Source organism: Pteronotus mesoamericanus, unplaced genomic scaffold (genome assembly GCF_021234165.1).
Source record: "Pteronotus mesoamericanus isolate MK-2021 breed Mesoamerican mustached bat unplaced genomic scaffold, CSHL_Meso_final scaffold_167, whole genome shotgun sequence".
Lineage (NCBI taxonomy): Eukaryota > Metazoa > Chordata > Mammalia > Chiroptera > Mormoopidae > Pteronotus > Pteronotus mesoamericanus.
In genome coordinates, this window is record NW_026555308.1 from 297,928 (window position 1) to 577,793 (window position 279,866).

Here is a 279,866-nt window from a genome sequence, read left to right on the forward strand (position 1 = left end):
CAGACCTGATCCGCCTCAGGAAGCTCTGGGTCCACCTGGAAGGCAGCCTGGGTGTGCTCTGTCTCTCCCGGTTCCCCAGGGTCTGCAAGACATCAAAGGGACCAGCCACCCTGCTCACTTCCTCTTGCACCGAACTGACATTCTGCAGACCCAGCTCACCCTGGCCACGTGGGTGCTGTGTGTGGGACACCGCCCCCAAGATCACGGGGCCCTGCACTGGGCAGTTGGGGACAGGGACTCGGGACACCAAGTGCTCCTCCCTCCTCATCCCCCAGCACAGGAGGCTGCCTGGCTGCATGCTGCACACTGGCCGAAACACCGGCAGATGTCCGCAGGCCAGGGTGCAGGGGGCCACAGAGGATGTCTGAGACTCAGGGACACCCAGGTCATGAAGTCTTGCTGGCCCACACAGAGTTGATGTGGGCCCTGTGAGGACAGGGGGTTTGCTGCGAGCCCTGGGAGACCCGGGCCCTGTGACGGGAGAGCCCCACCCGCTGTCCCAGCCTCCCCAGCGCTCAGCTCAGGGACACCCTCTGGGAAGTTGAAGGGTGGAGGAAGGAGGACAGTGCCACTGCCTGGAAATTCTCGAACCGCCCTTCTCAGTTCACGGGGACTTTCGTGGGGCGGTTGGCAAAGACCAAACATTTCCAAAGTTTGGAAAAATAATGGGGAGGGGGTAAATGAAGAGGTCAGCAGTTCCTACCTTTTGCGGGGGCAAGCAGCCACAGACTAATGTCTTTGGGCATCTGAGGAGGGTCTCTGCTCTCCCCAGCTCGATGCCCACCGTCTTCTCTCACTACTGGGGGATCAGCTCCACCGTGGACTCAGAATCGGGAAACGCAGGCTCAGCCCCACCTGCCCATGCACATCAAGGAACTAGACTCAGACCCTCAAGGGATCCGGGGCTTCAGCCATCAGCTGCAGAGCAGTGGTGAGGCCCTTAGTCTGTTCCCCACCTCTCTGAGCCCACGTGACCCCTGGGTAGTGGATTGAATTTTGTCTCTCAAAAAGATAAGTTTATATCCTAATCCTCAGTACTTGTGAATGGCACATTATCTGGAGAAAAGGTCTTTGAGGTTGATCAAGTTAAGGTGAGGTCATCTGGGTGGCCCTGATCCAATGGCTGGTGTCCTTTTGTAAGAAAAGATTTAAAGGCACAGGCACACAGGAAGAGACTGTGTGAATACAAAGGCAGAGACTGGGGTGATACGGCTGTAACCCAAGAATTACCAGCAACACCAGGAGCTGGGGGATGCAGGAATGATCTTCCCCGGAACCTCCAGAAGGAGCCGGTCCTATGACACCTTGATCTCAAACCCCTAGCCTTCAGACAGAGAGGATGAATTTCCACGGTTTCAGGCCATCCAGCAGCCCCAAGAGACACACATAGTCCTCTCCTTACCCAGCTCCCTGGGACTGTCCCTCCAAGCCAAGCATCCCTAGGCAGCTTCCCTGGCTGGGACAACACTTGAGCCAAGTCTTGTCTTCTCATCCCAGAGTCTCAGACCCTGGTGGATCATAGGCCTTCGAGCCTGGCAGTCCTATTTCTGGCCCTGCCTGCAGAGAGCTGGGATCTAGGCTTCTCTGCAGCCTCATGTCTCCAGGCCAGTCCACCTGTGCTGTCTGCTGGGCACCCCAGCCAAGGCGAGGAGCCTCTCCGTCTAGGACCAGCACGGACCACTGACTGCATGCAGGGTGCTAACTACATCAAGACAGGTAACTACATCAAAGATCCTTACAAATGACACGGGTACAGGGACATGCAGGAGAGTGACAGTGTGTGTAACGAGGAGCTGGCCCGATCCAGGCAGACTTCCTGGAGGAGATAGTGCCTTGAAGCCTTACAGGAGTGTTTGCAAGGCAGTTCCATCCTTCAGCCTGCTTGGCACATAGTTGGCTCTTAATAAATAGGGTCCCCTGAAGGGGACTGGGGAGGTTCCCTGCATGCCCAGAGAACAGGCAGCAGGCAACTCCTCTGGTTAGCCCAGATCATGGCAATGAAATCACCCCCTCTGAAAGGAATTTCTTGAGCACATGCTGAATACCTGAAAGGCAGGCCTGGGTGTCTGAGTCTCTTCCTCCCGAGTGGGTGGAGCCTACCCCCCCATCTTTAGGACCTGTCTCTCCATCTCCCTGTGCCACCCTGCTCCCCATCAACTTGTCCTGTTTAAATATTTAATCCAGTTAAATATTAAACCTCTTCCAAGCCCCAATTACAATCAGATCGATTCTCAGCTGTGGCTGTGCTGCCAACCTGGCGCTCTGCCTTTCCAAACCGTGCATCAGCCTGGTGGCAGAGGGAGGGGGCCTGGAGGTGGAGAAGGCAGACTCCTAGCACACAGTCGGCCAGGCAGGAAGCAGACAGTCTGCGCCTCCACTCCCCCACCCTCTGGCACAGCCAGGAATACAAGAGAATATTTCTCGGCAGCCCATAGCAGGAGTCTGCCCTGAACTCCAGGGCATGGGTCGCCTGAGCCCAGACGCCATTCCTGCTTTCTTGGCCACCGGGGCAATGGATGGAAACACTCCCTCGAGGTGGAAGTGCGGGCACCACACCGGGGAGGAGACTCTGGGAGCCAAGACCTAGCTCTGTTCAAAACCAGTTTTCAAATTATGCTGAAGAGTACAGACAGTAACAGTGCTAATCGTAGACCCTCCTCCAACACGGAACACATGCACGCACCATGTGGCCTTGGGTGTTTTTACATTCACACAACTTGTGGCATCCTTTGTGCATACTTTGCAAGTTGCCATTTCAGTCTGTGGGTGAGTTACCCAGTGTTATGCCAGTGTCTGTGTTGACACATGTACAGCAGCAGCTTGTTATAAATTTTATGGAGATAATGATGTGTAGCACACAGTGACGGTGATAAAATATGTGACACTCTCTATTATAAATCCCACAAGGTCAGTCCATTTTTGTGGAACTCCTTCATTGACTTTTGCTTTTGTCAACTGGAGGGGGCGGAGCTGCACCCCAGTCCACCGAATGTGTGGCTATGTGACCTACTGTTCTTCTATTTCTGAAGTTATACTCATTAAACTGAAGCTGCTCTCATTTCAGCACCAACTGGAAGTCTACATAATTTAAATTTTCATGGTGGCTGTGTTTAACAAGCCATTAACCACATTCTCAAAAATTTAACCATTGGCCCTTATGAGTGGCTATGCGGCAGCCCCAGCCGTACAGACCCCTGCGGGTCCCGCCCTTCCTCTTTCCTTGCCACTGCGTGGCTCCCCACTAAGGCCACTAAGCCAGGTATGTGGGGACTTCTTCCTAGCTGTCTCTTCTCCCTTGTCTTCTGTCTGTCCCCTAATGTTTGAATGATTTTGGTTTGATGGTACATCTTGATATCTGGTTGAGGAAGGCTTCTTTATTTTATTTTATTTTTCCTTGAAATCAGCTTGACAATTCTGGGCCTTTCCATCCAGATGTACTTTAGGGTTATCTTGTCAAGATCCAAGAAACGTTTGTTGAGCTTTTGATGGAAATTGCATTGGATTTACAGGTTAACTTTAGGAGAATTGCAATCCCTGCCATTTCGAGTCTTCCCATCCAAGAACAACAGAGTTATCCATTTATTTAGATATTTTATATCTTTGAAAATTTTTAAAAGTCATTTTCTTTATAATTGTCATGCTCATTTTACTTCTCCCTGAGTAGTTCTTTCAGCAGGAGGTGGGGAGTGGAAAGCCGTTCTGTCTGACGTGTCTTCCTGTCTCCCTCAGCGCTGGTGATGGTCAACAGAGAGGCAGAGAATTCTTAGCCTGTGGCTCCTCCCCTACCTGGGCTTTGGGGACACGATTCTGTCATCTCCTGGACTTGCTGCCAGTGAGACATCTGTGGCCAGTCTACTTGCCATTCCTCAAAGCCATCAGACTCTCCTCTCTACACATCACAAAGGGCACTCCTCACCTGGGATCCTAGGTCTTCATTTGGCTGAGCCTAGGTGGGAATTTGCTGCTACTCATCAAGTGTACTCATTTACGAGTATGTTTGGGATTTGTTGTGTCTTCACAGGGCAGAAGGGGCGAGGGAGCTCTGTTATCAGGGCACTAATCCCATTCATGAGGTCTCCATCCTCATGACCTTGTCACCTCCCAGAGGCCACACCTATTAACACCGTCACCTTGGGGGTCAGTTTTAAACATATCGATTTTAGGAATATACACAGAACCAAGTGGCGGGACTGGTCTCTGCATCCATGGTGCGTTAAAGGGTTGGAGCAGTGAGAGCCACCATCTCTTAACCAGCAGTTCTGGGTGTTGACTCATATGAGACAAGGCCTTGGGCCCAGGTAAGGCAGGGATGGAAGAGAGTCCCCACCAGAACCCCACCACGCCGGCTCCCTGGTCTCAGACTTCCAGCCCCCGGAACTGTGAGACATAAATGTGTGTCATCTAGAAGCCCCAGCCTGCCGTGTTCTGTCACAGCAGCTCGAGTGGGCTAGGACAGTCTTCCTTGAACTTACAGTGAGGTTTGTTGCAGTTTATCCAGCATTTCTCAGTGTTATTGGTTGGGATTTTCTCCTCTGCCTGGGATCCCCCATATCCGTTCTACATGTCCTTCCCTGCAGAGCCCTGGTTCCCACCGAAGACCCACAACTTCAAATGATGCTGGGCACCCCGATGCCAGTGTGGGCTCCGGGGATTCAGAGCAAGCCTTGTCTTTGTCCCTGTGGAGGTGTTAAACACTAGCAACACTGCTGTCTGCATTCCAGCTGGGGAGAAATCAAAGAGAAAGAGTAGACACCGGTCCTGGCAATGCAAGGAGGCCACTTGCCAGGCAGCACTGCTGCTGGATAAAGCGGCAAGGAAGCCACAACAAAGGAGACCCAGGCATCAGTGGAAGGCATTTCCCCTGGAAGCCTGAGAGAGCCCCAGGCCTTGCCCGAGGCCACACGAGGCTCTGTGGGAACAGGGCCAGCTCTCCCTGGTGACTGGGCAAAAGAGGGCTGAATTTGGAGGAGCCATCAGTGGCTGGATGCTGCTTTCAAGTGGTCAGGTGATGCACTGCCACACGGACGGGGCCTCAGAAGGAACCTGTGGACTGCCCCCAGCCTGGGTGGTCTGGCGGGCTCAATGGTGGTCCCCCGGAAGACATGCCACATCCTAACCCCTCTAACCTGCAAAACAGACTTTATTTGAAAAAAGGTCTTGGTAAATATCGTTAAGTTAAGGAATTTGAAATGAGTCATCCTGGATTCTCCAGGTGGGCCCTAAAGAAGAAAGGAGGGGAGAAGACGTGGATACACAGGGTGGAGGTCCTGTGAAGACGGAGGCAGACGCTGGAGTAATGCAGCCACAAGCTCAGGGACACCGAGGAAGGCTGGCTGCACCGGAAGCTGCAGGAGGCAGGAAGGGTCCTCCTCTGGAGATGTTCAGGGAGCCAGGGAGCGTGCTCCTGTGACACCTTGATTTCAGAATTCCAGCCTCCAGAACAACGAGGATAGATTTTCGTTGTTTTAAGTTCCCAGTTTGCTTTTCCTGAGGCCCTTGTCACTCGCTATTCATACAGAGGCCACCCCAGTGAGTGCTCAGACCTAATGCTCATGGTGCACTTCCTGCTTCACATGTTCCTGCCATGTTCCAGCCACCCCTCAGGGGGCAGTGACTAGTACCCCATTTTGCAGAGGGGGAAACCCAGGCTCTAGAGGTCAGCCACCTTACCCCTGGTCACATGGTCCCAGGGACTGAGCCAGGTCTCAGCTTCCTCCCCCCACACACAAATCAGACCCAGACCGTTCAGCAGCAGCGGGAATGGGGACTTGTTCATTGAATTGGAGGTTGAGGAGTGTCCGGCCCCTGGAGAGAAGATCAGCCTATTGAGCTGGACGTGGGGCTCTGCTAGGTTGGGGTGGCCAGAGGAGGAGCCTCTGGGGAGCTAAGGGCTGGGCAGGGGCCTCCTGCCTGCCCCTCAGGCCACATCACTGTTAGGGGAGGAGGGAACCCACTGGTCACAGAAAATGGGCTCTTGGCACAGCGTGGCCACTGCCCAAGGGCCTCCCTGGGACTCTTGCCCACCACTCACCCTCTCTGGGGGTTGGGGGCCTCTGGGAGGGTGGAACCTCCCTTCTCCCAGCCATGGAAGCACCAGGCTGGGAGGATGCAAAGAGGGGCACCCTCGGACAGCTTGGTAAAAGCCCAAAACATCCCACTTTACAAAATTGCCCCACGGGCACATTGTGGAGACCTCAGGGTGCCCTGGCCCAGAGGATCCTAGAGTCCCTGCTCTAGGCTTGCCCACGCCTCTGGCCCTTTGCCACCCCTCTGCCTGCAGGGGGAGGGTCAGACTGGGAAGAAGACATGAGTGTGAAGAGAGAGGATGCCTGTGGTCTGGTCTAAAATGAAAACATCGCGGAACTCGCTGTGCTAGGTTGGAACCTTGGCCACTTCAGGCCACAGGCACTGCAGCCTTGGTGCTCACGGCCTCAGGGCCCCAACAGAGTGAGGGTGAGGAGGCGTCCAGGAGACGCTGCTTCAGCGTGATAGGTTCAGCCACCCTCTCTCTCCCACCGGCTCCCCGCACGGGCAAGTCTTAAGCTCTTGCTCTGTCACTTTGTTACTGAAGATAGCTCAACATTCAGTGAAAAGAGCAGATATAAAGTGTACAATACATTGAATTTTGAGGGGTTATTAACATCTACGTTCTCAAACAGCTTTAGTAAGGTGTGATCAACATGCAATAAACTGGGCCCACGGCCAGTTCAGCATGCGTACATGCCAGTGAAGTCACCACAATCAAAACAGTGAAAATAGTGGTCACTCCTAAGGGTGTCATCCCTCCCTCCCTCCTTGCCCCCCAGGTAACAACTGATCTGCCCTCTGTCGCTAGAAGTTGAATTACATAATAGAATTACATATTAGTGGAATCACACAGTGTACACTCTTTTTATCAGCGTCTTCCATGCAGCATAAGCTCTGAGCTCCACTTGAGTTTCCTCAAGAGCTCACTCATTCCTTTGTATTCTGACTCGCACTCCTCGGTGTGGGTGCCCATACGTTGTCTATTCACTGGTGAGGGGCATCCAGTTTGGGCCTAATTAAACAGGCTAGACCTCTAGGGCAATATTGAACGGCAGTGGTAGGAGCAGCATCCTCATCTTGTTCCTGATCTTTGGGGAGAAACCTCCCCTTCCTTCCCCGTCATGCACGATGGTTGTTGCTGTGGGGTTTTCACAGACCTTGGGGGTCAGTGGCCAGGGCTGCCTGGAGCCCCTCCTGCCGTCCTTTGCAGCAGTAAGTGGCATCGGGATTTCTCTATACAGCAGGCTGCACATCCTGAGTGCGGTCTGACAGTGATGGGTTTCGTCCTTATCTCAAAATAAAGCCACAGAAAAGGCTATAAATCCAGGGAAATTAAAGTGTCGGCATCTATGAGACAGAAATCCCTGTGCCTCCTGCAGCTGCTTTCTGGCCAGGTGAGGGAGCAGGAGCCCGAGAAGGTTCTTATCCGCTGCAGGGGGTGGGGGGCGGGGGGTGGTGGGGGCCCTGGAGAAAGCTGTGCTGTTGTTACCTCCCCAGCCCCCACACTGACCCTCCTGGACTACCTGGGGACCTCCTGGGTCCCTGGGTTCCCCAAGGGCCCATCCTGAGCAAGGGAGGCTTTGCCTGGGGACTTGAGGGCCGACAAGAGACCCTGAGGGGCTGGCTGAGCTCCCTGGACCAGTACCAAGCTCAGTCCTGGGCTTGGCCCTCCACCGAGAGCTCAGGTATGCAGCTGCCCCTTGCCTCCCCAAGGCCTGGGCAGCAGGCTGCTCTTGGCTCAAAGGAACCTCCTCTTTACTTTGTAAGGTCTCCCCAGAGCTTCCTCTTCCAGGAGCACTTTGCTCCTGGCTTCAGCTGGACCTTCTGCATGGCAGGGCTATCCCAGGTGCCCCTAGTCATCATCCCCTAAAAGCATTTCTGAGAGACCTGATCCCACCCAGCTCCACCACTTCCCTGAAACAGAGCCCACTTCCAAACTAAGGGTGTGGGGGAGGGGCAGCGGGAGGGGGCGCTCTTCCCTGGGACTGGGGCAGCTGAGATCTGCAGACTCAAGCCTGGAGCACTCCATTCTCTCTGCTTATCCCAGCAGCCCTTGCTGTCCTTCCCCGCTATCATCGCCTAAACTTTCTGCTTTCCGCTGTTGGTAAAACGGAAAGGACTTGAGAAATTAATTCATACTAAAATGTCAGTGGTTACTACAGCTCAATACACAGCCCCTCCAGGGGGATGTGGCCTTAGAAAAGAAAAGCCTAAGGAGGGCAACAACAAAGGAATGTGCTGATGGTGGGGTTTCAGGGAAAGGCTCCTTGGGGGGAGGGGAGGTTTTCTGACACTCCGCACATGCGTCGTGCGTCCCACCGCCCAGGTGGGGATGAAACACACATCAGTCCTGCAGGGGCTGCAAGCTGGTCACTCCTTGGTGGTCGGGTTTGATTGATTTAGCAAGGACAACCTGCGCACCCGCAGGCAGCTCGGGGCAGGCAGAGATGTGGGCAAGATAAACGAGGTATGCGTGTACCCTTCGCAGCAGCAGGACCCCTGAGCCGGGGAACGCGCCACCTCAATGATAGATGTGCCTTATCATGGCTGCTGCCAGAAACACGCTTGTTATAGCAGCAAAAGACCCCGTTTTCTTTTACCTTCGCCTTGTCGGCCAACAGTTAGAGGATGCGTTGTTCATAAAAAATGGGAAGAAAAAAGCCTCAGGTCCCTCATTGCTGTTTAAAGCCGTAGGGTGAGAGAGGGGAAGTCACATCGTGATTGCCGGGGCCGATTTGGAGCCATCACTCGGACGTGTCACTCTCCATCAAGGACCAAGGACAAGGCAGGACAGAGCCCTGACATCTACAACAGCACTTCCATCCCTCCCTTTGCTGGGCTCACAGTGCTCCCAGCTGAGAACTTACGGGGGCAGAGGGCAGGGGTCCAACATCTGGCCCCAGAGTCCAAGACGTGGAGGAGATGCAGTGCAGAGTTTAACAGCGTTGTCAGAGACCTGGAGACATCCTCACCCCGCCACACGCTCAGCTCCTCACCGAAGGCCCCTGGGCACACACATATGGAGGACATGCTTGTTTGGCCCTCTGTCTTGGGTCAGCCCCTCACACTTGATAGCCCCTCCTCACCCTGCGCCCTCAACCAGGTCAGCTTCTCCAGGACCCCTACCCCATCCCCAGCCTCAGAGCCGTCCCTTCAAGGCCTAACGCACTAATCGTATTAAACCACCGATGACCATCAGTGCTGGCTTCACTGAGGTGGGGACGGCACCCTCGAGTGCCCATTTCCACTGGGAATAGACACTGCTGCTGGCAACAGACACACAGAATTACTGGGCAGGCTGTACATGGGTTCTGGGTGGGGGTCCTTCCTGGTTGTCCTCAGAGGCTGCCACACCTGCAGGCAGGTTCTGAGCTGCAGCTGGGTGAGGATGACTCATGTCTAGAAGGGGCGAAGGGGGCAACCCCAGTGACTGGGGGTGTGAGGATGCCCCTCTGTGCCCCATGGGCAGGCCCTTCCTCCCTAGGTGCCCATCTTTCCAACTGGATGAGAAATCAGGTGCTTCTCAGGGAATGATGGGACCCAGGCTCCAGAGTGTGGGCACCCAGGTCCCCAGCAGAGTTAAGGTGCAAGAGAAGGGGGGGCACTGCCATGGACAGACTGGGGCAAAAAAAGGAGGACTTGCCCCCTGGGCCCAGGGGCTGCTCTGGTTAAAACCATCGCAGCTGGCCTTTGCGCACCCTCATGCACTCAGGCTTCTGGACACCCCACACCCGGGAGTCTTCCTCCAGCCTCCAGGACACGGTCAACCTACCAAGAGGCCCTCCTTGGTAAAGCGGAAAGGACCCTTTGGCACTCCATCCACTTTCTGTCTCTGCGGATTTGCCTATTCTGGACATTTGACATTTGAGGAATCATACAATAGGAGACCCTGTGTGTCTGGCTTCTTTCACTGAGCACCACGGTTTCAAGGTTCTCCCATGTTACATAGGGTGTCAGCGCTCCGCTTCTTTCTATGGCTGCATACTATTCCACTACGTGGTGGCATCATTCCATTTATGCGTGTGTTGGATCCTTGGATTGCTGCCACCTTTGGGCTGTTGTGAATCATGCCTCTGTGAACCCCCATCTCTACTCACGGTCTCCAAGGCCCCTGACTAGTCCCACAAGAGCAGGGTCCCCGGACAAGTGGCAAGTCCAGGAGGCTGTAGACTCAATCCAGGAATTAGCACTGGCCTGGAGGGTCTGGAAGCTGGAAGGTTCCGGAAGTTGCCACTTTAACTTGGAATCCTTCTGGCTGCTGGCCCACCCACAGACTCACTTCCGCTTCAAGGGTACACTTTTCGGGCACAGGTTGGGTGTTGGGGGATGTGAGATTCGCATGCTTTGCTCGGCCCTGGAGCTCCCACAGGCCCACAGGGACCATTGTCGGCTTTGGCAGGGTCAGGGGTCAGGCTGTTCCTGGGGGCCAGGAGGCTTGACTGTGGGGTGGTGCCTCTCCTGCCCTACTTCTGGGCAGGAATAAAAGGGAGAGCTCTATCCGGCAAATTCTGCCCATGTCTTCTTAGCTCCACGTGATCCGAGCCTCACTTCTCAGGTGCTATCCCACAGCTGGCTCCAGCCCGGGCGCCACGCTGTGTCTCCTTCAGAGTTCTTAGGCGGACCATGGGCCCAGGCACCACTTGTTAGAAGTTAGCATCTGCCACCGGGTCTGGGCTCCAGCTCGGGAGCCCACAGCAATCTGAAATCCTTCCATCTAAGGCAGATGTCCCCAAGCAGAGCAGGAACGCAGGCATGCTGGGTGAGCCGAGGCATGGACCCCACCGCTCTGGGTCGGCCGGTGGCCCTGGCGTCAAGGCAAGGTCCCCTTGGTGGGCATGGCTCCCTTTCCCTGAAAAATGTTTACTACCTTCAACATCCTGGCCAGCGGACTCTGGGGAAGCTAGTAGCAGATGGAATTGACGAAATATTAAACAAAGCAGGAATAATTTACAGTAAATTATGGAAATGCCATCAGAGGCTTGGTCTCTGCCTGGCCTGGTTCTTGGTGCCACATCTGCAACCCCAGTCCCCTGAGGGAGGTTCCTGACCTTTGTCACACCTGGGGGAGGCTTCTCTTGGGAGGGGCCATTTAAAGATGTGGTAGCCAATAACTTAAACTGTAAAGATTCAAAAGGTACTCCAGGAGCAAATGTATAAAAGGTGACAGGAATCAGATGGCCTTGCTCCCACCCCGTAAGCTGAGTCACCATAGCCTCTGCAGCCCTGTGTCACACTGACCGCTGCCCACAGGCGCCCAGCTCCCCTCCTGCAGCCTTGGTTGGCGGGTGCCTCCGTCTCGGGGGGCACCCTGGCTCCCATGGAGCCCTTGTACAGGCTGCTCCCTGCCAGGCCGTGCCTCACCCAGGCTGGTTGCTCATCCTTCAGATGCCACAGGCAGCCGGTGGCATGTTTTTGAGCAGCCTGGGGTTGGGCCACCTTCTCGCCCTCCTTGCCCTGCATGTGGGAGTGGAAGGGGGGAAGATCGGGGGAGGAGGCCAGCATGCAGACTGTCCTCGGGGTCCTCACTCCCCACTAGGTACGAGCCGCCTTTGCTGGGCTCCAGGAGAGGCTCACCCTGCCGGGGTGCTGCCGAACTGCCAGAGTGGGGACGAGACTGGGATCTGTGGGACGGCAACACCGACCCTGCAGGGGCCTCTCTCTGATGAAGGACATGTGAGCGAGTCTGTGAGGGGGGGAGATGAGCCTGACATCTGCCTCTGGTCACCTACTTTCCCACACCCCCTTCAAAGTCTTCTGGAAGCAACCAGCCGGGGCTCACATGCTCCATTTCCTCACCCAGGTCAGCCTGAGCCACCCTCGACCCCTGGGAGTATTCTTGTTGGGAGACATTCAGTGGCTCAGGCAGGAGGGGCTGCACCCAGATTCAAAGCTGAGACACTGCTCCCCACTCAGAGGCGGTCTTGCCCCAACCACTCAGGAGGCTGCCCTCGCCACATGTCCATCCCCTGTCAGGTGGGCAGTGAGGCCTCAGCCCAAGCCAGACGTCGCTGCGAGGTGGGCCCCCACGGGCCTAGAGTCCCTGAGGCGCCCGCAGTGGAGTGGGCACCCCAAAGGGTGCTCTGTCCCCCCTGGGCCCACCCGTCCCAGGCAGCAGCCCCCTCAAGGCCTGCCCAGCTCCAGCCCCCGCAGGGGTCTCGGGCCCACCGTTGTCACATTTGCTAGTGCTACTGTCACCATCGTATCCCAGCTTTATTGAAATCTGATTCACACACCGTGCAATTCACCATTCAGAGTGTAGAAGTGGTTTTCACAATATTGATAAAGTTGTGCCATCACCTCAATGTTGAAACATTTTCATCACCCCAAAAGGATACTCTATCTCCCTTCCCTGCTCTTTCCAACCCATGGCACTCCATCCACTTTCTGTCTCTGCAGATTTGCCTATTCTGGACATTTGACATTTCTGGAATCATACAATAGGAAACGCTTCGTGTCTGGCTTCTTTCACTGAACATCACGGTTTCAAGGTTCTCCCATGTTACATAGGGTGTCAGCGCTTCGCTTCTTTTTCATGGGGGTATACTATTCCATTGTGTGGCCGCGTCATTCCCTTTATATGTGTGTTGGATCCTTGAATTGCTGCCACCTTTGGTGGTTGTGAATCATGCTTCTGTGAACCTCTGTGTACAAGCATCTGTGTGAGCAGGGGTTTTCATTTCTCTTGGGCACATACCTAAGGGGTAGAGTTGAGGGTGGTATGCTAACTCTATACTCGACCATTTGAGAGGAATGGCTAGTTCAGTACCACATTTCATCTGATGCAAGTTTTATTTTCCAGAGGAGGAAATTTAAGTCTCAGCTCTGAGAGTCAGGAAGTGGTGGGGCTGGGATCTGAACCCAGTCTGTGAGGTTTCAGAGCCCAAGAAAGACCCTAGCCTCTCCCCCATGGCCTCTGGTGGCATGGGCCACACACCCTCCGTCCCAGCTTCTTCGCAATGTCGAGGGGAGCAAGGCAAGAAGCAGAAATTGAAGAACACTTCCAGGTTCTCTTCCCATGCAGCCCCATCCCTACTAAATCATTACCCCATTGACCTGAGCTGGTGTGTCCCTCACCTCCCTGCCCCCTGCCACACACACACAGAGGTAGCCAAGGTACAGGGTCAGGGCTGGGGAAATGTTCCACATCCCTTGGTCGGCTCAGACGTGTGGCCCCCTAAACCCACATCGGCCTGTGTGGCCCTCCAGAGCGTGGGCAGGGCCGCAGTCAGCCCCGGGCCAGCCCTGGTCCCCAAGGAGCCCTGCGCCCCACCCTCGCTGCACCCTCCCAAGGCTCAGTCTGTCAGATGGCAGTGAAGGGGAGAAGGAGGGCAAGAAAAGGCAGGTTCCACATAAAGTGCTGGTGATGTCTAGACACCATGAGAAAATGGTATTTTTAACCCATCTGCAATAAAATGAATGATTCTGCACTCACTATTATTACAGGTTTAATGTCTAATACTGAAACTTTTTAAAATGATGGTTGCTGAGTTAAGACCCTAGACAAATCTGAAATGCCACAAGCTACCTGTGTCCCCAGGGAAGGGCAAGCTCCTCTCTGCGAGTTGAGGGACCGGGGCGCCTACCAGCCAGCCAGTAGTCACCAGGACCCCGGCTCCCATGATGGTGGGGTCAGCCCTCCCAGCACAGCTTGGGGGATTGTGGTTCCCAAGATTCCTTATAATGTAGGCAAAATCCCTCCAGCCACCCAGTCAGCATGAATTTATTTAAAACCTACTGTTTTAGATTTTTAAATTGCACCAAACAAGGGAGAACCTCCTGCTCCCACCCTCTATGGTTTTGTGGTCTAAAGCCCCATGGAGTCGGTGAAGTTGCAGAATGAAGGTCTAGATGCTTCTGTGCTTCCCGGTGACCTTCGATGCTTTTTCCTGCTTTTAGAGTCTGGGGACTCAAAGAGGCAGATCCAAGGCCATACCCCACAGCTCCACTCCTGCCCTCCCCACATGATCTGAGGGGACCCAAGCTAGGGGCCTGGGGCTGGGGCTGAAGCTCTGAGCCTCAGGTGGGAGAGGCAGACGGCGAGGGCCAGTTGCAGGATGCTGGCCATGCAAATACATGCTCAGGGTGCCTCCCCACCCAGGGTAACCCCCCCTCCCTATTTCGAAGTGCGCTGCTGTTTCAAAGTGCCCTGACACGGGGCAGCACCCCTAAAGGGGGCTTCAGCTTGCACTGTGCATCTCCCATAGGTTGCCTGCAGAGGGCGCCTGTCCTCACAGCCTCTCAGACCTGCCACACCACCTCCTGCTGCACTGAGTCGCTAGATTAAATTTCATTTTAATATTTTAATATTTAAACCCACCTAAACTTGAATTTCAGATATAAACAATATTTTTAGTATAAGTTACATCCAAAATATTACATGGGATATACAGAAAATTATTCATTGTCTGAATTTCGAAGTTAACGGACAACCTGCACTTTCATCTGCTAAATCTGGCGGTCCCACCCTGAAGCTTCTGTGAATAGAGTGGATCGAGCCCATTCTGCAGCCAGAAATTGGAGGGACGCCTGAGGCTTGGACACTGTCCCTTTCTTGTCCCTGGTCTAAAACCACCCTGAATGGACCAAGGAGGCAGAGGAGCTATGATCAGGCTGGGGGGGGGGGACAGGTGGGGCGGGGGCGGTGGAGTGGCTTGTCAGGGACATGAGCAGGGACCGTGCGAAAGATGAACCAGAACACTAAAATCTAAGAAAATCACCATGTGTTACACCATGGGTGTTGATAAGTACCACAAGTTTAAAATAAGACTTTAAAAAAGCCCCTCCTTTAGCTGTTGCTTTGTCCAGGGACAGGGAAAAGAATAACAGCAGGGGTGCCGCTGTCCAGCACGGCTGCCTGGGCTGCGCAGCCTGAAATCGTGGCTGGCCCTGGAGCTTGGGTGATGCCGATAGCCACGGGACTGAGAACGAGGTGCCTGTCACCAGAGGTTCTTCGGAGCAGCTAAGGGTCCAGGTCTGTGTTGTTCCACGCCCCTGACACCTGTGCCGAAGGCTACTCAATGCAGAGCTGGCCCGGGTGGGTCTCCAACCCCACGAATGCCAAGGGTGGTAGCTCTGGGCCCACTTTCCAGACAATAGGATGTTGGGCTGGCTCCTTGGTGACAATCGGACTGTCCCACAGGTGTGAGGTGGTCTTGGAGTAGCTGGTGGGACTGAGATGAGTCAGGCACCTCTAGCAGGCCCACCCAGGGCCCTCCTGCCCCTCCCCTGTGGCATGAGCTCTGGAGGGATGTGAGGGTCTGGGCCCACTCAGCGTCACTGGGGGTAATCCTGGCTCAGCCCCCACTTCTGCCTGAGGCCATTGCATGGCATCACTGTTAGGACTACAGCTCGAGGTGCGCACCTGCTGGGTGGCCTGTGTCTTACCTTTCCCAGCCTCAGGTCCACTGTTCTTACCACTTGCACATTCACTGAGCATTTCCTGTCCACCCACCTGGGACAGCTATGTGCCAAGCTTCACGGGCACATTAAATAGGACTGCGGCTACCCTTGAGTCCGAAAACAGAGAGGGCCCACAGGCAGGGAGGTGAACGCAGAGGGGGGGAGAACCAGGTGGAGATGTGTTGGTTAAGGCCCTGCTGGCACAGGGAAGTTGGCTAAACACGGGCCCGGTGGAAGCACCCCTGTGGTGGCACTTCACAGCCAACACTGGTGGCCTGGACTGGCTGCATGGCTGGTGGATCTGCAGTCTGAAGGGGACAGCGGTGGGGTTGGAGCTGGTTCTTGGGAGCTGGTCCCCACTGGCTCAAGAAGGCTTGACCCAGTGCCCAGAACCAGTGGGGGCTTTAGGAAGGAAGAAGGTGTGAGGAAGGGTGAGGGACGGTTGGAGATGGGAGGAGGCAGCCATGTAAAAAGCAGGTGGAGGAACCAATGTGGAGCTGGGGGCCCACGTTTCCAGTTGGAGGGTGGATGGGGTGCCCTGGACACAGAGCAGTGTGGCGGGGTGCAAGCAGGTGACAGATGTGCCCTTCAGGACCCCGAGCTTGGCCAGGTACCCTCAGGCCCTAGCGGAGGAGACCATGCTGCCCACTGCCCCACCACCGCGCCAGCTGAGGCCAAGGGGTCCCCCTGAGGTGGCCTGAACCCCACGACCACAGCTACATGCCCTAAGGGTCTGAGTCTTTCTCCTGGGGGCCAGGCTTACTTCCACTTCTTACTGGCTGAGTTAACGGGATATCTGTACCTCCTCCCCACCCCACCCCCCCACCTCCACCACCAGACCTTTGTCAAGGAAAAGCTTTGTCCTCAAAAAAGAAAAGGAAAAAAAAAAAGAGGAAATAGCAAAAAAACAGAACCAAATTTTATAGAGGATTGTAGGATTTAAAAAAAAAATACATCTGAACACTCTGTGCAGTTTAATCAAACCATTTTAATGCCAATTTCCAACTGTCCTATGCTTCATCTCTGTAACACTCCTTTGTGGCGAGATGAATGTATCACAGTTTCATTGTCTTTATGCTGTTTTCTCATATCCCTTTATGATCTGCTTTTCATTTCCCTTCTCGAGGGTGAGGCCATCTTCCGCTTCAGGGCGGTCCCCCCTCCAGCTGAATGAGCTCAGGCCTCAGCTGCATTACGGTGAGGCCATTGGAGGCTCCGGTGCGGCATGTCAGAGCCCGCTGCGCGCGCCCGCGCACATGTGCATGTGCCTATGGGGAGGTTGGCCCCACTGGAACATCTTCCCAAAGGATGCAGAGCCCTGCAAGAATAATCATGGCAGGTTCTCAGCTCAGTCAGATGAAGTGGAAGATGGTGGGAAAAGGCTTCCTTCCGAAGCCATAAGGCAGAAAATGCCCCTCCTGGTGACTGCATGCATGGCCCTTCAGGTCTGTAAATGGGCCACGGGATGCCTGAAGGCTATAGGTTTTGTCAGATTATAGATGCTGTCTTTAAAAAACAATGTCTATTTAAAAAAATCCATGGCCTTGTCGCTGAAGGGGCATCTGGAAGACAGAGTGTGACAGAGGAGTGTGACAGCCGGTCATGTGTAAAATGACCCTGCCCTTGTTCCCTGCAGCTTCCTCCCTGTGCCCAGGGCCCTTTGGGAACCCTTGCTCTCTCCACCCCACTTAGCGGCCTGCCCACTTCATGGGCCCCTAGGCTCACTCTGATTCTTCCCACTCCTCAGCTCTCCCCTGCCCGCCACAGAGCCTTTGCACAGGCTGCTTTCTCTGCTGGAAGAACCCCTGCACCTCTTTTAGTTGCTCTCTTGTCCCCAGGTGAGTCCCCTACCCTTGTATATCCTGACTCTCTCTGTGACACTTTACTTTTGAATGTTTTCTTCCTCTATCCAAGGATTTGTTTGTGGCTGCCTCCCTGCTGGAATGAAGCTGCAGGGAACAAGGACAGGGCCTGGACAGGTCACAGCTGCTGTAACCCCAGTTCTACCCAGGGCTTGGCACACTGTCCACCTCCCAGCAATTTTTATCTATCAAATTGCTAACCAATTTGAGTCTCAACTTAACAGCAGGCAGTGTGAAAAGGATCAGGGGACCAATAACGATCCTGCTGGAGCTTTTGTATCTGTCCCACCTTTGCGAGCTTCCCTGCAGGGCTGCCCCCCAGGCCTTGGGCTCTACCCAGGTCCCTCCCCTTGGTGGCAAAGGCCCTAATTGCTCTTTGAAGACCTTAATTACCAGCCATGACCCTCCACCACTAAGTAGTAGCATTAGAGTAGTGTAAATGTTTTCCTTTTCTTGAAAAGTTCACATATACAAGTGGAGGTGCTGCTGAGCAGTGAATGGCCTGTGCAGGGTACTGCCTGGGACCTGCACCCAAGATGCCACATGGTCTTACAGACCTAAGTACCTTCTTCACCCCAGGGGGCCAGTGTGCCCTTCCCAGGACCCAGGGGGCAAGAAGCAGGGCAAAGCTGCCTACTGGGGCCTTCCGTTCCCCCTGGACAGCAGGTCCATTGAATCACAGCTTCACTCTCTGCAGTGCCACCCTGAAGCTGAAGAAGTCCAAGCTGGCAGTGACTTCGCCAGAGCCTCTCAGGTTAGGGGTCTCCAGGTGGGCCCTTACCCCTTGCCCACCCCGCAGCTGGTGAGGACAAAGCCCCTGGAGCCAGCACGTGATGACCAGCCATCCATCTCTTTGTCCATAAGAGGTGGGGGTCTTTCTCCTCCACTCTGAGGGCGGGCTAAGGAGGGAGAGGACCCCCTGGTCTGGCTGGGGTGCAGGGAAGTCATGCACCCAGATGTGCGCTTCCACTGCGAAGGCAAACTGATGGTCCTGGGGAAAGTGAATAGCTCAGAGCCTCCGGAGGTGAGGGGCCCAGTGGGGGCACTGGGGTGAGGACTCAGGAGCCAGGCCCCAGCTTCCCTCTGCTGACACCTCAAATGGCAATAACACTGTCCTTAGGACATGCCTTGCCATCCCTGGTGTCTGAAGGGGGCAGCTCTGGGGGTGGGTGGGCCCTCTGTGGGCTTGGTGGTCTGGTCCAGGCCACGGACCAGACCCTGCCATGGATCAGACCCTGAGGTGTGGGCTGCTCCCGAGGGGAGTGGGCTCCACAAGGACTCCTCCATGAGGGACCCCTGGAGCACAGGAGCTTTGATGATCTGTACCTCGTTGTGCTTAGCGTGTGTGTGGGGGTGGGGTGGGGGGGAGGTGTGGTTGGAGGGTCTGGTCTCCTTGGCAGGGTCCCACAGGGTCCCACGAAGGGCTGGGCACCGAACAAGTTCACAAAATCTGGCGTTCGCGTGTAAGTGTTAAGAGTGTGTGTGTATGTGTTGGGGGAGGTGCGGATGCAGGAGCACCCAGAATCCCACCCACGGATACAGCGGCACATCACACACGCACGGTCACACCCGGGACACACACGCGGAGGGGGAGGGGCACGCAGCTCCCGGTCACGGCCGAAGCGCACCGCCCGCGCCCGCCCAGGCCCGCCCTGGCCCGCCCCCTACAGACCCCAGTCCGCGTCTTGGTGGGGGCAGGGGCCGCTCGCCTCGGCAGGAGGGGGAGGGGAAAGCCCGCCTCCGCTGCTCGGGCCGCCCCCGCAATTGGGGGCGGGGAGGACGTTGGCGCCGCTCCCCCGCCCCCCCCCCGCCGCCAAGCCTCTCCGCGAGCGCCCCCTGGCGCCCCGTTAGCCGGGGAGAAAGAGGGGGCGCGGTGAGAGGGCGGGCGGGGTCCACCTCCAACCTTCCAGACCTTGGAGGGGCAGGGCGTTCTCCGCGAAGGAAAAAAGATCGTTCCCGCGCGTGCCTCAGGGTGGGACGGGCCCCTCTCAGCGGCGCCCCTAGACTTCCCCAGGACGAAGGGAGGCGCCCCCAGCCCACGCTCGCCCCTGACCTCCCGGCCCCGCCCCCCGCGCTGGCCCCGCCCCTCCCGTCCCCCTCCCCTATCCCCCCTCCACGACTCACTCCGAAGTTTCCTGCGCCGCGCGCGGACACTCACCGGGCACGCTCGCTCGCTCGCTCGCTCGTTCGCTCGCTCGCCGCTGCCTCCTCTACCTCCGCCTCCTCCGGTCTTCACCCCTCCGCCCGCGCCCCCGACCCGCGCCCATCCGCCCAGTGGTCCCCTCCGCGCCCGGGCCACCGTCGTCTCCTGGTCAGCCAGAGTCGTAGCGGCAGCAGACGCCGGGGCCGCCGAAGCCGGGAGCTGGCGGGCCGGGGGCGCGAGCTGGGGGCAGCGGTGCTCCAGTCAGGGCCGAACGCCGTGCCGGGTCCGCGGTGACTGCGCCGCCCGGGCAATGCCCGCGGGGACACCGCCGGCCGCCGGAGTGAGGTGAGACGCGGTGAGGACGCGCGCCCCACTGCGCGCCGGGACCCTTTCAACTTGAGCGCAGCGGGCGAGGAGCCCCTCCAGGACCCGGCCCGGCCCCGTTGGTGGGGGAGGGGCCGCCCAGCCCTCGCCGGAGGGAGGGGGCGGGCGGGGGGCGCATTTGTCTCTAATAAGAAAAGACAAAGGCATCCCGGCGGCCGCGGCTGTTCCCGCAGCTCCGCTCCGCCCGAGGCGGGCGAGGCTGTCGTTCTTGGGGCCCGGTCACCGCCTGTCCCCCACAGGTGCTGCCCTCCGCTACCATGACCGAGGGCGCTCTGGCGGCGGACGAGATCTCAGTGCCCCAGGGCGCGCCGGCCCCCGGCCCTGCGGCGGCGGCTGGGGCGTCCCCGGCGAGCCCTGGGGTGCTGGGGCGAGAGGTGGATCGGAGGTCCGGGCCCAGCGCGTCGACCCCCGAGAGTCCGGCAGTTGAGCGCAACGCGGAGCTGGGCGCCGACGAGGAGCAGCCCGTCCCGTACCCGGCGCTTGCGGCCACTGTCTTCTTCTGCCTTGGGCAGACCACGCGGCCGCGCAGCTGGTGTCTCCGGCTGGTGTGTAACCCATATCCTTCTCTGGCCGCTGGGTTGCGGGGATACGGGGTGCGGGACTCTCCGCGTGCAGCCCCGCACGCACACCCAGGTTTGTTGTACCCGGCTCCGGCTGGGCATGTGGGGGGCGCAGGAGGCCGTCATTGCGCCCCTCCAAACGAGGTGGCTCGGATCGCTCTTTGGGGGACAGCGGGGCGTCTGTCACTACCCGAATGGGGTGTGCCCGGTCCAGAGTCACTGGGGAAGGCAGTGGGTGAAAGAGTAGCGGGGAGGCTACCGCGGGCTTGGAGGGGAAGGGGCTTGTCAGGGAGGGGAGGTCGGAACTTCCTGCACACCGTGGGTTGGGGTCAAGAATTTTTCCTAGGCTTACAGAATGTCTGCCTTGAGGTAGGACCCCCGTTGGGGAGGGGCAGCCCGGAAGGTGCTACAGTAAGGGGAGCAAAGTTTTCAACCGGTGCCTTGCGCTTTCGAGCGCTGCGGGAGACCCGTGGGGCCGGGAAGCGATGCGCATTCTCTGGTCCTTTTCCATAGAGAGAGGCGGTGACGTTGATTGTGAACTCGCCTTTCCAGGCTGAACCTAGTGCTAGGGCCGATTTAAGTCATGCGCAGCTGGGGGTGGGGGGCAGGGAGGCAGCTGGCACCGCACCCTGGAGTCCCTTCTCCTGATGCTTTCACTGGCTGGAGAGAAAAGGACCACCCTTTCTGTTCCTGGCCAGAGCGGCACAGACTTTCAGAGAAGGTTCCAGAGCAGAGCTGAGTCCTGCCAGGAGGCATATCTGGGATGCAGGTGGCAGGTCTGCTGCCCCCCAGTAGATGGCCTTTGGGGACTGTCAAGCTTTGGTTCACGTGCCTCCTGGCTGCTCCTCACTTTTAGCCTGCCCTGGGAGCTGATTGCCAGGTGGTCAGGCTATGGGTGTGGAGCTTTCCTGCCCCTGGATCTGGAAGGACTGGACGTCCTGGAAAGGCTGTTGGGCTGGAGGGAGCAGCTGAGGAGAGAAGGTTGACAAGCGGGACCCTGGACATAAACTTTGCTTGTCAGAGTTGAGAAGACAGACAAAGGTGAAATGAGCAATGCGTGTATATATTTTTCCTATCTTGTGTGTTTAACTGTGTAAATATTAAATACAAAAGAGGATCTGTATCAAAAAAAAATAGAGAGAGAGAAAACCCATGTTTCTCTTTTCTCAAGTCCAAACATCAGCTGGGGCAGAATCACCTTCTCGTTGTAAAAAGAGGTCATCGTGGTCCAGGATGGTGGGGCTGGGCCATGGCCAGAGAGCCTTCCCCGAGCGTGGTTGCAGGCTTCAGTGCCTGCCTTTGTCCTTGCAGCCATGGGTGGGCATCTGAGGGCTTGGGCCTCTGAGCAGCAGCTGCCCGGACCCTGCAGGGTCACTGTAGGTGTGTCGTCTTTTCAGAACCAAGCCCGGAGTTGGCCAGACCACCTCATTTTGACAGGAAGGAGGCATGGCTGGGTGTGGTGGTGGGCCATGCTGGGGGTGCCTAACAGCCCTGGGACAGATGGGACAGGAGGCTGGCCCTCCTTGCGTGTCAGTCATTTCCAAGTACAGAGACCAGATAGGGAAAGAGCCCAGCAAGGCCTGCACTTTCTCTCTCCTGACAGCCCCTGGGTCTGGCTGCTTTGTCACCTCGCAGCTGAGGGAGTCTTCGAGCCTGACCCTGGTGTTCTGGATGTTTCCCGGCTGGACTGTGTCCCTGAGGATGTCTTACATGGTTGTTTGTGTTACTCTGTGGAGGGGAAGTGGGGGGGGGGGCTTTACGAAGGTGAGGTGACGCTCTGAGGGGTGGGGGATGGGGCTGGCAGGACCACATGCATAGGGCGTTCTTGATCTGGGTTCTTTTGTAACCAGAGAAAGAGGATGCCCTGTGGCCTCAGGAGCAGGAAGGTTGCTGAGGACGGTCACCCCTGGGGAGGAGAGCAGTCCCCTCTGACTGGCAGGGGGTCGAGGACTACATAGTTTTACCCCTGGTCCTGTGGAAACCTCACACCTGTCTATTAGGATAGGTTTGTCAGGGTTCCCACCCGTGCGGGGACAGCCGCTGACCTCCAGGAAATACCAGACCCTGGCTTGGGATGTGTGTTGGCCACAGGGAGAACCTAAATTAAGCTGGAGTACCCAGACAGGTGGGGATCAGTTCCCTGCGGGAAGCCCGCGGGGCCTCAGCACAGGCTGCAGATTCCTGGGAGTGCTGGGGTGGGGGACGGCAGGGCTGCCCTTGTGTGAAGCAGGGGCCATGAGGGCTGTCTGTGTGGCTGGGTTTTCCAGGGACTGTGGAGTGTCCTGTAGCGGCAGGGTGTTTCCAGGTCTTGTCCTCTCTGCAGGTAGCTGTAATGTTAAAACATTCACTGTCCTTCCCTGGAGCCTCCCGTGCTGCAGAGGGTAAACTTGGAGGGGACGACAGGATAATGGGGGTTGCTCTGGGAACCTACACTGCGTAAAACGACTCCTCGCTCCCCAGAGCCTGGCAGTCCCAGCTGATGTTCTCCCCGCCAGGGCGCCATCGGCAGTGGGAATGCAGGAAGGAACCTTCCTTAAGCCGTTCACCTTTCTGGAACCCCCGAATGGATGGCCCCTCTCCTGCACACATGAACACGTGTGGTTGGTTTTTGCCTTTAGGGAAACTCCAATCCAAGGTGAAGGAGCCTCCAACGATGGCCCTGCCTTGATTGATTTACTTTGCTCTTTGAAAGTGTGATTGTGCTGGAAGTTTTGGGACAAGTGCCGTTTCTCCTACACAGGTTTATTTATAGTGGAAGGTGGGTGGGATCTGTGTTGTGTAGCCTGTGTGGCGGGGTTATGTTTTGCCCGGGCTCCCCAGGGTTCCTGACTCGGTCCTTGCCTGTGTCGCAGCTGCTGTGTCCCAGCACCCAGGCTGAGCAGGGCCCTCCAGGGACGCTGGCAGCTGGGAGGGAAGCCCTGCCATGGTCCCCCTGTGAGTGAGGGAAGCCCGCTGCAGCCTGGCCTGGGCGTGTAGGGACTAGAAGGTGGCAGAGCGGTGCTTGGGGGCTCCGGGATGGCAGGCACCTCCAGGAGGTATCTTTCAGGGGCCAGACAACCAGTGCCTCTTGGCTTAGGGCTTGGAGGCAGGCCGAGGTCGTGCACCTGCACAGGGCAGAGCTGGGTGAGCCCATCCTAATCCTCAAGTCCACGGGCTTGGCAGGCCCTGTCCGCCTGGGAGGTGAGGCTGGATGAGCCCAAGTCTTTAAAACTAGCACTCCAAGCTGTCACCCCTCTCTGTGGTTGCTGCCAGTCACCTGAGGCTCACAGCGGGTTTCGGCATCCTCGTGAGGACAGGTGGGGTGGTGATCTGGAAAAGGGCAGGCCCCATGCTGTTCTTATCTGCCTCCCTGCCCCCTCAGCTCTCTCTGACCCCACAGATGTGATGTGTGCAGGACAGTCCCCGGTCCTCACCTTCCGGATATCATGACCCTGACCCTTGAGCTCTTTTCCTTCATAGGCACAGGGTTCTTCTCCCATGTTCTGAGTTTCCTTCTCATCCCAGCACATTGTTCCTGGGCCCCTCTCCTGGCACCGAGATGTGTTAGTTTCCCAGGACCTGGAGGCCCTGGGTTGCCCCTAGGGGCGCTCACAGGCAGGCACTGAGCGGCCTGGGACCAGGCAGCCTGGAAGGCCATCATGGCCTCAGTAGAATTATGGAACGTTGTTCGTGCTTAGCACTGGCTGCATGCCTGGCAGGGACAGGCGTGTTTCTGGCCTTCTGAGGCTTGGGGAGGCAAGGGGTGGAAGTAAAGATGCCCCAGCTGAGACAGGAGTGTCATGGTGGGGGGTTTTGAGGGAGAGGGGCATTTCCCCTGAGAGCTGGAGAGGGCGAGAGTGGGGAGGCAGATCTCTGAGTGCCTGCAGGAGGTGGGGTTGGGGGAGTCCCTTTCCTGGGGGGCCACTCCCGGAGGGGCTGGTGGAGGTGCCCCTGGACCAGGAAGTGCTGATTAAGTGCCCTGTATGTGTGGAGCCACAGTGAGGCCAAGTATGGCCCCTGCTCCCACATCTGCTGCTCAGCTGGATCCTGGGGAGGCTGTGTGTGTACGCGCGCGCGGGTATATGTTGCGAGGGGAACTCTGATGAGTGGTGCAGAGGCTTCTGTGAACACTTTCCCACTGGCTGCAAGGCAGCTTCCCTCAGCGGACTTCTCCCAGCCTGAGCTCTGTGCTGGCCCCCACGTTGGGCCCACCGTGGGTCTCCCCGACGGGCACACACCGGGACGCTGAGTTCCCGCCGTGTGCCCAGCATATCCAACTGTTGCCTGTTCTGCAGTGCAGTGACGCTGGCCAGATCTCAGTGAAGACACTTAGGAGAGTAGGGTGGGCTTAGATGGAGGCTTTCGGGGGCTGGGAGCCGGGGAGGACCCATGAGCTTGATGGGCGTAAAGACCTGTGGTTGGGGAGACCTGGGGGTGGACACGGGGCAGGAGTGTCCCAGGCAGAGGAATGGCTTGTGCGGAGATCCTGGGACAGGTGGAATGCGTCCGTGTCGTTAGGAGCGGGGTGTGTGCTGTGAGATGAAGGTGAGGCGGGGCCAGGCGGGCTGTGGTAAGAGGGGCCAAGAAAAGACCTGTGAGCATGATGCGGGGGTGATGGGCTCGCTTTGGGGTTTAAGAAGTAGGTCTTTCTCCAGCTGGGTTTGGGGCTGGCTCCTTAAGGAGGGAGCGGTATTGGGACCGGGCTCAGGGAGCAGTGGGGATGGAAGGGCAGGTGGCGGGCGCCGAAGGAGCAGAGGCTGAGGGGTGGGAAAGTGCTGGTGCTCTCCTTACCCCCACAGCTTTGAGGTCCCAGGCAGGGACAAGGCTTTTGCCAGCCCTTCAAAGGAAGCCCTTAGACTTGGGGGGCATCGTATTTGGACCACCCACATTCTGCTGTGGTCGGGGGGGCTGTGGTCAAGGGGGGAGGTGGTCCAGGTTGCTCTTCACCCTGAAGGAGGGAAGGCAGCCTGCTCCCCCAGGCTGCTGGCCAGACTCCCTGTCGCTGGGCCAGGATGGGGGGGAAATGCGGGGGGTGGGCCCGCCTGAGTAATGTTCTAGGGATGAATCCGGGGAGCAGCTCTGCACAGTCAAGGTCAAGCACGAGCTATGTCACCTTTATTTACTGGGTGTCACATGTGTTCTTTCTGCCCTGTCCCTTAGAGCCCGCCCAGGAAGTGGGGGTGGCAGCCCTTGAAGCTGAATTAGGAATATATTTTTTCCTCCCTCCCTCCTTGCGAGTGGGTATTTAACTCAGTGGCATGAAAAACCAATTACTCTCTCCTCCCCTCAACGGTTAATTTTGACACAACTAGGAACAACTGTAAGTCACATGGCTCTCAGTTGAATTTTCAGGCGCACAGTTAAACGTGGGCACCTGTCCTGGACAAACACGAGGAGGGATGGAAGTCTCTCAGCGCACAGCCTGACTGAGGGCCTGGATGCCCAGTCAGAGGTGGGGAAGAAAGCAGCCTGGCCCTTGGGCGTTGGCAGCAGGTCAGCACCATCCCCGGTGGCAAAGCACTTTGCTTGTCACAGATGACAGATGGGGGTCTCTCTGCTTCGGTGCCTTCACAAAGTGAGTAGCAGCTCATAGCTTTTCTCAGAAGGGGCCCCGCGGAATAGACACGTGCCTTCCAAGGGAAGCAAGGGTGTGCCACCCCACGTGGCCCTGCAGGCAGGTGGGCTAGTAAGCACAGCTTTCCTGCCTCTAGGGTACTTGTCCCCGTCCTTGTGCTGCAGCGAGGAGTGAGGAACTGTGTTGGTGGTGCTGTCAGCCTGGAGTTCTGACTAGTAGGGACAGTTGATGAGTGTGCTAAATTAAAGTTCCGGGTGGGTTTGCTGCCGCCTCTAGCTCCCCCGGATCAGTGGGGAGCAGGGAGCCGCATACTGTGAGCAGCTGTCTCTCTGTGCCCCAGCACTTTTCTTGGACGTGGGAGGATTTCGGGGGCACCAGGAGCAACCTTTTTTTATGTGTGATGCAAACAAGGGTCAAGGTCATGTCCCAGAGCAGCTCCCCACCTTGGCCTCAACAAGTTTTTCTTTGCAGAGTTGGAAGCAGGGCTGGCAAAAAGGGGACCCTGAAAGCCACCTGCTAGGCTCCCAAAAGTTAGGGATGGCCCAGAGTGAAACCAGCCACCCCCGCCACCTGCCTGGTGTAAGATAAGGAGATGATGGGGGTGAGAGCCCGGGTGGGTCCGTGAGGTTGGGGGAGTAGGGGCAAGCAGGGCTGGCTAGCAGTGCAGGGAGGCGCCGGGAGCCCTCTGACCTGTGTGGGGTGGGACACACAATAGGCATCCTCCTAGGTGGGCACAGACCCCTGTCCCTACCGGGAGCTGGGCAAAGCCTGGTCCTGGCGCGCTTGCCCATGTGGTGAGCCAGCAGCGGCAGGCCTGCTTGGTCAGGATGTCCTCTTTCTGCTCTGGTCTCTGCTGTTGGCCCCGCCCCCAGGCTGGCCCCCCGGTGAGGTCAGGGTGCTGGCACAGTGGGGACCATGCTTGGGAAGGGGAGGAAGAGGGTCTCAACACCCCTTTTCTAGGCTGCAGTCGCCTCCAGCTGGGAGCCCCAGACTCTTCCTCTGCCACCTTTGTTCTAGTCCTGTCCCTCTCCCTTTCCTCTGCCTGCCTGCACCTGGCTGGCATAGTACCTGGCAGGAGGTGGTTGTCTCTCGGGGCCTCACTGCTTAGAGGACTGTGGTAGGGATACCCTTACACGTCTTCAGGAGATGTGGCCTGAAGTCAATGGCCTCAGAAGTCGGGGGCATCCCCCCTCAGGGGTGGCAGGTCTAGGACCTCCTGGGATTCCTGGGATCTCCCCAACCACAGGAGGAGGGTCTTTCAGCTGCCTCCTGCAGCCGAGACGGTTCCTCCCTCACATTGCCTCTGCCCATCCTTCTCCATCACTAACAGGGTGGGATTTACCCTCGTGTGGCTGCTAAAAGACACAACCTAGTCCACGGCCTGCTGGCGAGAGGGCCGCGCATTGCAGACCCTGAGCCCTGCAGCCCTAGCCTGCACAGGGGGTGCGAGGAATGTGACGCATTAACTAAGGGAAGGAGTGCCCTGTGGGGGGGGGGGGTCTTCCAGAAGGCGGCAGATTCTTTGGACAGAATTTGTGTTCCTGAGTCCAGGGTAGCAAGGTGAGGTAGGCTCTAAGCCTGAGGTTTTCCTCCTGCTCAGGCCCCGTCGGAGTGTCAGAGAGGGGCCCTACTGCCAGGGTCAGCTCCCCAAAGCTGCAGGGCCTTGGTGGAGTAGGTCATGTCCGGGGCCTTGGTTTTCTGAACTGAACAGGCCTGTGCCCCTCAAGACCAGTTGTGGTTGTCCGCCGACAGCTGGGGTACCAGTGAGGTGCCCCCATACCCACTTGCTCCCCTGGTTGGAGCAGTGCCACAGGGTGTCCCTTCAGGAGGAGATCGGTGGGTGGGACCATCTGCTGGACCAGCGGCTAAGCACCCACATCCCCCCTGGAAGGGTGCCCAGGGAACGGCTTTCTTGGCCTCTTCCAGCTACTGACAAGCTTCCCCAGTGGCATTTGGGGAATGGGGAGCGTCTGTAGGAACAGGCCCCCATCGTGTTTTCAGATGCGTGTGTGGGATGGGATGTTCTTGGTTCCAGGCCTGAGGCCGAGTCCTGGGCCACCCACTTGTTGCCCTTGGGGTTGACTTTTGAACCCCTTCTGCGTCCTAGGTACCCTGGGAGGTCTGAAGCCAGCTGCGTCCTGGCTTCCCATCCTTTGGCTGGTGTCAGGGAGCTGACAGAGGGGACAGAGAAAAACAAACATAAGGGGTGGGAGGAGTGTTGGAGGTTGCCAGAGGCCGAACCCCTGCCCTTACACTTGGGGGAGGGGACGGAGAGCACCCAGGCTGGATGGGTGTGTTAGGAGCTGTTGGGGGCAAGAAGGTAGACGGAGCAGCAGGGAGACCACCCCTGGCGGTGGAACACAGTGTCTGGGGGTGTGGCTGTGGGGGTGCGAACATTGTCTTCAAAAACTGGCACGTGTAGGCCATTGTACGGGCTTGAAGAGCATTCCCCGAAATTCATGACCACCCTGAACCTCCGAATGTGACTTTGTGGGGAAATAGGGCCCTGAATCCAATGACTGGCGTCCTCATAAGAGGAGGAGATGCAGGCACAGAAACCACGTGAAGGCGGGGCAGATGTTGCAGTAATGTGTCCACAAGCCCAGGGACACCAAGGGTTTGCTGCAGCCACCAGAGCAGGGAGAGTCTTGGAATTGACCCTCCCTCACAGCCCCCAGAAGGAACCAGCCTGTGATACCCTGATCTCTGCTCTCCAACGTCCAAACTGTGAGGACTCCTGTGGTTTAAGCCCCCATCTGTGGTGCATTCTTAGCAGGCAGCCGCTTCCCCAGCCTGCACACCCCAGGCAGGCCCTCCCCAGCCACAGAGGGAAATGCAGGAGGTGCTGGGCCAGTTAATGGCAGGCAGTCCCTTCTACAATAAGTCACCATCAGCCCACCAGATCAGGCTCTCAGATGAGGAGTGGAGCCACCCGGGGAGGGGAAGCCAACTGAGAATCGGTCATTCTGAGCCTCACAGCGGGGAGACCTCATCAGACCCTGAGCGTTCGCCCAGGAGGAGCCCAGTGCTATCTCTGAGACACCCAGAGGGCTTCCCTGAGGACGTGGCCACTGATGTCCATCCATGATGTTGGATCTTCAGACACCTTTCCACTGGACTGACCTCTTCCCCCGGGCCAGAGCCTTTGGAGACCACTGTGGGCATCTGGGACCCTCACTCAGGAAGTGCTTCTCCTGTGGTCTCAGGTGACAGCTGCAGAGGGAGTCTTGGTTTGAGCCCCAGCTGGCTCTGTCCTCAGACCCTCAGCCAGGTGGAGAACTTCCTTCGTGGTACAATGAGGGCAGCTGGCAGGGCTGACCCGGCTGGATTCCCAGCTGGGGACCCTCTGCGGCAGCAAAGGCTCTGGGAGGCATCTGGGATCCAGCTGCTGCCATGTCCTCTTCTGAGCAGCCATTGAGAGGCACTGCCCACAGGTGGCCGGAGAAGAGACACGTTGAGTCCAGCGCTGGGCTCCCCTTAAGGACCTCCCATCCCAGAGCCTGGCCTGGGCTTTCTTGGGTGATGAGTATGCGCTGCCTCAGGTCCAGGTTTTCCAAAGTCCCTGTGGCCCCAGCTCAACCTGTGGAGGGTCTGGGATGTCTCAAGGCCATAAGGCTCCTCCTTGGTAACTCTGGGCTTATCGGGGCCCTTGCACAGAATGTGGAGCAGTGCTTGTCTGGGGATGGGGGCAGGGGACACGGGTAGATGAGACCCTGAGAAGGCCGAGGCCAATTGCTGGTCCCTGGTGGACAGTATTCAGGTTCGGGGTCGGGGGACAATCCACTAGGGCCAGGGTGTGGGTGTGAGCAGAACGTGGGATACTTTGAGGTTGCTGGGGAAGGCCGTGGCCAGGTGGGTGGGTGGGCCCCTAGGTACCTGTCTGAAGGGTGGGGGTGGGTTTCAGGGACCTGGTATGGAGGCAGGGAAGCGTGGGGGCATCTGACAGTGGGCTGGAAACCTCAGGTCTTGGGAACATCTTAGATCTTCTCCTTAGAACGGGAAGGTTCCTGGCGTGGTGTGACCTGGGAGGGTCTCCTGAGCAGCTGGCCTGTGCCCACCACTCTCCTCAGCTCCATGCGGCTCAGCCTGCCACAGAGGCAGGAACCCAGAGCACAGGGGTGACTGCCACCTGCCTGGAAGGTGCGAGGGCGGGGCCTCTCCAGGGCTAGCTCGGTGGAGGCCACACTCACCGTCCAGCTGCGTCCCTTTGTCTTTGCTGGCGGTGGCTAGCCGGCCGCAGTCTGATGAGTCAGCCTGCATTAGCACCTCATTGAAATGGATGAGGACATATCCCTGGTCCCGGGCTGCTGGCGAGGGCAGCCGCCCAGCTCTGGCCACAGAACAGGCCTGCTGCTGTCATGACCATGAGTTTGGTAGGGTGGGAGGCGCCCTTGGGTTTGGCTAGCCGGGTGCTCCTTAAGTTCCCGTCTAGTAGGAGCACCCTTCAGCAGCTGAGCCTAGGGTTGGTTCTGGGTTCTGTGGGAGTTTGAGGGCATAAAAGGTGTCCCATGTGGGGGCACAGAGAGTGGAGCCCACCCACTGGGAGGAGGGCAGGCAGTTCAGGGGGGCCTCTCGTAGTGGGGGTGGGAGACACGAGAAGGTACCTGCAGGTGGAGCATCTGGGGTGAGACTGAGGCAGGAGTGAGGCTGGCTGAGAACTGGAACATGACAGGGGCCCCTCTAACCCCCCATTAGCTGAGCTGGGTGCTGCAGTGATGGGAGGGAGGGGGCAGGAGGTCCCTGTCATCTGGAGGAACGTTCTGGCAGTGTTGACGGAAATGACCTGCTGGGTGGGCCTGGGACACAGAGGCTCACAAACGCAAATCCTAAACTGCAGTTTGTCTTAGAAGCTGGGCTTCCTGACACTCCTTTCCTAATAGATTTCAGAGCCTTTTTTTTTTTTTTTTTAAATCTACATTGAAAATGTGGATCAGTTGAATAAGGAGGGGCAGGCTGAACCATCTCAGGAAAGCTTTGGCCCAGGTGGGTGGGCTGCAGGGAGGGCGTCTGGCCTTGCCCTGCCCCGTGGAATTTTGGGGCGTTGTTGCTGGGGAGGGGTGCCCAGGCAGAGAGAAAGAGTGTGTCTGTGCCTTGGGGGTTTGGAGGGCCCTGGCTGCCCCTGAGAATGCATAGTAGGGCCACTGTCTCACTCCTGGCCCTTGGGTCTGGGCAACATCCCGCACTCTCCCTCCCTGCCTCGCCCTTCCAGCATTTTTCTTCCTTTCTGACGTTTAGCGGTTGGACCAACCTCCTTGCTTGGTATGAAAGGGCAGCCCTGGGTTTGCGGCTCCTAATTGGGTAATTGACTGTATCACCTATATGGGGTGTGAATGGTGGCCCTTGGGCTTAGAACAGGCCTGGGTGTCCTCTGATTACAAATCCCACATTCCTGTGCTGTGACAGTTCCTTGGCCATCTTGCAGGTGCCACTGGGCATCTGTCCTGTCTGCACATTCAAACTGAGTGACTGCAACTTGGTGGCAAAGATTCTTGCATTTGTACGATTTCTTGCTGGGACATCACCGGGACTGGAGGGTGATGGGGGCAGGCCGCCCCAAGTGACGAGGATGGGGGTGGGGCGGCCAGGTTCTTACTGGGAGCGGGGTGTCCTTCACCCTGCAAGGTCATGCTGGGCTCTGGGTCCCATTCTTGCCTGCAGCAGATGGGGGTACCCTGTGGTTTAGGTAGGCACTGGTCACCTCTCCCCTTGGAGCAACATAACGGAGGGTGGGGCTTACCCCATTTGCCAGGGGAGCCCCTTGTTCTGGTTCAGCCCTGGAGAGGCACCTCAGCACTCAGGTTCTGTCAACCAATGAGGAAGCAGGCTCAGAGTGGGTCCCTGTGCGGCCCTCAGGATTTGGAGCCCACACAGGCTGCCTCAGGCACCCCCATGTTCTCTTGGTTTTGCTGAGATGTAATGCACGTGCTGTACAATTCACATAAAGTGCACAATGTGTTGCTTTTTACTGTAGTCACAGAGTTGTGCCAGTGTCACTACAATCAATTTTGGGACTTTTTTATCACCCCAGAAGGAGACCCTGTCCCTGTTAGTGGTTGGTCACTCTCTGTCCTCCAGCCCCTGGCACCTACTCATTCGTTGTCTGGATTTGCCTGTTCTGGACATCAAACCTTGTGTGACCTCTGTGTCTGGTTTCTCTCCCTGAGCATTATGTTCTCAGGGATCATTCGTATTTGTTGTACCGCATGTCAGTGCTTCAGTCCTTTTTATGGCTGAATAGTATTCTTGTGTAAAAGTTTTGTTTGAACCCCCATCTTCGGTTTCTGGGTCACAGAGGAACTGTGTTGAGTCGTTCGAGGAGCAGTGCCTATTTTCTAACCCCTCACCTGCTGGACTTGGGTCTCTGAGCCACTGAAGCAGCCTTGGCAGTCGCCCAAAGGGGGCAGCCAGTGGACATGGGACGCCCCACTTGACCTCAGCCCAAGGCCAAGCCAACCCATGGGGAGCAGGACGCTCCCCAGCTCCCCTCAATAGACACTTCAGGCAACTCCTGGTAGATGGGCAGCCTGTCCTGTTGGCCTAGAAGAGAGGTCTTTTCATTTTTTAAAGATTTTGTTTATTTATTTTTAGAGAGGGGAAGGGAGGGAGAAAGAAAAACATCAGTGTGTGGTTGTCTCTCGTACGCCCCCAACTGGGGACCTGGCCCGCAACCCTGACATGTGCCCTGACTGGGAACTGAAACGGCGACCTTTTGGTTCGCAGGCCGACACTCAGTCTACTGAGCCACACCAGCCAGGGCTAGAAGAGGAGTCTTGAGTGTGAGCCCCCTTTCTGATCTGGCTCTCCCTTCGATGGTCCATCCCGCAGGGCACAGCTGTAGGAACCATGTGGCATGCTGGGCACCACATCCTGGCACATGGTGGGCACATGGTGGGCGGGGCATGTGTCAGCAGGGAACCGTGGCAGGGTTGTGCCAGGCTGCGGGTGGGAGTACCTGGCATGTGTGTTTGCTCGGCATCCATCTCTCCGTCAGCCCTCTGGAGAATTTCAACACCCACACTTGGCATAAAAAAAAAATTATTAATGAGCTTGGTGCGGTTGCCATGGGAACCTGTTGCTAATGAATCTCTTGGGCTTCCTTTTACCTTTGCCTAGCTGAGCCAAGGCCTGAGCTGAGACGTAAGTTTCCCACTAATCAGGTTGCCGTGGCAACACCTGTCACTAATCCCCAGCCGGGCTCCTGGTTTACTGGTCTGGTCCAAGTTACATAAAGCAATTTATTGAGTTCAAGGCTGCTCCCCGATTACAGACCTCTCAGCCTCCATCCCTTCCACCTCTCAGGGCCACATGTGGGTTCTGCAGACACAAAATGGAAGCACTCAGAGCTGATGACATTGGGCATTTGACTAGAAAGAGAAGCCCTGGAGGGTTGATCTTGGCTTGGTTCCCCGTATCTGCCCGGATGCTGGCGTGTCGTAAGTGCTTAGTGGGCACTGAGTGCATGAGCAGGGGGAGCACTCAGGTCTGTGGGAGCTGGCATGCCCCCAGGTGGCTGCTCGTCCCCGGAACCCATGCCTCTGTCTGCCCCACATCCAGCATCATGAGAACTTTCTAGAAGAAGTGAGAGCTCCTGACCCTGAGAGGCGGAGCAGAATTACTGGGTTTTTGCGTGGGACGTAAGGGTGGATTCAGTGGCCCTTTCCTGCGACGGGAGGGCGGCGGCGCTGGATGCCCACGGTGACCGTCCATGCGCTCTGTTCGTTCCAGGAACCCAGATGGTCCAGTCTATTCTGATGCCAGCCTGACACTGGTCCGCACATGGTGGGCGTCTGCAGCGGGCATTGGTGGTCGCCTCCCCTTTGGTTCTGCTCACTGGAGTATTTGAGGCCCTACGGTGCCGCAGATCCCAGTGCCAGGATCTGCAGCTGGTGGACCCTGCTCTCAGAGTTCCAGCAGAGCGCCCCCAGGCCTGGCTCTTGGGCAGGGCCAGCCATGCTGAGAGGTGCTGGGGGCTGCCGAGCTGGCCCGGGAGGCTCTTCCACTTGGCATTCTGGCTTGCCCTCTGGCCGCCCTGGGGCACCCTCCAGCTGCCTGTGTAAGCTCTGGGTGAGAGGCAGGGGACCCCCGCAGCAGGGTGATGCAGTGCTGCAGGTGGGGAGGTCTCCACATGGCTCTGGTTGGGAATGGGGGGTCTCTGTCAGGGTGAAACGTAGTGTGTCTTATGGACCCTGAAAGGCCCTCATTCTTTCAGGATGATCCCTGAGCTCAGCTGCAGGGGACATAGAACCCCCGGGACCTTGTCCTTGGCAGGGGATTGGGACACCCCAGGCCTTGCCTATTGAATTAGTCTGCTTGGCCACCGTAACAAAGCACCCCGGACAGGTGACTTCCACCGCAGGTCTCTTCTTCCTCCACGTCCTGGAGGCTGGAAGCCTGAGGTCACGCCAGCAGAGCTGCTTCCTTCCAAGGCCTCTCCTTGGGGTGTGGATGGGTGTCTTCGCCTTGTGTGCTCACCCGGTCATTTCTCTGTGTGTGTTTGTGTCTCGGTCTCCTATCCTTGTAAGGACTTGTCACACTGGATTAGGACCCACCAAGGTAGCTCCCTTTTACCTTAACCACCTCTTTAAGGACCCTTTCTTCAAACGCAGTTACATTCTGAGGTCCTGAGGGCTACAGCGTCAATGCAGGAATTTCTGGACGAGGCCTCCCAGCCCACAGCATCTCCCTGAGCCCCACAGACCCTGGCTGGGCTCTGCTCCAGCTCTGGTGTCTCTGGTCTTCCTGAGCCCCCGGGCGACCCCCCGAGCATGAAGCAGGGCTCCCAGTGGGGGCTACTGCAGTTGAGCCCAGCCTCCCTATGCCTTCCTCACACGTACGTGTGACTACATAGGCGCTTCCAGCTCCCCACCGTGCGGGGCCCCTGGGTAGCACCCCACCCTGAAATACCCTGGTAAGCGGGTTTCTAAGCCATGGGCCTAAAATAGGCCTCACGGAGGCAGCACTTGTTCTGGCAGCCGCTGGCTGCTAAATATACAGCCCTGTGCTGGCCCCAGCCTCTGTGGGCCCGTCCAGGGCTTCCCTCTGCAGGCTTTGCCCCTCGCAGGGTCCTCAATGACCACTGGGCAGCCTCGGGAGAGCCCATCACCCACCCAGGCTGAGCTAGGAGGCACCTTTGCCTGACATCCATGGCTTAGGAGCAGGGTACTCAGTAAAAACGCAGAGTGGGACAGCCGGGAGGATGAAGAGAAAGTTCTAGCTAATTCCAGTTCTCGGAGCGATGTCCTGCTGTGGGGTTTGCTGGTGGTGGGGTGAGACAGGAAAAGGGATGGAGGGGGCCGGGCCCGGGTGGCAATTTTAGGCCCAGGGCCTCAGCTTTATACATGGCCCATAGCACTCCCTGGCCTGGGGCTGTGTTCACATCTGGGTCTCACGCACCTCATTGCCCATGGAGTCCTTGGGAGGCAGGTGGGGCCTGGAAGTTGCTCCCCTCCCTCAGGTGTGCTGCAGGCAGATGGGCAGGTCTGGGCGGTGCCTGGGAGCCTGAGTGGTGCCTTATCCGCATTGCCAGCTTGTGTCGTGCACAGGGTGTTTCTTCCTGGGCTCACACCACTGGCGGAGGGTCAGCTGTTACATCAGAGGGTCACCCTTAGGAGTCCCTGGCCACCTGGGCTGGTTGCACGGGGGCCCCTCCTGACCATGCGCCCTTGCCCTACTCCCCAAAACTGCCAAGTATGGTAGGTTAACACCTGGGGTGGCCGGGGCCCCTGGTGGAGCCAAGAGTCTTGGTTCATCTGCATCTGCTGCTCAGCGGTGTCCACGGCATGTGGGGCCCTCACAAGTGTGTGTACGGCTCATTTCTCTTTGTGGCCGCTGTGGTTTCAGTCCAGCCGCTCTAGCACTGTCAAGTGTCCCTCTTGAAGGAATGTCAGCATGAACTTGCTAGTGGAGGCGCTGGGCTGGGCAGTGATGACTGTCCCGTGGCCAGGGGTGTGCATGCAGAGACATTTGGCAAGTGGCATCGTGTAGGGTGCTGCAGGCGCTCCCAGCCTGAGGTGGGACAGGCTGAGGCAGGCTGGGTGGTGTTTAGGGCCAGATCCCCAGTGTTGGCTCTGGCCATCCTGGTTCTGTGGGTCAGCCCCTTGTCCTCTCTGCCCCTCTCACAGTTGCCATGACTAGCGTGTGTCCTCTGAGGGATGGCTGGGCTTTGTCTGTTGGTTCTTTGTGGTGGGGTGGGGGCTGGGATTGGTGGCTGTGTGTGTTTGGACGGTGAGAGTCAAAAGGGACAGGGACCCCGTGCCCAGACAGTGGTCCGCTGTGTGTAGCCAGTGGGCAGGTTTGTTGGCCATTGTTACCAGACAGGTGCCTAAATGGAGGTGTCAGTGAGGGCATAGGAGCAGGGCCCCAGGTGGCAGCAGACGCCCCAGGAAGCAGCTCCCTCCCTGGCCCGGGGCAGTCCCAGGTGGTGTGCACGTTGGGGTGTTGCGCAGGGGAGGAGCTTTCATGGCGACCCGCACTCGGCGCCCTCTCCGTGTACCAGTAGGGCGCTCCCAGCTCTCAGCTCCTGACACACTGCCTTCTCCCAGCTTGACCTTGACCCCAAGTCCTTTACCTGGACCTCCTTGATGAAGGCAGGATCCTCTGGGCCAGCCTGACACCCCATTCCCTGCCTCCTGGGCCACAAGTTACCGGCAGCTCCGGTATGGGGCCAGGCGGCTGGAATTCAGGAACGAGCCCTGGAGTTCTGTTGACTCTCTGGTGTCTGAAATTCCAGCACAGATCTTCCTCTGTCCCATTGCACCCTATCCCAGGCTGCACCCCACCCCCAGGTCCCACTGGGAGTGGGTGGGCAGGAAGCCTGGTTGGGTGAACCCCGGAGCACAGGGAGGGGTGTCCCTGTGGCTCTGCCCTCCAAGGACCCCTTGTAGTGCCCGAGGGTGGACGTTCTCGCCTGGCACCATGGAGGCCTCTCCCTGGGTGGGAGGCCAGTGCAGTTAGCCAGGGTGGTCAAGACGGTGTTTACTCCCCCTAGTCACAGCCACGGGGCTATGTGCCCCCTCCACTCCCCCTTCTTGGGGGCTGGGCAGGGCAGCATGGCCCCACTGCGCACTGGAGGCCCAGATTCCAGCCCGGGGCCCACTGGCTCAGGGGGCCAGCCCCAGGGTAGGCAGCTCTGCCCCAGCCCAGGCTCTCCCCTTTGCGCAGCCGGATCCCGCAGAATTGCGTTAGGAAGTTCTGGGGCCGCAGTGGCTGGGGTGTTTCCTGCATGTTTGAAATACAGCCTGCTGGCTGGTGGGAGCAAGGGATGTTTTAATTCCTAATTTAGACTGTTTATCTGCAGAGCTCTGGAGGCCGGGCAGGAAGAGACAGTGTTCCCCCCCCCCAACACCCTCCCACCCTTCCCAGGGTGCCTCCTGCCTTCCACACTTTAGTGCCTGGTGGGCACAGAGATGGGGGTTTTGCCTCTGGACCTCAGCCCAGCCAGCCCCGGGGGTATCTGTGCAGTCAGCTGGGCAACACCCACCCTCCAAAGAGGGGCAGCCCCCTTCCCAGCCTTCTGGGCCTTTCTGTGGGCCAGCAACTCCACCAGCAGGGTGGGGCAGGGCCTTGGGCCTTGGGAGTTCTGAGGAATCTGGGGCAAGGCCGGCAGACTCAGCTGTGGCCTCGGGTCAGAGTTTTACTGTAAAAGAGAACAAGAGAAACCAGGGCTGTGGAAGGGGTGGAAAGCCAGTCAGACCCGCTCCCTCAACCCAGGCAGAGCCCCTTTCCCATTCCTAACATCCCTAATGACTGCTGAGAATCAACGTTGCCTCTCCAATTTTAATCATAACTATCTTTCTTTTTTCAACATGTAATGATCTGGTTGAGGTCCGGGCTGGCTTCCCGGTCGCCATGCCAACCGGGTTTGTATCCCCTCTGATGTCCCTCCTGGCACATGCTCTGTAGATGGGGTTCGGCAGGGTATGTGGCAGGGAGAGGCCAGGACCCCTCCTCTGGTGGGGGCCTGGGGTGGGCACTGGCTCTCGTCTCCTGTGCGCTGTATTTTATTTTCATCCCACACATCCCTTTGCCACAGGTAACTCAGCACGAGGAGGGCACTGGGCCCTGTGGACCCCTCACAGCCACCGAAGGCAGCTCAGTATTACATGAGGGTGGGAGCCTGCATTTTAGAGGGTGGAGGAACTCATTGAGGACCCACAGCTCCTGGTACCGGGTTGTCTAGAACTTCAGTGAGCAGCTGCCCAGTGCTATCCACGGAGAGTTTCCTTGGGACCTTGGTGCTGTCAGTGCAGGTGCTCCAAGGGGCTGTTCTGGCCCGATCCCCACATCCACCTCTGCCCTCACTCCTTGCCCAGATCTTCCTCGGGCCCCGTCTCTGGCCTGCTGGAAGCTTTCCAGGCCCCACGGCTGCCCCTTCTGGGTGGTGAGCTCCCCTAGGTCCACGTGCTGGCCGCAGGCCTGAGGTCCAGCTTCCCTGTGCTCCCATCCCATCCAGAGCCAGAAACCAAATTGCAAACCTTCATACTCTTGAACCTTGGCCTCACAGAAGCTTCCAGAAATGTGCGTGGGGCAGGGCAGCACAGTGAGCTTCACAATGTGCTTTCTGTGTCCCTTTGTGAAGAACACGCCCTCCCTCAGGCAGGTGCAGGCATACTCGCTCTCGTCCCGCCTCCCACCGGCTTCCCCAGAGCTCTTTGCCCCAGGGCCCTGCTCTCCCCTCAGCAGTGCACCGCACAGGCCTGCAGCGGGAGCCCTAAGGCCTGGGAATGGCAGGTAACCTGTGTGCTGTCCTGGGAGCGGGGCTCCCTAATGAAAGGGTTTATCATTACAGTGCCTGGCTTCCTCAGAGCTGCCTTCCTGTAACCACAGAGATGGCCCTCCGTCCAGCAAGCAGCCTCTTGGGCGGTGAGGATGAGCCTCAGGGGTGCCTGTGTCTGGAGGGGTCACTTTGGAGCCTTTCATGGGTGAGGGTCTGTCCATAGGAAGGGTGGGTTTCATTCCCCCACTCAGGGCCTTGTGGGGCAGGGGCCCGTCTGGGATCCCCGGGGCCTGGGCCAGCTCTGTGGTGATGTGCGCAGGTCTCTGGCAGATGCAGGGAGGGGATTCTAGGAGGGAAGAATGGGGAGGGGGGCACTATCTATGTGGGGATGGCATTTGTGTGGCTGAAAGGGCTTGGAAACACTTCCGTCCCCTTGTGAATGTTGAGTGTGTTCAGGTGCGGTTGTTACTGGGGTCAGTTGGAACCCAGGGGCTGCCTTCGGTGGGGGCTGCACATCACTGGGGGTCGGGTCCCCAGGAGATGGTCAGGTTCAGGACCCTGGCGGGCAGCGGGACTGGGGGGGCCCAGAAGGGAGCCCTTGGAGGGGCGGGGGCTGTGGAGCTCTGTTGGTGTGGGTAGGGGGTCTGGGGGCTAGCAGGCAGTGGAGTGGGTCTGAGCCCCTGGTGGGGGGTGGGCCTGAGCCCCTTTGGAGCATGGGAGCCCTGGCGCCATGCGCCATGCCCAGGCGCCGAGGTGTTGGCTGACAACACCCTGTTCTCCAGCTCGATAAAACAGAGGCTCCCAGGCTCCGGGCTGTCAGGACCTTCTGCCACAGGACTTGGTTTCAGTATTCACTTTATTGGAATTTAAAACTGAAAAGATTAGGAATTGCTGCTTAGTAATCCACTTAAAACAGTAATAAACACTTATATGTTAACATAGTGTTTTTTTTAATGAAAAGTGTATTTTCCAACACAAAAATGTAGCAAGAAAAAGGGCGTTTTGTGGTTTTGCAAGTCTCCTGACTGCCTGGCCTGACGGGAGACTCCAAAGACAGTGGCAGGCCCTTTCCCGCCACTGCACTGGGCCAGCCCGGAAGCCTCTGGGACAACCCCGCGTGCACAGGAGGGTGCCGGTGCGGAAGGCAGTCACCTGAGAAAGCCCTGAAGATGTTGGGTCCTCAGCCCACACCGAAAATTCCACAGGCACCTTTTGAAACGGCCTTTCCTGGGCTGCATGTGAGGTCCAGAGTCCCCACCTTCTAGATGAGGTGATGTCTGCAGGGCTTGAGAAAGTGCGTGGAAGGAAGCGTAGGGCTCCGGGGCCCTGACTGCCTATCCCGGGCCCGGCAGGCGCAGCCTCAGCATGCCCTCCACTGCGGCGGGCATTTGGGCACAAGAGCCTGCCTGGGTCCTTCTGAGCCCTGTGGCCGCCACCAGGCCCCTCTCCCTCCTTTTGACCCAGGTTCCCTCAGAGCCCACCCTTGGTTGGGACTGGACCATTGAAAGCCATGTATTCCTCCAGGAGGAGGGGCTAGTATGCAGATTCCCCACCCAGCGAGCCCGCCCCCCCCCCCACCGCGCACTTTCCCCGCTGCTGTGGGGAGCAGCTGCTGTGGGGAGCACGAGCCCCCAACCAGACTGGAGAGGGAAAAGCCATTACGTAGTAGCCAGGCCACAGGTGGGAAGGACAGTGCCCTACCAGGCTCTGGGGTTCAGCACCCTTGGTCCCCAACCCCAGCAGTTGCATCCTGTGCCTCCCTGGACACAGTGAGCGTGGATGGATACTGTGCTGGGGAGGAGGAGGTGTCCCATTGTTCGTTTAAAAAAAATGACTCAGACAATTCAAAAGAAGCCATCCTTTCCCTGCTGGTTTACAAGAATTTTGCTCAAATATTAATGGATTGAGTTATTAGAGGATCGATTCAGACTCGGGTGGCTGGAGAGGAGCCAGGATGGGCCAGTCCCCCTGCTACATGGCTGTGAGACTCCCTGGGGCCCAGGCCTGCAGTCAGCCTGTGGAAGAGCAGGTGGCCAGTGAAACACCTACCCTCGTCAGCCGGGCTGGGCCACCAGCTATTTGGTGGGTGGTGGGGACGAAGGGCCTACTGTGTGCATAGCCTGTGAGTGTGCATCTCCTTCAGAGGAGGCTCAGCTCAGTTCATGACTCACAGAGGGGAGGCCCCACTTGCAGAGTCCTCCATCCACAGCCGTATCTGATGTGAGGCCTTACTGAGTGTTCAGTCCACTGAAAGTGAATTCCTGCTGTGTGCACAGGGCGGAACCCAAGCCCCACATAATCTGAGGTCCTACAGAGTGGTTTCATTGAGTAAGGTGTGCACGCGTGTGCACCAGCCCCAGCGCATAGCCCTGTGTGCCCTGCTGTCTTCATGATCCACTTGGGAGTGAGGTCCTACTATGTACACAGGTGTACTGACCAGGCATAGCCAGCTGGGTGCCGGGTCTCCTGAAGGTCCGTCCTTCTGTGTAGGGGTGAGCAAGGAGTGCTCGGAGAAGGCCCAGGAGGGCCCCTTGTCCTCCTCTAGGTCTGCCTGCCTGCGGCGAGCCACTCTTGTGTTGTGCCGTGAAGGCCCAGTTGTGCCGGGAGGAGGCACCCACAGGACCCCCGCTCTTTGCTGTCCAGTGCTGGGAGGGAGGTGAGGGGCCGGGACTGGGAGTCGCCTCAGTAACTCGGGAGACTGCTGTGTCCCTGGCACCCACCCTGCTTGCCAGCGGGACTCCCCACCCCTGTCGCTCTGTCATCACCCCACTCCACTGTCGCCACGGGGCCCGGGCATGGGCTGGAGTACCCTCAGCAGCCAGGAGGTGGGCTCCCTTCCTCTCAGGCCTGAGAGGTGTGAGGGGTGTTCATGCCTGTGTCACCTCCGACTGTGTTGATGTCCTTGTTGGAACTTGTAACTGCCAGACCTACCGCCTGTTTTGTATTGTCGGCCCAGCTCCAAGAAGGCTTGCTCTTGTGTGCCCATGCGTGTCCAAGGGCCTGGAGTGGTCCCAGCACACAGTCGTTGTGCAGTAAATGACTGAGCGAGCAGAGGAGCCCCTGGGCTAGTTCACGAAACTTCTTAGAGGAGGAGTCGTCGGTATGGGTTTTGAGGGATAAACAGGAGTGTCTGCAAGGCAGGAAGGTAACTGGGTGTTGCAGGTGGTGGGCTCCCTGGGACCGGACTCTGGAGGTCACGTGAGCTAAGTGTGCTCCAGCGATTGTATCAGGCAGAGCATGGGTTCCCCACTGGTGTTGCCACCTGGGCTCTGCTCCCTGGTCCTCTGCCTACACCTGGCCTGGGACTCTCGTAGTCAAGGACACCCTGGTGGCCGTCCAGGGGTTGGTGCTCCTGTGGCTGCAGCCCCACTTCCACTCCTGTGGGTGTGCTTCGTTCAGCAGTCTACACGCGGTGCTTTCGACTTCTCTGCAAATTGGCTGGCACAGTGGCTCGGCTGGGCTCTCAGCTTAAAGACTTTCAGCCCATTAAACGCAAATACTGTGTCTTTTGAAATGTTTGTGCCGGGGCCTCCCTGACTCTTGGTGTTGAGTGTGCTGCTGCATGGAACTCTAATCAGTGCTGAGGGGAGTCGATGTCACCAGTCTGAAGGACTCCCTCCTTTGTCTCGGAGCCCAGGTGACTGCTGACGGAGCATCAGGGCCTTGGCCTGTGGGGAGACACAGCACTTGCTCCTGCCTGCCTGCCCGCTCTGGCCGCCTCCTGGAAGCCCAGCTGTGCACGGCCACCAGGGTCAGGGGCTTGGGTCTGGAGGCCTGTACCTGCAGAGCTGGCGGCCAGCCTCAAGCAGCACAGGGAGCCTGCCTGTGCATGTGACCCAGGCTGCTGGGTCTTTCTCTGGGAAGTGACAAAGACAGCCTTGGCCCTGGGGGGGGCACTTGGCAACACAGTGGAGACCCTGGGCCCTGGCTGCTGCTGGGGAGGCCAAGAGTGGCACCTGTGGCAGGTCAGAGCCCCCTTGGGGCGGACAAGGGCCGAATTTCCTTCTCTGGGGAGGATTCCCAGCGAGTACAGGGGACAAGGGTGCCAGGTTGAGTGTCCACAGGCACTGCCGTGAGCAGTGAGGCAGGAGCGGGCACTGGGGTCCTCGGGTTCCCTGGTGACCTGGCAGGTAAAAAGTCCTGAACCTCAGTTTACCTGCCAGGAAAAGAGTGGTGTTTGAAGGAGACCCACCCTGGCTGGGGAGTTGCCACTGTCCAGTTGTTTCTCATTCTGGGCAACCAGGTGTTCCCTAGCCATCCCCCCAAGTCTCTTTACCCCAACTTCTAAAAGAGACTTTTAGAAACAACTAAAAGTTGGTGGGGATAAGGGGAATGTGGCCACACCCCCCGGGGCCTCCAGCCAAGACAGACCAGCAGACAGGAAGGTCCCTCAAGGATGTTGTGTCCTATGGTGGGTGTATCCCTGTGCTCAGGGCTGCAGAAACAAAGCACCACAGGCCGGGCAGCTCAAACAACAGACGTTTCCTGGAGGCTGGACGTCTGCATCAGGGAGTGGGCGGGGCTGGGTCCTCCTGTGTCTTCACAGGGTTGGCGCGGTTGGCCCTTGTGTCTGTGTCCCAATCTCTTACAAGAATGACAGGTGGAATTAGGGCCCGCCCACGTGGCTCCATTTTACCTTAATCTCTGTAAAGGCCCTTTCTCCAGGTAAGGTCACATCCTGAACTCCTGGGGGCTAGGGCTCTAGCCTATCAATTTGGAGGGTAACAAGGGGGTAGGGGACAGAGCTGGGAAGGACCTAGAGAGAAACAGTGGCACATTGGGGTGGTCAAGCAGGGAAGGTGACCGTGGCTGGGACAGAAGGATGCAGGGGACCAATGTCTCCTGGGCCTGGCACCAGGGGCTTTTCACACCTTGGCTCCAGGATTCCTCAGGCCACACACGTGCTGTCCGCTGTGGCCCAGGCCAGAAGGCGATCCAGAGCTACGGGAATCTGTGCATCCTCTGTGCAGAGGGCAGTTGGCCCGTAATCTGGGGCAGGGTCTCTGAGGACACACCATCAGTGGCACTGTGTGAATGTCAGATCTGGGGGCTGGGGTGGCGGGGACCAGGTCGTGGAGAGCAGTGGCTGGAGGTGTTGAGGGGGACAGCAGTGCTGGGTCACTGAACCCAAATCTGGCTCCTTTCACTTTGAAGTTGACATTCTGAGGGTCTGGGCCATCTTTTTAAATGTCAGTGCTATTAATAACATGGCTGAGGGAGGGAGGGAGGGCCGAGGCCCCATGCCTAGTGTCCCAACCTCCAAGGCCAGAGGGCCTTTGGAGTTCAGAGGGGGTGGTGAGGTTTTTATTAATGTGGGAGAGTCACTGCCAGGGCAGGGATCTCGGGAGCCATAGTGCCTGGGAGCCACCTGGCTGGGCATCAGGCAGTGCCCAGTACCTGTGTCCAGTGTCTGTCCAAGTGTTTGTCTTCCGCAGCCCATGGGGGCTGCTGTTGAGAACAGACCATCTTTACCCCCAGGGATGGGGCTTGTCTGGAAGGTCGGGATGCTCCCCATAGAATGCAGGGCCATTGCCCAGCCTCGGGCTCTACTGGAGCATCCTGCAGAGGGGCCCAGTCCTGTCCGGTGGGGTCACTGCTGTGGGTGGGGCTCGTGTGACAGGGATGCCTGATGAACAGTGACAGACTTATGACCAGGCGGGCACAGGCCGTGGAGGGCCCTTGACTCTCAAGGCTGGAGAGAAGTTGAGGCCTCCTCTGACACACCGCGCTTCAGACCCGCCTCTGATGTAAAACACTACGCCCTGGGGCCCCAGCCAGCTGTCCCTGCCACTGGGAGAAGGGGCTGTATTTTTATCCAGTACCCCAGGGATTCTTGAGCATCATGCATATTTGGAAAGGTGCCCAGGGACTGGTAGACAGGGTGTCCTGTCCTATCTGTGGGTGGAAGTTGGACTCTGGGGTCTCTGACCTCAGCTTCAAGGCCCTGGGGCCATTTCCCTCCCCTCCACACCAGAAGGAGACCCCGGCTGACCCAGCCCTTGGGGTGCTGTGGGAGAGCGGGCCCAGAGGGGCGTGTCCATCCTTTTTAATAAACACCTGGTTGACAGGCAGCGCTTGTGGGGAAGCCGAGGTTTGCAGGAAGTGCCAGTGGGGTGAGTGCTGCGTGCTTGCGTGTCGGCGTTAGCTCGGCTCGTGTTTGTGCAGAGGCATATGTCCGCGTGGAGTGCGCATCCCCACCACCATCGCACGTGTCCCAGCTGCGAGCTGGGTCTTAACACAAAGGATGAGACCACGAACGTCACCAGCCAAGGCAGGAGGGAGGGACTCGCCTGCCTTGGATTCCCATGTAGGGGGCAAAGCAAGGGAGGCCAGACCTACCCAGAGGGACTCCTGGCCCTGGGATGAGGAAGGCATGGCCCAGGTGCTATCACCCCAGGCCTATAGATGCCCTGTCTCCACCTCCCAGCACCTGGACAGGTGGCTCACCCTGTTTTCTTGCAGGAAGGAGCCTTCTTCATCCAGCTGCTTATAGGCCCTGAGCCCCCTGTCTGGGGCTCAGGCCAGCAGTGGGGCGCTGCAAGCTTTGTTCCCATGGAAGGAGTGTCCAGTCCCATGCTGTCGCTAATTCAGGCCACGGGCAGCTGTGCAGTTGTGCTGAGGCAGTTATTTCTGGCTTGGAGAATTCCTGCCTAGAGCAGGCCCTGCAAGCCTGTCCCCAAGGGCAGGCAGAGATCTTCCCCAGGGGCCCTTCCTGGCTCTGTGCCGCCCCCCCGCCCCACGCTTTTCCCTTTCAGGGTCTGGGTGGGGTTGTGCAGAGCCCCCACGGGGTTCCAAGATGGGCAGGGGAGTGGCTGGGAAGGAGGCCTCACCTGGCGAGGCCAAGTTCCTTCCAAGCTTTCCTCTCGCAGACCCTGTCCTAGGAGCGGTTCTGAGCCTTCAGCTGCTCCCAGCAGGAACGGAGCCAGAGCTGTGACATGGAGATCCTTCAGGGGAGCCTGAAAATAAGGGACAGATACAGGGGGCTGGCTGTGCTCTCAGGCAAGAACACTCCCAGAGAGGAGGGCCTCCCACAGCACTTGAGTGCGCCACCACAGAGGGGCTGGCGAGGTCTCCCTGAGGCTCTGAGGGCTAAACAGCCAGACTCCGCAGGCACGGCGACCACAGGTGGAGACACGGGGCCCTTTTCCGCTCAGTGGTGCCTTGAGAAAATCCTGAATCAAGGGACTTTATTAAGAGCTAAGTAGAGACATTAGCACTTTTCCTAACTGGCATGGTCTTTAAAACTGTGTAGTTAGAGGGAGCTGTGGGCATGTGCTTGGCTCCATGGTGTCTGTGTGAGCAAGTATTTCATTTAGTCCCCGGGGTGGGGATCTTCCTTCTGAGTAGAGCCGACGTCAGCTCCTAAGGCCCGTGCTTTGAAGGTGTGCGTCCGAGTCTGTGTGTGAGCATGTGTGTAGGTATGTGTGTGCGATAGTGTGTGCAGGATTGCGTTTGGTGGATATGGGTATGTGCAGACACACAGTTGGTCCTCAGATGTGGGTGTCGGGAAGGCAGGGCGCTGTGCAAGGCATGTAGGAACAGGCAGTGCTCGCACCCATCCCGATGCCGGGCTCTAGTGCCCGGTGCACATGCTCGTCGTGGGTGCAGGCCTGCTCTGGTGCCAAGGCCTGGATTCCGTGTGCTGCGCGCCTGCTGCCATTGGGCCCTACCTGGCTGGAGTCGGGACTGCCCGCTTCATCCCCTCCCTCCCGTGGCAGATGGGCTCAGATACCACTGTCGGGCTGAGAACAATGCACTGCCCAGATTAGCTCAGTAATTACATAGGCGAGGAGGGGGACATCTGTGTCACGAGCTGCTCAGAGCACCATGGCAGTCTCCAGGCGTTGGGCTCTGCTGGGCGGGAGGCAGGCCTCAGCCCTGGGCCTAACCCCAAACTGTGTAGGAAGCCAGAGGCCCAGGTCCTGCCCCCCCAGAGGTCCCCAGTGCCCCCCTGTCCTGAGGGCTTGGGCCCCAAGTGCTCAGGGGTCTGGGGAGGAGTTCATTGTAGTCCGGGGTCAGAACTCATTTCTCCTGGAACCTCTGGGCACAGGGAGCAGCTCTCAGAACACACACGTTTAGGTTCCGGAGGAAGGATGTTCTGGCAGTGGAGTCACCCGCTCGTAGGGTGATGAACTGACTGGGTGGCCCCTGTGGGATGTGGGCTCTCAGCCCCTCAGCTTCCCAGGGGCAGCCCAGCCCCTCTCCAACTCCTCCCATGTGACCTTGAGCCACCAGGGAGAACAAACAGCTCCATGTTTGGCCAGCTGGCTCCCCACCCTGGCCAGCCGACCGAGCATGCGAGCTGGAGTGAGTCACGCAGGCCCAGGCCATGGTGGGACAGGCTGAGAGGGCAGAAGGGGTTCCCGCCACTGGAGTCCAGCCAGAGCGGAAGTTGGGAGGAAGTTAGGGCTCAGAGCAGAGCGAACAGTCTGGGAGAGGCCAGTGGGGTGCACACTGGGCAGGGGGCTAAGAGGTCCTGCGGGTGGCAGCTGCCAGCCTCAGTCCTCGTGGTGACTTCTCAACTGGACCCTCCTTGATTACCCCCACCTGTCATGACCGTGGGTGGGCCACGCCCTGGGACGGAACAGGGAGCGGGGTGGGGATACTGCTGTGCCCCGTAGTATCAGGGCATCTTAGAACAGGTGGGCAGGCCTGTGGTTCCAAGGGGATGAGCAGCCTGGCAGTCTCCTGTCCCCATAGGTATGGATAGAGGGGCAAATGGGCGGGGATTACCCATGCAGAGCTTGTGGGGGAGGGGCTCCTAGTGACCCACAACAAGGCCATTTAATTTCTGACTTCAGAGTTGCCTGCCTGCAGCCTGACCAGCTGACACCACCCTTCTCTAGTCTCTGTGCCCCCTCTGTCTGGCCCCCTTCTTTCCCAAACTAAGGTAACTCTCTGGACGCCAATTAAAGCCCTGTGGCAATGGCTTCCCCAAGGGCGGGGGCCCAGGCTGAGTCTCAGGGATCCTCGACCCGTGAGGAGTGATGGAGGGTGGACTGGGAAACCCTCCTTCCAGAGCCCCTCCTCTGTCCTCAGAGGCTGCGCCCGGTCCTTCTTCTGAGGACTTAGCATCTTGTCGTCAGGGCAACAACTTCAGGAGGGAAACTTCCTTCAATAGTGGCCACCTGCATCTGCCCTCAGGTCCGACTCGTGACTGAGTGCCCATCTGGACATTGGGGTTGAAGATGCGATTAGGCCCTGTTCTGGGAGCTCTGAGGGCACTGTCTGCTCCCACAAGCCATTGGATGAGGTTTCTGTCACCCCCCCCCATGAGACGGGGGACACCGTGGGGCCATGGCAAGTCTTGCGTGGCACAGTGGGCTGAGGATCCAAGTGGCTGGCTTTGCCCTGAGGCCTTGAGGGCAGATACCTTCCCCGAGAGCCCCCGGTCAGCGCTTCTCCATGTTGGAAGGGGGTTGGTGTTCCTGCAGGCAGTGGCCCGCCCTCATGTCCACAAATGAGACAGCTGGGCTGCAGCCACGGGGCACAGCCACAGATGTCTGTGCCCCCTTGTGTTGCTCCTTCCAGCTCCAGAGGGTCCTGGTGGGTCTGGCACGGTTACAGTGGGGTCCCCTGTACCATGCAGGACTGCCTTCTTTCAACCTTTTAGTCTCAGCGGTGGTGGCACCATCACCATCTGTGGTCGTGTAAGGGGGTGACTGAGGCTCTGGGTCAGTCCCCCCAACAGGATCTCTGGAGCATGGGTCAGGATGTCTGATGCCACCATGGGAGGGCAAGAGTGTACACATGTGTATACACATGTGTGCCAGATGACCCTGTGCCTGCTTCATCCCATTGCCCGGAGGCCCCAAAAATCTACAGATGACCATTCTGCCCTGGGCTGGCTCCATCAGCGCAGTTGGAGCTTAATTAATTAATTACCTCATTGATTAGTTAACCAAGAACGCTTACAGAACAATTGTTCGTAGCCACTGGGGAAGGCGCATCTAACCTGGGGGGCTGTGCTACTAATTGCTTCAGGTGGGGCCAGCTGAAGTAGTAAGGCCTCAGAGGGCTCTTCCTGGACCCAGTGGTGGCAAGATGGTGCTGGCAGTGGGGGATCGGTGATGACCCACCCACAGAGTGTAGGCAGGGTCCATACCCTCTGCCCAGAGGCGGCTTTCCGTGCCTCGAGAATGGGAACCTCCCCGCCCATGCTGCCACACAGGTCAGATCCCTGAGGTCAGGAGCAGAACCCTCCCTGAGCTTCCAACCAGGACTGAGTCCCCGAAGTCTTTGGGCATCACTTGCAAAAGGAGAGCAGGGACTGAAGCGGGGGTTTGGAGGCACACCTGGCTCTGGGGTCAGGGGTTAACTGGGCCGACAGCCCAGGGCAGGATGCCAAGTGGCATGGCCTTAGCACCCTGTCTGCACCTGCAGCTTCACCTTTGAAGGTGCAGCGGGCCCGGCTCCCCCCTTGGTTAGACTCAGCCCTCTCTGGTGAGAATTAGCTGCAGCCTCAGCTGCTGGTTATTTACTTTTTAGAGAGAGGGGAAAGGAGGGAGAAAGGGAGTGAAACGTCAATGTGTGAGAGAGACATCGATTGGCTGCCTCTTCCATGCCCCGAACTGGGGACCTGCCCCACAACCCAGGCATGTGCCCTGACTGGGAACCGAGCCCTCGAGCCCCTCACCCTTGCTGGTGGCCATTAAGCTCTGGGAGGAGTTGCTGGACTCTGCCGCCTGACCCCACCCTTCCTGTGCATCTGGATCTACCTGTAGGAGGCAGATTTCAAGTAGTATTATCTAGGGCTGGTTGGTGAGAGGCCACCAGAAAGGCTCTGGGACCCTGGAGACCCACCAGGGCGTGCTGGGGAGCACATTGCCTAGAGGGTGACATGCATCCAAGTTGGGGGGCCTTTGGGACGCGTAGGGAGGCCACATGGCAGAAGAGCCAGGACGAGTCCCCGCCGTACTGCCCATGTGCTAGGTCTCCACATCTCCGTCTTAACTGTGCTGTGAGCGGTGGCGACTGCGGGCTTGGGGCTCTGACAGACAGGCTGGTTGAAAAGAAAACACCAAATACGCAGATTATGACGACTGTTGAGGTGAAATTCATACACCGTACAATTAGCCATTTTAAAGTGAACAGTTCAGCCCTGGCTGGTGTGGCTCCGTGGATTAAGTGTCAGCCTCTGGACCAAAAGATTGCAGGTTCAGTTCCCAGTCAGGGCACATGCCTGGGTTGCAGGTCAGGTTCCCAGTGGGGGCATGCAAGAGGCAGCCAATCAATGTATCTCTCACACATAGATGTTTCACTCCCTCTCTTTCTCCCTTCTTTCCCCTCTGTCTAAAAAATAAGTAAATAAAGTCTTTTAAAGTGTCAGTGGAATTTAGTACATGCACAATGTTGGGTCATCACCAACTCTGTCTAGTTCCAGAACATTTCCATCACCCCAAAAAGAATCCCATCCCCAAGCCCCAGGAAACCACTGAACCACTGTCTCTGTGGATTTGCCTGTGTGGACATTGCCTTTCATATCTGTGGAATCTTAAAATTCCTGTCCTTTGTTTGGCCTATTTCACTGAGCATCACATTTTCAAGGTTCATCCATGTCAAAGCATGTGTCAGTGCTTTGATCATTTTATGGCTGAGTAGTAGTCCATTGAATGGATCTACCACATTTTTTTTATCCATTTGTGCACTAACGGACATTTGGGGATGTTTTTTCCCAGCTTTCAGCTACAGTGAGTCCTGCTGCTATCAGCGTGTGTGTATGTGCCTCTGTCAGGGCACCTGTTTTCAGTTTCTTTGGGTGTGTACCCAGACGTGTCACCAGTCACATGTGAACACTAGGTTTTATGATTAGCTTCTAGACTGTGGTGACTTGGCATGTCTTCCCTTGGGCTTGGACGAGCCCCCTGGGTGTGAGCGGCACTCAGACGGTTTCTGTGGGTCCTGCCTGGAGCCTTCTGAGTTCCATGTGGAACTGGCCATTCAACAGAGGGCCCTGCGGCCCACCTCAGCAGCTGCCCATCCTGTCTGCCCTCTTTGGGCTCCTCAGAGGTGCTCAGGTGCATAGGGACAGAAGGTAGGAACACAGGGCCACAGTCATGGGTCTGGGGTGTGCACCACCAGCCCTCCTTCAGGATCCTTGAAGGTGTGAGGAGGGTTCAGGAGAACCCCTCCTCGGTGGTGCATTGAGTCTCAGCTCCCTGTAAAGCTGCCTGGCCAAGGAAGAATCTGGTGTGAGTCTGTTGCCATGGCAACTTGGAAGCTGTGGTTCACCAGCTGATGCACAGAGCAGAAGATTGCAGGCACCCGCTGCTCCACTAGCAAGGAGCTAAGTGTGTCCGCTCTGGGTGGGCAGTGAGCCCCCACATGCTCGGACAGCCCGTTAGACAAGAGACCCTTCACAACTCACTAGTGTCGCCATTCACACCGACCACACAGCCAGGCTTTCTGACATACAAAAAGCAGGACTTTTGTAACTGCACAAGCGATGCCTAGCTACACCGTGCAGAAACCCAGACAATAGGGGTGCAGGGAGCGAAAGTGGCCTCTTGACTCCTCCTGAATCTACTCTTGTTCCCTTCCCGTGGGTCCCCATTTCTTCCCCCTCCCCACAATAAGCCACGCATGGTTCTTCCTATGAAGGGGAAGTTCTTCCAGAACTTCTCCGTACCACGTGCACATGTATGTTAACACATCCTAAAGACGCGGTCTTCTGTACTATGGGTTTTTCATAAACGGGATCACTTGTTCTACCACTGCTGGCTCTTCCCACTCCGTCCTTCCAGAACGTGTTTCTGTGCTACCGCAAGCAGCTCCTACCTCCATTTGAACTGCCTTGTGGTGCGCCGTGGCCTCATGCTCCTGGCAGTAGAGACGTTCTGACACTTGGTAGCCTTAACAGGATTACAAATGGTGCTGCCTGGCTCACCAGCCCTGACCACAGGGACCTGCTCTGCACCCGGCAAAGGGATTTCAGGTGGCCGGTCCCTGGAGTCTTGTCGGTTCTCTGGAACTGCTCTGGTTCTCTTTGGACGTATGGGTGGGACCAGGAGGGTTGGGGTTCAGGAGGGCTGTGCTGCATTCTGAGAGGAGGGTCTCTCCACTGAGTGCCGCCCATGGAGCCCCTTAGTCTGCAGCCAGCTTGCCTCGTGTGGGGCACTTTTTGGGGCCCTGGAGCTGCCGTTCTCTCCTCAACCCTTCCGATCCTCTCACCTGTGCGGGGTCATCTCATGTTCCCCCTCCGGTGACCCAGAATCATTTATTTCTGCAGGATGGGCTTTATTCCCACCAATAAATATGCTTTCCTTCTTGGGCAAATTGGAAAAGCAAGGCTGAGTGCTCCTGAGGGCAAAGGGGCTGTGGTGGGAGATGGCAGCAGCTGTGGTTGTGCAGGCTGAGGGTGGCAGTCCCCATGGACAGGGCGGTGGGGCAGGGCTGACCCAGTGCCCCTCCCCCAGGGCATGGAGGGGTTTGCCCACTAGAGTCCACGCTGAGCAGGGAGCACTTGGCTCCGAGTACCGGGGCCTCAGGTGCCCACTGGCTGCATGCCTGGGAGCAAGTGTGTGTGAATGTGGGAACCCTGGGCCTGAACGTCCACACTCTTCAGCTTGCTTTTGTATCTCCCTGCCCGTTGGGCCACTTGTCAGTACCACATGGAGAGGCCTGGGATCATGAGTCTGATTAGGGTCGGAGGCCAGTCTCTGTGACTGCAGGCCCACACGTAGTGCCCCCCGGTGCTCGCCAGCCCCCAAGGCCCTCGCTGTCTGCAGCTGGCCAGGATGGCCTAGAGCCTCCTCTGTGGTCTGTGTGTCCCAGGCCAGGAGGCTCTGGCAGTGGGGTGAGGAAGGGTGAAGGACCTGCTGTGCCTACAGGACAGGTGGTAGGGACTGGAGGAGGCTACAGTGGTCCCAGCAGGAGTCAGCGTGGCTTGGCTGGGCTATCCTGAGTGGTAGGGTCTGGGCTACCTGATCCTGGGCTCCCCCTTCCTGTTCTGTGCCCTGGTGCCCAAAAGGGCTCAGGGAGCACACATCAAGCTGTTGTGGATTCGGCCTAATGGAGCTTAGCTGGCTGAGCAGATTGCTCTAGGGAATAGCAGCAGGCAGTGTAGGGCAGGGTCAGGCAGCTGGTGCCTTCTCCTCCTCCCTGCCCCATAGTGTCTGCAGGATCTCATGACAGCCTGGTAGGGAGCTGGCCGTGGGAGCAGGGCCTCATACCCACACAGCCCACTCTTACAAGAGGGCCAGGCAGAAGCTATGCCTGGGGATTGAGCCCTTGTGCCACCGTGTCCCCCACTGGTTTGTGGCCCTAGGGTTGGAACCACATTTTAGTGAGGGATGCCAGCTCACTTGTCTGTATCCTACAGAGTAAAGCATCCCTCCATCCCTGGCTAGTGTGGCTTGGTTGAAGCATTGTTACATAACCAAAAGGTTGCAGTTCAATTCCCAGTCAGGGTACATATCTAGGTTGCGGGTTCAACCCCCAGTACAATTCCCTGGTCTGGGTGCCAGCCCCCAGTCTGGGCAGGTATGGAAGACAATCAGTCGATGCTTCTCTCTTGCATCGATGCTTCTCTCTTGCATCGATGCTTCTCTCTTGCATCGATGCTTCTCTCTCTCTTCCTTTCTCCCTCCCTCTCTCTCTAAAAGCAATGAAAAAAGATGTCCTCAGGTGAGGGAAAAAAAAAAGCATCTCTCCTGTCTTGACCTTTGTCCTGCACACAGAACCAGCCCACGGCCCAGTGTTCTCAGTGTGGGGAAAATGGCACGTCCCCTCCCTCCGTGTGTCTGGGGCAGGGTGGATTTTTCATGATGAAGGACAAGATAGGGGACTTGGAGCCTTTACAGTAGACACTTGGACACTTTATAGAAGAGAACCTGGGTGAATCCCTTAGCCCCGCTCGCCCCTGTCTCAGCCAGGCAGTGTGAGAAGCAGCTGGCTCTGTGGGCCCCAGGCGCCCTGAGCAAGCAGGCCTGGGCAGGCCGAGGATGCTGCCTGTTAACAGTGAAGATTGGACTCAGGGGCCAGGACCATCCTTTGGTCCACACTGCCCTGCATTATGTAGGCCACCCTGGGGTCCCTTGCCCTGTTCCAGGACTCTGGAGGTCACTGCTATTGGTGAGAACCCATGTCAGTGTCCCCCACCACTGCCTTGGAGGGGCTAACAGCCCCTAACATGCACTAAGGGGCCATGAGCCCCTTCTTCTGGCTTCCACACACACTCCCAGCAGCTTGAAGCTTTGCCTCCCCTTCCAGGTAACTCCCACCAGATGATGGGTGCGTGGGCTTTGTGGCATTCAGCAAGGCAGGTCACATACCCTTGGGGGCCTCCTCATGCACATGCCCAGGAAGAAGGCATTTGTGGTCCAGTGGCCTTTTTGAAAAAGCCTTTGGCAGCTTTTATTAACCAGCTGGGAATCCAACAATGAGAAAGACTTGAGAGGGAGGGAGAGAGAAACATCAATTTGTTGTTTCACTTATTCATGCATTCACTTGCTGATTCTTGTATGTGCCCAACCAGGGATCGAACCCACAACTTTGGTGAATCGGGACAATGCTCTAACAAATTGAGCTAACAGTGCTCGAACCAGTTGAGCTAGGGCAATTGATGGGGTGGTTTTCATTAAAGCCTGGGTGAGCAGTGCCTCTCCCCAGCCTGAAGTACTCCCTGCACAGGGTTGCTTCAGCACCATGGACAGAGGTCACAGTGTGAACTGTCCCACTGGGCATCATCCTGGCATTTGGGGGGTTGTTTTGGGGTATGTTGCGGCCACATCTGAGAGGAAGCACTTCCCCTGGGGAGAGTCACTCCAGGCCCCTCCAAGTTGGGCAGCGCCCCAGGGGCCTGTTTTTGGCTGGGGGAGGTCCCTGTAGTCTTGCTCACAGCTGTCCAAAAAAGGGAGAATTAAGGTTCCTGGGGTCTAAGGAGCTGGGCCCAGGGTAGTCAAGGAACTTGGATCAGGGGTCTCACTGCTGTTCGTGAGGCCTCCAGGCTGGGGAAGAGCCTCCCTGGCTGCATGGTCCCGCTGGAGAGACCGTGGCACTGAGCTGTGGACCCAGGCCCAGTGCCCCTCTGCGTCCAGGCCCCAGGCAGCTTGAGTACCCCCTCCCCATGCCAGCATGGCCTCTGCCTCCTGACCACATGTCAGCTTGGCTTTCTTGGACCCCCAATGGAAATTGATTCTAATTTGTAAAACTTGATTTAAAATCTAAAGGATTTTTAATTAAAACGCAGAAAATCCATCTGCATAATTAAACCTCCAGAAGTCACTGGGCTTCGTGTGATGAGTGGCCACTTGGCATGGTCTGTCTTCAGCTGCCCACCAAGGCGTAACCAGGGGACAGTTATGACGTGTGTGAGTCGGCCTTGTGTGCAGCGGTGCTGGGTGAGCCCGAGCCCTCCCTGGGAGGGACCCATGCATCCTGGGGTGGACATCACCCCAGGGCACGAAGGGCAGAGTGGCTCCATGGTGCTTCTCTCAAGAGCCGAGCACATGTGTGTGCACCTCCACATAGACCAAGGCAAGGTCTCGAGGCCCAGGTGCAGGACCCTGGGACCTCATTCCTCCCAGGCACATGTTTGGAATGATGGGGGGAGAAGGGCAGGGGTGTATCTTAGGGATAGTGGCCCCAAAAGTGTGAATGGGGGGATGAAAGGGTGAATTGCAGGGATGAATGGAGGACGTTCTGGGCACCAGGGCTGTGCTGACTGGGTTCATTACCCCAGCTACCGCGGTGATGTCACCACTTCTCAGAGGAGCCTGTGTTCATGGCCTCCCTGCTGGGTCCTGGGTCACTGGAGCCATGGCTGGTTGTCCTGAGCTCTCAAGGTGTGCCTCAAGAGCAGGGAGGTAGGCTGGGGCCGGCAGGGTCAGGAAGAAGCCAAGGATAGTGGATGAGCTTTGCTTGTCAGACGTTTGGGAAGGTGCTGACTAGGGACTGAAAGCCGGCTTGTCTTGGCAAGTTGCTGGGGCCCTGGCTTGCAGGTCGGGCTGGGGAGTGGGCCTTCCTACCACCTGACCTGAGAAGCTTCTTATGGGCCCTGGCCTAGACCAGTTCTGGCCACATCCACTCTACCACTGAGGGCCTCGGTCCTCAGCTTTGCCCGACACCAGCTCCAGGGTCCAGGACAGGTTCCTTCAAGAAGCCTCCAGATCAGGAAATTCCTGCACCTGCGCCTTCCATCCTTGTCTAGTATCCAAGAACTGGCTTCCATGCGTGGGCCCAGCATCCTGTGACATAGCCTGGGTCCTTTAGGCCCCTTCAGTGAGTCACCCAAGCCCCTAGTCTGTGCGGTGGAACCAGACAGAGTCAGCCACATGGGCTCCTCAAGATGTGAGGTGGACCTATTCTAGTGCGCAGGTGTGACGTCGGTATTGGGTGCAGCTTTTAGCCTTTGCTCTTGCCTCTCCCCTCACCCGCTCACAGAGACTGACACACAGCAGGCAAGCCTCCCAGGGCTGGCCTTGGCCCTGCAGGCCCTGTGGGCCCTGACTGTGCAGAGTTGCCCCCGCAGACTGCTCAGCCAACTCCCGTGGGGCCTGGGGGATAGGGCCCTCGGTGCTGCTTTAGCAGGATGCCAATTTCTGTTTTTCCACAGCTAAATCACAGTAAAGGCACTTGTTACTGCTGAACCCATTAAGTGTACTTACGGCGCTCTCTGTGGGAACGTGTAATTACATCGGTGGCCCTGTGCCACACTGCACACTGTGCTGTGGGCATGGGCTGCCACCATCAACTGTTGTTCGCCCCCTGCCCCGCCCTTGTCTGGGAGGCTGCAGGGAGAAGGGGTGAGGCTGGCTTTCAGGGTCCTACAAAGGAGGGGTTCCACAGGGTGTGACCTCCTCCTGCTCATCACTGAACCCAGCCACCTGTAAATATAGAGGCCTTAGGCCTCCCCAGACCAGTCCCCTCCTTGACCCCATCACAGCACAGTCCTTGCCAGTTTGTCACCCATGGGATCAGAGCCCCTTGAAGGCAGGGCTGCATGGACCCCTGACCCCAGTGCCCCCACGTAGCCAGGCACAGTGTGGGTACTTAGGGCTACTTAAAGGAGCGCAGCCATGTGCCAGGCAGGGGTCCTGCTGCCTTCATCACCTCCTTGATCCGTGAAACATCCGTCCAAGGGAAACATGAGGTAGGGGAGCAGAAGGGCACAGATCTGAAGGTCATGCAGCCAGGATGCGCTGCAGCTAAGACGCTCCCATCCCTGTCACCCCAGTTCAGCCCCCACGGGGCCCTGGCCCTGAATTCCCAAGCCTATCTGCCAATCAAGTGGTGTTTTCTAAGCTCCCCCATCCACCTTGCTCCAGCTTCAACGTGGGCTAGGACCCCTTTGCTCTCTAGCCTGAGCAGGGCAGGCCAGAAAGCCCACCGTAGGGTGGGGGTGGTTCCACGTGGGAGGGGATCCTGCCCTGGAGGTGGTGTTGGGGGCCAGGGGGAGTACATGGAATTCCCCTGAAGTCTTGGGGCCCTCCCAGCCATGAGGGATAACTAACTGCCTGTTTCTAGGGCTCAGGTGAAGCCTCAGCCCTTTAGTTTAGCCCTGGTCCCATCCTGGTAGTAGCCTTGGACTCCCATCTGGCCTTGCTGGCCTGGGATCTGGGACCTTTCCTCATACTTGACATGGATGCCCCACCGCGGGACTCCCTGATTTCCCGATGAACCACCTGGAGCTGGTGTGGGGGTGCACCCCCTCCTGGAGGCTGCCAGGGAGTAGACCACGACACACCAAGGCCTGTGTGAGACCATGGTGCCATCTGGTGGCCACTTCTTGAATGCGCAGAAGTTCTCACAGGTCCTGGGTGACCTCTTGTACCCAGGGCCAGCGACCCCACAGGGTGGCTGAGGCACCTTGCTGGGTACGCAGTATGTTGTATGTACTCGCTGCTGACTTAGCACCCTGAGGCCCCATCCTGGGCTGGACACTTTCCTGCCAGCAGGGAGATACTCCTGGATGTGGCCCTCCAGGCAGCTTTCCCTCCCACAACCAACTGGCTGGTCAGGGGCAGGAAGACGTAGGCCCTCCCCTTAATTGTCCTTCATCCACATCCCATCTCCCTTTATCCAAGCACACAGTAGGGCTGCACATCCTTCGGGCCCAGTCACCGAGCTGACCTGAAGCTCGCATCCTCCCCCCAACCAGAGTTGGGGTTTTCTGTCTGCCAGAGTCACATAGGGGACCAGTGCAGTGCCATGGGCGGGGGGCTCTGGAGTCTCCCTCGCAGTCTGGGCATCTGCAGCACTCGCCGGAGTCCAGACTGGGCAGCACCTGCGAGATGCTCGCCTGTGTGTGCAACCTTAGTTTAGGTCATTCTAGTTGGGGGAAACCTGGTGAAGGGCAGGAGGTAGCTTCCAGCCTCCATCTAAGGTCTCACTTTGTGCCTCAGTTTCTTTTCTGTACATAGGGTCGGTGTTGGGGTTCTGTCCCTTCACACCCAGAGGATGGGGCAGGAGCAGGGGTGTGGAGGGCTTGGCACCCTGGCAGCAATGGGGGGAGTCGGGGAGGGTCCAGCCTCCCTTCCTGCTTTCCCTTGGCCATCTCCCAGCCTCCCACATCAGTCCTTAACTGTCTGTTCCACATGGTTCGAGCATGTCAGCATGCTGGTCATCATGCTCAACTGCGTCACCCTGGGCATGTTCCGGCCTTGCGAGGACGTCAAGTGCCGCTCAGAGCGCTGCAGCATCCTGGAGGTGGGGGCCTGGGCAGGCGGGGGCTGGGCTGGCCCGCTTGCCATGAATGACTCTTAGGGACACCCAGTCCCGGCCTGCGGAGGGCGTAGGTCCCACTCTCAGGCCCCCCTCCTGCCAGGCCTTCGACGACTTTATCTTCGCTTTCTTCGCGGTGGAGATGGTCATTAAGATGGTTGCTCTGGGGCTGTTCGGGCAGAAGTGCTACCTGGGTGACACGTGGAACAGGCTGGACTTCTTCATCGTCATGGCAGGGTAAGGCTCCATGCCACCCACAGCCCAGCTCTGCTAAGCCAGGGCTGGCGTGGGGCCATAGCACCTGAAGTAGCCTCTGGCCTGACCAAGCCTGGCCAGGAACCCCACTCTCAGACTCCACAGTCGCTCTGGGTCCCCCAGGAAGAGGGATGAAACAGGTGCATTCTAGAGGGGTCCAGACGCCAGCCTTGTTTGGGAGGTGGCTAGAGGTGGGAAGCCAGTATGGCCTATGTCAGGGATGGACACTTCTCCTGGGGATCCCGATGCTAGCAGTAGTGATGGTAGGAGCACACAGGATGTCCAGGAGGACAAAGAAGCACCCAGGGGTCACTCGGGGTCATGATCCCCTGCCTCAGGGTCCAACCTGTCTGGGTGCACAGCTTGGGGACTATCTCTCCAGCATGTGGTCACCTGCCCCCCACCTGAGCCTGCCTCCCTCTGCTCCTCCCCCAGCATGATGGAGTACTCTCTGGATGGACACAACGTGAGCCTCTCAGCCATCCGAACAGTACGTGTGCTGCGGCCCCTCCGCGCCATCAACCGTGTGCCCAGTAAGTGACCAGCCCTCCCCGGCACGGAGCAGGCCTTTACATCTTGCCAGCCCTGTTGAGAGCTCTCCAGGGGCTGCTGGGACACGAGTCCAGGGTGCCACATTACCCTTACGGCTTCTGGACACTGTGGCCCCAACGCTGAAGGAAGGACTGTGGTTCCTGAGCATTAGCCACTTTCTGGGAAGGAAAGAGTAGACCTGGACCAAGTAGGGGTGTGATGGGCAGGTGGCAGGGGATCCTGGCCACTCTGAAACTCAGACTCCTCATCTGCACAGCACTTAGGGTGAAATTGGGTGAGGGGCTGCACAGGTCCTGGTGGCTTCTGCCCATCAAGGAGGCATGGAAAAGCTTCTGGGAAGTTAGTTGGCTGCTCGTTGGGAAGATGGCCTGTCCTCACTCTAGTCATCTGCCCACATGGGATGGTTTGGGATTTTTCTGTGTCTTCAGAGTGTTCAACGCTGTGGCTAAATTTGCAGTGGTGTACAGTGCCCATGTGACTTGTAAGGTTATGTGTGTATATGGGTGGCAGGGGTAGTGTGCGTGTACCATGTAACTGTGTACACAACCTTCTGGTTGCCTGGCCTGGGTCCTGGTGGCCTTAGAACCCAAGCCCAGGTTGTACGGACTTGTCCTACAGCCCTTCTTGAGAAGTCACATACTCCCCCTCCCAAGACAGATGCTCCCTCCCCCGGGGCCATCAACTCCACCAAAGGGCAACTGGGTCAGGGTTGTGCTGTGGGAAGCCCCCCTCATGCCCCGCCTCCCTCTAGGGCAGGGCTCTGCTCCATTGTGATTCACACAGGAATGGAAAGACTCCGCTCCCCAACCGCATACCTGCTGCAAGACCCCTAGGTTCCCAAGCATGGAGGCAGACCAAAGCAGCTGGCGGTCCCTGAGGCTGCTGCTCCTATGACAGAGCTAGGGCCCCTGGACTCGCGACCAGTCCTGGGCCTGAGTGGGGAATGGTTCCGGCCATCATTCAAAAGGAAGAGGGTTGCAACCTGTTCTGCAACCCTCCTGGCCAGCAGCCTTGCTCCCCTTGGTGTGAGCCTGACCCAGAGGTGTCATTGTCCCTCAGTGTCTGCTGGACATGAAGGGACCGGGTACATGTTCCTTGAATAGCCCCACTACGTATTTGTGAACAGTGGGATGTTTTGGGAGAGGCTGGGGTCCCAGGGGACACCCCAGAAGGTCCCTGTGCTGACTCCTACCCTGCCACTTGCAGGCATGCGTATCCTGGTCACACTGCTGCTGGACACCCTGCCCATGCTGGGGAACGTGCTCCTGCTCTGCTTCTTTGTCTTCTTCATCTTTGGCATTGTGGGCGTCCAGCTGTGGGCCGGCCTGCTGCGCAATCGCTGCTTCCTGGACAGCACCTTTGCCAGGTGCGAGGCCACACCCACCAACAAGTCATGCCCCTCCCCCGACAGGCTCTTCTAAGCAGCCTGCCCCCAGCAGGCACCTCCCCTTTGGCACTGCCCCCAGGGGCTCGCTCTTCCTGGAATACCTCTAGCTTGGGCCTAGGGTTCTGGCTTCTGGGTCTCTGTCTGTGTTTTTGTGCCTGTTTTTGTCTCTCATTTTTTGTTTGTCTCTCTGTCTCTATCCATTTTTCTGCCTCTCTATCTCTCTCTCACTGTTCCTTCATATCCTCCACTCTCTCCCTCATCCTCCTTTTCCTCTCTCTGTCTCTGTGCCCCCCACTGGACCTCCTGTCCCCAGGAACAACAACCTTACCTTCCTGCGGCCATACTATCAGACAGAGGAGGGCGACGAGAACCCATTCATCTGCTCCTCACACCGAGACAATGGGATGCAGAAGTGCTCACACATCCCCAGCCGCCGTGAGCTGCGCGTGGAGTGCACGCTGGGCTGGGAGGCCTATGGGCAGCCGCAGGCCGAGGGCATGGGCAGCACTGGCCACAATGCCTGCATCAACTGGAACCAGTACTACAACGTCTGCCGCTCTGGCGACTCCAACCCCCACAATGGTGCCATCAATTTCGACAACATAGGCTACGCCTGGATCGCTATCTTCCAGGTGGGTTTTTGCTCTAGACTACATGGCCTGTGGCCTTCATTTCCTCAGCATGTTGGGTGCCGAATACACAGGGCCATGGGGCGGGGCAGGGCCCAGGTGGTGTTTACCTGCTCTGCCAGCCGTACAGCGGGACCTGCGGTGATTCAAGCCCACCACACTACCGGTGCCACCCTCCCAGGTCCATTGTATGTTTAGGCACCTGCACCCCCTTCACAGGTGATCACGCTGGAAGGCTGGGTGGACATCATGTACTATGTCATGGATGCCCACTCTTTCTACAACTTCATCTACTTCATTCTGCTCATCATCGTGAGTATGGGGCATGGGACATGTCCCAGTTGGCAGGGCAAGACTTCCAGGGCCATGGGTGTTGGTGGGTGGAGGTGCCTCTGAGTTGGGACAGCTAATCTTAGATCCATAAGCTTCTTAGTAGATGTCATCCTGGCCCCCAGGGGCCATTCATGAGCCTGCTTATGCCCCCAGCTTGCGCCATCCCAGCCTTTGCTTGCCCTCGTCAGTCCCGGCATTGACTGAGCTGCGGGGCCGGGGCAGCCGAGACCCAGGGCTGTCCTTGGGCTGCTGAGCAGTCAGGTGGGGGCCCGTGGCAGGGCTCAGGGCTTCCATGCAGTCCCCAGTAGGAGGAACTGAGAAGGTGTGGGAGGACAGAAGCCAGTGTGGATGGTAGGGGAGGGTGCATTTCCAGGAGGCCTCAGATAGCACCTCGAGCCCTCCCATGGCCAGATCCCATCTGGAGGTTGCAGAAGAATCAGGACTCTGCACATGACCCCCCCAAGGCATAGCTCTCCATGGTGTACGTGGCCCCAAGTGTGTCCCTCACTTAATCCAGGCAGGGTCTGTGAAGACCTGGCAGTGAACAGAACAGGCAGACATCCATCGTTGTCTCAGATTGTCATCACGAGCAGAGAAGAGTTTGACATGGTGACCATGTCACAGAGGCAGGCCTGACTGGAAAGGGCAGGGTGGCCACAGTCAAGAGGGTCTCATCAAGGACAGACCTGAGGAGAGGGCAAGCCTCACAGATGATGGGAAGGAGGGTCTCCCCATGTGTCCTCCACCTGTCCAAAAATAGATGAGAAGCACCTACTACTATGCACCGCCTATCCTAGATGCTGGGCTCAGCATCGAATCAGCAGGGATCCCACCCATCATGGGGTGCCTCCCGCTGGCCACACTCAGTCATATCCTTGGCCCCTGGAATGGGCGGCGCACAGTAGGCCTCAGTGTTTCTCTCAGCAGGGACTCAAAACCACTGTTGTGTAGAAACCACAGCCACTGCCCCGGCCTCCGGGGCAGATGGGTCTCCATGTCCCCTCTTCCCCAGTTCCCTGGGGCACACAGCCTGGTGAGCGAGGCCCTGGACGGGCTGTTGGAAGGCTCAACACCGCCCGCCCGCCACAGGTGGGCTCCTTCTTCATGATCAACCTGTGCCTGGTGGTGATCGCTACGCAGTTCTCAGAGACGAAGCAACGGGAGAACCAGCTGATGCGGGAGCAGCGCGCCCGCTACCTGTCCGATGACAGCACATTGGCCAGCTTCTCAGAGCCAGGCAGCTGCTACGAGGAGCTGCTGAAGTATGTGGGCCACATCTGCCGCAAAGTCAAGCGGCGTGGCCTGCGCCTCTGTGCGCGCTGGCAGAGCCGCTGGTGCAAGAAGGTGGACCCCAGCAGCACTCTACACAGCCAGGGCTCCGGGCACCGGCCACGGCGGGCAAGCAGGCATGCAGCCTCCATTCACCACCTGGTCTACCACCACCACCACCACCACCATCACCACTACCACATCAGCCACGGCAGCCCACGGCGGCCCGGCCCCGAGCCAGGCACTGGAGACACAAGGCTGGTACGGGCTAGAGCGCTGCCCTCACCACCCTTGGCCAGCCCTGGGCCACTTGACACCGAGTCCGTGCACAGCGTGTACCATGCAGACTGCCACGTGGAAGGGCCTCAGGAGAAGTCCCAGGTGGTGCAAGCTACAGCCACTGCCACCAGCCTCAAGCTAGCCATGGGACTGGGGACCATGAATTACCCCACCATCCTGCCCTCAGTAGCTGGTAGCAGCAAAGGTGGTGCCAGTCCCAGGCCCAAGGGGAAGCGGGCCAGTAGGCCACCAGGAGCCGGAGGGCACAGCTCCCTCAGCCTCAGCAGCCATGACCCCTATGAGAAGATCCAGCATTTGGTTGGGGAATATGGTAAGGACCCCATCCTCTGCTGAGAGTGGGATGGGACCCAGGGAGGTCGTCCCCACCTGTGTGCCTTCTAGGGAGGCCCTGCTTTCCCCCGCCTCCCCCCCCTCCGCCGCCTTGGAAGAGGGGAGGGGCCTAGGTACCTCGCACTTAGCAGTGGGGGAACAGAGGGTACCTCACTCTGCCCACCCTGTAGTAGCCCCGAACAGCCATTGGTTTAGTGGACCATGAGCATTTGCCACATGGATGTGAACATTCTGAAACTAGCAGAATATTGCCCCAACTTGGCCCCGAGAAGGATCCTCTGTCCGCGTTCATGGCCTGGCTCCTTCCCCTGAGGGGTGGTTGGCCTCCCTTCTGGGTAGGGAGACTGAGCAGAGGGATGGGGGGAGTCAAGGTTGCAATACCCCTAAAGGTTAGGGAGGAGGACCAGGTGCCCCTCACCATTCTCCCACCCGGGGCCCTCGCTTCACCCACCTCAGACTTGTGGTTGAAGGAGACTGTGGGCCCCGTGCGGATTGCGAGGCCCTCCCAAGTGGTATATGCAGGTGTCTAGACCACGGTGTACCCGGAACAGGTAGGGGGGTGTGCTTGGTCCATCGTGCATGTCCTCGTGCACCATGCCCAGGGTGTGTGAGAGCCAGCGTGTCAACAGCACACCTGCCTTTAGCCCTCCACTACTGTTGGGCAGCCTTGGCCTTGTGGGCCCTTCAGTACCAGTGAGTCTAAGCCACAGCTATGGATGCAAAGTGCACTCAGGTCCCAGAAACTGAACATGAGGAAACAGTGCACAGTACTCCTTGGTCATTCTCATGTCTGATCCATGTTGGAATGATGGTGATTGACACATGTCAGGTTACATTCAACGTTAAAGTTAATTTTATCTACTTCACATGGCTGCTAGAAAGTAGCTCACATTACATTTCTGGATGGTGTAGCCCTCAGACAGATGAGTTTCTCTGCTCCTCCGTGTCCCTGTCCCTCTGTGAATGGAGCACACCTGTATACGTATGCATGAGTATGCCCAGGTGTGCGTGTGCAGATATGCTGAATTGTGCGTGTGAGTGTGTCCAGGGGTGTGTTCCTAGGTATGAGTGTGTCCAGGTGTGCACTGATCACCCTGCACCAGCTTCCATGTGGGCATGGGTCCCAGGCACTCTCAGGTGTGCCTGCTGAGTGGCCTGATCCTGCCTGTGCCCTTCACCACTCAGGACTGGGCCGGGCCCCCAGCCGCCTGTCGGGCCTGAGTGTGCCCTGCCCCCTGCCCAGCCCCCAGTCGGGCACACTGACCTGCGAGCTGAAGGATTGTCCGTACTGCGCCAGTGCCCTGGGAGACCCTGAGTTCGAGTTCAGCGACTCAGAGAGTGGAGACTCCGATGGCAATGTGGTCTATGAGTTCACACAGGATATGCGGCATGGGGATCACCGCGACCCCATGCAGCCCACTCCGGCAGCAGACACACCAGCCCAGGGCGGTGCGCGGCGGCGGGCACAGCAGCACGTGGCCTCTGGCAAGCACAGTGGGCTTGTCTGCGTGTGGGCTATCGTCAGTGGCAAACTGCGCAGGATCGTGGACAGCAAGTACTTCAACCGCGGCATCATGGTGGCCATCCTCACCAACACACTGAGCATGGGCATCGAGTACCATGAGCAGGTAGGTAGGTGCAGGGACACTTGCCCTCAGTGTGAGTCACATGGCCCTTGAGGAGTACATTCCTTGTGTATGTTTCCTCAGGAGTCCAGCCTCTTGGGGACCTGCAGTGGGCGGGGAGGGGGTAGAAGTTGGGAGACCTTGGAGCCAGATGATTTTTTTCAGTTACTCAACAAATGCTATCTCTCCTCCTTGGGCTGGGCCTCTGCTCAGTGTCGAACACGGAGACACCGTGCCTCCTGCCTCAAGCTTCTCTCCATCCGGGGTGGGGGGCTGAGACCGTCACAGATCCAGAGGCAGCAGGGTGTTTACCAGGTCACCTGGTGGCTGTTCTTAGGAGGGGACTCGTAGCCCAGTTCTTGCAGAGAGAGGCCCTCCTTGCCTCAGCCAGACCTACTGGGCACCTGCTGGGGAACCTGTTGGTGATCAGAAGAGGTGGTGATGTTGCATGGCCCTGGGAGGAGGAGCTGGGATGGTGCGCGGCCCCCCAGGCACCTGGATGCTGTACACCCTGAACACTGGCCCTGGGCAGGGCCACACTGGGAGGGGCCGCGGCTGGGTCTGGCAGGGAGATGGCATCCTCTCAGGACAGAGGCTGATTCACTTTTAATGACCAGACCAACTTTTTCTTCACCTACCTATTGGTCTTTTTAAGTCACTTAAGCCATTTTCTGTCATCCTGGAGCAGTTTAGGGGAAATCAAGTAGTGTCAGCCAAAAGCAGGCTCTAGGTGGGAGGGTCTTTTTGTGAGATCCAGGGCAGGAAGAGCAGCCGACCTCAAGAGACCCCTGGTATGAAGAGCCTCTGCCACATACACAGATCCACACGCAGTCATACATATCCACACATGTATGCAAGGCTTACCCACGCACGTGTGGGCATGTGTGCGGACATGGGTGGCCATGTGCACATCCACCACACGTATCTGCAGGCAGGCACACATGCAGGTCATGCTGGCACATGCATAGGTATGTGCATACACAGGTAGGTTAGAATGTTTCGAGTAAGGATGGGCCTCTGAGGCCTTCTGCCGGCAGGGGAGGGTAAAGTCTCCGGAGACCAGGGCTTTTGGAGGCACCATCCTTAATGTCTGCGCCCCAAGCACCTGCATCCTGAACCCTGGTACAGGTGCTCCCGGTCCTATTCCCATGGCCTATCCTTTGGGGCCCAGGGAGTCTCTAGAGCCTCAGTGCCCAGACAGGCTTGGGGGTGTCAGGGGCAGTGATGGTGGGAAGGCCGGATGGGCCAGGGTTCAGCTGGAGGAGACATCCCCGGGGCCTAGCTTCCTCCTTCAGACAGAGGCCAGTGAGGTTCCTGAGGAGCCTACTGTAGCCTCTGAACCTCGGGCTCCTTGATGCCACCTTACCTTCTCCCCGTCAGTGGGGGCAGTGACCCTTCTCCCCTGATGGTCCTTCTGCTGCCCACAGCCGGATGAGCTGACCAATGCCCTGGAGATCAGCAACATTGTGTTCACCAGCATGTTCTCTCTGGAGATGGTGCTGAAGCTGCTGGCCTGCGGCCCACTGGGCTACATCCGGAACCCCTACAACATTTTTGACAGTATCATTGTGGTCATCAGGTAGGTCCCTTTCTCCTACCCAGGCCTCGGGCCTAGGAGTCTCCAGTGTCGGGGAGCAGAGCCCCAGTCAGAGGGAGAGGCACTGCTGGCACATCTGGTGGGCTATGAAGATGGGATGTCAAGTGGAGTTCCCTCCCTGGGACCGAGTCCCTCCCCACAGGCACTGTGGGGTATACACAGGTCAGCTGTATGTTTCCAGAATCTGTTGGAGCTGTTCTCTGCAGGAATAGAGTGGGTGTTTAGTGGCCCTTCCTCCTCCTGGCTGGCCTTTGCTTAGAGCTCGACCCTTGCAAGGAAAGCCAGCTTGTCTCTGGGTGTCTGCTGCAGCAAAATCTCCACAGAAAGGAGAAGCAGAATCTGAGGGGAGTTCCTTTGCCAGGAAGAAGTGGGGCCCTTGGGAGTGAGGGGGGCCCTGCCCTAACAGGGAGGGGTTTGAGCAAGGATGGACTAGCTAGGTATGGCTGTGAAAGGTGCAGGACAGGAAAGCCCTCGACTGAGAACCCTCTGTTTGGGCCAGAGCCAGAGATGACAGCTGGTCAGGTGGCTTTGGAGATGTTGCCACAGTCCCTCAGCCCCCCGGGCACCTTGATACCGCCAGACCTGCTGCTCATCATGGGGTTGAGTGCAGGCCATGATGGCTCCCAGGCTGGCGTACCTGCTTCCGGACAGAGGAAGTTCAGAGTCAGGGTAGGTGCAGGGATCCACAGTCAGAAAACATCTCCTGACCCTTGGCCTGGCCCACAGCGTCTGGGAGATCATTGGGCAGGCAGATGGTGGCCTTTCGGTGCTGCGGACCTTCCGGCTGCTGCGGGTGCTGAAGCTGGTGCGCTTCATGCCAGCACTGCGGCGCCAACTGGTGGTGCTCATGAAGACCATGGACAACGTGGCCACCTTCTGTATGCTGCTCATGCTCTTCATCTTTATCTTCAGGTGGGCCCCCCCCCCCCGCACCGAGAAGGATCCCTTTCTAGTTTGCTGGCTACCGGGCCCTGGGCTGTGGGGGCAGCCAGGAGTCTCAAAGCTTCCGCAGAAGCTCAGTCACTGGTTCCTTTGTCTTAACAGAACTGAGTGGGTGCCTTCCATGTGCAGGCTTGAGGCATGTGGGGCCCCAGGCTGGTCTCTGCTCTCATGGGCTCACAGCTTAGTGGGATGACAGAATGGACCTCTGGATGGATGGATTGGGGACTGAGTAGAGGATTGGAGAAGGGGCGGGAGCAGCCAGGCTGGAGTTCATTTGCTGAGCACCTGCTGTGCCAGCCTGGCCATGACTCAGGCCTCAGGGAGAGGCTGGGGTGGAGGAAAACCCAGGCAGACTGAGTGAGACAGGTGTCCCAGGTCCTAGCCACTGCTTGGAGCCAGAGGGGCTTCTGGTTGTCTCTCCCTTGGCCTTGGCCTTCCCACCATGGGCGTGGGCACTGGGAGGCCAGAAAGCGGGGGGCCCAGTGGAGGGAAGCATAGAGGAGCAGCTGCTGGGTGGGAAGGTGACCGGGCAGAGCGGCTCCCCTGCCTCACTCCCCTATGTCCCCCCCCCGGCTCACCACACCCCTGCCTCTCCCCCTCAGCATCCTGGGCATGCACCTCTTTGGCTGCAAGTTCAGCCTAAAGACAGACACTGGAGACACAGTCCCTGATAGAAAGAACTTTGACTCTTTGCTGTGGGCCATTGTCACCGTGTTCCAGGTAAAGCATGGGTGGGGACTGTCCCTGATGTAAATGTGGCCAAAGGGGAGCCACAGCTTTGCTCAAGTGTGTGTCTTCGGCTGTGTAAGGCCAGAGCAGTTGAGCTGCAAGCCACAGTAGAGACAGTGATTCTGTCCCCTGGGCTGGTAGATACGTGTGCAGAACTGGTGCAGAACTCCTCCTGTGCCAAGGAGGTGCCAGCATGTCCAAGGTGGGGTTAACGCCCACGACCCCTCCTCTCCCCACCATGTCATCGCTGCCCTCGGGTCCGGGGCCCCATGCTGCCCTTCTCCCCCAGATCCTCACCCAAGAGGACTGGAACGTCGTCCTCTACAATGGCATGGCCTCCACCTCCTCCTGGGCTGCCCTCTACTTCGTGGCCCTAATGACCTTCGGCAACTATGTGCTCTTCAACCTGCTGGTGGCCATCCTGGTGGAGGGCTTCCAGGCAGAGGTGAGGGGGGCTTCCAGGGAGGTGGGATCCCGGCTCATTAGGTGGGACTTTTGCACAGCCTGACATAGAGAGGCCTCTGTCCTTCTCTCACCTTGTCTGCCAAGCCTGTTGTCACACCCGCCTCCACACCAGCCCAGCCTCCCTGTGGCAAGCTCCACAAGGGGGCGCTGGACACAGATGGCCCCCACCCAAGGGGCACCTCACACGGGCCTTTTGCTCTGTGGGAATACAGGGCGATGCCAACAGATCCGATACGGATGAAGACAAGGCGTCCACCCACTTTGAGGAGGATTTTGACAAGTTCAGAGACCGCAGGGCCTCAGGTGTGTTGGGGTTGTGGTGGAGGAAGGGGTGAAGGGGCGATGCCTGTCCTGACCCAGCAGAGAGGGTCCTCCTGTGGGTGAGTCCTACGCGGGCAGATTTCCATTCCCGAGAGCCCTGTAGGCACGAGTGGTCCCTGCCCCTCCAGAGATGAAGATGCGCTCCCTGGCCATGACCCCCAACGGGCACCTGGAGGGCCGAGGCAGCCTGCCCCCTCCTGTCATCATGCACACGGCGGCCACGCCCATGCCCACTCCCAAGAGCTCCCCAAACCTGGACATGGCCCATAGTCTCCTGGACTCCCGGCGTGGCAGCAGCAGTTCCATGGACCCCCAGATGGGGGACCAGAAGTCTCTGGTAGGTACTGTCTCCTGCCCCAGCCTCACGGCACCTTCAGGCTCCCTGTGCCCAGCTCCTCGTGGCCTTCCCCAAAGATGAGTGATGGTTCCACACACCCCACACGCGCCTCCGCTGCTCCTCGTCATTCCTTCACGAGCTCCTGGCCCCGAATGCTTTGCTCTCTGTAAACAGAGCAGGAGCTGCTGTGTTTATGGGAGGAGTGTAGAAACAAGACGTGGAAATGCATGTTTGATCTTTTTCCTCTGGTAAAATATCAGGCAGGAGGTTTATCTTCCAAGTTGCAATGAAAGATAAGTGGCAGAGCATAAATCAGAAGAAAAAACAAAAGTGATAGCAAAAAGGTATAAAAATAACACACGAAACATGATGGAGGCCTAGGGACGAGTTCCGTGTGTCAGGATCAACAGTATCCCATGGGGAGTTTCCAGACAAACCAGGAAACGTCATCTTCAGGGACACAGCCAAAATGGCTCTTCAGAAAGGCCCAGGAGGGGTGAGCAGAGCGAGACAAGCCGGCAAGCAGAGGGGTGTGGGGTGAGAGCACGAGGAATCTTCCTGCGAGTAACAGAAGAGCTGCCTGGGTGAGCCTGGGGCGGGCTAGGTGACCTAGCAACAGGATGCGTTGCAGCCATGAGGGAGGTTGGCCGGGGCGGTTTAGCAGGATTAAATCGCAGCTCGTGCTAAACCCAGGAGGTGACACGAACACTGGCAGAGAGGATGAGCGCCGCAGGGTAAGTCCTTCAACCAAAGTCGGTTTGTCTCAAAAGACAGTGGCCGAACTTCTTTGTACAAGATCATAGTCTACGCATCAGAAACTGACTGGGGGCCCCACCCCAGAGTTTAAGGTCAGCTGTGGCCGTGTCTAAGGATGGTCAGTGGCTGGTCCCAGGCCCACTGATGACTTGCGCCTGCCTTCTGGGAGGCCTGCCCAGTAACACTTGCTGACTGGATCTCCTGCTCATTGTCAACCTGCTCTGTAACTCAGACATCCTCCTGGAATAGCGGTTTGCCAGCCTCTCCCTAGCAGGGTGGTCTGCACTTACACATCATGCTCATGGGTGTTTGTGATGGTGGCAATCCATGTGTAAATCCCACCCGTGGGGTGCTGTAGTGGGAAAGGCCCCTGTGGCTGGGTGCCCCGCAGCCTGGGGTGTTTAGGGGTACTTGGGGACTGGCCCCCTCTCTCCTTCCCCCTCCCCTGCAGTCCAGCCTCCGCAGCTCACCCTGTGCCCACTGGGGCCCCAACAGCGCCTGGAGCAGCCGGCGCTCGAGCTGGAACAGTCTGGGTCGTGCACCCAGCCTCAAGCGCCGGAGCCAGTGCGGGGAGCGGGAGTCCCTGCTGTCGGGCGAGGGCAAAGGCAGCACGGATGAGGAGGCCGAGGATGGCAGGCCCAGGGTGGGGGCCTCGCCCTGCACACGCGCCACCTTGCTGCGGCGTGCTGAGTCCCTGGACCACCGCAGCACTCGGGACGTGCAGCCCTTGCGGCCAGCCACTCTGCTGCCCACCAAGCTCCATGACTGCAACGGGCAGATGCTAGCCCTGCCCAGTGAGTTCTTCTTGCGTATAGACAGTCACAAGGAGGACCTGGCCGAGTTTGATGATGACCTGGAGGATGTGAGTGGGCAGTGGGGCTCATGCCTTCCTCCTGTCATGGGCTGGTTCTCAAAGCAGATACTGAGCATCATTCATGGGGAGCAGTCTCCAGAGAAAGGGGAGGAAGTAGACAAGCTGAGCAGGACTTGACCCAGTTGATGGGCCTCAGTTGATCCTCAGGAGATCGGGAGCAATATTGGCCCCAGGGTCGGCCCCACCTCCAGTTGGGGACCATTCTGAGCCCTAGCAGCTAATGCCCCAGACCCCAGTTGGGGGAGTTTCCAGCCACAGGTGGGCCTTCAAAGGGGAGGAGAGGAAGGCAGGGCCCTCCTTCTTGGTGAGGCACGCACTCTATTGGCCAGGGCAGTTCCGCAGACAGAAGGCAGTGGGTGTGGGGGGCCTGTCTGGGTGGGAATCTGAGAACACCCATTCCCCTGGACCCATGGGCACCCAGCACGGGTCACTCCCCCACTGCCTATGTGGGGAGGATGAGCTGGGACCCCAGGGGTAGAAGGACAGGGCTAGGAGAGTCTGGGAAGGGCCTGATAATCTGCCTCCCTCCCCCCAGAGCTGTTGCTCACGCCTGCGCAAGGTGCTGGAGCCCTATAAGCCTCGGTGGTGTCGGAGCCGTGAGTCCTGGGCGCTGTACCTTTTCTCCCCACAGAACAGGTGAGGGGTGCCTGGGTGGGAGAAACTCTTTTGGGTCCTCGAGTTCCCTGCCATGCCATGAGCTCCTTGGGTCTCGGGGTCTCCCGCCTGCTCTCTGGGGACAGAAGTGAAGCAAGGGCTTCGGCAGGGCTGTCCCCTGACCCCTCACCCAGTACCCTCGGCCTCTCAGGTTCCGCGCCTCCTGCCAGAAAATCATCGCTCATAAAATGTTTGATCACATTGTCCTGGTTTTCATCTTCCTCAACTGTATCACCATTGCCCTGGAGAGGCCAGACATCGACCCAGGAAGCACCGTGAGGCCCCCTTCTCCTTCTGGGGAGGGGTGGGGTCTCTTGGGTGTAGCTGGCCCCTCCCACCACCCTGTCCCTGCAGGAACGTGTCTTCCTCAGCATCTCCAACTATATCTTCACGGCAATCTTCGTGGCTGAGATGATGGTGAAGGTACCAGCATATCTGGGAGAGGTGGGGGTCTGTCCCCCGGGCTTATCCCACCCCCACCCCACCTAGCAGCTCCCACCTACTGAGCCCCTGTGCCCCACTCCGTCTGCTGCAGCACCTCAGACTTGGGCTCCTTCTCTGCACCTGGATAGGTGGTGGCCTTAGGCCTGGTCTCGGGTGAACACGCCTACCTGCAGAGCAGCTGGAATGTGCTGGATGGGCTGCTGGTCCTTGTGTCCCTTGTCGACATCATCGTGGCCATGGCTTCCGCTGGCGGTGCCAAGATCCTAGGCATCCTGCGTGTGTTGCGCCTGTTACGGACACTCCGGCCTCTGAGGTGGGCAGGGGGATGGGGCTGGACCAGGCAAGGGGACAAAGGCGGGGGAGGTGGGGCTGGGATTTGCGTGAGCTGCACCCTCTGCACCATGGTCACTCCCCCGGTGTGCACAACAGCAGGCCCCCTCTGCCCTGTGCAGGGTCATCAGCCGTGCTCCTGGCCTCAAGCTGGTGGTGGAGACCCTGATATCGTCCCTTAGGCCCATTGGCAACATCGTCCTCATCTGCTGCGCCTTCTTCATCATCTTCGGCATTCTGGGGGTGCAGGTGGGCAGCCCCGCTTGTTCGTGGGTGTCCTGTTTGAGAGACAGTGGTCTGTGGTCAACAGCCACTGGCAGCCCCAGAAAAGCCCAGCCACGCCCCTCAGCCTGCTACCCCCAGGAGGCCCCTTGTGGGGGCTGGTGGACTGGGGGGCACAGGGTCAGCCCTCTGGATGACCGCCTGCCCCGTCAGCTCTTCAAGGGAAAGTTCTACTACTGCGAGGGCGCTGATACCAGGAACATATCCACCAGGGCGGAGTGCCGGGCAGCCCACTATCGCTGGGTGCGGCGCAAGTACAACTTCGACAACCTGGGCCAGGTGGGCGGGGTGAGGGCGGGACCCGGAGGGGAGGGAAAAGAGTGGGTTGGGGGCAGCGCAGACTGGGAGTCTGCACCGCAGGTGATTCTCAGTGGCCTCGTCCTAGTCTCCTGGAAGAAGAGAATGGCAGGACCACAGGGCTCCCGTGCCATGGGCGCATCTGTGCGGGAGGCCTGTGGGGATCTCCAGGATAGGAGGCAGTAAGGAGTAACCGCCCTTCCTGTGGCCCCACAGGCGCTGATGTCCCTGTTCGTGCTATCCTCAAAAGACGGCTGGGTGAACATCATGTATGACGGGCTGGACGCCGTGGGCATAGACCAGCAGGTGCGGGCAGGCAGTGGGCAGCCCTGGCCTCCAAGTGGACCCTTTGGGTATACTCTGGGTCATCTTAGGAAACCTCCGAGAGGCCATCTTTGATCTCTGAGAACTTCCAGAGAGTTCCATGTCATGGGGCCCCTTCTCTGGCCCTGCAGACTATAGCACCGGGGGCCCTGGGGGGTGTGGCTATCCCTGGGCAGGACCCTCAGGCAGTGGGGGCCCACGCATCCTCATGTGTTGCAGCCGGTGCCTAATCACAACCCCTGGATGCTGCTGTACTTCATCTCCTTCCTGCTCATTGTCAGCTTCTTTGTGCTCAACATGTTTGTGGGTGTCGTGGTGGAGAACTTTCACAAGTGCCGGCAACACCAGGAGGCCGAGGAGGCTCGGCGGCGTGAGGAGAAGCGGCAGCGACGCCTAGAGAGGAAACGCAGGAGTAAGGCGCTCCTGGTGGCGGCGGTGGGTCGGTACCGGTGTACCTGTGGGCGGGCAGCGGGCTGGCTAAGCAGCAGGAACGAGCCGGGCAATGGGCTTTGCGGCTGGGTCTCCCTTGCACTTGTGTGCAGTGGGCACCCGAAGCCTCCTCCCTGGCCCTGTTCCCCTTGGCCTCCCAGCCCTCGCCTTGCCGAATGGCTCTGCACTCTGCCCGCCTTGCCTGGGCCTACATGGTGGCTGGGCTCACAAGGAGGGGCCAGGCAGAGGAGGGCAGCTGCAGCGAGAGGCAACGGTCCCCTCCCATGTGGCGTAGATGAATGAGACTCCCAGTTAGTTCTCTCACCCCCCATAACTACTGAGGAGGTTTCACCCCCATGCGTTCTCATGCCATGGGGCGAGAGACAAGCAGAACTGTCTGAGACAGAGAGAGGGACTTAGGGAGGCCCTACCCAGCTTGGGAGCAAGAAGGGCTTCCTGCAGGAGGGGGCCGCTGAGTGTTCTGCCCACCGCGGCCAGCTCAGACCATCTCCTTGTCTTTCCAGGCACTTTGCCCAACCCAGGTACCTGCCCCCCACCCCGCATGCCTAAGCCCCTTGCTTCTGCCAGCCCCTGCATGGGGCTGCAGGCTGGCCTGGCCTCCGGCCCTCTGACACTGCTACATGGAAGGGCGAACATCACAGGCGGATGCCAGGCCTGCTGGGGTCTGCTGCAGGGTGGGCATGGGACGGCCAGGGTTGGGCGCCAGGCATCAGTGGGAGGAAGGGTTGTCCCCTCGCTTGCCTGGTGTCTACACTGTTGCTTGCAAGCTCCTGTGTGTCCATGTGCCCAGCTTGTATGCTTGACTGCTTCCCTGCCGTGCTCTGAGATGCTTGTTGGCCCGTGGCTGCTCCATGTCTTCAGTGCTGGCTTGGCCCTATTGGACGCTGGCCCCATTGGCTGCGCGAGCTGAGCCAGCCTCTTTAGCGACTGCATGCCAGACCTAGGAGCATGAGAGTCCCAGGTCAAGTCAGTCCCATTGGCCCTGCTCTCCCGGGCCCTGGGACAGCCACAGCTTTCACCCCTTGGCTCACAGCCATGCATGATTCTGTGGCTGATGCAGGTCTTCATGTGCAGTGATGGCTGCTATGTCCTCACCCAGTGGGAGCTCAGTGAGCATTCATATGCCCTAGAGCGGTTACCTCAGGGAGAGCATTTAGTGCAGACAGACCAGTTGGTGAATGCATGACCCCCCAAGGTGATGGCCATCCGATGGACGAGAAGCCCAGCAAACCCCATACAAGAGGCAGTGGTCACTGGCCCCTTGGAGGACTAGGACAGGAGGGACTCTGGGCCTTGTGGCCAGAGGACAGTTCACACCCAGACTGGGAGATGGCAGGAGGGGAGAAAGCTCCCACCTTCCTCCCCCTCACCATCTAGGTGTCTCTGAACCCTGATACGAGCCCAGAAGAGTACCTAAAGTCCCCAGCTTGGGAGCCCCTGGCAGGGCAGGGTCTGCGCAGGGCCCCAGGGCAGAGCCAGGTGGAGTCAGCTTCCAGGCTCACTCCTGGAGCTGCCCTGAGGCCAGGGCCCTGAAGCCAAGGGACCTGGTGGGTGGCCTGCCCCTGAGGCTCTCTCGTGCCTCCCACCTTGAGTTGTCCTTCTGGCAGCGGGAGCCACTTCTTACCTAGAATAGACTCCCCTTCCTAAGAGCGATCCCCTCCTCCACCCTCCTGGCAACCCCTCACATCTGAGCCTGGGGCTCTCCCCCAGCCCCGTCCCCATCATCTAGCCCTGGTCACAGGCGCCCTCTCCCTGCAGAGGCCCAGCGCCGGCCCTACTACGCCGACTACTCGCCCACCCGCCGCTCCATCCACTCGCTGTGCACCAGCCACTACCTCGACCTTTTCATCACCTTCATCATCGGGGTCAACGTCATCACCATGTCCATGGAGCACTACAACCAGCCCAAGGTGGGGGCTCAGGGTGCGAAACCCTGCCCACCCTGCCTCTAGGACCAGTGTGGCAGATGAGCCCCGGGAGGGCTGTGGGTGAGGTCCGGCACCCAGTGGGCAGCCTGGATCAGGAGGTGCTACCCCAAGAACTGGGGGGGGTCTTCTATCTGCAGCCCTGGGTGAGCCCTCACTGGGGTTAAAGGGGTGTGGTTTGAACAGAGTCCTCCTTTTAACATCAGTGAAACACTCAGGGCCACCTACTTTGGAGGGCCCTCACTACCCCACAAGTGGCTCCATTTTGAAACTGGCTGTTAAAATGTCTTTGAGTCCAGCTTCCCGGGCTGTGGATTTCACAGTCCAGGAAAAAGCCAGACGGGAAGGGCTGGCAGGAGACAGGTGGGCATAAATGGTCAGCTTTTTATTTCGCTCCAATTACATCTGCATCACCATCATTTCATTAAAGAAAGGGTACCCCCCCCACCCCCCACCATGGGAAGGGAGGGGTCTCGGCATCGGAGCCTCAGTCTGAACCTACACAGCTTTTTGGAAAGCTGCACTGTGGCTAGCGTGGGCTGGCCCCTGCCCCAGGCTGTGGGTGGGGGCCTGGCAAAGGCAGGGCCAAGAGTCTGGGCTCAAAGGGGCAGGTCCCTCCCACCTGAGAGCTGTTTTCAAAATGCCGCAAGGGCCGACCCAGGGGATGCCTTCCAGACCTGGTGCAAGCACGCGTACAGTAAGTGCTCAATAGCGGGACCTCAGAGAGACCTGTCCTCTGCCTGGAGGCACTCGGATTGGTGCAGGAGAGAGATGGGGCAGGGTGACCAGGACCCAGGCACTAGAGTGCCTAGTACCACGGTGCGGGGTGGAGGAAGAGGGGCCGTCTAGGCAGGGTGGCCTCCACAGCCTGACACTCTGTCCCCAGTCCCTGGACGAGGCCCTCAAGTATTGCAACTACGTGTTCACCATTGTCTTCGTCTTTGAGGCTGTGCTGAAGCTGGTGGCATTTGGGTTCCGGAGATTCTTCAAGGACAGGTATGTGGGGTGGGGCTACCTGGCACCCTGAAGGACCCGTGAAGCTCTTGAGGGAGGGGGCAGGTGAGAGCCACAGCCTTCCCCTCCAGGGGTCCCTGCCTTCTGTCTGCAAAGGTGATGGTGCTGAGCAGAGGTACGGGATGCACCCTGTGGGTGACACCAGAACATGCCCGTGGGTGACACTGGGATATTTCCAGAGTGATAACGGGATAAATCCCGGAGTGACACCAGGACACACCCTGTGGGTGACACCAGCATGCTCTCAGGGTGATAGGGAGGGGACTCCTGTTGCTCCAAAGGGCTGCGGGTGGGGAAAGGAAGCAGCACAACGCTGAGCCCAGCTGGCCACCCAGGTGGAACCAATTGGACCTGGCCATCGTGCTGCTGTCCATCATGGGCATCACACTGGAGGAGATCGAGATGAGCGCGGCACTGCCCATCAACCCCACCATCATCCGCATCATGCGGGTGCTCCGCATCGCCCGAGGTAGACACCCAAAGGGGGCCCAGGGCTACCCCAGCCTCCTTCCTCGCCGTGCCCCAAGGCCTCAGCAGGTGGCCGGTGCTGGCGGCAGGAACGTAAGGGATACGGGTGGTCCTGGGGCCCAGCCCGCTGGGGAGGGTCACACTGGCCCAGGCCCTCATCTGTCTCTAACGCTCAGCTCTTGGCTCTAGTGCTGAAGCTGCTCAAGATGGCCACTGGCATGCGGGCCCTGCTGGACACGGTGGTTCAAGCCCTGCCCCAGGTAGCTGGACAACTGCCCCCGGGTGGGCACTACAGACACCACCAAGAAGACAAGGCTGCAGGGAGGGCCTCGTTCACTGTCATTCACTCATGTGGTCATCTGCACCTGTGGAAACCACGTTTATCACCCCTACATGTGCAGGGAATAGTGGCTGTGCTGGTAGGGGGATGGCTGTCTGCCTTCCGGGCCTTGGTCCTTCTGGGGAAGACTGAGAACCAGTGCCCCCTCCCCCAGTCCAGTGCTGGACGCAGTGGGATTTGGGCAGAGGGCAAAGAACGTAGCCAGGGTGGGCTTGCCTGAGTTCCAAGGACCCCTCCAAGGTTCAGGTGTTGGCTGAGGACCTTTCTCCTTTCCGGAAGCTAACTCAGGCCCCATGTCCTCAACTTCCTATGTCCACAGTCCCCACCCTGATCCTCTTCTAGCTGCTTGAGCTAGAGGAAACCCTTTGCCTCATCTGTGCAGCATCTGGTTCTGCCAACCCACTCTGTTCAGCCATGTGTCCATCTGTCCATGGTTCTAACCCTTTCAGCCATCTACCCATGTGTCCATCTGTCTGTTAACCAGCCAGCCACTCACCCCCACAGCAGTGTGTCCACCTAGCACCATATCTGTCAACCACCTGCTCTCCATTGAGCCTGCCTGTCCATACACCCACCGAACCATGCACCCCGAGCCCTCCATGTGCTCCCCCACTTATCCCCTTAACAGCGTTCCTCAGCCCTGAGTTACAGTCCCCAAGGTCCTTTGTGTCTGCCCGGCGTCTGTGGAAGTAGCAGGAGGGGAGGGAAGCCTGGGCCTGGCCATGTCCCGGAGTGGGGCCTGGGGAGTATGTGAAGACAAGGTGCCCCGCCTGGAGGGCAGCACAAGTGCTGGGAGGCTGGGTCGGTGCGATTCATGGTAGACCCTCGGACAGACGTCAGTCCGCCTGCAGAGCTTGGCTTTGGCCTTCCCATGGGGACCCCGAGGCTGGAGGCAGGCCCTACACAGAGTCTCTCAGAGCCTTGGGAGGCCTCCTAGACCTTGGGGAGCAGAGGGGCTGGAGGCAGGGGTGGCCCTGGGTGCAGCGTGTGTGTGAAAGGACAAGGAGGGGCCTTGGGCACTAGGCAGGGCCAGAAGGGAGGGTTAAGAACGAGGCTTCAAGGCCAGCTCCGGGAAGCTGACCCCCTGCCTGGCAGGAGCATGGGGTAAGGATGGCTAGTGGGGCACCAGGCACTGAGTGCACAGCAGGCGGGACTGAGGCCTGACCTGGTTCTGCTTCTCTCCTATGTAGGTAGGGAACCTCGGCCTACTTTTCATGCTCCTGTTTTTTATCTATGCTGCCCTGGGAGTGGAGCTGTTCGGGAGGCTCGGTGAGTGAGGTCCAGGAAGGTGCAGCCTCGCCCACACACGCGTGGCCTGCAGGCAGCTCAGGACGCTGTCCAGACCGCACAGCCCCCTGCTCCTTCGACCCTTCACTGTGCAAGGCAAATCTGACCGTGGGCTCATGAAGGAGCATCTGCACGCACACAGATGTGTGGTACCACCCGTGATGCGCGCGTGCACGCACGTGGATGTGCACATGTATTCATACCCCAGTGAGGAAGGCGGAGTCGCACGTGCGCCTGAGCAAGCATCCACACGCAAACACACACACATCGCCCTAATCTGCACGAGGCCCCCAGGACAAATGCTGCATCATGTTCTTTTTAATGGTCACCAAGGATTTTCTTAAACCCCTCCGGACAAGGACAGGAGGGGACTCTGTCTGGCAGTCCAGGTCCTGTAGGGTACTCCTCCCTTTCTTGCCTGGGTCTCCTGCGCACTTGGAGTTAGTCACTGAACACTCAGTGGGTTCCAGGAGCCACCAGTGGGCCTGTCTGTGAGGTGGCTGAGGGGGTTGTCAGTTGTGGGCCTATCCAGAGGGGGCTCTTGGGACCTAGCAGCTAATGCCCTAGACCCCAGGCCCGACTCCTGGCCTCTGGCCCAGCCTCGTGCTCCAGGGCGGCCCCATTGCCAAGGGCGTGCTGACTGGAGAGAGGACCTGGGGAGCAGTCAGTGCCCTCTCCTGGGGCTGAGCCAGAGCAGCTGGTGCCAAGGACTTGGCCTGTTCCATCTAGAAAGCCCTAGATCTAGAACAAGCAGGGCCTCCGACAGCCCCCATGCCGAAGAAGAGGAAGCCACCTAACCCAGTTTTGAAGAGACATGTCCCCCCATGTGCCTCCTGCAGGTGCCCACCTGCCAGGGATGCCTGAGTTAGGTGGCTGCCAAGCACCCAGAGGAGCGTGACTGCCCTGGGGGAGGGGCAGGGCCCACGGCAGGTCTCAGGGCCTCCCGGACTAGCATGTGCCCTGCTCCCAGCAGTGTGGCTGACCAGGAGGGTCTCCACCTGCAGAGTGCAGTGAGGACAACCCATGTGAGGGCCTGAGCAGGCACGCCACCTTCTCCAACTTTGGCATGGCCTTCCTCACGCTGTTCCGTGTGTCCACGGGGGACAACTGGAACGGGATCATGAAGGTACTAGCCTGAGCCAGGTGGGTGGAGAGGTGGGGTCAGCCTGCCCTCCTGCAGCTGCCTCTTGGCCCCCAGGACACCCTGCGGGAGTGCGCCCGTGAGGACAAGCACTGCCTCACCTACCTGCCGGCCATCTCGCCCATCTACTTCGTGACCTTCGTGCTGGTGGCCCAGTTTGTGCTGGTCAACGTGGTGGTGGCTGTGCTTATGAAGCACCTGGAGGAGAGCAACAAGGAGGCCCGTGAGGACGCCGAGCTGGATGCTGAGCTTGAGCTGGAGATGGCACAGGGGTCCCCTGCTCATCCTAGGTGCACAGCCCCGCAGAGCCCAAGTGATGGGCCCGATGCCTCCAACCTCCTGGTTGCCCGAAAGGTGTCCGTGTCCAGGATGCTCTCACTGCCCAATGACAGCTACATGTTCCGGCCCGTGGCACCTGCCTCAGCCCCTCACCCCCACCCCCTGCAGGAGGTGGAAATGGAGACCTACGTGGGCGGCACCACCTCCGGTATGACCTGTGGAGGCAGCTGGAGGACTTGGGCAGGTGGGAGGACGTAGGCAGGAGGACTCAGGTGGGTGGGAGGACTCGAGGCAGGCGACAGCTGCCTGGTTTAGACACCTTCCTGCCCCAGGCTTGGTCACCTTTGAGCACTCACCACCTGTGGAGTCCTGCGCCTCCCTCCAGGTCTCGTCGACTTCGTCCTCCCCTGCCAGGGGCAGCAACGCCCTCCTCACCCTGCCCTCTCGGGGCTCAGCTCACTCCCCCAGCTTTAGCCGCCTGCTCTGCAGACAGGTAGGAGAGGCCCCCTGCAGGGCCTGAGGGGGTTTCCTTTCCCTGTTGAAGGATGAGTGACGGGACACTGAGGAAGGGAGGTGCTTTGTCCCTGGAGCCTGTGATGACAGAGTTCCCAGCCACCAGGAAGGACCACATCCCCTCTTGGGCAGCGGCCTTAGTCCTTCACAGCACCCCCAGCAACCGTTCCTGTGGGCCTCGCCTATACCCACAGACCTCCCTTCCCACCCTCGGGGCCTCGCGCTGGGCCGGTGGTGCACAAGGTCGCCTCAGCCTCACTCTGTACCCAGCAGGGGTTCCAGGCTCTCCTCACTCAGGCTCCAGCTCTCCGCTCCTCACGGCCCCTCTCCATCATGACCTGCATGGGTGGTTGGCACCTGCATGCAGGGTGGTGTGGGTAGGGATGCGACCTCCATACCAGGGGCTCTCAGCCCCATCTCTCTCTGGGTCCCAAACTCGGGGTTGGGTGCCTACTCAGGCCCAGGTGGGGAGAGGTCTCTGTGACCCTGGCTGCTGGTTGGGCTCCGCCTGATCTCACCTGACCCCATGCCCTTGCAGGAGGCCCTGCACACCAACTCCCTGGAAACACAGGTTGACGGCCTTGCAGACTGCAGCCTGAGCTTGGGGGAGCCTGGCGGGAAGACCCCCTCAAGGCATGCGCCCCTGGGGGACTCCCTGCGGTCCCCACCCCACTCCCCGAGGCCCACCAGTGTCCATACCCGAAAGCACACTTTTGGACAGCGTTGCGTCTCCAGTCGGCCACCAGCCACAGGTGGGGAGGAGGCCGAGGCCCCAGACCCAGCCGATGAGGAGGTCAGCCACATCACCAGCTCAGCCCGAAGCCCCCTGCCTGAAGCCCACGGGGTGGTGGGTGGCGAGCCAGACCTGCGCAGGCTCTATGGTGTGGACACCCGGGGCTTCCTGGACCAGCCCAGCCTGGCGGACCAGCACCGGCAGCACTCAGTGGAGCAGGGCGGAGGGGAGAGCCACTCAGAGGCTGGAGAGGTGAAGGCCCAAGCCCTGGAGGCTGAGCCAGCCCTGGGGGCACGCAGGAAGAAGAAGATGAGCCCCCCATGCATCTCTGTAGACCCCCCCATGGAGGACGAGGGTGCAGCCTGGCCCCCTGCAGCAGAGGGTGGCAGCACCACCCTGCGGCGGAGAACCCCATCCTGTGAGCCCATGGAGGGCGTGGGGGTGGACCCTACTGCCAAGGGGGAGCGGTGGGCCCAGGCTTCCTGCCGTGCAGAGCACCTGACCATCCCCAGCTTTACCTTCGAGCCGCTGGACCCTGGCCCCAGCAGGGACCTGTTCTTGGACAGTGGTCACAGGGTGGCCCAGGAACCGAGAGCTTCCTCAGGGGTCTCATCACCTGTTGAACCCCACAAAACAGAGTCTCCTGTGCTCTCCAGCAACCGCCCCGAGAAGGGACAGGGGCTATACCTCAAAGTCCCCCAGAGCCCCTCAAAGAAAGCTGGGTCCCCCTCAGCCAGCCCCACACCAGGTGACCATGTGGATGAGCCTGTGTAGCTGGGGGCGTGATGCCACACAGGCTTGGCCCTGGGGCTGGGATGTACTCAGTGGGATGGTGGCCCCAGGCAGGGCCCTGTGTGGACCCCATCTCGGGCCCCACCCTGGGCAGAGAAGCCAGGAGGATATTTGCCCAGGGAGAGGGAGGCCAACACACTTCTGGGTGAAGAGGAACAAAGTTAGCTTCTTGGACTGTGGGCCTCTGCCCATCCATTCAGGTTTGAATTTTTTTGAGTTTCGACACTGTGGTCGGAGGCTGCTGGCACCTTGATCAGCAGTCCTTTAATGAGAGAGCTGCGTTCATGGGACAAGGACTACAAAGTGACCAAAAGGAGAAAGGCAGAGGCTGCCCAGCAGATCCCCATCTTCACGTCCATTTATTTTTATAGGGAACACACACTTGGGGCCGCTTGTGCCCTCGAGGGTGGCAGCTCGGTCCCTGAGGCCCCCGCAACCATGCTTCACTGTCACTCACAGTCTGACCTCCCATCCATTTGTCCCAACCCCCCATTGCTGTCTCTCCATCTTCCCTTCCGGGGCCCCTCCCCACCATTCTGTCCAGAAAACACCCATTGACTCTGGCCTCTGTGAAATACCAAATTTCCAGGGAGTGGGAACCATGCAATAAGACCCACCCCCAGTGCCCTGTGGCCCCCAAAGGCCATCCTGGGGTCTGGGAGGAGCTGCTCCCACTGAAGCCCCTTCCTTTCATTTTATTTCTTTTATAAATTCAGGTTAAATGTTGCAATAATCTGATGCAGAAAATTCCGCTCAAGTATAAGGGAAGGAGGACAGAGCAAACCAGAATAAATACTTATTTAAGGAACGAGTTGGATGATCATCGAAATCGGCCCCTCCTCATGAGAGGGAGGCAAAGCTGGGTGATGACAGCCAACGCAGGGATTGCAGGGTCCCCTGCCGGACACCTGCTCCTAGGGTCCCTCCCCTGGGGCAAACACACATACAGAAAGGTCTTAAGCGGGGAAGTTGAGGCCAAGATAGCAGCAGTGGCCACGTGGTGTCATTCACATGCTGGAGAACCCTATCTGTCTTCAGAGGAAGTTTCTGCCAGAGCTCCTGGTGGGAACAGGTGCTGTGTGGGCAGAGGTGGAGAGACCCCCACAGGGAGAGCTTTCCAGCTGGGCAGTCAGCCTAGGGCTCTGAAGGGCGTCCTACTCTAGCAGTCCCCCTGCCCTGAAGTCTTCAACCCTCAGGCCCTGACCCTTGACCTTGGCCCACATCCTGCTGTCTTCTCAGGGACCAAGATTCCTCCGCCTCCCCATGGGCATCTTGTCCTTGAAACCTGATATCAGGGGGTTTCTCAGGAGGCCCCCCCCACCTTAAGCCCTAGACTGAGTTCAGCAGAGACATCTCAGGCCAGTCTCACCAACCCACCCTCCCAGATGGCCCCATCTCGATACCCGTGCCTGTGGTCACCGCCACAGTTCAAAGGGACAACCCACAGCTGTTCAGCTCAAAGCAGCCCTTCCTGTCCTTCGTCAGGCCAGGGCCAGATGGCTGAGCTGATTAGAGGCTTCTGGGAGGGGCCTGTATTTTCCTACCCCCCTGCCTCCAACACCCTGGTCAGCTCCAAATCACAGGCCCTCCTGTCACCCATTTCCTCTTAGATGTAGGGGAAACAGGTACACAGTGTGAGAACGAGGACATGGCTTCTTGAGGCTCACACTTGTCCTTTGTCCCAGCACCTGGCCTGGAACTGTCCCTCAAAATGCACATGCCACGTTTGTCCTCATGGTGAACAGGGATGACAGTGGCTTCACCTCTGTGTGGGAACTGCATTTGAACCCATCCTAGGAACATGCCTGGGAGGTGCTCCTCAGGGAAGACGGCACTACCCTCTGTGCAGCTGGAGCCTGGGCCAGCCCTCCCAGGCTCTAGAAGGCCTGATGTCTCCCATGTGTGGTTGGGGGGTGGGGCTAGAGTAACCCAGGTTCTCTGCCTTCTGGACCCCTAGTGCCCTCTCTATTTCGCACACGAGAAGATCCCAGGGCTCTCAACGGTCCCAATTCGATTCACACATAGCATTGTAACCCTTCTCTCCCCACTGGTACCCTGTCCCACAGCTCCTTTGGGGCCCTCACACGCAGGGTTCCAGGCCTGCTGTCGGGCAAGAAATTCTGACCACCAACCTCGCGGTCCCCTAGGCGATTGATTCCTTCCTGGGCTCCTTTTCCAGGTGAACACAGGGAGGGTGTCGCGCCCCGCAGTGCCTCCCTCTCCTGGCCCTGGGGGGATGGGTCACCTGCAGCCCAGTGAACGAGGGCCCACTCAGGAGCACCCCAGGAGGCACAGAGGGAGGGTTGTCCCCCTCATGGGCCCAGCAGAAGGCCAGCTTGGCCCTGATAAGCGAACCCTCACTCTTCTCTGTCACTTGCCACTGGCTGCTGGCCGAGTTCCCGGAGAGCCCAGGACCAGATAAGGGGAGGCCGGGTACCCAGCCTCCTCCCTGGGCTTCTCTGGACCGGGCGGTCTCAGCCCCAGGTCCTGCCCATCTGTCTTGCCCGCCTTCCACCCCCCACCAGAAGAGGCCGGTGGCTCCTTGTCCCTCCGTGTCCTCCAGCACAGCCTGCACTTAGGAAAGTGTAGATGTGCCTGTATAAGGCTGGCAAGCCAAGGAGGTCGCCCCACCGACGGCAGGGGCAACCGCGAGAGTGCGGGAGGGGCGGGCGGGAGGAAGAAGGGAGCTGTCCGGTTCATTTCTGTCTTCCGCGTTCTAGGAAGAGCGTGTATTCTGGCTGCAAAGCAATGAAAGACGCAAGGAAAAGGAGGAGGGTTGGCGGGAGGGCCGCAAGGCAAACGAGGAGGGAAGCCCGTCACGGCTCCCACAGCAGCGAGGGCTCAGGAGAGTAGGGGCAGAGGCCCTTCCCACTCGGATCCGCAAAGCCTGCACCGTGGGGAGTGGGGTCGCCGGCCTTCGGGAGCCCGAGTCCAGGAGACGACCTGGAACGCACCGCCGCGCGGTGCGGAGGACCGAAGACCGGCAGGCGTCCTGACGCGAGCGGTGGCCGGGAAGCTCACCCAGTGACCAGAACCTCCGAGAGGGTGGGAGCGCTGGGCGTGGGCCTGAGGGCGCCGCCCCGGATGCTGCAGGTGGACAGTTGTCCCCTTTCCTGCCAAGGGGAAGGGCTTCGATTGTGAAAGGGGCTCCCCACATCAAAAACCATAAAAATGCTCATTGAAACGTGAATGAGGCGCCACCCCCACCTCCAGAAGGGCGGATTGGAGAGGGCGTCGGGGCAGGGCCCCGTGGCTGCGGCGCGTGTGAGACACATCGGGCTTCTCGGAAACGGAGGGTGCGCGGAGCCCGGGCCTCAGCCCCTCGCCGGTACGGGCCACGGACCTCCCGGGCGCGCGCAGTCACGGGAAAATGTCACCGCGTGGCGTTCGGGGAGTCAAAAGCGCTACAATCGATCAGTCGCATCAATGTGAACACGGGACAGACGCACGGCTTCCACACGTCCGTGCACGCTGTGTCCTGAGAGAGAGAGGCTGGGGGACCGTGCTGTGGAGGGCACTGCGTGGCCGGAGGGACTCAGGGTGCGGGGACAAGGCTATACATATCGTGACCCCATGGCTGGGTGCCTGGGTGCCCCTGGAGTTACCTCGGAAACGTTCTGTGTTGCTTTCCGTGTCCTGGATACACGTGGCTGCTCACCGAAGAGACACGAGCCCCGCGCACCGGGGCGCGGGCAGGGGCTGTGCCCACAGCATCGCCCAGCGCTCGGGGTCCAGGGGACCCCGCAGCGACAGGCAGTGGCTGTGCAGGCTGCCCTGGACCCCTTCCCCTCCGCCACCAGTGGCGCCCACGACTAGAAACACGGCCACAGCCACGTGTGCTCTCCATGCACTTTAATGAGGATCAGCGCCCACCACCGGCTCCGCGGGCTGAGGGTGGGGAAGGCGCAAGGAACTGGGAAGGCGGTGAAGGGGACACCTGGAGGGGCGGGAAGCAGTGGCCTGGGGCCAGGAGGGGGCTGGGTCCTCCGCAGCCCCCGAGGGCAGCCCCGGGGACGGCTCAGCGCTCCTCGGGGACGTACTGGCGGATCCAGTCCAGGTAGTGGGTGACCCGGGTGTAGATGCCGGGCCTGTGGGGCATGGCGCAGCCGTCGCCCCAGCTGACCACGCCCGCCTGCAGCCAGGTGCCGTTGACCTTGCAGACCAGGGGCCCCCCGGAGTCGCCCTGGGGAGGAGAGGGGTCAGCAGTTGCTGGAGACGCTGGGGCGGGGAGGGCTCTGGGGAGGACACGGGCCCACCTGGCAGGAGTCCTTTTTCCTGTTCCCGGCACAAATCATGTCGTCCTGGACAATCTGGACGTTGTCCCCCGTGTACAGGCCAGTGTGGTATTCCGTGTCACAAATGCTGTTTTCCACGATGGGGACCTTGACCTGCTGCAGGGGGTATGGCGGCGGGAGGGGTTCTGGGGGCGAGAGGAGAGCATTCCGCATCAGCAGCGCTCCATCACTGCCCCGAGCCAAGAGCCGGGACCCCGTCCCCAAAGGGAACCCAGGAGCTGGGTCGTGGACGTGAGCAGCCCCTACTCCCCCAAGCCCTCCAGTGTCCCCAGCGCTCGCCTTCATTGTTCAGGTCACCCCAGCCTGTCACCCAGCACGAGGTCCCTGGGGGGAAGGTCTCCGAGGCAGAGGGCAGAGCGACCAGCTGGACGTGGCTGGAAAGGCTCACGGGCTCCTCAAGCTCCAGCAGGGCGATGTCCGCCCCGTTCTGAACCGTGTAGTAGTTGGGGTGTGGGAGGATCCGGTTGACGGTCAGCAGCTTGTCCTGGTAATAGAGGTGCTGCTCCCGCAGCTGCACCCTCAGTTCTGCAGGATCTATGAGTTTCCTGGAGAGAGCGGGCACCTACTCGGAGGCTGAGCAGCCTCCCGGGCGCCCGGGAGGGAGGGCGCAGCCCCAGCCCCACTGCCCACCCACCGGGTCCCATGGACACTCACGGCCCAAGGCAGTGCGCGGCGGTCAGCACCCACTGCCGGTGGATGAGGGAGCCCCCGCAGGTGTGCTTCCAGTACTGATGTTTCTGCCTCAGGCTCACCTGCCAGGGCCATTTGCTCCCAGGGGCCTCCCTGCCCCCCGACGATGCCCACTCTCTGTAGGGCCTGGCTTGGGGCTGGGGTAGAAAGCACCCTCAGGGCAGGACACAGCTTGGCCCCTGTGCCCACAGGAACCTGGGCTTCTGCGAACACACCCACCCACAGTGGGGCCTGTCGGGTGCGGGCTGAGGGGCAGGGACAGGGCGGGCCCGGGTCAGGACTCACCAGGGGCCGCATGGACCAGGCCCGGCAGGAGGGGCAGTGCCAGCACCAGCAGATTCAGCATCTGCAGGGAGCAAGGAGGGGCTGTAGGGCCCAGCCGGGGGGCTGGGCCGGGCCGGGGTCTGCAGGGTACGGGGTGCGATGGAGGCGAGGACCCCGGGATCAGGGATCAGTCGGTTCAGGCCTGGAGTCGGAGGTCTTGCTGCTCGGGACCTGAGGCTCAGCCCCGCAGCGCACTGACGCCCCGGTGTGGGGGTTTGGCAGGGCGTGCTTACCTTGGCTGCTGCCTGGTGCTGCTGTGCAGCCCGCTCTCCCCTCCCCATTTATCCTTCCAGGCCAGGAGGGGGGTCAGAGGTGCCGCCCTTTAATCAAGAGTGGAGGAGGCGGGTGATTCAAACAAATACTTCCATGTGACACATGCCCCCACTGCCCAGCCACTCATTGGGTACCCACAGTTCTCATGGGTGGGACATGCAGCCAAGAAGAGGACAAGTCTCCACCCCTAGATGGTTCCTGGCTTCCTAGGCTGTGGTGGCTGAGATGCCTAATCCAGCCTGGTTAGTGTTGGGAGGAGAGGCGCTCTAATATCTATATGGTGCTCTCTCGTCCCCTCCATCTATCAGGGCTCCTGGTCTTGTCATGGACTAGGAACTGGACATTTGAGTGTTCCCCTCTCTTTCAGCCAGCTGACCTCTGGCACTGAGAGAGCTCCCCTTCCAGTTGCCTGTATTAATCAGACCCTTTGTTCTGCGAGGTACAGTGAGGACTCCCTCAGGAGGCCGTCAGGCCTGGCTGCACCCGGGATGGTGGTGTTGTCCCAACTCTATACAGCCAGTAACTCCCACGCCAACCGTTCCCCCACGAGGAATCCACGTCTGTGGGCCACCCTCAAAGAAGAAGGGAGGTGGGACAGTGACACCATTGTCACTCCTCCCCGCATCTTTGTATTCACAAGCTGGGCTCAGCCCTCCCCACCTCCCTTCCAGGGAGGGTCTGACACAGGCCCCCTTGTCAACTTTGGAAGGGAACAGCACCAAACAGCCTTACCCTGGTGCCCCCACCCCATATGGGCCACCCGATTTGAGGTCCAGCAATGCGCATGTGCATGTCCGGGTGTTATCCGAGCAGTTCTGCTATCACAATGGTATCTTGTTATCTTGGGATCTGAGTACCATCAACAGAGGGACAGGCAGTTGGAAGGGACAGTGAGATAACAAGCAGCTGGTGCCAGCTTCCCCTGGACACTCCCCCAGTCAGGCCTCACCACCCCTGCCTCCAGCCTCCTCACCTTGCCCGTCAACCACCCCGTCTTTCCACTCTCCCTTGGGTCCCCTGGACATTGGGGCCTCCTGCCAACCTCCTCCCTCATGGAGCTTCTGAGCAGCCTGCATGCCCACTGGCCTCCCGATCGTCCTCAGGGATGACGTCAGGGACCAGAATCATCTGATTGAAGCGGGCCGAAGGATTCCTGGAGCTCACACAGGGCATGAAATATTTCATGCCCCTCCTTGTCGATTTTTACTTGGGTTGCCTGCTTTCTCATTGTTGAGGTTTAAGAGTTCTTTGTATATTGAATAACAGTTTTTTATAGGGTATGTGCTTTGCAAAGAATTTCTCCCACTCTGTGGCTTGTCTTTTCATTCTGTTAACATTATCTCTTACAGAACAGAATTTTATTATTTTTATGAAGTGCAGCTTATCAATTTTTTATTTCATGGATTATACCTTTGGTGCTGAATCTAAAACTCATCACCAAACCCAAGGCCATCTAGATTTTCTCCTATGTTATCTTTTAGAAGTTTTATAGTTTTGCATTTTACATTTAGGTGTATGGTCCATTTTGAATTAATTTTTGTGAAACGTCTTTGTCAAGACTCATTTCTTTTTGCATATGGATATTTAGTTTTGATGATTATTGGTTGAAAAGAGTATCTTTTCTCCACTGAATTGTCTTTGGTTTTTTTTTTTTTGTTTTTTTTTCTGTCAAAGCCCAGTTGATTCTATATCTGGGCTCTCTCTGGTCTATTGATCTATATGTCTATTCTTCCATCAATCTTATTACAGATCTGTAGCGAGTCTGAAGTTGAATAATGTCAGTCCTCCAATTTTGTTCTTTTTCTTCAATATCATGTCAGCTTTTCTGTGTCTTTTCCATTTTCACATAAACTTTAGAATCAGCTAGTTGACATCCACAAAATAACATGCTAGGGTATTGATTGGGATTGTATTGAATCTATGATCAAGTTGGGGAAATATGATAACTGAATAATATTGTCTTCCTATCCATGTGTCTGGAAGGAAGACAAAGTTTTGCCCACCCCTGTGTGTGTGTACACAGAATTCACAGAACTTGAGAGTCCAGCTTGATGAGTTTTGGTGATTATAAAGCTTTTGTAACCATCACCCCAAACAAGATATAAAGCATTTTCATTACCTGAAATGTTTCCTCATGTCTCTTTCTAGTCAAGATATCCATGTACTTAAATATCTCTCCATTTATTTAGATCCTTGCTTTCAGAAGAGTTATATAGATAGATCTTATACATATTTTGTTAGATTATTGTTATGTACTTCATTTGGGGGATGCTAATGTGAAGAATACTGTTTTTAATTTCAAATTCCAATTCTTCACTGGTATATAACAACTGAATTTGTAATATCAACTTTATATCCTGCAACCTTGCTATATAGCACCTTATTAATTCCAGAACTTTGTTGAGTTTTTGTCTGTTCTTTGGCATCTTTGAACAGAGACAATTTATGTCTTCTTTCCCAGTCAGTACACATTTTATTTTATTTTACTTTATTTTATTTTACTTTATTTTATTTTATTTTATTTTATTTTTATCTTACTGCGTTATCCAGGACTCCAGCAAGATGTGGAATGTGAGTTCTTCTGTTATCATTCACATTATAACATTATGTCTGTTATAATGTTTTGTTTTGTTTTTTATCTCTAGCATTTCCTTTGGATTTACCCTTAAGAATTTCCATCTCTCTGACTACATCACCAACTGTTCCTGCATGGTGTTCGTGTTCCCATTAAGACCCCTTGGCATATTATCATAGTCATTATAAATTCTCTGTCTGATAGTTCCCAAACCTCTACCATATCTGAGTCTGATTCTGTTGATTGCTTTGTCTCTTCAGACTGTGTTTTCTTTGCCTCTTAGCATGATTTTTTGGTGGAAACCAATATAATGTATTGGGCAATAAGACTGAGGCAGCTAGGGTTTATGTTAACCTGGCTGGAGCTGGGCTTTGTTTACTGTTTGTGAGACTTCAGTTTTCTCTGGTGACTGGTTTTGTCTCTCCTGTTGTCTTGGGTTTCTCAGAAGCTCCTTCTTACCGGTGCATAGAATGCCATGTCCTGCTCTCTCAGTGTAACCCACCGTCATTATGCTGAAGCCCTGCGATTTGGTGGGAGGGGACTGAATTCTGTAGCCCTACAAGCAGACCTCAGTTTTTTAGTGGCTTCAGACCCTGGTTGACAGGAAGGCCAGCAGGGCCCAGTGGTTTACTTGTTCTTCCCTCAAGTCTGATACAGTGATTTTCCTTAGGGGCAGGCTTTTGTTCCAGAAAATGGAAGGATCTGGGTGCATTTCCAGTTGGTTCTTTTTCCCTCCCCTTGTCTGAAGATGAGGAAGTTTTTCTCAGGTCTCCCCAGGAGCCTGGTGTGGTTCCTGGAGAAAAAAGATCATTGAAGTAGGGGTCCCCAGAATTTTTAACTTTCAAGCTCCTCATGCTCTGTCTCCAGCAATTAGTCAATTAGCCTGTAAGTGCTCTGACCAGGCTCTGCGGCAGCTTCCGTGTGCAGACAGCAGTGGCTCTCTGTCCATCTGTCTCTCCAGTTTGAGGCACTGGTTTGCCCCGTGACCCTGATTCTCTGATGAGCCTTCATTTGACTTTCAGCTTGTTCTGCACCTCTCTTGTGAGGACAAGAGCAACAACTTCAAAGCTCTTTACATGTCAGAGCGGAAACTGGAAATACATATCTATATACAGACACATACATATATATACACACACATACAGGGGTGGACAAAAGTAGGTTTGCATAATACAAATAAATAGTACAATAATTAATAAATAAATAATAATACAAGAATAAACTCTGTTTCATGCACTCACAGCTGTAGGCCTACTTTTGGCCACCTCTGTGTATGTATCTTTAATTGAGACAAAACAGGCATAGACAGAATTCACAGAACTTGAGTGTCCAGTTTGTTGAGTTTTGGTGATTGTAAAGCTTTTGCAACCACCACTCTGAACAAGACATAAAACATTTTCAATACCTGAGGTGTTTCCTCACGTCTCCTCCCAGGCAAGATTTCACCCTCCACCCTGCAGACGGCCAACCACTGTGACTTTTATCACCAGAGGTTAGTTTTGTGGTTCTAGACCTTCACATGAAAGGGCTCATATGTGCTGCACCTGAATTCTTTGGCTTGGCATAACAACTCGGGGATTATCTAGGTTGTTTTGTGATTTGTATTTCATTCCCTTTTCATTGCTAAGAAGTATTCCACTGTGATGAAAATATTCTCCTGTTTTGTTCTAGAAACTTAATAGTGTTAACATCCACATTTTATATAAATCCATCTCAAGTTAATTTGTGTGTTTAATGTAAGTCAGGCCCAAGGTTCACTTTTATCCATACACTTATCCATCCAACACCACTTATTGGAAAGGCCACCAGTTATTTGTTCAATATCATTGACATTACTGTCATAATTCAAGTGATAATTTCTGGATGCATATCTAGGCTGTTCCATTCCTTTTATCAGTGTGTACATCTTTCCCCAATACTGCACTGTCTTAATTATTAAAATTGGAAAGGATGAGTTTTCCATAATTGTTCTTTTTCCTCTAGATGATCTTGGCTATTCCAGGTCCTTTACCTTTTCATATTAACTTTAGAAATCAGAATGTCAATTTCTGTAAAAAGTATGGCTGCCGGAAGGAGCTGTGCGCTTGCACTTCAGGGAGAGGACGAGGTTGGCTGCCCCACCCACTCCTTACCTGCCCACTGGTCCATATTGGGGCAGGGAATGTGGGAGCAGGTCTCTCTACGACTGCAGGACTGGGGCTGTGACTCTCTGAGCAGTAGATCCAGGACTTCTGGTCCAGATGGTGGCCCAGGTAAACATGCCCTGCCTCCTTGCACAACATCAAAATTACAACTAAAATATAGGACAACCATCATTCAGGAATATCAGAAATTGAATTGAATAGAAGTTTGACAACTACAGAATTTAAGAAATCACATCCATCCAGGCTGGTAGGAGGGGCACAGATGCAGAATGGGCTGGTCTTACACCCATGTGAGGGGGATAAAAATTCAGGAGCAATATCTTGGGAGCCAGGAGTCCCAGGCCCACACCAAGACGCCAGCCCAGGGTACAAGTGCCAGGAAGATAAGTACCCATAGCTTCTGGATGCAAAAACCAGTGGGAATTGAGTCAGTGGAAGAAACTCCTGGGGTCCCAAACAGTTACCCTTAAAGAACCCACATACAGACTTAGACTCACTCTGTTTGAGCTCTAGTACCACTGTAGCTGCTTGAAAGGCAGCAGTGGCACACAGGGAGGACCTGAAGTGTCCTGGCATCAAGGTAGAGTTGGGGGATAGTTTTCTCCCAGACAGAAAGGTGGGCAGAGGCCATTGTCTCTTTTCTGAGCCCCTCCCCCCCCACACACAGAGCCACTGAGCTGGCAGGCAGGTGCCATATCTGAGACTATCAACCTGGCTACTAACACTGTTTGCCCCACTAAGGAGATCCCCTGACTCTATCCCACACGATTTATAGGCCCACGCCAACTGTTAACTGTGACTTTTCCATATGAATGGCTGGTCTGGTCTCCTGCTTCACAACTTCCTAAATCCTATCAAACAAGCAACAGCTGGCCTCAGTGAACCCCAAAGCCCTGTATGTCTTGCTCAGTGGCCCCAGGTCCAGCACTAGCAACAAGAAGTCTAGATTCACAGCTTGGCTTTGCCTGAGAACCTCCAAGCCCAGCACAAGTAGCAGACATCTCATATTACTTTATAGCTCATGCAGAGTGGCCCCAGTTGAACACAAGTGGGGGCTGACAGACCACATCGGAGCACCACCTCCCTGCCCCTGCACAGCTGATCCTCCTTGGAGGGCAAAGGTTGGTGGTCAGTGGTCACAGCCAGCCCTTGCAGGTGAGTGGCCTGGGTAAATCCCTCCCATTGACCTGTCAACAAGAGGAAGGTGTAGTCAGCCCACACAAAAAGTGCACCTTGAGCACCTTGGGTGGAAGAAGAGGTTCTGTCACGGGACCCTAGAGGAAACTGCTACATTAGGCCATACTACCAAGATAGGAAGTCATAGCAGCTCCACCTAATAAATAGAAACAAACACAGGGAAGCTGCCAAAATGAGACAAATATGACCCAAATGAAAGAACAAACCAAAACTCCAGAAAAAAGAGCTAAATGAAATGGAGATGGGCAATCTATCAGATGCAGCATTCAAAACATTGATTATAGGATGCTCAAGGAATTTAGGCATCAACAGCATAAAAAGATCCAGTCAGAAATGAAGAACACACTAATTGAAATAAAGACAATTTACAGGGAAACAACAGTAAAGTGGATGAAGCTGAGAATCGAATCAGGGATTTGAACATAAGAAAGCAAAAACAAACAAACAAACAAACAAACAAACAAACAAAACCCAAGCGATCAGAACAAGAAGAAAAAAGAATCCAAAAAAATGAAGATAGTGGAAGCAGCCTCTGGGACAACTTCAAGCACTCCTACAATCTCATGATAAGGATGCCAGAAGGAGAAGAGAAAGAGCAAGAAATTGGAAACCTATTGGAAAAAATAATGAAAGAAAACTTCCCTAATTTGGTGAAGGAAATAGACATGCAACTCCAAGAAACACAGAGAGTCCCAAACAAGATGAATGCAAAGAGGTCCACCCCAAGATACATTATAATTAAAATGCCAAAGGTTAAAGATAAAGAGAGAACCTTAAAAGCAGCAAGAGAAAAGCAATTAGTTACTTAGAGAGGAATTCCCATAGTACTGTCAGCGGATTTCTCAAAAGAAACTTTGCAGGTTAGAAGGGACTGGCAAGAAATATTCAAAGTCGTGAAAAGAAGGGACCTACAGACAAGACTGCTCTACCCAGCAAAGATATCATTTAGAATTGAAGGGCAGATAAAAAGCTTCCCAGACGAGAAAAATCTAAAGGAGTTCATCATCATCAAACCATTATGTGAAATGTTAAAGGAACCTATTTAAGAAAAAGATCAAAACTATGAACAGTAAAATGGCAAAAAAAATACATATCTTTCAACAATTGAATCTAAAAAAAAACTAAGCGAAGAAGAACAGAGACAGAATCATAGATATGGAGAGCATTTTGATGGTTGTCAGATGGGAGGGGTGTAGGGGAATGGGTGAAGATATGAGGGGATTAAGAAGTACAAATAAGTAGTTACAGAATAGCCATGGGGATGTAAAGTACAGTATAGGAAATGGAGTAGACAAAGAACTTATATGCATGGCCCATGGACATGAACAATGGTGGGGGGATTACCTGTGAGTGTGGGGGGGCTGGGTGGAGGGGGGCAAAGAGGGAAAATCTGGGACAACTGTAATAACACAATCAACAAAATATAATTAAAAGGAAAAAAATGAAGTGGATCCGGCCTTGTGGGAGTTGTCATGGGGAATGGACAGTGTAGATGGGGAATGCTGAGTCAGCAGACCCCTGCGTGTGACCTTGACTGGTGTTTGCACCTCCCTGGCCTCAGTTTCCCCATCAGAAGAAGACACTGAACTGGGACAGAGCCAGGACTGCTGTAATTATTTTTCCTTCAAACTTGGCATGCATCTCATGGTCTCATGCCACTGGTGCTCTTCCAGGAGGAGTGAGAGGGTCATGGGGTAGGGTCAGAGGTCCAGAGGGAGAGAGAGACATCCAGGCTCTGTACAGAGGCAGGGACGAGGCTGCAGCAAAATACTGTCCACCTGGCAGACCTGATGCCCTCAGGGTTGGTTGAGGAGCCAGGAAGCCGGGGGGGCTCCCATCCTCTGCCTTTCCCCCCCGGGCTCACCTGGCAGGCATCCCCAGGATCCCTGGGCTGGGATAGTCCTGGCTGCAGGTCTCTGTGTCCGCAATGATGACTTCTATTTCCTGCAGACTGTAAGGGGGCTCCAGAGGCTCTGGGCGGACAAGCTGCAAGAAAAGTGGGACCGCCAGCTCTGTACTGTGGAAGTCTCCAACAAAAACCTGCGCATCATGGCCCTGGTTTCCACTTATGGGTCACACGCTGAGACCTTGATGACTTAATATAAAGCTGCAGTCATCAAGAGAGTGCAGTAAGAGCACAGGATAATGTATAAATCAATGAAACAATCGTCCAGAGAGACCCACACATAAATGATTGATTATTTTTAAGAGAGAAAAAGGATGGCTTTTTTTTTTTTTACAAGTATTTCAGGAACAATTGTGAAATCTGTGCAGGAGAAAACATGAGCCTTGACCCTTGCCTCATAACATACACAATTTAATTCAAAATGGATCATAGATTTAAAGTAGATGTTAAAACTATAAAACATCTTGGAGAAACCGTAGCAGAAAATCATCACACCCTGGAGGAAGACAGAGGGGACTCAAAAATTGATAAATGGGACGTTGTCGGAATTTAAAACTTACACCCTGAGGGACACTGTTAAGATAATAAAGGTACAATCCACGGGCTGAAAGAAAAATATTTGCAATACATATATCTGGCAAAGGACTTATATCCAAACTTAGGATGGACAGAAGGAGGGGAAGGAGGGAGGGAAGAAAAGAGAAGAAACCCTTACAGCTCACTAAGACACCCAACCTCATTAAAAAGTGGACAATGAGTTTGTGCTGACGGTTTATCAGAGAAGCTGTTCAAATGATGAAGAAGCATATGACAAAATGCTGTTCCTACTTACTCATCAGGAAACTGCAGGATAGAAGGGACACCGCTACATACCCACTGGCATGGCTAGAACAACGTTCCCCAAAATTTTTGGCACCAGGGACCGGTTTCATGGAAGGCAATTTTTCCGTGGACCAGGGCGGGGAGGATGGCTTTATAGCCTGCCACCCAGATGCAGCTTAATTGTCACTTGTCATTCACTGATAGGGTTTTGACATGAGTCTGCAAGTAAATAATGGTCTCTGTACAGTCAAACATCTCTGCTAACGATAATCTGCATTGGCAGCCGCTCCCCGGGCTAGCATCACCGCCCCCGCTCCACCTCAGGTCATCAGGCATTAGAGTCTCAGAAGGAGCAGCACCTAGATCCCTCACACGAGCGCAGCTCACAGTAGTGTTTGTGCTCCTATGAGAATGTAGTGGCTACCACTGATCTGACAGGAAGCAGAGCTCAGGCAGTAATGCGAGCGATGGGCAGCGGCTGCACACAGAGATGAAGCTTCAGCCTGCTCGCCTGCTGCTCACCTCCTCCTGTGCAGCCCGGTTCCTTACAGCCCACGGACCTCTCCCAGTCTGTGGCCCCGGGTTTAGGGACCCCCTCGGCTAGAATGTTTCAGGTTCTTTCCATTCTTCTACCTCCCCCTCCCTTTCCTTCTGACGGGAGCAGTCCAAGCCTGGAGTGGGGCAGGTCAGGTATGCTTCTGGTTGGGGAGTGGTGCTGGGGATTATGCTCGCCCAGGTCGGGGTCAGAGTCCTCTAGGGGGGACTGACCAAAAATTCAATGAATTAAGGACAGGAACCAGATCTGCCTTACATGACAGAGCAGACAGGCCAATATGAAGAGAGAGACACTGGAATAAACTGTGGTTTGGGATTGGGGAAGGCTCACATTTCAATATAGATATAGAAATATAGATGTGGTGTAGGCACACATGTGTGTATGCACACGCACACATGTTCATATGTATGTGTCTATGTGCACACTTGTGCTCTGTGCGTACACACATGCACTTGTGTCTGCCACATGTGTGCCGTGTGTGTGTATGTGAGTGCACGTGTGCACATACACACACTCTCTGGCTCCATCCAAGAGCGATCAGCAGCACCTTCTCCTGTATCTTGGATCTAAGTACCGTTTGCCCCTAAGAGGGGCTGGATCCCCTGAAGAAGCGACTGAAGCTGGAAAGTAGAAGGGCTGGGAATAGCCTTGTACAAGGAAATGCTCAAAGAGAGACCTCCACAAAAAGACTCAAACAGTAATGCATCCAGCAGCTTTATATACAACAGCCCAAGCAGGAAACAACCGGAAGTCCACCAACAGGTGAATGGAGAAACATGCCGTGGCCCGTTCCTGCAATAGGACACCACCTGGCAGTAGAAAGAAACACAAACACAGAAGGTGACAAAATATCTACCTGTATTACAAAGGTGTGAAACAAGCTCCCTGGAGGGGGTGCGGAGAAAAGGGGCCAACCTAAATCACGTTGGGAATGAGTGGCAATTACAAGACTGAAAACACAGGGAGAGCACAGAGCATGATGCGCTGACAGAGTTAATCCCCACAGCGGTACAGGGGGACGATCCGATAGCGACGCCGGAAGTGAGCAGTGAAGGGAATGGCTGGAGAGTGGCGGGAGCTGGGCCCTGCCTGCCGGGGGGCAGGTTGCAGACTAGCAGGGGAGGAGGCCAGGGAGACCCCTGTGGTGAGGGACGAGAACTGGAGGCGCAAGTTTGAAGTTACAGGTGGCCGCATATGAAGGTGTTTATTACACGTATGTGTCTGTACACCAGTTAGTGACACACATTTGCTTGTCCTGTCAGCTGAGGGCCTAGAGGCAAGGACACCCCAAGAGCAACCAGCTCACCAGTGCCCAGACTAGGGTTTCTAACAGCATCTCCATAAAAAGGAAGCAGGGTCCTGGGAGGAAGAGCTGATTCTAGGACTGGGGTGAGAAAGGTACAACATGAGCCTGGAGTCTAAAAAACTGTCACAGCCCAGAAGAATCCAAGGAGATCAGACAATTAGATGTCATGTGGGGCCTGGATAGGATCCTTTGACAGGAAAAGGACATCGGGGGAAAAATAAGCACATTCTAATAAATCAGGGATTTTAATTAATAAAGTGTATTGTATTGGGTCATTAATTATAATGAATAAATCATACCATGGTGAGATGGTAATAATAGAGAAAATTTTTTTTCTGAAATTAAAAGTATATTTAAAAAAAGGAAACACAGAAATACAGTTCCAGGCCCAGCTGAGCCCGGCAGACAGCTCAGACCCTGTGACTGGAGTCTCTGTGCCAACCTGCCCTCCCAATGTCCCTGTCCCCTCACTGCCCCCCTGCCGGGTCCTGCGGTCTCTACCACAGATCAGACAAGCTTAGCACCAGCTGCCGGCCTGGGGAAGCCCATCCTAACCGTCCTCTGTCTTGTCAGAACCTGATGACCAAGTCATTAGGGGGCCCTGGGAGGGGTCAGAACTTTGCTGACCTCTTCGCTTCTAATCACAGGCTGAGTGGGAGAGTCCCTCTAAGTCAGTGATCCCCTCCTAGATATGGGAAACTGAGACATGCGCAGGGGTTTGCCTGGAGATCCACCAGGACGAGGCTTCTTGGGGTACAGACTTGTCTCCTTCCCACCAACACTTGGCCAAGAGTTTCAGCTCAAAAATGGGTGTTCCACATTTGCCCTGATGATGAATAAGGGTGACAATTGCACCAACTGTCCAGGCCCTGGAGGCCTGATGTTGCCTAGTCTGGGGGGACAGGGGCGGGTCTGCAGGAACACAGGCCACCTGCCTCCTGGACCATCTAGTGCCACCCCTGGGTCCCCACAGGAAGGGAGTTTAGGGCCTCCACCTGTCCCACCTATATTAGCCTCTAGCATTGGTATCCCCCTCGCCCCACCTGCAGCCTGTTACGCATGTGGGAGGCAGGCTGGCCCATCCAAGACATCCTCATTCTAACCCTCTGCACCGGTGATTGTGGAGCTCAGGGAGCAAAGTGCTATTGCAGACGTGACTAAGGGGATAGCTTTGAGATGGGAGAGTTTCCTGGTTACCAGGTGGACCCAATGTCCTCATAGGGGTACTTAAAATCACAGAATCTTTCCCAGCTGTGGTCAGGAGACGTGTGGATGGAAGCCCAGAGAGATGCTCAACGTTACTTTTGAAGATGGAAGACAGGCCAAGACCTGGGAATCAGGGGCCTCTAGGAGCTGGAAAAGGCCAGGAAACTGATCTTCCCCTGGAGCCTCCGGGAGGAACGCAGTCCTGCCCACACACGGAGTTTTGCCCCATGAGACCCACGTTGCACCTCTGATCTAAGTAAGAACCATAAGAAAATAAATGTGTCATACCACTGAGTTTCTGGTAGTTTCAAACTCAGATAGTTTTCCTGGTAAATTTATCAAACATTTAAGAAAGAAATAATACCAAATCTACATAATCTATTCCAAAAAATAGAAGGGGAGGGAGCACATCTTTTTGTAAGGTCAGGATGACCCTGATACCAAAATTAGTCAAAGACATTACAAAAAAGGAAACTACAGACCAATATCCCTCATCAACACAGACACAAGAATCCTCAACAAAATATTAACAAATTGAATTGAGAAATTTGTAAGGCATCTAGAGGATACAATATGACCAAGAGAAGTTTGGATAAGAAAATCAAAGACATTATAAGAAAAAGCTACAGACCAGTGTCCCTCCTACAAAGAGACATCAAAATCCTTAATCTAGTTTTAGCAAATTGAGTTCCTCTGAATACAGAAAGGATGACTCATGCTGGTCAAGTATAACTCATTCCAGGAATGCAAAGTTGGTTTAACGCGTGAACATCAATCGATGTAATTCACCATATTAACAAACTAAAAAGGAGAAGCTATTGTCATATGCTTAGATGCAGAAAAAGAATTTTACAAAATTCAACACCCATTTCAATTCAACAGAATTCTCAGCAAGTTAATCAACACAGTGCGCTATAGTTATAAGGATAAATTGAGATCAATGGAACTGAAGCGGGAGTCCAGGAGTAGACCTACACGAAGTCCACTGAGTTCTGAGAAATAAAGAAATACAGTTCCAGGCCCAACAGAGCCCCACCAACAGCTCAGATAGACCCCGTGACCAGAGTCCCTGTGCCAACCTGCCCTCCCAATGTCCCTGTCCCTTCACCCCTCAGTAGGTAAAGGGTGATCTTTCAACAAATGTGCTGAAACACTAGATACTTCTATGGAAAAATCAGAGCCTGGGCCCGATCTCATATATACAAGACCTGGGTCACCTGAGAGATGCAGACAGCTGTAAAAAACATCACTCATACCCCTGGACAAACTACAAATCACTACATTTTCTTGACCCCATCAGAGAACTAAGGTCACAAGGCAAACAGCTGACCCAAAATCTGGAGAGGAACAGGACCGCCTTGGTCACCTGAGATAGGTGGCTGGGCCCTAGAGCCAAGCTGGTGTCTGGGCAGGGCAGGGAGCAGGCTGAGGCTCCCCGAGGCTACAGGAGGAGCCGCGCGGACAGTGGAGGGGTGGGCCAAGAGCTGGCACATCCTGCTTGTTATCTCACCGTCACTTCCATCTGCTTCCCTTCTGCGGAGGGCATTCAGATCCCAAGATAGCAAGGTACCGCTGTTGTCGGCAAAACTGGTCAGATAATACCAAGCATAGACGTTGTTGGACCACGCAAGGAATCTGGATGGCAGCAGTAGGACCCTGAGTCTGAATCACCCGCCTCCTCCACTCTTGATTAAAGGGCGGCACCTCTGACCCCCCTCCTGGCCTGGAAGGATAAATGGGGAGGGGAGAGCGGGCTGCACAGCAGCACCAGGCAGCAGCCAAGGTAAGCACGCCCTGCCAAACCCCCACACCGGGGCGTCAGTGCGCTGCGGGGCTGAGCCTCAGGTCCCGAGCAGCAAGACCTCCGACTCCAGGCCTGAACCGACTGATCCCTGATCCCGGGGTCCTCGCCTCCATCGCACCCCGTACCCTGCAGACCCCGGCCCGGCCCAGCCCCCCGGCTGGGCCCTACAGCCCCTCCTTGCCCCCTGCAGATGCTGAATCTGCTGGTGCTGGCACTGCCCCTCCTGCCGGGCCTGGTCCACGCGGCCCCTGGTGAGTCCTGACCCGGGCCCGCCCTGTCCCTGCCCCTCAGCCCGCACCCCACAGGCCCCACTGTGGGTGGGTGTGTTCGCAGAAGCCCAGGTTCCTGTGGGCACAGGGGCCAAGCTGTGTCCTGCCCTGAGGGTGCTTTCTGCCCCAGCCCCAAGCCAGGCCCTACAGAGAGTGGGCATCGTCGGGGGGCAGGAGGCCCCTGGGAGCAAATGGCCCTGGCAGGTGAGCCTGAGGCAGAAACATCAGTACTGGAAGCACATCTGCGGGGGCTCCCTCATCCACCGGCAGTGGGTGCTGACCGCCGCGCACTGCCTTGGGCCGTGAGTGTCCATGGGGCCCGGTGGGTGGGCAGTGGGGCTGGGGCTGCACCCTCCCTCCCGGGCGCCCGGGAGGCTGCTCAGCCTCCGAGTAGGTGCCCGCTCTCTCCAGGAAACTCATAGATCCTGCAGAACTGAGGGTGCAGCTGCGGGAGCAGCACCTCTATTACCGGGACAAGCTGCTGACCGTCAACCGGATCCTCCCACACCCCAACTACTACACGGTTCAGAACGGGGCGGACATCGCCCTGCTGGAGCTTGAGGAGCCCGTGAGCCTTTCCAGCCACGTCCAGCTGGTCGCTCTGCCCTCTGCCTCGGAGACCTTCCCCCCAGGGACCTCGTGCTGGGTGACAGGCTGGGGTGACCTGAACAATGAAGGCGAGCGCTGGGGACACTGGAGGGCTTGGGGGAGTAGGGGCTGCTCACGTCCACGACCCAGCTCCTGGGTTCCCTTCGGGGACGGGGTCCCGGCTCTTGGCTCGGGGCAGTGATGGAGCGCTGCTGATGCGGAATGCTCTCCTCTCGCCCCCAGAACCCCTCCCGCCGCCATACCCCCTGCAGCAGGTCAAGGTCCCCATCGTGGAAAACAGCATTTGTGACACGGAATACCACACTGGCCTGTACACGGGGGACAACGTCCAGATTGTCCAGGACGACATGATTTGTGCCGGGAACAGGAAAAAGGACTCCTGCCAGGTGGGCCCGTGTCCTCCCCAGAGCCCTCCCCACCCCAGCGTCTCCAGCAACTGCTGACCCCTCTCCTCCCCAGGGCGACTCCGGGGGGCCCCTGGTCTGCAAGGTCAACGGCACCTGGCTGCAGGCGGGCGTGGTCAGCTGGGGCGACGGCTGCGCCATGCCCCACAGGCCCGGCATCTACACCCGGGTCACCCACTACCTGGACTGGATCCGCCAGTACGTCCCCGAGGAGCGCTGAGCCGTCCCCGGGGCTGCCCTCGGGGGCTGCGGAGGACCCAGCCCCCTCCTGGCCCCAGGCCACTGCTTCCCGCCCCTCCAGGTGTCCCCTTCACCCCCTTCCCAGTTCCTTGCGCCTTCCCCACCCTCAGCCCGCGGAGCCGGTGGTGGGCGCTGATCCTCATTAAAGTGCATGGAGAGCACACGTGGCTGTGGCCGTGTTTCTAGTCGTGGGCGCCACTGGTGGCGGAGGGGAAGGGGTCCAGGGCAGCCTGCACAGCCACTGCCTGTCGCTGCGGGGTCCCCTGGACCCTGAGCGCTGGGCGATGCTGTGGGCAACAGCCCCTGCCCGCGCCCCGGTGCGCGGGGCTCGTGTCTCTTCGGTGAGCAGCCACGTGTATCCAGGACACGGAAAGCAACACAGAACGTTTCCGAGGTAACTCCAGGGGCACCCAGGCACCCAGCCATGGGGTCACGATATGTATAGCCTTGTCCCCGCACCCTGAGTCCCTCCGGCCACGCAGTGCCCTCCACAGCACGGTCCCCCAGCCTCTCTCTCTCAGGACACAGCGTGCACGGACGTGTGGAAGCCGTGCGTCTGTCCCGTGTTCACATTGATGCGACTGATCGATTGCAGCGCTTTTGACTCCCCGAACGCCACGCGGTGACATTTTCCCGTGACTGCGCGCGCCCGGGGGGTCCGTGGCCCGTACCGGCGAGGGGCTGAGGCCCGGGCTCCGCGCACCCTCCGTTTCCGAGAAGCCCGATGTGTCTCACACTCGCCGCAGCCACGGGGCCCTGCCCCGACGCCCTCTCCAATCCGCCCTTCTGGAGGTGGGGGTGGCGCCTCATTCACGTTTCAATGAGCATTTTTATGGTTTTTGATGTGGGGAGCCCCTTTCACAATCGAAGCCCTTCCCCTTGGCAGGAAAGGGGACAACTGTCCACCTGCAGCATCCGGGGCGGCGCCCTCAGGCCCACGCCCAGCGCTCCCACCCTCTCGGAGGTTCTGGTCACTGGGTGAGCTTCCCGGCCACCGCTCGCGTCAGGACGCCTGCCGGTCTTCGGTCCTCCGCACCGCGCGGCGGTGCGTTCCAGGTCGTCTCCTGGACTCGGGCTCCCGAAGGCCGGCGACCCCACTCCCCACGGTGCAGGCTTTGCGGATCTGAGTGGGAAGGGCCTCTGCCCCTACTCTCCTGAGCCCTCGCTGCTGTGGGAGCCGTGACGGGCTTCCCTCCTCGTTTGCCTTGCGGCCCTCCCGCCAACCCTCCTCCTTTTCCTTGCGTCTTTCATTGCTTTGCAGCCAGAATACACGCTCTTCCTAGAACGCGGAAGACAGAAATGAACCGGACAGCTCCCTTCTTCCTCCCGCCCGCCCCTCCCGCACTCTCGCGGTTGCCCCTGCCGTCGGTGGGGCGACCTCCTTGGCTTGCCAGCCTTATACAGGCACATCTACACTTTCCTAAGTGCAGGCTGTGCTGGAGGACACGGAGGGACAAGGAGCCACCGGCCTCTTCTGGTGGGGGGGTGGAAGGCGGGCAAGACAGATGGGCAGGACCTGGGGCTGAGACCGCCCGGTCCAGAGAAGCCCAGGGAGGAGGCTGGGTACCCGGCCTCCCCTTATCTGGTCCTGGGCTCTCCGGGAACTCGGCCAGCAGCCAGTGGCAAGTGACAGAGAAGAGTGAGGGTTCGCTTATCAGGGCCAAGCTGGCCTTCTGCTGGGCCCATGAGGGGGACAACCCTCCCTCTGTGCCTCCTGGGGTGCTCCTGAGTGGGCCCACGTTCACTGGGCTGCAGGTGACCCGTCCCCCCAGGGCCAGGAGAGGGAGGCACTGCGGGGCACGACACCCTCCCTGTGTTCACCTGGAAAAGGAGCCCAGGAAGGAATCAATCGCCTAGGGGACCGCGAGGTTGGTGGTCAGAATTTCTTGCCCGACAGCAGGCCTGGAACCCTGCGTGTGAGAGCCCTGCCGGAAACCATGTCCTGGGGTGCACATGGGATGAGGGGTCTCAATGCTGGAGGCATATTGACCTAATAGAGTTGTAGGCTCTGAAGTCCCCTCCTGTGGGATGAGGGAAGGCACAGGGGTCCAGGAGGCAGAGGACCTGCGTCTCTCCCGACCTGCCCCTACCCTCTCACTAGGGACAATCCGACCTCCTGGGGCCTGGGACAGCTGGCCTGGACTTCAACCGCACATCCCCAAGCTGGGCAGAAAGGGTGTACCCCCTTCCCCGAGGGGCACCTCCAGGTGCGTGGCCCTCACAGGTTTAGCACAGGCCCTGCACACAGAAGTGGTACCCATGTCGCTCCCGTTCATCATCAGAGCAACGGTGGCACATGCACTTTTGAGCTGAGGCTCTGGGCCCGGTGCTGGCAGGAAGATGCTGACGAGCCTGTGCCCCAAGAAGCTCCGTCCTGGTGCATCTCAGGCAACCCGCCCCTGCGCCTCTGTTTCTCTGCATCTGAGAGGATTCTCCCATCTGACCTGTGATTTGGAGCGGGCAGAACGCTGGGGGTGGGGGCCAGGAAAGTCACAGGCCATCCCTAAGGCACCTAACCCACTCGGTCATCGGGCCCTGGCCTGACACTTCCTGGGCCTCCCTACACTTGAGCCTATCTGATCATTGCTGGGGACCACGGGACCTGGGGATAGGTATGGGGACAGGGACACTGGGAAGGGCAAGTTGGGAAGAGTCCAGTCACAGGGCCTGAGCTGTCTCTGCCAGGTTCAGTTGGCCTTGAGCTAGGACCGTTCTGAAGAACCCCCAAAACCAGGCTCCCCCTGGACAGAGGGGAGGAGCCAGTGTGGCCACATAAACGAGAGAGAACCTCCAGGAGGGGGCAGCACTTACCATCCCCTTTGCCCAGGTGAGGAGAAAAAGCTCAGGTTTGTAACTAGGATGTCTGGGGTCCGGACTGGTCCTGCTGCAGTCTGACTCTGTGCCCCTGAGACAGCCACCCGCCATCTGGACTGCAGGGTCCACGCAGGGCGAAAGGAGATGATGAGCCCTCTCTTCGGGGTATGCAGGAGGGACAGGTGGAGCCTGCCTTTAGAGCCTGGACATCAGCTCCTCCTCCACCCTCCCTTACCCCCGGGCCTCCCCTGCCCCTCCCCAGCCGGGCGCGGGGCGGGATAGGTTGCAAAGGGTGTTGGGGTGCTGTATATTTTGACTGTGGTGGTGGTTGCCTGACTGCGTGCATTCGTCCAGCTCAGATCTGTGGGCTTAAAATTGGCAAAATTTAATTATGTGCGTATGTAAGATATACACACTAAAGCTGGTTTTTTAAAAATTTAAATTCTGGAAGCCTTTTTCTAAATATATTTGCCTTGAAATATCTGAGCACCAACTCATTTTTCTCCCCCCAAACCAGTAATTTTCTGTGACCAAGCTTTGGAGCACACAGGCCTTCAGCTAGAGAACACCAACGCAGCGTGTGGTTGTGGTTGCCTGCTGTGTGACCCCAGGCCAGCCAGCAAACCCTCCTGAACCTCACAGCGGATGGCATCCATAAAAGAGTTGCTCCTTGGGGGTGTGGCAGATAACTGTCTGCAACCACAGGGCCTGGGGCGGTGAAGACCCTCGGACTGGTGGGCGTCCTTTCCTCCTTCCTAATTTCTGGGCATTTACTCCTGGGCTGGCCCTCTGCACCCTCGGCCCCACCCAGGAAACCCCCCAGGGCTCCTAGGCCGTCCCCGCTGCTCCTGGGCCTCTCCCAGCCCGCCCCCACCAGCCCCTTTCATGTCCCCTTTCTTCCAACCCTCGCCCAGCTCATAACAGCAATGTGTTCCCAAGGAGGGTGTCCTGTCCAAGGCAGCCTTGCTCCGAGCTGGGAGTCTATTGTGGGTCTGGGAGGCGCTGTTATCTAAGTGCAGCTCCTTTGCTCTCTGGGGTTTCAGCATTTCCTAGCTGTTTGGATAAGATTCCCACTCTTCCCTTCCTTTGAAGGATAAGTGTAAATAAATTACATGCCACATCTCTTCAAAGAATCTCATTACTATAAAGAGATGTTCTATTAGCAGGTGTGATATCAGAAATTTTACTAAAGGTGTGGTATCAGAGGCCAAATATCCTAAGAATATTGCAAGCTATGTGAATCTAAGAATACCTGATTGGATTGGTGCCAGAAAAAGGAAAAAATCACTATGACTTTAAAATGTAGTTTGAGTCAGCTTAACTGGATTTGAAAAATGAAGCAGGTAGAATCAGCCACATGTATGTATATGTTGGACAACAGAAGCCAAAAGGTCGGTCTTCCTAGCCGCATGGCATGGGAGAAAGTTGGAAATGACACAGGGAAATGAATTGCTTTCAGTGTGATACAAAATTTTGTTAGGACTTTAAAGTGGTCTTTTTTTAAGATTTATTTATTTTTAGAAAGGGGAAGGGAGGAGAAAAAGAGAGGGAGAGAAACATCAATGTGTGGTTGCATCTCATGTGCCCCCTGCTGGGCATCTGGCCTGCAACCCAGGCATGTGCCCTACACTGGGACTCAAACCAGCAGCCCTGTGGCTTGCAGGCCAGCGCTCAATCCACTGAGCCATACCTGCTAGGGATTAGAGTGGTCTTACAAAGTCATTTATTGGTCCCACATTCATTCATATGAAAGAGCATATATCTGCAAGGATGGCTTTGAGGTCACTCGTTCTGGGCAGCGGCAGTGTCGTGCATCCCTTGTGTCAGAGCCCCATCAAGCCAAGAGGGACCATGAGACCTCAGCTTCCTCTCCAAGCAGCAGCCCATTAGCTCCCCTTCTCTCCTCCAAACCTGTGGGGGGCTGGGGGTGGGGCCGGTTGAGGTGAGAAAGCTCACTCTCTGTACCCACAGGCAAGATGAGGTGCTTCTAAGTTGTGTCCCCTCCTTGGGGAGTGGGCCCCCCTTAGCTAGAGCACGAGCCCCTGCAGCTGGGGGAGCCTGCTGGCCGGCGGTGGAAGGGGCTGACTGGGCACCTGCCCCACTGTGGAAGCAGCAGGGCAGAGCAGCCCCATGCGCCATCACAGTCAGAGGCAGCCACGGAGGTTTAGAAACAGAGTGCGGCACTGCTGAGGGTGAGCTGGCCGGGAGACAGGTGCAGGGACACCACACCCCCAGAGCTTTCCTTTTAGTAGATTGAGTCTGAATTGCGGCAGGTAAGTCAAGCCGTTAAATCAGGCATCCCGGGCCTGTCCTCTGCCTCTTGCAGAGACATGGGGCAATCCTTGGGGAGGCCTTCTGAGCCACCGTCTCTAGGAGTCCAGAAGCCAGAGGGCTGAGAGGAGCTCGGACTGGACACTGGGGTAGGAAGTGACGCCGCCAGCCTGGGCACCTGTGGCTGGAGAGAAGAGGCGAGGCCGGGCGGTGCGTGTGTGAGGAGCTCCTCACAGCATCACTGACCCTCCTTATTTTTCCCTGCTGCTTCATTCTGATTTAAGCAACCTTTGCCCGCAGCTGTTTCCTGTCTTCATATTCAGTCTTGAACTCCTAATGTTTCCATACTGGGGCAGAAGGTGGAGGAGCCACAGTCTGTGAAACATGGAAACTGTGGGTTACATCAACCTCAGGGGATCTGCTCATCTCAAGCCTCATCCCAGCCCCTGCTGGGCAGTGGGTTTGGGGGACTAAGAGGTAGCAAGTGAGTGGTGGTTTTTCCCTGTATCCTGATTTTTGGAAGTGCTGTAGTCTCTGCGCTGCAGCTGGCTAACTACAGGATGGTGCCTAAGGAAGCACCTGCCTGACTGTGCGTGTGTGTGCGCGCGCGCACGTGTGCGTGCACGTGCACGTGCGCATGCATGTATACACATGTACACATGGACTTTGTATTTCCTCGGAGAGCCTCCTGCCCTCACAGGGGCTTCTCTGTGCTGCACTGTCCCAGGAAAGCAGATGCTGAGGGACTTCCTCCCAAGCTGTCTTCCCTAGGAATTTCCTCCCCACCTGCTCCAAGGTGCCTTCTAAGGTACAGTTCTTTATTCAGCCATAGAACAAGTATCATTGTGCTTCAGAAACCATGAGACACAAACTGGGTATTATGCACTGACCATCTCATTTGTCCAAATTTGGACCTTGGCCAAGCCATCTCTCATGGGAACTTGTAAGTCAAGTTCATGAACAAGTTTCTTGTAACTAATGCAAATAACCTGAGGAGGTAGAACTGTCACCTCTAGGATCCCATCCCCTTTTAGCATTGCTGTTCTTCATCCACGGGGCTCACCCTTTCTGCACAGTCACTTCCTGCCCAGATCCTACCTGTCCTTCAAAGTCCTGGAGAGACATACCTACACCCTAGGAGAGCAATAAGTGATTCCTGAATAAAAATCCCAGTTTTATGTCCTGGATCACAGGAGGAAAAGATTCAAGTATGACAGCACTCTCCCTTCTCTCTCTTCCTTAACTGGCATCAGTTCTGAAAGGCTAGGACCCTTTGTCCTTGCGGAGCCTGTCACGGTGATCCACCTTGCGTATTGGGTCCCCACCAGAGTGTGAGTTTATGAGGGGCAGGGTTTCAGTCTGCTTGATGTTTCCCCTGCTTCTCTCTTACCTCTTACGGCACCTGTCACCTGTTAGAGTAGTGCTCTCTGTATGCGCTTCTGTTCTTAGGAATCCCAGAGCCTGGAAACCCCCAAAACTTTCATAGGTTAGGCAGCCAGAGAATGTTACTCCTCTAACTCAAAGTCGTACTTCGACTATGTTCAGCAGGAAGCAGTTACAGAAGTACAACCCTCATCCCCATTCCCTCAGGAATGAGAAGTGAAAAATCTCAGGGGGAATTGTTAGATAGGAGGAGGGTCTCAAGGTCGGGGCAGTTCCTACTAAATCTTATTCTTGCTAAATGTTAAAATGTAGCACATTACTTTCTCAGACAGCTGTAAACAGGATGAGCTTGACAGGAACCCGACCAGGTAAGTGTAGCCAACTGCAAAGAAGAAATCAATGTGTGCTATATTGTATATAAGCAATGGCTAAGCCTTCCTTCCGGGAAACAGACTTTCGAATGTGAATCCCGTACCCTTTACTTGCTGCAAGTAAATAAAACCACCTAATGACAACCTTGTCTCATCCTGAACAAAATGCCCCAAGTGGCAAACCCCTTGAGTTTAGTAACACTTGCCTTAATAGAGACACTGGGGATGGTGGAGAGTTTGAGAGAAAGTACTTTCTGAGGCAACACAGCAGCCGGTGGACGCAGGGAGCGGGAGTTCTCAGGATCCTTACAGTCCCTGACCGAGGGCTACCTTCAGAGCGCCCTCATGCTCACGTCCAATCAGAAATGCATACGCAGGGCGCTTCTCTTCACGGCCCTTCCCTGGGCACCAAGGTCAGGCCAGAAGTTCAGCCACATGTGTCCTGCTTCTCCACCACAACTTTTAAGTTTAGGCTCAGTCGGACCCCCAAAGTTCATAGAGTTCCCGTAAAAACCCAGCCACCCAGCCCTCATCCTTCCTACCAAGTCTCCCTAATGCCTACAATTTTTTGTGATGCTACCCGAGCCGGTCACCCAGCACCTTGCCCCAGGAAGGACTGTAAGTACAGCGACAGGAGGGTGACAGGGCTGACACGCTCTGAGAGCCACACAGGCGCCCCTCCAGTCTCACAAGGCGACGTCCGCATCCCCCGAGGCGGACGGGCTCTGGCTGAACTTGGGGTGGTGGATTCTTTCCACCATTTTGTGTAACTGGTCATGGATCAGAGAGTCTTAGCTGCCCAGCTGAGACCTTGAGGCCACAAACTCCAAGTTCTCCCTGGGAGAAGGGGAACCAAAAGCTTCCCAGAGGAGTCTGGGGATGCACAGAGCTGGGGAGAGGCCCACAGGAAGCCTGCCTCCTGCGCTTAGCATACCTCCCCAACCTCTGCCTGCACCCACCTGCAACCCAGTGGCAGGGGGGGAACTACTCACAGCTTGACACAGCGGGCAGTAGTCAGCATCCACTCGGGGTGGATGAGGAACCCCCCACATCTGTGCTCCCACAGGCCACACTTCATGTTGTGGAACCTCAGGCTGACCTGCCACGGGCACTTCCTGGCTGAGACATCGCACATTCCCACGGTGCCCACCAACTCATGTCTTGGGCTGGGGTCTGAAGAAGCAAGTTGAGAGGCCATCAGACACCCAGAACATGACCTTCCCAGAGCTCAGGGTCAGGTGAAGCTTTTCACAAGGGGACAGTTTCCATGCCTCCAGGGCTTGTCCTGGAAATACCAAGGGCACAGGATGCAATCAGGACTCGCCCAGGGTCACGGGCGTAAAGCCCCCCAAGCAGGGGAGCGTTAGGAACAGCAGCCACAGTATCTGCAGGGGGAGAGGAAAGAGCCGTAGTGAGGGGACCAGGGCTGCGACCCCAGGGTCTGGGAACGGAGAGCGCATGGGCCTGGGCAGAGGTGGAGTCCTCACCATGCCGGGTCTCCGCCCTCTGCTCTTGGAGACTATGAGCCCCTTTATCTGTCCTACAAAGGAAGAGAGCTGGGGGGACAGCCCATCTCTGGGGGACCGCGGGGTACAAACAGAGCTTCCCAGATAAATGGGGCTAGTGAGGACTTATAGCAGACACTCTGAGCACTTTGCGTTCACGCGGCAGGACAGGCCCAGGGTAAGAAGCGCAGTGAGAGCTGTGGCCGCTGCGCTGGGCGGGGCCCAGTTGCTAAATGAGGGACTGTGAGAAGCGGTGACTCAGTGAAAAGAAGAACAGAGTCATGGAAGTGGGGGCACAAAGGAGGCATTGTAGGAGTGGCCTCTCTGCACAAGCCAGTCTCCCGTCCCCCCAGCCCTCTTTCCTCGTCTAGGACACCCACTCTCTTGGGGATGAAGAAGTTGCTTCTTTTGGGCCTGGAGTCTGCTTCTCCCCAGGAGCCTGATGCTTTCATTGTCCCCATTTAGCCCAAAGTGACCCTCAGATGGCAGGCTGCGGCTGAAGGGAGAGGAGGAGGTCCAGGAGAGAGGCGTCAGCTACCAGGGCACATTCCGGGGCAGGGGACAGCATGGGCCCCAGGTCCTCCCTCTGGGCTCTTCCCTGCCCTGAGGGCCGGGGTGGGGGCGGGGGCATCAGTACGGACTCAGCTGGAACCTCTCAATGACTCTAGAAGTGAGGACTCCATGTCCCATCCAATTTGTTCCCAACGCTTGAGGCGCTGCGGTATTTTGGTGGTGGCATTTTGTGTTCGCTGTGGGAAACACGGGCACCAGAGGCCCATCTCCTCCCCAGCCATACCCCAGACCAGGCATCCCAGCTCCAGCCCACCCTGGCGCGCAGCTGCACCAGGAGCCTCCCTCATGCCCAGCGTAGGGGAGGTGCTCGGAGGCGGTTTCAGCCCAGGGTTGGGGGGGAAAGGCCAGTGCCCCGCCTCGGGAGGACCCAGGCAGCCTGTTCATTTTCCCCCAAGCTGATTCTTCAAACAGCACCCAGGACCCAAGGACTCCAGGCAGGAGGCACCCCAAGAACCCTGAGGCCCAGTGCTCCCAGGGGACCTGGTCACAGTTGTGGCTGGATGCAAAGCCTAGAAATGCAAATGGGGTCTTCCCTCATAATGAAGTCACCTTTAGTGAGGAGACCTAGGGGACACATTTGAAAAACCAGTGTGAAAATGGAAAAAGAGCCTTCAAGGAGACCATGGGTTAGGAGTGATAACATACAGGGCAGCTGAGCCCAGCACTCATGTGGTCCTGGGCAGCCGCCCTTCTGAAAGGCTGAGGGAAGCCAGGGACATACGTGACAATGAGTATACCAGTGTACATACAGGCACATGCGTGCACACACATGAATACACCGAGACATACGTCTGCACATCTGCACTCAAGCGCATGCATGCATACATGTACACACACGTTGGGTTGGCCAAAAAGTTTGTTTGGCTTTTTCCGATGGTGGCTCTAGTAGTGTTTAGGTGTCTTTAACTTCATTCGAAACGATTTTGTTAGATTGTAGTGTGACAGCTGTCACATCAGCACGCATTTAAAAAAAACTTACCAAAATTGGTGAATTTTTGTATAGCCATTTCAATATTGAAGATGGAAAAGAATATGCAATATCTTCAGCATACTATGCTTTATTATTTCAAGAAAGATAAAAACACAACTGAAATGCAAAAAGAGATTTGTGCAGTGTATGGAGAAGATGCTGTGACTGATCGAATGTGTCAGAAGTGGTTTGCGAAGTTTCGTGCTGGAGAGTTCTCGCTGAATGATGCTCCATGGTCAGGTAGATCAGTTGAAGTTGACAATGATCAAATAGAGGCATTGAGAAAAATCAGTGTTCTGCCATGCGGGAGATAGCTGACATACTAAAAACATCCAAATCAATAGAGTTATTGGTAAAAATGAAAAAAAAAGTGTCCTTTATTTTACGGAAGAAAAACTAAACACATTTTGGCCAGCCCAATACATGCATGCAAATGCATACAGAGAGGCACACATGCACACATATATGCAGACATGCATACAGTCCTGCACAGACTTCTAGGAGGTCAGAACTCAGGCTGAGCGGCTCAGCCCAGGATGAAGTGCACCTGGGTCTCGTGTCCAGGGCTGGCAGGAAGAAGGGGGTACTCACAGTTGAATGCCACCACCTCTTCCAATTGGCCTGCCCCACCCCTGAGTGAATGGAAGGCGCACTTGACTGTTCCTGTATGAGCTCCAGGGGCAGCTGCAGGTCCTTCAGCTCCTCCGCCAGTCATCTCCAGGAAGGAGGCACGTGCAGTCCTGACGGGAGGTGGTCTGCGGCCCTACTACAGGCAGGCATGCGGGCAGTAGGTCAGTTCTGCAGCAGTAAACGCAGACCAGCTTCGGCAGCAAGTGCCCGGCGCCCAGATGGCCAAGAGCAGCCCTGCTCAGCAAACAGATCCCACTCCAGCCCTTCCCCAGGGTCCAGACCCCCAGAATGCTATGTCAGAAGGGGTTCAGGCTCCGGGCCTTAAGGACCCAGTATCTCGGTGCTCTTTCCCCCTGGGGAACCACAGGTCTCTGGGGTTTCGCAGCTAAGACCCCTCTTGCCCCCAACTGTGGTGGTCTCCATCCACTCTCCCAGCCACTTCCGAGACTGGCTCCCCCATGGTTACAGATCCTCTGACAGGGTCTTTCTCTTTCATGCCGAGGTGCCCACAGGGGCCTTCATGATCAGGCAGGGGTCATTGTGGCTCTGTTTGGGGACTTCCCAGTGAGGCACAGACTTTGAAACCCATCTCCTGTGGCAGAGTGTCAACTCACTTGAATGAGGGGACAGCCCCACACTCCATATCCTTGCCCCATCGTGGCCTTGGCCCCTAGACACCCACCACACAGTGCCCTCCTCTGCCCTGAGCCTGGACACATGCCTATGGGGGCAGATTCTGAGGCGCCTGCCTCTTCTCAGGGCCCTGGACAAATGGGTGGGAAGGGAGGAGAGAGAGTCCTAATTTCCCTAGAAAGGACCTCACTGTCTCCTGGAGCCTACACTCTCCAAGACTCCAGAGCTTGTAGATGCTACAGAACAGGGCAGAGACAGGTGGATCAGGCAGGTGTGTGTCTCAGCCACCTCCGGGCCCCAGATGGGACTGACGCTGGATCCTCCCTTACTCACCTGCAGACCAATCCCCAAGCTGGCGGGGGTGGGCAATGCGGCTGCACCCTCACCTTGTATGACTGAAACAAAGTAGGATTCAGGGCCACTTGCTCTCCACCTGGATTAAAGCCCCTCCTATACCCCCTAGATGTGTCTTGGGTGAGGGTCTTGAATCAGGTGGTATGAAATGCTTTGCAACTGTACCAGCTGTTTCCACACTGCACAGAGGGGTGTACATCAACTCCACTGATGGTGGGGGTGAGAATGCTCGTTTCTCAACAACTTTGCAAATACATGGTTTCATTGTACTTTTTTATTTTTCTCCAATCTGATGAGTGTGAAATTGTATTTCCTTTTATTTTCCTTGGTATTTCTCTGATTATGAAGGAGGCCAATCAATGCGTATGGCCATTCAGGTGTGTTTTCTGACAATGGTCTGCAGGGTAGGGTGTTTTTTCTATAAACGCTTTATTTGCTTTGTCCAACACCATTCCTCTGAATTAAATTTCTTCTTCCTGGAAGAGAGCCTTAATAGTTCTTTTAATGAGTGCCTGTAGATGATAAACACTCTTCATGTTTTGTGTTTTATAGTATCACTGTTTTGCCATCAATGTTGCATGATAGTTTATCTGGGAGTAAAATTTTATATTGACAGTGATTTTTTTCCTTCCACTTTAATGGTATTGCTCTAGGTCCTCCTACTATGTATTGTTGTTGATCAGAAGTCTACTGAGTCTGACAGTCATTTCTTTTTAGGTTAAACGATCACTTGCTCCTGCTGGCTCTTAATGTTTACATTTTGCAGTTTTACTAAAATGGGTTTAGGGCAGGATTCATTTATATTTAATCTGCTGAATATTCACAGGGTACTTCCCACTGAGGATTCCCATTTTTCTTTGGTTCTATAAAATTCTTGGATATTTTTGTACAAACACTGGTTTTTAGTTTTTCCAGACAGTTTTTTGAGTTTCTTATAAAGGGTTCTGAATCTCTAATAAGCCTCTGAAGTTGAAGGCTTTTAAACCATCTACCTAGAATCTTAAATGTTCTTTCATATTTTATGGGTTTTTTTTAAAGCTTCCTCTGTTTCTGACATGCTGATGTGGAAAACTGAACAGGCTGACATTCAAGTACACTCTAAGCATGGCTCTCACCCCCTCAACCCCATTCCGAGCTCACGCCTCTGTCACCGCCCCCTCTGTTCCTCGGCCTAGAGCCCCTTCCCCCGATCCCATCCTGCTCATGCTTCAGGAGCCAGCCTGGCAGCTCAGCCCAGTCAAACCCTCCCCAACAGGTCCATGTCCTGTGTCACTCCAGCTTTGTCTCCATTACTCACCTCCATACCATGTCCCACACTCACGGCCGTGCTTTTGTCTGTCCTCGCCTCCCTGTGGATTTTAGAAGCCCAGGAACCAACTCAGTGAACGCCTTACTCCCAAGACCTTGCCCACGCTGGGCACCTTTGATCAAATATAACTAAGGAAGGGAAGGAGGGATGATACAGGAAGAAAATGAGAGAAAGAGAAGAATATAGAAGAGCAGGGAGGGAAAATAGAAAGGAGGAGGGAGGAAAAAGGAGGAAGGAGGAAGAGGAGGAAGAAAGGAAAAGGAAGACAAAAGAGGAAGGAGGGAGGGAGGGACACTGGGGCAAGGATAACCCACCTGTGCTTCCAGAAATGCCAACACATGGAACAGTACCCCGGAAAACCTTCCCAAGCCCAACCATGGAGACGTGGGGCCCAGGGACCTCTCAGGGAGGACCCCCTGCTCCCTCAGTCAATGCCATAATGAGTCCATGCCACCATCCCAAGCTACCGTTTGGAGCTGCCTTTTCCAAATTTAATGAGAAAGAGAAGGTGAGCAGGAGGTTATGGGTCCAGGCCCCTAACCCCTGGCCCAACCCACTGTGAGGGACACCAGCCTTCAGAGCACCTTCCTGTATCTGCCACCCTAAAGTCAGGGAAACTGGGAGACTAGGAGGGGGCAGGAGGTGCTCAGCTCTGTGACGGGGGGGTGAAGGGTGAGGAGGTTTGGGAGGATGAGGCTGGAATTGGGAAAGAAGCAAGGGAATCCCCTCACCTCATCTAAGGTCCAGGGAACAAAGGGACATATTGCCGGATCCAGGAAATGTAGCTCATCACTCGGACGTACACTCCAGGGAAGTTGCGATGACCACAGACATCTCCCCAGCTCACAATCCCTACCTGGATCCACATGCACTTCCAGCTGCACACCAGGGGGCCCCCAGAGAAACCCTGTGGGAAGAGTCAGGACTCAGCCAACACCTCCATATGTGCAATGGAGCTTCTGATTCCTGACTGCACAGACTAGGAGGGGACAGAGGACAGGGGATGGAGGCAGCCAGTGGTCTCACCTGGCAGGAGTCCTGGCCCTCACTCCCAGCACACATCATGTCATCCTTGATGATCTGGCCAATGTTGTTTGAAGAGTTCTGGTAGCGCTGGTCACAGACCTCACTCCCCACAATGGGGACTGCCACCTCCTGCAGCTGGGAGGGTGGGGGCAGCGGTGCTGTGGGGAGGGGCTGACTGAGAACCAAGGCTGCTGGTGCAGGCTCCTGCTTTTTCCCAGCAACACAGGTACCCCTCCTACTCCTTCTGGGCCACCCCTACCTATCTGCTGGAGGCATGGGGAGCCCTCTGTGGGCCCTGACCCTTGGGTCTAGAAGCAGCTACACCTGACCTTGGAACTCAGTTTCCCTGCATCCACTACACCCATTCAGTTCTAGGATGCAGGACTCCATCAGCCAAAGACTGGTCTCCACTTGCCTCAGGACAGGCTCCAAGGAGAGAGACTTATCCAGGATTTTTTTCCCTTGGAAAGGAATAGCTCAAAGGCTCATCCCAAAGAAATGCATTACAACGGCAAGGAAACACTTCTGAGCTGATGACTTCCGGTTTTCATTCTGTTTTAGGGAACTGCGCACTGTGAGACCAAGGCAGGCCCCAGCCTCTCGCTCCCAGATTTATTCATCTTCAGGACAATCAAGGTCCAAACACCCCCACCTTGGCAAGGGGAGGACCCTGTGAGAGTCATGGGAGGGCCTGTCATCCTGGCAGAGAATAAACACCTGCATCCCCAGTGTCAATGAATCTGACCGTGAAACCCCAGCCCTGCGCACTTTCAGGCTCAACAGGGAATTCCCATCTCTAAAATTCAAGTGTGAAATTAGCATATGACCCAGAAATTCTACTCCTACCAGAGGTGTCCAAGCTTTTGGTATCTCTGGACCACACTGGAAGAAGAGTTGTCTTGGGCCATGCATTAAATACATTGTGACACAATCACACAGACACAAAAAATCTCATAATGTTTTAAGCAAATGTATGATTTTGTGTTGGACCACAGTCATAGCCATCCTGGGACGCATGCGGCCCATGGGCCACTGGTTGGACACCCGCATATATATCCCAAAGAACTGAAAACAGGGATCCAAGATAGGAGCAGAGTGGGAGAAAGTTACACTCACCTCCTCCTAGGACCAAATCAGAATTACAACTAAATCGTAGAACAATCAACCTGAATAACCAACTGAAGACTAGCTGAACAGAAGTCTTAAAATGACATAGAGAAGAAGCCACACAGAGACTAGTAGGAAGGGCAGAGACACAAAAAGGGCTGGCTCTGCCCCCATGTGGGGCAGTTGAGATTTTGGAGGGCTATCTCAGCTGCAAAAGTCACCACTGAAAAGCAAGGGATCTCCACCCCATGCTGAGCTCCCCAGCCCAGGGCACCAGTGCCTGGAAGAGGAACTCACATAACATCTGCTTGTGGAAATCAGTGCAGATTTCACCTGCCAAGGTGAGATGGGAGACTGCTAGAAACCCAGAAGCCTTCTTAAAAGGGCCTGTGCACAAAATCACATTCACAGATGCTCACCCCGGGCTCCAACAGAACAGCCACTCAAAGGGGACTGGAGTCACATAGGGAGATAGTGGGTTGTGTGGCTTAGAGGAGAGGGCTGAAGGGACAGCCTCTATTATCCTTGCGCGGAGTCCCTATCCCACACCGCCCACAGACGCCATCTTTCCCGGTTTGAGCACTCCCTTCCATAAAGCGTCAGCCTTGGGGAATGCACCCCTCCCACTCTCCCAACTGCTGGTGGCCCTGCCCTGCCAAGTTCACATCCTGCAGAGGATTCAGCAAGCTGCAGCCATCCTGGTCCCACTGAAGTCTTTCTTGGAAGGCTCTCGAGGAGGTCAGGGCAGACTCAAGGTCTGTCAGAGATGCACAGGGAGAGGCTGAGTGGAATGGCTTTAAGTCAAGGGCTGTTTGTCCACCCCGAGGGCTCAACTAGCACTGCCCCCGTGGCATCAGCCTGGGGAGATGTACTAGCCCCACACTCTCAACTCCCTGTGGTCTCGCCCTGCCAAGCTCGTGCCCTGCAAGGACTGTGCTGGCTGCAAGCAGCCTGGGCCCACTACAGTCTTTCCTGGAAGGCTCTCAAGGAAGTCTGAGCAGACTCCAGGGGTGTTGGAGACACTCAGGGAAAGACAGTTGTGAGGCTTTTGGGTGAGGGCCATTTTTCCCCGTGCGCTTCAACCAGCACCATTGTTCCTGCGTAGAACCCTCCTTCCACACAGCCAAATTTTAATCTGTTTTAGGCTGATGAATTCTACTGGTCTCACCCTGATGACCCCTTGAGGCCCTATGCCACTGCAGAATTTCACAGGTCCCAGGCGAGAGGGGCTGGCCTTGGTGTACCCTGAGAATTTCACTGAGTGGCGTCAGATCCAGCACTGGTGCTAAGTTTGAATCTGTACCAACCTGGTGAATACCACTCAACCCTCCCTGGTGACTCACTGAGAAACTACCTCATGCAACTCACATACTGCCAGAGGCTCTTTCAGAGGCTAAGCATAAAAGGCAGCTGGCAGGTAGAGGCAGATTTGGGGGGGCCTTGGACCTACTGTGTCCTGACCCAGGCTCAGTACTCGTGGAAACCAGCCTTGGTATGTAGCTTGACCCCTCCCACGTGTACCCAGGCCCAGCAGAGGAAGCCACCTACTGTGGATCTCTTTGTAGCATCTAACCAGTAGCCCAGGGATGGTCACAGGCAGTGTCTGACGTTCACGTGCACTTGAGTCCCTCCCTAGAGGTCCCAGAACAAACACAACCAGTAACTGGCTACAGACCACATCAGAGTACAACCTGATTAGCACCACAAGCAGCACATCCGAAGGGAGATCTCATCGGGCACCAGACCCTGCTGCAGCAAATTCTGTTTTGTGGGGTCAGCCTATGCACCACCACTCATATACTGTGGTTGGGGTCAGTCCTCACAGTCAGCCAGCCTGAGGCCCAACCCAACCTACAGACAGGCCAACAACAATCAAGACTCAACTACAGCAGCAGTGCTCACATAAGGGACATTCCTGGAGCACCTAGATTAGGGGATCAGGGAGACTGCAGCTCTGATCCCCACAGGACATGTACTAAATAAAGCCACCGTAGAAAGACTGGGAGACATAGAAGATCTACCTGACTCAAAGAAACAAATAGAGAGAGGCAGCCAAAATGAAGAGACAAAGAAACATGTCACAAATGAAAGAACAGGAGAAATCCCCGGAAGAAGAACTAAATGATAGAGGCAAAGAATCTACCAGATACAGAGTTCAAAACAATGGTTATAAGGATGCTCAGGGAACTTAGGGGAAGAGCAGATGAACTCAGTGAGAACTTTAACAAACAGATAATAAGCATGAGAAAAGGCATAGAACCCACAAAAAAATTTAAAAAATGAAAATATAATACTTGAAATGAATACACTAGAAGGAATCAACAGTAGATTAGATGAAGCACATAACAGAATCAACAATATGGAAGACAAGGGAGCAGAAAACACCTAATCAGAGCAGTAAAGAGACAAAATTAATTTTAAAAATTAGGATAGTTAAGGGACTTCTGGAATGATATCAAGTATAATACTATCTTCATCATAGCAGTACCAGAAGGAAAAGAGAGAAAGCAAGGGGTCAATAATCTATTTGAAGAAATAATGGCCAATAATTTCCATAACCTGGTGAAGTAAAAAGATACACAAGTTCAGGAAGCACAGAGTCCCAAACAAAATGAACCCAAAGAGGCCCACAACACGACACATCATAATTAAAGTGACAAATGTTAAAGACAAAGAGAGAATCTTAAAAGCTGTAAGAGAAAGACAGTTACTTACAAGGGAGCTCTGATAAAACTGATTTCTCAGCAGAAACATTTCAGTGAGAAGAGATTGGCATGAAATATTCAAAGTGATGAAAATCAAGAGCCTACAACCAAGCCTACTCTACCCAGCAAGGCTGTCATTTAAAATTGGAGAAATAAAAAGTTTCCCAGGAAAGAAAAAGTTAAAGGAGTTCATCACCAACACATCAGTATTACAAAAAATGTTAAAGGGACTTCTTTAAGGAAAAAAAGGAAAAATGTTTAATAAAAAGGCAATAAATATGTACCATTAATAATTTTAAATGTGACTATATTAAAACCTCCAATAAAAAAGTACAGGGCAGTTGAAAGGAAAAGAAAACAAGACCCATATTGATGCTGTTTGCAAGAGACCCATTTCGGATCTGAAGAAACACAGAGACTGACAGTAAAAACAGAGAAAGATACTGCATGCAAATCGAAACTCCCCCTTTCCCCCCAAAAAGCTGAGGTGTCAATGTTTATATCAGACAAAACAGATTTTGAAATAAAGACATAAAGAAAGACATCACATAATTATAAAAGCACCAATCCAACAAAAGGATATAACCCTTATAAACATTTAGGCACCCAACATTGGAGCATCTAAATATATAAGGCAAATAATGATGGACATAAAGGGAGAGAGCAACAGCAATACACTCATAGTGGGGGACTTCAACACCCCATTTACATTAATGGAGATTTTTCAGACATAAATCAACAACAGAATCCTTAAATGAAACACTACACAAGATAGTTTTGATATTTTCAGAGCATGTCACCCAAAAGCAGCAGAATATACATTGCTTTCAAATGCACATGAGACATTTTCTAGGACAAACATGTTAGGCCACAAAACAAATCTCAACAAATATGAGAAGATTGATATAATATCAAGCATCTTCTCTGACCATAATATCATGAAACTAGAAATTAATCAGAAGAAAAAAACTGAAAAATGCACAAAAACATGGAGGCTAAATAACTTGTTAATAAACAATGAGTGGATTAACAAGATCAAGGGAAAAAAATCAAAAGATAACTTGAAACAAATGAAAACGAAAACACAACAACTCAAAATCTATGGAACAGAGCAAAAGCAGTCCTAAGAGGGAAATTCATAACTTACCTCAAGAAACAAGAAAAACCTCAAATAAACAAACTAAACAAAGAAACTAAAGATAAATAACAAACAAAGCCCAAAGGGAGTAGAAGAAAGGAAATAATAAAGATCAGAGTAGAGATAAGCAAAATAGATTCTTTTAAAAGTTACAAAAGATCAATAAAATCGCTTTGACTGGTGTGGCTCAGTTGGTTGGGCATCTTCCTGCAAAGCAAAAGGTCACTGGTTCAATTCCCAGCCAGGGCACATGGCTAGGTTGTAGGCTGGTTCCCAGTTGGGGTGCATGTGAGAGGCAACCAATCAGTGTCTCTCCCTCTTTCTCCCTCCTTTCCCCTCTAAATTAATAAATAAATAAAAACTTTCAAAAGAGCAATAAAACCAAGAGTTGTTTCTTTGAAAAGATAAACAAGGTTGATAAACCTTTAACCAGAATCATGAGAGGGAGAGAGAGAAAGTGCCCAAATAAATAAAATCAGAAATGATAGAGGAGAGGTAACAACTGAGAGCACAGAAATACAAAGGATATAAGCAAATATTATAAACAACTATATGCTAACAAATTGGACAATATGGAAGAAATGAGAAATCCCTAGAAACAATCAATCTTCCAAGACTCAGTCAAGAAGAAGCAGAAAATCTCAACAGGCTGATTACAACCAACAAAATCAAAGCAGTAATCCAAAAACTCCCAACAAAAGTCCTAGATCAGATGACTGGCTTCACGGGTGAATTTTACCCAACAGTCAAAGAAGAACTAAATTTATCCTCAAATTAATCCAAAAAATTCAAGGGAGGGAAGATTACCAAGCTCATTTTATGAGGTCAGTATGATTCTGATTCCAAAACTATATAAGGACACTACAAAGAAAGAAAATTATAAGCCAATATCCCTGATGAACATATATGCTAAAATCCTCAACAAATATTACCAAACCAAATTCAGCAATACACTTAAAAGATCATACACCATAACCAAGTGGGATTTATTCCTGGGATGCCAGGATGGTATAATATCCTCAAATCAATTAATATGATATACCACATGTTTATTTTGTCTAAAATAAAGATAAAAATTATATGATCACGTCAATAGATGCAGAAAAAGCATTTGACAAAATCCAGTACCCAGTTAGAAAAATGGGAATAGAGGCAACATACCTCAACATAATAAAGGCCATATATGACAAACCCACAACCGACATCATATTCAACGGGCAAAAACTACAAGTGTTCTCCTTAAGATCGGGACCAAGATAGGGATGTACCTTTCACTAATCTTATCCAACATAGTACAGGAAGTTCTAGCCACAACAATCAGCAAGAAGAAATAAAAAGCATCCAAATTGGAAAAGAAGAAGTGAAACTGTCATATTTGCAGATGACCTGATATCGTATATAGAAAACTCTAAAGATTCCACCAAAAAAAAAACTAGAAATGATAAATAAGTTTAGTAAAATAGCAAAATACAAAATAAATATTCAGAAATCAGTTGCATTTTTATACCAGGAATGCATTTTTATACCAAGAAGAAAGAAGGTGAAGAAAATACATGTAAAAGGAAATATACCATACTCAAGGATAGAAAGAATTAACATCATTAAAATGCCTATAGTACCCAAAGCAATTTATAGATTCAATGCAATTCCTATCGAGACACCAATGGCATATTTCATGAACTAGAACAAATATTACAAAACTTTATGTGGAACCACTAACAACTTCGAATAACCACAGCAAACTTGAGAGAAAAGAACAATTATGGAGGTATCACACTGGCTGATATCAAACTATACTACAAGCCTATAGTAATCAAAGCACCATGGTACTAGCATAAAAACAGACACATAGATCAATGGACCAGAATAGAGAGCCCAGAAATAAATCCACACCTACATGCTCAATTAATAGATGACAAAGAAGACAAGAACATACAATGGGGTAAACATAGTCTATTCAATAAATGGTTTTGGGAAAAATGGACAGTTACATGCAAAATATAAAGGTAGACTACCCTCTTACACCATATACAAGAATAAACTCAGTTGGATTAAAGACTTAAATGTAAGACTTGAAACCATAAAACTCCTAGAACAAAACATAGGTGGTAAAATTTCTGACATTTCTCTTAGCAGTGTTTCTTCTGACATATCTCCTAGGGCAAGGAAAACAAAAGAAAAATAAATAAATTGGACTACATCAAACTAAAAAGTTTTTGCACAGCAAAGGAAACCATACCAAAACGAGAAGACAATCCATTGAATGGAAGAAGATATTTGCCAATGATACATCCAGTAAGGGGTTAATATACAAAATTTATAAAGAACTCATATAATTCAACACCAAAGAAAACAATCCAGTTAAAAAGTGAGCAGATGACCTTAATAGACCCTTCTCCAAAGAGGACATACAGGGTGACGTCAGAGCGATCGTGGCGTGAGAAGTCCCCTTGGTCTGTCCCTTTGAAGTTTCAACAATTTGAATAGCTATAATTCAACAAAATACACCATCCCTGATCAATGCACAAACATGTCTGAGAGATCTGCACATTGGATCTGAATGTGGGCAAGTGGGAGCAAACCAGAGAGGTGGGAAGGGGGAAGAGCTGAGACGATGCCAGGGACACACGGCCCAAGCTCACTGTAGGTCTCAGCCCAGAGAGGGGCGAAATCAGGTTGTCACTGGCACTCCCTTCAGCCAGGAGGAGCAGAGAGATACAGTGAGCGTTCCTGCAGGAGTGGTCAGAATGCAGTGTGGCTGAACGCAGTGACCTGGGCAGGGATGAATTGTAGAGTTGCGGCCATGGCTGTCTGGCAATCGGCATTCCAGACAGAGAAACAAAGCCCTGGAGCCTGTCTGCCTCCCCTCATTCCCCACGGGGCTCACCTTTCTTCATTCTCCCAGGCCTAACAGCAGGCTCCAGAAGAAGCTGTAGCAGTGTCAGGTTGCAGAGCACATTATCTGCAAACCTAAAACTGATACTACAGAAACATTTTTTTCCGCCTGAGTGACAGGCGCACTCTGCAACTAATCCCAGGGTTTGGTGGAGATGCAGAAGGGAAGTCACTGAAATCTGCCAGTCACCATTAATGGAAGAGAAAAGCAACGAAAGCAGCAGCCAGCATCCCCACCTCACCACCCTCCGCCTGTTGCAGCTGCACTGCCAGCAGCATAGGGCTGCGTGGAGCAGCACCAGGACTTCATGTATGTGGGACCTCGTCACCCACCACATTCCCCCACAAGGTTGGTCCCGAGGGACCAAGGTGACCTGAACACAGAGGAGATGCCCACCCTCAGAGGGAACACAGGGCATTTTCCACCTCCCTGCAGAGATCTGAAAAGTCAGAGCAATGCAAGAGAACTAAAAATCTTGCGTGCCACCTACTAGAAAACAATAAAGTCTTCTTCTTATCAATCTAATATAGATGTGTCACTCACACATAGATCCCTCGACAGAAAAAGAATCCATCAAATACCTTGAACAACCAAGGTATCAAGGCAACTCAGAAAGAGAATGAAAATTTTCCAGAAAATAAACTTAGACATGGAAATATATGATTTAAAAAATTCAAGATTGCAGTACTGAAAAAAACCTCAAGTAACAAGAAAACAGAGGTAGGCAGTTTAATCAACTCAGAAATAAAATTAATGAACAAAATGAGTATGTTACTGAAGAAACTGAAACATTAAGAAAGAAGCAAATAGGAATTCTTGAGATGAAGAACTCAATAAAGAAATGAAGAACTCAATAAAGAAATGAAGAATGAACTGGAGAGCTCAGAATATAGAGCTGATCAGATGGGGGGGGGAATTAGTGATATCAAAAATAGAAATCTAGAAGCAATGCAGAGGGAAGAGAAAGAAACTTGAGAGAAAAAAAAGAAAACGCAAAATTTGAAGAAAACCTCAGATGGTAGCAGAGTAGGTGGAAGCTACCCACTCACCACCCCACAGGACCAAACTGGAATTACAACTAAATTACAGGAAGTCATCTGAATAATCAACTGAAGACTAGCTGAAGAGACTGGTAGAAAGAGCAGAGGTGTGAGAAGGGCTAGCCCCACTCCCATGGAAGGCAGCTGAGAGGTTTCTTTTGAGAAGGTGGAGCCTAAACGCCAAGGCAGGCTCCCCAGCCTAGAGCAGGAGAGCAGGAAAGTGGCACCCACATAACACCTGACTCTGAGAAGCAGCAGGGCTTCTGTCCATCAGGGAGAGAGGTGAGATATAGGCGCCCTCTTAAAGGGCCAACACTCCTAATTTCAGCCCCTCACCCAGAGTGCGAGTGGAGGGAAGGAGAGGCAGACTAAAGATGCATGAGGAAAGACCAGGGTTTGTGGTCCTGAGGGGAAAGCTGAAGGGGCAACCGCTGGGATTCCTGTGCTGAGTCATTCCTCTGTATTGCAGATGCCATCTCTCTTGGGTGGAGCACTCTCCTTTGCGTGGTATCAGCCTCAGAGAAAGCAACAGCCCCACTCTCTGGACTCCCTTACACCCTACCCTGTGGAGCTTACACCCGGCTGAGGGGTCAGCTGCCTGGCCAGGGTGTAAAGGTCTGAGCAGGGGGTGTCAGTGACTGAGTTGAGTGGCTCTAGGGCAGGGTCCATTCCCTCTCTTTCCTGTGAACCTGAAGGGCATCTACCCTCATGAGAGATCTGCTAGGACCACCCTCCAGGCTTCCAGCAGACCCACTCTCAGGGCTCTGGAGGCCCCAGCTACCCAACTCTTACTGGCTCTGTCTTGCTGAGGTTGAGGCAAAACCTGGGACAGACTGAGTAGTGTGACTCCGGAGTGAGGACCACACCCCCACCTTTCCCAAAGTCTGACCAGCGCCTCCCCTTTACCGGGCAACCACTCACTTCTACCTAGTGACTCACTGTAAACCTACATCACACAATTTGAGTACTACCAGAGGCTCTTTCAGTGACTGGCCCTAACAGGCAGCCAGCTGGTGGAGGCAGGCAGAGGTGAATCTTGGGGTGCTTTGGGACTTTTGCTGACCTGCTCCAGGCTTGGTGCTGGTAAAAGCTGGCTTTGGTATATAGCTTGGTCCCTCCTGTGTGAACCCAGACCCAGCAGTAGTAGCCACAAACTGTGGATCACTTGTAGTTCCAAACAGGTAACCCAGGACCAGTCACAGACAGTGTCTGACATTGGTTTGAAACAGAGTCCCTCCCTAGAGACCAAGGACCAACACAGCCAGTAGCCACCTTCAGAAACATCAGAGAAGGATCCAGTAAGCTTCCTAAGCAGCATATCCAAAGGAAGATTTTTGGCAGGCACCAAACCCTGCTGAGGTGAATTCTGCTTTGTGCGGTCAGCACCTGCACAGCAGATCTGTACCATGATCAAGGTTGAGCCTCATGGTCTACATTCCTGGGTTTTGTCCCAGGCACAAATGGTCCAATAACAATCAAGACTCAATATCAACAAGAGGGCCCACATAACACACACAAGGTACATTCCTGGAGCACACAGCTCAGGTGATCAAGGAGATTGCACTATTGTACTCTGTAAGACACCTACTACATAAGGCCACCCACAAAGACTGGGAGTCATAGCAGATATATCTAATACATGGAAACAAATACAAAGAGACAGACAAATGGGAAGACAAAGAAGCATGCCCAAATGAAATAACAGGAAAAGTCTCCAGAAAAAAGAGCTAAATGAAATGGAGACAAGAAATTTATCAGATATAGAGTTCACAGTAATGATTATAAGGATGCTCAACAACATGAAAAAAGATATAGAAATCATAAAAAAGAACCAGTCATAAATGAAGAATACAATATCTGAAATGAAGAAAACACTGGAAGAAATAAACAGTAGGTTGGATATAACAAAGGACTGAATCAGCAAGTTGGAAGACAAGGTAGAAAAAAACACCCAATCACAGAAAAAACAGAAAAAAATAATTTTAAAAAAATGAAGATAGTTTAAGGAACTTGTGACAACATGAAGTGTAACAACATCTTCATCACAGGGGTAAGAGAGGGAGAGGAAGGGATCAAGAATCTATTTTTAAAATAATGACCAAAAACTTCCCTAACCTGCTGAAGGGAAAGACACACAAGTCCAGGAAGCTCAGAACATCCCAAACAAGATGAACCCAAAGAGGCCCACACCAAGACACGTTATGATTAAAACGAGAAAGGTTAAAGACAAAGAGAGAATCTTAAAAGCTGCAAGAGAAAAACAATTTGTTACCTACAAGAGAGCTCCCATCAGACTGTCCGCTGATTTCTCAACAGAAACATTTCAGGCCAGAAGGAATTGGCATGAAATATTCAAAGTGATGAAAAGCAAAGACCTACAAAGAGTACCTTACCCAGAAAGGCTCTCCTTTAAAATTGAAAGAGAAATAGAGAGCTTCCCAGACAAGAAATAACTAAAGGAGTTTGTTATTTTTATTTGTAGTGTCCCAAACAAGCATTACAAGAAATGTTAAAGGGCTTGCTTGAAGAAGAGGAGCAGGAAGGAGGAGGAGGAGGAGGTGAGGGAGGAGATGGGGGAGAAAAAGGAGAAGAAAAACAGAGGAACATAATTAAAGAATAACATGGAAATAAATATATGCCTATCAATAATCACTTTAAATGAAAAAGATTTGTCCTTGCTTGTGTGGCTCAGTTGATTGGAACATCATGCTGTATACCAGAAGGTTGAGGGTTTGACTCCTGGTCACAGCACATACCTAGGTTATGGGTTCATCGCTGGTGGGAGCATATTTGGAACACAACCAATCAATGTTCCTCTCTCACATCAATGTTTCTCTCTCTTTCTCTCTCTCTCTCTCCCCCACTTCCTCATCCTCTAAAATCAATAAAAATATTTTTTAAATAAATGTTTTAAAACTCTTGCTGGTGTAGATCAACTGCTTGGAGCATCATCCCATACACCAAAAGGTTGGATGTTCAATTCCCAGCCAGGGCGCATACCTAGGTTGCAAGGTAGTCCCCAGGTGGGGCATGTATGGGAAGCAACCAATTAATATTTCTCTCTCATATTGATGGGGTTTTTTTCCTCTCTCTCTCTCTCTCCCTTCTTATCTCCCTAAAATCAATAAACATATTTTTAATTTTTTTAAATAAATGTAAATTGCTTAAATGTTCCAATCAAAAGACATAGGGTAGCTGAATGGATAAGAAAACAAGACCCATGTATATGCTGTCTACAAGAGGCCCACCTCAGAACAAAAGATACACACAGACTAAAAGTAAATGGATGGAGAAAGGTATTTCATGCAAGTAGAAAGAGAAAAATTGCTAGGGTAGCAATACCCTATATCTGACAAAACAGACTTTAAAACAAATATTATAGTAAGAAAAAAAAGAACACTCATAACGATAAAGGGAGCAATCCAACAAAAGGCTATAACCTTTATAAACATTTAGGCACACAACATAGGAGAACCTATATATGTAAAGCAAATCTTGATGAACATAAAGGGAGAGATTAACAGTAATACAGTAGGGAGTTTAACATTTCACTGAATCAATGGATAAATCTCCCAGAGAGAAAATCATCAAGGAGGGTGGCCTTAAATTTCACACTAAATCAGATGAATTTATTTATTTTTAAGTATATTTTATTAATTAGGCTATTATAGTTGTCCCAATTTTTTCCCCTTTGACTAACTGCACCCGGTATACCACTTCCCTCCAGCAATCCTCCTGCTTAGTTCATGTCCATGGGTCATGCATATAAGTTCTTTGGCTGCTCCATTTCCAATGTTATTCTTGATATCCCCCTGTCTATTTTGTACCTACCAATTATGCTTCTTATCCTTGCACCTTTTCTCCATTCTCCCACTTCCCTCTCCCAGCTGATAACCCTCCAAACGATCTCCATATCTATGATTCTATTCCTGTGCTGCTTGTTTGCTTAGTTTTAGATTCATTTGTTGATAGTTGTGAATTTGTTGCCCTTTTAGTGTTCATAGTTTTTATCTTCTTCTTTTTCTTAAATAAGTCCCTTTAATATTTCATGCAATAATGGCTTGGTGATGATGAACTCCTTTAGCTTTACCTTGTGTGGGAAGCACTTTATCTGCCCTTCCATTCTAAATGAGAGTTTTTCTGAATAGAGTAATCTAGGCTGTGGGTCCTTGCTTTTCATCATTTTGAATACTTCTTGCCAGTCCTTTCTTGCCTACAAAGTTTTTTCAAGAAATCAACTAATAGTCTCCTGGGAACTCCTTTGTAGGTAACTGCTTTTCTCTTGCTGCTTTTAAGGTTTTCTCTTTATCTTTAATCTTTGGCATTTTAACTATGTTGTGTCTTGTTGTGGTCCTCTTTGGGTCCCTCTTGTTTGGGACTCTGTGCTTCCTGGACTTGTATGTCTATTTCCTTCACTAAATTAGGGGAGTTTTCTCTCATTATTTTTTCAAGTAAGTTTTCAATTTCTTGTTCTTCCTCTTCTCCTTCTGGTACCCGTATGATTTGGATGCTGGTAAGTTTAAAGATGTTCCAGAGCCTACCCTCTTTTTTATGAATTTTTTTAATGCTTAAATGTAACAGATTTATTGTTATTTTTAATTTTTAAAATTTTTATGTCATGTTTATTCTATTACAGTTGCCTCGATTTTTTCCCCTTTGCTCCCCTCTCCCACAGTCAATTCCCACTCTGTTGTCCATGTCCATGGGTCATTCATATATATTCTTTCTTTATTTAGACCCTTCTCCTTCTTTCCACCATTGTCCTTCTTCCCCATCCTCTCTGGTAACTTTCAGTCTGCTCCATTTTTCCGTGCCTGTGGTTTATTTTGTTCACTAGTTTATTTTGTTGAATAGAGTCCACTTATAGGTGCGATCATGTGGTATTTGTCTTTCATCAACTGGCTTATTTCACTTAGCTTAATATTCTCCACTTCCATCCATGTTGTCACAAAAGGTCGGAGTTCCATCTCTCTCTCTTTCTTTCTTTCTTTCTTAAATGTAGATTCATTTTATTTATTTTTTTAAATGTCAAAGGTAATTATAAAATATTTTAAAAAATTAAAACCATTATGAAGTCTCAGCAATTAAACTAACATGACACCAGCACAGAAATAATCAAGTAGATCAATGAAATATAATGAATATTCTAGAGACAAACGTATATGTCTGGTTAATATATGTATGATTAAGTTGATATTTCAAATCAATGGGGACTATAGGCTTATTCAACAAATAAGGTGCATGGACCACTATTACTTGATATAAAACAAATATAGAGCTCTATTTCACACATCATATAAGAAATATTCAGGTGAGTTAAAAATCAATATGTAGAATCTAAGGAGTTTTAGAAGAAAATAGAACTAATATTTTTCATGACCTGAAGTAAAATATTCAACCCCAGAAGCTATAAAGTAAATATTGACAAGATGACTATATTAAACATTTAAGACTATATAGTAATATACAAATAAAAAAAGTTAAAGGACAAGGAATAGAATAGAAAAGTATTTCCAATATATCTAAAACATGGTTAACAGGTTTCTTGTTTGTTTGGTTTTTTAGGGAAAAAAGTTCTACAAACACTTAATCAATAAATGGGTAAAGAATACCAAAAAGTCATTTAAAGCTTTTCTTAAAAAAATAATAGAAATAGGCAAGAAATATACTACAACAGTTTCAACAAATAGTAAAGGAACAATTAAAATAACATCATTGTCACAATTAGATTAATAAGTATTAAAAATATTGGTAATATCAAGTATTGGCAACTCTGAAAGGAACTGGGTATTCACAGAAACTTTTTCTTCATTTTCTTAAAGCAGTCCCTTTAGCATGTTTTGCAATGCTGGTTTGGTGGATGTGTATTCTTTTAGCCTTCTTCTGTCTGGGAAACTCCTTATTTCGCCTTCCATTTTAATTGAGAGCCTTGCTGGGTAGAGCAGTCTTGGTTGCAGGCCTTTGGTTTTCATGACTTGGAATATTTCTTGCCATTCCCTTCTGGCTTGCAGTGTTTCTGTTGAGAAGTCAGATGCTAGCCGTATTGGGGCCCTCTTATATGTTACTACCTCTTTCTCTCTTGCTGCCTTTAGGATTCTCTGTTTGTCTTTGATATTTGTGATTTTAATGATGATGTGTGGTGGAATGGGCCTCACTGGGTTCCTCTTGAATGGGACCCTCTGTGCTTCCTGGACTTGTGTGACTTTTTCTCTCCTCCAATTAGGGAAGTTTTCCATCATGACCTTTTCAAACAGGTCCTCTATACCTTCTTCCTCTTCTTCTCCTTCTCTGGTATCCCTATTATAAGAATATTATTACGTTTCAGGTTGTCCTGCATTTCTCTAAACACCTCTTCCTTCTTTTTGAGTCTTTTTTCATTTTCTTGCTCTTTCTGGGAGCTTTTCTCTGCCTTGTCCTCCACCTCGCTGAGTCATTCCTCTGCTTCATTTTGTCTGCTTTTGATTCCTTCTACTGTGTTCTTCAATTCAGAAATCGTATTTGTCATTTTCTCTCATCTCCTATTGATAGTTTCTATGTCCTTTTTCACGCTGATATAGTTTGCAGTAAGTTCCTTGTAGTTTCCCTGTAGTTTTTTGTAGTTCTCTCTGAGCTCACTGAGCTCATTGAGCTTCCTTAGAACTGTTGTTTTGAACTCAATATCTGAAAGTTTACTTTCCTCTATTTCATTTAGTTCTCTTTTTAGGGATTCCTCCTTTCCCTTTGACTGGGGGATGTTTCTTTGCCTTCCCATTATTTGTGAGACTCTTCTTTTTTGCCTCTGGTTCTTAAATTGATCTCTCTTGATTTCCTGACTTTGTGGTCAGGGATAAACTTCTATGGTAGGAGCCCACTGTTTTTTCTTCCTGGATCTGCCTCTGATGATGTCAGATATTGACCCCTGATCTTAGGCAGTCTGTTTGAGACTTCCAGGAATCTACTATCTGTGGCTGTCTCCTTCAGTTCTTAATCTAGTCATTCTACACTCAGCATGCCATTTTAGGCACCACAGGGCGTGGAAGAATCCCTCCTGGGGGCAGGGTTATTGGGTCCTCTCACACTGCTGCCACTCAGGGGAGTGGTCTGCCTGAGCCAGATGGCTGCCATTGTATGGAGGAGGAGTCACCACCAGGATCCTGCCAGCTACTCTCTCTGTTCTCTCCCCAAAGCCTCCATCTCCAGTCTCAAGGATCCTTAACTGTCTCTAGACTACTCTGCACTCCCTTTAGCTAGGGATCTACCATCTGTGGCTGCCACTCAGTACTCAGCAGTCAGGCTTTAGCACTACTGGGCCAGGGCCGAGTCTCTCCAGGGGGTGAGGCTATTGTGTCATCTCCTGCAGTTGCCACTCAGGGGAATGGTCTGCCTGAGCAACATGGCTGCTGCCGTATGGGGGATGTGTCAGCATTGCAATCATACTGGCCACTCTCTCAGTTCTCTCCCCAAAGCCTCCCTCCCCAGTCTCTCCTCAGGCATCTCTAGCCCACTCTGCCCCAGCCTTTGCTGGAGACCAGGGTAAGTGGCTGCAAATAAAAATGTATGTGTTGGCCCTTTAAAAGGCTCTTTACATCTGCCTGTCTCTGGTGGAGAGCAACCCTGCTGCTTTTCGCAGCTGGTTGTTATCTGTGTACATTTCGGGCTCTGGTGCTGTAGGCTAGAAATCCCCACTTAGGGTTTAGACCCCGCTCTTCTCAGGGGGATCCAACTGGCCGTTTCAATATCCTTCTGGTGCTACCACCTGTGGGCGCCCTGCCCACCTTTTCAAGTCTCTACCACACTCCTTACCTGTTAGGTTGTGCTAAAGCTGATTCTTCTGTCTGTCCAAAGTTATAAGGCTTCTCTCTCACTATTGTTCAGTTGTTTGTTCCAGGTGATTCCTCCACAATTTAGGTGTAATTCCAGATTGGTCCTGGGAGGAGGTCAGTGTGACTTCCACTCATTCCTCCACCATCTTGGTTCTCCCCCATTTTTATGAGTTCTTTTTCTTCCTGCTGTTCTGACTGAATGCTTTTTCCTTCCTTGTGTTCTGAGTTGTTGATTTGATTCTTGGCTTCATCTTCTCCACTCTTGGTTCCCTGTAGCTTTTTATTTATTTCACTTAGTATAGCCTTCATTTCTTCTCTTATGTTTTTGCTGTACTCAGTGAGTTCTTTGAGCATCCTGATCACCTGTGTTTTGAACTCCACATCTGATAGGTTGATTATCTCCATTTTGTTTAGTTCTTTTTCTGGGGTTTTGTCATGTTCTTTCATTTGGGCCATATTTCTTTGTGTTCTCAATTCAGCAGCCTCCCTATGATTGTGTATTAGGTAGGCAGTGCCCTAGGTAATCACCAGGGTGGAGCAACATGCTTCACCACTTTGTGGCTCTGTGTGGGGGAAGGACTCAGAGAGGGGACAATGCTGCTTTCTGGCTCCTGGAGGTTTGCCTGGCACTTGCCCTATTTCCAGTCACTTCACCCACTTCCCATATGCAACTGGCACCCTTCAAGCTGTTGCCCTGTGGTGAATCCCAGAGTGGGTGGGTTTGCATATGCTCTAAGTCCATGCTGGCCCTTTAAACAGACTATCCTGAAAATTTGGCAGTTTCTTCTGCTGCACCAACCCCTACTAGTTTTTACAGCTAGAAGTTTTGGGGATTTATCTTCCTGGCACTGGAATCCTGGGCCACACATTCTAACCTGCAGCTGGGGTCACTCACTCCCAAGGTATGCCTCCCAAATTTTATCCATCATACACAATAAAGTTAGTGTGGGACCACCCATTCTGCTGCCACCACTGCTGCCACCTCTCCATGCCACACCACGCCTCCTCACCTCTCTGCCCATCTCCACAACTCTGCCCCACCTACCAATCTGGATAAATGTGGCTTCCTTAAATACTTGATTGTCAGACTTCCATATAGCTCAATATTCTGACAGTTCAGCCTGTTATTTGTTTTGAGATAAAGTTGTAATTCTCTCTGTGATTGAGCAAGGAGGTAAAGTGTGTCTACCTACACCTCCATCTTGACTGGAAGTCCTAGAGCAGATGAATTTAAATAATAGCTTCAGAGCATTTCACCCCAAAACAGCAGAATATACATTTTTTTAAAGTGCGCATGGACATTTTCTAGGACAGACCAATGTTAGGACACAAAACAAGTTGCAACAAATTTAAGAAGATTGAAATCATGTCAAGCTTTTTCTCTGACCATAATAGTATGAAACTAGAAATCAATCACAAGAAAAAAACTGAAAACACACAAAGATATGGAGGCTAAATAGCATGTTACTGAAAAATGAATGAGTTAACAATGAGGTCAAGGAAAAAAATAAAAGATATCTTGAAAAAATGAAAATGAAAACATAACAACCCAAAATCTATGAAACACAGTGAAAGCAATCCTAAGAAGGAAATTCATAGTATTACAGGCCTATCTCAAGAAACAAGAAAACACCCAAGTAAATACTTACACTTAAATAAATTTGAAAAAAAAAAAGCAACAAATGAAGCCCAAAATGAGAAGCAGAAAAGAAATAATAAAGATTAGGACAGAAATAAATGAAAATAGAGTCTTTTAAAAAATACAAAAGATTAGTGAAACCAAGAGCTGGTTCTCTGAAAAGATAAACAAGATTAACAAACCTTTAACTTGACTCATCAAGAAAAAAGAGAGAAGACTCAAAAAAATACAATCAGAAATGAAAGAGTAGAAGTAACAACTGACACCAAACAAGAAAAAAAGGTTGTAAGAAATATAACAAATAGACAATCTTGAAGTAATGGATAAATTCCTAGAAACATACAATCTTCCAAAATTGAATAGAGAAGAATCAGAGAATCTGAATAGAGAGATTACAACCAGTGAAACTGAGGAATTAATCAGAAAACTCCCACCAAACAAAAGTCCTGAAAAGGATGGCTTAATGGGTGAATTTTGCCAAACATTTAAAAAAGAACTAATACCTATCTTCCTCAAACTATTTCAAAAATTCAAAGGAGGAAAGACTCACAAGTTCATTTTATGAGGTCAGTGTTATCCTAATGCCAAAACCAGATAAAAACACTACAAAGTAAGAAAAGTATAAGCCAATATCCATGATAAATATAGATGCTAAAATCATGAAGAAAATATTAGTAAATCAGACCCAGCAATATATTAAAAAGATCATACACAAATGGGATTTATTCTGGGATTGCAAGGTTGGTACAATATCAGCAAATCAATAAATGTGATAGACCACATAAACAAAATGAAGGATAAAAGTCATATGGTCATATCAATAGATGCAGAAAAAGTCTTTTATGATCAAAAAAAAAACCTCTCAGTAAAGTGTGGATAGAGGAAACATACTTCAACATAATAAAGGCCATATATAACAAACCTACAACCAACATCATATTCAATGAACAAAAACTACAAGTGTTTCTGTTAAGATCAGAACTGATACAGGAAAGTCCACACTCACCAGTCTTATTCAACATAGTACTGAAAGTTCTAGCCATAGCAATCAGACAAGAAGAAAAAAAAAAGGCATCCAAATTGGAAAGGAAGAAGTAAAACTGTCATTATTTGCAGATGACATAACATTGTATGTAGAGAGCTCTAAAGATCCCACCAAAAAACAACTAGAAATGATAAGTAAATTCCATAAAATAGCTGGATACAAAATAAATATCCAGAAATCACTTGCATTTAATGCAACAATAGTGAACTATCAGAAAGGGAAACTAAAAAATAATTCCATTCACAATTGCTTAGAAAAATAAAATACCTAGGAATAAATATAACCAAGAATTTAAAAGTCCTGTACTCAGAAAATTATAAGACACTGAAAAAGAAGTTGAAGAAGATACAAGTAAGAGGAAACAAATATGTATTCATGGATAGGAAGAATTAACATCATTAAAATGTTCATAGCACCCAAAGCAATCTAGAGATTTAACACAATTCCTATCAAGATGCCAACAGTATATTTCATAAATAGAACAAATATTCCAAACATTTATGTGGAACCACAGTAGGCTTTGAATAGCCACAGCAATTTTGAGAAAGAAGAACAAAGTTGGAAGAATCACACTACCTGATATCCTACTATCCTACAAGGTCATAGTAATCAAAACAGCATGGTACTGGCATAAAAACAGATATATAGATAAATGGAACAGAATAGAGAAACCCAGAAATAAAATCTTTCCTTTATAGTCAATTAATATTAGAGAAAGGAGGCAAAAACATACAATGAGGCAAAACTGAACACATTAGTGCAAAAAATGAAACAGGCAACCTTCTCGCCTATTCACAAGAATAAACTCAAAATTGATTAAAGACTTAAATGTTAGACTCAAAACCATAAAAATCTTAGAAGGAAACATAGGCAGTGAGATCTTGGACATTTCTCATAGCAATATTTTTTTTTCTGATGCATCACCTCAGGCAAGGGAAACAAAAGAAAAATAAGAAAAGAGGATACATCAAACTAAAAAAGTTTTGCACAGAAAAGGAAACCATCAACAAAATTAATAAAATTTCCCACTCAGACAACTGAGTGGGAAAACATATCCACCAATGATACATCGGATAAGGGGTTAATATCCAAAATTTATAAAGAATTTATATCATTCAACACCAAAAAAATCCAATTAAATAAATGAGCAAAAGACCTAAATAGACACTTCTTCAAAGAGGACATATAGATGGCCAATAAACATATGCAAAGATGTTCAACGTCACTAATCATCAGAGAAGTACAAATTAAAACTACAATGAGATATCACTTCACACCTCTCAGAATGCCTATTATCAATAAATCAACTAACAACAAGTGTTGGAGAGGACATGGAGAAAAGGGAACCTTTGTGCACTGTTGCTGAGAATGCAGATTAGCACATCCACTGTGGAAAGCAATTTGGGGTTACCTCAAAAAATTAAAAATGGAACTGCCTTATAACCCAGTGATTCCACTTCTGGGAATATATCCAAATAAACCTGAAACACTAATTCAAAAGAATATATGCACCCCTACATTCATTGCAGCACTATTTACAATAGTTAATATTTAGAAGCAGCCCTGGTGTCCATTAATGGATGAGTAGATTTAAAAAGCTGTAATACATTTACACAATGAGATATTACCCATCCATAAAAAAGAAGGAAATCTTATCCTTTGTGACACCATGGATAGACAATGGAGAGCATTATGCTAAGTGAAATAAGCCAGCTAGAGAAAGACAAGCACTATTTGATTTCAATCCTATGTGGAATCTAATGAACAAAACAAACTAACAAACAAAACAGAAACAGACTCATACATAGGAAGCAGACTAAAAGCTATCAGAGAGGAGGGAGGTTGTGGAGCTGGATGAAAATGGTGAAGGGATTAAACAAAAAACAAAACACAATAAAACTCATAGACACAGACAATAGTATGGTAATTACCAAAGGAAAAGGAGGATGAGGAGAGGTACAAGAGTATATTAAAAGGGATAAATGGTGATGGAAAGAGATTTGACTTGGGTGGTGAATACACAATACAATATACAGATGATGTATTACAACACTGTACATCTGAAACCTATGTAATTTTATTAAACTATGTCACCCCAATAAATTCAATAAAAAAGAAAAAAACCGAGAACTATTGGACTACATCAGGAAAAGCAATATGAGAATAACAGGTATACCAGAAGAAGAGGGGGAGAAGGGAACAGAGAGCCTATTCAGACAAATAGATAACAAGGATTTTTCAAACCTATAGAAAGAGCTAGATCCTTGAATCCAAAAAGCAAACAGAATACCTAATTACCTCAACACAAAAAGGCCTTCTCCAAGGCACATTGTATTAAAACTGTCAAAAATTAACGACAAAGAAAGAATTCTCAATGCAGCCAGCAAAAAGAAGATAGTGTACCACAAAGAAAAGTCCGTTAGATTATCATTAGATTTCTTGGCAGAAACCCTACAAACTAAGTGAGAGCAGAATCAAATATCCAAACAATTGAAAGACAGAAATTACCAGCCAAGAATAATACAGAAAAGTCATCCTTCATATATGAAGGAGAATTAAAGACTTTCCCAGACATACAGAAGCTGAGAGAATTTACCACCAGAAGACATCCATTGCAGGAAATACTCAAGAGGGTTGTTCTACCTGAAACAAAGAACAAAAGATCACAAAACTACTAGTAAGATCACCAACAGGCAGTTAGAAGCAGGATATTACAACCCTTTTTTTTTTTTTTTAGAATAGGGTACTATACACTTCAACATCCCATAGAGGTTAAAGAAGGTAATAACATTTAAAAGAAGAATGAAGATAATAACTACTGCAATTTGGAAATGAACTCACATTTTCAGGATAATTTGTGACAACAAAAACATAGAGGAGGTAAAGTTCAGAATTTGCAAAGGGGGTGGAGATTAGATGCATTTAGAAGAAAAGGAACTATTATATATTTATATGAAAGTTTCTTTTACATAAACTTAATGGTACACACACACACACACACACACACACCCCAAAACAAAACTAAGACACATAACCTTAAAAAAGGAAACAGAAGAAAAAATTATAGAATACCACCAAACAAAAAGAACACACAGAAACACAAAGGAAAATAATTAATGGAGACACAGAACTATCAGAAAACAAAAGATAAAATGGCTATAGGAAATCAGCATACCTCTATAATTACTCCAAATGTAAATGAACTGAATTCACCAATAAAAAGACAGAGTAGCAGACTGGATCCAAAAAAAAAAAAAGACCCAACTATATGCTGCCTTCAGGAGACACATTTAAGCTGCAAGGCAAAGAAAGACTCAATGTGGAAAATGATTCTCCACATAAATGGCATCCATAGAAAAGCAGGTGTAGCCATATGTATATGTGACAAAATAGATTTCAAAATTTAAAAGGTACATTTTATAATGATAAAGGGATACTACAACAAGAAACTATACACCCCTAAATATGTATGCACCCAATCAAGAAGCAAAGAAATATATAAAGCAACTACTAACAGAACTACAGGAAAAAATGCACCAAAAAAAAAAGAAAAGCCACAATCAAGATGGAGATGGAGGTATAGGTAGATACACTTTGCCTCCTCACACAACCAAAAGGATGACAACAAATTTAAAAACAAAAAATAACCAGAACTCCCAGAAAATCGAACTGTATGGAAGCCCGACAACCAAGGAGTTAAAGAAGAAACATTTATCCAGACTGGGAGGAGGGGCAGAAACTAGCAGCCAGAGTAGAGAATACACGTGGCACCTGGCTGGCACCTGGAGGACCAGGTGGAAGAAGCTGCAGCTGACAGATTGAGTGGTCCCACATTTGTGTGCGGATAAACCGGAGTAACAACTGGGGAGTGAGACAGACCATGCAATCCAGGGCTCCAGTGCAAGAAAAGAAAGCCTCAAAACCTCTGGAGGTAAAAACCTGCGGGGGTTGCAGCAGCAGGAGAAACTCCCAGCCTCACAGGAAAGTCTACTGGACACACCCACAGGGTCCTAGAATGTACACAAACCCACCCACCAAAGAATCAGCAACAGAAGGGCCCAATTTGCTTGTGAATAGCAGGGGAAGTGACTGAACACCAGCAGAGAGCTGAGCAAGCAGCATTTTTCCTCCTCAGACCCCTCTTCCATAGACAGCATCACAACTCAGCAACCTGGCTTGTCCCACCCTGGCAAATACCTAAGGCTCCACCCCTTCCAACGATTTCCAAGGCCAGCCAAGACAAAGAAATATGGCCCAAATGAAATAACAGATCAGAGCTCCAAAAATAGAAATAAGCAAGAAAGAGACAGCCAACCTATCAGATGCACAGTTCAAAACACTGGTAATCTGGATGCTCACTGAATTTGTTGAGTATGGTCACAAAAAGGAGGAAAAAGCAAAGGCTACAAAGTGAAATAAAGAAAAATATACAGGGAACCAACAGTAAAGAGAAGGAAACCAGGACTCAAATCAATGATTGGGAGCAGAAGAAAGAGAAACATTCAACCAGAACAGAATGAAGAAACAAGAATTCAAAAAAATTAGGAGAGGTTTAGGGAACCTCTGGGACAACTTTAAACAATCCAACATCCAAATCATAGGAATGCCAGATGGAAAAGAGGAAGAGCAAGAAACTGAAAACTTCTTTGAAAAAATAATGAAGGAGAACCTCCCCAACCTGGTGGAGGAAATAGACTTCCAGGGGATCCAGGAAGTTCAGAGAGTCCCAAAGAAGCTGGACCCAAGCAAGCACACACCAAGGCACATCATAATTACATTACCCAAGATTAAAGATAAGGAGAAAATCTTAAAAGCAGCAAGAGGAAAGGAGACAGTTACCTACAAAGGAGTTCCCATAAGACTATCAGCTGATTTCTCAAAAGAAACCTTCAGGAAAGAAGGGGCTAGAAAGAAGTATTCAAAGTTGTGAAAGGCAAGGACCTACATGCAAGATTACTCTGTCCAGCAAAGCTATCATTTAGAATGGAAGGACAAATAAAGTGCTTCCCAGACAAGGTAAAGTAAAGGAGTTCATCATCACCAAGACATTAATACATGAAATGTTAAAGGGACTTATCTAAGAAAAAGAAGATCAAAAACTATGAACAGTAAAAGAGAGGAGGGGGATACAGAGGAAGGGGGAAATGTACAGTGCATAAGCAGCATAAATAGTAGGTACGAAATAGTCATGGGAAGGTTAAGAATAGTATAGGAAATGGAAAAGCCAAAGAACTTATATGTACAACCCATGGACATGAACTAATGGGAGGGAGGATGCTGGAGGTGGGGTGGTGTAGGGTGGAGGGGAATAAAGGGGAGAAAACAATGGAGCAACTGTAATAGCATAATCAATAAAATATATATTAAATTTTTTTTAAAAACCACAATCATAGTAGGGGACCTAAATACCCCATTGAGAGCTATAGATAGAACACCCAAAAAGAAAACCAATAAAGAAATATCAGCCTTAAATGACATATTAGATCAAATGGACATAACTGACATTTACAGAGCCTCACCCCAGAACACCAGAATATACATTCATCTCTAGGGCACATGGAACATTCTCAAGGTTAGACCATATGTTGGAACACAAAACTGGCCTCCACAAATTTAATATTAAAATCATACCAAGCATATTCTCCAACCACAATGCTCTGAAATTAGAAATCAACTGGAAAAAGGAAGCAAAAACTCCACAAAAATGTGGATATTAAACAACATGCTACTAAAAATGACTGGGTCCAAGAAGAAATAAAAGGTAAGATCGAAAGATATATAGAAACACTTCAGGTCAAGATGGAGGCATAGGTAAACATGGCTTGCCTCCTTGTAAAACCACAGCAAAAGTTACAAATAGACTACAAAACAAGTATCACCCAGAATCATCAGAAAACTGAGCTTTATGGAAGTTTGAAAACCAAGGAATTAAATAATGCACATTCATCCAGATGGGTAGGAGAAGTGAAGACACAGAGAGATGCAGAGGTGCAGAGCAGGTGGTCTCACACACATGAGTGTGGATTAAAATTGGTAGGGACACCTCAAGAGCAAGGAATCCCAGCCCCACACCAGACCACCCAGCCCAGGGTTCCAGTGCCAGGAATATAAGTCCCCATAGCTTCTGGCTGTAAAAATCAGTGGGGGTTGATATAGTAGAAGAAACTGTGGGATTGTCAGAATCTCCTCTTAAAGGACATGCAATGGGTTTAGGATTTACATAGACTTAATCTCTCTGGGCTTCAGCAGCAGGGCAACAGCTGGAAGGACACCAGTGGCATACAGGAAGAAATTGAAGTGACTGGCATCAGGGCAAGTACCAGGAGACAGCTTCCTCCTAGACAAAATTCCAGAGACCAGGGAGTGGTATTGTCCCCTCTCTGAGCCCTCCCCTACACAGCCACAGAGCAGCAACATAGGTTGCTTGTTCTGTCATAGGTCATCAGATCAAATGACAGATTAGACATTTGATCTAATATGTCATTTAAGGCTGATATTTCTTTATTGGTTTTCTTTTTGGATGTTCTATCTATAGCTGTCAATGGGGTATTTAGGTCCCCTACTATGATTGTGGTTTTCAAAAAAATTTAATATATATTTTATTGATTATGCTATTACAGTTGCTCCATTGTTTTCTCCCCTTTATTCCCCTCCACCCTACGCCACCCCACCTCCAGCATCCTCCCCCCCATTAGTTCATGTCCATGGGTTGTACATATAAGTTCTTTGGCTTTTCCATTTCCTATACTATTCTTAACCTTCCCATGACTATTTCGTACCTACTATTTATGCTGCTTATGCACTGTACATTTCCCCCCTTCCCTGGTGATTACTTAAGGCCCCAGACCATCCAACTTACTGGTGCACTTTTCTACAATAGGCCATGCTACTAAGACAGGGATTCAAAGCAGCTGTACCTAATACACAGACTCAAACACAAGAAGGCTGCCAAAATGAGGAGACAAAAAAATATGGCCCAAATGAAAAAACAGAACAAAACTCCAGAAAAAGAACTAAACAAAATGAAGATAAGCAATCTTCAGATGCAGAGGTCAAAATGCTGGTTATTAGGATATTCAAGGAACTTACTGGGTACTTCAACAGCATAAAAAAAAACGTAAGCAGAAATGAGGGTTACACTAAGTGAAATAAAGAAAAATTTACAGAGAACCAACAATGTAGAGGATGAAGCCAAGAATCAAATCAATGATTTGGAACATAATGGAGCAAAAAGCAATCATAACGACAAGAAGAAAAAAGAATTTTAAAAAATTGGGATAGGCCAAGAAGCCTCTAAGATATCTTCAAACATACCAAAATCCAAATCATAAGGGTGCCAGAAGAAGAAGAGAAAAAGCAAGAAAGTGAAAACTTATTTGAAAAAATAATGAAAGAAAACTTCCCAAATTTGGTGAAAGAAATAGACATAAAAGTCCAGGAAGCACAGAGTCCCAAACAGCCCAAAGAGGACCACACCAAGACACATCATAATTAAAATGCCAAAGATTAAAGATAAAGAGAAAACCTTAAAAGCAGCAAGAGAAAAGCAGATAGTTATCTACAAAGGAGTTCCCATAAGACTGCCAGCTGATTTCTCAAAAGAAACTTGCAAGCTAGAAGGGGCTAGAAGAAGTATTCAAAGTATTCAAAGTAATGAAAAACAAGGACCCACAGCCTAGATTACTCTATTCAGAAAAGCTATCATTTAGAATGGAAGGGCAGACAAAGTGCTTCCCAGACAAAGTAAAGCTAAAGGAGTTCATCATCACCAAGACATTATTACATGAAATGTTAAAGGAACTTATTTAAGAAAAAGAAGATAAAAAATATGAACATTAAAATGGCAGTAAATTCACAATTATCAAAAACTGAATCTAAAAAAACTAAGCAAATAAGCAGAACAGGAATAGAATCATAGATATGGAGATCATTTGAAGAGTTATCAGCTGGGATGGGGAAGAGGGAGAATGGGGGAAAAGGTGCAGGGATTAAGAAGTACAAATTGATAGATACAAAATAGACAAGGGGATGTTAAGAATAGTATAGGAAATGGAGCAGACAAAAATCTTATATGACCGACCCATGGACATGAACTAAATGGGGGGATTGCTGGAGGGAAGGGGGGTACTGGGTGGAGGGTAGCAAAAAGGGAATAATTGGGACAACTGTAATAGCCTAATCAATAAAATATATTTTTAAAATTATACATAGAAACAAATGAGGATGACAATATGACCTATCAAAACTTTTGGGATGCAGTGAAAGCAGTAATAAAAGGGAAGTTTAAATCATTACAGGCCTATCTCAGGAAATGAGAAAAATCCCAAGTATCCCTGACCAATGTGGCCCAGTTGGTTGGGTATTGTTCTGCAAAGCAAAAGGTAGCGGTTCAATTTCTGGTCAGGGCATATGCCTAGGTTGCAGGTTTATCCCTGGTCTGGGCATGTGTGAGAGGAAGCCAACTGATGTTTTTCTCTGGCATTGATGTTTCTATCTCTCTCTTTCTCCCTCCTCTCTTCTTTCTCTAAAAATAAATAAATAGCCCTGACTGGTGTAGCTCTGTTGGTTGGGCATGACCCCACAAACCAAAAGGTTGCCTGTTGGATTCCTAGTCAGGGTACATGCCTGGGTTGTGGGCCAGGTCTCTGGTTGGTGGTGTGAGAGAGGCAGTCGACCGATATATCTCTTGTACATCAATGTTTCTCTCCCTCTCCTTCTCCTTCCCTTCCCTTCTCTCTGAAAATAAATTTAAAATTTTTTATAAATAAATAAAATATTTCTCAAAATGCCAAGTAAACAACCTAACATTACATTTTAGAGCACTAGAAAAAGAAGGACCAAAGCAGCCCAAAGTCAGCAAAAGAAAAGATATAATAAAAATTAGAGGAGAATTAAATGAAATAGAGAACAAAAAGACTATACAAAGAATTAATGCAACGAAGAGCTCGTTCTTTGAAAAAATAACATTGACAAACCTCTGTCTAGGTTCACTAAGGGAAAAAGAGAAAAGACTCAAATAAACAAAATCAGAAATGAAAGAGAAGTTATTCTAGACATCACAGAAATTCAAAGGATCATACAAGGATAGTATGAAAAACATTATACCACCAAATTCAATAACCTAGAAGAAATGGATAAGTTCCTGGATATATACATAACCTTACTAGACTGAGTCACAAAAAACTGAAAAACCTAAGAAGACTGATCAACAGTGATAAAATTGAAACCACCATCAAGAAACAAAGGTTCCTTTCCTGAAAGATAGCAAAAAGGAACCTTAAGACATGATGGGAACCTCAAGGACTTGAGGGAAGTAGGGACCACAGGCAAAGCTGGGTGGTAGTAGTGTGGCTTGGCTTCTGTGCCCTAAAGAGCTGACTAAAGTTCAATCTAAAGTTTCCTCTTGTGAGTTCCAGCAAAGCAAACTTAAAGATTCTATGTGATCAATTGTCGCTCTTGTGTTTATGCAAATAAACAGGCAAAAATTAAAATTGGACTTAATGAAGTCCCTTTGAGGACAATGAGGGTGACCTTAAGGAGAAAAACTGTGTTAGAAAGAAAATCATAATGCTCAGTGACAGACATTGGTCTAGTGCAGCTAACTGTCTTCAAAGTTTTGTTTCTCCTTGGAAGTTAAATTGGGTTTGTGACATCATTAGAGGTATTCAATTTATGAGCAAAAAGGATTTGTGAGATTGTCATTGTTTGATGTCATTCCAGCAAAGGCCTTGAAACTGAATGTCTTCTTAAAAGACAGTCTCGTGGACTCAGAGACTGGTTTGTGATTTGTTGTGTGAATTAAACTGTTTGCTCTCACTTTTGTTTTCACTGGGTATGTGCCTATGACGTCATTACCTGGGTGGTAGTTTATACAATATAGGCCTCACTTGAGAAGCCCATCTGCATCACCACCTCTTGAGACTCAGCAGTTTGGCTGGTGAAGTATGGGGTGGTCTGCGGGCTTCACTTTAAAACCTAGTTTCCTTTTCTGCTCTAACATTTCTGACAGAAAGGGCCCAGAGGTGTTAAATGGAGGGGAATCCTAGAACATTTCCCCTCACCCAGAGTTAAGTAGAGTGGGCAAAAGGGCTTCGGATAGGCGTGACATGGTTTGCACAACTTCCTCCACGGAAGCCACATTTTCTTAGAGACGTTTTAGAATTGGTCCCTACCTTTGTCATTTACTGGTTAGATTCTGATTGTGTCTCTAACTCTCCTGTCAAATTTGTCACCTCCAGGGTATAACAAGCATGCCAACTCTTCCAGCAATGCTATCCTAACTTCCCAGGGACAGCCAAGTGACCTGGGCTTTGCAAGATCCTTCTCCCTTGTATGAAGGTCTCCCTCCACTCCAAACCGTCTTTCTCTTAGAGATCTCTGGACCAGGGCATAGGAAGGACTGCGCCCATGGCCAGCAGGAAGTAGCTAAAAAGAATGAGACCTTCGCTCATTTGCCTTTGTAAGAATACAAATGTGCAGAAGTGTTAAAGGGGGAAATTGATACACAGCGATCTTATAAGATCACTGGGGAGGAGTAGAGGGAGGTTGACCAAGGCAACAGTAAACAGCCTAGAATGGGATTGGCCGAGATGCAGAATGCCTCCAGAGTACATGGAATTATGGATGAGAACGTTTGAAATAAAAGGAGGGCTCTTGGGTGCTCAGACTGGCTGGCTCTGGCTTCTCTGGCTTCTTCCTCAAGGAGGCCTGGATGATCGTGCTGCAGCTGCTCACATTTCCCAACAGACAATATTTTGGATGGGAAGGAACTCCATGCACAGCCTAGGATCAGGCTGGCCTGGCAGAGGGTGGCAGGGCTATTCTTCAGGTGCTCTAGAGAGGATGACCTCTGAGGCAGAAGCCTGCCATTCTTCCAATATTGTATAGTTTTTGTATCTTATGTTATTTTAATTTGTAAACTAACCCTATAGAAATAAGATAATTAAAACTAATGGGGAATGATAGGAGAACTCAGGCATTAAAGAGTTTAGTCTTAATTGATAGGTTTCTGATTAAAGCTGTAACTAAAGAGTTAAAGAGTTTAGTCTTAATTGATAGGCTTAAGTGACTAACTGCACAAGCTGATACTCCAAAATTGTGAAGCTTTTGAATAAAGACTCTTTTCCTTTATCACCAAACCTTTGCCTCTGGAATTTTGTCTAGAGGGTGGCAGTGGGCAGTGGGACCCCAATTGCTGTTCAGTAAGATATACATATAATGTATGACAGAACTGTACACTTGAAACCTCTATAACCTTAGTAACCAATGTCAGCCCAATAAATTTATTTTTTTAAAAAAAGAGGACAAACGGCCAACAGACATACAAAAGGATGATCAACATCACTAATCATTAGAGAAACTCAATTAAAACACCAATGGGATATCACCTCACACCTCTCAGAATGGCTGTCATCAGTAAATCAACAAACAGCAGTCATTGGTGAGACTATGGAGAAAAAGGAACCCTCACACACTGTTGGTGGGAACGCAGGTCGGTGCAGCCAGTGTGGAAAGGATTGTGGAGGTTCCTCAAAAAATTAAAAATGGATCTGCCTCATAACCCAGCAATTCCACTTCTGGATATATATCTGAAGAAATCCAAAACACTAACTGAAAAGAATATATGCACCCCTATGTTCATTGAGTGTTATTTACAATAGCCAAGATTTGGAAGCAACTGAAGTGCCCAACAATAGATGAGTATAAAAAAGTGGTGGCACATACATACAATAGAATATTATTGGGACATAAAAGTAATGAAATCTTACCATTATGCTACGTGAAATAAGTCAGTCAGAGAAAGACAAATACCACATGATTTCACTTATATGCAGAATCTAAACAACAAAATAAACAAATAAAATAGAAACAGGCTCATAAATACAGAAAACAGACTGATGATTGCCAGAGTGGGAGCGATGGGTGGCTGAGCGAAAAAGGGGGAAGGATTAAGAGATACAAACTGGAAGTTACGAAGCAGTCACAGGGATGTGAAGTACAGCATAAGGAACACAGTCAATAGCACTGTAGTAACTGTGTGTGGTGCCGGGTGGGTACTGGAAATATCGGGGGATGGGAGAACACTTTTTAAAGTATTAATATATGATTATCTAACCACTATGCTGTGCACCTGAAACTAGTACAAAATAAATAAGATCTTTTAAAAATTGAAAACAGGTACTCTAACAGTTGCTTGAATACACAAGTTCACAGTAGCATGTTTAGCAACAGCCAAAAGGTAGAAACAGTCTTATCAATTCAGGAATGGATTTTTAGAAAAGGTCCGTCCATACAATGGAGTATTACTTGACCATAAAAAGGAGTGAAGTTCTGACACATGCTATAAGGTGGCTGAACCTTGGAAAAAACCTCATGCTAAGTGAAGAAGCCAGACACACACACACATTGTATGATTTGCAGTTATATGAAATGTCCAGAACAGGTAAATCCATAGAAACAGGAAGTAGGTTCGTGGTTGCCAGTCCCTGGGGAATGGGGAGTTATCATTTAATGGAGACAAAGCTTCTGTTTTGGGAGGATGAAAAAGCTCTGCGGAGGGATGGTGGTGATGGTCACACAACACTGGGAATGTGCTTAATACCACTGAACTGTGCACTTAACAATGGTTAAAATGGTAAACTTTTGTTATGTATACTTTGCCACAATAAAAAGGTGGAGGATTCCCCAAAATTGCAGAGAATAAAGCATTTTCAGCAAAGCCACAACCACACATCCAGCAGGCCGCCCTGCATCTCCACACACCCTGCCAGATCTCCCTGAGCCTTACCTCCGAGGCTGATGTATCCCCAGCCGGTCACCCAGCACATCTTCTTCTCAGGAACCTCTAGAGAGGCAGGTGGGAGGGTGACCACGTTGATGAGCTCAGAGAGGGTCACCGGGGCCTCCAGTTTCAGCAGGGCAATGTCCGCGCCCCCCTTGGCAGACAGGCCCTGGTTGAACTTTGGGTGGCGGATGATCTGAGTCACATTTGTCAGTTTGTCATGGTCATAGAGTCTCAGCTGCCCAACTTGGACCCTGAAGCCATAAGCCTCCAAGTCCTCCCTGGGGGAGAGGGACCAGGAGCTTCTCAGAGGAGACGAGGGGACAGGACCAGTCTCAGTGCAGCAGCAAGAACTGGGTTGTCCACTAACAGTGGTTTTCCCTGAGACCCAGGGCCCCGCCCCAAACCCACCTCCAATCACAGCTTTCTGTGTCCCCATCCCCACCGCTGCCAAGGGGGCGTCAGGCTGCGTGACTCACCACTGAGCGCAGTGGGCAGCAGTCAACACCCACCGCTGGTGGATGAGGGAGCCCCCGCATATGTGCTGCCATAGCTCAAGCTCCTCATTGTACCGTCGGAGGCTGACCTGCCAAGGCCATCGTCCAGCGGGAGCACTGTGAGCCCCCACAATGCCACCCTGCTCCCTCCCCGAGCTGGGATCTGGGAAGCAAAAAGGGGGCACCATCATAGACCCCAGCCCAGTCTCTCACATGCAGCCCCTCCCAGGAGTGGACCAACCAGTCCCACCCTGAGCTGGTGCTGAGGGTTCTGGGCAGCCTGAGGGAGAAGATGAGGACAGGGAGACAGGACTCACATGGGAACAAAGGCACGGAGCCCCCCAGGCCTAGGAGGGTCAGGAACAGCAGCCACAGCATCTGTGGGGGTGGGCAAGGGCCTGGGTCAGGCCACCAGGGGCCAGGACCCCTGTGGGAGATGGAGAAGCCTGGGCCTGAGCAGGGGCACCCGCACCTTGAAGGAACCCTGCTCTCATTCCTCTCGGGGCTCTCTGAGCCCCTTCATTCCCTGGCGCAGGAAGGGGCGGGGGTCAGCCCCGTGGTTGGACTATGGGCAGGAAGTGAAGCCTCCCCTCCCGCAGGCCCACTGCAGGTCGGTGCCTCAGTCAGCAAGCAACGAGGAGCTGCTGCTGGGCTCTTGCCCTGCTTCCCACCAGGCCTGCCACCAAGCTGTTACTGGGCAACAGCCACACTCTAGCTGAGTGGGTCTCAGCCACAAAATAACTGGACCGGAGGACATGAGCAGAGGAGAGTGTGTCAAGAGGATGTGGGTTTGCTGGAAGAAGCCCTGGAGTGCTGGACTCAGGGCAGGCAGGACAAGGGAGGCAGAGACCCCAGGTGCTGGGCCACTCGAGGCACGGGCCAGCCCCTGAATCCACTGAACTCTGGGGAGCGGTGTGGAGCGCGCCGCCATTTGAATAGAGCATGCAGCCGCTGCCTTCACTGCAGCCACCTGACTGGCATGTGGCCCGCAGCCACCCTCACCGCCACCAGCTGAGGGACATGGCACACTGTCCTCTCTAGGAGACACCCTAGGTGAACTCTCCAGAAGCCAGCACTGAGATGGGGTGTTTCATGTAGGGTACAAATAGGGGAGAGGCATCTGGAAGGCAGGTGGACAGAGCAAAGCAGGCCAGAGGGAGAGGCTGGAGCCTAACGCAGGATGATAACACCTTGGCTAACCCATGGGGAGACCTGCTGTCCACGGTCCTCACTGGAGCAAAAGGCCAGCCCTTACATCTTCCTGCCGTAACCAAGACGGGCCTGATGGGATGACGCAACCGGAAGGAGCTGCCAGCCCTCCCAGACGCTGGTCATCAAGCCCTGCCCTGAAGTGGGAGCCGGAGGCCCATGTCCGCGCCCAGCACTGTCCACCCCCCGGCCTCGCGCGTTGAGGACGGCTGCTGCAGGGCTTCCGAGGGCCTCTCTGCCCAGGCAAGCTCAGGAGGAGAGGTCCAGGGTACCACTGAGACCGATAGGGCCCCCTCCCTCTCCATGTAGATCTTCCCCCTTTGCTGTGGGCTCTGGAATTTACCTGGTAGCACAACCCAGACCCCCATCCCTGAGGTCTGAGCTCTGTCTGGTCATATGGACTTCTCAGGGCAGGTAGCTGCGCTTGTCCATCTGCCATCACAATTGTAGAGGAGGTGCCAAGGGAAGTGCCCCTCAACTCCCCTGCCCTCCATTGTGACACAGCAGCCCTGCCTCCTCCTGATGGTCAGTGTCATTGTCCCTACCAAGATGGTGGCACTTCTTGCTCACTGACCTGTAGACACAAGGAACTCAATGTGCCCAGGTGCCAGTTGTAACTTACATCTCAATAATATTCCTTGGGCCCTGGCCAGCGTGGCTCAGGTGGTTGGAGCACTGTCCAGTACAGAAAGGTCACAGGTTCAATTCCCAGCCAGGGCCTATACTAAGGTTGTGGGTTTGATCCCTGGTCTGGATACAGGAGCGTGCGACCCCTGGTCCAGACATGTAAGATCCCTGGTCTGGGTGCGTGTGGAAAGCAACTGATTGATGCTTCTCTCGCATCGATGTTTCTCTCCCTTCCTCTCTCTCTAAAAAACAATGAAAAAAATGTTCTCAGGTGAGGATAAAATAATAATATAATAATAATAATAATAATAATAATAATAATGATATTTCTCAGTGCACACTGCATGGCCTTTACGTTGCCGCTCCCCCACTGGGGCCTGCATACCACCCAATACTTTTAACACCACCATGTGTGCTGAGCCCTGCAGTGCAGATGACAGCCTAGACCTGCAGCAGAGTCCTTTCTAGCACTGGGACCACTCAGGATTGGCAGCTTTTTGTGTCACCAGCTTCGCGGGCTGAGCAGCGCTCTGAGGTGTGGAGTATGCTGTTTCACATGAGAGGTTCAGATGTCGCCATTGATCTGTTACTTTGAAGGGAGTGCTCCTGTATGCTTGACCATGGGACCCCTAAATATTTAATGCGCTGAGCCCCCATACCTCTTCAGGGTTGATCTCCCCCTCTCAGGCGCAAACAGCCTAAGTAACATGTAATCTCCCCATTGAGGGAGATCAGTGTGGATCAGTGAAGTCCAGAACCTCAGAGCCTGACCTTATTTGGAAATAGGGTTATTGCAGATGTAACTTGTTAAAATGAGGTCAGACTGGAGCAGGGTAGGCCCTAAATCCAAGGATGGGTGTCCTTGTAAGATGTGGTGAGGATGCAGAAAGACACAGAGGAGACAGGGAGGAGTGGAGGGTGGAGAAACTCGTCCACAAGCCAAGGATTACCAGCATCACCTGGAGCTGGAAGGAGCAGGAGCCTCCAAATAGGTGTGGCCCCAGGACACCTTGATTTCAGACTTCTGGCCTCCAGAGAGTGAGAGGATGAATTTGTGTTGCTTTAAGCTTCCCTCCACCCTCATCTCTGGGCTTTTGTTACTGCGACCCCAGGACACTAGCACAGGTGGGAGAGCCTGATAGTGACTAAGGTGTTTTTCTACCTCAAGGGAAGGGCATCGACCTAGAAAGAATCTCACTTCCAAGCCCTGAAGGTGTCTCTTGCTACACAAGAGAAGGGGAAGAGGCCAACATCTGTGGGCCCCCCACCCCAGAGGTCTCATGGGCACTGACCTGGCCTTGGAGCAGTCTCTGTCAGGTGACAAAGCACTGCTGGCTCAGCTACCCCCAGCACCCACCTCTGCCAGCCCAGAACCCAGTCAGAACAGATCTCAGAGACCAGGGGCAACACACCCTCCCCAGCCTCCATCTCCAGCCCAGGCACCCGGGCTCAGGGCTCCCTGCCTCGCGTTACAGCTGAGTCTAGGAAGTGCGGTGCTTCAGCGGTGATTTCAGCCTGGTCCGGGGGCAGAGCCTTGTGCCCATCCTCAGGAGAGAGAGCCTTGCCGGTCTGCCCTTTTGGCCATGCCCATGGACACCGTTCCGAGCTCAGGTCTGTCTGCCCCTGGCCCTCCCTACAACACCAGGTCTCATCTAGGTCCCTTCTCCCTCCCTTGGGAGCTCTGGCCCCTGAGTCACTCAGACCCTCATTCTTAATCCTGCAAACACGACAGGTCTGACTACACCCCTCACCAAGGAAGGAAAGCTCTTTTACTGGCTACAAAGGGATTTACAATCCCACGGAACCCAGTAGCAAGACCGGCACACCAGCACTGTCCTAGCAGGCAGAGGGTGAACTAGGTATGTGTGGCTCACCCGGCAGCCGCCCATCAACATGGCCCCATTGACATGTACATGGAATTCCAAGGGGGACAGTGTCAGGCTATGCTTGTGTCAACCCGCTCCTCACTCGCTGGGCGGAGCAGACCCCCAAGGGGGGCCAATCTGCACAGTGGTGCCTTCCAGCTGAGTCTCAGGCCTCATTCTCCCAGAAAGGGAGCTTCCTGGAGAACTCCTGGCCCCCAGGAAACCCAGGCCTCTGTCCCTGGGCACATGGCGGGAGCAGCTCCCGACCCACCCGCCCTGGAACTTTGACTCTCCCTAACCCGAGAGTCCAGACCTTCCCCCAAGCACCCAGGGCACAGTTAGAGGAGAGGACTGTTTTCACCCTGGCCTCAGAGGGTAGAGGTCTTGGTTACTGAAATGTCTCAAAGGCGGCCACCACATTTTAGAAATCAGACTCTGGGGACCAGTCTGTCTCTGAAGAGTGTGGAGCCCCTTTGCCCACAACACTTCAGGCTACAAGGGCTCTCATGGGTCCTGGCCCAACCTGTCAGTGCAGGAATCCACCCCGGCAGAATACTAACAATTTCCCCAAAATTCCAATTCAGCAGAAGGCTCACATCACTGCCTCGGGGCAGGGAGTAGCTTCACAACTGAGTAGATCTGAAACAGAGGAGCTTTTCTAGTCCACTGGAAGCCCCCCTTCCACCACTCCCCCCCCCCCCCACCCCCCCCACCCCCCGCCAAAAAAAGAGGTGAGCTTTGCAGTGTTGGGAGGATGGTGCAGTGTGGTTCTTCTCCAGCAGGGGGCGCCAACACCAGGAGAATAGTATCGGTGACCGATGAACTTCTACCTCATGATTTCTCTCTGGCCACCTCCAACCAATGAGCGGAAGGATTTGGGATGGGAAGAAGGGGAAACCGGGCTTGTCCCTGGTCTCCTGCAGATTCTCCCTCCTCAGGAGAAGCTCTGAATGAGAGACTAGCTTCTGCGTTGGAGTAGGTAGACTTTTTCACCCCTAGAAATGGGACTGTACTTTATTCGGTCCAAGAAGCTGATCAAACTGGAGAACGAGGATTAGGTGCACATGGTCAGAAAGAACAGTGGTGATGATGGAAAAACAAATCTTTCTGCTTTTGTGCTGCTAAATCCAAGTCATTCAAAACATCAGTTACACACTGATTGCAATTGAATGAGGCAGGATGAAGTCCCGATGCTGGACCATTCTGGGAGCAGCCCTCCGCGCCAAGATTTCAGAGCCGAGGCAGAAAATTCGGCCTCCACCCCACCCAGAGAGCCCACCCATGTTGCCCTCTTCCATGCTGCAGTCACAGTTGCCTATCCACCTCCCCTCCAACAGTGTCCACCTTTCATAGCCTGGGTTCTCTCACCAGAAACATCCCACCCACCAGCTGCCTCGGCCACACCCACAAGTAATAAGTACACTCCGTCCAGAGCCTGTGTTCATGCAGTTTAATGAGCTACAGAGAGTGGGCAGGGGGCAGGAGTCCTGGAGCACTTCCTCCCACACCGACCCAGTCTCGCCTCTCCCTTTTACCTGCCAGGGGAGAGGCAGAATACTGGAGGAGGCTGCAGGGCAGGAGGATCTCAGAGCAGGGTGATGGAGGACGTCGCTAGGTGCAATGAAGAGCTGGATTTGGGGAAGGAGCAGAGTGAGGGTCCCACAAACACCCTAGACGGGCTGTCTTCATCGCTTGTGAGCAGCATCCTTGTCCCTGCCCTGGGCTCATGGAGAGGAGGAGACATAGTGGTGGATCCAGGACAAGAAAGATGTCACTCGGGCATAGACTCCAGGAAAGTTGGGATGGGCGCAGCTGATCCCCCAACTCACTACCCCAACCTGGAACCAGGTGCCCCTCCAGTTACAGACCAAGGGACCCCCAGAGTCACCCTGTGGGAAGAAGAGACAGATGGTCAATACTCAGGGTCCCTGCGAACAGGAGCAATGGATGAAGTCCACAGTCGAGGGGGTTGGGGGAGCGGGGCACAGGGAGCAGCTCACCATGCAGGAGTCCCGGCCATTGCTCCCTGCACACAGCATGTCGTCCTTGATAGGCTTATCGGTCTTGCTGTACTGCTGCCTACAGATCTCATCCGCCACGATAGGGACCTCCACCTCCTGCAGGTGGTAGGGTGGAGGCAGCGTCTCTGTGAGAAGAAGCCTAGTGAGCCTGTGGTCCTGAAGGGGCAGACAGTCATGGGTCATGGGTTCCAGGACCACACACTGGGCCTCAGTGTCCCCAGGGGGACCCTGGTGGGAGTTGCCTGGGACTTCAACTCTCCGGGCTCATTCCAGGTCAATGGGCCAATAATTTCTAGACTGACACTGGGCACCAAGCTCCGAAAAGAAAGAAAGGAATAGATTTTTTGTTAAAGATTTTATTTATTTATTTTTAGAGAGAGAGGAAGGGAGAGAAAAAGAGGAGAAAAACATTGATGTGAGAGAGAAACATTAATCAATTGCCTCTCATATGCCCCCAACTGGGGACCTGGCCCACAACCCAGGCATGTGCCCTGATTAGGAATCAAACTGGCAACGTTTTAGTTCACAGGCCAGCGCTCAATCCACTGAGCCACACCAGCCAGAGCAGACTGTTTTTTAACACACAAATACTTTTTTTAAAAAAAAAAACAAAAAAACAGAGCAAGCATTTTCCCCAAGAAATGCAGAGTGAGTAGACTTAGTGTCAAATTTGACTTTGTCCATTAATAATGAATCCTTGAGCAAGTCACTCAACTTCTCTCCCCCTTTTTCCATCCCACCTTCAAGACTGCAGGGAGAATGGGAACCCACGAAAATGGGGGACCCACGTAAGGGCACACACAGGGCCTGGCACAGAATGAGAGCAGAGGAATGCCCGCGGCCTGGCCTTGCTCTTGCTCCTCTGGCCTCCACTCCCTAACAGAGTCCTCGCGAGCTGCCTGCCTCCTACGCCCAGGAGAGACCCCAGGAAGGATCCCAGCTAAGGCCTCATCTGTGAAGCTTGGCCTGCGCCCCACTGAGTCTGCTCCTCGTCTCCTTTCACCTTGTCATCTTGGTTCTTACCTTCGGGACCAATGTTACCCCAGCCTGTCACCCAGCATCTCGTGCCTGCGGGGACCGTGAACGACGCTGGAGGGAGGGTGATCCACCTGACTAGGTTAGATGGTGTCACAGGGGCCTTCAGTTTGAGAAGTGCCACATCGGCCCCACCTTTTCCTTTCTCTTCAAGGCTGTACTTGGGATGGCGGATGACCATAGCCACCTGCACTTGGTGATCATTGAAGAGTCTCACTTGTCCCACTTGGACCACAAAGTCCTGAGGCACTGGGTTTTTCCTGGAGGACAGCAGACCAGAAGCTTCTAAGAGTTGCAGCAGAACAGGAAGTGGGCCAGCCCCTTGGAGCCCAGGGACCCCCGCTCTGCGGCGGGCCAGGGAACTCCAGGAAGCTGGATCCCAGCGAGCGACCTGCACCCGCCCAGCCCAGGAACTGCCCGCCACACACATCACATGCCTCTGACATTGCCTACCACTCCTTGGGTGTTGGCATGGTGGGCACTTACCCTGAAATGCAGTGGGCAGCGGTCAGCACCCACTGGGGGTGGATGAGGGAGGCCCCACATAAGAAGATAACGGTGTTATTTTTTGTGTTCACGCCCCACAGGCTCACCTGCCACGGCCACTTCCCAGCGCGGGCATCATGCCCCCCCACGATGCCCACCAGCTCAGTGCCTGGGCCAGAATCTGGGGAAGCAGAGGAGGAGCTCTCAGGGACCTCGGCCCCCCTGCGCGGAACTCAGCATGGTCCTCGTACTCAGCCCTCCCACGGCCGTCCTCGTATGGGGGTCACCACCGAATCCCAGGGCTGGCCTCAGAGAGACCAGGGTCAGGGGTTTGGAGACAGCGCAGGCCTGGGGGTCAGGACTCACCTGAGGTCACAGGCATGGAGCCCCCTAAGCAGGGGAGGGTCAGGAACAGCAGCCACAGCATCTTAAAGGAGAGAGAAGAGACAGAGTGAGAGGAGAGGTGGGACAGGGACCCTGAGGACGGGCAATAGGGAGAGTGGGGGCTGAGCAGCACCCTCACCATGCCGGGTCTCTCTGCATTCTGCTCCTGGACCCCTCTGAGCCTCTTTATGCTCCCTGCCCAGACGCTGGGCAAGGAGGAAGCCTCCCTTCTTTGGGGATGGGGCGTGGGGAGAGGCAGGGCTTATTCCTTCAATGGGACTAGCGGTGACCAACAGGCCAACTGTCAAACAAGAAATATTGGGTGTCTTCTCTGAGCCCATCAGACAACTGAATGCTGGAGACATGTCAATAGTGAGGTGGACAGTATGCGCATGGGAAAAAATTTTTAAAAGATGAAACAAATAAAACAGAGTAAGAACATGAATGGAATAGGGGGCTCTGTACCTGAGCTGAGAGCTGGGTGACAGGAGAGCATCAGACCCCCTGCTCCCAATGCTCCCCTTCTTCTTTCGAGGTGCACATCATCCTGGAAAAGGACAGCCTTGGTAGACCTGGAGCCAACACTTGCCAGCAACACCAGGAGCTGGAAGCAGTAGGAAGGGTCCTTCCCTGGAATCTTTGGAGGAAGTGGGGCCCTGCTGACACCTTAATGTTAGACTTCTGGCCTCCAACACCGTGACAGAATAAATTTCTGTTGTTTAAAGGCCCCAGTCCGTGGTATTTGTTACAGCTGCGCCAGGACACCCCTCCACACTTGTTCAACTCTCCTAGCACATCAAATGCCTGATCAAACTTTGTCAAAATGCACAGCAAAGACTGAGAGAGGTGCCAGTGTAATGCTAGTTCTTATCACCTTTCCTCACAGCCCAGGGGAGACTTCTGCACACTCCCCGGGACCCCGAGCCATCCCCCACCGTGCTGGGAGCCCACCTCCCCTCTCGCACTTGTTGCTTTCTGAATGGAGTAGCTCTCTCCCCCGAATCCAACTGCAGGCAGAGGCCGGTCACCCAGCCACACGCAGACTTTTCCGTCCTTTGACATTCTGAGAATCATTCTCCGCCAACCATGGGATAGGACCAGACAATGGTTTGAGAGGAGAAACAAGAGGAGGAGGGGTCCCCACACTCCTGAGCCGCCGTTCTGTCCCCAGTGAACCAGGCAAGGAGGTCTTCTAGGCATGCTTTGCAGCACTCGGGTGAGCTCAGGTCTCTAGAACAGAACCCCATCATTCCCTCCTGGGGCCAGAGTCCTTGTCTTCCTTGTTGAGATTTTGGTTACTCTAGGGGCACCCAGAATCATCGGGAGACAGAATCATGATCTAACATGGCCCGGAGGCCCCATCAAAGTGGGGGCAGTGAGCATCCAGGAGAGGAGGGGCTGGGCTCCCAGACCCAGCAAGGCCCACAGGCCCGCGGGACGAACCCTTCAGGTCGTGGGAGCGGGGCTTCCTCCTCCATCCCCCCACCGCTGGTCTGGATAGGACCCAAACCTTCACCTGCCCTCAGCAGTGGATGTGGGTTCGGGGCTCACTCTCAGGGCCCGATGACAGGAAGCCAACTCACAGGCGTGTCAGCGAGAAGCCGCAGGGTCCCAGAACCCAGACTGACGCTGGACCCAGTCTCCCCGTCCCCCAGCCCCAGGCTGGGTGATAACCAGCTGGGCCGGGCCAGAGGACAAAGACAGCTTTGGACCATGACGTGCAGATCTCCCAGAAACAGAAACAAGAGGTCTGAGGGTGTTGGGGAAACATCTCATGACTATCGTTGACAGATAATACAACCTTCTTCCCAGAAAAGCCAAAAGCCTCAACTGAAAATGTTTTAAGATTAAGTTTCACAAGGTGTCTAGATGGAAGATAAATCTTTTAAACACAAACAAGGAGAGGAAGAAGAAACTCATTTTTTTAATATCAGTAATAACTAATGAGATGTCATAACAGTAAAGACTCAATTCACAGCAGCATCCATACATTCCTATCGGCTGTGGCGAAGAATAGCCCTCACAGGAATGTTTTAGAGACTGTGACAACTATGGAACTTTCCTGAGAAGGAAAATGACATGAAATGAAATGTCATTCAGTGTTGCTGAAAAGAGATGCTGTCATCAAACATCAACTCTTCAAAAATCCCAGTAGAATATGAATTGCAGGCAAATTTGACTGTTTTTATACAATTTTTTTTATCCTCACCTGACCAAGGATCAAACCCGCAACCTTTTGGTTTATGGGGGCGATGCTCCAACCAACTGAGCAGCAGTGGCCAGGGCTCAGGTTGATTTAATGAACATTAAAAGTGATCCCCAAGGTTGTCTGGAGAAAAATACAGGTGGGGATGCCCCAGGACACTGCGAGGCAGAGCATGGGACACATTATGCAGCTGGTGTCATAAAGCTGTGTAAATGGAAACCCGGTGGCTTTCCAGTAAAGCAGAGCGGGTGGAACAGCTGGGCCTCTGTGCCCTTCCTCCTAAACCCCAGCCACAGTGACACCGCTGCCGTGGACAAATAAACGGTACTGACTCAGAGGACAGAGAGAGGGAGACGGCATCAACCACGGGCCCCTGGGAATCAGATGGAGAGGATGAAGAAGTTGGGGGTGGGGAGGAGAACAACCCACTTTTCTAGTGTTCGGTTTGAAGCCACCTCCCTCTGTGAAGAGGACACATGGAGATGGGGCCACTTTGTCCCTGAGGGACCCAGACACCTCAGATCTTGGCAGGGGCTGAAAAGGCAGTGTTGACACAGGGACTAAACGGAGAGGTTGTTGACAGTCTGGACACACAGCTTGAGAGCCTCATCTGGAAGGAGAGTCCGCTGCCCACCCCGCCCACCTGCCCCAGCAAACAGGCCCAGATTTATTCTCCGAAGAAAGTGAACCAGAAGCTTCACTTGGGATCACCCAACACAGAGGAACAGAGGGAGGGGAAGGAGAGACACGAGGCTGGGAACAGGGGCGGAGGGGAAATCTGCGCGAGACCAGGACCCAGGCCTCCCTCTCCCGCCTGCGTCAGGACCGCCCTCCAGGAGGAGGCTGAAGGATCCATCCATGGAGAACCTTTGGTCCCAGAAAAATATAGGAATGGCATCCGGAAAGCCCGGTTTTTCACCTAATCATCTTAGAATAAAACCAAATAGTCCAGCCACCAACCAGGCTGAGAGATTTGAGTCAGCATTTGTGAACCTCATCCATGGGAGGGGGACAATGGTGGAAAAAAGAGGAAGGGATCATTCAAAGGACGTGTATGAATGACCCACGGGCACGGGCGGCCCCGTGAGGACGGGCTGTGGGCGGAGGAGGGCGAAGGGGGGAACTGGGACAACCGTACCAGAAGAACAGGAATTTTTTTTTAAAAAGCCACAAATTAGGCAAACAGCAAAGAGTAGAAAATTGGGGATAAATGTTTTATTATTAAATGACCTGTAATGCTGACAAAAACAAAAATCTTTATCTTCACATTAAAAAAAGAGAGAGAACCTCAGTCGTATTTGAACTGTTAATAAATACAGTTGTTCTTGTCATTAGAAAAGTATACTTCGTTATGGTGGTAATTTTTGGCATAAACTACCCCAAAATCTAGTGATTTGTTCTTAAATATGAAGATAACAGTTGGGGATGACCAGGGAAGCATTAAATTGCAAAGTTAGAAATCAAAGTAAAAACAAATGAGAAAAAAAAAAAGCTATTCCACCAACAATGAAGACAAATAGAAGAAGTTTGAGTAAATTTTCAGGGACGTGGGAGAAGATACTGCATTTATGAAACAAGGATTACATAATTACATACTGTTTTCTTCTAATATCATACATCAAATGAATAACAACCAAGTGCCCTTGGATATTAAAAATATAATAAATTAAATATTCAATAAAGTAGTTGGAAAATTAATTCAAAAAAGTCTTTAAAAATAGTACAAAAGGACAAAAAATAATAGGCCTTTCTGGTTTCTTAATAGCCAGGAAAAGATAAAAGGCTCCTGTCAAGTTCTTGGGTGTTATCTGGTCTGGTAAAACAAAAGTATTATCTAACGCTGTTATTGATAAAACTCAAGTCTCTTCCTTGCCCACTAGGAGGAAAATGTTGCAAGAATTTGTTGGGTTACTAGGTTATCGGAGAGCCTTCTCCCTCATTTAGCCCAGATACCGAAACCTTTGTTTGCTCTTCTAAGAAGAGGACAACAGTGGGATTGGCAGGAGAAGCACCAGAGGCCTTTGAGGAAGCAAAAGGAACGGTTCAACGGGTGCAGGTGCTTGGTATGTCCTGGGTTGGCCAAAAAGCATGGTGCATTTTTTCCATCGAATAAAAGACATTTTTCATTTTCGCCAATAACTTTATTGATTTGGATATTTTGAGTATGCCGGCTATCTTCCATTCTTGGCTGCTGCTAAACATCTTCCAGTGCATGAGACAGCCCCACAGCAAAGGATTATTTGGCCAAAATGCCAATAGTACCAAGAAACTTTGCAAACCACTTTTGACACCTTTGATCAGTCACAGGACCTTTTCCATACACTGCACAAACCTTTTCTTTTCTTTTCTTTTCTTTTTTTTTTTTGCATTTCAGTTGCATTTTTACCTTTCTTGAAATAATAAAGCATAATACATCAAAAATGTTGCATATCTTCTTCCATCTTCAGTGTTAAAATGGCTGCACAAAAGTTCACTATTTTTGGTAAGTATTTTTTTTAAAGGCACGCCAATATGACAGCCATCACAATACAATCTAACAAAATTGTTTCGAATAAAGGTAAAGACAACTAAGCACTACTAGAGCCACCATATGGAAAAAACATAAGACTTTTTGGCCAACCTAACACGGTCCGGCCCTCCCTGGATGTCACGGGGTCTTTGACAACAGCAGGGGAGGCTCTACGCCCCAAGAGGGTTTTGATCCCAGGTATGGAAAGGCGCTGAAGCAGGATACAGTCTAATAGAGAAACAGCTCTATGCTACCAAGCCCTGCAAGCAACAGGGGCTGTAACTGGGAGCTCTGCTGTAACGGTGTGGACCACCTGTCCCATCAAGAGCTGGCTGAGCAGTATGTCTCACCCTCCGAAGTCTGGGGTAGCACGGACAAGAACTATCACAAAACAGTGTTTACCTTCAGCAGAGACACATCCATGTGACATCCCCTTAGCCAGAACTGCAGATGTTGTTGGGCCAGTCACCTTTGCGTCAGGTGGAGATGCTGAAAAAGACACTCAAGGAAGAGCCTAACGGCCCTTCACCACTGAAAACTGGTACAGATCCAGTACCGCGCGACGCCTGGTATACTGATGGCTCATGCATAGGGCAGCCCCCTAAATGACAAGCCATTGTGTACCAGCCCCTCATGGGAGCCATTTGGATGGAGGGTGTGGAAGAACATAGTCAACGGGCTACCGTACAGGGCTTGCAGAAACTACTGGCTTTGTATGGCACTTAGCAAGCTATTGAAAGTGACCAAGGGACTCATTTTACATGACATTATGTGCAAGACTGGGCTGAATGGTATCCACAACATTGAATGGTGACTGACAGAACTTTATAATGGATTGTTGAAAAATGTTCTGAAAACTCTTAACAGTTGCTTGAATACACAAGTTCACAGCAGCATGATTCCCAACAACCAAAAAGTGGAAACAGTCTACCAATTCAGGAATGGATAAAAAAAAGGTTCCATCCATAAAATGGAATATTACTTGGACCACAAGACTCCCTAACGTACTACTAACCATGAATGAAAAGCCCCGACCAGATCGACCTGCAGCATTCCAGACACTGCAGCGGACGTGGGCGTCCCCACTGAGAGTGCAAGTGCCAACAACAGATACTAAGGTAAGACCTTCTGGGGCCTAGGGAATAACCTGATGTTGCCAGGACCCCAGGACACACACCCTGAAGCTAGTGTATTAACCTGGCCCTGGGAACCTCAAACTGGTACCCGCTGGTGAGCTCCCCTGGCCCCACGGCGGGAGGCTCTTGCCCAAGGCTTCTTATACAACCTACCACAGCCCTGGGAACCTTATCGAGGTAGGTACCTTCATTATTTCCACCTTCCTGGCAGAGTCATACTCTTCCTCTCACAGCTACTATCCTGGGCCAGGGGGAAATCACCAGTCAAAAGATGGGGCATGGGCGGCTAGGGAGACCGCCTAAACAAGCCACTCTTCCGGCATTGGATGGAGCAACGGCCTGTATACTTACTACCCACCAGTGTTGATTTGCCCCTATTGGTGCCTATTAAATGTTCGTCTTAGTCTCCTTAGTTCAGTGCAGGCTAACAGCTTTGCAAGAGGGGCTGATAAAGTAGCTCTCCGGTCCAATGTTTTGAACTGTTGCGTGTGTTCGAAGATGCCCCTCTCTGCTACTGCTGGGCTGCCTTGGAAAACAAATCCAGTCAACCTCACAAGATGATCCTATCTCAACACTGGAAAGTTGTCTTGGGGCTGGCAATCAGCTTTATATATTCTGATACTGTTACATATAAGTCTGTTATTCTTTTGCTGGGTTATATTGTTGCTGTAGAGTATGGATACAATCTCTCACCCATCCTCCTCTGCCCAGGACATATGTGGAAGGTGTAGCCAGCAGATGCTATGCAGTGGAGGTGGAAGGCGCCCATGTTGGGATGGAGTGCGTGGTATGTGAGAACGTGGGCCCCCTCCCAAGCTCCCTCTGTCCCTCCCACTCTGTGGGAGCGCGATGAAGGTCACCTGGAAGACCTTAGGAGCCTGGCCAGCTCCTGGGTTAAGAAAATGCCAAACAAAAACTATTCTCAGATATGAGCCCAGATTATGAACAACTTGTTTTGATCTCACACAGCATGTGCACTAGCATGTCCTTAGCATGTCCTCAAAAAGCAATGCCCTGAGGCTTTCTTGGACCTGCACTCTTTGCATAACAGCTCCCAGGGAAGAAGGGGAGAAGGTGCCAGTCCCTCCTGCAAAGTCCTCAGCGTCTCCCAGTCCCTGTCACTGTCCAGGTGCCCAACATACCATAGCCCACCAGCGGGTGTCGCTCCCAGCCCAGACCCTGGTGTTCTCAGAGTTCTCAGCATGAGCCCAGACTGGGGGCAACTGCACTTTTTTCCCCCCAGCTTCCTACCAGCCATTTCCCCCAAAGCACCACAGCTGTCCTGGGAGTCCTTTGATAACAGGGCTGTCTCAGGTTCGTCCTTGAACCCCAGGACTGTGGGGGAGGGGCTGGGCACAGTGTGAGCTCAGTTTGTACCCTCAGATGTGAACAGAGAACTGCCCAAGTGAGGGCACCAGTCCTGCAGGACGCAGCCACCGGGGGGGGGCAGAGAATAGAACACCCAGACCCTCCTCCAGCCCCAGATCCACATCTTCTCCTTAAATGTGATCAAATGTTGTACAAATTGCCAGTTATAAATAGTGATAAAAATGTATCATATAGCATGGGAAATATAACTAATAATATTGTAGTAACTGTATATTGTCAGATGAGTACTAGACTTATGGGGGAGGTGATCACTTGGTAAGTTATATAAGTTATGCAAATGTCTAATCACTGTGTTGTAGACCTGAAACCAATATAATATTGTATGTCAACTGTAATTCAAATATTTTAAATTTTTTTAAATAAATAATAAACTTGATCAAATGTTTGATACAACCTGGAATTTTTATTTTTTAAAAGATTTTATTTATTTATTTTCAGAGAGGGGCAGGGAGGAAGAGAGGAAGAGAAACACTGATGTGAGAGAGAAACATTAATCAGTTGCTTCTCAAACGGCCCAACCAGGGACTGAACCCACAACCCAGGCGTGTGCCCTGATCAGGAATCAACCTGGTGACCTTTTGCCTGTGGGACGTCACCCAACCCACTGAGCCAAACCAGTCAGGACTAAAATCTAAATGTAAAAAAAAAAAATTCTATTACTGTCAAAAATGGAAAGCCAGTATCACATCTCATAAACAGAAAAAAGTATGGAAAATAGAAACAGTGTACTATTTTGTGGTTCAGGTAGAGGCTGGGGCTGCCAGCTGCTCCCCGGGACACAGGCTCTGTGTCTGGTTGAAGAGAGAAGAGAAACTGCCTCTTCTCCAGGGACAACACCTCTCGTCCACTCAGGCCCCAGCCGCGGGTGTTCCCCACCAGAGCGGCTTCAGGGCAGGCTCAGCCTCGGACGCTGGGAGCTGAGGGGCCCTGAGCACGTCTCTCGAGCTCTCTCAGCCTGGGCGCTTCTGTCTGAAACTGAAGGATGATACCCGCCCCTTGGGTGCGGGAGCTTGAGTGAGCAGCACAGGTCCAGCCTGGCAAGCACTGGAGGCAGGACAGACCGACATCGTCCAGCAGGGGGCTCTGTGCCCGCCGCCCCAGAAACGCGATTGCTGAACTTGGGCTGGAGGATGGTGCGGGTCACATTCCTCAGCTGGCTGTGATCAGAGTCGCAGCTGCCGGACGTGGCCTGTATTTTGGAAGCACTGTCCCCAAGGAGGTGATGTCCTACTCGGAGAAGAATAAACAGATAACGTACTTTGGGAATGGACAAATCTGAAGAAGTAAGAGGATAATGGAATGCATTGGGTGAGGTTTGCTTCTCAGCTAAAATCTAGAAATGTGGAGTGAGATCCTGTCAGGTGACATCACTACCCCTGCTGGGGTCCGGAGCCCCCAGGGATCTCCTCTGCCTACACAACATGACTCACATCTCACATGGACCCCCAGGCCTGGAGGCTGAGAGGGGGCAGGCGGGACCACACGGGACACCCAAGGCGCGCACGGACCCACAAAGACTTCCCTTCAGGGCATCTGATTGGAGACCCCCAGTCCTGACTTTTGCTGCTTTTCTTTAAGCTTTTACCAGTTGCACACAGCCCCAAACTGTGAGGCTGGTTTTGGACTCAGGCAGCGCGTGCTCCTTCCTGGCATATGTCCTTGGATTCATTTGGGGCTGGTGAGAGCCACCCTGATGCTGGGCGCTGCTGTTGCCATGCCGTCCTGTTGTTCTGCAGTCAGCATTCCTACACATCTCCCAACGCTGATGCCCGTGGGCCCTGCACAGGCCACCAAGACTGACCGAGAACGGCCAACATTGCCTCAGGCGTGACAGTGCCTGTCGCCTGGGGGGGACCCAGGTGGGGGCTTTTCCACCCAGCAGTAGACCGTGCGGGGGGTCTGCCTGGTGAAGGCTCGTTCCCCGGGTGGCCTTCCCAACCGGACTCCCGTCAGCATTGCGTGAGCTCTCCCCCAGCCTGCCTCACCTGAACTTGGCATCCTTGGGCTCTTCAATTTGTGCCAATCTGCCATCTGGGTAATGGGATCTCAGTGTGGCTTTAATATGCTTCTCTCACCAGGTGTTTTTTCACTTGAGAAAAAAAATGAAAGTCCAGTTGCAGGTTGAAGTTATTTGTCACTAGGTTAAGAAGAGAGCGGGGGGAAGAGAGTGTGTTCTGAGAGCTGGCTGTGCACATCTGGAGGGCTATGCAGGGCGTCCGTTTGGCCACTTCTTGGAGAGGGGCCGCACCTCCACGAAGTCTGAGTGTGACCTTTTAAACAAGGGGCTCCTCTGTGATTGTCAGGTTGGAACTTTCCATGAGAAAAGCGTTCCTGGGGGCTGCGAGGGTCAGGTGGGAGTGAGCCTGGTGGGACTCCAAGAGGAAGGTATAATGTGACAGTGGATACCTGTCATTGTACATTTGTCAGAGCCCACAGAATGCACAAGGAGTCATCCTGATGCAAGCTGTGGGGTTTAGCTAATAAAACTGCATCCATATCGGTTCATCAACTAAAGCAAACAAACAACTAATTAGTTCTGTGAACTAATGAAAATTGTTCACAGAAGGGGAACTGTACACATGGGAGCTGGACTCCGTACACACTTCTCTATGAACCTAAACATGCTCTAAAAAATAAAATCTATTTTAATTTTTTTTCATTCATTAGGAAAGAAAAGGCCTGAGATGGGCGCCTGACAAAGAGGGAGCTGAGGGAGGCGGCAGGTGAGGAGGTGACCGGGTGGCGAGGTAGAGTGTGGCCCACGGAGCAGAGCCCGCGTGAAGGCAGAAACGCCCCCAGAGGGAGCAGCCAGGAGTGTGGCATCCCTGGGAGACACCCGTGCCCACGTCTGATAACGGGGAAGAGCCGCCACAGGGAGAGAGTGGGAGGAGTGGCCCTCGCCAGCTCGCCCACGGTGTCCATGTGAGAGAGAAGTGGACTCCGTCGCATGGCTGAGAGGCAGGACATCGCTGGCGAGCAGGTCTGCGGGGCAAAGGAAAGGAAGGTGAGGATGGCCTGGTATCCATGACAACACCTCACAAGGTTCAGGGACATATCCATGGGCTATGATGATTTGCTGCTGTTGTGGGAAGACCAGGAGAGAGAGGAGGATCTGGCACACGACCTCCACTGACCACGCAGCCAGGGTCCCAGCCCGCAGGAAGCTGCATGTCACAGCCGTAGACACGCAGGAATGTATGGGTTAGATGTTATGTATCGCTCAGGGGGCCAGGCTGAATCAGCAGGAAGCGGGGGGGGTAGTACCAGGTCTCTTGCTGGACCTTTGTCCATCCCACATCCAACCCATGTGGGACCCTTTGTCATGCCTAGGTCAGGCCCCTGGCCACACATCCTGCTGACTCCTGGGTCGGGCGCACCCTGGGTACCAGCCACAGACACAACTATAACCGACTGCAGCAGAAAGGTGGTTTCAGCAAAGGCTGCTGGGTGCAGTTTCCACTTGCCAGGAAATAGGTCCGTGGAGACTCCTGGTTCCCTTTCGCAGACACAGAGGGCTGAGAGCGCGTGCCTTCAAAGTCATGTCCACCAGGGCCCTGGCCGGGTGGCTCAGTGGTAGCAGTTACTGAAATAAAGCAAGCATGATGTTGGTGAATACGGGTGAAGAATTCCAAAGATAACTGTCAGCAAGGGAAATTTTAAAACACAGGATAGCGACGGTTAGGAGAACATAAAGAAATGGGAACTCCTGTGTTCTGAAGGTAAGTAAATTTGTTCATTTCCTGGGACTGCCCCAACAAACTGCCAAACTTGGCAGATAGAAACAACAGAAATGTATTTCTTTTCTCTCTCTTTCTGTACTGGAGCGATGGCCACATCACTGCATTCTCTGCCTCCACGTTCACGTTGCCTCTGTGTCCCCTCTGTGGGTCTCTCATAAAAACACACATGGTTGCTTTTAAGATCCCCCACCCCCATAATCCAGGAGAAGAGCCTCCTCTCAAGATCCCTAATCACATCAGGTGCCACACAATGTAATACCCGCTGGGTCTGGAGTTGAGGACACGGACAGACCTTTGGGGGCCCCCATTCAAGGTGGGGTGAGTACAAATGCAATCATCCAGTCCGAAAAGTCACTTAGCCACACTTAGTGAAGTTGAGTACACTGGTCCCAACACTTGCACCCCTGGGAAAATAACTCAGAGAAGATTCTCACATGAAAAACAAGACCATGGATCATCAAAAGAGGGGGCACCCTAGCAAAAAGGAAGCAACAAATTGGAAGTTTGCTCAGTGACAGAGTTAGACCCAAAGGCATTATGTTGAGTGAGAGGAGGGATCCCCTGAACTAGAATCCCCTACTTAAGGCGGATGAGAGCAGACACCTGGGGCAGAGCCAGCGGCAGCACCAACGGGGCATCTAGGGTAGCTGGTGGAACCTGTGCCCTAATACCTGGCTGCTCTGCAGGTAGGGGCAGGGCTGGCCTGCCAGGACTCCTGGAGACATGATTGACAGGTGACTATTAAACTCAAGCTTCTTAGACAAGCTTTAGCAAGTACAGAAACTACTTACATATGCAAGGGGAGGCCAGAGCAAGACCTCCTGACCCAGGGAGCGTTATAGCAGCGTTCCACTAGGGGGCGCCGCAAAGGAAGGTGGGAAGATCTGGGCAGATTTAGCACCACTTGGTTATAGAAATCCCAGCCGCTAAAACCCAGCCCGAGGACTCTTGATCTTTTTCTGTGGGTCTTAAGGCAGGCAGGGCTGAGATAGGAAAAGACCCCTCTTCTCAGCCAATGGTCCTTTTGTCTGTCCACAGGGCTCCTTTCCCCTCTTCCGGGCAGCCCAGCAGGCTGCCCCACCTCCCCACCACTGCCCCCAGGGTGGAAGGTGTGCCCTAATGACTACGCCCCCAGTCCCTGGCCCTCAGGGTGGAAGGAATACTGGAATGCTAGAGGCCAACTTGTGTGGATGTGACCAGAAGCATAGTTCACTACTTCAGGTGTTAGCAAGGACCATGGGTGCAAAAGTGAAACTTAGTTTTATAATCGATACCAAGTTTCTAGTCTGTTTGACTTAGCCAAGTAAGTGCAGATATTTTCAGTTAACTAGTGATCGTTGGTTCATCCATTCATTTGTTCCATAAATACTTACTGAACAACCACCATACACCATGCACTGTTCTAGGCACTAGGAATATGCAGTGAACAAACAGAGTACTATTCACACTCTCCTGGAGTGTGAATAGTCTAGTGTAGGAGACTAAAACCTAAACAAGATTAACAAGAGGACGCAGTAGGAACAGGTTTCTTAACCTGTTACTTTTGTCTCCAAAATGCTGTGGGCATTTTACTCTCCAAAAATGCCTACACCAAGTGAGCAGGCAACACACACACACACACACACACACACACACACACACACACACACACAAATGTAAGTAGTTCCTGTAGTTGCTAAAGCTTGTCTAAGAAGCTCGAGTTTAACAGTTACCTGTCAGTCGTGTCCCCAGGAGTCCTGGCAGGCCAGCCCCGCCCCTACCTGCACAGCGGCCAGGTATTAGGGCACCTGTTCCACCTGCTACCCTGCCTTGGCCCACCCCCGTCCTCCGGGGAGCGTGTGGGCTCGGATGCGCCCCCGTGTGGCCACGAGGATTAATTGCAGGCCCCCCTCGTTAAGCATCTCAACAGACAAGGTAAGCGAGCAGCTGAGGACAGAGGGTGGAGCAGCACGTGGAGGGCAGGGTGCAGATGAGGTCAGAGCACAAAGTCAGAGGGCAGAGGAGGTCAGGGCACAGAGGTCAGCGCCCTGTTGTCCTGGTCGAAAGCCTGTCCCCAGTGCCTAACACAACCATCCCACCTGCAGTCAGGGCTCTGGGCTCAGGCCCCACTGCCTTCCAAGGGATCCCCACTAGCTCAGCACTGATCCAGCCCTGCAGCAGCTGCAATCTCTTCCCCCCAGCCCCTCGCTGGCCATCTCCACCAAAGCGCCAGCTGTCCTGGGAGCCCTTCAAGGGCAAAACTCCCTCTGGTTCACCCCTGGTCCCTAGGGCGTGGGGAGGCGGGACCTGGCACAGAGTGAGCACTCAGTTTGCACCCCAAACATGAATAGAAAACTGCCCAAGCAAGGATGTCTGGCCCACAGGACGCAGCTACCAGGCGAGGGCAGAGAGCAGAGGATGCAGCTTCTGCAGGGTCCTGTCCCGGAGCGCTCAGGCCCTCCCCTAGTCCCAGCTCCACGATTTTTCTTTAAATTTGTTCAAATGTTTAATTAACATTTGACCTGGAATAAGAATAAAAACTGTAAAGCACTACCAGAAATGGAAGAACAGTGTCTCTTGTCATAAGTAGAAATACAACACAAACGTTGCAACAGTGGAAACAAAATTTGCTGCCAGATTCTTACTGTGCCCTGCTGTTGGTCAAGGGGTGACTGAGGTGTTAGGGACCCATTCCCCGACTCAGAGAAGAGAAGAGAGAGCAGTGAGCCTCCAGTCTTCCCAAAGGGAACTCTCCATCCACCCTGGAGACATTATGGTGGGAAAGGCTAAGTAAAGTCCCTGGAAATGCCCCTCCTTCCCCCTAGGCTGAGTCTGTACATAAGAGGCAATAACGTCCACCACAGAATGGCAAAGATAGTGCCACGCTCAGACATCATGGGGATGGGGGTGGTGGGCCTTGTCGTAGCCCAGTGAATTCACCAGTACAGTCCCTACAAACACCATGTGAATTCTGGTGCTTGTTGTTAACATCAACAGTAGATGCTGTGCTGGCATCTTTACTAGGACAGATCAACACAGCCTCAGGCTCTTGGAAAGTGACTTCTGATCTGGTGACTGTGTTCTTTCCAATCCCCATCAAAAAAAGACCAAAGCAGGTCACCTAGAAAGGACACCAGTGGGCACCCAGAGTCTCGCCCATGATAACAGCAGAGCATCCAGCAGAGCATCCCGCTGGTCTCCCACACTGATGACATCATGATCCTTGGACTGGAGGGGCCAGCCTCTAGGAGGACACCACCTGCCGTGGGCATGACTCATTGATGAAGTTTTCCAGGTGCAGTGCTTGGGTGTGGTTGAGACATCCCTTCCAAGGTAAAGGACAATTTATATGTTGTACGTCCTGCCAACAATAAAAAGGCACAATGTTTAGTGGCCCCTTTGGCTTTTGGAGGAAGTGTATCCACTAGGGAATAGTACTCTGATCCAGCTGCCAAGTGAAAACCCACTTGCATCTGTGGCTTTTGAATGGAGCCCAGAACAAGAAGGGATCTGCAGCAGAATAAGGCTAGTACAGTGGCGCCGATGCTCAGGCTGTATGACTTGGCACTGTGAAGAGCACGATCTTCCCAGGCTCTCCCAGCCAGCCGGGGAGAGCTGGCACTGGAACTCTGTGTCCTGTGACTTGCAGCCTATCCAGACCCCCTGAGCATTCCACATACAGGATATCAGAGGCTGGTGCACAAGCTAGGCTTTCTCCCACTTCATACTCCTGCACCAGCCATGCAGAACCCATCTCGCATCACAGCCACAGACATCAGCTGTTGGAAAACACCCATGTTCCTTGCTCTAGTTTCCTCCTGCCTGTGGTGGGAGACCTGCTCCCTCCCGTAAGGCCTTGGTAACAAATCCTCCGGGCTCTCTGACCTCTGAGTCCTCCCAGGTAGACCCCTCCTTTCTAAGAACCCTATGCCATTCATTCATTCATTCATTCAACATGCCTCTCCTAAGGTTCTTGCTGCATGCTGAGCACAGTGACTAAATAGTTCCCCTGCCCCAGGCCTGCTACTCCTCAGCTCTGCAGCTGCTTCATGGATCTTTCCAGCCCTTCTGCATCCTGTCTCCCACTCCTTCCCTGGGCAGGCACCCACCACGCAGCTGTCAGCCCTCTGTCCAGACTCTTTCTCCCCTCATTGCAGGCCACCAGAAGACGCCATTTAAAGAGCAGCTTCTATGGTAGGTGGTCTGTGGGCTGGACAAGTAAAAGGACAGTTGACAGTCAGACAGGGGTGTGTGTCCTGAGGCCTTAGACAAGCCTGGACGGTCTCCTAGTTGGCTCAGGTCACCATAATAAATACCACAGGCTGGAGCTTGGGCTGGAAGTCTGAGATCAGGGTGCCAGCCTGGTCCCATTTCACTAAGATCTCTTCTTGGTTGGCAGACAACCACCTTCTTGCTATGTGTTCACATGGCAGAGAGAGAGAGAGAGGAGGGGAGAGAGAGATTTCTCTTTCTTCCTCTTCCTAGAAAGTTACCAATCCTAGTGGATTGGAGCCCCAACCTTATGACCTCATTCAACCTTAATCACCTCCTAAAAGCTCCATCTCCAAACACACTCACACTGGAGGTAAGGGCTTCCATATACGGATTTAGGGGCATAATCCAGTTCAGAGAAAATTGTGTGAGAAACCAAGCCCCTGACCATGCGCCCTGATTGATTTTGGAACCAGGGCAGGATGGTGTCTCTCTCCCTGGGCAGGATGGTGTCTCTCAAGGGGCAGCAGGGTTATAAGGAAGCACACACCCAGGCACATCATAGTTACGTTATCCAAGATTAAAGTTAAGGAGAAAATCTTAAAAGCAGCAAGAGAAAAGGAGACAGTTACCTACAAAGGAGTTCCCAAAAGACTACCAGTTTCTCAAAAGAAACCTTACAGGCAAAAAGGGGCTGGCAAGAAGTATTCAAAGTCATGAAAGGCAAGGACCTACATCCAAGGTTACTCTATCCAGCAAAGCTCTCATTTAGAATGGAAGGGCAGATAAAGTGCTTCCCAGATAAGGTCAAGTTAAAGGAGTTCAGCATCATCAAGCTCTTATTATACAAAATGTTAAAGGGACTTATCTAAGAAAAAGAAGAAGATCAAAACTATGAACAGTAAAATGACAACAAACTCACAACTAGCAACAACTAACCTAAAAAAAACAAAAACTAAGCAAACAACTAGAACAGGAACAGAATCATAGAAATGGAGATCAGAGGGGAGAGGGAAAGGGAAGAATGAGGAAGAAGGTACAGGGAATAAGAAGCATAAATGGTAGGTACAAAATAGCCAGGGGGAGGTTAAGAATAGTATAGGAAATGGAGAAGCCAAAGAACTTACATATGTACGACCCATGGACATGAACCAAGGTGCGGGGGGGGGGGGGATGCTCTTGGGAGGGGGTGTGCAGGGTGGAGGGGAATAAAGGGGAGAAAAAAATAGGACAACTGTAATAGCATAATCAATAAAATATATATATAAAATATATATATAAAATTTTTTTTAAAAAGGGGTAGCAGGGTTAACACCTGAGGCTGCCTCTGAACCTGGGTATGAGGGCACATCCCTATGGCCATCTGCCTGGCAAGCTTTGCGCCCCCAAACTCTATTGCTGCTCCCCAAACTCTTCTGTTCACACATCCACCCCACAGGACTGGCATGTAAAGACTCACCGAGGCCCATCCAGACCCAGAAACTCAACAGAGGTGGGCCCCCAACGCTGCATGCCCCCCACCAGGCCCTGCTTAGTCTCTCTATTCCTACAGTCTAGGCCTCACCCCAGACAAGCCTCAGTTTCCCCCTCTGTTTATCCCTGATCTCAGTTCCTCTTCTGTGAATCACTGACCTCTGGTGTTCTTTAGACAACCAACTTCTCAGGTGTGGGTGTTTTTCTAATTGGTTTTTATGGGTGCTTTATTTATTAAGGTTACTTACCTCTGGGGTCATTCTTACTGATACATTTCTCTCCTTATTTAGGAAAAAAAATGAATCACAATGCATCGCACTTACTGACCTCATTAGCATTTAAATGCTTGTCAAATTGCTGGATTCTAAAAACAAAACCACCAAACTCGCTGCCTTCAGGGGCGTCTGCCCTGCTACCGGTTCTCACAGCCAGCCAGTTCTGGTCCACCGGCTGCTTTCACAGCCTCTCCCGCCCACCCCTCCTCCCGCAGCCCAGCCCTTGCCCCACTGTGTACACGGCCGCTCTGCCAAAGTCACCAGCCACCTCCGCTGCTCCAAAGCTCACGCTCCCCTCACAATCCTTGCGTGCGAGCAGCCGCCACCCTGCCTTGCCCAGAACTGAGGGGTTTCCTGGAGGAGAGATTTCAGGTCATTATTACTATTATCATTGTAAAATACACAAAATTTGCCGTTGTAACCATTTTTAAAGTGAACAGTTCAGTGGCATTTAGAACATTCCTAATGTACAACCACCACCTCTATCTAGTTTCAGAACATTTCCATGCCCCAAAGGAAACCCTGTGCCCAGGAAGCCGGCACTCCTGTCCCCTCCCCCTTCCCATAGTAACCATTGGATCTGCTCTTCGTCTCTGTGGATTTGCCTGTTCTGGACATTTCACATGAGTGGGATCACACACTGCATGGCTTTTCTCACTCAGCATGTTGTCCAGGTCCATTCGTGCTGTGGCCTGTGTCAGGGATTCCTTCCTTTTTATGGCCAACTAATAGTCACGTGGACGGACCACCGCAGTTTGTTAATTGTGTATCTGTTGATGGACCTGCGCGTTGCTCTCACTTTGTGGCTACAAATGGTGATTCCATGAACAATCATTAACGTGTTCTAGTGGGCATTCCCGGTTTCAATTCTTTTGAGTCTATGCCCAAGAGTGGAATTGCTGGGTCACAAGGGAGGGGACTTTCAGTGTTAAAACCAAACCAGGACGGCCGGCCACTCGACGTGTTGCCTGCCCTCCCAGGGCGCCACCCTGCTGCTCTGTTCTCCTTGGTGTGGGGCCACTTCCCCCTGCCCCATGTGCGCTGCTCTGCCAGCTCCTCTGCAGGGGTCACCTGCCACCGCCTGTGAGTGCTGGCGGTCTCAGTCCTCCGGACACCTGGCCTTCCTGCTCTCCGCACCACCCCTCTTGGGTGGGCTCCTCCAACCCGGGACTTCAGATACACCTGCACAGCGAGGGTGCGCAGCTCTGCACCTGCATAGGTGTCTCAGGGCCCCCGGAACCCAACATGACCCTCTCTGGGCTCCCCCTCCCTGGGCTCCACAGGCCCGCAACGCCAGCATCCCCCATGGGACCTCCTGCTCCCAGCCACCCAACCTCAGGGCCAGGCACCACCTTTGTCTTCCTCTGCTCTCCCACTTCCACAAGCCCAAGTCCCAGATACCCCTCCACCTGTCCGCCTCTCTCCTCATCCCCGTCTGGGTCACCCCCAGTTTTATCAAGAGTCAGCAGGTTTCTCTACTGGTCCTGACCGCCCCAAGCTGTTGCACACGCACACTGTGATCTAACTGAAACACAGAGCCGTTCCTGTCGCTAACACCCTGCCCTCCGCCCCCTCCCACAGGATAGCATCTAGGTTCCCTGCTGGACCCTCATCCCCGTTTTGCGACCCTGGCCATTCTGAATCACTCTCCAGCCCCTCCCTCTCTGACTGCCTGTCCCTCACCACAGCCCTCGAGAAACTCCTTCCTGCCCCCCAGCGCCTGCCCCCAGGAGTGCTGCCCAACCAGGGTGACAAGGCCTTTCCTCCCCCTCCCTGTCATGGGATTCTCACTGTATGGCAAGGCCCCCTCGTGGCTCTGCTCTCTCCACACTGGACTGTCAGCCCTGGGTGTGGAAGGAATGGTGTCTCATTCGCAACCCTTGTGCCCCAACTCCAAGCTGGGCACATAGTGTGAACACATTGAGTGGGAATCTGTTGTCTCAAAGGGAACAGAAAATAAATATGAAGTTGGAGGTCCCTCAGGGGTTTGAGCTCACTACCTGGAGAAGGCACACATGAGGCGCGTCAGCATTGTGGCCTGCCAGGTGGGGAGCTAGTGGGCAAGGCCAGGGAAGTAGCAAACCTGGCTGTGATCCCCCGGGGGGGCTCTAGTGGGCAGGGAAGATGGCGGGGCTGGCCCTGCAGCAGGCGAGTCCCTGCTGTGGCTGAGCTGACCACCCTGCCTCAGGGCTCTGGGCAGGGTGTCCTGCCCTTCTGAGACTGACCCCCTCCTCAGGGACAGGCTGCAGGGTCAGAAACCTGCGGTCCCGAGCATCACGTGAGACCTGGAGTCCAGGAGGTGGAAACTGAGCACCAGCAGTCCGGGAGGGGACATGTCATGATGGCCTTGGAGCGCGTTGGCATTCACTCCAAGCACGTCGTTCAGAGGAGAGACATGGAGAACACGTGGACACGTGTCTCGAGGGTTCAAGCAGCCTGCATTAAATAACATTGAACTGAACACTGAAGGAGGTATTCTCATTTCTTGTAAAAATCCTTCTGATTAAGGCAAAGGGAAAGGCCCTGCTTTGGACCACCGAGGTTACTGCAACACCTCTCCAAGTCTCGGTGTCCTCTCCCTCTCCCACCCCGTCTTTTAACAAGAAAGAACTGGAGAGGCCCAAATGTCAGCAAAATAATGCTGACTGCAACTGAGCGTGGTCCAGTTTGCGCTGTTACTTCTGTGAGTGCAAGGAAGGCACCTGGGCTGTCCCCATTCGGTTGTGATGGAAAGTCCCCTTTTAAGACACATGTATTCACCTAGATGAGTAAGCTAGGTCACGGTGCTGCGCTGCACACTGCACTGCGTGAAATGGGGCGCAGGGTCGAACCTGCTTTGATTGCTACTGCCACGTGGGACCTGAGGGAGCTCTGCTGTCACCTGACTGCCAAAGGCTCCAGGGCCTGGAGACGCATCAGCTAGCTAGCTAGGTAGGCTCTGTTTTTTTGCATTCTTTCTCCTGGCATATTCTGAACTCCTTCTCCACGTGGGCACAGGGTGGGAGGCAGACCCCACCCCTGAACAGATGGTTATAGCAGAAGCTGGGAGGGCTTCCAGGGGTTAGGGGAGGGAGCTGGGATTTAGACCAAGTGGGAGGGAGCTCCCTGGCTGCAGTTTGGGGAGACGGGAGGGCACACCTGCCAGTGGAGGGGATGGTGCAGGCAAAGGCCCGGAGGCAGAAAGGTGCTTGGGAACTGCAAGTCCAGTCAGACGACTCGGGATCTTAGCCTCCTCCTTTGAGGCTGAGCTGGCTGCAGCGGAGGACAGAGAACAGGGGACTTTGACCTGACCAGATGGGCAAGGACGGGCACTGGCAGCAGCTCTGGGGTCCTCATAAGTCCTCATTTAGATATGAGGAGCACCTGAGTCTGAGGGGGGATCTGGGAGAGATGTTAGACCAGGGTGGAGCTGAGGGCTCTGGAAATGCCACCATGGGTGTGTGTACCTTCCTGGCATGAGAACAGGTACCTCCAGGAGTGCTCAGTGCTCACTCGCTTGCGCATGTTCTCTCTCAATAAAAACCAACAAACTTTTCCTTGGCCCCATGTTCCATAAACAGGAAAGGACTAATGAATGAATGCATGCATGCAATTCATGTACAACTAGGTGGGAAGGAGGCTGGAGAGAGAAGGCAGGCCACTGCCCCATGCTTCCTGCTCCACGGCCTTTTTCCTGTTTCAGAGGTTTTGAGGGCCAATCTATCAGTACCACGTTCCTTCTGCACAGTAGTGAGGGGGACAACCCAGCTCCACTAGAAGTCCCTTTATTCTCCACTTTCAATAGAAACACTCAGATATTTCTAGCCCTGGTGGCTCAGCTATTTGCTGGCCAAGTTGGAGCAGAAATGGAGGTCCCCACCACCCACCAGCAGCTGGGAGGGACACACAGCAGGTGGTGAGCTGTGGCCAGGTTCTGAGTGCTCAGGCTCTCTCTTTGGTGAGAGCGGTGACCTGGCAGTTGGCAGTGATGGCATCCAATGACTACATTCCTTTCTCTTTGGGGGCATGGAGAAGCAATCAAACCCACCAGTCATGGCACAGGCAGAGCTGGCCCAAGACGTTCCTCCTTCCTCTGTTCAAATGTATGAACCATGCAGTGGATGGGACTGAGCAAGGCCTAGACCACTGACAAGCCTCACACATGCACAGAATGGGGGTGCATGACACCTTCACGCAACCCCGGCATCCAAGCTCGGGACCCCTAGAAGGTGCACCTTCCAGTGGGGTCAGGTCAGGAGCCGAGGAGCCAAGTAGGGACCGGAGGGATTCCCAGCCCTTTGGGGACAGAGGGTTCCCTTAGGGAGCTTGCAAAAGGAGCCCCTTGGAAGGGGGCCAGAGTCACAGCCAAGTCACTGCTACATAGGAACATGCTGTGAAAGGCTCAGCCTGGCCAGGCTGGGCTGCAGAACAGGAAAACCCTGAGACCCAAGGTGTGCCCTAAATGCAGCTTTTAGTCAGAGGAGGGAGAAAAGGTGACTGGCCAGGAATGGAGGCAAGGAAGGCCACGGGGACAGTGGGCACCAGTCCAGCACCTCCCCAGCACCCTCCTTGCAATCCACATGCACCCCCCCTCCAGAGCTGGAAGACTCCCCGTCCTTTAAGAATGGTTTCCAAGCGCCAGAAGATGGGTTCAGTCCTTCCCAAGCCCCAGCATTCCTGCCTTCCAGGCTTTTCTATGCCAACTGCACCATTTTACATAACCACCAGCAATGCACAAGGCTTCTAATTTTTCCACATCTTCATCAGCACTCAATATTTTCCATTTTTTAGAAGTAATAACTATCTAATGGGTGTAAGGTAGTAGTATCTCATGGTGGCCTTGATTTGCACTTCTATAATGATTAGTGGCATTGAGCATCTTTTCACGTGCTTGTTGGCTATTTGTACATCTTCTTTCGAGAAATGTCTATCAGACTCTGCCCATTTTTGAATTAGGTTGTTTGTATTTTTGTCGAGTTGAAGGGGTTCTTTATATATTATAATATTAACCCCTTATCAGATATATAATTTGCAAATATTTTCTCCTGTTCTGTGGGGTGCCTTTCTTACGACTGTTAATACTGTCCTTTGATGCACAAGTTTTTAATTTTAATGAGGTCCAATTTATCTATTTTTTTTTTAGCTGCCTATGCTTTTGGTGTCATAGTCAAAAAATTATTGCCAAATCCAGTGTCATACAGATTATCCCCTATATTTTCTTCTGAGTTTTATAGTTTTGGCTCTCATGTTTAGGTTGTTTAGTTTCACACGTGGTATGGAGTAGGAGTCCAACTTAGTTCTTTTGCATATGGATCATCTTCATTTTTAACCCAGCTCCTGGAGCAGCAGAGTGGCCTCTGCACACAAACCTATGTGCCCATAGTTTGGCGCCCAGCAGGCACCCAGGAGAGCTGTGGGTCCTGTTCCTACTCCAGGCTGCTTCCAATCATACTGCCCCCTTCCCACAGGGTGGACACATGACCTGGCACCATCAGCCAGAATCCTTCTCCCGGGTTTTATATTTACTGATTATGCACAAAGCCCTCACCCTCTGCAAGCCTCAATTTCTCCTTTGTACCCAGGGAGCTGAACCCAGTGAAATCCCCTCTCCCTGCTACATTTTGGACACACAGAAAAATCCCTAGCACACCGGAAATGTTATGTGAGGTCTGGTCGCGACTGCCTGTTCCAACCCTACCCCATACCATCCGTCCCCAGCTCACTCTGCCCCAGCCACACAGCCTTTAGCTGCTTACCCTACCGCCTGCTCCTCTTACCCATATTGCTCTTCCCCCACAGCTGGGTGCTGCTCCACAAACTTAGCAGCTTTAAACAAGGCATATTTGTTATCACGGATTCTGTGCAACAGGAGCTCAGGCTTAGTGGGGTCCTCTGCTCAGGGTGTTGAAAGTCTGGGGTTGCATTCTCCCGTCCTCATCTGAGGCTCACAGGTTGTGGCAGCATTCAGCTCCTCGCTAGTGAGGGCCCAAGGTCCCTGCTTTCTTGCTGTCAGCAGGGGGCCATCCTCAGCTCCTGGATGCTGCCGCCTGTTCCCTGCCATGTGGCCCTGTCTACAACATAGCAATTTACTTCTTTAACACCAAAGCCAGTGCTGGATAAATGTTGTGAACTGATGAATGGATAGACAAGGGATCATTAGCAAGAACACGTGTGCCAGGGTGCAGGCTGCTCAAAATAGCTCCTGCACTGAGGATACCAGATCTGAGGTAGCCTCTGCCCACCCCCTGCCCTCCCCCAACTCATGCTCCAGCTCACTGCTCCCTCCTTCCTACACCAATCCCAACACTCTCCTTCCAGTGTGAGGGTCTTTGAGCCTCACACCACCTTCCACTAGGATGGGAGTTCTTTCTGCTGGTTGGAACTCAGCAACCAGGGCCAAGGGGCCACATCTCTACCATCTCCAGATATCCTCTCACCACACACAAACATGGAACCGGGGCATTGTCTTGAATCTCCTGTTCCAAAGGATCTGGCCCAGGTCCTCCACAATCACATGCCACATCTGATCAGGATCCTCAAACCATACCCCTCATTACCCCTCCACGCCACCCCCAGCTGATCAGCCGTGTCCTCTCTCTGTCCCCTGACTGAATTGAGCCCACATGGATCCCTGGTTCTCTATACTCCAGCAATGGCCACCACTTTTTACTGGCTGTTGCTATTTGCTGGGTGCGTTCTCCATGGAGCCCTGTACAAACCTCCTGGAATCTAAATGAGAAAGATGGTGTTGGAATCCTAGGCCCATATGCCTCAGCAGGAAGCTGGTCTCTTCAAGTGTAACTCAACAGCCATGTGCCACGGGGCAGGCCCACCTGGGACACTTGTTACAATGCAGTTCCAGGACCACTGTGAACCAAAGGTGCGTGCCCAGAGAGCAGGTGTCTCAGACAAGCCCCTGATGATCCTGGCACCCTGAGATTGAGAACTACACAGCCCGGGAGGCTGTGTCCCCAGCCCAGGCACACCTTGGGTCACTGTGGGGACCCAGGAGTGGGCAGCCCCTTTGGAGTTCAGAGCCTGGGAGGGATTTGGAATGCTCACATTTTGTTCGAGGGGGCCGGGCCCTCTGGCCTTTGTCACTACAGCCAGTCCCTCTCTCTGTGCCACTGCTGACCAAGAGTTACCCTAGGCAAAGCCCCCTCCCCAGCCCAGCAGAGCCACCCCAAGACCCCCAGCCTCATTTTGCTCCGCCAGAGAAACAGGATGGCTGAGAGCACATGGAATTCATCCACTGGGCATTTGATAAGAGCACAGGGCCAGATGTGGGCCATAGCATACAGAACCTGTGGCCCCTTGGCTTTGGGAAAGCCAGCAGTCTCAGCACAGGGCCAAAGAGCAGACTCAAGGGGGAAGGAAGTAAGGAGGGAGGGAGAAGGAAGATGGAGGGAAGGAAGGAAAAGGGGAGGGAAAGGCGAGAGTGACTGTAATCCTCCGCTGTCCAGTGCCCGCAGCCATGCGGCCTGGTCCAGAAGCCCTCCACACCCACTGCTGCCAGATCCCAAAGCGCCCACGGGCGGGCGGAGCGGGCTAACCTTGGAAAGCGCCCTCTCCACACCCAGAGCTGGGATTTGGCTAGCGTAGCTGGCCCTGGGGCTGGGGGACTGGGGCTGCGGCTGCGGCCGCGGCCGGGGAGGCGCCCAGCGAGGTCAGGAAAGGCCAGCGTTCGCTAAAGGTTTACGGGTGGGCTCAAGACCCTGACTGAAGCCGGGGTCACAGCGGCCCCCTCCCCCACCGCTGGCAGCTCCGAAACCCCTCCCCCTCGGCCGACCCCCGGGTTAGGGAGCGTCCGCACTTTTCCTCGAGTCGGTCAGCCTGGCTCTCGGCCGTTTGTATCGGCTCAACTCATTGGGCAGATTTGATGTACCCCCCGCCTAGCGTCCCAAACTGGCCAATTGCAACGGGTTTCACAGGGTGCCGTACTCGGGGGATCGTCACCGTGCTGCGACGCTCTTGGGAATCCTTAGGCCTCGGTCGCCTTTATCCCTCAACCCGGGGCCTTAACCCTACTGAGACCAATGGGACCCGTGCCTGCAGATATGCCTGCGGAGCATCCGGGGAGCCCTTGGAGATCTTGGCCTCCGCCTCCTCCGTGGCTTGGCGGCGTGTCCTCGAATGCACGCTCGCATCGCAAAGGGGATATTGCAGACGTTCCCTCACACCAGAAACGCGGCTCCTTTAAGGGCGCAGGTGTCCAGGGCGCCGCCTGACTGGAAAGCCGCCCCCCGGCCGGGCTCCCTGGTCGAGCCCGGGTCATGGTCGTGCGGCGGCGGGGCGCGGGCGGCATGCAGCGTGCGGCGGCAAGGACCCTTCGGGACGCGGGGAGGTGGCGGCGACGTGCGGTATAGGCGCGCGGCAGACAGCCTCCGCAGGCCCCGCCCCGCGCCCCGCCCGCGCTGGGGTCCTCTGAGCGCTCGGGCTGCGCGCGGAGCGGGCTCGGGAGGGAAGTCCCGAGACAAAGGAAGCGCCGCGCCGCCTCCGTCGCCGCCGCCTAGTCCACCTCGCTCGCCGGGCCGCGACCGCCCTAGGTGAGCGCGGGTGGGGGGCGCACAAGGCGCGGCAGCGGGGCGGGGGCCGGACCTTGGCGGCGCGGGGCCTTCGCCGCCGTCGGGCCGGGCCGGGCGGGTGCTTCTCGACCCGCGATCCCCAGGGCCCCGACCTCCGCCTCCTGCGAGACCCCCGACCCGACCCGACCCGGATCTCGCGCCCGGGAACTGTCCACCTCGGAGCTGTTTACGCCGTGGACTACGGTCCGACCCTTCTGGCCCAGCCTCGACGTCGTCCGGGCCTTGCCCCTTGGGTTCCCGTCGCCTTCCCTTGTGAAAGTGTTGGCGTCCCCTCCGGCGTGCGCTGGCGGTGCGGCGGGGGAGCCGAGGCAGGGTTGACAGGAGCTTCCCTCCACCGAGGGATGTGCGTTTCCGGGGTCACGGGTCCGCACACAAACCTGTGGCGCTCTCCAGCCGGCTAGAGAGGTCCAGCAGAGTTAAAGTCTTGGATTGCAAAATTGCTGGCTCGATTTGGGGGGGGGGGGGGGGCGGCCAGGGGGGTATGTCTAAAATTCAAAACAAGTCTGAGTCTTCCTGTGACTCTAGAGAGCTCCGCTTGCCGTTGGTGGAAAACTGAACATCACTTACCCAGAGAGAGAGTTTTCTTTTGTTTTTAAGGTTGCTTTGTATCAATTGAAGGGAGGTTGAAACTGGTATTTTCATGAGAAGAAAAGGAAGGGAATGATTAGATGGGTTCAAGATCACGGTCTTTAGTCGCTCCTAAATCAGTTTTAACTGGTTTGGTTTGTATATTTTGAAAACATGCTTAGTTCCTGGGTTTGCAAAGTTACTATACTGGGCTTGCTTAAGTTGGTTTTTTGTTTCCGTTGAAAGACTATAGCTCTAAATGTTTCTTGCTATTGAGGAGTTGTTACCTTTAAGTAGAGAAACTATCCAACAGACAAGGGAGATGGATACTAGCTTGTCTTGATTTGCTTGTGACCTTTTGAGTAGTTTAGGGGTTAATTCAGGGTGCTGTTGTGTCTTCGGTCTTGGGATTTGGGACTTCACTGCAGAAATAGCCTCAGGCCCTGGGAGGTGTGTCCTGAAGGAACGGGATGTGCAGCAGGGGCAGGGGCGGAGGGTGTTTTGAAGCAGGGTGCTTGGATCTAGCAAAGTGAATACCTTCCCTCTGAGGGAGTTTGTGTTTGGGTGGGAACCATCCAGGGCTTCTTATCTACTGTTCATTTAATCCTGGGCAAACCTGTGGGGTCAGAGTACCATCACCCATTTTATAGATGAGGAAGTTGAGGTTGGGAGAGATGAACAACTCACCACACTCACAAAGCCAGAAAGTAGCTCTGAAGTCTCTGCTGTCAACCCGCAGAACTGATCTGAGAGGAGTGGGTTCAAGTACAGCCCACTGCCCCGGGGGCAGGGAGCTCTGGAGGAAGGTGGAGGGCAGACCTCCCAGCCTTTGTCCTGCAAGTTGTCTCAGAGATTCATGGACATTTTACCTTTGTATCTACAACTTTGCTGCTCTGAAGCATCTAGTAACACTTAGCTGCTCCTTAATTGCCTCTCTGTTGGGGAGGGAGGGAGGCAGAATCAATTTCAAGTGGGATTCTGAATGGGCGCTTCTGTTTTGTAATTAAAATGTTAATAAATTGGCCACTTTCTCCTGGACCCCAGAAGGCCACTAGAAGTAAAAGCACCAGCTTAAAGACCAAATGTTTCCCTGGGACAGTGCAGGTGAGCACCTGTAGCTCTTTGCCTTGACGGCAGAAGGGATCTTATTGGTGCCTGGTCTGGTCCATTGGCACCCCTGAGGAGGGGGCTGCAGGAGCTCTTTTGGGACCACTCTTCATTAACCTTTCCTACCTTGGATAACCACAGCTAAGTGCTAGGTTAGGACCTCCATGGGCACCTTTGTTCAGTCTTGAGAAAAGGCAGAGTCCTTGCATAGGGTCAGCAGGCAGGCAAGCTGTACTTGAGATCACCCTGCTAGCCTCTCTTGAGTCCTGGCCTGCGCCAGGCCCAGCCCCTCTGGAGCCCTCTGAGCATTGTGTCACCCTGCATCATTTCCATGCCACCTCAGTGTTCTGGAGCTGGCCTAGGGCTTCAAAAACCTGTTTTGATGCCTGGCCTAGCTCAGACTCACTAGGGACCGTGCACCTAACTTAAACAACCATTTTCTGGGTTGCTTGTCTTCAGTCACTGAACTTTTGTGTTAGTTAATCCAGCAGAGGTGTCCTACCAGCCTGTGCTGTCTACTTTGTCATGGGGAAAGTCAATGGGCAGAGGGCACTACTTTGGAAGCTAATCTGGGCTGTGCCCTCAAAGCCTGGATGTGGGGATCAGGAGGGCATTTGCACTGGGATGGGGATAGCATTGGTTCTTGCCATTTAGAAGAACCAGTTGAAGTAAAGGGTTTGGGAAGCTTAGAAATTAAGATTTTTCAGGCATTGGGGCTACCACCCCAGCCTCCCAGCCAGTCATCACTGTCGCTGCCCACTTCAGACGAAACTGGCTGGTGTGCTCCTCTCTCCCACCTCCCTGCAAGCTCTCACTTCCCTCGTGCAAGCCACGCTTTCCGCTCTTCCCTGGCCCGCAGTCATTTCTGTTTATGAACCATGCTGCCTGGAGCAATATCCTGCCAGATTGATGCAGGCTGTGCTTGATGGCCACCTGGCCACTGTTTAAAACAGGTGTCTCTCATCCTCATAGTCCTTCTTTGCATCTCCTTGCACCTAGCACTTCCCAGTACATGGCGTCCTCACCTATGAGCCCTCCAGGGCAGTATCCTTGGCCGGCTCTTTATGAGTGCCTCAGTGGTTTGGTCAAACTCCCTCTGGGAAAGAAATGGGCAGGCCAGGGCTCTGGGTTTTGTGGTGGTGAAGAGAAGTTCTGTTGGGTCCAGGCCTGGTGTTAATCTATTTTGGACTTAATCTCGAGGTCAGAAAAGGTTGAAAGGTGCGTTCTGGGGTCAAAGTGCTGGTGCTAGGGACCATCCGTAATTGGTGCATCTGTTACCTGTCTCCCTGACAAGCTGTGCTTCTTGACTGGAGAGCTTTGAGTTTTGACCCTCATTTTTCTTTTTTCTTTTTATTTTAAGATTTTATTTTCAGAGAGTGGGAAGGGAGGAAGGAAGAAAGGGAAAGAAATATCAATGTGAGAGAGTAACACTGATCTGCTAGTTGCCTCTGGCATGTGCCCCAACTGGGGGCCAAACCTGCAACCCAGGCATGTGCCCTGGCCAGCAGTTGAACCAACAGCCTTTCTCTTTAACAACCAACTGAGCCATACCAGCTTGGGCAGACCCTCACTTCTTGTAGTGACAAAAACCATACCTATTTTTTTAAAATGTGCAGCATCCGGCAGGTCTTGTGGTTTATAGTAACTCACCCAGAGTCCTGAGACCTGGGGTTCTGGGTGGCATGGGGTGCCACAGTGTTTCTGCAGTGGCAATCCCAGACCCCACCTTCTTCTCTGCCTACTCTTTGGGAAAACAGGGTCAGGAGCACTGGAGCCCACCCAGAGTTCCTGACTCCATGGGGGCCTTTGGGGCCTGGGAATGTGTGTTTGATGTCTGCTGTTGAACTGTTGACCTGACCTAACCCCTTCTGCACAAATAATGTGAGCCCGAGGGGACAGGGCAGGGCAGCGAAGTTGTGTGGATGCTGGGGTGAAGGGTGCAGTTTGGGTTGCTGAAGCAGTTGTGGGTCACCTGGAGCTGAGGTGCGGCAGGGAGGTTGAATCACTAGTTACAGCGCTAGGGGGTGCTGCAGCAGGAGGGAAAGTAGCCCTGCCACTCACCCACGGGTCTTCTGAGTGAGCCGGAAGACCACCTGGGTTTCTGTTGCGTCTCTGCCCTTAGCAGGCAAGTTACTCTGGATCTCCCTTCCTAACTATCTCTAGAACAGGCCTGTGTGGAGGCTGGGGCAGTGGGTGAGACTAGGCTGGAAAGCATGGTTGCTGTTAAGTGTTGTCTTTGCTGGAAATGTGTTTTGCCATCCAGGGTTGAGAACCCTGTTGTAATTGTAGAGGCACTGCACACTGCACTCAGGAACTTGAGGTGCTGGACCTTTTTCCTACAGAGGCAGGGCGGAGACCTGTCCCCTGGCTTCAGCATAAACCTGAAGTCTTGGGGAAGCTGCTGGTCACCGTTTGTCTTGTTAAAGCCTTGTTTATGGTAAATACTTGATTCAGGGTATCTTCAGTGTTTCCATGCACTTTAAAGACCAACAGACACACTTAGGATAAATTCTCCAGCAGGTTTTGTGACCATGTCACGTCTGCATCTGCTTTCTCATGGACAGCTGGGAGTGGGGTTACAATTCAGTGCCCTGCAGTTTGGTCTGGTGTGCCAGGCACCCAGAGATGCTGCTTTACCTGAGGGCTCTAGGCCACTAATTTGAACAACTAAAGGAGCTAAGCTTTGAGCTTCTGTATTCCCAGCCTGCCGAGGTCTTCCTGCTCCTGCCTGGTGTTCTTGATGAGTTCTTGGGCCCTGCTAGCCTGCTCCCCTTTTATTGACTTCCCCAGAGTAAATGGGAGATAGGCCTTGATCAATTAGGTTTTCATGGAGTGCCGGGGGCGGGGGGGCAGAGGAAGGAGCCTGGCATCCTGGTGGCAAGTGGGTCTTTTGGATGCTGGGGCCAGATACCCTGTCTCTGGACTTGTCCACAATGTAGTTGAGCTGCCCTCTGCCCTGGAGCACTTTTCCGCTTGGTTGCCTTCAAGGGTCATGATCCTGGCTAGGCCTGAATCTGAATTCTGAGCCCTGATTCTAAGTTGGGGGCCTGACAGTGCCCCCACATTCCTGCACTGGCAAAGGGAAACAGTTCATCCCTGCCCTCCCCAGGTCTCAGGCCAGCGCTCCAGATAACCCCACCTTGTCCTTTTTCTGTGTAGCCTGATGGTAGAACTGGATCCCCGTCACTCCAGCCTGCTGCTGGGTGTGACTATAGGGGGGTGGGACAGGCTGGGAGTACACAGCTTCCCTCCCTGTGCAGCACCTAGTAACGCTGTGACCCGGCCCTGTGGCTTCACCTCTGAACCTCAGTGTCACCATGAAATGGAGTCTGAAGGGTGTGCCGTGGAACTTGCGCACTAGGCATTTGGCAGGGAAGGGGCCTGCATGGAGGTGTCCAGTAGGTCCAGCTGTCTTCCCTGGTGACCTGCCTGTGGGAGAAGGCTGGCGTCTCCCAAGGGGGCCTGATACCTGTCCAGACTCTGGGCAAAGCAGCTTTCTAAGAGCAAGTGTGATCTCTGTGGGCCACATGAGAACCTTAACTTACCTGCTTCTTGGGACGAAGTCTGCTCACTGGGCAGGTATGAGAGGGAATGGGCAGGAGCCGAGTTATCTTCCTCCTGATTGCATCTCTGCTGTCTCTTTCAGGACTTTGAATATGTCGGGGATCGCCCTCAGCAGACTTGCCCAGGAGAGGAAAGCTTGGAGAAAAGACCACCCATTTGTAAGGAAAACTTTATTTCTTCATGTAGCACAGTGGATCATCCCCCGACACTACCCAGTCCCTATGGACGGACAGGGCCCTATTGCAAGCCCTGTGCCACCAGGTGGTGGGAGGCACAGGGTTGTTCCTTTGAGCAGCCACCCTGAGCTGCCACAGCACTAATGTGCTCGTGTGTGGTTTTCTCTCAGGGTTTTGTGGCTGTCCCAACAAAAAATCCCGACGGCACGATGAACCTCATGAACTGGGAGTGCGCCATTCCAGGAAAGAAAGGGGTAAGAAGCGCCCGTGCTCATGTGAGGGACAGACCGCTGGGAGTGCTTCAGCCCTTCAGAAGGACCTAGGTTCAAGTGTTCATGACATGTGATGATCACATAGGCCGGGGACGAGAGATGGTGGGACACGGTTAGGGTGACATGTGATACCACCCCACCCCAGACGGTTTTAATTCTGAAAGAAAGAGCTGGGCTGCAGTGGGGGTTTTAGGCCCAGACCCTGCTTCCTCTTTGGGAGCATAGAGAGCCTTGGAGAGAGGATGGAGAAGGGGCTGGGAGTGCCACGAGGGCCTTCAAGTTTTTCCTCCTGGAAGTGCTAAGGCTGGAGCAGCCTGGACACGGCAGTGTTCTTCCTTGGTGTCTGAGTCTGGAATGGCTGTAAATCCCTGATGCAAGGACCAGTCCTTGACCAGCTGTGATGGCTGCATGGGGGTCCATGTGTCCTTCACATACAACCACAGTCTTCCCAATATAGTGCCACCTTGGCTCCCCTGAGTGGGCCTGAGCCAGTTAGAACCAGTTCATTTGAGGCATTAGGGAGTGAGGGTCTCCAGTAACTCAGTGTACAGCTCTTCCCGGTGACTTCAGGGGAAGGAGGAAACCCCTCAGGCATTTGGGTTGTGCTGAGGCCTCATCACCTCCACTTCTTCCCACTCCTGGTCTCTTGTGAGAATCTGCTGTGCTCAGCCGTAGCGCTTCCTGATGATCTTCCGCAGTACTGAGTTGGCAGGATTAGGACTCTGTCCACAAGACGATGTGGTCTGTTTGCCTGTATCCGAAAGACTGGCGAGGGACGGCGGGGTGGCCAACATGCATGCCAGCCTCCACTGAGCCCATCATCTTAGGGCTAGGCCAGTGGGCTGTAGCTGTCTCCCTCCCAGTTGGGAAGAAGTGTTGGACTACAGAGCTGGGAGGCTAGAAGGGGTCCGCACTTGAGCTCACTTAAGTCCTCGCCGTAGCCACTGAGGTGCAGGCCCTGACCCCCATCCCGAGGTTGGAGGAGAAGCTGCCATGGGCCACTTGTTTGCTCCTCTCCAGGGAGAACTCTTTCTCATTGACCCTCAGGAGGTCTCGACGCTCCTGTTGTGGGGACATTGGACTGCGGGTGGGTCACTGGGGGCTGTGAACAGCAGCACACCCCTCTTCCTCCGGGGCTTCTGCAGCAGAAGGTGGCACACCCCTAATCATGGCTTCACTTCCCAACAGACCCCTTGGGAAGGAGGCTTGTTTAAACTACGGATGCTCTTCAAAGACGACTATCCATCCTCACCTCCGAAATGTAAGTGCAATGGAGTCCTCAAAGTTTGGCTTTGACCACGCTCCAGCAGAGATCCAAGTCCCCTTCAGAGAGCCTGACTTCCAGGGGTGTTGGCTATTTCATACACTGCTCTGCACAGGGCGGCCTGGCTCTCTGAACCCTGTGGCTATGGTTATATCACACTGATCCCTGTGGTTGACTGCAGATGTGTGTGTTCTAGCCCTGGGGTGGGGGGCATACCTAACAGGCCAAGTCTCAGGTCTCAGCTCTACAACTCGGAAGCCCCTGGGTCCTAGAGAGAAGGATCATAAGATCCAGGTAAGGCTCCTGAACTCTTAGTACCTGTCAGGGATGAAACCGCCACATACCAGCCCTGGATGGGAATGGACATGCAGAAGGACCGACAGTAGAGGGCCTCACTCCTCAGAGGGTTTTGTTCGCCCTGACCCATCATCTGTTAAAATTTCACAGCCAACTTGCACCTACATGTGTGGCCTGGATGGATAGCACATTAAAGCCTCCAGAGAATGTGGCAGGAAGAAAAGGCCAAGGCTGTGTTTAAAACAGCTCTCCAGCTAGACCATCATGATGCAGTTTAGCAAAACTCAGGGCAGGGAGAGGGGGCACCAAATCTCTCCCCTTTGGCAGCTGGAAATCAAGAGACACTGTCAACGGCTGGTTGGTTAAATGAGTTGACATGTGCCCCGGCATGTTGGAAAGTGCCCAGCACACAAGAAGGGAAAACTGTTTGTTACTGTTAACTCTTGTGGTTAATAATTTGAGGAGTAGAAGTATGTCTTCCATATAATGACATCTATCAGAAGAATTAATAAATTATCAATTCATAGGGTAACCAGTGGGATGGAGACATTTCATTGGGGTGGTTCTTTACTGTTTGGGTTTTTTACTTGCTTATTTCATTTTTGGCCATGTGTAGGTATTACTTTAAGAAGTGAGACAAATTGTAGTTGCTTTCATCACTTCTGTTTAACATTGTATTGGCATTCCAAGCAAATGCAGCAAGGCAGGGAAAAGAAATCCCAACAGAGAGATGGGAAAGGAAGACTTGGATCATAGACCATCTTTCTCTAAATCTGTTTAAGATTGCTGAATAAAAGGTTAATACAAGGAGGGGGACCCCAAAAAAACTGTAATTATCTTCTGTAGGGTGGGTCCCTTACTGTAGGATGGGCTTCTCCCACTAGGTGAGTGCTTTAGGAATCCATCTGCATCAGTGTACCAGCTGGCATTGTTGTGTGAGGCTGTGTTTGGCTTCAGCGAATTTTTTCTGAAGCCTGTTTCAACACATTGGCTCATTTTATGATGGATGATTTACAAGCACATCTGGCCACACAGTGCTGAGTGTGTAGCAGTTTTTGACCAACAACAGCGTGACCCCTGCACCCCACCCTCCTTCCTCCTTGTGTACCTGATCTTGCCCCAAATGACTTTTTGTTTGTTTCCCTGGATGAAAAAAAGTCCTCAGCAGAAAACATTTTGCTGGTGTGAAACAGGTGAAACCCAAAAAACGGCAGAAAAGACATCAAAATCAACAAGTTCAAAACTTTTAAGCAGTGGGAAAAAGTCTCGATAGGTGTATTGCATCAAATTGAGAGTACTTTGAAAGTGACTGAGGTTTAAACATAAGAATACACAATTTTTTAGAAATGCCTCCTGGGGGCGGGTTTTGGGTCCCCACATGTGCAAAATCCCATTTTCATACAGTTGCAACAAATGAAAGTTTTAAAACTCTACTCTTTATAGTAGTATCAGGTGCCTTGGTATAAATTCAACAAAAGAAGCTTAAGACCTCAATACTGAAAACTAAAACATTTCTGAGAAAATGAAGGACAGCCTAAATAACTGGCTACATGGGCTGTGTTTATGGATCAGAAGACACGTGGTTAGAAAAATGTCAGTTCTCCCCAAGCTGATAAATAGATTGCTGTGTAATCCCAGTCAGAGTCCAGACAGATTTTTGTGGAAATTGTCACGCAGGCTCTAAAATGTAGGAAGTGCAGAGTGCAGAGAATTGCTGTGGTCCTTGGGGTTTTAGGAAGGGAGGGTGGTGAGGCCCCAGTTGGGGTCACTAAGTAAAAAGGACCCAGACCTGTTAGCAGGATGGCCAAGACGTGAACCAGATTGAGGTCTGCTGCAGAGACACAGTAACTGAGATGAAGAGCAAAGAATCCAGATAAACTGTAGGTGTACAGTGGCGTGGTTAATGACAGAGGTGACGCTCTAGTTCATGGAAGGAGGAAGGCCTTCTAATGCATGGACTCAACAACCAAGTGTCCCCCTGGTAGAATAGAGAATTCAGTCTCCCTTCTACCATAGACAAAGTCCTTTCTGATGGACTGCGATGCCCACTGGGAAGGTGGGTGGGACAGTGCACGAGGATGTCTTCATGACTTGGATAGGCAAAGCTTTCTTAACCAGTGGAGCATGAAAAGTGCTTTTCCCCCAGAGGGGAAAAATGATCAGTTGGACTACACTGAAGTTACGACCATCTTGTCACCGAAAGACACCACTGAGAGTGAAGAGGTAAGATTATATATACACATGAGTACTTACCGTGAATGTGTCATGAGCATCTATCTATGAATAAGAAAAAGGCAAACAACCATTTGATGGAATAGGCTCTTTGCAAGAGGTTCCCTAGCTGGCCAATCAGTGTAGAAAGAGATGCCTAACTTCTTTACTGAAGAACTGTAAGTTACAACCACATAGTGAACAGACAGGTAACTGAGGTGGGAGGTCTCAGCTGTGGAGCAACCAGTGCCCTCAGATGCACACTAGAGAAAAAGTAAGTTTTGAACATTTTCTTAGGAAAGCTGTCTGCCATGTCTACTGAAGCTAAACTTATCTAAGAACCCAGGTGTTCCATTCAAGTATATATTCAACAGAAGTGCATGCATATGTTCACCAAAAGTCATGAACAAGTACGTTTATGACAGCCCTGTCTCTAAGAGCCAAAAGCTGGAGACAACCCAAATGTCCGTTCACAATTTCCCTTACAATAAGTAAGTGCAGAAGCAAGAATGAAGGATCTGCAAGTACACAGCATGGATGAATCTCCCAAACGTACTGTCAGGTGGATGAAGCCAGACACAGAGTCGTTTGTGCTGGAGTCCTTTTATGAAAAGGTCAACAACAGGCCATGCGATGGATGGTGTGAGAAGTCAGGAAAGTGACCTCATAGAAGAAAGCCAGACCCGAAAGGGGGGCTGAGGAGCTTGGGTGTGTTGGTATTTATCATTGATACACTTTTCTAAGAAACGAGATTTATAAATCATTAAATTAAAATTAGGAACTTGTGTTCACAAAAATGTACAATTAAAAGAACAAGAGGACAAACTCAGAGTAAGAGAAGATATTTGCAAGACATGTAGTTGACAAAAGGCTTGAGTCCAGAATATGTAAAGAGATCCTACAAATCAGTAAGGCAACCCCAATAGAAAAATGTGTAAGAGACTTGAACAGGAACTTTGCTGAAGAAGTAGCCAGTTCATCGCAATACCTGGAAGGTGCTCACCCTCGGTAGCCACCAGGGAAATGCAACTTACAGCCATAAGGAGCAACCCCAATTCATTTAACAATGGCTAAAGTCCAGAGCTGACACACCAGGTATTGACAAAGCTATGAAGCAGTGAGATGTTAAAATGGGTAGAGCTGCTCTGGAAACTAGCAGTGTTTATATACATTCAACATAGACACCCTGTCATCTAGCATTTCCACATGGAAATGCACATGTGTGCACCGGAATTCACATCCAGGAACAATCACAGCTTTATTTGCATTTGCTCAAATGTGCACCTGCAGTGTGGGGGCAAGTCCATGGGGCAACCAGACTCCCAGTGGATGCTGTGCAGGAGTAATGGCTACTACCTGTGAAGACATATGACCCGTGTGTGCCGATGGGGAGATCCTCATGTGGTCTGTGTGCAGACAGTTTAATACGTCCTCCCTAGGGGGTTGCAGTTTGGGTTAGTAAATGGAGTGGGTGGTGTATGAAGGAGTTTTCCAGGAAGCTGTTGGTGGATGTATTCATTTTTTTTGGTAATTCATCACGCTGTACTAGCTTGTATTTTTCTAAGTATAATTAACGTTTAAGAATAGAAAAGGAGAAAGTACCCAGGAAAAAAGAAAAAGATAATATGCTAAAATGTCAGCTGTGGTTAATGATCCCTGGGTGGGGTTCATGGTAGGTTTTTTTCTGCTCTTTTATATTTCACATTTTTTACATGTACTGATTTTTTTTTTTAAGAGAATAAACTTTTTTTTTTTTTTTTTTTTTTTTAAGAAAAACTATGGGGTCCTAAAGGCCTTTGTTTTTGAAGCAGAATGAGATGCTTTGAAGATGGCCACTCATTTGGACAGACCTCGGCTTCTTCCCCAGGATCCTTTTCACCTGCTGCAGTAGCCCCTTCCCGTCTTCTCAAGTCCAGACTGGCTGGGGAGGGACCTGGGGATACCACCTGGGCTCTCTAACTGCCCACTGTCCTGAAGCAAGGTCCTGGGGAGGGATGCGGTTCTGGCTCTGAAGGCATGCTTGCTCCTCTCCCAACTCCTCCCACCTTGTGGCCAGTGTTTTGTAAACAGTTCTTTGGGAGATGCCTAATGACCAGCAAGGTGTTGCGGTACAGGGGAGATGGGGATGTCATCAGGACAGGACATGATTCTGTAGGACAACTGCCACCAAAATATGTTTCCTTTCTTCCGTCTGGTCCAGGCAAATTTGAACCACCGTTATTTCACCCGAACGTGTATCCTTCTGGCACTGTATGCCTGTCCATCCTCGAGGAAGACAAGGACTGGAGGCCAGCCATCACAATTAAGCAGGTATGCAGCATGATAGCTTCGCCTCCCCTTCTTTCAGGACCAGAATTTGCCTTTTGAACTGCTGATCCCCCGCCTCACTTTGTTTTTGTCTCTTACACAGATCTTATTAGGAATACAGGAACTTCTAAATGAACCAAATATCCAAGATCCAGCTCAAGCAGAGGCCTACACAATTTACTGGTTAGTAGCTATCTGATCCACTTGCCGCGACCTTTTGTCAATTTGTACAGCCATCCCTGGGAGTCCAGTCTAGGCTGCGTGGTAGGAGCGAGAACAGTAGGCAAGCTGTGAATGGGTAGACAGTCTTGATGCCCCTGACAGCCTATCCCAAAGCTCACGTGGTGGCAGCTGGGATCAGCGCCGCAAAGAGGGGACTGTAAAGTGTCCATGGGGGCACCTGAGGAGGAGCTGCATGTGCAAAGGGTCTGTAGTGGCAAGAATGGGCAGCCAGGGTTGATGTGGCCAGAGCAGTGTCAGTGGGGCGTGGCAGGAGGCAGATGACATGGGCTCCTGTAGACTGCCTTGCCCCTGGTAAAGCGGTCAGGCAAACCCTGTACCTCTAGGAGCCCAGTCCAGCTCAGAGGGAAGGGCGTGGACACTGGAGGAAGTGCCCACCTCTCCCCTGTTTTGGCTTAGCCTGGGTGTGGCCACTCCGGGGGACATGCTCCACTATGGGAGTAGCTCTCTCGAGTTGCTTTTTGGTGCCCCAGGTGCTGTAACATCCCCAGCTGGGTGTTGTGAGAAGACAGCCTGGTGTGACTTAGAGTGAGTGATGGAGCTAAACATGGCACGTGGGGCTGGTTGGGTGGACAGTGGGGAGGACCCTAGCCTTCCCGGCCAGCCTCCTCAGCCGTTCTGGGTTGGGGGCTCTGACCCCTACTGCTCCACCTACCCAGGAGCCTGGGGCCTAAGGGGCTGGCTCACAGGGAGAGGTCGGGCAGGGACTTGTTCCTTTGAATGGGCTGTTTCTGGAATTGCAACAAGTCAGAAAGAAGATAGGCCTCTCTGAGCAACAGAGATGGCCTTAGTTCATCTAAGAGAAGCACCAGATTGCTACAGATGCATTTCTTCCCCCAAAAATGGCTTCCAGTTCCTGGGTCTAACCTAGTTGTTGGCCAGGGGTGCCCCCTGGTGGCTGAGAGTGACAAGATGCTCCTGGGTAGGGACTGAGGTCCACCTTCTCTCAGCTCTTGGGCTGGCTGCCCCTGCTTCAGACTTTAGTGCCATCTTCTCTGTGAGGCCCCCAGCCAAAAGAATTGGCTGTAAGCGATTCCAGCAGAGCTTAGTTGGAGTTTACTCGTGTCTTGTTCGCTGCTGTGCATCAGCAGGTCTGGGAGATGAGTCCTCATATCTTGACCTTTGAGCTGTTTTTACTGTGACTTCTGTCTGCATCAGGCCCTGTCAGCCTGCTCCTCTTTGTAAATAGGGCCATTTGGGTCCTTGCTGTCTGAGCTGAACCTTTGCGATAGACAACATGGCCCACAAAGCCACAGCAAGAGTGTCTTTAGAGAGAGCTTTCCGGTCCTGGAGTGTGTTGCAGTGTGGGTGTGTGATGCCTTGGGTAAGTTGTCTGTCTCGATGCCGTGCCTGTGGCCCGCAGCTCCGTCTGCTGAGGTGCTCACCATTCCGTTGCAGCATTGGCAGCAGGGGTTCACAGGGTCCCTGCTGTGTGCCCGAGTGTGCTCCTGGTTGTGTGGCTCTGGGCCTACTCAGGACTGGAGCATCTTTTGTGTACTCCAGGCTCCTTACATGCCAGATGGTGTCATACACTCCTTCACGGGAATGGATCATTATTGCTTCAGTAAGCATCTAGTTTAAAAGCACCTCTTTTTTCAGATCTCTCTTCTCATGTTTTCAGGAGTGTGTGCCCTACACTAGCAGGCGCCCCGGTGCTCTTGGGCAGACACCCTGTGCCCAGCCTCACTTGGTAAATAGCGGGGCTGGACTGGGCTGCCTCTGCTATTGTTTCCAGCTCTTTCCAGGGTTCTTCTAGCTAGCTGCCTCCACCCTGGGGGTCTGGGCCCTTCGCCAGGGTGGGAGCACAGGAGCACAGGCTGCCAGCAGCACAGCCTAGAGATAGAAGCTTGTCCTCTGGCCTTTGTTCTTGGCCCTCAGCTGGGCATGTGCTGACACTGGCCTCCGGGGACCGGTGTGCACCTGGGTGCCACGCCAGCTCAGGGCAGGCTCTAGGCAAGTTTCCACCTCTGCTGGTGCTGGCATTACTGTCTTTCTCCAGAGAGCCCAGTGAGATCAGCCGGGGCACCAGAGCCTATTGTCTGCACTGGGCGGAGCTGAGAGAAATTCTTCACCTTCAGAGCTGAGGTGGCCCCTCTGCCCCTCAACCCTGGGGCCTGCATGTGGGCCAGGACCAGTGCTTTGAGAGGCCACACTTGTTGAGAGCACAGCTTTGAAAGAGCCCTGGCACTCTTACTGGGGTATGAGTGCCCCTAAGTGCATACGCTGTGCCTGAGCTCCGAGAAGGGTTCCTGACCAGTCCATGAGGTATTTGCCGAGACCTGGGACCTGATTTGTCAAGGAGCCCTGTTCATGACATTATTGTGTACCCACAGACCTCAAGGTCACATTGATCCCCGGGTAGCAGCTGGTCTCTTCTCTGATGGCAAGTTTGCTGCCCTCCCACCCTGCCTATCATCCTGGCCTGGGCATCGCCTACCAGCCCCCTTTCCCTTGGCAGCGCATCTCACACTGGAGTCCCAGTCGAGGTCCTCCGAGACCACCAGAAAGCTGCCCCCACCTCCAGACACACTCAGGACTGAGAGCCCCATGCGAAAGCCCACCAGATGTCTGTGTCCGTTTCCGAAGACTAGATGGGCAGTCTGTATTTACTCTCCAAAATGACTAATGCTATTTCAAACAGGAGAGAGAGAAAACTGCTGGTCACTGGTTAGGCTTGTACACTCCTGGCCCAGGCCATTCTAACGTGTCTCTCTCTTGACCTCCTCAGCCAAAACAGAGTGGAATATGAGAAAAGGGTTCGAGCACAAGCCAAGAAGTTTGCACCCTCATAAGCAGCGACCTGCGGCAACATCAAAAGGAAGGGATTGGTTTGGCAAGAACTTGTTTACAACATTTGCAGATCTAGCATTGCTCTATACAATTACTAGTCACCTAGGGGAGGCAGGCGGGCGCCATTTTCCATTTCCGCCACTGGTACACAGTTCTCCACTTGCTGAATTGCCCAGTTTTTCATACAGGGTCTCTTCCTTCAGTCTTTTGTATTTTTGATTGTTATGTAAAACTTGCTTTTATTTTAATATTGATGTCAGTATTTCAACTGCTGTAAAATTAAAAACTTTTATACTTCTACGAGTCCCTGAGGAGCTAGTTCCTTTTGCTCGTGGGTGCAGGCATGCTTCCCACTGTCAGAGCTACACATAGCCTCCAGCTGGCTGTATGAAAAAGAAATCGGCCTGTCCCCCGCCCTCGCGCCTCTGTCCTTCTCTTTGCAGAACCCGGGTTGTGTTGCTATGAGCCTCAGATCCAAAGTCAGCCAGCCTCTTGTTTCCGCACCACTTCCTTTGTGTTTATATGGCGTTTTGTCTGTGTTGCTGTTTAGAGTAAATAAACTGTTTATATAAAGGTTTTTGTTGCATTATTGTCATTAAAAGTGAGGAGGCAGCCTTGGGGTGTGTGTCCCCCCCCACACACACACAGCTGTAGGCCCCACAGAGCACTGGCCTCTGCCCTAGCACGTATTGCTGCCTATGCCTGGGTCCTATGTGGCACTCGTCCTGGTCCTTTGTAAATAATGCTGTGTGCAAAGATGGCGTATGTCCAGGGTTTCTGTCCACCTCGCCTGGGTCTTCGGGCTGTAGATCATTAGAGTTCAGATCCGGTCAAGTGAAAGTTGATGTCAAGATCCTTCCTAAGTGCGTGCTGCCCTAGCCACTAGGAGGAAGAGATGCCTAAACCCAGGCCAGGGCAGAGCCCGAGTGAGGACCACATCTAAACCACTGGCCCACCTCAGTGGCCAGTGCAGGCTGGCTGAGGGTGGCTGGGCCACGGCATGTGACCTCACATCTGGCACTGCCCTTGGGCCTCTGCATGTAGCGTCTGACCCTTCCATGCTCACTGCCTTGGTCCCCAGCCCTGGGTGCAGGTAGTCTCAGGTACCAGACACCCACAGAGAGCAGCACTGAGGGCCACTGTCACATGCTTTCTGTCTCCTAGAATGTTCTGAATCTGGTCACCTGAGGAAGTGGCTCTGGTCACCTGAGGAAGTGGCTCTCCTCAGAACCCCGGAACCTGAGCCCACAGCAGAGCGTCTAGGAGTTGGCTGCTAGCGCTGTCATGAGCAGTCCTGGGTCCTGGCTCAGCAGGGAGATGCTATAGATGGAGACAGGAAGTGGCAGGCAGGGACCTGGCCCTGGATCCCAATGAGCACAGTGCTGACCAGACCAGAGGCCCAGAGCCGGCCCTCTACCAGCCAGCCTTGTCCTCCCACCCCGAGGACTCTTGTCAGAACTGGGTTACCTGTGGCTCTGGCACATGGACTGAGGGTAGGGATGATCCCCAAAGGGGTGGGAGCACAAGGAGGGCTGGTCATCCGGGCCCTCGGCCAGGAAAGGGTGCCTCTGTTCACCCCTCAGTTGACAGCGTGGCCCGAGGGCCCAGTGCCTTGTTCACTTGCTCATCTACGTCCGCTGGGTTGCTGAGCTCTGAGCTCTCGGTTTGATGTTATGATTATTTCTGACGCAGAGGGCCTTATGCGGGGGGTTCAGTGGGACATGTGTGTATAGCCCCTCCCAGAATGTCTTATTTTGTAATGACTGAACTACACTTAGTAATAGTTACACATGTATATGGTTAATATATATGGAAATGCAATATATTTTCTAGTTAAAGCATTCTAAAGTAATCGATGTTTCTAGCACATTGTCGTGACTTTGGCTAATGAAATGTCCTTTTGTGCCACAGTTCTTGGCTTAAAGATGTGAATCTTGTAACAGGAGAACTATGAAATGTGATCATTCTGTTTCTACTGTAAGGGAAGAGAGTGTGTTCCCAGCATGAGGCACCTAATTAGTGAGGAATTGTGGGCAATAGATTAACCACTGTATCTAAAAATCCTCTAATTAAAACATTTCCACAAACTGCTGCCTGCAGGGTGTGTCCTTTTCCTGCCCCACTCCCACACCGGCCGCCCCTACTTGCTGCCGCTGTGCCCAAGGAGCTCGGGCCTTCTCTCCACGGCCTCCAGTAGTAGACCCTCAGTGGCCTGGGGTGGGGGGTGGTGTCTTCTTGAACTGCAGTCAAATCCCTTCTGTCCCCTCTAAGACCCTGGCATGGGCAGCCAAGGCTGGAATGCATCCTGTTGCTGGCCACTGGCCTGCTGGAGCAGGGTCTTCCCACTGGGGACCTGGGGCTGTTCTTGTCACCTAGACGGGCCTTCTCAGGGAGCAGGGTGCTGTCCTCACTGAGCCAAGGTGCACACAGGCTCTCAGTTCAGCCCTGATAGGGCCCCGGGGCTGAGGGGCACTAGGTAGCCCTCAGCCTCCATCTCCCCAGCAATGATTGCTTCGAAGCCTGAGTCATCTCCCAGCCAGAATGTGGGACCCCTTGTCCTCCTTGGATTGTCCCAGCCAGACTAGCGCTGTGTCCTCACACTTGTCTGTCCTCAGGCCACCTCTCTCCCTGACCTGCTGGCCCAAGGCCTTTCCACATCAGGCTCTGTCATGGGCAGCCCCCAGTTTGAGGTTGCAATGACAAGTTGGCAGATTGGAAGGCAAGCATTGACTTGGGCTGGCTTGAAGAGGTCTGAGTCCACTTCAGCTGGGAGGCCTGAGGAGCGCCTGCACAGCGTGTGCCCTGACCACCCTTCTGCTGAATCTGGGGGTATCCTGCAGGAGTCCAAGGGGCTCAGAGGCTTCCAGATGCTGTGACCATCTGCAGAGGCTGTGGGCTCCATGGGGCTAGAGCACCAGCGTCCCATCCACCCTGCTGTCCCCAGACCCCGCAACTGGCAACAAGGAAGCAGCAAAGTCACAGAGCACAGGACTGGGTTCCTCCCTCTTTGGCTCTGCCCTTCCAGGTGGCCCTCCCATCCCTTCTAGGATGCCCTCCTGAAGAGGGGCCGGCTGGATGCTCATGCTGCCCCTTCCATTCCTCCAAGGAGGTAAGAATCTGGAGCCCCCACAGCTAGGGACAAGGGCATCTCAGCGCTCACTCATGAAGGGAATGATCCATGTTCTGATGGAGGAGCCGGTGCTGGACCTACTTGTAGCTCTGTCTCCTGATGCTGTCCTGGCACCACAAAGTGGTGAGTGCAGGAGGTGCTCTTGCTGGAGGTAGCCCCAGCACACCTGCCTCTGGGACAAAAGCTGATGGGAAGGCCAGTGAACAGACTGCTTTTATGCCTCAGGCCTGGCATAGACTCTACCTGTGCAGGTGCTGGCAACAGGACCCCCCACTGAGCTTCTGATGACTATGCCCCAGGAAGCAGCATCTAAGACAAGGGGTCATCTGGGGCAGGCCCTCCCACCCGCAGCCACCTCTGCTGGCAGAACGACCTAGGATGGCGTAGGCAATGGGACAGATTCCTGCAGTCCTCAGGGTTCTCCAGCCCGAGTCCCATGGCCCACCCCTTTTCCCTGCCTCTGTCCTGGACAGGTGCTAGGGTTCAGAGGGTGGTGGGAGGAGCCTCACCACCAAGAGGCTGTGCCTACAGTTCCAAGAGCTGCTGCCAGAGAGTGCGAGCTGGTGCTTTATTAAAACCTGAAGCGGCCCAGGCTGGTGTGGCTCAGTGGATTGAGTGACGGCCTGCAGACCAAAGAGTTGCCAATTCAATTCCCCATCAGGGCACATGCCTGGGTTGTGGGCCAGGTTCCTGGTAGGGGGCGCACAAGAGGCAACCACACATTGATGTTTCTACCCCCGTCTTCTCCCTCCTTTCCCCTCTCTAAAAATAAAGTCTTTTAAAAAACAAAAATAAAACCTGACTCACTGAGGTGTCCTCATCACCCGATCAGCCATCATAGTGCTTATCCAGAGCCGGGTGCTTTTCTCCTGGGCCTTGAGGAAAAACCATTCCTCCCAACTGCCAGACCCTTTCCTTCCAGAAGCCCAGAGCCCTGACCTTCTCTAGGCAGAATGCCTTGTTCCCGGACAACTGCTGTGACATGTGCATGTCCCCACACTTCCCCTCACCATCTCCTGCTGTCAGAGGCCTGGAGTGGAGAGGCCAGGGTGACACTTCAGAGCAGAGTCTGGGGCACAGGCAGGAAGAATGGGGCAGCACCCTCCCTGCCCTCTACTGGCTGTGGGATCAACAGGATCGGCTTCCACCCCCAAACTTCAGAGGTGGAAACAACGCCCTCCCCAGCTCCCTGGAGGCCAGAGTTCCCATCCCTGTGGATTGGAGGAGCATATAGCGGGCACTAACCAGCGCATGCTCCATGCAGACACCAGCTTAGGTCCCCCAGCAACCCCCAGGATGGGCACCGCTATTTTACAAATGAGGGAAACTAAGGCCCAGAGCAGCAGAGGGGAGCAACAGGGCAGGGCAATTGAGCAACTGGCTTAGATAAACCTGACTTCAGTCTCAGAACAGATAGGGAGAATGAAGGGATTAGGCACAGATGAGGCCATTGTGCCAGTCCCTGGAAGTGTGTGTGGAGGGAAGCCCTGGGGAATCAACCTTTCCTAGGAAAGCTGAAGCTCAGGGCTGAGCTTGGGACCCAGCCTGTTGCTGTGCGGCCCAGCTCAAGCCCTTTTCCCTGTCTGGGCCTCAGTTTGCCTGTCTAAGAATGACGAAGTCTCCAGGGGCTTTCTGCCAACAGGTTAGTTAGTTTTAGGGCCGGTGCCTCTGATGCCTCTGGCCCTGCCCTTGGCACCACCCCTCTTCAAGCAGCCCCTCCTAACTTCCTGTTTACAGCAGCTGAGGCCTCAGCTCTTCCTACCAAGCCATCATGATCACCATGGCAACCAGACCGGTGTGTTTATTCCAACAGGTTGGCAGAACCTGACACAAAACTGCAGGGGTGAGGGGCACCAGCTCCAAGATCCTGGCTCAGGACTTGGCAGTCACCCAAGAAAGGACAAACTGAGTGGCACAGGGTCCAGGCTCCCTCTCCTGCTTCCCTGACTCATCTCTCACAAGCAGTTGATCACCTCCTGCCCCCATTTGCCTGACTGTCCTGGGTCAGAGCTTCTGGGAAAACCTAACCTGCAGTGCAGCCTCTAACCCCTCTGCAGTGCTGTTTCTCTCTCTCTCTCTCTCTCTCTCTCTCTCTCACACACACACACACACACACACACACACACACACACACACAGTAGTTCGACTGGCATAGGGTGGCACGGTTGTGAGTCTGGATCTGGAAGCTGAGACAGGTGGTAGCCCCATCAGAGCAGTGTCCGCCCCATCCTTGTGTAAGGGGGGGAAGCTCCCTGTAAGTGGACAATTCACTGAAAGGCACAGTTGTCATGGTTGGGCCTCCCTGCATGGAGCTATGCTCTGAGGCCCTACTCCCCCAGCCTTTGGCTCTCCCCTCAGCTTGCCTGACCCCTGGCCTTCCCAGAGAGAAATATCGTTGCCTCTGGGCCTGAGTCGTAGTGGGTTCCAGGCTTGTCGTTCTGTCCTTTGGGGTGAAAACTCCAAATCTCGGTCTGATCCCCAAGAACAAGGTGTTCTGAGGATCCAGCGGGATAGGCCAAAGGCAGAGCTGGGATCTGGGACCCTGTGCACCTCAGGAACAGAGGTCTACACAGCCTCCATGGTTCTCCACATGTAGTCCCGGGAGGCCCAGCAGCTTCTGGAGCTTTTCAGAAATGCAGATGTCCACCCCAACCCAGGCTTTTGGAACCTGTAGGTTTGGGGTGGCCCAGCAATGTGTTAACGGGATCTCTCTAGGAGACCACAGTGAAGTTTCAGAATGCTGTGGTGGACTTGGAGTGAGGAGTCCAGAAAGACACTGAAAGTGGGCTGGGAAATGCACAGGCTGGGTCCAGCTCAGGCCCTGGTGTTCCACAGGCTGTGTGACCAGGCCTGGGCCCAACCTGGGGTGTCTGGGGCTGCATCTGGATCACAGGGAGGATCACCCCAATAGGTAATCAGGGTTGTCATGGGGCACCCTGAGTTGATGACTGCAGCACCCATCGCCCAGCTTGCGGCCTCTCCCCCCTGAGAAGAGGGAGCCGTTAGGCGCGAGATGGCGAAGTTCCTGGGGTTGACACAGGGGACAGCAATGGGCTGGGAGGCCAACTCAGGAGATGGCTGCACAGCCCTGTCTGAGCTGCGGGCTGGTCGACGCTTTTTCTTTTTCGGTTTCAGCGACTCTATCTTCACTGCGGCCCTGGAGAGGGGGTCCTGACGCAGAGTGGAGCGTGCTCCCGGGTCTGCACCCACCTGTGGGTTGACTGACAGCCCAGCGTTCCGACCCCCGGGGGAGGGAGCTCCCTGGCCGGAGAGTAGGGGCGCAGAGACCCTCGCCTGGCCCCGCTGGGTGAGGGGCTCAGAGGTGCACAGGAAGGGGAGGGGGAGCTTGGGGCGGACCCGCAGCGGCGGGGGCGGGGCGAGCAGGCCAGGTCCCGCCCCGCCCCCAGCTCCCGCTGCAGCAGCGGTGGGCCAGCTGCGCTCAGTAGTGGGCGCGCGAGGCTGAAAGCAGTCGCTGTCCAGAGCGTCCTGGAGTCGGCGCGAACGGGGCGCCCGTAGGACCCCATCCCTACCCGCGCCCTGCCCACGGTGAGTGCTGTGACTCCGTCCCGCGCCGTCGAAGCTCAGCCGGAGCTCTCCTGGACGGACCTGGGATGCCGCCCCCTTGGGCTCCTCGGTGCGCACCGTGAGGAGGCACCGGGAGGCCCCCACGGAGGCTGAGGGCGGCGGGAGGTCACAAAGACGCGCCCCTGGCCCCGGGGAAACTAAGGCCGGTGCGTGCTCAGAGAAACGGGTCTCCGGCATTTCTACCCGCGCCCTGGGCGCCGTCCCCTAGGAACACAGAAGTAGGAGGGGGTCGGGGATGGGGAGGGCTGGTCAATCTGCCACGTGGGGGTCGGGAGGTGGTGGTGGGGGGAGTTGGGGCCAAAAACCCCGGAGACGCTTTGCGGTGTTTCCCAGGCAACCCACCAGGAAGAAGATGCCCCCAGCTCACACTGTCCTTCCCACCTTTGCGGTGGTCCTTGTAGGACCCCAACCTCCTCCAGATCTGTGTCAATGAAAGACCTGCCTGTCCCCTTCATCTACCCCATGGATCTATGGGGGCTCAAAAATATCTATATTCACCTAACTATCTTCCGAACTTCCCTGACCACCCTCCCTCCAGTGGGGGAAAGACCCCTACTGAACTGGAAGGCCCCGGGCTCCAACGGGGAGCACCGTGGGGAGCATCATGAAGGAGGGAGAGGAAGGAGAGGTATCAGTGAGAGAAGTGTGGGGAGAAACGTTGTGTGGAGACAGGTGAGTAAGGACAGGTAAGAGGAGGTCTCGGAGAAGAAGAATGAACTTACCAGGGTTGAATCATTTTGCATGCATTCATTCCAGAAGCATCTACCTAGCCCTTTACAGTTGGTCTCAGGCTTCATGGAGCTCTAAGAACACCTGCAGAGTTGGTTAAAATTCATACCCCCAGGCCTCTCCCCAGGGAGCAGCGTTTGTAATGGGCATTGCCCTCAAGCTGTGCAAGACAGCACTGTCTGGGAAATCAGCAAGGCCATGAAGAGTTGGGAGGCAGAAATCAACAAAAGAGAGTTGAAGGGGCAGTGGGGGCCATGTGGGGGCCAGGCTGGGAAGATAAGACCAAGAGGGCATGAAGAACTCGCATGTGAGACCAGCGGGATCCTGCCACACACAGCGCAGTGTCAGTGGACCCCCTACCCCCAAGTTGCCAAGGACCTAATTTCAGTAAGAAGGGTGTCCCAGCACTTTGAAAGTGTGTGCTACCTTTGAGGGTGCCCAGCTGGCCACTGGGGACACTGACTAGGGAGACCGATCTGGCTTTTTGGTTCAGCTCAGCTGCCCCAGACTCACCTGCTCTAGAATCATCCGAGAGGCTAGTGGGAAAGAGCTCAGGTCACTGGGCTCCTGCGTCACGTTTGTCTCTGAGATGTAGAGCCCCTGTAGCCCCTGTCACATGCAGACACAGCAACAGCTTCTGGAAGTGTGTGCCCAAAGTCAATTTAGGCCCCACTAGGGGGCCTAGACCCCTAGGTTTAGGAATCCTGGCTCTGGGAAACTCACCTGAGTCCTGGGCTGTGCAGTGGGACATCCATTTTGCAGTGTTGTCATTTCCCATTCAACCTGGGCCTTGGGGACAGCCAGGGGACAAGGCCAGCCTGATCATTTTTGCTTGCCTTCAGTGCCAGCATGACTGGCCTCAGTTTGGCTTGTTGGACCATTGGGGGCTGTGAATCTGGCCCTGGTGACTGGGCACTAGCAGGGATGTTCTGTGGTGCTGTCCATGGCCAGGGCGGTTGGACAGCTCGGGAAGGAGCCCCATTGGGGCCTATCACACCGACGGAGGCCCCCTGTAGCCCCGTGCCCATCTCGCTCCTGCCCCGTATGGGCTGGGGGGTCCTGGCAGCCAGTGACTGCTTCCTGGAGGGATGACTACAGGCCCACTGTTGATGACAACTCTGAGCGAGGTGCTGGCTGGCTCGCAGGGCCAACGCTGTTGGAGTCCATGAGGCCACCAACTGCCCAGGCAGCCCAGGATTGCCAGTAGAACCTGAGGCGTTTCTGAGCACTCACAATGAGCCGTCTCTCCCAGATGCCTGTGCCCAAATACTGCTGTTGCCCCCGTCTTGGCAATGGGCTGAGGGAGTAAGGAGGTAGGCTGGCCCACCCGGACCCAGGACTCAGGACGTGCCAGGAGCTTAGTGCTTGGACACAGGAACCAGGAAGACCTGGACTCCACCTCAGCCCACCTGCTGGCTCTGTGGCCTTGGGCAGCTTCCTAAGCCCAGGGCCTCGGTTTCCTCATCCAGATGAGGGGGACAGAGCGGCACCCCTCTCCAGGGCTGAGCGTTATCCTGTGAGACGTTGATGGGAAAATGCAGGTAGAGTGCTGCCCCGCTGTCACCTTGAATATTTTGTTTTCACAGACACCTCCATCCTTGCAGCTCAGGTCACTGGGCTCCTGCGTCACGTTTGTCTCTGAGATGTAGAGCCCCTGTAGCCCCTGTCACATGCAGACACAGCAACTGGCGGTTGCCCTGGCAACAGCTCAAGCAGTGGCTGCTCTCCTGGCTTTGGGGGCTGCTGTAGGAGCAGCTCCTTCCACTCAGCTAGAGAGAGGGAAGGGGCCTTTAACGCCCAGCCCCTGGGGACCTCACATCTGGTTGTAGGGGCAACAGCTTCTGGAAGCGTGTGCCCAAGTTGTAGAGCCCCTATCTTTGGGGAAGCTCCCAGGGGCAGAAAAGAGGTAGGGCCTCATTTCTGGTAACTCTACAGAGAGACAAGTTGCTTGTCTCTCCTCTCTGGAGGTGGTGGCCTGAGCTGGTGGGGTGTATAAACCAAGAACAGCAGCCCTAGACCACCACCAGGCGACAGATGGACAGACACAGCAGGAGCAGGGGCCTGGCTTGGTCAACAGTCAATTTAGGCCCCACCAGGTGCTAGGTGTGCACTGGCCCCAGCTCTCTCACCAGCACTTAAGATTCCAAGGAAGAGGCAGATGTTTGAGAGACTGCACGTACATGGACACGATCCCTGAGCAGTAGCCCCATCCAGGGAGGGTGGCCTGGCCATGCAGGGCAGAAGTGGCCTCATCTGGCATTCCCAACACTAAATGCCCATGAGACCCGGGCTAGTAGATCCATCTGGCTGAGTCCCCATTTCTTATTTTGTCAAGTGGAAATGACGGCAGCTCCTGCCCAGGCTGATGTGCCTGGCCTGGAGGCACCCTCAATAGGTGGACAAGTTCCCATCAACAAGGAAGGGAGACCCAGGCAGCTGCCAGAGCAGAGGCCCTGTGCTGCTGTCAGGGGAGCAAGGTGTGCTCTGCACCAGAGGCCGGCAAGCCTGGGCATGGAGCCGAGGGTGTGCACCGAGCAAACAGAGGTGGCCTGGCAGAGGGCCTGAACCTTGCCTTGATAGTTTTCAGGGGGAGCAAGGGGGATACTCTGGTGTTTGAGGGAGGTAGAGGGCCAGTTGGTGCACAACCAGGGGAGAGGTGGGTGCCTGGCTAGACAGTGCAGTGGAAGGGGTGGGCATGAGGGACAAGGGACAGCAGCGGCTTAGCTGTCATCCTGCCCTTCCTCCTGAGGTCTGCAGAGAACGCTGAGCTTCCTGAAGGAGACATGCAGGTGTCACCTCAAACTGGGCCTTCTCCCCTGCCATAGGCTGGCTAGGCAAGAGAGCCTAGTGTCAGCCATGAGCAGAAGCAGCGAGGCTTCTCGGAGGAAGCCAGGGCCCTGCCGCCTGAACAAAAGGTGTCTCTTACTCAGAGGTGCCTGATGCTGGGGTCACTGTCTCCAGACCCTCCCAGGGCTACAGACTTGTTCAGCCTGAGCCCTGTCCCCCACACAGATTCTGGACACAAAGAGCAGAATGACCAAGACTGAATTGGCTTCAGAGGGCATAGGCAGGGGGCTGTGGGGCCCAGGCTCCATTCCTCTCTTGGTAGAGGGCCCTTCCTGTGCTAACTGTGGCAGCTGGGCTGCCCCAAGGCACAGTGTCTCGGCTGCCATTTCAACATGGGGCACTTGGAGCAGGACAACACAGGGAGAAGGGGCCGTGGCTCCATACCTCGCACCTTCCAGAAGGAGCAGGACCTGTCCCGTGTTCACGTTCCCAAAGATTGCAGGGAACAGGGTCTGCTTTGGGCGGCAGTCCAAATGGTGAGGATGGGGCGCTGGCCCTGCTGCACCTGATGATGGGTGAAAACCCCCGGGCCGTCCCTCCCGTGCCTCCTGGCCACACAGGAGCGGGGGCACAGACTTTGCAGGGCACTGCGTCGCTTTTTACAGCCTCGTCCCATCCCCAGAGCCACCCTGCAGGGGTTTCCCATTTTGCAGATTGGGATATTGTCAAGTGAAAATGACAGTGCCCTCTGCCCAGACCGATGACGAAGAGAGAACAGGTGACTTGACAGGAGCCCTCATGGCCCCCTGGGCGCCGACGCAGTCCAGGGTCGGGGGTGGGCTCTGGGACCTCTGCCCACCCAACCCCCTGCCTCTGGTGGCCATGACGGTGCCAGCCGTTGCTCTCCCAGAGGTGCCCCATTCCTGGGCTCATGGCTTCTGTTGGTTTTTGGTTAATTTAGTAATTGCACAGTGTGGCATGTGATGTGCTGATTGGGGGCTGTACAGCAATGCTGAACAAATGAAGGAGCAGACGACTAGAAGCCACACCATCTCTGCCTGCAGGTCACCCACCATGTCCACCTTGCTGGAGATCAAGAGCAGCGTGCTCAGGCAGGTGCAGGTCTGCCCGTCCTTCCGCCGGAGGACTGAGGAGGAGCCGGGGAGCACCAGCACCGATCCGCAGGAGCCTACCACGGGGGCCTGGTGGGTGCCCCATGGCCCAAAGGGAGCGTAGGAGGGTCTGAAGCCAAGGCTGCGGAGTGCCCTGTGGACATGACGCTGTGCCCCGAGGCAGGCCTTGAGCCCTGTGGGCTGGTGGATGGTCCTGAGCTGGGACACATGTGCTGTGAGCCCTGAGGTTTGGGGAGTGTCTGTTGACCCCAAGTCTGGCCTTTCTCGGCAGGAAACCAGGGGATGGTGTGGAGTTCTTCACCCAGATGCGCCTCATCCTGAAGAAGGGGGAAGGCAGACGGGGCCTGCCATGCCCTGAGGTGAGGTCAGGGCTCGGGCACTGCCATGTAGCACGGGGTGCACTATGCCAGGCCTCCCCACATGCCCTCTCCGCGTCCTGCCTCCACCCTGCCACTCACTCCCTCCAGCCAGCCGCAGGATCGTCACCTTGGGAGACTCTCATCCAAGTTCTCCCCTCTTAGGTCCTGTTGCGCAGCAGCTCACCAGCCCCCACCGAGCCCATGGACCCCAACCGTGGCCTGAGAACCCTGACTCAGGAGGAGGTAAGAGGGATGAGGTTCTGATCCTAGGGTGGGACTGAGAGCACCTACTGTGTGCCAGGCTCAGAGTCTGGGAATTGGTGGACAGCAAAGATGGCTAGGGTGGTGGCCAGGCCTCCCCATGGGAGCAAGTAAGGAGCAGAGGTCAGGGATGAGTGGGGGCCCCCAGCGGAGGGCTGTGCAGGGGCAACGGCACCGCGGCAGGGAGTGGGCTCTGCCAGTGACAGCAGCTGCTGCGGGCTGGGGGCTGGACGCGGGGTGGGTCCAAGGAGCCTAAGGGTAGACAATGGTGTGGAGGCAAGGGACTCAGGGCGTGCTCCCCACACCACCCACAGGTAGAGATGCTCTACGAAGAAGCCCTGTACACCGTCCTTTATCGTGCAGGGACCATGGGCCCTGACCTGGTAGACAACCAGGAGGCCCTGCTGAGCTACCTACAGCAGGTGAGCACCATTGGCCCTGCTTATCTCGCTCTTAAGAGGACCAATACCACTGCCCCTCTCTAACCCCCTCCCCCACCTGCTGACATCAATGTCACCTGAACAACATACACAGATGTAGTCCATGTACACAACACACACATGTGCGTGTGCACAGGCAGACACACATACTGTCTGACAGGCCCACCCAGAAGGATAGACAGACACACAACACATAGAAGGGTAGAAAGAAGGATGGACACATGTTTCATCTTCACCTGTATGTGCTCCCTGAACCTGTAACATTTGCAGTCAGGTATCCCTGGCTGAGGCCATGCCTGAGGTCCCCAGGGTGATGACCAGCCTCACTTTGGGGGTCACTTGGGCCCTCACCTGTCTGTCCTCTCCAGGTGTTTGGCACCAGCCCCAAGCAGCATGCAGAGGCCATTGAGTGTGTGAAGAAAGCCAAGGTGAGGCTGCCACCTGACTGTGCAGAGCCACCCAGCCACAGTGCCCGTGTTCAGGGACTTGGTGGGGACATAGGAAAGGGTCCTGTTATGTTCACACTAAACTCCTAGAGACCCCTCAGCCCCTCTCTGCCCACAGGCCCCCACATATGCTCTGAAAGTGTCTGTCATGCGTGCCAAGAACCTGCTGGCCAAAGACCCCAACGGTGAGTGAGGACCTGCTGGGATGTTAGCTGCACCCAGACCTGGTGCCCGTGGAGGGGAGGAGGGCCTGGGGTTGGGGACTGAGACACTTGCTGTGTCCCAGGCTTCAGTGATCCATACTGCATGCTGGGCATCCTGCCGGCCTCGGGCACCCCGCGGGAGCCAGGCCCACACAAGGAGCAGCGCTTCAGCTTCCGCAAGGGTGCCAAGCGTGGCAGTCCACTGCCAGCTAAGTGCATCCAGGTCACCGAGGTCAAGAGCAGTACCCTGAACCCTGTCTGGAAGGAGCACTTCCTCTTGTAAGGCCCCTCGCCCAGCAGGATGGTCGGGCAGGGGACTATTAGCAGTGCCAGAGCCAGTCCTGGGGATGAGTGTGGGAGGCTGTGACCGGGGGGGTGACAGCTCACAGCTGCATGTGGTCTCAGTCAGTGTCTATCCCACAGAACCAAGGGGACTGGTCATATGCCCACTTTCCAAAGGAGAAAACTAAGGATCAGAGAGAGGCATCATGTCCCCATGGCCACACAGCCTGTTATCGACACCTCCCTGTGGCTCCTGAAATTGTCCCTGCCCCAGCTCTGGGCAGAGGGTCACCTCAGACCCTCATGGGTATCTCTCTGTTTACCTTGTAGTGAGATTGAGGACGTCAGCACAGACCAGCTGCATCTGGACATCTGGTATAGGGGGTGTGGGCGCCTCTGGTCTGAGGGTAGTGGGAGGGGACACTCAGGGCCAGTCTGGGCTCCAGACAAGCCAGGTACCCCCAACCACCCAGGGACCATGACGATGATGTATCCCTGGTGGAAGCATGCAGGAAACTAAATGAAGTCATCGGCCTGAAGGGCATGAGCAGGTACAACAGATGGGACCATGTGCCCTGACTGCCGCAGCTGATGGTTGCTCCTGGTAGATCATAGGTGTGACACCCACCTTGCTGTGCCCAGGTATTTTAAACAGATTGTCAAGTCAGCCCGTGCAAATGGGAGGGCTGGGCCCACAGAGGACCACACTGACGACTTCCTGGGCTGCCTCAACATACCAATCTGGGTGAGTGGGCACAGAGGCTTCACTCACAGAACGTCTGCTTGTGGGTGCCTCACCTTCCTGGTATACTGCCAGGGGCTATGTCCTGTGATCCCCCCCAAAGTCTACTGTCCTTCGTGAGCTGGGGGGAAAACCTTACTGACGGGGGAAAGAACAGCCTCCTAGAGCCTGTCTGTCCAGGCACCTCTGAAAATCGCGCCAGTTCAATGGGAAGCGCGGAGGCCTATGTTCTCCCCACAGTTCCACAGCGTCTATTGTGATAGGAAAAGGAGATAGGAATTGCCAGTCTGAACCCCATTCCGGCAGGAGGTGCCTGTTGCTGGTGAGGACCGATGGTTCAAGCTGGAACCACGTTCCAGCGCCTCCCGGGTGCAGGGAGACTGCCAGCTGGTGCTCAAGCTGATCACCACGCAGGTGAGGAGCCGGGGGGGAGGGGGGAATCGTGGGGACCCAAGCCCTGCACCCCAGGCCGTGGCTCGGGCACTGGTAAAGGAGGCCTCTGCATTCCAGAGGGACACGGGCATGAGCCAGCGCGGGCGGTCGGGCTTCCTTTCCTACTTGCTGCTGCTTAGCCGTCTGCTGCAGTTCGAGCACCGACCCGACGAGGTAGAGGCGCCCTGGGGACCCTGGGGCAGCCAGGGATGACTTGGGGAGGACAAGCGGTGAGGGACCACGAGCAGGAGGGGTAGAAGTCTCCCACCTCCACCCACACCCGGCCCCTCCCCTAGCCGAACTCGAGCAGCTGGCGAGGCGAACTCAGTGGGCCTGCGGCCACCGTGCTGTGCCTGCACGGAGCGCAAAACAACTTGTCTGCGCTGCAACTGGCGGTGCTGTGAGTGGGCCAGACTGATGGCGAAGGGTCGGGCGGTGGCAGTGAGTGGGCAGGGCATGAGAGGGGGCGTTTCCCGCGAGTGGGCGGGGCGCTTGGGGTTCCCTTGGTTGTGGGAGTTTGGTCCTACGTCGCTGCCTTAGCTCTGGGCCGGGCCCCCACAGGCACTGGCAGGTCAGCAGCCGCCACCATCAGACCTGCACCCTGGACTACGGCTACCTGCTGGGACTTCTGGAGGACATGCAGGCGCACTGGGAGGAGGCGGCCTCGCTGCCTCAGGAGCAGGTGGGCTTTCGCCGTGCGGCCTGATGTGCTCTGGGCGGTCTCAGACTAAGGCAGGCAGTGAGGGGCAGAGTTCTCTTTTTGTTCAGTGTACGACCCGCGAAGGCAGTAGGAGGAGGTTGAAAACAAACAAACTGCATGATATAGGAGAAAGCAAGTGTTATGCGGTATGCAATACCGACATTAAGGATGTGGAGGAAGGTCAATGCACTTCAGCTGGTGAACAACGAAGTGGACAGAGTAGGGGCAACAGCAGGTGGTGCATACGCGAGGCCATCTGTGCCGCTAGGGGGAGCTATGGAGGCTGAGACTGGAAAGGCTAGCAGGAAGAGAACCGCGGGCTTGGAAGCTGCTCCTCAGAGCAGAGCTTGGCTGACCTGCTGGCCCCGCCTGGCGGAGGGCCTGAGGGATCAGCCACGAAGGGCCCTGTACCGCAGGAGGAGAGCCTGGCTGACAGCTTCTCTGCCTTCTCTGAGTTCGCGCTGCGGCTACTGCGCCAGCTCCGGGACTACTTCCCTGCCACCAATAGCACAGCTATACACCGCCTGGAGCTGCTGCTCAAGTGGGTACTGCCGCTAGCACGAGGTGGGGTAGGGGACCAGGTGGGGCAGCCAGCAGTCAGCTGTGGCTCCTCACCTAGGTGTTTGGACAAGCTGCAGCTCTTCCAGCCTTCCTTTGAAATCTGCCCCTTTGAGACCGAGCTAAACATGGACATCGCTGCTGCCCTGAAAGTGCGTCTGGCAGGCTGGTCTGGGTTAACTGCCCAGCCCCTGCCCTGCGCCTCTCAGCCGCCCGTGCCCCGCCCACCAGCCCTGGACCTGCTGTAATTCAGGGTCTGTGCCCTTCATTGCCCATCTTCATTCCCACCCACCACACTGCTTTGGTGGTTTCCCTTGCAGAGAGGCAACCGTGAATGGTATGACAGGCTCCTGAATGCTAAGAGTCCTCGAGAGCAGGTACAGTTCAGAGAAGGCATGGCCATGCAGGGGTGAAGGGGGGTAGGGAGCGGGTGGGTGCAGGCCAAGAGGCCAGTGTGAACATTGCTTCTTTGCAGCCAGGGCTGCAGCGACTTGCTGGGCTGGTGGAGCTGGTTGACGCCATCTACGAGGACCTGCAGTCCTGCTACAGCATCTATGCCAGCCTCTTCCACAGGTGGTGCTCAGAACTCTTCCTGCTGCCCCTGCACCCATCCCCTCAAGTGCTGCCAGGGACAGGGGCGAGCAGGTGTCTGAGGATGTGTTCTTTGCAGCATCATCAAGATCGACTTCTTCACTCTCACCTTCCGGCAGCTGGAGCGGCTGGTGAGGCAGGGGCGTGGGGAGAGGTTTCCTGGCTGGGAAGGGGCCTGGGTTTCCTCGTTGCTGGCAGCCTGACTCCACCTTTCTGGGCAGGTAGCAGAAGAGGTGTGGGTACTGACGGAGGAGCTGAGCCTCAAAATGACCCTCGAGGTGGCGTCACAGCTCTTCGAGCTCTACCTGTCCCTGGCAGACATCCAGCGCTTTTGGAGTAACATCCTCGGCCGGTAGGTGTCCTATCCCACCTACTCCCTTCCTGCTCCCCTACCTGTCCCCCGTCCCACCTGCACCCTCCCTACCCCACCTACCTTATCCCCCCCGGCTTCCCCTCCCTCACATGCTCCCCTCCCCCGCGTTTTCTAGCTTCCTCTAGGAGGGCTCTGGAACAGGAGCCCAAGCGCCTTGTGCAGGAGGCTCTCCTGGGTACTCTTTAGGCCAGGGACCCTGGGCCATGCCAGCTCAGGGTGTCTGAGTTGGACATGCTTTGACTGGCTTCCTGCCACAGGGACAGCCGCTCCCTGGCCTTGGCCGGCATCCATGTCCCATTCCTACCTGCTGTGAAGCTCTGGCTACAAGTGCTGAGGGACCAGGCCAAATGGAGGCTTCAGGGAGCTGTTGATGTTGACACAGTGAGTGAGCACCCAGTCCAAGAGTATTGGGACCTACTCCGGGCCCCCTATAACTCAGGCCTCCTCTTGCCTTCCCAGCTGGAGCTTATGGACACCTCCTCCAAGCACAGCAGCTCTGCGGCCACTGCGAGTCTCTGTTTCAGCCACATCCAGGAGCTGTGGGCCTACCTGGCATGGCCAGACCCTGCCCAGGCCCAGGTGTTGGGCACCCAGCTTAGCCAGGTGGGAACTACAGCCTGAGAATGGGTCAGGGTCCAGAGCGGCAGCAGGGCCAGAGGATGTGGCTCACAGCTCTCAAGCCTGTGTCCTCCCAGGACCTGTGCGAGGCCGCCGTCTTCTATACCGAGCTGCTGCGGAAGAAGGTGGACACTCAACCCAGGGCCTCAGGCGAGGCAGTGAGCGAGCCAGTGAGTGAGATGGCAGCAAGTGAATGGGGGCAGGAGGCTGGGGGGGCCACCCCATGACCACTGCCTCCCCCCATTTGACGCATCTCTCCAGCTCTGCGTGGTCCTCAACAACGTGGAGCTCCTGCGCAGGGCTGTTGGCCAGGCACTTCGAGGCCTGGCATGGGCAGAGGGGGCCTCGGGGCTCCCTGGAGGGCTCCCACGCACCCTTCTCAGCTGCACACAGACCCTGGATGAGGACCTGCAGCGGGAGGCCTGCACTGTGACTGCGCACCTGACCTCCAAGGTGGGCAAGGGGGGTGGGGCGGGGCCCTGACTCTCCTCTGCGCCACCACTGCCCTCAGTGCTGAGCACTGTCCTCCCTCAGATGGTGGGTGACATCAGAAAGTACATGCAGCACATCAGCCTCTCACCTGACTCCATCCAGAATGATGAGGTGAGTGCTTTGCCAGCTGAGGGCTCAGCCTGGTGGGCAGTGTGTGTGTGGTGGGACCAGCTGCAGTCTGACTCTGAGGACCCTCCCCACAGGCTGTGGCCCCTCTCATGAAGTACCTGGATGAGAAGCTGGCCCTGCTGAAAGCCTTGTTGGTGAAGGAGAACCTGAACAGGTATGGTCTTGGCCAGATGGAGAGGGGCAGACCAGAGTCCAGTCACAGATTCTGTGTCCCTGCAGGGTGCTGGAAGCCCTCTGGGAGCTGCTCCTGCAGGCCATTCTGCAGGCACTGGGCACCAACCTCGACGTCTCTGCCGACTTCTACAGCCGCTTCCACTTCACACTGGAGGTAGAACCTCGTCAGGGGCCCCCTTCCCCTGCTGGGCTCCAGGGGACGAGGCTGCTGCCCCTGCTCTGGGACGCCTTGTTTGCCCAGTTTGGACAGCTCCTCCTCTGGGAACCCGCCAGGGCAGCGTATCCTCCCCGCCTGCCCACTTGGAACCGCAGCACCTGGGCTCCGTTAAGACAGCTGTCTGGCCTCAGGCACCAGCACTTTCCCAAACTTCTTGGGGGCTTCTTATTCTCCCCTCAGTATGACAAGTGGCTCTTCCCTGGGCTCCCAAGATCCCAGTGCTACTCAAACTCAAGGCTCCACCTGTCTTGGTCCACTGCCACCAGCACATGACACAATTTGACACCTCTTCCTTCTTGCCCTGACCTAGGCCCTTGTCACTTTTTTCCATGCGGATGGACATGGTCTGTCCCTGGAAAACCTGAAGGATGGAAGCTACAAGGTGAGGCCTAGTCCTGGGCCAATGCCCTGCATTAGCCCCTGTGCCTTCAGGAGCCCGTGGGCTGGTGGAGTCGGTGCCCATCTTCTTCCCTCCTCCCCCTGCAGAAGTTGGAGGAGGAGCTGCGTCTACACAAGTGCTCCACCCGCGAGTGTATCGAGCAGTATTACCTGGACAAACTCAAGCAGGTATACAGCCCAGGTGTGGGCACAATGCCTTGCCCGGGACCCCTTGAACTGGGCTCACTGGCCTGGGAACTCTTTTGCAGAGGTCCCTGGGACAGAACAGGTGCGGGCGCCTGAGTGTTCGCTGCTACTATGAGGCAGCCGAGCAGCGGCTGGTGGTGGAGGTACTGCATGCTGCTGACCTGCTCCCCCTGGATGCCAATGGTGAGGGGCAGAGGCATGGCCGGGTGGGAACAGGCCAGTGGGATGGTGGCAGTCTGCTCACATCCCTGCCCCCCAGGCCTGAGCGACCCCTTTGTAATCGTGGAGCTGGGCCCACCACACCTCTTCCCGATGGTCCACAGCCAGAGGACCCAGGTCAAAAGCCGTACACTGCACCCGGTGTATGATGAGCTCTTCTACTTGTGAGTGTTGCCCCTACCTGCTCAACACCCAGCCACAGAGGGATCAGAGCTTTAGGTGACTGCCCTCTGCTTGCAGTTCCGTGCCAGCAGAGGCGTGCCGCCGCCCCAGTGCCTGTGTGCTGTTTACGGTCATGGACCATGACTGGTTGTCCACCAATGACTTTGAAGGGGAGGCAGCCCTTGCCTTGGGCAGCATCGGCGGCATTGTACGACCCCAGGTTGGGGGTAGCACAAGGGCTGGACAGCCTGTCACTCTGCATCTCCGCCGGCCCAGAGCCCAGGGTGAGTGGGGGAGGCCAGGGGGCGGTAGGTCTAAGGGCTGGCAGGGCCTGACGCTGCCCCTGCCGTCTTGCCTGCAGTGAGGTCTACACTGAGGATGCTGGAGGGCCGCGCCAACAGGGAGGCACAGGAGTTTGTCAAGAGACTCAGGGAGCTGGAGAAGTTCATGGAGGCAGACCCATGAGCCCCCTGCAGCTGCCAGCCCCAGAAACTCCCCAAGTCCCCATAGCGTCATCTCACCCTATGGTCAGCTTAGTAATGTCAGGACTCGTGGCGCCCCCGCCCCCCCTGCTGTGTGGCATCGTGCTGTGGCTGGGCCTTCTGGCTCCCGTCTGCCCTGGCGTGTCCATGTGGTATGTGCTGTGAATCCCTTGCACCCAGCAAGCACCCCCGAACCCTGTATCTGGGCAGTCAGCTGCTGCCCCCTGGATGTGGAGCGGAGGAAGCCTGGCCACCAGGTGAGTTTCCCCACCTGACTACTAGGGGTTCCACAGCCCCAGGGCGGGCAGGCACTCATTTAGAGCAGGGTTCTTAGTGTGGGCTTTGCCCCCCAGGGAACATTAAGCCATATCTGGAGACATTTTTGGTGGTCACACTTGGGGACTGAAGGCGGTGCCCCTGGTACCAGTGAACAAAGTTCAGGGATGCTACTTAATATCCTGCAATAAACCAGGCAGGTCCCTCTCCCCAACTAAGAATGGTCCACCACCAATGTCACCAGTGCCCCAGCAGGGTCATCTTAGAGAAAGCTCTGTCCTTGTCTCTCTTGGGATTGGGGGGAGGGCAAGAGGAGTTCACTCGGCTGAGGCAGGAGGACCAGAGTTTGAGTCTGAACAGCCCAAACCACGAAGAGAAGCAGCTCCCAGGGCCCCAGGTAGAGGGAGAAAGTGAGCAGCCGGTGTTCTCACCCTCTCTGGGCTCTAGAACCCTCCATCCACAGAGGACACGGGGAAGAGAGGTTTGCTAAAAATATCATAGATCTCCGGTCCCCCCACCTGGATCCTAGGCCCAAGAGAGGGTCTCTTGGGTCACTCTATGAGGCTAGTGGGCCAGTATAGGGGGCTCCGTGCTGACTAGGCACCTGCCTGGCTTCTCCCTGCACGGACATGTTCATACCCACCCAAGACCTGTCCCGTGGCCCGCCATCCCCACAGCCCAGGCCTTTCCAGGCAGGGTCAGCCTCACTAGCGGCTGAGAGTCTCCCCAGTGCCCTGGCCAAGTGCAAAGAAACAGAGGCTCACACAGTCTCCCTGTCGGCAGCTTCATTGGGCATTCCGAGGCAGGACCCAGGTGAAGGCTCCAGTAGAAGCTTTGGGAGAGGACCTGACCGAGTCCAGTGCTGCTTGCAGATGTAATGCGCCCAGGCCGCCAGGCCTCTTTGTTCCCACCGATCCCACTGCAGTCTCTCTATTTCCTCATCACTCTGCCTCAAAAAAATACATGTCTGCAACCTTCAGTCTCTCTGCCGTTTCTTGATTCCTTTCCAAACCTCGGTGGTGGCCCTGGCCTCTGACTCCTGCTCCAGCCTCTTTTCCTCTTCTGGGCAGCTGCTGCCACTGCCGCCTCCATCCTCAGCTTCAGGCGCAAGTTTCTCAGACTCCTCCTCACTGTCACTGTCACTGTCACCACTGTCTCTGGGCAGCCTGGAAAGAAGGGTTTGTTCATAGAATGCATGTGCGGTTCGTCTGAGGCAATCCTTCCCTGGCACACTGACCCAGGCCGAGTACAAGTTCCTCCTACTCCTTGTGTTCTCAAAACCGAAATCTCTCAGTGGGATGTCCACACCCCCCTTTCCACAGTTAAAATCACCATCTCCTCCCCACCCCGCAGCAGGAGGGGCCGAGGCCAGAGGCAGAGGACAGCCCTGGATTTGAGCTGTCACAAAACTGGGAGGCGTGAGGACCTACTGGGTGCCAGCCATGGGCCTGTTGGGGTTTGCAAACTCTCGTCCTGAATCCACATCAAAGGGATCTGAACAGAAGAGCAGAGAGAAGAGTGACATGTAGGTGACCTTTGAGCAGAACCCAGCCTTCCACTCCTGGAGCTTCTCAAAGAGGTGGCAGCCATGGAGGATCCTGGCTCCGACCCAGGGGGGCGCTCACGTCCATGCCAGGCCTCACCGATCTCTTCCTCGGGGCGCTCCCTGGCATGGGCCAGGAACTCCTGCTCTGCCTGCAGCACCTCCTCTGGGCCACAGCAGGCTGCGTACTTGTCCAGGAGCTGACGGTTCAGGTCTAGGAAGGCCTTACCCCACTTGAACTTCCGCAGCAAAATGACAGCAAGGTCTGAGAAGCCTGGCACCACAGAAACAGGAAACCCAAGAATGTCAACAATCCCTTTCCAATCCTAAGTGGGTCCCCCAGCATACTCAGTGCTGCCTCAGACACCAAAAAGTCCCTGCCAGACACCACCTTAGAGTCCAGACAACCCATGGCTGCCTCTGAAGCCCACTAAATTCCCCTGCCCATGTCTCATGGGGCCGCCCATCTGGACCTCTACTGGGACCATAAAGTCTCTGAGGATGAGCTAGAGGGTGATGGAGGGCTCTCAAGGCAGTGGTGCCGTGAAAACAAGGCCAAACAGGAGTGCTGCAGGCCAGCAATTCATTTTGCCACCCATGCGGTGAGGACTTTTAAGTGGGAGCTGGAAGAGAAAAGGTGGCCTGTCCATCTCAACCATTTCTATGCACACCCTAGTTTCTCCTGGGACTTGCCAGAAGAAAACACACTGCTGGGAGCACAGGCAGGCCTCTGGGCTGCCCTGACACTCACCCAGAATGCAGAAGGTGGCCGCAAAAGCCTCTACACAGGACAGTTTGCAGGGCCGGCCGTAGTTCACCGGGTTGGCTGCCACCAGGTGGGGCAGCAGCCGAAAGTGGCTCCCCTTCATCTTCCCAAACGGTGTTTCCTCCAGTCTGGCCCAGGAGCAGTCAATGACAGCCACCCCTGATTGTGCCACCAGCTGCCTGCCAAGAGCAACGTAGGGTTCCTCTGGTGGCCAACACCACCTTGATGATAGCCCTAGAACAAGTATGTCCCTGGGGACTGACCTCACTAGAGATAAAAGGACATCATTCCCCTGCCTTAAATAACCCCCAAAAGCCCTTACAGGCCAAGCTTTGAAGTAGCTAAGGAACTGGAACACTCACTTATTCACGTGACAAACATTTATTTGAGATCTACTATATTCTGGGTTCTGTGCTGGAAAACCAGACAAATAGGTATAAAAAGGTGAATACTGAAAGAAAGATGCGCCAGAGTCGGGGGATTTTTAGGACGAGAGAGTCCACGCAGGCACCCCGGCCATTTCCACCCCCTCGCCGCCAGCCCCTTGCGCCTACCTGTCAGCAGGAGACACATACTGGGAGCCCAAGGGGCTGAGCACGAGACCGCCGAACCTGTGGCCAAGGCGCAGGCAGCGCACCAGGCCTAGCCGGGCCAGCTTGCGGCCGGTGCAGCGCCGGGGGTCGCAGTGGCCTAGCTCCCACATGGCCAGCGTGCAAGGCAGCCGCGCCGGGCTCCGGCCGTCCGCGTCCTCGGCCGCTTCCGGCTTCACGGACGCTGCACCGGGCAGAGATCGGGACCGGTCTCAGGCGCGGCTCAGCCGGCCCATCCTCGGCCTCCGACTCCAGCCCCGCCTCCGTCCCCGAAACACTCCCCACTCACCGCGCAGCGCGACGCCCACCTCCTCAGCGAACGCTTCCAGAGATCGGCCCGCGGGACGCCGAGTGTGGCCGCCTTCGGCCCCTGGCCCTCGCGCTGCCCTCCGGCGACCCATAACGCAGAGCAGGACCTCCGCTGCCAGTAGAGACAAGGCTAGTAAGCCTAGCTGGGCCCCACTTCCATTTCCGGCTCTCACGTGACCCGGCGGTGTTCACGTGACCGCGACCCCAATCGGCGCGGGGAGTGATGGCTGCGAGTTTGGCCCGCTGGTTGGTGCTGCTCGAGCTCGCGGCGTACGGTTAGTGTCCCGGCCGCCGGCGCGCCCCACCCTGGCTCCTGCGACCCCGAACCCCCTCCCACCCATCCCTGCGCCCCAGCCCGTTCTGTGCGCCCGCTACCTCACGCCCCTTTCTACTTAGGGCCCGTGTATGCAGGCGCCGCCAAGATGAAGGTGGTGGAGGAGCCCAACACGTTCGGGTGAGCAGCCTCGCGTGGCGCGGCGGGGTGGGCCGAGGGGCGTTTTAGGGCCCGGTTTTCTCCTGATCCTAGTTTTTCCTGCAGGCTCAACAACCCATTCCTGCCCCAGACCAGTCGCCTGCAGCCCAAAAGGGATCCTTCTCCTGTTTCTGGTGAGTGCAGCACTCCTGCGGCAGATGGGGTTGTGGCCAGGGAGGGAACAGGGAGCTGGCCTGGATTCCGGGGTGGTCCGCGCGCGGGAGCCTGCTCGAAGCGGGCAGGAAGGGAAGGATGGCGTCGCGGGTGAGGGGTCCTCAAAGTTAGGGCCTGGAGGCTTATGCATTGGTTTGTTAGCCTTTTAAAATTATTTTTGAGTGCGCAATAATATTCCAGAAAAATAGTTGACCCCGGACGTAGTCCTTTATTTTCTTCTTTAGAGGTAATCTTTGTTAACAATTTGGCGTCCATTCTTCCGGACGGCTTTTCTGATTTTACGTGCTTAAGTATACAAGTAAAAAAAAAAAAAAGTAGTAAATTTTTTTGTCGTGTGAGTTTTAAAATATTTATTTATTTATGGGTGCCAAAACCCGGGATCAAACCATTTGCGTTGTTTCTTTGAACCGTATTGCTACCCTGGTTTGCGAATTTGCTGCTGTCATTCATGGTGTGTTTTGGAACTCTCACTGGTGATGGATGTAGGTGTTCATTCTTTTCACTTCATACTTGATATTCCATAGGATGGCTCTGCGTTATGTAATTGTTAAGCATTATGTTGTTTACGTTTTTTGGTCATTAGAAACAGTGCTGTGAAGAATATGTCTTGTAGGGATTGTCTCTATAGATTGTATGAGTGGTTTCCTGAGACAGGGTCCCAGAAGTGGCCAGGTTGGTACATGAATATTAAATATAAAAAATAAAACCCTATATATATATATGATTTTATTTATTTGTTTTTAGACAGGAGAAGGGAGAGAGAAAAAGGGGGAGAGAATCATCAATGTGTGGTTGCCTCTCACACATCCCTTACAGGGGACCTGGCCGGCAACTCTGGTTCTCAGGCTGGTGCTCAGTCCACTGAGCCACACCAGCCAGGGCAAAATCCAATATATTTCCAATTGAATACTTTGCGTGTGAGGGTCTGTGCTGGGGATGCAGAAAAAAACAAAACATACAATACTTGTCTTCGTGGACTTTAAGTGTTTAATGAGGAGTAGGCAAAAAAAAAAAAAGTAGGTAAAGTGTAGAATAATGAAAGATTCACTGCAGGTGTGAAGAGCAGGGTGCGTGTCGGGGTGCGGGGGGATTGTCATTTAAAATAGGGAGCTCAGGAAAAGACTGGGAAGTGATATTTTGGTCCAGGCTAGAAGAGAAAAAGGAGTAGGGGATAAAGGTAGATACAGCGGGGAGGGTAGAGTGGGAAGAGGGGTCCAACAAAAGGAGTAGCGAGATAAAGGCCTTGAGCAAGGATCCTGAGGCCAGAGGGGACTAGTGGGGGGTAGGATGAGTGGAGAGATAGAGAGAGAGAGGGGACAGATGTGAGCTTTCACACTAAACACATCTGTCTCACCTTTTTATTATGGAAAGTATTGCATAGAGAAACAGAGGAATAGGACAGTGAACCCCAGCATACCCTGCCTCAGTGCAAGTTAACATCTTGCCTGCTTGCTTCATCTTTCTGTTTTCATTTTTCAGAAAGTGGACTTTTCATTTTGCTAAACCATGTGATATTCAGTTATAGACATCATCACACTTTATTCCTAAATATTTCCACTGTGCTCTCCCACCCCACCCCCCAAAATAGCAGTAATGTAATAAAACGAGTCCACATCCACGTTCCTCAGTTGTCCCCGGAATGCCTTCTGCAGTTGTCCTACACCAGGATCAATCAAGGGTCACACGTGTTTTGTTAAATCATGTGTCTAGTTTCAACGTGGAACAGGTCCCCTCCATCCTCTCATCCCTCCCCTATTTTAAAAGAAATTTTATGACATTCACTTTGCAGGAGGGTCCAGGACAATTGCCTTACAGAATGTTTGACCTCCTGGATCCGTCTGGTTCATGATGTTATTTAGCTTGCTCTGCTTTACACAGATGTTCCGGAAGTGGGAAAGTAGGCCTGAGAGCTTGACTACAGGCAGGTCAAGTAGTTGGGGTATGAATACCGCTTAGGGAAGCAGTGGGCTATACAGGGCATCACGTCAGAGTGAGTGCTGCCAGGTTCAGTCCATTGTGGAGGTGGGATTCTCTCGCTGCTCTTATGGTGCTGTCTGTGGGCCCATTTGGCTCCAGTGAATGTATTGTCCCCAGTAGCCTTACACCCCAGCTTGATGCGGGAAGAGTGCTGATTTTCTATTTCCCTCCTGCCTTCTGCATTTATTAGGTGGTTGTCTCTGGTGAAGAAGAGCATTCCTGCCCTGGCTGTGTGGCTCAGTCATTTGGAGAGTCGTTCTGTGCATGGAAAGCTTTCTAGTTCAGAGCACATGCCTAGGTTGTGCGTTTGATCCCTGGTTGGGTTGGGGTGTGTTGGCAGCCAGTCCATGTTTCTCTTCCTCTCCTAACCGCCCCCCGCCCCCGACTTTTGCTCTCTGAAATCAATGGAAACATGTCTTCGGGTGAGGATTTAAAAAAAAAATTCCTTTTTCTTCTTTTTTCTTTTCAAATATCATTATTGACTCCCATTTAAACTGTATTTTTATTGAAGTGTAATTGACATGTTCAGTCTGATGAAGTTTGACAGTTCAGCATATCTTTGCCACCCAAAATAAAGTGGAGGACAGTCACATCTCCCAGAGATCCTCTGTCCCTTTCCCAAACCCCAACCTGTCACTACAGAGTATTCTCAGCAGCGCTTAGATTTCAGATAATAGAGGGGCGCAGTCCCATGTCTGGCTACTTTTTCAGTACTACTAGCTTTTTCTCGTTGCCAGGTACACATAAAAACTGTGACTGACATCTGCCCTGGCCAGTGTGGCTCCGTTGGAGCATCGTCCTGTAACCAAAGGGTTGTGAGTTCGATTTCTGGTCAGGGCACATGCCTAGGTTGTGGGTTCGATCCCTGGTCCAGGTGTGTATTATCCTGGCTCCAGTGCATACAGAAGGCAGCCAGTTGTTGCTTCTCTCTTGCATCAGTGTTTCTCTCCCTTCCCTTTGCCTTTCTCTAAAAGCAATGAAAAAAATGTCCTCAGGTGAAGAGAAAAAACAAACAAGCAAACCAACAAACAAAAAACCCAACCCGGTGACATCTGAGTATGGTCTGTAGTCCAGTTAATTGTACCATGCCAATATTAATTTCATCATTTGGTGATGTGCTACTGTTATATGATGTGTGAAGTGTTAGTCTTGAGGGAGACTGGCTGACTGCAACCACCTCTCTCTGTGAGGACTGCAGCTGCTTGTAAGTCTATAGTTATTGAACATTTCAAAACAAAAAACACATTATGTATGTATTGATGCTGAAAGAATAGATGAAATCGATATGCTTTTAAGTCTCCAACTGAAATGTCATAATACTGGTTTTTTTCCCCTTTATTTTCTATTCCTGCCTTTTTCTCTAACACTAAAAAGCTGAGTTCCTTAATCACATAAATACCTGTACTTGTTTTCTCGTATAATTTACAGTAAGATGGTTTTAGAGGTATAATAACAATATTACTACTAACTGTAAAATGACTGAGGGTTGAGAGGTTTTTTTAGTTTACTTTAGAATGTGTCCAACCAAGAGTTAGGGTGGCTGGTGACGCAGGCTGTGCAAGAACTCCCAAGGACAAGAAAATGCAGAGAGCAAAGTTTTATTTTTACTTTCCCAAGAGAGGGTAAGGGCTGGGTGTGGAGAAGTGCACCAGCCCTGCGGGGCAGGGGCTGTGAGTTTTTATTGGATCAAAAAAGGAAGAGGCGGAAGAGTGGCTCAGTAGTCACGGAAAGGAGTTGTAACTCCGGAGGTTTCAGGCTGATGGTGCAGGCTTTCGCTTGTCTTGCTGTTCATCTTTGGGTTCACGGTCAGGGTGCTCTGGTGTGTCACCCTGTTAGTATAAGTTTTAAAAACACCTTTGTGAGGGATGCTTTTAGTAATCTCCCAGTCCTGAGAATAGAGGCTCAGAAAAACAGCAGTTAATTATGCCTGGCAGACTTAAGGAAAGAGAGAGCTGGCTCTGGCGAAGAGGGCCTGTCGGGGTCTTTCTTATCCTTGCATCAAAGGTGGACATCAGAGCACATCTTTGTTTTCTCTATTAGCAATTTCATTGGGCAGTTTTGTTCATAATGGATCTGCTTGTGTTCAACTTTACTACTTGCTGTTCCATATTTTTCACTTTTGATTTTTCCTTCATCTTAAATTTTTTCTGTGTTATGGACAATTTCAAGCATACGTAAAACTGAAGCAAGGGCAGTGTGAGGCCCCAAGCGTCCCCAGCCAGCCTCACCCTCCCTCTGCTTTCTCTCAGCCACCCTTGCTACTTTGAAACAAATTTCTTCCATCATTTGTAAATATTTTCATATGTATCTCCTAAGGGCATAGCCACAATATCTTCATCACACCTTTTAAAAACTAGGAATTTCATACCAATCAACAAAAATCCCCTCAAGTGTTTTAGATATCACTAATTGTCTCATAAATGTTATTTTAATACTCACCCAAGGATATGTTTATTGATTTGAGAGAGAGGGAGAAATAATCAGTTGGTTGCCTCCTGTATGTGTCCCAAGTAGGGATGGAACCCGCAACCTAGGTATGTGCCCTGACTGAGAATTGAACCCACAACCTTTTTGGTATTTGAGATGATGTTGCAGGTAACTGAACCACCTGGCCAGGGCCTATAAATTTTTAATAGTTGGCTTGTCTGCATCAGTATCTAAGGTCTACATGTTGTGTATGCTTGACATGTACCCTCATGTACTTTAAGCCTCTTTTATTTTTATTTTTTTAAGTGAGATGGTATTTCTTTTTTTTTCTTCTTTATTTTGTATTTTCTGACCTTATGTTTATTCAACACAGAATAATCCCTCCAACTCTACTGAGGTAGTTGACCACAACCACAACCAAATCTGCCTTTAAACTGGAATTCAGTTGCTGGAAAGGTGTTTTTAAACTGGACCCAGCCCTGGGCGCGGCTTCCTTGTTGGCACCAGGGGGCACAGCGCTCTTTTGCCAGGAGTTGCTGTCAGCTTCCCCTCCTGGGAGTCTTGCTAGTCATTGGCCCTCCAGGCCTTGGTGCCTTGGCCTGCCAGTCCCAGGCCTGCTGTGACGTGAAGTGGCAGGCACAGTCTCGGGGCAGATAGAGGTAATCACGGAGATACTGGTTGTCCTTGTTGGTAAGGTACTAATGGGAATGTCCTGAGGCAGATTGTTTCTTCTCTTTGCCTCGTGATTTGAGAGACTGCATGGCCTTCGTGATAATGAAGATTGGGCACGTTCTTGTGTGCGAGCTCAGGGTGTTCAGGCATGTGAACAACCTTCTTGGCGACTGTCACTCCGTCCTTAAAAAGGAGGTCACAAACGGCAATCCAGTTCTCCTTGGGCATCAACATCATGACAGCTGCTGTGTCCGGGGTCAGAGCTGGAAAGTTATCTCTTTTTTTAATTGAGAAAATTCACTGTAAAGCCGTCTGGACTTGGGCTTTTCTTTGAGGAAACATGTTTAGTTACTAGCTCCATTTCTCAATGTTTTTCCCTACTATTTTGTTATTTTGTATTTTGTTTGTCCCTCCCATTTAAAAAAAATCTCCCCTTGCAACTCTCCTTCCCAGCATCCATCACCTTGTTCTCTATTTCTGTGTATCTGTTTCTATTTTGTTTATTCATTTGTTTTTTGGGTGTTTGTTTGAGACTTCACATGTAAGTGAATTTATAAGGTATTGGGTTGGCCAAAAAGCCTGTTAATTTTTTTCCATAAAATAAAAGACATTTTTCATTTTCACCAATAACTTTATTGGTTTTGACAGTTTGCATATGTCGGCTGTCTCCGGTGATCGGCTTCTAGTGGGTAGAGGCCAGGGGTGCTGCTAAGCATCTTCCGATGCATAAGGCAGCCCCACAGCAAAGAATTATTGGCCAAAATGTCAGAAGTACCAAGAAACTTCACAAACCTCTTTTCATATGCCGGTCAGTCACAGCACCTTCATACGCTGCACAAATCTTTTTTTGCATTTCAGTTGCGTTTTTACCTTTTTTTGAAATAATAGAGCCTAATATGCTGAAGATGTTGTGTATCTTCTTCCATCTTCAATATTAAAATGGCTGAACAAAAAATCACCAGTTTTGGTAAGGTTTTTTTTTTTTTAAGCACATGCTGATAGGACTGATATGACCTGTCACAATACAGTCTAACAAAATTGCTTTGAATGAAGTTAAAGACAACTAAATACTACTAGAACTATCATACAGAAAAAACGTAGTGGACTTTTTGGCCAACCCAATATTCGTCAAATGCTTTTTCTGCGTTTACTGATATGATCGTATGGTTTCTTTACTTTATTTTGTCAATGTGACGTATCATGTTGATTGACTTTGTGGTTGTTGAATCATCCTTGCATCCCTGGGATGAATCCCACTTAAGTCATAGATACATGATCCTTTTAATGTATTGTTGGATTTCATTTGCTAATATATGTTGAGAACTTTCACATCTATGTTCATCAAGGATAGTGGCCTGTAATTTTCTTCTTCTCCAATGTCCTTGTCTGGTTTTGGTGTCAGGGTAATGCCAGCTTCATGGAATGAGTTTGGAAGCTGCTGTTCCTTCCTCTTCAGTTTTTTGGAATAGTTTAAAAAGGATAGGTATTCATTCTTGAATGGTCGATATTCTTGGACATTTATTTGTTGGGATTTCTTTAATTTCAATTTTGTTGCTAGTCTGTTTATAGTTTGTATTTCTTTCTGGTTCAGTCGTGGAAAGTTATTCTAGAAATTTATCCATTTCTTCTAGATTGTTGAATGTGTTGGCATTTAACCATATTATTCTTTAATGGCTCTCTATTTCTGTGGGGTCAGTAGTAACTTTTTATTTATGATTTTACTTATTTGGGTTCTCTTGCTGTTTGGCTAAAGGTTTGTCAGTTTTATGTTGTCACATAAGAACCAGCTCTTGGTTTTATTGATCTCTTCTATTTTTAAAATTTCTATTTTGTTTACTTCCACTCTGATCTTAATTATTTCCTCTTTCTATTTACTTTGGGTTTTGTTCTTTTTCTAGCTCCTTTTGGTGTAGATTGTTTATTTGGGATTTTTCTTGCTTGTTGAAGTAGGCTTGTACAGCTCTGAACCTCTTTCTTAGAACTGCTTCTGTTGCATCCCATTACAACAGAACCACTCTGGGTTCTATTGCTTGTTGCCGAAAAAACTGTGGCTCCTAATGTCAGAGTCTTAGGAAAAGGAAAGGAACTATTTATTCAAAAGTTATACAGGTTTAGAACAACGGCAGGAATTGTTGTTAAATCCCACGCCCTTTAGAAACAAAAAAAGAACACCCACAAACACACAGTCCTGCCTCCCCTTGCCAGACCAGGGCATTCAGGGGTACCGTCTCTCAGGAAAAGAAATAGAAGTCTGAAGCTTAGGTGGGCAGGTTCCTGTCTGTGTTCCGGCTTCTTCCAGTCATCTGTGCTTGGCTAGCCAGGCTGCTGCTCTTAACCCAAAACTGCATCCTCATGGTGGGCCTGGTTCTGTATCCTTTCAAACCGCATGGCCAAGACCCTGCATGGCTGCTACATGGTCAAGAGGCTTGTCCCTCCCAAGCCCTTGGCATGTTTTAAGAGCTCGTGGCTGCCCTGTATTTGGGTTTATATCCTGGCATGGGTCTTCTTCCCTAACGCTATTTCTGACTCCTCCCACAGTGGGTTGTCTCTGCTCTTCGCCATATCACCTGCCTTTCTCAGCTGCCATTGTTAGTCTGGGCAGGTGTGGCTCCAGGAAGAACAGCAGAGTACTGCTGTTGACAGGATGAAGGAGCCTCTCTTGCAAGTACAGCAAAGTCCCTCCAGAGTTAGAGTGACGCCCATCTCTCTGGCAGGCACAGTCTTTAATGTTACTAAAACACTGGCCAATTTCCCTCACCCCCTCCCTCCCCTTTCTTTCTTTATAGAGAAGGGGAAGAGGAGAGAGGGACAGGAACATTATTGTGCGGTTGCGTTTTGCGCACCTGCTGCTGGGGGCCTGGCATGTAACCCAGGCATGTGCCCTGTACTGGGAATTGAACCAGCGACCCTTTGATTTGATCACAGGCCAGCGCTCAATCCACTGAGCCACACCAGCCAGGGCTGGCCAGTTTCTTTAGATATGCAAAGTGGAACTCACAGTGGCCCTGCTCCATTTCCACTTCCCCCAGCCAGGTTAGTGGCGGATTTCGCTGTTCTTGGGGACCTCTAGCTCAGCACTCTGTTACACCATAAATTTTGAAAAGTTGTGTTTTCATTTTCACTTGTTTCAAAGTAGTTTTTGATTTCCTGTTTAATTTCCTCTTTAGTCTGTTGGTGGTTTAGTAACATGTTGTTTAGTCTCCATGTATTTGCAGTTTTCCAGTTTTTTCCTGTAGTTGATTTCTAGTTTCCTGTCATTGTGTTTGAAAAAGATGCTTAAAATGATTTGTTTTCTTACTATATTGAGGCTTGCTTTGTGGCCTAATAAGTGATTTCTCCTGGAGAATGTTCCATGTGTAGTTGGAAAAAATGTGTATTCCGAAATTTTTAGATGAAGTATTCTGTAAATGTTTAAGTCGACCTGGTCTAATGCTACGTTTAAGGCCATTGTTTCCTTACTAACTTTCTGTCTGATCTATCCATTGATGTAAGTTGGGGTATTAAAATCCCCTACTATTATTTTATTCCTATGGATTTCTTCCTTTATGTCCATTAATAATTGCTTTGTATACAGGCTGTAGCAAAAAGTAGGTTTACAGTTGTGAGTAATGTGAAACAGTTTATTCTTGTATAAACTTATAAATCATAATATTATTTTCCACACAAACAACTGTAAACCTGCTGTTGCCCGACCCTGTATTTAGGTGCTCCTGTGTTGGGTGTGTAGATATTTGCAATTGTTAGATCCTCTTCTTGAATTAACCTCCTTATAATTATGTAATGTTTTTCTTTGTCTTTTTTTACACTTTTTGTTTTAAATTCTATTTTGTCTGAGTGCCCAGCTTTCTTCGTGTTTATTTGCATGAAATACCTTTTTCTGGCCCTTTTTCACTGTGTCTTTAAATTTGACATGAGTCTCTTGGAAGTAGCATTTAAATTGGTCATGTTTTTTATTCAGCCACCCTGTGTTTTTTATTGGAGCACTTAAGCCATTCACAGTGAATGTAATTTACACTTAACTTATGGAACTTTATCAAACTAAACAGCTTCTGCACAGCAAAAGAAACTGACAGCAACAAAAAAAGGCAACTGACCTTCAAGGAGATACCACCTCACACCTGTTAGAATGGCTGTTATCAACAAGATAAGTAATACTAAGTGTTTGGAGAGGTTGTAGAGATAAGGGAAGCCTCATTCACTGCTGGTGGGAATACAGACTGGTACAGCCACCCTGAACACAGCCTGGGGGGTTTTCAAAAGACTGAAAGTAGAGCTGCCACATGAACCAGCAGTCCCACTCTGGGGTATCTACTCCAAAAACTGGAAAACATGTATTAGCAAAGATACATGCACCGCTATGTTCACTGCACCATTATGCATGGTGGCCAAGATGTGGAGATAACCAAAGTGTCCTCAACTGGATAAAGAAGATGAGATCTATATATACAATGGAATACGACTTAGGCATAAGAAAAGACAGAGTACTGCTGTTGACCGGAGAGGCCTGGTTCTTGCTGATCCATGTGAAGAATTACATATCAGCAGACAGAAGGGGTTGGGGTGGGGCTAATATATGGTGACAAGATGGCTTGACTTTGGATGGTAGGTGCACAGTGCAATATACAGATCATATAGCATAGAAATGTACACTTGAAATCTATATAATCTTATCACTCCATGTCAAACCTATATAATCTTACTAATCAATGCCACCCCAATAAATTTAATAAAATCTTAAAAGAAATAATTACTGCCATGTATGTACTATTGCCATTTTACTTTTTTAGTTGTTGTTTTTATAGTTCTCTGTTCCTTCTCTTTTTTTTTGTCATTTTACCCTTTTGAGTTTATTAGCCCTATTTTACATATTTTTTAAATTTATAAATCATGTTTATTCTATTACAGTTGTCTCAATTTTTTTCCCCCTTTACCCCCCTCCACCCATCCCCCCCCTCCGCTCCCACAGTCAGTTCCCACTCTGTGTCCATGTCCACAAGTTGTTCATAATGTTCTTTGTCTAGTCCCTTCCCTTTCTTTCCACCATTGTCCTCTTTCCCCCTCCCCTCAGGTCACTTTCAGTCTGCTCCATTTTTCCGTGCCTGTGGTTTATTTTGCTCGTTAGTTTATTCTCTTGAATAGAGTCCACTTACAGGTGAGATCATGTGGTGATTGTCTTTCATCAACTGGCTTATTTCACTTAGCTTAATATTCTCCACTTCCATCCATGTTGTTGCAAAAGGTCGGAGTTCCATCTCTTTCTTTCTTAAATGTAGATTCATTTTATTTATTTTTTTAAATGTCAAAGGTAATTGTAGAATATTTTTAAAAATTTAAAACCATTATAAAGTCTCAGCAATTAAACCAACATGACACCAGCATAGAAATAATCATGTAGATCAATGAAATAAAATGAACATTCTAGAGACAAACGTATATATCTGATTAATATATGTATGATTAAGTTGATATTTCAAATCAATGGGGACAGTAAGATTTATTCAACAAATAAGGTGCATGGACCACTATTACTTGAAATAAAACAAATATAGAGCCCTATTTCACACATCGTACAAGAAATATTCAGGTGAGTTAAAAATCAATATGTAGAATCTAAGGAGTTTTAGAAGAAAAAAGAACTAATATTTTTCATGACCTGAAGTAAAATATTCAACCCCAGAAGCTATTAAGTAAATATTGACAAGATGACTATATTAAACATTTAAGACTACATAGTAATATACATATAAAAAAAGTTAAAGGACAATGAATAGAATAGGAAAGTATTTGCAACACATCTAAAACACAGTTAATAGGGGGTTGTTTTTGTGGGGGTTTTTTTTTAGGTAAAAAATGTCTACAAACCTTTAATCAATAAATGGATAAAGAATACAAAAAAGTCATTTAAAGCTTTTTTTAAAAAAATAATAGAAATAGGCAGGAAATATACTAAAACAGCTTTAGTTTCAACAAATAGTAAAGGAACAATTAAAAACATCATTGTCACAATCAGACTAATGAGTATTAAAAATATTGGTAATATCAAGTATTGGCAACTCTGAAAGGAACTGGGTATTCATAGAAACTTTTTCTTCATTTTAAAGCAGTCCCTTTAGCATATTTTGCAGTGCTGGTTTGGTGGATGTATATTCTTTTAGCCTTCTTCTGTCTGGGAAACTCCTTATTTCGCCTTCCATTTTAATTGAGAGTGTTGCTGGGTAGAGCAGTCTTGGTTGCAGGCCTTTGCTTTTCATGACTTGGAATATTTCCTGCCATTCCCTTCCGGCTTGCAGGGTTTCTGTTGAGAAGTCAGCTGCTAGCCGTATCGGGGCTCCCTTATATGTTACTATCTCTTTCTCTCTTGCTTTAGGATTCTCTCTCTGTCTTTGATATTTGCCATTTTCATGATGATGTGTCTTGGAGTGGGCCTCATTGGGTTCCCCTTGAATGGGACCCTCTGTGCTTCCTGGACTTGTGTGACTTTTTCTCTCCTCCAATTAGGGAAGTTTTCCATCATTACCTTTTCAAACAGGTTCTCTATCCCTTCCTCACCCTCTTCTCCTTCTGGTATCCCTATTACATGGATATTATTATGTTTCAGGTTGTCCTGCATTTCTCTAAACGCCTCTTCCTTCTTTTTGAGTCTTTTTTCATTTTCTTGCTCTTTCTGGGAGCTTTTTTCCTATCCTATCCTCCAGCTCACTGATTCGGTCCTCAGCTTCATCTAGCCTGCTTTGGATTCCTTCTACTGTGGTACTCAATTCAGAAATTGTATTCTTCATTTCCTCTTGTCTCTTACTGATAGTTTCTATGTCCTTTTTCATGCTGATGTAGTTTGCAGTAAGTTCCTCGTAGTTTCCCTGTCGTTTTTTGGTAATTCTCTCTGAGCTTACTGAGCTTCCTTAGAACTGGTGTTTGGAACTCAATATCTGATAGTTTACTTGCTTGTATTTCATTTAGTTCTCTTTGTGGGGATTCCTCCTTTTCCTTAGAGTGGGGCATATTTCTTTGTCTTCCCATTCTTTGTGAGACTCTTCTCTTTTGCTTCTACTTCTTAAGTTGATCTGTCTTGATTTCCTGACTTTGTGGTGTGAACTTCTATGGTTGGAGAATGCCGTTTTTACTTTCTGGATCTGCCTCTGATGAGGCCAGATGTCATCCCTGTCTGACCTTAGGCAGTCTCTTTGAGACTTCCAGTAACCTACTGTTTGTGGCTGTCTCCTTCAGCTGTTAATCTGTTCACTCTGCACTCAGCAGGCCGCCTTAGACAGCTCAGGGTGGGGCGGAGTCCCTCCTGGGGGCAGCGTTATTGGGTCCTCTCTTGCTGCTGCCACATGGGGGAGGAGTCTGCACTGGGATCCCTCTGGCTACTCTCTCTGTTCTCTCCCCAAAGCCTCCTCCTTCCCCAGTCTCTCCTCAGGCATCTCTAGCCCATTCTTCCCCCACCTTTGCCGGAGACCAGGGTAAGTGGCTGCAAATAAAAATTTTGCATTGGCCCTTTAGAAGGCTCTTTGCGTCTCCAGCCGCCTGTCTCTGGCAGAGAGCAACCCTGCCGCTTTTTGCAGCTGGCTGTTTTCCGTGTACATTTTGGGCTCTGGTGCTGTGGGCTAGAGATCCCTGCTTTTGGTTTAGACCCCGCTCTTCTCAGGGGGATCCAGCTGGCCATTTCAATATCCTTCTGGTGCTGCCGCCCGTGGGTACCCTGCTCGCCTTGTACCCTGCTCAGACCTGTACTGTACTCCTTACCAGCTAGATTGCGCGCTAAAGTTGATTCTTCTGTCTCCAAGGTTATAAGGCTCCTCTTTTGCTATTGTTCAGTTGTTTGTTTCAGGTGATTTCTCCACAGTTTAATTGTAATTCCAGGTTGGTCCTAGGGGGAAGTCAGTGTGACTTCCACTCACTCCTCCACCGTCTTGATTCTCCCTGTTCCTTTCTTCTCTTCTTCCCTTGTGGCTGGTTTTCTTTAGTGTTTTGGGTTCTTTCACTTTACTTTTTGTCTTTTGTAGGTCTTTGGTTTGTGGTTACCATGAGGTTTATGTACATCATTCTTTATGTACATGAGGTTTATGTACATCATTCTTTGTCTAAAGTAGTCTATTTTGTTGATAGGTATTTAAGTTCAAATATGTTCTGTAAGGATTGTATTTTTACTTCCCCCCTCCACACTTTATATTTTCGATGTCATGTTTTAGATAATGCTTTGTATCCTCTTAACTACTTTTTGTAGTTTGAGTTTGATACTTTTTCCTTTTGACCTTCATCATGGCTTTTTAAATGTCTGATATCCTGTGTTTATCAAATATTTGGCTTTACCTGTGAGGTTTTTATCCCTTTTTCATATTTTCTTATTTCTAGTTATGGCCTTTCCTCTCTTGTTTAAATAAGACCCTTTAACATTCCTTGTAAAGCTGGTTTAGTGGTGATGAACCCCTTTAGTTTTTGCTTGTCTGGGAAACTCTCTTCCTTAATTCTGAATGACAGCCTTGCTGGGTAGTTCATTCTAGATTGTATTGTAGGTTCCTTTCTTTCAGAACTTGAAAGTTGTCCCTTCTGGCCTATAAAAGTTGCTGCTGAGAAATCAGCTGATAGCCTTACGGGGTTCCCTCTGTGTGTAATGCATTGCTTTCCTCTCACTTTCTGCCCGTTGCACTGGCCAGGCTGCCTGTCCTGCTGAGAGTGGTGGTGGAAGGGGGATTCCCTCCTTTGCTCCTAATTCAGTCTCCTCCTGTCAGTTCTGCTGAGGGTGGTTTAGAGCCAGTTGTTGAGTAGGGGGATTTCCCAGTTTCCTGGTTGTTGAGTTTTTACCATGAATAGGTGTTCAGTTTTATCGGATGCCTTTTCTGCGCCTATTCTGATGATCATAGGGTTTTTCTTTCCTAGGCTATTTATATATAGTGAATGGAAGAGCATTATTTTTGAATGTTGAGCCAACCTTGTATTTTTGGAATAAACCCCACTTGGTCATGATGAATACAGTTGACCCTTGAACAGTGCAGGGGTTAGGGCTGGTGACCGCCTGTGCAGTCAAAAACCCACGTATAACTCAAGTTGGACCTCTGCATGGGTGGATTCCCAAACACAAGTCAAAAATGTAGTTTTCCCTTGAACAACATGTAAACGGACCTTTGAAATTTCAGGCCATGTTCAAGGGTCAGCTGTACATATGTTTTATATATTGCTGGATTTAAATTGCTAATTATGTCTGACCTTTTTTCATTTTTAGAATTTCCTTCAGTTCTTTCTCATTTATGCTCAGATTTCCTATCCATTTGTTGTATTTTACTTCATGCTGAATATAGTTTTGTTTTAAAAGTTCTTGATTTATTTTTAAAGATTTTATTTATTTATTTTTAGACAGAGGGGAAGGGAGGGAAAAAGAGAGGGAAACATCAGTGTGTGGTTGCCCCTCACACGTCCCCTACTGGGGACCTGATCCGCAACCCAGGCATGTGCCCTGACTGGGAATTGAACTGGTGAAACTTTGGTTTGCAGGTCAGCACTCAGTCCACTGAGCCACAACAGCCAGGACTGAATATTTTAATAGGTGCTTTAAAATCCTCTCAACTTCCAATACATGTGCCTTGTTGGGTCAGTCTCTGGTTACTGCCTCTTTTCTCGGATGTTGCGCAAACAGGAACCAGTGCTGTTCTCTCCTTTCAAGCACAGGCCTTTGTACTCCTTTCCTTCAGCCCTTTCTGCTGTCAGTCATTCAGATGTTTTCTGCAGGATTTTCCCCTTCTGTTTGCTCAAGATTTGGTCTCATATCAGCTGATGTGGCTTTTAATATCATCCACATAGTTATTTGCTTTATTCTAAAACATATGTATGATGATTTCAAAACTCAAAGATGGTATTACTATTATCTCATCAAAGTACATGTTTGTAAATCACTAAGAGTGATCCTTCTCCCTCTGAGGTTCATTTCCTTTGATTTCAGTTGTAGGGACCCTTTTAGTTTTACTTTTGAGCCTGTAAACAGGTTCACATGGTTCACATGTAAAGCCCTAGACAGAGGCATGCTCAGTGCTTTCGTTCCTGCCTCCTCCCATCATATTGTGCTCCCTGTGAAGGGCTGTTGGTTGTGATGGTTGTTTGTTTGTTTTTTGCATAATTGACATATAACATTAGTTTCAGGTGTACAGCATAAGGACTCAGTATTTGTACTTACTGCAAAATGATCACCAGTGAGTCTAGTTAACTTCCACCATACAGTTACAATTTTTTTCTTGTGGTGAGAATTTTTATGATCTACTCTCCAAGCAACTTCCAAATATGTGGTGCAGTACTTATTATTAATTACAGTTACCATGCTGTACACTCTACATCCCCATGATTTACTTGTTTTATAACTGGAAGTTTGTACCTTTTGGCGCCCGCCGTCCATTCTCCCCACCAGCCCCTACCCTCTGCATCCCTTGTCTCTGGCAACCAAACACCTGTTCTCTGCGTCCATGAGCTTTGTGGGTGGTGGGTTTTTTTCACATTCCATATATAAGTGAAATCATATGGTATTTTTCTTCTCTGATTTCACTTAGCATAATCAAGGAAATCAAGGCAAGATTTCTCCCCTTTTACACGATGACACCCAGCTCACTGAGCCACACCGGTCAGGGTTCCTTCTATAATTTTTATCTCTGTCTACATGTCATTCGAAGATAGTTGTTTGAAAGTCTTTACTTAGTCCAGTGTCTGGGATTCTGGGGTGGCTCTGCCAGTTTTTGCCTATGAATAGGTGGTATCTTCCTGTTCCTTGGTATGCCTTGCAATATTTTATTGAAAAATGGGCCTTTCAAAAAAGACACCTCTATCAGTTGTTTGCAGACTGGCCCTGCACTGGAGCAGACCTTTACCAATAGCTGGGCAAACTCTGAGGCTAGGGAGCAGCAGCCTGAGGTGCATTGCAGGCATGTACATGGCTGCTCTTAAATATCTTTCTCGAATCTCACCCCAGCTTTTCCCTGGGGACATGGTCTGTTGTGTGCGTCTACCCATAACCTCTTGCCCCAAAGTTCTGAGTCTCACGGCCCCCTGCAGCTTTCATGAGCAGTGCTGACATTCCCACCTGAGGTCCTAGTTAGGCAAAACGGAGACCAGTCCTCTCTCGTAGCCCCCAGCCAGGTTGGAACGTTGGAGACAAGGTTGACTTGCCTCTTGTGACCACACCTAGGGTGGGGGTGGCACAGGGCAAGAGAAATGCTCTAACACTTGTGCTACCAGCTTGAAGGTGCTTTTGTTCTTGGTGTCTATTTGGTTGCTGTAAACCTGTTTTCCAGAACTCCTCGAAGGTTAGCTCAGCCAGCTTCCAGTTGCACTTGGGATGTTTCACAGGGTAGAGCTTGATGCTTTCCTAGTCTGAGATTTTGCTGACATCACCCATGCTCCCGTGCTCCGTTCTTAAAGTTTAAACCAACCTTTTTCCTGAATAGCCCCAGTGTTGTGGGTTATTGGGTTTTTCCCCCGGTCTGCACACTTGCTCTTAAACTGGACTCAGTGTGCTACATTTTCCTCTTCTAGGGCCTGTGCATCTCTTCAGACTTTCTGGCAAGTGCTTCAGCCTGGTGGAGTCCACGTGAGTGAGGGGAGCAGCGGCAGGGGAAGGGACTGGGGCACCCCTGACGGTGGCTATACCCCCAGGTACAAGTACGAGTTCTGCCCATTCCACAATGTAACCCAGCACGAGCAGACCTTCCGCTGGAACGCCTACAGCGGGATCCTCGGGTGAGCTGGGGATGGGGACACGTATGTAGCTGCGGGCTCGTGGGGTGGTGCCGCCCACCCAACCCAACCCAACCTTATGCTCTGATCCTCCCCAGCATTTGGCACGAGTGGGAAATTGCCAATAACACCTTCAGGGGCATGTGGATGAGGGACGGTGACTCCTGCCACTCCCGGAGCCGGCAGAGCAAGGTGGGGCCGTGAGGGACTGAGCCTGGAAGAGAGAGTGGAAGAGGGGTCCCTACCTCACCCACCTGCCAACCAAGGTTTCCCCTCAGGTGGAGCTTACCTGTGGAAAAAGCAACCGATTAGCTCATGTGTCTGAGCCAAGCACCTGTGTCTACGCACTGACCTTCGAGACTCCCCTTGTCTGCCACCCCCACTCCTTGTTAGGTAGTATGCTGGGGCTGTGGGGGGCGGGGCAGAGGGGCTCAGCTAAGGCTGGGTTCTGTTGAATCTTAGTGTACCCAGCCCTGCCTGTGGCGCTGCAGCAGCGGTGGGACCGGGTGGAACAGGACCTGGCTGATGAGCTAATCACTTCCCAGGTGCGGTGCTGTGGTGGGCACCCCCCTTGATTGGGTGCGGCACAACCAGGAACTGGGTATTCCCTCTTCCTATACCTGCAGGGTTATGAGAAGTTACTCAGAACACTTTTTGAGGATGCTGGCTATTTAAAGACCCCAGAAGAAAATGAGTCAGTACAACAGGAAGGTGGTGTTCGGGGCCCGGTGTTTGAAACTTTGGAGAGCTGCAATAAGGTACAGATTTCGGGAGTGGGGACCGGCTTCCCTGGACACAGGCAGCCTCCTGCCAAAGGACTTGACTTCCCCCTCACATTTCTCTGTTCCAGGCACATAAAGAACTGTCAAAGGAGATTAAAAGACTTAAAAGTTTGCTGACCCAACATGGCATCCCCTATAGCAATCCTGCAGGTAAATCATGCCCGGGGAAGGGGCCAAGCCCCATTTCTGGGAGCTGCTGCCTGTGAACCAGGCCCTGACCTATCTTTCTCTTGGTATTTTGGCAGAAACTTCCAGCTCTGAGCACTTGGGCTCCAAGACACCCATGGACAGGACAGCAGAGCAGCTACATGGCAACACACAGTTGCTTGGGAACACCTTGTGACCTGGGATGGGCGTGAAGACAGAACCAGACTGGCTTCCTGTAGCAGGAAGGAGGAGCAGGCCGGGAGCACAGCGTACAGTGAGAAGTCCCGGGACAAGCACACTACAGGCAGAGGATGGGCTTCCTCTCTGCCTTCTAGGCCAGTGGCTCATACACAGGGTTGTACAGAAAGATGTGGACAAATAAAGATTCAAAGTTTTAATTCCCATACTGATAAAAATAATTCCATGAATTCTGTAAACCATTGCATAAATGCTATAGTGTAAAAAAATTTAAACAAGTGTTAACAACTTTAAACAATTCACTACAAGTAAATGATTGTGCATTATAAATACTACCTTCTGGGTTAAGAAAGTTCCATTCCAGTAACATTCTCATCTAAATACTCAAGAACAGACATACAGATTGGGGGCTTCCATAAATTAATGCACATGAAGCATCCATACTGAGTTGAGGTCTCCTGATCAGTTACATGAGTGGTGGGACAATGTAATATTACCGCTAATATTGAACACTAGAGCTTGAGAGACAACACTGAGCACCACACGGCTTCTGCTGCTACACCCAGCACTCCCCTCTCCTCACCCACAGATGGGACAGTGAAACCCCAAGAGGCTGAGCCTGTCCCCAGCTTATCCTGTGAGGCCTGCAGAAGGCAGCGCCCCTGGGAGCATATCCCAGCGACAGCCCTACTAGCGCTTGGCCACCCTCGGAATTCCATTCTGGATGTTTCTTTGGTCTTCCCACCACATCTCTTCTCAGAGCCAGACCTTCCCTGAGAAGGTGAGAGCTCAAAGGCTGCGCCCCCAGCCCCAGCTGTGGTACCCCTGTGAGCACTACACTCCAGCCCCCACACTCCACAGAACTGACCAGAGTAGCTTATAAATAGACCTAAAGCTTAATTGTTCTTAATTGTTTATAATCTGAAAATGTCTAGGCTAGATACCAGTAATAAACACTGTCCTGTTATCCCAAAAAAAGGCCAAAGGCCTGAAATGGGAAACAAGTGCATAAATACTAATAAAAATAATTTTAAACAGTGATAACAATAGCACAAAATATACGTAATTCCTAAGAGCTAATAAATCATCACTATAATTAAAAACAAATCTTCACTAAAACCAAGTCAATAGTTAACCTTTAGTAGTAGCACACTAGCTGCGGAATGTCATGGATCCACCTTAAAATGACAACTTTTTATCAGTTTGTTAAAAAATGTTTTAAACGTCTTACTATAGTAAATACATTCTAATTTAGTCACTGATAAAAATTTTTGCCTAGTCACTTCGCACTTTAAAAATGCTATTAAAAGTCTTTGGCAAAGCCCCAGGCAAGTAGAAACACATCAGTGTTCACTTCCAGGCCAGAGGGCCGGTACCTGCTCCCACCCCTGCAATGGCATGTTCTGCAAAGATTCTCTCACAGCAATCTAGATCTTCACTGAGAGCAACGCTGGGGTAACCTATGGACATCTTGTACTTCTTCCCAGGTTTCTAGACAAAAAGACCCATAACGGACCAAGAGAGATTCGAGTCATCACTGAAATCACACCCATTCTCAGGAGCATTTCTGCTGTGGCCCTGAGGCCAGACTGCTACTTGGGGGCCAAGGGACCCACAGCAGAGCCAGAGCCTCAGGGCAGCCCCCTGCCCTAGCACAGCGGCCAGGTCCTTACGAATGACTGATAATACCTGGACACACGCATCAGACGACAATGTCAAAAAAGTGCTGCCCTAAAGTCAAACATGCCAAACGTTGGCGAGCATATCCCACTCTGGCAGGAGTCCTCGTGGTCCCAGGATTATGGGGGTAACTGGGGGCCAGCTGGGATGCCCAGCGGCCAGCTCCGTACGGGACTCATGAGACTGAACCAGCTCGCTCTCTAAAATTAATGTTCCCCCTTGGTTGCACTTTTAACTAGTATTAAATTGTCTTACAAAGTTTCAAGGGAGAAAAATAAAACCAAAAGAACCATTCCCTTCACTTCTTTTGCAAGGCACAGGCACTTAGAAAAAGTGGCCACGGGTCATAGACCCGTGATTGAGCTCCCGCATTTCTCGGTGTTGGGAAGTAAAATTCCAATTAGTGTGCGCGTGCACATGTTTAGGAATAGTTCCTTTCATAAAATTAAAAACATCTAAATGTATGTCTTTCAATAATCACTCTGCTATAAATACTATTTGTTTGCACTTCATTTAAAACCTATAAAAATCCTAGGCATTTCTCACTACTAGATAAATGCTCATTTCATAAGTACTAATTTCAGAATATGAAATCTAATATATTTACCATACTATGAATTAACAACCGATAGGAAATATTTTAAGTTCACAGTACACATACAAAGCTTCATATCGCATATTAAAAAAACATGAACCTAGAAAGCAGCTTATAGCAACTTAGACCGTCCATGTAAATTCCTCAATTTACAAAAGTGCTTGGCCAGGATGTGAATTCCCAGGATGTGGTCACAGTAATGTCAGGACCGCAAACCCCGCGTAATTACTGTGCCCGCCCAGACCCTGGGCAACGGGCAGGTGGGTGCTGTGGGTTTGCCTTTAAGGTCTGCGAGGAGAATACCATGAAACCGTGGATGTAGCTCAGGGCTGCGGTCCCGACGTCGGTGGCACCAGGAAGTGAGGCCACCATGGCTGCCGTCACCACTGGAGGGGCTGGCCCTCACAGTAGGGGCACTCAGGTGCATTGGCCACACAGGACTCACAGAGCACACGGTGCTGGCAGGGCTGCAGGACAGCGCCCCGGGACTGCTCCCCGCACACCACGCACTGCTTAGCTCGCAGCTGGAAGATCACCTGCGGGCAAGATAAGTTGGTTGGGGTCACTGAGGGCTCCACCCTACCCCTGGCCACCAGCTTGCCCAAAAGTGACTTGAGAACACAACACGAAGGTAACGGCCCCCTGAGGGCTGGGGTGGGACACCCGTGCCAGGGGTCATCCCAGGAACGCAAAGATGAGGGTTCAAGCTGCTTTTCCACGAGTCCCTCAAGCAGAAGACTGGCTCCTGGGAGGCCAAGCCTGTGTGGGAAGGGCCGGGCCATGAAGGAGGCCTGTGACCTGCGGCTGGAGGCTGGTGAGTGCCAAGATGTGGGTTTAGTGGGATCCTGATGTGAGGCCCAGCCCTCTAGTCAAGGGAACAGCCACGGCCCGAGACAGTGCCTCAGAAGTGAAGCAATCAGGTGTGTGCTTTGCAGCCAGACCCTGGCCAGTCAACAGAGTGGGGGAGAGTGTCAAGAGGCAGGGCTGTGGAACCTTCCAGATGCTCTCAGTTCTAACAAAATGCCCTGGTGTGGAAGGAGGTTCTAGCCGAGCTGAAAACAGCAGGTTTTACATTACTTCAGAAAAAAAAAAACGAAGAATGAAATCAGGCAGGGAGGTGACCAGTGACCCTGGAGGGTGACCTCGGTGACATACCTCAGATCTACACCATGGTTCCAACTGTGTGGGGCAAGAGGGGCGTCCATTCTATCCATGAGGGCACAGGAGGGGGTAAACGTGGCAGATTCCGGAAAGGAAGGGCAGGGCCAGCCTGGCAGGAGAGGTGGTGCACACACTCCCTGGAGCAGAGCATGAGCTGCCACCGGAGGAGTCGGATGAGAAAGGGACCACACAGGAAGAAGCAGAGCCAGGCCAGGTCCCAGTCGTCTCTTCCCCCACCCCCCGCACACACTGTGCCAGGGATGGATGTCAGGTACCTTGGAACCTGAAAGCAGGACTCACCCCGTCCACTGCCTCCAAATCCAGGCGCAGCTGACTCTGCAGCGAATGCAGCTTGGGCAGTGGGATGGCACCGATGTCGCTGCAGCCCCGCAGCCCAGGAAGTGTGGACATGCCCCGGCCTTCCAGCTCCTCCTGCAGCTGCCTGAACTGGGCCTCCACCTCTTCCTTCTTCTGCAGTGCCAGCTGTCGGGCACTGTCAGCCGCCAGTGCACGCTCCTTGGCCTCCTTGGCCTCCCTCTGCCATGCGTCACAGGCCTGAAACCCAGGAAAGCTGCAGTGGCTAGCACGGGGGAGGGGGTGTCCTGCACACGCATGAGTCTCCCATGAGTCTCGGCCGCTCCCCAGAACTCACCTGTTTCACTTGCTGCCAGGACTCCTCCCACTGCCTGATCTTCCTCTTGGCCTCCTCCAGCTGCCGCCTGACCCGTGCTAGCTCAGCGCAGTTGGGACTTGCACTTGCAGAGGATGCAGAGCCAGCGTTCAGAATGGGGGATGGACTGGGAGAGAAACTGCCGGAAACGAAGTCCCAGATGCTCCCGGGGACACCATTCAAACCTGAGTGTGGAGGAGACAGATGTCAGCCTCAGGCGTGCTGAGACATCACAGACATCTCGCGGGTGGGCTCTGGAACCTCCCGGGCTCCACTGACAAGGCTACTGCCTGATCCTCCACCCTGGCCCACTTCCGGCCCCCTGTGGGGTTTCAACAGAAAGGAAATAAATTCAAAGTTTCTGTGACTGCCTTGTGTGGAGCAGCGCTTCTCAAACTCTGCTCCCACGAATCCTTTATGTGTGTAGGATTTTGAGGCCCCCCAAAGAGATTCTGTTTAAAGAGCTCCCATCATAGGAAAAAGTGACACCTGTTGATAAGAGTCACTTGTCACTGAACAATGGGAGATACTTTGAGAAATGCCTCATCAGGCCATTTCATCACTGTGAGCATCACAGAGTGCGCTTACACAAACCTAAATGCCCCCCTATGGCAGAACCTCCTGCTTTGAGGCTACAAGCCTGTACAGCATGTTACCGTGCCAAATACTGTAGGTGACTGTAACACAGTGCTAAGTTTTTGTATATCTAAACATAGAAAAGGTACAGTAAAAGTAAGTATAAAAGATAAAACATGAGCCCTGGCTGGTGTGGCTCAGTGGACTGAGTGCCCACCTGCAAACCAAAGGGTCGCTGGTTCAACTCCCAGTCAGGGCACATGCCTGGGTTGTGGGCCAGGAACCCCACAGGGGGCGCTCAAGAAGCAACCATGCACTGATGTTTCTCTTCCTATCTTCCTCCCGTCCCCTCTCTAAAAATAAATAAATAAAATCTTTAAGAAAATTAAAAATAAAAATAAAAAATGATACACCTGTATACGGCACTTACCATGAACAATAACTGCAGGACTGGAAGCTGCTCTGGGGGAGGGGTGAGTGAACGTGGAGGCCTGGGTTCTTACTATACACTACTGTGGACTTTATAAACACGGTCCCACACGCCCTCCCCCTGCTTCCTCCTGACAGGGTCAGCAATAGAGCATTGAAGCTGCCAGCGCTCCATGAACAGTGACATGGGCTGGACTGGTTGGAAACATCGAGAAGAAACTGGCTGGATAAGGTACACAGCATGACGGTGACTGCCAGGAGGGAGTGAAAGGTGATTTGAGGATCAGTAGGAATGAAAGTGAAGATGGAGAGAGAAAGGAACACAGGGCAATGCCATGGCAATGTGGTTTTGGAGCAGTGGCAGTGGTAATATTACGGAACTTTATGGTATTCATTTCAAAAGAGGGCGTTTAGCTCTAGCCGGTGTGGCTCTGTGGACTGAGTGCCAGCCTGCAAACCCAGAGGTCACCGGTTTGATTCCCAGTCAGGGAACAATCACTCAGTCACTGACCTGTTTCAGCACAGGAGAAAAAAATTCCTCCTGAACCACATATCCTTCCATTTCTTACACAAAAGTCAACTCCATTATAATCGTACAGGACCACCGGCATAGGATGAGGCCCCTTGTTGACTGAAAAGTTGTCATGTGGTGCATGACCATTTAGGAATTAAACAGATATTTTAAAAATATATTTACCCTTTTAAAGTATAACAGGTCACATAAAATAAGTAACATTTTTCAATGTAGAACAAGAAATAGCATGGTCTTCTGTTTTTGCAAATCCATCTGCTCCTGTGTTGGGTCTCGGGTGACACTGCACCTCCATTGTCTCAGACACTCGCTGCCTGAGTGTGAGCAAGGCGGGTCACACTGCAGTGTGGTCACGACCGTGCTCCGGCACAGAGACTGACAGAGGTGGATGAGCAAACGCCTGTCCGAGCCCCGGGGCACCGCTGTCAAACCAGCAAAGGTGTGGACAAGGGGTCGCCTGGGATAAAAGCCAAGGCCGGCAAACAGAAGAGTGTGCAGCACAGTGTGGTGGATCCCTAAACGGGAGGGCAACACAGTGGGGGCAGCCACTCATGCCTCGCTTTATTCAACAGTAAACTGTCACTATAGGGTAGCCCCTCCCCCGCAAACCCCAGCTCACCTAGGGAGTTGTAGGTGGAGGCTGAGGAGCCCAGCACTCTGGGCTCCGACTTGAGGGACGGTGGCTGCTGGGGGGGCGTCATAGCTGAGGAGACAAGCGGCCCGGACAGAGACTGGGAGAGCGAGCTGAGCGGGGAGGTGGACAGGGACGACGAGGAGTGCAGGGATGGTGAGCGGGCCAGGCAGCCTGGAATGGTGACAGGCTCTGAGCCCCCAAGCGACCTCTGACCTGCACAGAGTGGAGGGGCCCAGTTAGTAACAGGCAGCAGTAGCCCTCTGCCCATGAAACAGCAGGCAACGCCTCTGAGCTGGAGTGCGGCAGCCAGGGTGGGGGACACAGGGGACAGGGAGTCCCAGGCCTGCGGCAACCATGTGGACATGCAGAGTCAGAGCTGCCCCCAAGCTGAGATGTGGCCACAGCCCTCAACCACTCAGACAAGTGGCAAGTGCACAGGACAAGGGGTTCTCACAGAGGCCAGACACCCACTAGGCCCTGCCAGCCTGCCTAGCCACTGGCGTGATGGTCTCAATACTTTTAGGGCACCCCGGAAATAGATTAATTTGTTTTAATATCAGAAGAAAAAGGTGAGTTTTTAGGTCAAAGAAAATGATTCAGTATACGAGGCCTGTCCAGAAAAAGTCCAGCCATGGTTAATATAACAAGAATGGTTTTGCATAACATTGATGTAACATGGCAGCCAAGAGTAGACTGGAATGCGCATGCGTGAGCAATGACAACGTCACTGTACTAGTCAGTGGGGGCAGTGCAGTGAGTGGGGGCTCACCAATGAGTGAGCATGTGTACTGTGTGGCCGTCACATTCAAAATGACTGAGCAAGTAGAGCAAAGAATCTACATCAAATTTTGCGTTAAGCTTGAACATTCCTCCACAGAAACTATTTGGATGACCAGAAGGCCGCAGCTGTGGGCAACTGGTGACCGGCAGCTTCCTCACCACAACGCACCCGCTCATGCATCACGTCTCCTGCTGAGTTTTTTTGTGAAACATTCAGTCACCCAGGTGACTCAGCTTCACTACAGCCCAGGTTTGGTGCCCTGCAACTTCTGGCTTTTCCCAAAACTAAAATTACCTTTGAAAGGGAAGAGATTTCAGACCATTGATGAGATTCAGGGAAACAAGACAGGGCAGCTGATGGCGACTGGGAGAACTGTGTGAGGTCCCAAGGTCCCTACTGTGAAGGGGACTGAGGTGTCATTGTCCTACGTACAATGTTTCTTGTATCTTCTTCAATAAATGTCTCTATTTTTCATATTACAAGGCTGGATACCTTCTGGAGAGACCTCGTATGTTAATATATCCATCTTCATGCTAATGCAGTGGTTAAAACATCTTAGAAGGCCGTAAAGGTTGGCTGTCCCTGCCCCCGGTCCTGTACACCCCCACATCTCATCTCGGCAGGTGCTGCTTTGCTCAGATGGAGGTAAACTGAAGAGGTGGGAGGCTGATGCTGCCAGGGCTGCAGAGCCCGGGGGAGGGGGTGGGCCCTCTCCCACCCTAGAACCACTTTAGGATTTTTGAAAGGCCTGGCCAGCCCAGGGCCGCCTGAGAAGAGCACCAGGTGTCATCATTCTTACCCGTGGGTCCCAGGTCACCTCCGTCCTGCTCGTCCAGCTCCTTGTCCAGGGGGGCGAGGCTTACATCGCTAAGATGCAGATCCACGGCACAGCCTGTCCAACAAGACACCGTGTTATTGCTCAGAAACACAGAGCTGCAGCAGGGAGAATGCCTGCTCCTGGGCTGTGGGCACGTCACACCTCAGAGCTGGCGGCCAGGAACGCACCCCCTGCCCGCACCCCAGTTAGACTCATTCTCTCCTCTCCTGGGACCAGAGCCTCCAGATGTCCCTGAATTACATGTGGCTCCTGAATCATGGCCTTACCTCACAGACGTCTGCTTTCTACATTACTGGTTTCTAATCACTGGGTGACATTTGACCAAGTAGACATACTTAACTAGTAAAAAAAAAAATTCCAAGAGGGCCTTGTCCACGGGAAAAACAGTTCACAGGCAACGGTGTGAGGTCGCACTGTAACTGACATGGGGACCACTGATATCTACACTAGGGGTCACAGCAGGGAGACCCCCATCCTGTTCTCCCCAACCTAGCACTGAGCAGGGTCCCTCCTATTTCCGTTCTGTTCTACTGAAGCTGCCAATGCACCCTAGGCACGTATGTTAACAAAAAAGAGGAATGGAACGGGAGGCCCCTCACAGCTGGCCCCCCACTTCCCAAAGCTTTCCTCAGAAACCCGCTGCAGGAGGGCCACTGACTCAGCTCAGAGCAGGGAGCTGTCTTGGGGTGTCTGAGGTCAGGCTGGCCAGCCTCCAAAGCCAGAGCACATCTCATGAGTTCCTGAGGTCATACAGGATCAGCTGAGGGAAGGTGTGGCCGAAGGACCCTTAGGAGATGGCGGGGCGGTGAGGGGGGGGGGCAGCAGGAGCTCCTGGGACACACCCAAGAGCCACAGCTGCCTTCCCAACCAAAGGTAGGCCAGGTCTACTGCAGAGCTTGGTGACATCGAAGGCACAGCACACAGGAGTTCTGACGCTAAGCACCTTTCTCCCCCAACCCCACCTCTGGGGACCCTTCCCCCGCCCCCAGGGCACCCCTCCCAGAAGCAGGTAGACCACTGCTCTGTGGCTGAGTCCTGACCCCCTGGTGGCTGAGGGCCCCCTCCGCCCCTCATGGTGCCTGGTCAAATACAACAGGTCTCATTTCAAGAGGCCACAAAGTCACTCTGCCCCAGCCATCAGGACAGACATCTCCACAGCCCAGGGGACACACCATGGGGACCCCGGTCAGACCTGCTGCTCTGGGTAAAGCCAGCTGGGCTTCTGGAGGCTCCCATTTCTGTCCTGCCCCCAGCTGCCTGTTGCCAAGTGTCACAGAGTCCCCTGGACCATGTCCTATAATCAAGTCAAAGCTGCCCAGGGAGAGGAGCCATTGCCCAATTCTGACCATATCCCACACTTGGCTTTGCCGAGATTCCAGGCCGCAACAGCGGGACAGCCATGTCCCCTACACAGGATCATGCCAGGAAGCAGGTACAGCCCAGGCTGCAGGAAGGATCTCCTGGACTGGGGTTGTTTCAAACAACTGCATTCAAATATAAGAGTTGAGCAAAGGCTAAGCCAAGAAAGGGGATGAAAAAATGCAGCTCAAGTAACAGGGGGACCCGCTTGCACTGGGAAGGAGGCTGCTGCCTTTTTAAATGAAACACATTTATTGTAATCAGCAGGAAACGCGGGATAACAGATGTGTGACTTCCAAAGAACGTAAGTCCCCAGCACGCAGAAATCCGCAGGGAGCCAGCTATGGCACACGTGTAGAGCAGACCTGGGGTCCAGCCCAGGCAGACATCCCAGGCTGCACTGTTCCTGCCCTGCTCAGCCCCTGTGGGGACCATGCAAGTTGATGGCAAGGAGGGCTCCTTGCCGATGAGGCGCTCAGGACTGCACACCGGAAGGAAAGCCCCTGGGTCGGGCCCTGCCGTGTGAGGCCCACTGCACACACCGGGGTCCGGGACATGAGGGAGCAGCACTGCCTGGCGAGGCCCAGGGCTTGCATCTGTCTCTCTGTTTCATCACTGCTGCTTGCAGATGTGACCTTGACCTGGCCCCACTTGGGAACCAGGGCCCAAAGCATTGAGGGAGGACCATGCTCCGCTGGCCAGAGAGGGTGCTGAGGGGACACTCTGAGGGCCTCCACTCCCTCCCACATCTGGAGCATTGAGGCCAAGCTGCCCAGCCACCTGGAGAACACTGCCCTCCCCACACCGTGGTCTGTCCCCAGGAGCAGTGGGGAGGCCCCAGGGCCCTGCCCACTCCCAAGGAGAAATTATTCACTTGACTTTGAAGGTCTTATCTGGAAAGGCAGGGAGCACTCAAGGGCTCCATTCCTCCCAACTTCAACCACGAGTCCCCAGATTCCAACTTGTGAGGCAAAAAGGTGCTAAGCCTGTGGCACTGACCCTCAAAATGCCTAACTCTGCAAGGACGCCTGTGCAGGGGACAGATGGCAGGCCGCAGGCTGGCAGCATGGAAAGCTCTGCAGTCCCTGAGAAGGCCATGAAAAGACCACATCCCTCAATGCGGCCTCCCCAACGTGACAACAGCAGCAATGAGACGCTGCCCTGCCCTGGGGCACCTGCACAGCCTGACCAGCGCCTTCAAAAGGTTCCCCTGATATACCGCATTTTGCCATGTATAATGTGCACATTTTTGGCCAAATTTTTGAGGGAAAAATAAAGATGCATATTATACTCGGGTATAATGAGTACATTATCATGGGTATAATAATCCCATGTATAACACACACACAAATGTAGGTGCACGTTATACATGGCAAAATATGGCACCCAATGCCACAGCCAAGGACCAGGCAATGTGAAAATGGCCTGCCGACAGTCCCTACAGAAAGACCCCCAGGGAGACCTTGCAACGGAGACACACAGGGGCTGTCCTGACCTCTGGCCTGCAGTCTCCCTCTGTATGTTTCCCCTCCTTATCAGCTGTGCTGCTCGAGCCCTTCTCTGCAGCCAGTTTCTCCCTCTCCACAGGCAGCTCCTTCCTAACATCCAGGAGCATGGGGGTCTTTGTGCCAGGGGGCTGCTGAAACCAAGCGCCACACACCAGACAGCCTCAAACACCACAAATCCATTCTCCCTGTTCTAGAGTCAGAAGTTGAGATTAAGGTGCATAGGGCTGCATTCCCTCTGGAGGCTCCATTCTACCTCTTCCAGCTTCGGCTTTGTCAGAAACCCTTGGCCTTCCTTGGCAGGTGGATACATCACCATATCCCTGCCTCCATCATCACATGGCTGGCTCTCCTCTGTGTCTGTGTCCAAATCTCCTCCTTACAAGGACAGCTGTCATCTTGGATTAGGGTTCATGCTAATGACTTCATTTTACCCTGATTACATCTGCAAAGACCGTTTCCAAATAAGGTCAGTGGCAGGGGGGCAGGCCTGAGGCATATCTTTTTGGGGAACATAATTCAAGCCATAACAAAGGGGGTCACCTGGTGACAACCCCCATCTGCTCTATCCCCTTGAATTAGCACCTCCCACAGATCCAGGCCCAGACCTCTTGGGATCCCTCCACCGACAGACCTGTGTCCTGTTGCTGTGAGTTCCACAAAGAGGGTCCGGTCTGTTGCTTGTATCTGCTCTTCAGGACACAACCGCAGCCCTGCAGGCTCTGTAGCCCCGCGGTGCAAACCTGTCCCTGCTGGCCTGGCTCTCCTTCTTGCCATCCCATTTCCGCTGTACTCTTCAAGCAGCCGCCCAGGCCCACCCTCCCGCCCTGCACCATGCTCCAAAACCCCTCTGGTCAAAGGCAGCCCCTGCCTGCTCTCTGTCCCTCTCCCCTTTCTCTGCCTGGGTCAATTTTTGGGCCCTTCCACCCTCCTCGGGAACTCAGCAGCCCATCCATGCCCAGACATACATGGTTTCTGGAGCACTCACCCCCCGATGCCCCAGAAGCCCCTCAGTATGGCTGCATCACCTCCTCCTACCGGGGAGAGGCCCTGCTGCTGTATCGGTGCCGTCTCAATCTGTGCACAAGTGCCTCCCTCAGGCTGGTGAACCTGGGATCATTCACTGAGCAGGAGCCCTGTGGGAGCCCTTAGCTCCTTGTCCTCCTTAAACACACATCAATCAGGGCCCAAGCTCCAGCCATCTCTGCAGTTGCCCCTTCACCCCAACCTACACTGCCCCAAGAGTGACCTTGGCTTCAGCCAACCGCGTCCTGCCCTGAGCGCTGCCTCCCCTGGCATGCAGGACACTTACCGGCTGCCTCAGCCTGCCCCACCCTGCCCCTGCCCCAAGCAGCCTTCCCACCCCAAAATGGCTCCTCCTTTATTCTCAAGCTATGACACTGCTATGGGCTGCAGCCTAGCACAGCTTCCATTAGCCCCACTAGCCCTGGGAGAACTCCTGCTCAGCCTTCAAAACCCTCTTAAAATCTCCCCTTACTCCATTCCTGCATGTTAGCCTAGACTGTGCAAGTGCACCTGAACCAGTGCTGACTGATGTGCAGACTCACCCTCTAAGAGCAAGCACCTGACCCCCAACCTCTTCACTCTGCCCTGCTTCCTCCAGAAGAATGGAGGCCCAAACACACCCTTCATGAGCTGGCCTGGCATATCTGCTCAGCCTGGGGTCCCAAGCCACCGTCCTGAACATGATGGTCAGCTGAGTCTGAAAACATGGGTTCAATCCGCAGCGCATGCAGCCCTGGGATAAGGTTAGAGATGGTCAGCTTCCAAGCTAGCAGAATTCCAGAAGCACTTTTTTGAATAACAAAGGCACAAACGAATGGATGGACGGGGAAGCAAACTGAACTGCAGGAGCCTTTTCTCACCTGGAAGTGATTTATCTCACCTTGTTCCCCCAACCCCATGCCATGACTCAGCACATAGGTGCACCCCTGCTGCCCCCCTCAGGTGCAGAAGTGGCAGCTGACAAACCACAGCCTGCATTCAGCTTACAAGGCAGAGGCCTCTGCTGCCAGGATGTGTCCTGGCCCACTTTCTCATAAGCAGTTTTAGCGTCCTACTACACCTTGCCGTTTCCTGAGATCAGACCCAGGTCTCCCAAAATATTCACTTAAAGGAAGAACTGACTTTTAAAAAGGCTTTAACACTCAAAATCCAGATGAACCCACGTACATAAACCATGCCATCTGACCTAGAATCGGCCTTGCCAAAATACCAGGAACCACCCAGATGTTAATGAGAAATTAACTGTAAGCTGCTGAGTAATGGTCCTGGCAAAGCCCTGTTCCTGACGTGACACAGCACATTAGGGAGGCGCTGCGGTCCCAAGGTTAGGGGACACACGGGGACAACAAACACGGTGCACAGAATTAAAGGCCAGATTAGGGGACCCAGAGGCCCGAGGGAGCTCCCCGCACCCACCCGGTCTGGGCAGCTCTCCCCTAACTACAACTGGCACACCTGCTCACCCGCGGGCCTGAGTTTCCCACAATGCAGGCACAGCCGCGATTCGCAGATGAGAGAGGAAACCCTCCTCCCCTGAGAGCAGGAGACCCACCTCCGCTAGGTGAGGAAGGATCCGCTGGAGAAGCCTCGCGGCTGGTGCCCACGCAAGGATCAGAGGGCGCCTCTGCAGCGCAGGCTCCTCAAGAGGGGATATCTGCATTTACCTCACTCCGCAGCCCCTAGGAAAACTGATACCAACCCCTGCTTTCGCACCTGGCGCAGGCACGGAGAACCAGTACAAGAAGCAGCTGGAGAACAGGGGAGGCAAACCTGGGAAAGGGGAAAAGGGAAAGTGCACGGACGAGGGGAGGTGGGGAGACGCACCTCACTCGGGTGTTGGCGCGTGGAGGGAGCGCACCTGCGGAGGGAGACCGGCGCACCACACCTTTGGCGAGGGGGGAGGGGGGCACACGGCCCGCTCCGCGGCTTCGAGTAACGACGACCAGCACCCGGAGGCGCGCGGCTGAGGATGCTGACTCACGGTCCGCTGTCACCGCCACCGCCACCACCGTGGATTCAAATAGGGCCCGCGGCCCGCGCCCCGCCCACTCGGCGCCCGCCGCGCCCACGAGTGACGCAAGACTTAGACGCGCCACGCCCCTGATTCCGCCCCCATTACGAAAGCCGTAGGCCAGCCGGGCTCGCCCCGCGTCGACACTGGCGCCCACCGCGACCCCGACCCCGACCCCGACCCCGACCGCGACCGCGACCGCGACCCCGCGGTGTCGGGGAGTCAAGGTTCATGCTGCCCTTTGCTGGCAGTCCCGCCTGGCAATGAACTCCTCCGGTTACTATTTTAATGGGCACTATTTTAATCTGAAACCTGTTCATATGAAGTGAAAGGCAAAGGAAATAAAATCTGTCAAATGGCTCTGAAATAATTCCACTAAATCCATTAAATACAGAATAGTTGGAAAAGGCACCTATTTATTTTTAGAGTTTACTCTAAATGCATAAATGAATAATTAAAAAAATTTTTTTATTCAGTGCATTAATAATGATATAACCTGAATGAAACTGTACTACAGGAGAAAAGAATCCAGTCACCTGTCAGCCTCAAAGCAGGTGGGATGGACACTCTGGTCCTGGGAGTCCTCAGCAGTAAAAGGGCCATCCCAGGGTCAGAGGGCAGTTCTAAGGATTCCATTACTTCCCATAACTGGGGCAGTATTAGGATATAACTTGACACATGATTTCAGGAGGGTGAGCAGAGAAAATGTGAGGATTGCTCTGATAATAGAAGCTCACAACTTTAACAGCAGCAACAAAAACGTGTTACCCTGAATCTGTAAATGGAGGCAATGTTGATCCTGAAAAAAATACACCTCTTCACCTCTTGGTAGTTGGTTCAAGAAATATTTAAGTCAATGAAAGAATGCAGCAAGATGGTCAGTGACATACTTAACAGGCTGAGGTTGCCCCTTAGGTGTTAAGATAATGGCTGGAAAAATTACTAGAAATATGCTAACTCCAACCCTAAGTCATCCCCTGTCCAGAGAGCCCACTTTCAAAGCAGAGATGCACCTATTTCTATTTTTCACTCAGGTAAGCAGAGTTGAATAGGAATTTCATTTTCCTAATTAATTTCCTCTCATGCTCAAATTTTACAATCACTACCTTTATATTGGATAAAATAAGCTTCATTTTAAAATTTTTGTGTGCTTACCCATTACCACACAATTCTGTGCTGCCCAGGCTTGACCTCCCATTGGAGTGGCTCCCCCTGTCCTGCCAACCCTGAGACAGAGAATTTGGAACTGCCACAAAACAGAAGGCCTTCCCCGAGTTTCTCTGTACCAGGGCAGAGATGTGCGTGCGGGTCAGCTCAGCAATGCAGAGAGCCCTCCACAGATGCCAGGTGCCCCATCACCGTGATGTGGCCTGAGGGGGCCGCGGGGACGGACACAGCCCCCCCACCCATGCCTGCATATCCATCCTGCTCTTCCCTGCACTTTCACAACAGCCCCCACCTGAGCCCCAAGCCCCCATACAGGCCACCAGACAGGTTCCTTCCCAGCCTGGCTCCAATCACATTGGTCATCAGTCTACAAACCCTCAATGACTCCCAGCAGCCAAAGACCCCTAATAGTTGGCAGCCATGCCTTCCAACCGCATCCCCACTCCCTCCTCACCCCTGTCATGGCCCCCTACCTTCTGGTGTCCTTGCTGCCCCCAGCTCCCACTTAAATTTCTCCAAAGCCTATTCTCTGCCTTCCTCTGGGGCCTGTGCCGCTGCTCCTACCTGAGGGCTTCTCATTGGCTCTGCCGCACCAGGCTGCTGCTGAGGCAGGTGCTTCCATGACCACATGCGATACAGCCCAAGTATTGCATATACCACCAAAACACATGTGGCTTTTCCACCAAAACTTGCATTCTGAAAGTAGCCCTAAATAGATTGTTCTCCAAATGCTACAATATAAGTGCTAAGTCAGGGAAACGAGAATCTTGGGCTTACCTGGGACGGACTCCAGGGCACTGCCAGTGGGGTCCAGTGGGTGGGCACGTGCTGAGAGAGTGGGTAGAGCAGTGGGGGAGGAGCTGCTGGAGCCAGCACTGGATGCCAGGCTGGATGCCACACTGGAGCTCACACTGGGAGCAAGTGGGTGAACCACTGTAAACACCGCCAGGTGGTTCTGTGCAAAGACACAAACAAGATGAGCACATGCACCTGCATGGACAAGAGCAGCACGACCTAAGTACAGAGTCGTGGACAGAAAGAAGCAATGGCCAACTTCTCTCCCCAAAGCAAAACATAAAGTGTACTTTCTCCTTAAATGTCTAGTTGTTTACAATGATCATGACAAGCAGACTCACCAGCTGCCAATTCCCCAGGGATGGAAACAAAATGCATCTAGAAAATGTCTCATCTAACGAATTGCTCTGCAGAAAGCAGTTTTCAAAAGCAGGCACTCAGCCCTAGGAAACAACCCACCAACAATTAGAAAACCAGTCCCCTTTTGAAAACATAGATGAAATGGTCCCATGACCTCCTTACCCAAGAAGAGTAAAAAATGGGGGAAATTCACATTATCATTATATGATAGGTAACAGATTAAGAGAAAAAGAGCTAAACCCTTGCTGGTGTGGCTCAGTGGATTGAGTGCTGGCCTGCGAACCAAAATGTCACCGGTTCGATTCCCAGTGTAGGGCACATGCCTGGGTTGCAGGCCAGGTCTCCAGTCAGGCAGGGGGTGGGGTGGGGGTGTGCGAGAGGCAACCACACACTGATGTTTCTGTCCCTCTCTTTCTCCTTCCCTTCCCCTCTGCCTAAAAATAAATAAATAAAACCTTTAAAGGGGGAAAAAGAAAAAGAAAAAGAGCTAGCACAGCCTTGGGTGTGCCGGGTGTTATACCCTAGAAAAGCATGCAATGAAAATGACAGGGCAGAGCTGCAAGCCAGCCCACAGCTGCATCTGAAAGGCAGACTCTGAAGTCACTAGGAAACCAGGGGTCAGAGCTATATTGAGGTGAAATAGTGTGAATATCTGTGTTTTGTTTCAAAATAATACAGGCGAAGCCATGGCTGGTGTGCCTTAGTGGACTGAGCACAGACCTGTGACCTGAAAGGTCGCCAGTTAGATTCCCAGGCCGGGCACAGGCCTGGGTTGCAGGCCAGGCCCCAGGTTGGGGCACTCGAGAGGCAGCCCATCTCTCACACAATGATGTTTCTCTCCCTCCCTCTTTCTCCCTCCCCACCCCTCTCTCTAAAAATAAATAAATAAAATCTTTAAAAAATATTTTAAAAAATCATTCAGGAGAAGTTAACCTGAGGGTGGAGCAGCTAAAACAAGGCCAACAACAAGGAGGGGTGGTTACTAGTTTGTCAGCTTAGGGGAAGTTTTCCATAGTAAGGAGTGTTACTACACATTTTGTCGGACAGAAATCTGGCACAAGACACTGTCTCGAAGGGAATGTTTCTTGGTGCTGAGGCATCGTTCTGTGTGTTCACAGGCACCCAACCCCCTCCTGACTTTGCTCAAGAGAACGCCCCGTGACAGACCGCAGGCCCACGAGCACAGAGACCCTGGAACTGATCACCACTGCAATGTTTGAGGTTAAAATTTAAATATAAGAATTCAAACTACAAAAATCTGGAGAGTCATGTTTCCCAACGCTCCCTGGGGTCACCCACAAGCGGGCTTTCCTGTCCCTCCAGCTGTGGTGTGACCACAGGCCTCCCATTCCTCTCTCCATCCACTGGGCGACGTGCCATCCCCAGGAGAGCCAGGACCCACTGTAACCCACCAAGGACACCGCAGGTGCCCCAGACTGAACCCCACACCCTGAGCCTGACCCAGAGCCACCAGCCTGAGGCACACACTGTGACTTTACCGGCCCAAACAATTCACACTGCAGGAGGAGGTGCCCCCTCCAAGACAGCAGGTGACATTTTGTTCTGAAAATTGATGAGAACATCCTGGTGGGCCCTTTCCCTGAGGCCATGGCAGTTGCAGATGCAGCAGGATGGGCCAAGCATGGGGCGCCATCACCAGGGGAGCCCGACACACGCGGAGAGGAGGGGGACCATGCCCGCCCCCATGACAGCTTTTTCTGCCTGGTTTATTTTTTCTTCTTTCTTATGGTAAAATATACAGAACATAAAATTTACCACTTTAATCATTTTTAAGTGTACAATTCAATGGCATTAAGTACATGCACATTGTCGAGCAACATCACCACCATCCATCTCCGTAACTTTTCTATCTTCCCAAACCGAAACTGTCCCCATTAAACACTTACTCCCCATCCCTACCTCCCCCAGACCCTGACACCACCACCCTGTTTTCTATCTATGAATCTGACTCCTCTAGGGGCCTCATATGAATGAGACCATAAAATATGTGGTCCTTCATGTTTAGCTTATTTCACTTAGCACAGTATCTTTGTTATGGACTGTGTTCCCCAAGATACAAATGCTGAAGCCTTAACGCCCTGTGTGTCTGTATTTGGAGATGGAACTTCAAAGGAGGTGATTAAGGTAAAATGAGGTCATAAGAATGGGGTCCTGATCCGATAGGGCTGGTGCCTTTTAAGAAGAGCAAGAGACGTCAGGGATGTGCACACACAGAGAAAAGAATCTGAGCACACGGCAAGATGCCAACAATCTACTGTCCAAGGACACAGGCCTTGGAGAAATCAAACCTGCCTACCCCTTCAATCTTGGACTTCCAGCCTCCAGAACTGTGAGAAAATAAATTTCTGTTATTTTAGCCAGCCAGTCCCTCCACACAACACAACAGTATTGTGTTAATGGCAACACTAGCTAATAGTCTTCAAGGTTCATCCACGTTGTAGCATGTGTCAGAATTTCCTTCCTTTTTAAGGCTGAATAATATTTCACTGTATGTGTACAACACATTTTGGTTATCCATTTGGTTGGTACACATTTGGGTAACCAACACATTTTCGTTACCCATGTCAATGGGCATTTGGGTTGTTTCTACCTTTTGGAAATCCTAAATAATGATGCTATAAACATGGGTGAACAAATATCTCTTTTAAGACACTGCTTTTAATTCTTTTGGGTCTACAAGGCCTGTCCAGAAAAAGTCCAGCCATTGTTAATATAATGAGAATGGTTTTGGACAACATCGATGTAACCTGGCAGCCATGGAGAGTGGCCTGGAATGCGTGCATGTGAACAATGATGACTTCACTGAACTAGTCAGTGGAGGCAGTACATGCCATTGAGTGAGCATGTGTACTGTGTGGCCGTTGCATTCAAAATGACTGAGCAAGTATAGCAACAAATCTGCATCGAATTTTGTGTTAAGCTTGAACATTCCCTTTGCAGAACTATTTGGATGATTCAGAAGGCCGCAGCTATGGGTAACTGGTGATTGGCAGCTTCCTCATGACAACGTGCCAGCCCATGCATCACATCTCTTGTTGAGTTTTTTGGCAAAATATTAAGTCATCCAGGTGACTCAGCCCCACTACAGCCCAGATGTGACACCCTGCAACTTCTGGCTTTTCCCAAAACTAAAATCAGCTTTGAAAGGGAAGAGATTTTGATGAGATTCAGGGAAATATGACAGGGCAGCTGATGGTGACTGGGAGAACTGTGTGAGGTCCCAAGGTGCCTACTTTGAGGGAGACTGAGGCATCCTTGTCTCTATTTTTCATATTATATGGCTGATACCTTCTGGACTTCATACATCCAGAGGTGAAATTGCTCTATCAAATGGTAGTTCTATTTTTAATTTTTCAAGGAACCACCACATTGTTTTCTGATGCATTAAAGTTGCAATTTCTCAACATCCTATCCAACACTTTCTTTGCTAGTGGGTTGTTTCCCCTACGGCAGCAATCCTAGTGAGTGTGAAAGTCATACCTCATTGTGGATGTGTTAAATAGGACACGGATCTCAAGGTCTGGGCAGTTCTAAATGTCATTTCTTGCTAAATGTTAAAATACAGCACAGTATTTTGCAAATGCAGCAGTAAACAGGATGTGCTGAAGGGAACTCAAAAGATGAAAGTAGCCAACTGCAGAGAAGAAATCAGCATGCAATCGACCAAACAGTACGTAAGCAATGGCTAAGCCTCCCTTACAGGAGGCAGAGCTTTGGATATAAAGCCTGTCTCCTTGACTTGGTGTCAAGTAACTAAAACTACTTTGTGACAACCACCTCTCCTTTTTTGAACAGAGCACCCTAAGTGGTGAACCCCTTGAGTTCAGTAACATATGTGAGTTGTGTTTCCCTAATGACCAGTGGTGTTGAGCATCTTTTCATGTGCCTATGGGCTATTTGCACATTTCCTTTGGAGAAATGTCTATTCAAGTCCCTGGTCCATTTTCAATTGGGTGTTGTTGATATTGAGTTGTAAGAGTTCTTTTTAAGTTGTGGACATTAACTCCTTATCAGACACGTGATTTGCAAATGTTTTCTTTTCACTCTGTTGACAATGTTCATGACACACAAGATCTATTTTCTATTTTGTTGCCTGTCTTTTGCCATCGTGTCCAAGAAATCATCACCAATCCCACCGTCAATGAAGCTTTTCCATCTGCATGTTTTGAGTAATAGGCTAGAGGAGAGCAACTTCCACCAACACAAGACACTTGGCCAAGGGAAACTTGTAGTCACTTGGAGTCTCATCAAAGTGATAACCTTGAAAGCTTGCATGTGAGCAAGGAAGCAAGTACTCCAAGGTACTCAGGATGAGGACTCTGTGCCCAACCGCACGGCTCTCACGAGCGTTGTGTGCTCTGGGACTGGCAAAATGACATGCCTGCCTGCCCCACAGTGGGCCTCTCAGGTGGAACAAGAGAGTCCTGGGCTATGGGCACACCAGGGACAGCACTTCGGCGGTCTCTGCAGCCTGCAAGGATTATCACGTGGGCCACGATGGGTACCTCGACTCGGAGCAATGTTGGAGCCACCATCAGGAAAGCTGTTTTGCTTCACGTGTTCCATCAAGTGTGGCCTGGCAGGCAGGAGGAACAGACCACCCAGGAAGGAAGACGGAACTTGGGACAGGCCAGGCTAAGCAGGAATTGAACCACCTCAGTTTACCAAAGAAAACTCTGCAGAGAGAGGCTCCCCACTCTCTTCCAATGGCCAAGGCCCCAAAAACAAGAGCCACTGCCAGGGCTGGGGAACACAGTGACAATGGCGACACAAGGACCTGCAGCTGACTCAGAGGAGATGGGAGGTCCCAGAGATAAGAGGGGACAATGCTGTCCTCTGGCCAGAGCAGACTAGTGCCCATGTGCAGGGAAGGGGTCCTTGGACGCTGCCTATCCATGAGAGCACGGTGTTGCCTTGGTGTACCCTTCAGCCTTTCAAACTGGGCAGAAACCTGGGGGCAGGGAGTAGAGGGTTGGGGTAGGTGGCAGGGAAAAGGCTGGGAACACTAACCTCGCCTAGGGACCCTTGGAGCTAGATCTCCAATCCTGCCCCACCTGGTGCTCACTGCCCCAGATCCCAGCTTTGGGATGGAATGGACAGGGGTCTCTGGGCACAGGCAGGAGCTGCCTTGTAGATGAACTTGGCCATTTTACTATCGGCACTAAGGAGCGGGGCTGCTGCCACAATGTGAGGACGTACCAGCCGGTGGGGGACAGCCTGAAGTCCCAGGACAGCTCACACACTGGGATTGCCCAGCCCTCTCCTAGGGCTTCTGGACCCTGGCCTGTCTGGGGTCCCTCACCGTGCGACTTGGGGAGTCTGCCCTTCGGCTCCTTTCCAGGCCCTTCTTCAGCAGCCCTGAGACAGGCAACATGCTACCTTATTGCTAAGATTTCATGTTTCAGATTCTTAATGAACATCTTGTCAATTTTCATCTATGGAGAAAAAAAAAACCATCACAAAATAACTAAGTTGCATTTTTACTTTCAACTATCCCTCTGATTTCAAACATATACTTCAGAAGCTCCTAATAGAACGTAAGTGACTAAGTGACTTGCTCCAGACAAAAATCTGCAGGGAGGTGCCCTCAGGTGGGGCATCCAGAAAACCAGGAGAGAATGAAAGGAGAGGTGCATTTAAGAATAAAATAAAGATCACTGCAGAGACAGTGACAACTGGTTGAAGTCCTCTGCCAGACACGTGAGCATTTGCTGCCTGCCAGACGACGTCCCACGCCTTCTAAATGTTTACAGCTCTGCCTTGTTACAGTGATGGGTAAAAATAAGTTTTCAGTCCTCAGGGCAGCGGTGGGGTGGGGTGGGGGGAGAACTGTTTCTCAGAATAAACAAGTAGGTTTGAACAAGTCCAAAGCTGGGTCGGGCCGAACAGAAAGACCCCAACTTTGCTGAAGCCTCAGGGCAGTGGTGGCTCAGCTGGAAGCCCCCCATGCAGCCTCACTAAGGAGGGGAAGCAGTTAATAAAACCTCAAAGAACATACTGACCGTCACCTCAGATGTGACAGTAAGTTGTGTGACCTAGAGACACCAAGCCAATTGTCTCGGATGTTGTCTGGGCTGAATTGTGTCCCCTGAAGCTCCTGACCCTAGAAACAAATGTGACCTTACTTGGAAATGGGATCTTTAGCAAAGGAATAGAGTTAAGATGAGGCCCTTAGGGTGAGTCCTAATCACTATGACTGATGTCTTCATAAAAAGGGGAAATTTGGAGACAGACGATAGAAACAGACAGGGAGAAGACAGTGTCTATAGGCCAAGGGCAGAGGCCTGGGACGGATCCTGCCAACACCTTGATCTCAGACTTCTGGCTGCGAGAAAATGAACGCAGGCTGGGAAAGCCCCCAGTCTGTGGTGTTTTGTTACCACGGCTCCAGGACACTGAGAGAGATGAGCTATGTCCTGCTCTTCTTATTTTCCTGAGGAGGAAACTTTCAAAGGTTCGGGTTTTGTTTTTCCCAAGGTATAGGCAGACCTTGTTTTATTGCACTTCATAGATGTTGCGTTTTTTTTCTTTTTAAGAAACTGAAGGCAAGACCCTCCACCAGCAAAAAGATAAGGGCTTGTTTTATTGCCATACTCGCTTTAGTGCAGCAGTCTGGAACGGAAACTGCACTATCTCCAAGGTCTGCCTGTGCAACACAATTTTTTTAAGCATTAAAACAAAGGACACATGGAATAGACAACTTTGAAAAGAGAAATAAACACATAGTTAAATTACATGTGGTCATTAACTAGGTCATTTTGTGTCAAGAGTGAGCATGACCAAGTAAGTTAGAAGGGCATAGCACAGGCCTGCTGGCCACGTTATCACACGACAGCGTGAAATCCCGCCTCAGGAGTACGGTACCTGCTTACTGTCGTGCTCGCTGGCTTTCTGGCCGCCTTCAGCAGGCGAGTCCCTCCGCTTTGCCTGCAACAGAAAAACGAAAACATCTGATTCAAAATATACAGTGACCTAAGCTTTGCTCAGAATGTAGAAAATGACAAGTACTAGTCTCATAAAACAGAAAAGGCATTCAAATTGGCTAGCTCTTCATCAGTTTTCCTGAATTCCGCTTCTTAGACCGGGACAGTGATCTTTGACCTCTGGGCTAGTCTGTGTGAAGGGAGCATGTGAGCTCCATGCACCCTGAACCCACAACGTGGACAAACCCCAGACAAGCCTTTCACCACAGAGCTGCCCCTGAACAGCTGGGGAGTTTTGGATAAACCAGCACCTGAGACAAAAAAAAAAGATGATTTATGGCACTTGCCTCTCCTCGCCCTTTGTGAACGGGGCTCCTCTACCCTCTCGGTAAGAGGATATCACCACTTTTTTTTTTTTCTTAAGATTCTGTTTATTTTTTAGAGAGAAAGGAAGGGAAGAAGAGAGGGAAAGAAATATTAATCAGTTGCCTCTTGCGCGCCCCCAACTGGAGATCTGGCCCACAATCCAGGCATGTGCCCCAATCCGGGGAATGAGCCGGTGACCTTTCGATTCACAGGCCTGCGCTCTATCCACTGAGCCATACCAAGCAGACACCACCTCTTATCACGAGAGACACTGTGACTAAGAAGACTGCGGAGATTAAGTCTGCATAACACACCTCACTGAAATAACCCTTTTTTCCTATTATTTTCTCCATAGATTTACCTTCACACAACTTACCACCCCAGAAACAGAAACCCATTTGGTCTAACCAGTTCTTTGGGTCTTGATTTCTTTTCTGTGAAGGACTCCGTATGTGTTAAATGATAAACTTTTTCTCTTGTGAATACATCTTTTGTCAGTTTACTTTTCAGGGCCCAGTCCCTGAATCTAAAAGGGTAGAGGGAAAACTATTTTTCCTCTCCTACACGTATAAAAATCCTAACTATGCTGAGCCACCTTCTGGGATAATTGCACCCAATGATGGCTTTGCCCAGATCTCAGGATCTGTATTCCCTCAGGACAAACGTAAGCACCAAAACTGCAGACCAAAATGTCCTTCAGATCTGAGGGGTATTCTGACTTTTATGCCTAATTTTATAAGTGAGTTTGTACTGGTGGCTTTGGTCATTGTGGCCTCCCTCCTTCCTTCCTTCCATTTGTTCCCCCCTGGATCTGCAGAAGTGAGGCAGGACAGTAAAAAGCCAGGGAAATTCCTTGACAAGTACAATAGGGAAACTGAGATAGATAGCGGAACAAACTGGCCATGTAATTTACAGCCAGGAAAGGTCACCTCCCTAAAGATAACATCTAAGCCTCAGCTCCAGGCCCAGAAAAAAACAGCAAAACCAGGTGGTTGATGTCCAGACCAGTTGCAATGACTGATAACCCCCTGCCATGCCACTGACCAATCAGTGAGACCATGACCTTGAAAGGACACACCTGGAGAACTGAGGCATATTCTATTGAAACCTCCCCTGAAAAGTCTCCTAAGATTGCACCTGCAAGTGAGAAATAAAAGCCTTAAGACCAAAGACCGAATGAGCACTCTTCCTGTGGGTAGCAGCCCACACCGTTCCCTGTCCCCTCTTCTTCCCCGACAGGCATGCATCTCCTAAACTCTAAGGGACCCCAAGACTTGCAATCAGGGGAGCAATGGGCAGCGGCAGCTTGTCCCAGATTAATCCCCTGAACCCGTCCCCAAAGCCCCCTTTTCTCTGACTTCCCAGTGACTAAGGCAGCCCAGCCTGGGCTCTTCTGTTGCTTCTTCTATGCGAAGCCCTTCCTTGTTTCATTGTCCCCAGCTTTAACAAATGTACCCTCATAGTCACCTGGACTCATGTTGTATCCTTCCTGCACAAAGTCAAAAACCCACACACTACCAGCTGGCTCTAGGCAGACCTGCCTAGGGCCAGGTCCCCTGTCAGGTAACAGAAGCACTGAAAGAGCTCAGTAAGGGCAGAAGAAGAAAGGGCGTCCATGCAGGCGCTGACCAGCGCCCCTTCCCCCTCACTGGTCTGCAGAAAGCCTGCTGGGCTCAACCCTGAGGTCAACCTGGAACGTCTGGATTCCCCTGGGTTTCTGTAAAGCCGCAAGTGACCTCCCACTGCAGATTTGGATGAGGGACTCCAAAACTGCTGACCAAAGACCTGAGCATCTATCACATTCTAAGACTAAGTTGTGAAGAAACCTTGATCACCCTCAAACAGCTCTGCTTACCTTCAGAAAACAAGTCCCAACCCCTGGGCAGGCCCACAAAGCTCTCCGCAGTGGCATCTCATCCCATAGTCCAGGCCCCTTTCCTGCTATCCCTGCCCAGTGCCTTCTGGCTACTAGGGGTGGGGGCAGCTCATGCTCTTTGGCCAGCAACTCCCGACTACACAGGTGCACTGGCTGTCACCTAACTGTATGCGGAACATTCAGGCAGAAGGAGGACCAAGAGAGCAGCTTGCCCCAGGCAGGGTACTGCGAGCTCTTTGCTTATGCTCAGTTTTGCTATCAAGGTGACTGAGATTCAGAAAATTGGAAAGGGAAGCTGCCCTCCATGAAACAGCTACTTGGGGACATCGAGATCCACACTGACGTCTGACATTCTTCAGGTGTCTCCACCTACAGTTCCCTTAAGATCACTGCTGAAACAACATGCCCCCCGACCCCGGTACCTGAGCTCAGAAGGGTGGCCAGAGCTGACCCGAGCGTCTCAGCTCCCTGCACATTTCCTAAACGCTTGAAATTCATTCAATTATCCGCTGACAATGTCACCAAGAAGAACTAGCCGATTTCAATGCCTTGGTCACCCAGAAGTCTGAAACAGTTTGCTCAAATCTTTTTAATGAACATTTCTTAGAGAGTTTTAACTTCTTCCTCAACGTTTGCTCCTGGCCCTCGGGGTCCATGTGAATTGTCTCATGGAAAGACAACCAGTGCTGAGTCCAGCTAGAGAGGTGGTGGCTGCATGCTGTAAATGTACGATATGTAAATGTACAAATGTACAATACAAAATGTACGAAAGGATTAAATTTGGCCCTCATTGGCATGGCTCAGTGGGTCGGGTGTTGTACTGCAAACCAAAAGGTCGCCAGTTCAATTCCTGGTCGGTGTATGGAAAGGGAATACAACCCAGCATGGCTTGGGCCAGGTCCCCAGCTGGGGCATGCAAGAGGCAGCCAATTGATGTTTCTCTCCCTCTCCTCCTCCCACTCTTCCCCTCTCTCTAAAAATAAATAAATAAAATCTTAAAAAAAGAATAAATTTGTGCCCCGGCCAGTGTGGTTCAGTTGGTTGGAGCATCGTACACCAAAGGTCTGAACCCTGTCCGCACCATCTCACTCTGCCCTCAATGGCTGAGGGTTCTACCCCATTAGGGCCATCAGCTCCCAGAAGTGACCCCCTCAGTACTTCACTATCCCAGGAAACCTCCAGGCCGCCATGACTGAGACCCCTGACGGTGCTCACTGTCAGAGACCTGCCCACACCAGCCCTCAGCCTGCCCCAACCAGCGCCGCCCCTCCCGGGCAGCAACTAGCCTGAGAGGACCCTGCCTGAACTTGGGGCCCTTTCTTTATGGTCAGCCCAAGACTATACCCTCACACACAGTCAATATGTGCTTGTCCGGCAAAAGGCAAGGCCCAAGGCAGAACTTAGCCAACATTCTTCTAGAGTCTCCTAGGAGCCACCAGTCCACTGGCAGGCTGCCTTCAACCACATCACCCAGAAATCACAGCTATCTGCCCTTATAATTCAATTAAAACTGAAGGGCAGGAGGGAAAAAAAAAAAAGACAGCCCTGGCCAGGTACTCAGTTGGTTACAAGCGTCGACCTGATATACCAAGGCTGCGGGTTTGAGCCCCAGTCCGGGCACATATAAGAAGCAACCAACGAGTGCATAAATAAGTAGAACAACAAATGGATGTCTGTCTGTCTGTCTGTCTGTCTTTCTCTCCCCCCCCGCAACCTTCTCTAAAATCAATTTTAAAAAAAATACATAACAACAACAAAGAACAAAGGACAGTGGGCCGCCCACCAGGCACCTTCCTCAGGACGCCGGCCACTTACGTTTCCAGGCGGGCCACTGCTGGCCACAGAGCTGCTGGCGGGGGTGAGGTCTCGGCAGCCCCAGTCATTGGCCATCCCCAGGCTCTCTGGAGAGAAGGGAGAAGCAGGCGTTGAGCGGCTCCAGGCTGTATGGAATCTTTGGCTAAAGGATCCCCTACACATTAGGGAAAGAGCATGCACTGGTCTCAGGACAACACTCTTCCCTGGCGACAGGGAGAGAAGGCGTCTGAAACTCCATGTGAGCCATCAGGGCAACATGACCTTCAGCTCTTAGGTGTGAGACTTGAAAGATTTGAAGATCAGAAAACAATGTAAAAATTTTAATAAGAAAAGCTACCCTCCCCATTAAAAGAAAAATCAGAAAGTAAAATGAGAGTTGGCAACTCTAGTCACAAAAGTGGAACCTAAACTCAAGAGCTCTGAAGAGGAAGCCCTCAGAACATGGAGGAAAAGCCAAGTCTGTGTGTGTGTTCCTGTCACTGAGACTTGTTTCTGCCTTTGGGAACACTGTGTGGGCCTACCTGTCTGTCAAAACTACCCCTCCCCCAAGGAAAAAACAGCCCATGCCAGTGCCCAGCCACTGTGCTCAGGACCCCAGAAAACCTGCAGGCAGGGCCGCTCTGGGCCCCACAAGGCCCAGCCTGCAACAGGTCCCACCCCGGGAACCCTAAAACACATGTCGGGGTGCTCGCGCCTGCTCCCCCATCCTCAAAGCTCACTCAGATGAACAGAAAGTCTAGCCAGCATCTGTGAGCCATATGACCTGATGTGTCAACAACAGCAGCTAAGGCGGAGCGTGCTGGGTGTCATGTACTTACTTTCCACATGTGCGAAGGCACAGAAAGGACCCCGAGGGCAGTAGCCAGTTTGGCGCATGTCATTGCACTTGGTAGATTTGTAGATCTAGAAAACAAAAATAAAATAAGATAGACTAGATTGGAAATGGGTATCCATGGGGGGCCCAGAGCAGGATGTACCACAATGTAGAGAACTGAGCTCCCAATCATAACAGGGGACTTCTGAAGAGGGATACGGGCGCGGCCCCCGCCCCCGCATGCCCGTAGTCCCAACTTCCCTCTTCTGCACAGGGCTGGCCAGCCTGGGGAACAAGCGCCTGCAGCGCCTGTCCTTGAAACCACACAAGTCAGATTTTCCACTTGGTGTTTTCTGAAAGAAGCATCTGATTCAGTGCCTGGTGCACAGACGCTGCTCGAGAAATGCCTATTAAATGAACACGTGTGTCCGCTCCATGACCAGACCCGATCTGCTTCACTGGGCCAAAGATACTCTCATCCTGCCAACAACAGTGGGGTCCGACCCTGCAGCACACCGGGGCCCAGGAGGAACAGGCCGGCCTCGCGGCCCCCGAGGCCCCTTGTGGACACTGCCAAGGCAGGATCTCTGCGCTTCTGTCCAGATCCCAAATCGACATCTCGCCACCTGTCCCGCCTTCCCCGCCTGCAGCGCCTCTCAGTCCCCTCGATGCTTCAATTGTCACCAAGGCAGCCACACCAACAAAAGCAATTTCAAAGGGTGTCAAATTCACTAAAAATATCGGAAAGTATACGTCGCTTTAGGTGCATTTTAAAGCACAGAATCTAAGTAGAACACACTTTAAAGAAACGAAATGCAATCACAACCCTTTGGATGAGGTACCCACCCCTTCTTGGAGCCCAGGGTGCCTCATCTGGCACAGCTACGCACTCCCTCACTCCTGCTTTCATGCCCAGGGCAGCCTCTAGTGCGCACAGCGCTAAGCTTGCTGCTTCGCTTGCCAGTGCTCAATGAGGGAAGGGCATGTTCTCTATTCTGAGTTTTGTCTGGCTTGAGTGTGCACCAATGTATATGTGTGTAAAACAGATGGCAGACAACCCAGAGGTAACAGGGTGTGTGGCACAGCACATTTACACATCTGTGTGGCCACAAACACCACCAGCATGCCTGAAATAAAACCAGGTGTGAATGCCCCAAGGGGGCCACCGATTAACTTTTTCTTCTCTATTAAGTCACAACATTAAGAACTAACACAGTTGAGTAAAAATTCACTGGTGTCTGTGGGTTTTAAGTCCCCATTCTGCACCAACTTGATCCATATAAAAAGAAAAGACCGTTTTCCATCGGTCTGGGAAACGAGTAAGAACCATGAGGGCCGAGAGAGCCACAGAATGAATGGGCCAATTGTGACCTCAGGGTAGAGAGCCAGAGGTGAGGTGAAGTTTTTATTCAAACACTTCTGTTATGAACAAGCACAAAATATATTTTAAGTTTCAAAAGTTAAATAAATGAGTGAAGCATGTGACTAGAAGAGGACAAAAAAAGAAAACTTGAGACCAGCGGTTGTACATCCTGAAATGCACAGCTTGGCTTAAGAGACAAGGCAAGGCATGGGTGAAGGCTAGAGTTTTATCAAAGTCCACCACACAGCCCGCTGTGTTCAGCGCTAGCTCGGAGCCTCCCTCCCACGCAGCCTAACCAAGCACTTGCCACAGTAGGGCAACTCTCACTCCCGACCAGGCCGTGCAGGCCACAGGCAGCCCTCCACCACCCGGCACGGGCCGTGTCTCCTCTCCGGGTTCCTGAAGTTCGGCGAATGAGCCCACCCCTTAGTTCAAAGGGATCAGCACACATGTCACCACCCCTGAGGGGACACATCTACCACCTCCCCTGCCCCACTCCCCCAGCCCAGCCGTGGTCCCCACCTCCTTGGCCCCCGTGCTCTCCCGCTAACTCTGAAAGAGGCTTGCTTACTTATTTGCTTTTAACACAAATCCAAGTGAGCTCCGGTTAACGCAGCAGGCTCTTGTTGCCCACATCCTGCACAATCCAGAGGAAGGACTGGCTTTGACCAACTCCAAAGAGGTGACCTCTGCGCCCCTAGAATGTCTGGCCTGGATAATATCACCGTGACTTCTGGTGGGGGCCCTGGACCCCATGGCATCAGCTCAGCCTAGGTGAGCCATGTCTCCACAACCAACCCCCGATAAAAACCCTGGACACTAAGAAAAAGACAAGAGAAAACAAAACAAAACAAAAGCCCTGGCCACCAAGGCTCAGGTGATCTCCCTGATTGGGAACACTCTGTTGTCATACGTAGTCACTGATGGAAATGAGCACTGTCCATCACTCATTGGAAAGGGACAGCTGGAAGGTCATGCCTGGTCTCTCAGGACCCTGCCCTTTACTGATTTCAATCTATACCCTTCCAGTGTAATGAACCATAACCGCGAACCTAATGGCTTTGCCAAGTTCCGTGAGACCCTCTGGGCCTGAGGGTGGTCTTAGGGACCCCTGAACACAGGAAAGAGAAGAGTCACCCAGACCCACCCTCTCCCAGGCTGAGTGATGCTGACCGGCTAGCTGGAGCCCCCGCCTCCCCACTCGTACCTCAGGGTGGAACTGCTGCTCTGTGCGTGAATGGCAGTACTGACAGCTGTCCCCACTGTCACACCTTGAGGGCTCACCCCACTCATCGCCATGCTTCACACTGGGGCATGGAGTGGACCTGGAGGACAAGGAGAGGTCATAGGTCACTAGAGGAGACATCCTTTCTGCGTGCCTTGGGGTGTTGGTCTAGCCACCGATCACTGGGCTCGCCTCCCAGAAGGGCGCACCCACACCACCAAGGGCCAGGGGCAAACGGCCCCTGCAGGGACGGGCCTTCTCCTTCTGAGGACAGGCAAGAGCAGGGTGAGTGCCATCTGAACCCAGAAAGTACTCAGGAGCCCCGTGTTTATTTTCCGTAAAAATTAAAGTGAGCCTAAGTCAGGACTACCCACACTGATGAGAGACGCATCTTGGAGAAGCAGCCAGGCCGCCTGAAGCAGGCGGAGACAAGCCAGGGGCCACAGCCTAGCTTTTCTTAAGGTCGTTTCAAAATTGGATGTGAATCTTGTTTCCTACAGTATGAAAATTCTAACCAAAATCTCTATTTTTCATGTACTTGGCAGCTTTATTGTAATTTATTCAGATTTATAGAAAAAAATACCACCAGCGGTAAATAAGACTTTTTGTTTTGCCGTTTTTTTTTGGTTTTGGGGTTTTGGGTTTTTGTTTTCTGGGTTTTTTTTTTACAATTTTCTAGCCCTTCTGTATGCAGTAAATTTACTTTACCTTCCCAAGCTAACGCTTGGTCACCGAAACTTAGAGACTACTAATATAGGTTCTCTGTTCCTTTCTGGAATGACTCAGAGGAACAGCAATGACTGTGATAAGCCAACTCTCTACCTGACACGGCGGCGGTTCCCGTGGGCAAGGGAGGCAGCATCAGGTGAGTAGAGAGTGGCTCTTTGCTCAAAGAAAGAGCTGGGCAAAGAGCTCAGGGCTTGAAGGAGAGTGGAGGAAAAGGCCTAGGTGTCCGTGGTCCCAGGGGCTCACCTATACTGGAACCGCCTGGGGTTCCGCCGTCTGTCCCTACTGTTATGGTAGTGGGGACACGCATAGCCCTGGCGACAGAGGCGTGGAGGCTTCGGGCACTGCTCGGTCTTGTAGCTGCCCAGCACAAAGTTGGTGTCTGAAAAACAGGGGTCCACATGGAAACAAATACATGCGTGCTCATATAGCCCAAAGAAGAAGTAACCCAAGCGTTCATCCACAGATGAATGAATAAACAGTGTGGTCCATCCTTACAGAGGAACATTATCCGGCCATAAAAAGGAATGAAGCACTGACACACGCTACAGTGTGGATGAACCTCGAAAACATGATGCCCAGTGAAAAGAGGCTGGAGATGAAAGACCACATATTGTATGTTTCCATTTATATGAAATGTGGAGAATAGGCCAATCCACAGACAGAAAGTAGACTAGTGGTTGCCAGGGGCTGGGGGAGGGGAGTATGGGGAGTGACTTACGATAGGTATGGGGCTTCTTTGGGAAAACTACATAGAGTTTTAGAACTAGAGGAAGGTGGTGGTTGCACAACATTTGACAGTACTAAAAACCACAGAAATGCACACTTTAAAATGGCTCATTTTAACCCTGGAGTAAGCGATGGACTTTGGGTGATAATGTGTTGACATACATTCAAGACTGTGCCAAGTGGTGTGATGGGGATGCTGGGTACACGGGGGCTCTCTGTACTTTCCACTTGAGTGAAACCTAAAACTCCTCTAAAAAAATAAAGTCTATTTTTAAATGATTAGTTTCATGTATCTGAACTTTATTTCAAAGCAAAAACACAGGAGCAAAAAGCCATCAGGGTCATTTAAAAACAGTAAACATTTAAAAATAAATACATACCTATATATACACAGTAAACAATGACAAGATTCCTAAAATTCCTATCCCCTCCTGGGCTAATAACTGACACCTTATTATATATGCTGGGTTTTTTACAATTACAGCTGACATTCACTATTAATTTATATCAGTGCATGGCACAGTGGTTAGACATTTATACAATTTACTAAGTGATCCCCTTAGTAAGTCTAGAAACCATGAGACGTCACACATAGTTATTACAATGTTATTAACTATACCCCCTGTGCTGTACTTTACATTCATGTGACTATTTTGTAACTACCCATTTATACTCAACATGCTGTTGCTTATAACTACATCTGCTCAGTGGGCTAAACACTGGTGGGTGAGGGACTGGCAGGAGGGAGGGAGGGAGGGGAGAGCCCTGTCCCACAATGCGGGTGAGAGCAAGCAACGCTTTGCACAGGGTAGGCACATGGCCATACCGTCCGTCCACACCAAATCCACCCTCAAATAACTTCTTACAGGATAAGTGATGCTAGCCACATAGCAGGGCATAAAGTGAATAAGAAGGGCTTGGGCAACAAAATAGCCTATTTTAAGGAAATAAAAACTTATTCACAAGTATTGACCAAGTGCCTGAAAGAAATACGAGGTCCTGTACTAAGAGACACGAAACGCACAGAAGTGAGCCGCGTGACAACCACCATGGGACACAGAAGCTCACAGATGTCCTTCCGCGGGTGAATGGGTTAATAAACCACGATCCATCCACACAAGGGAATGTTATTCAGTGACAAAAAGAAATGAGTTATCAAGCTACAAAAAGATATGGAGGAACCTTGAATTCATATTACTAAATGAAAGAAGCCAGTCTGAAAGGGCTAGACACTGGATGATTCCAACTCTATGACATTCTGTAAAAGGTGAAAGTACAGAGATAAAACAATGGAGTAAAAGGTCTGTGGTCTCAGGGGCTGAGGGGACACAGAGAGGAATAGGCTGAGCACAGAGAATTTTTAGGGTATTGATGCTACAATGGTAGATATGCGTCATTATACATGGGTGAAACCCAGGGGACGCAGAGCACCAGAGGTTAACCCTGATGTAAAATGTGGAGATTAATAACAATGTATTAATCTTGGTTCACCAACTGTAACAAATGTACACCAATGCAAGATGCTCAGAATAAGAGAATCTGCGAGGGGACAGAGAAACGCTCTGCACTGTATGAGCAAGTACAATTTTTCTGTAGATCTAAAACTTCCCTAAAAAATAAAATCTACTGATTAACAATCTAGACCACCACCTATGGATGAAAAATGGAAACGTGGAAGCACAGTCTGGAACGGCTCTTCCGAAAAAGAAGGCGGGTTTCGGCGCCACTGCTGTTATCTAGAGCACTTGGAACACAGAGCACCTGGACTGGAGGGACACTCCCGACCCCGGACCAGGTGCGGGCCCTCCTCACTTTCCTTCTCCAGCTCAGCCCCCCCACCCCCAGGGCGGCATGGGGACCTTCACCCACACCTGCAAAGTGAACCAAAGCACTTGCTTTATGGAGGTGGATATCAGGCATCTTCCAACCAGGGAGGCTTACCAGATGGAAAACAAGAAATGGAACATTTTGAAGGCATTTTCTCAAGTGAAGCAACTTATCCTTCGCACTGGCAAGCAGGGAGCTGCGGGCACACAGCTCTTCCTCTGTGGAGACTCTACCCCGCGCAGTGACGTGAAACGTGGACATGGACACAACAGCACAAGCAGGCCCCCTGAAGCTCGGAATAGAGTCCCTGGTCCATCCTCCACACCCCAGATGAGGCCAAAGGCCACGGTCCTCAGTGCTGCTCCAGCAGGGGGACCAGTCCTGAGTCCCAAGGGCTGACCAGGCAGGTGCCACACGTGGTACCAGGACCAGAGCAGGGGAAGCAGGAGGTGGGAGGGGAATCAGGAAAGGCCGGGGTAATCACCTTAATTTATCCCTAGAACCACAGCCCCAGCACAGACATTCTATGAGCAGAGGAAAGGCATTGTGAGAAAATTCATTGCCCAATCAACTAGTTTTTCTTTTATTCTTTAATTTTTAAAACTTGATTTTAAGGAGAGAAAGAGAAAGAGAGAGAGAGAGAAAGAGAGAGAGAGAGAGAGATCGACTTGCTCCACTTATTTATTCATTCACTGTTTGATTCTTGTATGTACACCTGCCCAGGGATCAAACCTTCAACCTTGGTGTATCTGGATGATGCTCTAATCAACCGAGCTACTCAGCCAGACCCAAATAACTACAGTTTTAAAGCGTTGTTTATGCCCTGGCTGGTGTGGCTCCATGGATTGAGCGCCGGCCTGAGAACCAAAGAGTGGCCAGTTCGATTCCAAGTTAGGGCACATACCTGGGTTCCAGGCCAGATCCCTGGTAGAGGGTGCATGAGAGGCAACCACACATTGATGTTTCTCTCTCCCTTTATCCCTCCCTTCCCTTCTGTCTAAAAATAAATACATAAAATATTTTTGAAAAATAAAGTGTTGTTTATGCACGTTAAAGTCAGTAAAGGAAATATGAGGAAACACATCATTATTTAGAGGCATTTTCTTAAAACTTCACTGCTCTGCGGAAACATCTGGAGCAGGCAAATACATAGTGAACAGAACGCAGACTAGTGGGGGCCGGGAGGGGTACGGCTTAATGGGAAACGGGTTCAGGGGGAAGGAAATGTTCTGGAATTAGATAGTGGTGGCTGTTGTACAACTTTGGGAATGGACTAAATGCCACTGAATTGTTCACTTTAAGATGGTTTAAAACGGCATATTTAGGTTAGGTGTATTATACTACAATATAAAAAACAAACAAACTTCACTGCCCATTGCTATCATCTGTGGAGGCTGCCAGGGACAGGACCCTGCAGCCCCAAGGGACATGGCCATGAACTCACGTTTCAGACAAACCCCCAGGGACTGAAGGCTCTGACCCGAAGGCCACACAGAGGCCCATAGGGCAGGGGCGGGGAGCAACGTGCACTCCAGCCAGCTCTGGGAGGGCACGTCTGCAGAGGAGCCGTGCTAGCTGTGTAATGTTCTCTGCTCGGAGAAGCCGTGGTATCAAGGTCCAGGGAAGCCAAGGGACCAGATGCTTGGGGTCATAAACCACTCAGTCCCCATGCCCCTGGGACCAAGGGTAAGGTACTCGACTCAATGAGTCTCAGTTTCCCCATCTGATCTATAAATGAAGGCAATGAGGTCTACTGTGGGAGTCACTTTACAAAGAGTGACGAGGGCTACTCCTGCCCACCCTCAGTGGTGGCCATGGGGTCGGTTACCTTGCCACCGGGGATCCTCGCTCAGGATCTTCTCAATCATGGCCTGGCTGGCCAGGACCCCAGGCTGCAGATCAGGGATACCATCCCCACCGCCGAGCTGGCCGTTCTGCAAGGCCTCCTGGGCCTGCAGCTCCCTACGACCAAACAACACATCAATTACAGCTCTGGGGTATGTCCAAATCCCTTCCGGAAGGTGAGAGACTCACTTGGTTCTGTCACTTTAAGGAGCTCCCCCACCCTCCGCTCATCACTGGACAGGCTGGCGGTCTGGTGGGTGCAGGACAGGTGCCTTGCATCCCTCAGGTACACCCCAGTCCTGGGACGACAGTATTGACCCAAATCCCAATAACTTCAGAGCTGTGTTGTATTTAGTAAGGATTCGCTCATCTCCCTCACCCCCTAGTGAGCTCCCAAGGCACACAAGTCAGAAGGAAGGAAACTTTATTTTATTAGAATAAAATCAAAGCCCAGAAAAAGAGCTGTTTAAGACCACTGATGCTTGAAATGCTGGAGAGGTGAGCTGGTTTCATGCCTGCTCCGAGCACGCCGCTGCACTCACCTGATGTCGCACACAGGTGGCCGCAGGTCCAGGGGGCCATGTGCAAAGGCACAGTGCAGCCCATTCTTCACGCAGTGGCCCCGGGCATCGGTCTCATGGATGCATGTGCCTGTCTTGTAGTAGCGTAGGTGATACTTGCGCTCTGTGTCTCCGGTTGTCCGATGCAGGTACGGACACCTGGGAAGCAGAGGAGTGACACACGCCATCTGGGTCTTATCACCTGGGACAACCCTCAGTGCAACCTGCTCCATGTCTCATTAGCACCTGGCCAGCAGTTGGTTCTGATTTCCTCCACCCAAATGTTTGCTCTGACTGAAGGATTAACATAACTGGACAGAGCATTTGTCTCTGATTTGAGACCCTCCCCCCTAGGCACTCAGACCCTCAAAAATTCATCAGTTACACATGGTAGAAAAACACAACACTGAATTTCCCTGAAAATCATCCTTTATAATTTTTAAAATAAAGTGTGGAAATCTAAAGTTCACCTCCAGGATGCAGCCGTGTCATTCATGTTTCCTGACAAGTGTTGTCAGATAAAGGGTCGGTGGCCTCTCCCACTGCCCCCACCAGCCAGGTGCGTCCAGGGACCCCTCCAAGGAGGGAGGGGAGAAGCCTGGGGAGAAACATGGGAGCCTGGCCACGGCTGGAGGGGGACGCTGGTGGGAGACAGGCCAGGAGAGAAGCAGATGCGGGGGAGGGACAAAAGGTGCAGCGTCACACAGGCCATGTAAAGCCCAGAGCCACTAGTTCCCTGGGAGTCACATACGGTTCCCCAAGAAGTGACAAGGGCTAATGTTTCAGGCAGGCAGCAGCTACAGAGGAGCTTTAGAAGGTTTTAGCATGTGTGCAACATAGGGACCGCGCCTGCCTAGAAGTCAGTCCCCCCAAACAAGAGACACAGCAAGAGGGGAAGGGGTACACAAAGGATCACATGCAGCAATGTCCCCCTCCTGAGTGACCTGAGGAACAAGGCAGGGGCCAATCGCTGCAAGTCTCCTACTCAAAGGACAAGGCTTTCACCCCCAGAGATGGCCAGGAGCACCCCGTGGGGCTTGGGGAAGGCCCGCTCCCACCCTGCTGTCCAGCAGGCTGTGGACCTGGACCTGGGTGCTGGGAGGACCTGTGGGTATGGCTCCCCATACAGAGTATAGGTGGATGGCCCTATGCCACACGACAGGACCCGAAAATAAAATAAAAAACGATTTAGTGATCATCCAATCTAAACGCCTGTCTTATAAGATGAGGAAACGAAGGCTCAGAGTTCAGAGAGCTCACTCTGGATCTAATGGAGCACCAGGAGTGGGCAGGGAACAAGGGGAGAGACAAGACACAAGGGACCAGGTAAGTCCCCAGGTCACTGGAGCCAACCAAGCAGAAGTCTGATTAGAAGCCCACCATGAGCCCTGAGAAGCACCCAGAAAAACCTGATGAAGGCTCTCCAGAGGTATTTGTGCACCATCAGCTGATTAACAGGTAAGCAAAACATGGTCCATCAAGACAATGGAATGTTATTAAGCCATGAAAGGAATGAAGCACTGATACACTACAACATGGAAGAAACCTCGAAAACATTATGCTAAGGGAGAGATGCCAGACACGATGGACAAATACTACACAGCCCCCTCGTGTGAGGTCCCTAGAACAGTCAGATTCAGAGAGGTGGGAAGCAGAGCTTACCAGGGCCTGGGGGAGGGGAGACTGGGTAGCGGTTCTTTGATGGGAACAGAATTTCTGTTTGTGGTGATGAAGAGCTTGGAAATAGCGATGATAGTCGTACAACATTGTGAATGTAATTAAATGCTGCTAAACTGCACTTAAAACGGCTAGAATGGCAAATTTTTGTATATATTTTATCACAATTTTAGACAAAGCCCAATGGAGAGAGATAGAAGAGAGAGGGAGATCTTTTACATATTTGCACTGAAATATAATCTACTTACAGAAAAGTGCACAGGTCATACCGGGGCAGCATGTAGCATTTTCACAAACTGACACACCTCAGTAAGCGTACCCAGATCCAAGAAACATTTTTGGGAGATATAAGTGAAATGATCAAATATTAGGATACTTGTTATATTAAGTACTGATACACCCTTGTCTAAAATCACTAATATCAAGTTATATTTTACTCTATATATTTTTGTATATGTTATTATGTCAAGCTCCTTCCTCCAAGACCTTCCCTGTGTCTTCGCACAGCACTGATACATAACTCAGTTTCTGGCTCCCAGGGAACTGAGGGTGTCACAGAGAGCCCTGCGCCGCACCGGGGAACCTGATCTGGAACACAGGACCCCACCCGTCCTTTTCACATAAATATACAGATTAAAGTCACTAATAAAGAAAGAACTTGAAGGAATAAAGAGACCAGGAATTCACAGAACAGGATAGAGAAATAAACCAAGAATGTACAAGACAGAAGATGCAGATGGCTCATGACTGCGGAGAGGTGCTTCTCTTGCTTGTGATGAGAGAAGCACACAGAGAAAAGCCCCCAGCTCAGGGCAATGCAGAAACGGACTCTGCTGCCTGCAGGAAAGCAGAATGCAGTGACCTCTCTGGAAGGGAATCTGGTGACATACAACAAGACGGCAGATGCCCCCGAGAGAGCTGACAAAGAGAGAGTAAGATGTGCACACAACATGATCACCGCAGGACTCTCTGTCATCATCAAGGGCTGGAAACTAAAGTTCTGGAATAAACAAGGGAGCTTGGTGCAGCTCTCAGGAACAGGGGGTTAGTATGGACAGCGAGGGAAGGGGCGCCTGAAGGTATTACCAGGGAAAAACATTAAGAAAAGGGTGTTTATATCAGAAGATGGGGAACAAGAATACATATATTTATCTGCTTATTAAAAATTATGGAAGGAAGAGCAACTGTTTAATGGGGACAGAATTTCACTCTGAGGATGGAAAAGCTCTGGAGATGGGTGGTGGTGATGGCTGCCCACCAATGTCAATGGACTTAAGGCCACTGAATTATACACTTAAAAAAGCTAAGACGGGCCTTGGCTGGTGTGGCTCAAGTCCCGGCCTGCAAATCAAAGGGTCGCTAGTTTGATTCCCAGTCAGAGCACAAGCCTAGGTTGGAGGCCAGGTCCCCAATAGGGGGCACTCAAGAGGCAACCACACATTGATGTTTCTCTCCCTGTCTTTCTCCCTCTCTTCCCCTCTCTAAAAATAAATAAATAACCTTTAAAAAAATCTAAGATGGTAAGTTTTATATTATGTGTGTTTTACCTTAATAAAAAATAAAACAATTTACACTAATAGGAAAGCTACCATATTACAAAAACAGTTCCAATCTTCAGAACTATTTATGTATCTACTACAAGTATAAGAATTCCAGGGTCTGGGGAGAGGGGGACCAGCACACCAGAGCTGAAGCAGCCATGGAGGTTTTTCCAGAGCAGCCACTCTGCACAGCTGCAGTGGGCACAGCAGAGGGCTCCCAATTTCCCTAATGTTAAATCTACACTTTCATTTGTTCCCAATGGCCCCTCAGGGTAGCTCTGAGCATCATTTTGTTTCCTCTCCAGTACCATCGCCATGGCAACTAGACGCAGGCCAAGGCCTCTCAACTGAACACCAGCACTGAACACCAACAAGGCACTGCTATTTCACTTGGAACATGTCACCTCCTTCACAAGTTAAAACATGAATTTAACTTAAAATATTGGAGAATGTGTAATGAAAAGAATGGCTTCACCCTAAAAACATCTAAGAGGCAAACAGAAAACCTCGGAGAAAACCCAGTGACAAGGACAGGTCGCCTCCTGGGACAGGAAAGAGGCTAAAGAGGCCTTAAGGGTCAGGCTGACACCACATATGCATTCTTCCTTGCAGCAGGAGTGTGCTAATCCACTCGAAGGCGCCACGGTACTGCCAGCTGGCAGTGCCACTGCCAGCCCTGTAGCACGTGCCAAGTTCAGGGTGACATTCATGGTTCTCAACCTTGTCCACAACAATTAGTGACCCGAACAGTGTAATTGAAACAGGGCTCCATGATGGCACAGTGCAAGGGTACATGCTGGCCACCAGACGCAGCTCCACCACGCCGCTGTGGAGCCACGGAAGCACGATGGGAGGAACAAGGAGAAACGTGCTGGGGCTCCACGCTGCCCCCACCCCTAAGTCTCCAGGAGAGCCTGAAAGTGTTCCTTTCCCTTCAGTAACTCTCACCTGGAACAAAAGTGGACACAGCAAACTCAGACCCACTGCACACCAAGAACAGTCTATGTGTGAGACCAAGGTGGCCACCAAACTGAAATCTGCTGCGCATTAACATCCACCTGTGAACAGGACCAGGCCTTGGCCACGGCTCCCACACTGGAAAATGCATCACAATCACCTGGATGGTGAGTTCTCACATGATGCTGATGCCGCTGCTCTAGGGGCCAGTCCAGGAGGCCCACTGGGCTGAGAAAGACACTCCAGGTGACCCCTCCCAGTCCTCGGAGCTCAGGCACAGCCGGGAGAGCAGAACATAGCACAGAAATGACTGA

General features: G+C 52.5%; 10 protein-coding genes and 1 pseudogene across 16 annotated transcripts in view; 5 read left to right on the plus strand and 6 right to left on the minus strand.

Annotated features, from left to right (window-relative positions):
• The first annotated feature begins 20,072 nt into the window (after positions 1–20,072).
• Positions 20,073–82,262, plus strand: CACNA1H (calcium voltage-gated channel subunit alpha1 H). Of its 2 annotated transcripts, XM_054589181.1 has the most exons (34): positions 20,073–20,371; positions 58,180–58,291; positions 58,410–58,543; positions 58,997–59,094; positions 60,320–60,479; positions 60,814–61,132; positions 61,349–61,441; positions 62,552–63,341; positions 64,547–64,989; positions 66,414–66,565; positions 67,310–67,495; positions 68,128–68,245; positions 68,544–68,699; positions 68,932–69,022; positions 69,169–69,377; positions 70,585–70,995; positions 71,543–71,643; positions 71,813–71,936; positions 72,016–72,084; positions 72,234–72,418; positions 72,558–72,684; positions 72,871–72,996; positions 73,231–73,320; positions 73,558–73,750; positions 74,292–74,309; positions 75,547–75,698; positions 76,600–76,709; positions 77,063–77,196; positions 77,385–77,455; positions 78,726–78,804; positions 79,827–79,948; positions 80,021–80,450; positions 80,575–80,735; positions 81,294–82,262. In XM_054589181.1, exons 1-34 carry the CDS (start codon positions 20,073–20,075, stop codon positions 82,260–82,262), a joined length of 7,032 nt encoding a protein of 2,343 aa, XP_054445156.1. The 2 variants fall into 2 exon arrangements, with proteins under 2 accessions (XP_054445156.1, XP_054445155.1); XM_054589180.1 differs by lacking the exon at positions 74,292–74,309.
• Positions 82,263–86,142: 3,880 nt separating this feature from the next.
• Positions 86,143–87,611, minus strand: LOC129083356 (tryptase-like). The gene is given in 6 exon segments (XM_054589183.1): positions 86,143–86,463; positions 86,537–86,700; positions 86,855–87,120; positions 87,230–87,357; positions 87,359–87,402; positions 87,551–87,611. Coding segments are annotated over 6 exon segments (828 nt in total). The 3' UTR covers positions 86,143–86,298.
• Positions 87,612–101,180: 13,569 nt separating this feature from the next.
• On the plus strand, positions 101,181–102,944 carry LOC129083354 (tryptase beta-2-like). The gene is made up of 6 exons (XM_054589182.1): positions 101,181–101,357; positions 101,569–101,629; positions 101,778–101,949; positions 102,059–102,324; positions 102,479–102,642; positions 102,716–102,944. The coding sequence occupies exons 1-6, from the start codon at positions 101,310–101,312 to the stop codon at positions 102,878–102,880; spliced, it is 876 nt and encodes a 291-aa protein (XP_054445157.1). The 5' UTR covers positions 101,181–101,309; the 3' UTR covers positions 102,881–102,944.
• Positions 102,945–116,449: 13,505 nt separating this feature from the next.
• Positions 116,450–149,767, minus strand: LOC129083357 (mastin-like). The gene is made up of 5 exons (XM_054589184.1): positions 149,703–149,767; positions 149,372–149,545; positions 148,899–149,173; positions 116,740–116,897; positions 116,450–116,620 (listed from the first exon to the last, which is right to left on the minus strand). The coding sequence occupies exons 1-5, from the start codon at positions 149,765–149,767 to the stop codon at positions 116,450–116,452; spliced, it is 843 nt and encodes a 280-aa protein (XP_054445159.1).
• A 5,047-nt stretch (positions 149,768–154,814) lies between these two features.
• On the minus strand, positions 154,815–157,059 carry LOC129083358 (mastin-like). The gene is made up of 5 exons (XM_054589185.1): positions 156,999–157,059; positions 156,633–156,801; positions 156,135–156,406; positions 155,091–155,236; positions 154,815–154,979 (listed from the first exon to the last, which is right to left on the minus strand). The coding sequence occupies exons 1-5, from the start codon at positions 157,057–157,059 to the stop codon at positions 154,815–154,817; spliced, it is 813 nt and encodes a 270-aa protein (XP_054445160.1).
• A 25,271-nt stretch (positions 157,060–182,330) lies between these two features.
• Positions 182,331–198,478, plus strand: UBE2I (ubiquitin conjugating enzyme E2 I). Its single transcript, XM_054589354.1, has 7 exons — positions 182,331–182,460; positions 187,820–187,895; positions 188,084–188,167; positions 189,374–189,446; positions 194,158–194,267; positions 194,368–194,447; positions 197,233–198,478. Exons 2-7 carry the CDS (start codon positions 187,830–187,832, stop codon positions 197,294–197,296), a joined length of 477 nt encoding a protein of 158 aa, XP_054445329.1. The 5' UTR covers positions 182,331–182,460; positions 187,820–187,829; the 3' UTR covers positions 197,297–198,478.
• A 10,115-nt stretch (positions 198,479–208,593) lies between these two features.
• On the plus strand, positions 208,594–217,106 carry BAIAP3 (BAI1 associated protein 3). 2 transcript variants are annotated; one of them, XM_054589188.1, is made up of 33 exons: positions 208,594–208,730; positions 208,930–209,017; positions 209,180–209,260; positions 209,593–209,700; positions 210,087–210,146; positions 210,283–210,349; positions 210,451–210,646; positions 210,980–211,024; positions 211,123–211,200; positions 211,292–211,394; positions 211,698–211,805; positions 211,902–211,997; positions 212,120–212,223; positions 212,385–212,505; positions 212,940–213,064; positions 213,143–213,233; positions 213,402–213,458; positions 213,557–213,654; positions 213,752–213,803; positions 213,894–214,024; positions 214,303–214,426; positions 214,505–214,648; positions 214,741–214,833; positions 214,925–215,116; positions 215,198–215,266; positions 215,359–215,438; positions 215,504–215,612; positions 215,986–216,057; positions 216,162–216,242; positions 216,323–216,443; positions 216,520–216,643; positions 216,720–216,925; positions 217,003–217,106. In XM_054589188.1, the coding sequence occupies exons 1-33, from the start codon at positions 208,600–208,602 to the stop codon at positions 217,104–217,106; spliced, it is 3,459 nt and encodes a 1,152-aa protein (XP_054445163.1). In that variant the 5' UTR covers positions 208,594–208,599. The 2 variants fall into 2 exon arrangements, with proteins under 2 accessions (XP_054445163.1, XP_054445162.1); XM_054589187.1 differs by lacking the exon at positions 211,698–211,805 and having other exon boundaries at positions 208,600–208,730.
• Positions 217,107–218,174: 1,068 nt separating this feature from the next.
• TSR3 (TSR3 ribosome maturation factor) lies at positions 218,175–220,765 on the minus strand. 2 transcript variants are annotated; one of them, XM_054589359.1, is made up of 6 exons: positions 220,588–220,765; positions 220,263–220,482; positions 219,694–219,887; positions 219,043–219,216; positions 218,830–218,893; positions 218,175–218,565 (listed from the first exon to the last, which is right to left on the minus strand). In XM_054589359.1, exons 1-6 carry the CDS (start codon positions 220,697–220,699, stop codon positions 218,376–218,378), a joined length of 954 nt encoding a protein of 317 aa, XP_054445334.1. In that variant the 5' UTR covers positions 220,700–220,765; the 3' UTR covers positions 218,175–218,375. The 2 variants fall into 2 exon arrangements, with proteins under 2 accessions (XP_054445334.1, XP_054445335.1); XM_054589360.1 differs by having other exon boundaries at positions 220,607–220,719.
• A 47-nt stretch (positions 220,766–220,812) lies between these two features.
• GNPTG (N-acetylglucosamine-1-phosphate transferase subunit gamma) lies at positions 220,813–239,374 on the plus strand. The gene is made up of 11 exons (XM_054589361.1): positions 220,813–220,882; positions 221,004–221,061; positions 221,146–221,213; positions 237,841–237,895; positions 237,961–238,044; positions 238,140–238,233; positions 238,320–238,434; positions 238,504–238,586; positions 238,668–238,799; positions 238,892–238,973; positions 239,069–239,374. Exons 1-11 carry the CDS (start codon positions 220,831–220,833, stop codon positions 239,164–239,166), a joined length of 921 nt encoding a protein of 306 aa, XP_054445336.1. The 5' UTR covers positions 220,813–220,830; the 3' UTR covers positions 239,167–239,374.
• On the minus strand, positions 226,047–226,563 carry LOC129083564 (40S ribosomal protein S10-like; annotated as a pseudogene).
• A 505-nt stretch (positions 239,375–239,879) lies between the features above and the next one.
• Positions 239,880–279,866, minus strand: part of UNKL (unk like zinc finger) — a 46,446-nt gene continuing 6,459 nt past the window's right edge. For 2 of the 4 annotated variants that reach the window (XM_054589355.1, XM_054589357.1), the window contains exons 3-15: positions 275,360–275,536; positions 274,801–274,934; positions 270,663–270,798; positions 269,673–269,790; positions 267,107–267,191; positions 266,289–266,374; positions 262,173–262,235; positions 254,910–255,087; positions 247,026–247,118; positions 245,431–245,658; positions 243,257–243,459; positions 242,905–243,159; positions 239,880–241,979 (exon numbers count right to left, since the gene is read on the minus strand). In XM_054589355.1, the coding sequence (XP_054445330.1) occupies positions 241,824–241,979; positions 242,905–243,159; positions 243,257–243,459; positions 245,431–245,658; positions 247,026–247,118; positions 254,910–255,087; positions 262,173–262,235; positions 266,289–266,374; positions 267,107–267,191; positions 269,673–269,790; positions 270,663–270,798; positions 274,801–274,934; positions 275,360–275,536 (1,912 nt within the window). In that variant the 3' untranslated portion in view covers positions 239,880–241,823. Of the gene's footprint in view, positions 241,980–242,904; positions 243,160–243,256; positions 243,460–245,430; positions 245,659–247,025; positions 247,119–252,812; positions 252,947–254,909; positions 255,088–262,172; positions 262,236–266,288; positions 266,375–267,106; positions 267,192–269,672; positions 269,791–270,662; positions 270,799–274,800; positions 274,935–275,359; positions 275,537–279,866 lie in introns of those variants that run through there. The other 2 variants (XM_054589356.1, XM_054589358.1) reach the window with 2 other exon arrangements.

Excerpts from the sequence above, each read along its gene's own strand:
- CACNA1H (XM_054589181.1), top strand. The coding sequence starts at position 20,073 with ATGACCGAGGGCGCTCTGGCGGCGGACGAGATCTCAGTGCCCCAGGGC. Across the intron at positions 73,321-73,557 it reads CCGTGGGCATAGACCAGCAG|CCGGTGCCTAATCACAACCC; the intron begins GTGCGGGCAGGC and ends CATGTGTTGCAG. Across the intron at positions 76,710-77,062 it reads CGGAGATTCTTCAAGGACAG|GTGGAACCAATTGGACCTGG; the intron begins GTATGTGGGGTG and ends CTGGCCACCCAG.
- LOC129083358 (XM_054589185.1), bottom strand. The coding sequence starts at position 157,059 with ATGCTGTGGCTGCTGTTCCTGACCCTCCCCTGCTTAGGGGGCTCCATG. Across the intron at positions 155,237-156,134 it reads GGGTAACATTGGTCCCGAAG|AGACGCTGCCTCCACCCTAC; the intron begins GTAAGAACCAAG and ends TTCTTCTCACAG. Across the intron at positions 154,980-155,090 it reads ATGGCCGGGACTCCTGCATG|GGTGACTCTGGGGGTCCCTT; the intron begins GTGAGCTGCTCC and ends TTCTTCCCACAG.
- GNPTG (XM_054589361.1), top strand. The coding sequence starts at position 220,831 with ATGGCTGCGAGTTTGGCCCGCTGGTTGGTGCTGCTCGAGCTCGCGGCG. Across the intron at positions 221,214-237,840 it reads GGATCCTTCTCCTGTTTCTG|GGCCTGTGCATCTCTTCAGA; the intron begins GTGAGTGCAGCA and ends TTCCTCTTCTAG. Across the intron at positions 238,234-238,319 it reads CCCGGAGCCGGCAGAGCAAG|GTGGAGCTTACCTGTGGAAA; the intron begins GTGGGGCCGTGA and ends GTTTCCCCTCAG.
- BAIAP3 (XM_054589188.1), top strand. The coding sequence starts at position 208,600 with ATGTCCACCTTGCTGGAGATCAAGAGCAGCGTGCTCAGGCAGGTGCAG. Across the intron at positions 213,459-213,556 it reads CTAAGAGTCCTCGAGAGCAG|CCAGGGCTGCAGCGACTTGC; the intron begins GTACAGTTCAGA and ends GCTTCTTTGCAG. Across the intron at positions 215,117-215,197 it reads CTGCGCACCTGACCTCCAAG|ATGGTGGGTGACATCAGAAA; the intron begins GTGGGCAAGGGG and ends GTCCTCCCTCAG.
- UBE2I (XM_054589354.1), top strand. The coding sequence starts at position 187,830 with ATGTCGGGGATCGCCCTCAGCAGACTTGCCCAGGAGAGGAAAGCTTGG. Across the intron at positions 189,447-194,157 it reads TCCATCCTCACCTCCGAAAT|GCAAATTTGAACCACCGTTA; the intron begins GTAAGTGCAATG and ends CGTCTGGTCCAG. Across the intron at positions 194,268-194,367 it reads CAGCCATCACAATTAAGCAG|ATCTTATTAGGAATACAGGA; the intron begins GTATGCAGCATG and ends TCTCTTACACAG.
- LOC129083357 (XM_054589184.1), bottom strand. The coding sequence starts at position 149,767 with ATGCTGTGGCTGCTGTTCCTGACCCTCCTAGGCCTGGGGGGCTCCGTG. Across the intron at positions 149,546-149,702 it reads GTGCCTTTGTTCCCATGTGA|CTCGGGGAGGGAGCAGGGTG; the intron begins GTCCTGTCTCCC and ends CCCAGATCCCAG. Across the intron at positions 116,621-116,739 it reads AGGGCCAGGACTCCTGCCAG|GGTTTCTCTGGGGGCCCCCT; the intron begins GTGAGACCACTG and ends CTCTTCCCACAG.
- LOC129083354 (XM_054589182.1), top strand. The coding sequence starts at position 101,310 with ATGGGGAGGGGAGAGCGGGCTGCACAGCAGCACCAGGCAGCAGCCAAG. Across the intron at positions 101,358-101,568 it reads AGCACCAGGCAGCAGCCAAG|ATGCTGAATCTGCTGGTGCT; the intron begins GTAAGCACGCCC and ends TGCCCCCTGCAG. Across the intron at positions 101,950-102,058 it reads GCCGCGCACTGCCTTGGGCC|GAAACTCATAGATCCTGCAG; the intron begins GTGAGTGTCCAT and ends CGCTCTCTCCAG.
- TSR3 (XM_054589359.1), bottom strand. The coding sequence starts at position 220,699 with ATGGGTCGCCGGAGGGCAGCGCGAGGGCCAGGGGCCGAAGGCGGCCAC. Across the intron at positions 219,888-220,262 it reads TATGTGTCTCCTGCTGACAG|GCAGCTGGTGGCACAATCAG; the intron begins GTAGGCGCAAGG and ends TGCTCTTGGCAG. Across the intron at positions 218,894-219,042 it reads GCGCCCCGAGGAAGAGATCG|ATCCCTTTGATGTGGATTCA; the intron begins GTGAGGCCTGGC and ends TCTTCTGTTCAG.